At 39.2% G+C, this 218,225-nt stretch overlaps 1 protein-coding gene and 2 long non-coding RNA genes across 9 annotated transcripts; 1 reads left to right on the top strand and 2 right to left on the bottom strand.

Annotated features, from left to right (window-relative positions):
* The first annotated feature begins 32,869 nt into the window (after positions 1-32,869).
* Positions 32,870-160,140, top strand: ATP2B1 (ATPase plasma membrane Ca2+ transporting 1). 6 transcript variants are annotated; one of them, XM_019742141.2, is made up of 22 exons: positions 32,870-33,008; positions 89,272-89,698; positions 101,104-101,301; positions 105,372-105,626; positions 105,719-105,844; positions 109,108-109,236; positions 111,749-111,787; positions 112,552-112,713; positions 114,216-114,430; positions 116,861-117,103; positions 118,479-118,720; positions 121,587-121,824; positions 126,655-126,834; positions 127,454-127,541; positions 127,915-128,021; positions 141,468-141,659; positions 141,889-142,102; positions 142,536-142,747; positions 146,120-146,227; positions 148,162-148,344; positions 148,739-148,890; positions 156,886-160,140. In XM_019742141.2, exons 2-22 carry the CDS (start codon positions 89,491-89,493, stop codon positions 156,896-156,898), a joined length of 3,504 nt encoding a protein of 1,167 aa, XP_019597700.1. In that variant the 5' UTR covers positions 32,870-33,008; positions 89,272-89,490; the 3' UTR covers positions 156,899-160,140. The 6 variants fall into 6 exon arrangements, with proteins under 6 accessions (XP_019597700.1, XP_074181396.1, XP_074181398.1 ...); XM_074325295.1 differs by having other exon boundaries at positions 148,739-148,825; XM_074325299.1 differs by lacking the exon at positions 32,870-33,008 and adding an exon at positions 33,063-33,635 and having other exon boundaries at positions 148,739-148,892.
* Positions 160,141-166,887: 6,747 nt separating this feature from the next.
* LOC109452867 (uncharacterized) lies at positions 166,888-172,704 on the bottom strand. Its single transcript, XR_002138199.2, has 3 exons — positions 172,400-172,704; positions 170,953-171,036; positions 166,888-169,889 (listed from the first exon to the last, which is right to left on the bottom strand). It is a non-coding gene; the product is annotated as an uncharacterized LOC109452867 (long non-coding RNA).
* A 6,891-nt stretch (positions 172,705-179,595) lies between these two features.
* LOC141570070 (uncharacterized) lies at positions 179,596-203,347 on the bottom strand. Of its 2 annotated transcripts, none has more exons than XR_012493896.1 (3): positions 203,196-203,347; positions 190,758-190,811; positions 179,596-180,065 (listed from the first exon to the last, which is right to left on the bottom strand). It is a non-coding gene; the product is annotated as an uncharacterized LOC141570070 (long non-coding RNA). The 2 variants fall into 2 exon arrangements; XR_012493895.1 differs by lacking the exon at positions 179,596-180,065 and adding an exon at positions 184,469-184,778.
* Positions 203,348-218,225: the final 14,878 nt, after the last annotated feature.

A 218,225-nucleotide genomic window follows, 5' to 3' on the forward strand; every position in this document is an offset into this window, starting at 1 on the left:
ACCCTTTCCAATGTTTCCTTCTATTCTACAGGCCTCTGTAACTTTCAAACAAGAGTACTAACCTCTTTCAACCTCTTCCAACTAATCTTCAAATATCTGTTCTCCACTGTATTCACCCAAGAGATTCCATACCAAGACAGGGTTGCAGGGAATGCATCAAAAGTTTAAAAATTATTGCAGAAATATATTCCATCAAACAGTTATATGACACTCAATATGGTATTCAATAAATATGAGTAAATGTCAACAGAAATGTCTAGTCAACAGAAAATGAAAAGTCATCAAGAGACATTAAGAGTATTAAGAAGAGAGGAGAAAAAAGTCAATAAGGACATCCATGATTAGATAGAGTCCATTAAAGTTTTGGCATACAATGGCACAAGCTTATTTTACTGTCCTTGTGGAGTCAGTTAATTTCTCTTCCTTAACTGTCCTCTGCTAAATATGTCTTGTCCTTCCATATGTTTGATACATATTTCTCAATATAGTTGGCAAATATGTGTGGGGTATCTTCCACATGCCAGGCGCTATATTAAAAACAAGTGGCTACAAAAATTAATAAGACTGACAGTCCTTGCTCTCAGAGGAGAGTATAATCCAGGGTATATACACAGGTTTCAAAGACCTAGATATCAAAAAATCTGCAAGGGCAGCTTTTGACCTTTTCTTGTTTTTTTTATTTCGAAAGACTATAAGAAAATGCTTTTAAAAAATATAATCAAAACATCCGAGTCATAAACCAAATAAATATTTGGATTATAGTACAATTGTCTTTCAATTTAAAATGATGTCATTCTAACCATCCAATAAAATGTAATGTAACTAAAACTCATCATTTTAATTCCCCTTAAAATTGCACTATATTAGTAAATAACACACTTATTTCTTTTGTACTTTAACATTTATTTTTCATCGATTTATAAGACCTATAGTATTTTGTTAACACTGCAGTTTGAAAATGCCATCTCATTAACACGTTATATTGGAATTTTATCATTATAAGGATTGAAGGAAGGAACCTTCAAAAGCTATCTGATTTTGGCCTTAACTTCTATTATAGAAGTTTAATTTCCAAAATGAATTTTACAGAACACAATTGCCACCATTTTTAACATGGTTTGTGTTTTGACTAATTCAGTAAGAATAATTTCCAAGGTCAACTAAATTTAGAAAAGTCTTGGTTAATCTTTTTTTTTTTTTTTTTAATTTTATTTTATTAAATTTATTGGGGTGACAATTGTTAGTAAAATTACATAGATTTCAGGTGTACAATTCTGTATTACATCATCTATAAATCCCATTGTGTGTTCATCACCCAGAGTCAGTTCTCCTTCCATCACCATGTATTCGATCCCCCTTATCCTCATCTCCCACCCCCACCCCCACCCCCTTACCCTCTGGCAACCACTAAACTATTGTCTGTGTCTATGAGTTTCTGTTTCTCATTTGTTTGTCTTGTTCTTTTGTTGTTTTTGGTTTATATACCACATATCAGTGAAATCACATGGTTCTCTGCTTTTCTGTCTGACTTGTTTCGCTCAGCATTACTCTCTCAAGATCCATCCATGTTGTCACAAATGTTCCTATATCATCTTTTCTTACTGCCGAATAGTATTCCATTGTGTATATATACCACAACTTCTTTATCCATTCATCTATCGAAGGACATTTTGGTTGTTTCCATGTCTTGGCCACCGTAAACAAAGCTGCAATGAACATTGGAGCACACGTGTCTTTATCTCTAAATGTTTTCAGATTTTTGGGTAGATACCCAGGAGAGGATTGCTGGGTCATATGGCAATTCTATTCGTAATTCTTTGAGGAACCTCCACACTGCCTTCCATAACGGCTGCACCAGTCTGCATTCCCACCAACAGTGTATGAGGGTTCCTTTTTCTCCACAGCCTCTCCAACATTTGTTATTATTTGTCTTGTTGATGATAGTCATTCTGACTGGGGTGAGGTGATATCTCATTGTGGTTTATTTGTATTTCTCTGATGAGTAGTGATGTTGAGCATTTTTCATATGTCTATTTGCCATTTGTATGTCCTCTTTGGGGAAATGTCTCTTCAGGTCTTCTGCCCATTTTTCAATTGGGTTGATTGTTTTTTGTTGTTGAGTTGCATGAGTTCCTTGTATATTCTGGATACTAGCCCCTTATCGGAGGCACTGTTTGCAAAAATCTTCTCCCATTCAGTTGGTGGCCTCTTTATTTTGTCAATGGTTTCTTTTGCTGTGCAGAAGCTTTTAAGTTTCATATAGTCCCATTCGTTTATTTTAGCTTTTACTTCCATTGCCTTTGGAGTCAAGTTCATAAAATGCTCTTTGAACCCAAGGTCCATAAGTTTAGTACCTATGTTTTCTTCTATGCAGTTTATTGTGTCAGGTCTTATGCTTAAGTCTTTGATCCATTTTGAATTAACTTTGGTACATGGTGACAAATAGCAGTCCAGTTTCATTCTTTTGCACGTGGCTATCCAATTCTCCCAGCACCATTTATTGAAGAGGCTGTCTTTGCTCCATTGTATGTTTTAGCTTCTTTGTCAAAAATTATCTGTCCATATTTATGTGGTTTTATTTCTGGGTTCTCAATTCTATTCCATTGGTCTATGTGTCTGTTTTTCTGCCAATACCATGCTGTTTTGATTATTGTAGCCCTGTAGTACAAGCCAAAGTCAGGAAGTGTGATACCTCCATTATTGTTCTTTTTCCTTAAGATTGCTTTGGCTATTCAGGGTCTTTTGTGGTTCCAAACAAATCTGATGATTTTTTGTTCTATTTCTTTAAAATATGCCATTGGGATTTTGATGGGGATTGCATTGAATCTGTATATTGCTTTGGGTAATATGGCCATTTTAACTATGTTGATTCTTCCAATCCATGAGCACGGAATGTCTTTCCATTTCTTTGTGTCTTCTTCAATTTCTTTCAAAAATGTCTTATAGTTTTCAGCATATAGGTCTTTCACATCCTTGGTTAAGTTTATTCCTAGGTATTTTATTCTTTTTGCTGCAATTGCAAAAGGAATTGTTTTTTGTATTTCTTTTCTGAGATTTCATTGTTAGTATATAGGAAGGCAATGGACTTTTGTGCGTTGATTTTGTAGCCGCAACTTTACTGTATTAGTTGATTGTTTCTAATAGCTTTTTGGTGGAGTCTTTAGGGTTTTCTATATATAGCATCATGTCATCTGCAAAGAGTGATAATTTAACTTCTTCATTCCCAATTTGGATGCCTTTTATTTCTTTCTCTTGCCTGATTGCTCTGGCAAGGACTTTAACACTATGTTGAAAAGCAGAGGTGATAGGGGACATCCTGTCGTGTTCCTGAACGTAGAGCAAAGGGCTTCAGTTTTCTCCATTAATTATGAGATTAGCAGAGGGCTTGTCATATATGGCCTTTATTATGTTAAGGTATTTTCCTTCTATACCCATTTTATTAAGTGTTTTAATCATAAATGGATGTTGTATCTTGTCAAATGCTTTTCTGCATCAATTGATATAATCATATGATTTTTGTCCTTTATTTTGTTTATGTGATGTATCACATTGATGGATTTGTATGTTGAACCATCCTTGTGCCCGAGGATGAACCCCACTTGGTCGTGATGAATAATCTTTTTAATGCATTGTTGTATTCGATTTGCTAGAATTTTATTTAGGATTTTTGCATCGGTATTCATTAGAGATATTGGTCTGTAGTTTTCTTTTTTGTGCTGTCCTTACCAGGTTTTGGTATCAGGGTAATGTTGGCCTCATAAAATGAGTTAGGGAGTACTGTCTCTTCTTCAATTATTTGGAAGAGTTTGTGCAGAATTGGTATTAGATCCTCTTTGAAGGTTTGGTAGAATTCACTAGTGAAGCCATCTGGTCCCGGACTTTTGCTTTTGGGAAGGTTTTGGATGACTGATTCAATTTCGTTACTGGTGATCGGTCTGTTTAGATTTTCCAGTTCTTCATGGTTCAGCCTTGGAAGGCTATATGTTTCTAAGAACTTGTCCATTTCTTCTAGGTTGTTGAATTTGGTGGCATATAGTCCTTCATAGTATTCTTGGATGATCCTTTGTATTTCTGTGGTGTCCGTGATAACTTCCCCTTTTACGTTTCTGATTTTGTTAATCAGTGTCTTCTCTCTTTTTATCTTAGTGAGTCTAGCCAAGGGTTTGTCAATTTTGTTCATCTTTTCAAAGAACCAGAACTTTGTCACATTAATTTTTCTGTTGTCTTCTTGTTCTCTATTTCATTTAGTTCTGCTCTGATTTTTATTATTTCCTTTCTTCTGCTGACCTTGGGTTTTACTTGTTCTTCTTTTTCTAGTTCTTTAAGGTGTAACATGAGGTTATTTATTTGGGAGTTTTCTTGTTTCTTGAGATAGGCCTGTAATGAGATAAATTTCCCTCTTAAAACTGCTTTCGCTGCATCCCAAAAATTTTGGTAGGATGTATTTTCATTGTCATTTGTTTCTATGTATCTTTTGATCTCTCCTCTAATTTCTTCTTTGACCCAGTCCTTCTTTAAAAGTATGTTGTTTAATCTCCATGTATTTGTGTTTTTCCGCTTTCTTTTTACAGTTGATATCCAATTTCAAAGCCTTGTGATCAGAGAATATGCATGGTATGATTTCAATCTTCTTAAATTTGTTGAGACTGATTTTATGTCCCAATATATGGTCTATCCTTGAGAATGTTCCATGTACACTAGAAAAGAATGTATAGTCTGATGTTTTAGGATGAAGTGCTCTATAAATGTCAATTATGTCCATTTCATCTAATGTGTCATTTAGGGCTACTATTTCATTATTTATTTTCTGTTTGGATGATCTATCCATAGCTGTCAATGATGTATTTAAGTCTCCTAGTATAATTGTATTTTGGTCAATTTCTCCCTTTAGTTCTGTTAGTAGTTGCTTGGTGTATTTCGGTGCTCCCTGATTGGGGGCATAAATATTGATGACTGTTATGTCTTCTTTGTTGTACAGTACCCTTCACCATTACGAAATGTCCATCTTTGTCCCTTGTTATCTTTTTCACCTTGAAGTCTGTTTCATCTGATATCATTATGGCTACACCTGATTTTCTCTGGGTACCATTTGCTTGGAGTGTCAATTTCCACCCTTTCACTTTGAGTCTATGCTTGTCCTTGTAGCTGAGATGTGTCTCTTGGAGACAGCATATGGTTGGGTTTAGTTTTTTGATCCAATCTGCTACTCTGTGCCTTTTTATTGGTGAGTTCAGTCCATTTACATTTAGGGTGATTATTGATATGTGAGGATTTCCTGTCATTCTATCCTTAGTTTTCTGGTAATGTTGTGTCTCCATTGTTTCTTTGCCTTTTTGTTGTTGTCTATTATTTCTGTGTGGTGGTATTCTATGATGTTTCCCTCTGTTTCTTCTTTTATTTCAGTATATATTTCAATTCTGGATTTATTTTGAGTGGTTACCCTTAAGTTTATGTAAAAGAAAGTTTGATATTTAGAGTATTCCATTTTCTTCAGCACGCTTACTTTCTCCATTTCTATATTCCGGTTCAGGCCTTTACTCTCCCCCTTTTTGAGTTTTGGTTGCCACAAATTGTCCCTGTTGATGGTGGTCGAATAGCCTCCTTTAGTATTTCTTGTAGTGCAGGTCGTGTATTAGAAAATTCTCTCAGCTTCTGTATGTCTGGAAAGGTCTTTATTCCTCCTTCATATCTAAAGGATATCTTTGCTGGATATATTAATCTTGGCTCATGGTTTCTCTCTTTCAATAGTTTGAATATTTGGTTCCACTCCCTCCTGGCTTATAGAGTTTCTGCTGAAGAATTTGATGATAATCTAATGGGCTTTCCTTTGTAGGTTACCGTCTTCTTTTCCCTGGCTGCCTTGAGGATTCTTTCTTTGTCGTTGATTTTAGACAGCTTCAATACAATGTGCCTTGGAGAAGGTCTGTTGGGATTGAGGTAACTAGGTGTTCTATTTGCTTCTTGGATTCGAGGGTCCAGTTCTGTCCACAAATTTGGGAAGTTCTCATCGACAATTTGTTTGAATATATTCTCTGTTCCTTCTCTCTTTCTTCTCCTTCTGGTATGCCCATTATTCTTATATTGCTCTTTCTGATGGAGTCAGAAAGTTCTTGTAAGTTCTTTCATTTCTTTTAAGTCTCAAGTCTCTTTCTTCTTCTATTTGTGTCATTTCCAGGTTTCTATCTTCGATGTCACTGATTCTTTCCTCCATCTGGTCAACTCTACTACCTAAGCTGGTTATTTCATTCTTAATTTCTTCTATTGAGTTCTTAATCTCCAGAAATTCTATTTGGTTCTTTTTTAAAATTTCAATCTCTTTCGTAAAATGCTCATGCTGTTCTTTGATTGAATTTCTGAGTTCATTTAACTGCCTATCTGTGTTTTCTTGTATCTCGTTGAGTTTTTCAGAACTGCAATCTTGAATTCTCTGTCATTTAAGTCACATATTTCTGCATCTTTAAGCCCCTTCTCTGGAGATTTTTCACTTTCTTTCTGAGCTATCTTGTTGCCTTGGTTATTCATGGCGATTACTGGTTTACTATTTCTCTTCCTAGACATCTACAGGAGTAACTCTGCAACAGCTTGATAGAAAGCGGTCTTTCTTTTGTTTGCCAGTACTTGTTGGTAGAATGTTTTATTATTTCTCCAACTGCAACTTATTTTTCTTCTCCCACACGGTAGTGCTATGTTTTCTCTGCACTATTCCAACTTCTCACACAATGGGGGGATTCCCTGGGAGACGGGCTTCTCCTCTGTTAATAGTTCGTCTAGGTCACAGGGCGCAGTGTCCCGGTGGGTATGCGGAGAGCTTTTGATGTTCCAAAGCTCTTCCAGCTCCTGATTCAGAGCCCGTATGTTTCAGCAGTTCTGTTTACTCCTGCAGGGATCCGCCCAGATAGGTGGGGCCAGGGGCAGGGTGAGTTGTGAGAGGTGGCCCAGAGCAATGGCAGCGACCACCACCACAGCCGGTCCTGCTTCTACAGCTCTCTCCCCTTTGCTGGAACTAGTTGGGCTGTGAATTTGTGTTTGCGGTCCACAGTTCTCAAAACAGCAAATTTTCTGTTGTTTTGATCTGATACTGCTACTGTTTCGCTTCTAGCACCGGGCAGGTGGGGGCGGGGCGAGCTCTGGGAGGGGAGGGAGGGGGCGGCTAGTCTCAGTGCCTAAGGCTCCGTTCTCTGCTCGGCAGTGCGGGCTTAAACCACCGTTTTCAGCCTTTTTCCCTCAGTCTTTTCTCCGAGGTCTCTGCCGTGAGCGTTGGGTTCAGCCGTGTTATATGCTGTCCCCTCAGCCCTGTGGAGCCCTGGCGGAGCCCTAACAGTCTGATCTCCCGCAGCCGCGGCAGCTCCGGGGAGCAGCGAGCTCGGCGCACTGAGCGAGGTCTGCGTCCTGCGCCTGCGCGGCTCCGTCTCAGCGCACTTCTCCTTTCCCTCCTCCCTCCACTCGCGCGAATCTCCCACCTGTAGGTGATTTCAGTCGGTAGTGGGCCTCTTCGTCTTGCCTGTCTGCTGTGCAGGGAGTCCTTTGTGGAGTTTTTGTTGTTTGATTCTTTGTAAATTCCAGGGGAGCTTTACAGAGGCTCACCTCACTCCGCCATTTTTCCGGGGATGTTCTTGGTTAATCTTAAACAGACTTCAAAGCAGATCTTCAAACACCCTAGTCATCTGAAATATACTCTTTTTGCCTGAATTTCTAGCCTCAAAAGGTTTAGTAGGGCTTTTGTCAACATTTGGAAGAAAATGCTATTTCTTGTCTGGAAAACACAGGAGGGGTAGGACCAAGGCTGTCCTTGGGGCAGAGCAAAAGGCTCCCTCAGCTCTTTCTTTCCAAAATACCAAAAGAGATACACAAGCAGGTAGGTTCACACACTGCCAGTGCAGAAAGCTGCTTCCCACTCTTGTGCATTAGCCTCACCCCTAACTATGGTTCAGAGAATGTAAAGTCATAACTGTCAATAAAATTACACTAATCAACTTAAAACTATGCCATAGTTATAGTATTGTCATTATTATTTTGAGTTGTAAGTTCCTCAGGAGAGAATTGGTAGAGCTTATGGGACCTCTTAAAACCAATAATTAAAGCACATTGAGACAAAAAAGTTTTTTTAAATCTTTACTCCTTTAAATTACAAAGTGGGCAATGACAATAATCTTTGAACCACCAAAGGGGAGTTCAATCAATGTACATTTTCTCAAATGTTGTTTCACTCATTTCCAAACCTGATAAGCGTAACTTCTGTATGTATATACCGGTAACAACACTTACCAGTTGATTGTCAACAACTGCTTACATGAAACCACAGTGCAAAACTGTGGTTAGAAACTACCCAGAAAAAAAGATAAGAAAAAAAAAAGAAGCTTCCTATTTTTCAGTTACAGAAGAAGAAAGGGTGTGGTTAACAAAATAATCCATTTTAAAATAACCAGAGTACTGTTGAGACAACTAAATCCATCAAAGGTTGTTTGAGAATATATTGTAACAAACTTTTAAATGATAGCCTTCTAAAATCAGTTCTTTTATTACATAAAGAGTTGAACTTAGGGTATCCAGTGTCATAATTTAGTTATCTTATAATTTCTGAAACCCTCGCCCTAGTTAGAAGAGCAGGAGGGACAGATAAACTAGAAGGAAAACGTAGAGATGCGTCAATTTGAAGAGGTAAATTGAGAAAATAGAAAATTTCAGAGAGAAATTTTAAGCAGATTTTTAAAAAGAAGAAAGGTTTCTAGAGAGACAAGAAGAGAATGGAAAACAAGAGGGAAGAAAAGAAGACAAAGAAGATACATGACAATAATAAAGGGGTTAAAATAGATTTATATCAAATATATGTTGCCTTAATACTTTTTCTTTCCAAAAACATTTTTTTTTTTCAAAGAAAAGTTGGCTAGATTATGTAAAACAGAAACGGTAACCATCCAAGAATTACAGAACTGAAATTTTCTGTCACCAAAGTAGCCCTTTTGTTTCACAATAATATGCCCCGCCTGGCATTTCTGGAACACAGTGGTCTCCCTATCTGCTATCTGATTTGCTATCTGATCCCATGGCTCACTTCCCACTCCTTCCATCACTGCATGGCCCATGTCCACAGGGAAAGGTACTAGACACAGTGGTCTCAGAGTGCTGGAAATAAAGCTTTAAGAGAAGAAAGAGGGAGTTTTGTAGCCACCATAGTAACTAATTTGGCAAATATCATCAATGGTTGATGCTAAAAGCTTAGTCTCAAAGCACTACTCCACAGATAACTTATGTATTAAAAAGAGGAAAGTTTATCTTTACAATGGACTAATCAAATTAAGCATCACCAACAGTGGAGCACCTGACATGTACCTCAACTATTCCTGCCCCAAATATTTTAACCTAAATCAAACTGTGAGGAAGCAATAAAACAAATACAGAATTTGGGACATTCTGCATGTCAGGTGACCTGACTGTTTCAAAAATATATAATAGCATGAAAAACAAAAAATGGGAAACTGTTCTGTTAAAAGAGAAGAAACATACAATATTCAAATGCTATGCGTGATCCTAAGTGGTTACTAGATAGAAAAAAATAAAGCTGTAAAAGACATTTTGAAACAGTTATGGAAATTTAAATATAAATGGTATATTAGATGCTAATATTGAATTATTATCATTAGTTTGTTTTTAAGTGTGAAACACTGTGTTATATAGGAGAATGTCCTTATTCTTAAGAGATGTGGGTTAATATACTTGAAGGTGACAGGATGTCAGCAACTTACTTTCAAATAATTCACCAAAAAACTTGTGTGTGTGTGTGTGTGTGTGTGTGTGTGTGTGTGTAAAGACATAAACTTGGCAAAATAACAATTGGTGAATTAGGTAAAAGGTATGCAAGTGTTCATTATACTATTCAAAATTTTTCATAGATTTAAAAGTGTTATCAATAAAAAGTTGAATGGCAAAGTGGTATTGGGAAGTTGTTGGCCTTGAAGTCAGAGAGCCTAGAACCTCAAACTGGTGTTTTTATCTTAAGCAAGTTCCTCTTTGATACTGAAGCAAGGTGTAGCACCGGCAGTTAGGGGCTGCAGTGCAAGGTCTGACCAAGTGACATCGATCAGACTTCTGGGAAACCGATTAGCATAACCATCATTCAAGTCTATGCTGCTACTACAGAGGCTGAAGAAGACGATAATGAAAGCCTTTACACAAGTATCCAAGAAGTAGATCACAAACCAAAAGAAGACATGTTGATAATTATTGGTGATTGAAATGCAAAAATAGGAAATAAAGCAGAATCAAACATCAAACAATTGGGTCCTTGTTCAACAAACTCAAGCAAATTAAGCCTGAAAGGCCGCTGGAGGCAAAAATGACAAAAGTGAAGTTGTCCTTCTTTGGGTACGTCATGAGGAGGCAGGGTTCTTTGGAAAAGACAATCATGCTGGAAAATATAGCAGGCAGCATGAAAAGAGGAAGACCAAATATGAGGTGGGTTGACTCCATAAAAGAAGCCACTGGCATGAGTCTACAGGAGCTGAGCAGGGCTCTGAGGACAGGACAGTGTGGACGTCTCTCAACCATAGAGTTGCCAAGAGTCCGAGCCGACTCAATGGCATGTAACACACCCAAGCCACTCTGGCCCTCCGAACACGAGAAGGATAACTTAACTAATCTACCCCCATAAGACTGTTGTGAGGATGAATAATGAACACAAAGGGGCATTTATAGACTATAAAGCATGTCAGGGTTCTTAACCTGGAGTCCAAGGATAAGACAGAGTCCCATGAATTTGGATAGGGGAAAAAATTACACCTGTTTTCATTAGTGTTGAAGTGAAATTTAACATTTTTTTCAATGATGCACGTAGGCAATTAGTTGACAAGTCATGTGTCTAGTACACAGTAGAACTCCATAAATGTTAGGTCTGTTGTCAGTATGGTGAATTTTTTTAAGTTGCACACTGAAAAGCATGAGTCAATCCTGGAGCTCTTACAATCCTTCATCCTCTTTTTCTCCTTCCACATCGAAAAGGACACACCTACTCTGAGCCAATACTATATGACAGATGCTATACCACTGACTCATACTTCCCAGGGCCCTCATTTGTGCAACTTAAAAAAAAAAAAAAGAATTGTAATGATAACAGAGCCAACTCAGTGTATTCAAAACTGAACTCCTGCCCCCACCCAAACCCTGCCACCAAAAGAAAACAAACAAACAAACAAAACCTGCTTGCTGAAAGCCTCTCCCATGTCCACTTGCTCACATCAAAAAACATTGGAGTCATCCTGGACTCCTCTATTTCTCATCCCACCTCTACTCCTTCAGGAAATTCTGTTGGCTCTAACTTTAAAATACATTTTAAAGTCTAACCACTTCCTACAACCTTCACTGCTACTACTCTTCTCACCCAGAGACTAATGCAACAGCCTCCTCACAGGTCTCCTTGCTTCTCCTCTTGCCCCCTTGCATCTGTTGTCTCTCTGTAGAATTATCATTCTGAAATATGTCACATCATGTCATTCCTCTCCTTCACACCTCACGATGGTTCCCATTTCATTCAAAGTAAACACCAAATGGTCTCAAGAACTTATATGATCTGAAGTCCGCTTACTTCTGTGACCTCAACTCCTGCCACTCGCCCCACCCGCCCAACTCCCCTCTACACTCAGTGTCCTAGTTTTACCTTCCGCCTTGTGGTCCCTTCAACATGCCAGGCATGCTCCCAGGTTAGGACTTATGCACTGGCTGTGTCCATTGCCCTAGAATGCTTTCCCCCCAGAAATTCAAGTGGCTAAATACCATCATCTCCAAGTCTCTGCTCAAGTCACCTCCTTAGTAAAGCTTACTCTGACAATCCTCTTTAACATAGTAACTTACCTCGGGATGCCCAATCCCCCTAACCCTTTTCTGCTTTTGGTGTCTATAGCACTTTTTACCTTCTCACATATGAATAATTTAATTATATATTGTCTGTCTCTCCCTGATAGAGTATAAGCTCCATAGAAGCAAAGATCTTTTGTTTTCTCATATAGTTTTTTTTTCTTTTTAAGTGTGTTCATTTATTTATTTTCGGGGGCTTTTTGTTTGTTTCTTTTTTCTTTTCTTTTCTTTTCTTTTCTTTTCTTTTCTTTTTTATTGGGGAAGGGGAACAGGACTTTATTGGGGAACAGTGTGTACTTCCAGGACTTTTTTCCAAGTCAAGTTTTTGTTCTTCAATCTTAGTTGTGGAGGGTGCCGTTCAGCTTCAAGTTGTTGTCAGCTTCAAGTTGTTGTCCTTTCAGTCTTAGTTGTGGAGGGCGCAGCTCAGCTCAGCTCCAGGTCCAGTTGCCATTGCTAGTTGCAGGGGGCGCAGTCCACCATCCCTTGCGGGACTCGAGGAGTTGAACTGGCAACCTTGTGGTTGAGAGCCCACTGGCCCATGTGGGCATCGAACCGGCAGCCTTCGGAGTTAGGAGCACTGAGCTCCAACTGCCTGAGCCACCGGGCCAGCCCCCCGGGTTATTTTTTCAATTTTTTATTGTGGTAAAGTCCACCTAACATAAAATTTACTATCTTAACCATTTTAAAATGTTCAGTTCAATCATATTAAATACATTCATACTATTGTGCAACGATCGCTGCCATATCCAGACAAAATCTCTGTGATTCTCTTGGCCTTTCTCCCATAAATATTAAGCCATTAAGAAATGGTTTTTAAAAAATGACTGCAGTATACCTAGCCATCATGTCCACGATTCAAGGGAGAAAGACATTAGGAAAAAAGGAAAAAAAGAAAAAAAGAGCTACGCAGTTTCAGTTCCTTCTTACCAGGAGTTAAAAATTTTTTGAAATTTGAAAAAAGAAAACCCTCCCAGGCGAATTTTGTTCAGGTCTCATTGGCCAGAATTGGGTCATATGGCTATCCTTACCTTTAAGGGAGCCTGGATAAGGGAAAGGGAGAAAAAAATATTGTCATAAACGGCTTAGATCAGCTCTGTCCAGTAGATACATTATGCGAGCCACATGTGTAATTCTCTAGTAGGCATATTTCTTAAAGTAAAAAGAAATGAGTGAATTAATTTTTAAAATATATTTTAACCCAGTATATCTGAAATATTATCATTTCAACATGTGATTAATATAAAAATTACTAAGATGTGTATTTTTCACTCATTTCTTTTGTAGGACTTAGTTTTTGAAATCCAGTGTATATTTTATGTTTACAGCACATCAATTTGGACTGGCCTCCGTAGTAGCTTCGTGTTCAGTAGCCAAGTGTGACGAGTGGTTTCCATATTGGGTAGTACAACTGTAGAGCAATCACACAGTCCATGGCCGAGGGCCAAGCACTTGGCCACCCCAGTCAAGTCAGGTTCTGTTAAGAAGGGAGAGAAGTGGAAATGAACAGAGGCAACAGTGACTGTCACACTGATGCAATTAGTGAAGTTATTAATCATCTTGAATTGTCAAAAGTGAAATTAGGTGGTTTCTGTTTTAAGAATGCATGGAAGGCCACAAACTATTTTAAAAGCTTATTGTGAATTAAACCAAAAAGGGTTTTATGCTTTTCAGAAAACTCAGCATAGCAGATGGATTCATGTCCCCAGACCTTATTCATTCAACAGATGTTTACTGACAGCCTTAGAGTATTGTTTTTAACTCCTTCAATGGCCTTCTATGTGACCTCTGGGTCTTTTACACATGCTATTTCCTCAAAATGGACTATTCTCCCCCCTAGTCCCACTTTCCCTAAATCTGGCTGACTCTAACTCATTTTTCAGGTCTCAGATTAAATGTTATTGCCTCAGGAAAACCTTTTTCTAACCCATATCATTGCATTATATATTTTCATGTCTGCTTGGCATCCACCCATCATTATGCTCATTTTACTTTGTATAATTGTTTATTTTGTTATGTATCTCCCTCACTATGTTATGTGCCCCACAAGGTCTAAGAATCATGTCTGTTTTATATAGCAGTATCTACCAGACTGTCTGCCCTGTGTTTAATACGGTGTTTCCCCGAAAATAAAACCTAACAGGACAATCAGCTATAATGCGTCTTTTGGAGCAAACATTAATATAAGACCTGGTCTTATTTTACTATAATATAAGACCTGGTCTTATTTAACATAATATAAGACCAGGTCTTATATTAATGTTTGCTCCAAAAAATGCATTAAAGCTGATTGTCCGGCTAGGTCTTATTTTCGGGGAAACAGGGTATATACTCATTGAATGAATGAATGAATGAATGAATGAGTCAATCAATCAATCTAGTGCCATGTAAGCTGTGAAAACAGAAAATTAAAGACAGACCTAATATAAATGAATAATACTACAATCAATGTGGCTAAGACTACTACAGAACAGAAGCATGAGCAAGATGCTCATGGTGAGTTTAACCTGAGTCTTGAAAAATGTATTCACCAGGTAGTCAAGGTGGTTAAGAGCCTTTCAGGCAGAAGGGGTCGTAGTCTAGCAAAAGACTAATAAAATCCTCAGTCAAGGCAATTGTAGTGGGAGAAGGTGATCCAAAATTCAGGATGTATTTTGACAGTAGAATCAATAAGAGTTATTGAGAGATTAGCTGTGAATGTTGAGGAAGCAGAAGGCGTCCAAGATGACCTCCCCATTTCACCTTAGCCAACGAGGCTGGTGAAAATGCCATTTATTAAGTAGGGATTAAAGGAGAAGTGTTGGGGAAGAAAAGAAAATTAGCTAAGTTTAGGAGAAGCAGAATTGTAGGGTTTGAGGAAACTTTGGGATACAGAAAATAAGAAATCAGTCAGAAGTTTGAAGTGGAATATGTAGTTGAAGGAATCAATGGAGCATAGAAGACAGTTGAAAACTTGAACACAAATGACATCAAGCTCAATTTAATAAACATCTGCAAAAAGATGGCATGACTATAAAGTGATACCAGTGCTTCTTCAAAAAACAAAACAAACAACATTACTTAAAAATCCAAGTGAATGATGCTTTTTTTCAAATGAGTCACCTTCGGAGACCCTGAACTCAAGCTGTCTCTACTCTAGTACTGCTAAAAATATTTTCCGCACTCCTGTTTGAATAAGGTATCCTTAGTAATGGCAAATCTTCATTGTTTCAGGATAAATTTGGTGGGGGAGAACAAAAAAATTCCAGGCCAAGTCTGATGAATAAGAGGAATGAGCAATCATATTAGGTAAGGTCGTTTGGGCTCAAAAAAGATTGAGTAGCACGTAGCAGGAAAGATTTTCTTAGGTGACTTACAACTGAATCTGAAATAATTTTAATTCAACAAATATTTCTGCAGTGTCTGTGGGCCAAGCACAGTGCTCTTATGTGCACAATAGCAAAAGGGCAGCTCCTGATGTGTTTGAGCAATAGCAATTGAATCAACATCATTTGGAAAAGTATTCAGTTTCCCCAGTTGACTACTTTGGAAGACATGTTACTTAAAAAGTGTTATATCTTCCTGGCTTCCACATGGCTGTGCCAAATGCCTCTTTATTGTGCCTCCCAAGCTCTTTGGGTCTGCACTCATATGATGCTGTTCTTATCTCTACATGTCTGTGTACCTTACAAGACATTATGAGTATCTTACTCAGCATTTAAAACAGTGCCTCACACAGAGTAAGGGTTAATGATTTCTAGTTCATTGAATAGGTAGATGGATTTATGAGTGAGTGAGTGAGTGAGTGAGTGAGTGAACATACAATTTTAAAGCTTTAACCAAATTTCTACTCCAATGAGCTGTCCTCAGAGAGTCCTTTCCTAATCAGTCTACCTAAAATTTATCCACACACACACACACACACACACACACACACACACACCCCTGTCAGTCTCTGTCTTTTTACTTTATTTTATTTTCACTTTATTTTATTTTGTGTACCTGAAATTATGTATGTACTTACCTATTTTTTGTTGCCTGTCTCCCTTAGTAGAATGTAACTTTCATGAGAACAGTGGCCTCACTTAGGTGTTCACGGATGCATTCCCCAGGGCCTCGAACAGTGGCTGGCACTATAGTTTCTTTCTAAATAAATAAATTCATCTTTCAGTTATATATTGCTACATAATAAATTACCCCAACACTTAGTGGCTTAAAACAAGAACCATTTTATTATATTTCCTCATTTTGTAGGTCAGGAATTAGGGCAGGGCTCAGCTGGGAGATCTGGCAACTGGGGACCTTCACTGATATGCAGCTGATACATGGGCTAATCTGTAGCTTTACTTATATTTCCGACTCCTTGGCCGGGATGACGGGAAGGCTGGGCTGAGCTGGGCCTGATGACCAGATTGCTGCACAGGTCCTCTCCAACATGGAGGTCTCGAGGCAGTCAGGCTTCTTACTTGGTGTTTGAGCACTCCCAGAGCGAGCATTCAAAGAAGTATGAGCAGAAAATACAAGACTTCCTATTACTTAGCTTCAAAAGTCCCACTCTGTCCTATTCTATTCATCAAGCATGTCATTAAGTCTAGCCTATATTCAAGAAAAGGAGAATTAAATGTCATCTCTCAAAGAGAAGATTAGCAAAGAATTTATGGTCATGTTTTAATCTTCTCCATTACATGAAGGGAGAAAAAATAACTTAATGTGTGTAATTGGGTAGAGATTTTAAACAAAACACTGATTGCTGAATGAGCCAGACATAAGTAACCAAGAAGAGAAGAAATTACAACCCAGACTTCTTTTCTCTACTGACAAAAATAACAATTTTTATACAGAGATCAAACTCCTGAAAAACATATCTATTAAACACTTACTATATATCAACCACTCTGTTGGGTACTTTACATGTATTCTCTCACTTAGTCCTCACAAGCCACATTATTGAGAGGATATTGTAATCATCCCCTTTTTACAGATGAAGAAATGGAGGCACAGAAACATCAAGTAATTTCTCAGTATTACACAATTAGTGAGTGATAGGAACCCATGTAATTCAACTCCAGAGCCCACATTCTTATCCATCAAGTTATAGGAATCTCAAGTTAGGCGCCATAATATATTGCAAGGCTGATCTTTCTCCCTAAGAATAAGTGAGAGCGACCTATTTTAAGAAAGTACAAAGAACATGAACTTTAGAATCAGCCTTCTGTCATAGCCCTGGCTCTCCTGAGTAATAACTGTGCAAATATGGGCAAGTTATTTAACCTTAATTACTCACCTGTAAAATAGGCATGATAATATCTACTTTGTAGGATACATCGAAGATGAAAGTGAATGTTTTAAAGGGTCTAGAATAGAGCCACCACTAAGAAAGGCTTAAAAAGTGTTAGTTTCTTTCTCAGATACATAATAAGTGCCCTACTTATAGGGAGAATCAATTCCATTGTGTGTCACAATTTTTCAGAATTTCTCCTGTCATAATTAAATATTTATACTGACAGGGGGAACAAAGATGCTCCAGGAATTTAGATTTATCTATCTCCCTTAGCCAGTTCAGAGTCTGCCCTCTCTAGTGTGGACAATAGAACCAATTCTTCCAACAAAAGCATGGTTACCACTGACAAAGTAGTAGGAATGTGTCAACAGAATTTTTTATTGGTAATAGAAATAGTTTTAGAAAAGACTTATTTTTTAGTTAGAATTAGAATGAACTATAAAATAATCTGAGAAAGAAAAATGCTCTAGATTTAGTATGTAGTTCCATGTTCTACTAAGTATCATAGGGGAGAAACATATCTTAGGATTCAGCATTCTCTCACAATCTTCCCACTATCATTAGCATGAATATTTTATTACCAATAGTATATAGGCACGGTTTTGTAAGAAAATTTTCTTTCTACAGCTAAAAGCACGAGATTGGCACTCAGCCACTTATTACCGTTATGCATAATAATTTACCCTACTATTTTAAGTCTTAAATTAGCTATTTGTCTGACAAATAACAAAGCATATCGATTGCTCAAATTCTGTACTCTCTGAAAAAGGATGAGAAATAAACTTGAGAGCAAGTAGGCAGCCCAAGTTATACAGAGCATAAGTGCACCATTAGAGTAGAGAAGAAGCAGGGCGGCTTGTGGTGACCTAAGGAAAAAGCTTGCAGCTATTAAGAGGAGGAGGAAAATGTAACTGAGGTAAAATGCAGACTAATGCAGCGCAGATCAGATACATGACCAATACAAAAGATGGAAACAGTCTTGATTTCTAACACTAACTCCATATTTACAAGGACCTCATTTGAAGACCAGAATTGTTCTCCAGCACTTATTTTATGATGGCCTAAGTTACAAAATTAGAGTTTTGAATATTAGAGTAGGACTACTCCGAAGCAATAGGATGTGATGATTACAGAAGTAAAAGAAGTAGGGAAACAAAGTCTGATTACTCCAATCTTCTTGAAATGATGAAGCTAGTTTTTATAAATGAAGAGACCAAGAGAAGCACTGGGATCTTGAAGAGAATAGATTTCAGAGAGAACCTAAAAAGAAACATGGAAGACCAAGGAGACCACTTAGACTTTGAGAAAGCAGCCTCTGAAGGTGAGACTGAACTGTTGACACAGCAATAGAACAGGTGATGGGCAATTGTTAAACAAAGTCTTTTATGGCCAATGACTCATAAAGGAGGCACAGATCTCTGTTAATTATATAATAAGTGCATTTGTAAGCCTCCCAGTGGAGACCAATTAAAGGGATAATGTTTATTCTTTGCACATTAAGTTACTATCACTAAGTTTGGCAACCAAACAAGGAACAAAACAAAAAAAAATCAAAAGAAAGTGGACTTTTTATCATGGATAAAAACTCTATGCCTCTTTGCAGTCATGGAAAATTTTACAAATTATTGCACTTAGGATTGCTGTGATTAGCACACCCACTAAATGAGATATAGTGGAAAAGTGATGGGGGAAAGTCTGAAAGTCACATGTGTCAGTGCCCTGAGTCATCACTGTGGCAAGGATGTGAACTTGCCAATGGTTGCGCATCCTGGGATTTTTGTTTTAAGGGACAAGGAGAGAGATATATGTTCACATGGAAAATAATGAATGGCAAGTCAGGTGTACTATTAAACTGCATACTATTACACAGTTTTGAAAGGAAAATGTTATACATAGAAATGAGGGCCGCTTTTTGTGTGTTCTTATGATTTGAGATCCACTCAAAGGAGTACCTGTTCTGTAACCAAAATATGTCTTTCACTTGAGGTGTCTAAAATTCACACCTTCATTTATCACTTTAAGTTTACAGATGGAAAGGAAGACCCTAGGTCTGTTGGGAAATGAGGCCAGGGTGGAGCACTGAGAAGAAGGAGCCTGAGCAGAATCTTTGTACTCAAAATGTTGACTGAAAACATAATATCAACTAGATAGCCCATCACCAAAAGGTTTTATTGGGGAAAAGAAAAAAGAAAAAGTAAAAGGACTGCCACCCAGCACCTGTGCATGCAGACCCAGCAAGTCACGTGCACATGGTAGTCTGTGTTCTAAAACGATGTGTATATATAGGGGGGGGGGAGAGAGAGAGACAAAAAATTATACACATTTTAAGACAGGAAAAAACTATTAAAATTACGCTGATGGTAACCACTTTGAACACCTCTTGTAATTCCAGAAGTCAAATGTGGTTTGTATTCATCTTTTGTTGTTGGTGTATATTGACTATTATAATTTTTTCCTTTCTTAAAATGTGTATACATCTTTTTGGCATCGTGGGTGTGTGTGTGTGTGTGTGTGTGTGTGTGTGTGTGTGTGTGTGTGTGTCTGTGTGTCTGTGTGTGTGTGTGTGTGTATCAGAGATCAGGAACCATAGAGTTTCATGTAAAGGAAGTTAGGACTCTAGAGTTTGACTAGGTGGGCTCATGAACTTCCATGAGCTCAGCTCCTCCCATAGCTCTCCCAGCCTGATCAGTTTCCTTAAAGTCCCAGTTCATCTTTATCAAAAACATGACAGATAGGGCATGGGGTCAGGGAGTTGGGGAATGGAAAGGAACCCAAAATAGCTCTTCCTAATATTATCCAAAAATTTGGTCCAAAGGGAATAAGAGTTTGATATTTTCTATCTTTTTTCCTTACTCATCGAATTGACCATTTGGCCTTAATTATTTTTGCTGTTTACTGAGTTGTGTTTTGTGTATTTATTGTAAAGGCTTTGTTTCTTTTTGGAAAGTAATTTTTCCATTTGGCTCCTTTCAGATCAATTCCTTTCTAATCACCATTAATAGTTATTGATTGGGGCAACTTTCAGCTTCAGTTGGAGTAAATATAATAAGTGCCTTAATATAGAGAGATTTATTTTAAATCCAAGATATATTTTTACCTAAAACTTTGGCATTTGGTTCAGCTACAGTGATTATAGAAACCATATGTATATACTATAGAAACTTTTGTATATATAGAACTTTCCAAAATATGATATACATATATATGTATATATGTGTGTGTGTATATATATATATATATATATATATATATATATATATATGGAGAGAGAGACATGTATATGCATATTTTAGGCTGTAGCTTAACATCTTAAGACATTTAATCTGTTAAGTTAAAGCCTAAAATATGCATACATATGTCTCTGTCTCTCTGTCTCTCTGTCTCTCTGTCTCTCTCTCTCTCTCTCTCTCTCTCTCTCTCTCTATATATATATATATATATATATATATATATATATATATATGTCTTGTCTTGGGGAGGAACTATGTCTACATAATTATTGGAAAATCCTTATGGGCCTGTGTAAGTTACTGAAGAAATAGGGGGAACTCAATAGATTTTATCTCTAGAGAAATTGTTCATTTAAGATGATTCTCTGATAGTTTCACTTTCTAGTAACACAAACTCTTTTTGGATAGATTTTCTCTCTAACCCCATTTTGCTTTTTGACCTTCCACTTCCCAAAATTCTTAACATACCATCTAAAATGTATTGAATTCATTTCCTTAGAGTAAAACCAGACATTTGCTGAATAAGCCACTTCCTCTGTCAACTCTTACCCATAAAGCTATCCCCTCCAAGAAAAAATTGCTGATATCTCGTTGTATTAAGTTATCTAATTTTTGCTTCAGAGACTTTTTCCAAGCTGCATCCTAAATGTGGCAAGACATTTAGGTCAATCAGGTCCAGCAATGGTTGGGAGGCAAGGTTTAGAACATATAATGGCATCTTATCAAGGGAGTATTTGGCTAAGATTCTGTCTTAGCTCGAAAAATTAAGACTGCTGGAAAATCTACCAAGCTAATGACCTTTCTCTTTGTTTTCAATTAAATAGCTTGGAAAACACAATCCTTGTGAAAGTCTTTCATTCCTACTTAGAATTATTTAGGAAGGTGTTTGGACGATCTACTGAGGAAAAGAATTACTTGATCGAAGTATGGCACATTTATATTCGAGAAGGACTTGTTCTTCCAACTATAAAGTAATCTTCTTGTGGAACCTGTATGAAATGATAAGAGCAGATATGTATACCTGCTTTTACAAAGAGTCAGCTGTCAACCCTGTTAAACAAGGTCACCATCATCTTTTCTTTGCCTCCCCAGTTTAAAGGTAGGTATGGTATATAGGTATCTGTGATTTTTCTATTCTTACCTATATGTTTAAATGTTTCATAATTCAAAATGAAAACTAAAAGTAACTTTAACATGATATGTAGCAAATGTGTCTCACATTGTCTCACTGTTTCACTTAATTCCTTGTGCACAGATTCAATTTATAAATAGGCGCATATATTTTATGTGAGGCTTATTTGTTTGTCCATATGAAGTATTTACCTAGGCTCCTGTTGGGTTTTTTTTTCAGAATGAGTTTTTTTCTGTTATATCATAAATACCAAAACTATTCAACTCACCAAGAGCTGTCACCTTATTTTGTTACAGCACTGGAAGGAACATTAAGTGCTACTCTTGCCATTTTAGAAATGAGTAGATAAGGTTAGAAATAATTCACTGACTTGCTCCATGTCTTCCTGAATCACTACAATAAGGTGCCAGAAGTGATACAGTAACACATTTTATGGCCTCCCGGAAACTTCAGGTCATTAAATGTTTCCCTACGTTACTTCTACCCATACTGCCCATGTATAAGAGCTTAAAAAATGACAGCTTTTAGAATTACTAATAAAGTAGAATTTGTGTTTATTATTTAGATTTCTAGATACAAATTTTAAAGCCCAGCTTTTACGATTAATTAAGAGGGAAAATGTGATACTGCACAGTAATTTAAAATATTCTTGCTTTACACATTCCGTTATTAGTGATTTATTTCTAAGTTAGTTAAGCACAGAATTGCTGCAGATTTCAGATATATAGTTAGCTATTAGATTCTAGTGTATTAGTGGTCATCAATATGTCTTTTAGAATCTTAGAAATAATCATAGAATATAGATTTATTTTTGAAAGTACTCTCAGGGTATCCAAAGGCACTATTGTTGGATTTTAGTGTCACAGTGTAATAGCCTCATTATTTTGCTTAGAAATTCATTGCTTATGTAGGTTTTGCATCTATATGAACGATTGCATAGACTCCATCAATAATAAGCGTCTTATCCAGTGTGTTAATTTTCATAATGCTGCTTAAAAAAAGAGGCTGCCTCCTTCTGATAAACCCCAGACTTTAATAACATGTCCTGTGCATTAATTCTGTAAATGCAGAACTCAAGTTCAGCACAGCAACCTGGGGAGTTTAATGAACTCACAGCTGCACTGCTGGGATAACGTTTCGTGTTGAGGAGGGAGCTGGGTATTCATTATTTGGGTTCAGTGGTCACTTTAAGCTTTCTTAAAGAATTGCATGTCTTTGTTTTCAAGGAAAGACCATCTGCTCTCTTGCTTAATCATTACTCCCAAACACTTACTGGTGTTGTTGACATGAGTGTACAGCCATTGATTTGGCCTTAACATAATAAATGGTGGCAATCTTCAAGACATAAAAGGATCCTGAATGATCAAAAGATCATTTGAGTTATTAGTTTAACTAGTATATAAGGCATACAGATAGAACCTAAATCTCAGCTGCTTTACCATTTCAAAATTCTTTAAACTGGTAAAATCTTCTTCTTAATGATGAACATGGCTTATAAAATTTAAAAATTCCTTTTGACACTGTAAATTTTAACTATAGTTTCCACATTTTCCAGTAAATTATATTATTTTTATATATACTAGAGAATATGAAGACAATACAAATGTGGTAGATTATGTGGGGAAGTGAAAAGTGTAAATACCTTGTTATTAAATGAATACTATGAAAAACTACATTATCTTATTTCATCTTCATGGAAACACTAGAAGGTTGTTCCCATTTTACAGGGGTGGGGTGACTAAAGAATCAGAGCAGTTAATGAACTTGCCCCAGATCACACAACTGGTAAAATTCAGAACTGGGATTTGAATTCAGGCCTGCCTTACATCAAAGCTCAGGCTCTTTCTAAACGTCACATTGCCTCCTCCTCAAAACCAAGTTTAAGATTCATCTTTCCCATAATAATCGTTCCAATGAATTTTAATTTTCTCGGCATGAATTTATACAACATTGACTTAACTGTCATATATATATTTGGAATTATCTATTTATCTTTTTTTCTACTATTTCATGACTTATCAAGGCTACTAGATGTGTACATTTCCCAAGTCTAGACACTATATCCTCTGCTGCTTTTTATGCTCCCAGAGCAAGAACTACTTTGGAGAAATTATACAACTTTTTACACTACTGATTGTATGATTGCAGAGATCTTTCACTTTTTATACTACCCGTATCTGTATTATTTGAGTTAGAAAAATATGTAAATACATACCTGTAAATAATTATCTATACCTGGTATTAGAAAAATCTAATGATAAATGTTCAAAAAGTGGAAGATATTAGAAAAATAAGTATAGAGAATATATACACATTTATATGACACTATACCTGATTTTACCATTTTAATTATTGCATATTTTAAAAAAAAGTTAAATGGGAGAGGCAGGTTAATTATTTTTCTGTTTATAATAGGAATGGGTAAGGTTTCAAAAATCTGAGAAAAGGTGACCAAGGCACAAAAATAGGAAGAATATGAGGCTATGAAGTATCTAGCACTTCTTAAAAGACATGAAGAAGATTTATAAAGGACAGTGACATGTATATTAACATGGCAAAATGTGTGGAAGACAAGCATTAACATGATAGGAAAGACACAGCATACTTAAGAAAATGGGAGAAGTAAAAACATTACAATCTTTAGTTAGACTAGAACTACCCCGCAAAATATTACCACGGATACAAGTCATATGTGCATCCTATTATATCAGTAAACTAATGATAGCTCAAAGAGAATTTAACATGACAAATCAAAATGATAATATTTTCATCCTTTCTGGCAAATTATTAGGTTGGTGCAAAAGTAATTGCACTTTAAAAGGTTAAAAAAAAAAAATTGCAAAAACCGCAACTACTTTTGCACCAACCTAATATTTAGTGTAGAAGTGTTCTTGTAGTCCTATCAGCAGGCACTATTACTTGGGGAAAAACAATTGTGCTGTGATAAATTCTTTGTTTGATCGTAGAATGACTTCATTTAGCTTACATTGAAACAAGGCATTTGATAAATACAAAAAAAAACTAAGCGACTAAAATAAGAAGTGAAATGATAATGGACAGATACATATAACTCTGAATGCTAGGATTGTATGTGATGGTAGCAGAGCATTAACAGTGGGCTAGGATTTAGACCTGGGAAATCCGGAAGTACAGAGTATTTGAGAGTCATGACAAGGCGTGAAGTCCACCACTGGGACACTTTTTCAGAAACAGGACATGATTAAAGTTTAAGATGAGCCAGTGAGGTCAGAAACTAAGCAACAAGTAAGCAGAAGTGAGTATAAACAGATGTGAGAAGTCAGTGTAATCACTGGGTCAGAAATTGGGCAGGCAAGCAAAAGATTAAGAAGACATGGTTACTAGAGTTTAGAGCAAAGAATGAGAGAACCTAGATGACATAAGTTCCAAAAGAGAAAGGCGAAGCAAACCGTTTGAACTTGGCTGGTGACCTGGAACCAGAAACTCACAATAGCCAGGTGAGTAGAGTAGAAAGAACAATTTGATTCTGTGACAAGCTATCTCCAGAAGTTTCTTCATCATTACCATAAAGAAATTTTATTGAAAAATCAGTATATCTAGGTCTAAGGAGTAGACATCAGAAGATGCATCTGCCCATAGACAAGCTTACTGCCAAGTTTTCATGGTGATAATAATTTAGCTGTTTTTATCTATAAAATGTCAAAGCTGTTGCTCCCTCCCTGTGTCTACATCCAAGTGGCTCCTTAGTGTCACCTCCGATGTATCTCTAGAAACCTGCCTAAGTATCCATGTAACTGATTTGCCCTTACTTTATCTCTTCCAATTCACTCACATAGTTATTCTTATTCTGATGATATATGACTCAACTCAATCAAATGAGGCATTTTTCTTAAACAAGTAATTTCAACTGTGATCCAATGATTCCTCCTTACCTGTTTTATGATAATATCTGAGGCACATTCTTTAGCTTTCTGGGACTTTTCAACTATGAAAATGAGTCTCCTACTGTTGAATCTCCATCTGAGTCAAAGCTTTCCTCTCCCCCTCACTGTCTCTGCACTTTTACTCCCCTCCTCCCTCCCTTCCCAACACTATAGCTCTTTCAATGTTGAGGACAGAGAGGATGGAGGAGGAGAAAAGGGCAAAATCTCTTTTCTTGCTTGAGTCCACTGCAAGTCCCCTTTGGCAGTCGATGCGTTCCACAGGGCAGACTTTCACATACTGACTCTCTTATAGGTACATGTGGGAGTTTTGGGAAGAGCCAAGCAAGGCCACTGGTAGGAACTGGTACCAGCACGTCACTGGCAAAAAAGCAGAATTCTGGCTTTACAGGGGCTTTAATTCAGCTCCTTGACTCTTTCAGGTTTAGCTACATCTCCTATCATTAAAACTTTACACATACATGTATGCATTTATGACTCATTTCTAGGTTCAGTCAACCCCCAGGCTGATGTTTGTTTGTGCACACTGTACTATCTTGGAGCTCTCTCTGTCCAGCACTGCAGATTTCTTCGTGTTTGTTTGTTTGTTGTTTTTGTACTAACTGTATATTAACTTTGTTTGCTATATTTTCCCCAACATTTATACATCATACACATACACACTTTGGGTTGCGTAAGGCAGGAAATCTGATCCAATAGATCTGAAGAAAAACCCTGATATGTGAATTCTGAAAAATGCTCACCAGATAAGTGTGTTATGAACTGAATTGTGTCCCCTACCCTAATCCAAATTCATGTGTTAAAACCCTAACTCCCAACGTGACAGTATTTGAAGACAGGGCATTTATGGGGTAATTAATGAGATCACAAGGGTTAGGCTCTAATCCCATAGGATTTATAAGAAGAGGAAGAGATGCGTAGATCTTTTTCTCCACGCATGCTCACAGAGGAAAGGCCATGTAAGAACACAGCGAGAAGGTGGCTGTCTACAAGCCAAGAAGAGAGGTCGCGCCAGAAACAAACCTTTAAGCCACTTTGATCTTGAACTACTTGCCTGCAGAGCTGTGAGAAAATAATTCTTTTGGTTGTTTAAGCCTCCCAGTCTGCGGTAATTTATGGCATCCCTAGCAGACTAATGCAGTCTGATTATCAGTGCCCATGTCCATCCCTACTGAGTATCTCTGTACCAGATTCTCTTGAACTCTTAACAACTGTAACCACTACGGGAAACCCCAACTCTGAGTCACCAAAGAATATCATGCAAACCTGTATTGCTATAAAATTATACTCTAAATTTACATGGGCCTTGTACAACATTTTCTTTTCCTTTGCTCACCCTTCAGTTTCTTTAATCTGCCCATTCTAATTCTTAGTCTTCCTCAATTCTGGCTGATGATCCTAAGCACCTATTATTATATAAGGAATATTAAGATGCCATTTACGTGTGTATGTCCACTTTCTTCTAAATTTCAATTTATACTTTTTACAATTATTTTTCCTTTTTCTTCTATGTTGGATAAAAAGATGCTCCTTTTTCCTTTCAAGGTCACCCCCATATCTTTTTTAGATCCTACCTTCTTCTGACCTCTACACCCACTTCCCAGCATTATCAGCTTGCCTCCCTTGACTTCTTTCTTCTTTGCTATCAAAAATACATAAGTCAAAAGAATTGGCCTTCAGTGATTTGATTTTTAATGACTGGTAAATTTTCTTCTTTCCAATATTTCTATTTGGAAGGAAAAATAAAAATAAAAACTGACCCCACAAGAAGTTCCCTTGGGTGACCAGAATAAAGGAACAGTTCAGGCAGTGGATATAAACCTAGAATTCATCATCCGAGAGGAGATAGTTCATTTGTTTGTTTCTTCATTTCAACTTATTTTTATTTAAGCACCTATTATGTGCCAGGTCCTTTTAGGCCTGGCATGTAAGTTCTTAATAAAAGTTTTTTTGTACAAATGATAAATAAACTATCACTTTGCTAACGTCTCCTAAACAGACATCTTTATTTTCTAACGTTAGTAAGCTGAGAGGACACCTGTCAAGATCAACACATGGTTAATGAATAAATGAATAAGTAACATTATCCTTGTCTTCAAGGGGCTGCAGTTATGAAAATGGGTGAACTTCATAGAAGTTAGGATAGAGAGAAATGATCACGTATAAAAACTTAGTATTGAAAATTGCCAGCATCCACCAACTAAATGGGAGATTTTTTGCAAACAGCACCTCCGATAAGGGGCTAATATTCAAAATATACAAGGAACTCATGCAACTCAACAACAAAACAAACAACCCAATTGAAAAAATAGGCAGATGACCTGAAGCGACATTTCTCCAAAGAGGACATACAAATGGCAATAGACATATGAAAAAATGCTCAACATCACTAATCATTAGAGAAATGCAAATAAAACCCACAATGGGATATCACCTCACCCCAGTTAGAATGGCTATCATCAACAAGACAAATAGTAACAAGTGTTGGAGAGGCTGTGGAGAAAAAGGAACCCTCATACACTGTTGGTGGGAATGCAGACTGGTGCAGTCATTACGGAAGGCAGTGTGGAGGTTCCTCAAAAAATTAAAAATAGAATTACCATATGACCCAGCAATCCCTCTCCTGGGTATCTACCCCCAAAAATGGAAACATTTATCCATAAAGACATGTGTGCTCCAATGTTTGTTGCAGCTTCATTTACAGTGGCCAAGCAATGGAAACAACCAAAATGTCCTTTGATAGACGAATGGATAAAGAAGTTGGGGTATATATACACAATGGAATACTAATCGGCGGTAAGAAAAGATGAAATAGTACCATTTGTGACAACATAGATGGATCTTGAGATTATAATGCTAAGCGAAATAAGTCAGACAGAAAAAGCAGAGAACCATATGATTTCACTGATGTGTGGTATATAAAACTGAAAACAACAGAAGAACAAGACAAACAAATGAAGGAACAAAAACTCATAGACACAGACAATAGTTTAGGGGGTACCAGATGGTAAGCGGGGAGGTGGGCTCTAGAAGAGTGTAAATGGGATCTAATATATGGCGATGGAAAGAGAACTGACTTTGGGTGGTGAACACACAATGTGAGATACAGACAATGTATTACAGAAATGTACACCTGAAATATATGTAACTTTACTAACAATTGTCACCCCAATAAACTTTAATTTAAAAAAAGAGAAAAGAAAGTTGCCAGTGAAAGAGAAAGAACTAATGAAGAACACAATAAAAGAACGCTACAGCAAAGGAAGGAGGCAGAGATGGTTAGTTGCTTCAAAATCACCCAAAGGGACTGTCAAAAATATGTATTTGCTGACTCCACTCCAAATAGACCCAATCAGAAGCTCTGTGAATGGGGCCCCAGGAATCTGCATTGCTCAAATCAGGTGATTCTTCTGCACATTCTAGTGTCATGACAAACAAAGGCGTTATTTCAAAGAAAAGGTGGACAGCCACGAAAAAATTACATAAAAAACTAAAAATCTAGAAATGTTAGATTTGCCGCAAATGTGAGAAAATCCTGCTGATTATCCTATTGTTAGCATAAAAAGATACTAAAGTAAGCATACACCAAGGATGGTGGAGCAGAAAGCTCTGAACTTGGGTTCTTGGTGGCTGTGTTCAGCATCTGAATCATGCCATCACCTACCTCTCAACTTATAATGTGAGAATAATAAACCCCTGGTCATTAAAATAAAGTAAGTAAATATGTACATTCTCATTTGCAGTGCATTTACTTGGTAATAAGGGGTAAAGAATGAATGCTTCCGAGTAATAATGACATTTATGAGCACTTACTACACATCAAGCACTCTGTTAAGAGCTTTGTATCAATATCTCATCAAAACCTCACAGCAACACTGTGATACCCCATAACTCACCATTATTAGCAGGAAAATAAGTGAGTTCCACTTATGTAAGTGAAGGCTATCAAAGGCAGTAAATATATGTATCATGGATAATGAAAGGATAGGAAAATGGATGTGGTAAACTTGTTAATTCCCAGGTATTTTTTCTGACATTTCTACTGCCCACCTTCTTTTGCATTAATTTAAATTCTATATATCTTTCCTGGCACAAGTCAAGTCCAAATCCTCTTTCTTTCTCAGCAACATTTAAATATGAGCTTTCATTTTTTTGATTCTCTGGAATTTCGATTTAGGATTGTAGTCTATGATGTAGATTATACATTTGCCGCAGAAAAATATGCCTTATACCTAGAAGAGTACAGGGCGTTAAATAATTCCTGTCAAACAATGACATCTAACCATTTTGCATTTTTCACCTATAAAACTTTTCCAGTATGTGACTTGAAAATTCTTATTTTAGGCTTACCTATAATCACATTTCATTTAATTCAGCGAATGTAATTCATCTGTTAGTAACAGATAACTGTTCTCTGTGGTTTTCCAGCTAGGTAATATTTCTCTTGACATCGCTTGTTGGTGATCCAGGTGAATGGAAATTTGAGAACACATACAACTACTTTTTCATGAAGCATTGAATGTGCCTCCGTCCCTGCCTCCCTTCACCTGTCAGTTCTCTTTAGCATTCTGCAATGATCCAAACTAATACATTCACATATATAAACATGTATTTGGAGAAACGATTAGTTTTTAAAAATATGCTGCTGTTGGAATGTCTTTATTTTATCCTATTGTTAGATATATGTGGCAGATTCTTGAGGGTATAAAGCTCGTAATGTTTCCCTTTACACTTAATTACATTGAGGATTTAGAAAACTGTCTCCATGATTTACATATGTTCATGTTGATCAACTTATCAGAAGAGATGTCAATAGTTTAGATTTACCTCACTAAAAGGAATGTTCTTTAACAATTTGTAAAATACATTATTTTGAGTACAGTCTATCTTCAAACAATGTTTACATCCTAAATAGGAACTTGCCATAGGATTTAAATACTTTTGTAAAATGTTCCTTGTAAATATTCAAAAAGATATTCAAAAAGTGTTAAAAGAACTTTTCAAAATTGTCTTTTGACAATAAATTGCATTATTATATTGTTCTTATTATGCATGGATATATCTTTGGATCAATTAAATATATGGGGTAAGTGAGGTCTAAGATTAAGAGGGTATGATTATATCATATCCAGTAGCATCTTTGAATTCAAGTAGCTCCATTTTTTTAGGAAATGCTAATTAAGCAATCAAAATTGTCTTGATTTTTACATTGAGAAATGTACCATTCAGGTTTCAATACTAAACCTTTGGGAGAAAGAAAAACGTATTTCCTAATGTAATTTGTGCAGTTATTTCTATATTGCTTTCAGCCTTTATTTGCTATTTAAGGAATGAAAATATAAAAACCAAATTACACAATACAATCATCTTGACTATGACTGTAAAAGTATATCATTGTATGTGACTCACATTTCTTTAAAATGCATATAAATGTGTTCTGCGATATATATGTATATAATCTCCATAAATGAAAACTCTATTGAAATCATGTTTTAAAATGAAGATGCTGAGTAATTATTCATGACAACACTTTAAGAGCATGTATTTTATTATTTGGAACTGCAACAAACCCACAAAGTGAACAGATTCTAATCTGTTATGCATTGTGCTAGTGTACTATAGCAATGATTCATATATTACTTTAATGTCAAATTCTTGATTAAAGTAGAATACATAATTCAATTTGCTATTGCAACTTCCTTGGAGGAAAAGTTGGACAAAAGCCAGTGATTCTTAAATGTCTCTAAGCCGTTTTGAACAGCTAATCTGTTCTTGTGCTAAGTTTTGAAATAGTGTCAGGAAGGGCTATTGTACCACACCAACCAATTCCTTAACAGTGATTAACGAGAGGAAAAACAGTGTCATTCTGCCCAGTGTTAATCGCATGTCAAGGGCACAGTTCAAAAGGTTGGTAAATGTGTGTCCTGGTAAGATACATTAATTCATAAAAAATTATTTTCAATAGGATTAACTTGGAGTTTTTTTGCTTTTTAAACTTCTTGTACATATTTTGTTTCTAAGCCTTTAAAAATGTTCAAAAATAAGTGCTACCAGAGAGTGAACATACACGATAAAGTCCTTTGCATTGCTTGTGTGATTTTAAGAAGTCGTTACAAGTATTAATTTTTCTAGTCCTGTGAAGAGAAAGGAAGTGACTGCAGAACTTGTCTTTTTGTTCTGATTAAGTGGTATTGAAAATAACACCGACACGTCTCTGAGTGAACGGCGATGGTTAGTTCAAATAAAGGCGATTAGACGAAGATGGAGCACGCTGTCTTAGGTAAGAAACTAATTTTTCCATCAGTATGTATCTGTGTGTAGGAAGAAAAACCCGTTTTATTTTTAAAGTATATCTCACGACGGGTGGTTCTTTTCTATTAACTTGCAAACTCTCTTGAAGGTTGGGGCAAAGCAGGCTACCTTTTATCATCTAAATTCCGCACGTTACCCCTTATTTTTAAACAGCCTTTTCCCTACACGAAAGAAGGGTGATGGGTAGAGATGTTACAAGTGAACTAAGAGTCAAAAGCTTGGCATAGGTAGAAAAAGCAAACCCAAAACGGGGATTTTAAGCGCCGGTCTTGACGAGCCTGCTTGCACTGGCGAAACGCCTGCGTTAACCCTTTAGGCGCTGCAGCGGGATCTCAGGTGCCTGCGGGCCGGACCCTACGGACAGAGAAGGGGTGCCCTGCACCCGTAGGGGTGGGCTCTTCTCCTCAAGAGGGAGCGAGCTGGGAGGCACTTTAGCCGTCCGGCGCGTGCGTCACAGCCCGGGACAAGCAACGAGTCCGATAGGGAGTGGAGCAGACACGCTGCGAAAAGCCGCTCAAATGTCTGCTTGAGGAGTGGTCAGCCTTAACCTGTCGTCACCAGGAGCGCTCGCCCTCCTCCGCCCGCCAGCCTAGCTCCTGGGCGCAGGCCGGGAGGAGGCTCGGGCGGGGCCGCAGGTGAAAGGAGCCCGCGTCCTCCTGCGGCAGTAATCGCGCTCCAGCCTCCACAAACCCGGGAGCAGCCAGGCCTCGCGGCGAAACAGCAGCTGTGACTGACGGAGTCACCGCCCCGCGCGCCTGAGCCACCCCCTCCTCCCCCGCCAACCCCCCCCACGCCTCGATACGTCATGGAAACACAGACGTCAGAGTCTCTCCGCCAATCGCAGGCAGCGGCAGGAGGAAAGGAGCTAGCGGGAGGGGGCGGGGGCAGCGGCGAGCCCAGGCGCTCGGGGTAGGAAGAGAGGGAGGGGCGCGCGGAGGCGTGAGTCCCCCGCCCCTCACTCCCGCCACCCTTTCCCGACCGCGCAGCAAGTTCTAAACGCCGGGCGCGTGCTCGCCAGTCGGGAACGCGCTCGCCGGGTCCTCCCCTTAAACGCCCTCTCCGTGCCGCTTGACTCCCAGTCTCCGACAGAGCCGCGCTTCCTCCGCGCCCGCCCGCCCCCAGGCTCCCCGCGGGCCGCGTCACGTGACCGCGCCCAGCCAAGGCGGCAACGGCGGCAACGGCGGCGGCGGCGCGAGCTTCGGCGGCGGCGGCGGCGGCGGCGGCGGCAGAGGCAGCGGGAGCAGTTGCGCCGCCAGCGTGGAGCGGGAGGCGTGTGGGTGTGGAGAGAAGGGAGCGCCAGACCGGAACGGGTGAGAGTTCTCTTCCCCCTGCCTACCCCGGCAATCTTGAGGGCCACCCGGGGCAAACGGGGCTCCTGCCCGAGGCAGCGCGCAGTCCCCTCGTGCTCGGCCGTCTGCTCTCCGGTGGCCGCGGGCCCTGCCCGGAGCGGGCCGGGCTGTGGTGCTCACAGAGGGGGGCTGCACCCTCCCGCCGCTGCCGTTTCGGATGGCGGCGTGAGGTTGGCGGAGCTGCCCGTGCTGAGCGCGGCGCGCCCTGTGTGCGGCTTTGCGGAGCCGAGGAGGCGGGTCTTGCGGGGACGCGGGCGGCCACTCGGTGGCTGCCGGGCTCTGGGCGGGGGCCGGGCCGGGTGCCGCCTCCTCCGCCGCCGCCGCCTCCTCGCAGTGCAGCGTGAGTAGGGAGCCCCGGCTGGTGGACGCCGAGCCTCTCGGCTCCGCGGCCGTTTCATCCTCGAGGTGCAAGCGCACCTCCGCGTGGCGTCCCGAGCCCTGCCAGTTGGCTGCGGACAGGCCGAGGACCGAGCCCCCATTCGCTGCGCTTCTCGCTGTCCCTCATCCTCCAACAACCCCGGTCCGCGACCCTCCTGCAGCCTTTCTTTTCTTTACTCCCTCGGAAAATGGTTCCTGTTGCCGGGCGAGGTGAGTGGCAGCCGCCGTCCGCCCGCGGTAGCGGCGATGGGGCAGATCACCTGCGGGGGAGGCCGGGCGGAATACGGGGGTCAGGGCGTCGCGGCGGGGCCCTGACAGCATTGGGTGCCCCGCGGACCGCAGCGGGTTTGGGAGAAGTTGGTGGGGCGTTCGGCAGCCCCCTCGCAGGTTGTCTCCTGCCGCGCCCGCACCGGGAGATCGTAAAGGTGAGCGGGTTTCTGGGCGTGCACCTCAGCGCCGGGTCCGGCCAGGAGTCCCCGCCCCGGGCCCGAGGGACGGGGCTCGGTGGGGCTTCGGGTCTACACCCGCAGCTCGTCTCCGAGCCGCTTCGGCAGCGCCATAGCTCATCCCTTCGCCGACCGCCCCCGCCCCGGCGCGTGGTGACCTTGAGGGCAGCGATACCCGGCACTCCTTCCGAACGCCCCGGGAGGGTCACCCCTTTAATCCCCGGCTTCAGCCCCACGGACGCTTCGCGGGCGGAGAGCTGGGACCCCCATTCCCTGCCCCTGTGCCCGCTCCAGGGCTGGTTGATTGATGCGTGTCACACCGGACGGTGATTCCCTAGGAGTTGGAGAGCCCTCTCGCCTTTCTCCCGGCGTCTCCCGTCTGGCCCCCGGGGTGTTCCCGGTTGCTTCCGATTCGCATTTTTGGACTTAGTTTAAAAGAAGAAGAAAAACACCCTGCCTCCTCCACCCCCTTTTTGGAAAGGGTCAGTGAGAAAGAACCGCATTCCAGTTGCGGGGTTGGTGGTGTGTTCCTTTTATTCCTTCCTGTAGTAGAATCCTGTGGCTAAGCTAGTTAGCGACCCCTGGTTCTGCGCTGCGGTCACCAGCCAGGTTGGTCTCGGTGCGCATTTCTTTTCATTCACCAGTTTTCTGCGGGACTCGCAGTGCTGGGAGTGCTCGCATCCTGTGCGGCGCAGCGGTCTTGGCGCCGAGGGCAGGGCAGGAGGTGCTAAGGGGGGGGCTGAAGGAGTCTTTAAATCTGCGGAGGGCCTGACCCTTCCCCGCCGGGGTATTTTTTTACCTTTCCCTGGGGTTAGATCGCAGCAGACAGCCACCTTTGGCAGCTATGCATGCTACTTTTCTGGGTTTATTAATAATCTAATGGCTCTTGTTGGTATCGATTGCTGTTCATGATAAATTAGTTACATGGATTTTTTTTCATACGTGTGTAGGTATATGCTTGTATCTGGACTGTCTGCCTTTCAATATGGAAGCCTTTGTTGTGTTTAACCTCCCCCACCTGAGGACAGTCTTGTTTTAACGTAAAGCTCTTGTTTAGCGTGGGCGTATTTTATAATAAGATGTACTTGTAAGGATGTGCTATGTATGAGGCTTTCCTTGGGCAGAGGGTGTGTAACCTTTTGGATGGTGGCCCACGTGAGTGAATGGAGGGCCTTCACCGCTTACCCTACTGCCAGCCTTCCTCAGACTCCCTGTCCTTGTGTGTGGCAAAGGCGGATTGGGGGAATTAGAGGGATTGGAGGAGAATCTCTTTTTGTACTTGTGCGTTTCGTTTGGGTTCCCCTCCCCGTCTTTTTTCTTTTTTGTCCTGGTGAGTTCAAATTCGGAGTAAATAAAAATATTTTTCTTAAAGGGGGCCTTTGAAAACTATTATATGAAATGGGCTTATTTAGCCATGATTTAAGGGGGTCGTTTTAGTTTCCACCTTGCTTTGGATGAGACAGTTAAATTGCTATAATTAAGGGTGGATCTCTGTCCTGATTTTGGCTTGGGTGTAACTGCAAAGATCTTTGAAAAGTAACTGTTATTGCCTACCATATAGTCTGCAAAAGTGAGTCACAGTTGGGTGAGTTGAGGACAGAGCGCCACCTTTAATTTAAAATTTCATGATTTTGTTTTATTAAAATAGAAAAATCAGAGTACGCCTTCTTGATTTTTTATTGCAGTTGTCATTACTGACATCCTCATTTAGATGTTTAAGGTGAAATTGCCTTCATTTTTCTGTATTCTCTAATTCTTCACTCTTAGGGGGGGATTTCTGCAATTATATGGGAAATCATAGTTTTTAAGTTGAAGCTTGAAGTTTAATGTAAGACTTTGAGATGAGGTGAGAAACTAGTTTTGATTTGTCCTGATACTAAATAATAGGGGTAATGATACTTGGATACTTAGGAAAAAGAAATAAGGAAAGTAATAACTTCATTGTAAGTAGATATTTAAAACTAGCCATTGCTACCAAATAAAGGTACCTACTGGTATGATAGTGGTTTTACAACTTTTTTAGCTTGTAAGCAGTTAACATTCTGAAGTAAAAGTAAGCATGCAAAATCTGTAAAATTATTAACCTTGCTTGAACAAAGTATAGTAATTCTTTTTGTTTGTTACTCGTCTTCCAACAGCTTGCCTTTTAAGGTTTTATTGAGAGTTTTACAATTATTTTTTCTTAAAATAATACAAATGAAGACTTGAAGCAGGACTTACATTAAAAGTATTAAAAAGACCATGTTGGAAAAAGTGATTTCTGTATATGGTTCCTCTCAAATATGTCTCATATAAAAATAAGTGGAGTTTTTAATGCTAAGAAAACAAATGCTATAGTGAGAGTTGAATTGGTGAGGTTTCCTTCCCTGCCCATTTGTTCCCTCCTGTCTTTCTCCCTCCCAAGTAAAACAATTTAAGTTGTACTATCTCTTTAGGCACAGGATACTTTTTTATTGTGACTGCAGATGTAACATGAAAAAACAAAGATTTAGCTTTTAAGTAGTGAATAAATTAATGTGTGGATATTACCAAATATAGTTTTAATTATAAACCACAAGATATCATTGCCCTTCTATCTGCATTTAAATTTCAGCACTTGAGATTTCTTCAGAAACTACTATAAAGTGTAAGCTTTTGAGCTATAGATGTATTTACAAAGTTAAAATTAAACAAAAAAATCTGCTTGACATGAAAGGTGGTTTATGCTTTAACTTTGTGAAATACGGCCCCAGATTAAAGGAACTTGTTTGAGCAGTTAGATTGATGTGTACAGAGTAATCATACATTGTTATACATACTTTGATAGAATCCTTGATTTAGTGGTGAAATTTACTGATTTCCTTTGACAGACACGCTAGCTAACTTCATTATGGATGAAACAATCCTCTTATATTGTGAACTGAGTTGTATAGGTCAACAAGTTTTAAGAGAAATGGCGAATTACAACTGCATATCTCTGGTCTTTTTCAATACTAGCAAAATAGTATTTGTCTTTTTTCCCCGGCATTTTTACACATATGTAGTTGAAATTTGTTCTTTTCACCTTTTAAGTCTGTAGTAATGAAGGAGCAAAAAAACAAAGGAGCAAAAATCAGGAAGCAGATATTTAAGAATTAAATTTTTGCTGTTTGGGTAAGAATACTCTCCTAGTTGAAAGGGAATAATTATATTCTAGTAGGTGTTATGATGTATAGAAGGGTACTGAGAGCAGCTTATTTTGGAATATATGGGATCAGAGATAAAGGAAAATGATACAATAATTATTGGAGTAATTTTCAAAAAAAATATAAAGATTTATTTTTTAGCTTTTACAGATGTTTTGTATACAAACGTATACATCATTGTCTTGTTAAAATTTATTATTGATATTGTCAAATATATGAAAGTATAGAAAATAATATGCTTACTGTCTGGTTATGACAATTATCAACTCATGGCCTATCTAATATCGTTTATGTCTTTACAGAAGAAATAAATGTTATAAATGGAGATATAGGACAGAAAACTAAATCGAATTCTTATGTTTTACTTTTGTAATTTACAGAGTATACACAATAGTGTTTTATATCTGTTGAATCTGAAGGATCAGTTTTTATGTTCTTTGTTGTTTCGGTAATGCTCTCTCTATTTTATAGCAGGAACCTAACAATAGTATCTAAAGTTTTCTGTCTTAATAATAATGTCTTTGATTTATAAAGTGCTTTACAATATTTCAGAATGTATTTATATACTGTCTTATTTGATTGTCCCAATAAATGATCCTGTGAGATCCAGTAAACTGTTGTACCTTTTCTTTTCCAGGGAGGAAAAATGATTTGTCTGGGTCCTAAGGTCGCATAGTTAGCTGCTAGATTAGCCAGGGCTAGACTTTAGGTGGCTTCACGTTTTTTTCCTCCTTTGCTCTTTCCATTGTACATGTTTATGTAAGTTTGTTAAAGTTATATAAATTTATGAGAAATCAATTTCTGGCAGAGTAAATTTAATAGTGGATTATAAACAGATTTGTTTGGATATAGCTTTATAAATTTAATCATTGCTTGTATTTGGTATAATGTAAACAGTTCATACCCTGATTTACTTAACAGCTGAGTAAATGAATTTGAACATATTTGAAATACTATATTTTTAATATTGTGGGTTGGATTATTTTTAAGTTAGAAATTTTGTTTTCAAAGACATGTTAGTCTTTAACATGATTTAAGGGTGTCTTAAATCTTGAGTTAAAAATAATGGTCTGTAAGTTTTTTCTTTTAATTCCTGCTGTAATTTGTGTGTGTGTTTGTGTGTACTTGTTTTTCTGCCACAACCCATTTATTACCGAAATCTTTTTTGAAGTATTAATTTATGTCATGAAATTTAGTTTTAAAAGTTCCCAAGTGAGGAGATTTTAGTTTTGGAAACCGAAAACCTTGTTATAAATCTCACAAGGAAGGCAGTGGCTCTCCAGCATTGGGTGCTTGCCGATCACCTGGGAGGGGGGTTACTGAGAGTGCAGATCCCCTGGCATTACCTCTACAGTTCTGATTCAGCTGATTTGGGATGTTGAAGTTATAACTAGGTGAAAATTATGTTATGCGGTAGAGATGCCTTTATAAATTAGAGGGACATCATTGATTGATTTGACTTTGAACGTAGTATAGTTAGTGCTTTCAAAAAGTTTTGACTCTTGTAGCCAAGTATGATTTGTGAACTTGGCGGTTTTGTGACAGCTATAAAGCTGATCAATTGAAAATATTTTTGTTATATGTATGCTCTGTCTTTTTTCAGAAAGCCTACCAGTGGTTATTTATTATGTTACTTACTAGGCACTGTAAACTCCTAGACAGAGAATGCTGTTTCTTCCCTCTTTGTTTTCATGCCTCAGTGTCTGCCATTTCCAAATGACTTAAACATCGGGGCTGGTTTTCATAGCAGTGATGCGTGCTGTGTCAGTACAGTGCTGTGTATTTATGCTTTAGTCTGGCTCTTAATTTTTTTGTTAGAAAGACATTGGATGTTCCTTCAAACTAAAAGGACATAAACTGGATAAGTAGTGATTCTTAATTAGTTTCAGTTAACAAGCAGCTGTTCCTTCAAAAACAGCAGGTTAGTGCCTAATGATCTTTCAAGAATATTAATAATATAACACTAATTGAAAATTTATCATTCTCTATGTTAAAGCAGAAGTTACTGCTGTTTCACTTAAACGATCAATAACAGTTTATATAGTTCAGCAATCTATTATAAGGTCTATTTGTTGTAAACTGATCTGATTTTTTGAACTGTTTTGTCTAATACCATATACCACATATGGATTACTTTCTATTTAAGGCCAGTTTTAAAATACAGTTGTCTTTACTTCATTTATAACAATATAGGAAGCAGCTGCATCTGTATTTTAAATGTATTTTATAGTGAAATTAATTTCAAAGCAGGTCCGACCTCAAGACTATGCTGAGCATTTTTTTGTTTGTTCCAAAAACTTAGGCTTACTGGCTACGCTTTAGGATATATTTAGGAATCATGGGTTATAATTACTAATGATTTTGGAAACCTAAACTAATAAAGTTTTCTGGCAGAGGGATCTGGATAAACTATGGGTAAACTTTTCACTGTATTCTTGTAAAGCTTTTTTTCTTTTCTTGTTCCTAGGACAGTGTCAACTATTCTAAACAGTATGCAGTGTTTTTAATTACCTCTTTGGTAAGAATAGTATTTGGTATTTTTAAGTACAATATTATTTGATGTTTTTAACCAATATGGTTTTCAAAATCTGGGATACCAGTTTTATGTTAATATTACTGTCACCTGGGCCTCTGGGAAAGGACTAAGGATAGTTTTGAATGGACCAGTGCTTGCTTACACTGTGAAATCTGAGCTTATACTGCCTAAAACTGGTATGACTAAAGACCTGATAAATGTAGGAGTAAAAGTTATTATTTCTGAAAAGTAGATCTTAAAAAGGATTTGATTGTTTAAAAGGTGCTTTTTAAATAGCTTGATTATTAACAATGTAGATTTATCATTCATTGTATTAATTCAGTGAGTTAGCTCCCAGAAAGGTTTTAAACAATCTTTTATTCTTAAAATTCTCAGATCTGCTGCTTTTATCTACCTTTCATAGTTGTGCCAGAATTTTTTTAAGCTTTCCTGCTGTCATTTCTTCACTAAAACTTTTCAATGGTTCCTCATTTTTCTCTTTATCAAGATGCAACTTGACTCTGAAGGCCTTTTATAAAATAACTCACTGTTTTCAAAAGTGTGTTTTAGAACACTGATTCTAAGAAACATTAATAGGGGTTTCATGGCGGGAGAGGGGTAAAACCAAAATCCAAGATAGGCTGGTTTATGCAGTTTTTCCATTTGGAACGTCTCCCATACTTTGATATGCTGACATGGTACGAATCTCTCTAAATGTATTTAGTATTTATTTAGCTCCTCTGTTCAACAGAATCCCTTTTAGTGGAGCATCTCACCTGTTACTTTTCTATATTACCTAACTAGGATCCCCACTTTGCACACCTCCAGGGGGTGCTATTCACAGAGAACACCATATGAATCTTGTTTCCTGGAGTTGAGAGCAGGGTGGCAGTACTGTAATAACTGCTGACTGCGCACTATGGATGGACAGTCTTACAGTCTGGCAGTCTTCTACACACACCCTTCTCCTTCTCTTGGCTGTGACTTCATGTATGTTCTTCCTGTCACCTGATAGTACCCTTGGTGTCCTTGTCTATCTAAATGTCCCCATCCTTCCAAACTTATCATTAATCTACCCTTCCTAGTCATCACTCATGCTTTTGTCTGAATTGTTCTACAAAAATAGCCTAGGTCATACACTTCCCATCTGTTACACAGAGGGTGACAAAAATATGTATATGCATTTTAAGAAAGGAAAAAACTATTGAAATTGTAATACAGTGAATGACACTAGCATTCATTTGATTAAGGCCATCTTTTGAGCAAACTTCATACTATACACATTGCTACCATAATTCAGTTCAACTTCGAAAAGTAATACATACATAACATCGCTTAAAATGTGTACATTTTTTGGCTCCCCCGGTATCCCCTTTTGTCGTAGTCAGCAGTGTAGAATCAGTACTTTCTGGCATGTTGGTTTAGGACGTAGACATCGTGTAGCTTGCGTTGTTAAGGTAAAGCAGATGAGGTTGAGGAATTTTTCTTGGAGAATTTCTAAAAGCCTTTTTACGTTTGTAGTTGTAACTGCTCAGATGGATTCATAGGACAACCTGTTTTCCTTCTGGAGGACGGCGATGTTTCATAAAACGTTGCTCAGATGTTAGAATTTAGCTTCTACCTGGGAAATCTTTTCCATTTCTTAATTTCAGTGTAGTAATTTGTCCATTTTCGATTTTATTCTGATTGTAGTTAGTCATTGTAATAACAAAATTTATATCTTAAAATGGCCGTTTTCACTGTTGCTTTGGCTTGTGACTTGCATTCATCAGGATTGATGTTCTTAAGATGTACTTGTTGGACCTGTAATCCATTAGCACATTGCACGGTGTAAAATGCCGTAATTTGAAGCATATATTATGGTTTAAAATTTAAAATACGATATTCTTGTAGTTGCTCTTTATTGATAAGAATGTTGCAAAGCTGTTTTTAAATGTTATTTGCTGTAATTTTTTGAGAGTTCTTTTCCATGAACTGAGAGTGAACTGTTAGCGCATGACCTGACCTGGTCTAGAATCGCGTCGGCATCAGGGAGACGTGTAGGTGTATGGTCTCTGTTAGGGTTTACAGCATAGTAATGCAGCCTTTCTTCTAACTGCCTTCCTTAGGTCCAGAAAGCAAAGCCTGTACTTGCCTTCATCATTTCTTATTGAATGCTCCTGTACTTTCAAACATACAAGTAATTAATGTTTACATAGATTTAGTACATAAGCTGTCACAGTAAAAAGTGCTTGAAAAAAGTTGCTCTCCAGAGATGATTTATTTTCCAGTGATTAGCACAGCTGAACGTGTACAGGTGCATGGTTGTTGACTGTTCTCCCAATTATAGACCTAATTGTGGTAAGGTATTGTAGATGGAATTCTAAGGCTTGTTCTTGCTGTAACATTGCGATAATAATAGTAATAATATAAGTTGGTGATCAAGAGAGGAGCAAAGAGTGGTTTGGGTAGTAAAAAAATAAATCAAAAGAACTCTATGGAGGCAGAAATCAGTGGAACCAGCAAGAGCGAAATGGGCTAAAGCATGTTTTTTTCCGGCTGGATTTTAATCTCTTCTTACCGGGACACACGAGGCTGACATTGGCAGATACTCCCTGCTGGCTTTCTAATATCTAGAGTAATGGGAGATTTTCAGTTGCTTTGCTATAATTTTGTCCATCTCTACTTATCCCCAAATCAGGTGAGTGATGCTTTAACTGTTCTTTGTTTGTTGACTCACAAACACCAGGTGCTTAACTTCGGACACCACTGACAACTGATACCGTGGTGAAAGAATGACTGAGTTAAAAGGCACCAGTGCAAAGAGGAGAGGGCTGAAAACAAGGAAGGCCAGTCAGTGACGTGGGAAAGAAATGTGGCAAAGTCTAGGAAGAGGAGATTGTCCAGCATCAAACCCTCTGGATGTCAGGGATCAGAAAAAACAAACATCACTCCGCCGTTCAGCCTTTCTCTGCGTGCACAGAGGATTTAGGGTAAAGTTTAAAGTCACCTGCCTTTGACCTTAAGAACTCCTCTCTTTGTACATATGTAATTGAGCACTGGGACTTACCTGATTCTCCTTTGCCTGTGGACCTCTGGGCACAGCATTGTTTTTGCTGGGAATGCCCGTCTTTCTCAGACTATGCATCGTTATGGTATTCCTGTGTGTGACTGCACCTAAAACTTCTGATTTTGGTTTTTACTCTGTGATGTTATCTTAAGTTCTCTCCAGAGTTAAATTTGAGTTTAATCTTCACTACTAAAAAGCCCAAATGACCTTGGGTAAATCAATTGTTTTCTTTGTTATTGCCCTCAAAAGTACAAAATATAAAGTCAGGGAGTTTTATTAATTTTCTTTCTTGGAAGGCTGGCGTAAAAATTAAAAAATTGTATGGCCATAGTAGGTCTTCTCCCCCTATCCCGCCCCAGATTTTCAACCATTTGATTCTTTTAGGTTCGCCTTCTAATATTGTCTTTTAGCTAGCCTATCATCATTTCATGTTTCATCTGCGGTGTGCTGTGTTACATTCATGAAGCTAATAATTTAGGTTTTCAATACATGCGTTTATCTAAGATTTCCAGTTAAAGTAGCATGTAGCTGGCATTTAACTCTGCTCCCTGCCAAAAGAATACTCAAATGAGAGCAAGTGTGAGTTTATTTATTTATGGTAAGATCCCCAGCGATCTTCCCTCACTGAGCTTTCAGGATGCTGGCCAGAGTTGAAATATTTTCTCCGAAGACTCTGACCGGCTCAAGGGGAAGGCCCTGAAGATTCTTACATGGCTCTGTGTGTTGGGGGGTCGTCCAAAGAGAATATCCCAGTCAGTCACCCTGCAGTGAACTCCAAGCCAGAAAGCCCCACCTGTGCGTCCAGGACGCCTGTGGAGCTTTATGTATTGACAGCCTTATTAAGTTATGATTGACATACAGTAAACTGCTCATATTTAAAGTGAAAATCTTGAGTTTTAATGTATGTATACTGCAGTGAAATTACCACAGTGGTCGAGTTAGTGAACACAAGCTTTCATCTAAAAATTTGCTTGTGCCTTTTTGTAATCTTCCCCTCTCCCACCTCCTTTCCTCAGGCAACCACTCATCTGCTTTTTGTCATTATAGACTAAATAGAATTTTCTAGAATTTTATGCACATGGACTCATACAGTACAGTATATGGTCTTTTTTGTTCTGGCTTTCAGCATAATTATTTGAAATCATCCATGTCACATATATTAATAGTTCAATGCTTGTTAGTGTTGGTAAGGATTTCATTGTATGGGTACATGATAATTTGTTTATCCATTTACCAGTTGATGGATGTGTCTGGTTCCAGTAATGTATAGAGTCCAGATATTCTGTCCCTTTTTAATTAGATTGTATTTGTCTTATTATTGAGTTGTAGTTTCTTTATATACTCGAGATAAAAGTACTTTGGGAAGCATTTGTGTTTGTGCTGGGGGTGGGAAGAAGAATGGTGTTCAAAGATACATATAATGCCTGAAACTGAAAAAGCAGGCAGGAGCCTTGTAGGTATTATTTGTGGAGATGGAGTTAGGTACTAAAACGAAGGGCACCTGTTGCCTGAGTGGAAAATATGGTAGTGGGATTAAACGAACTGCTAATATTAAAGAAGAAGAAGAAAGAAAGAAAAGGAAGGGGAAAATAAATGCCTTGTAGATTTGTTTCTTTAAACAAACTTTAGGCATGTATAAATTTGTCAAAACTAAAAATGAATATATAGGATAAGTTTATATGTCTGGATCACCCAGATATGTCACCTGTCATTCAGTTCTTGTGTCTGTGTACAGTCTTATAAAATTTAGATGCAGAATTCAGTATTATTTTGAATAAAAGAATCCATTTTTACAAAAGCATAAGTAAATAGTGCTGACTTGACTGGAAACTTCTTTGACAAAGACAGTCCACAAACAACTTAAGGTCCTTGATTTCTCACTCAAGTCTTCCTTCATTTTGTACGTTCAAATTCCTCATTCTTTATTATGTAGAGCAGTTGGTTGCCATCTGTTGAGTTTCCCTTGGGATGTTCCTTACCACCATTATCACTCCACACACATCCCAAGCAGCTCATCAAAACACATAAAGAAATTATATTCCAAATAATTACATATAGCCCTCTCCCTACTAAGAATCTGGTATATGATGTCTCCATTTCTTCATCTGGATAAGTATGTATACTTCTTAGTGTTACAGCTTAATCCCATGAAATGTTGACTTGAGAGAGACTCTACTAAATCTGTTAAGGAGTACACTTCTGTAGGTATGTCTTTACAATTGGCCATATTTTAAAATTCCATGCCATCATTAATTTCCTGTCTTCCTTTTGAGGGATCTGATATTTGACTGAATTTCTTCCTATTGCTTTCTTTGAAAGAAGTAGAATCTCAAAGGGAGACAGCGATCATCTCTTAAAAGATGGGAGAATTCAGAAGGGGGGAAAATGTTGTTTTGCTAAGGTGCCATGGAAAATAGACCAGCTCTAAAACACACTAATTATTTTGACTAGATTCAAGGGAATGTAAAATTATTGAATAAAATTAACACCTGTGCATCTGCTTTCTATCTGCCAGGTATTGTTTTAAGCAACTTGCAAATATTAACCTGTTTAAATGAGTAGGTTCTGTGGAATTTGGGGGAGAGATATTCTCTACTAAAAAAGATGAAAAGGGTTAATGATTTTAAAGGGAACTCCTAAAATACCAACTTAAAATGTAACAACACCAACTGTATTATTGTGGAAAACATAGAACAATATAAAAATGAAACAAAGTCACGCATAACCCTACCGTGAAACATACCTAGCTGTAAGATGTTAATTTATTTTTGATCTCTTAAAAAATTTGTACACCTATTAATATGCTTAAGAGATAATGTAGGTATAATTGTGTGCCTTTAAAAAGCTTTATATCATTTTGTTATGTCATTAAATTTTTTTCATCAGCATCATTTTAATGAATGTAATATTTCATCCTATGGCTATTCCCTTATTGCTGGATGTTTGGGTTTTAAGTTTTTCCTTTTATGTTAAATAATCCTGCAGTGAACATCTTTATTGATAACTATTTCTCTTCATTTGTGATTGTTTCCTTTTTAATTACTAGGTTTTAAAGGATTTAGGTAGCTCGGTATCTTTTGATTAAAATTTTCTATCAGTCTCCTTTCTGTAAATCCGGTTAGGTATTTGGGATTCTTTATCTTGCTTTGTGTACAGTTCATGCCACTTACTTCCAGGTCTCTGCCGTACTCTCTCAAATTCTCATAGCACTTTTAAAAATTCCTATTTTGTTGTTGACACTTCCATGAAATGTTCGGTTTGAGAACAGGGGCTATTCATCTTCCCATCGCTTGCCCCTGGCACAGTGCCTTAGACGTGGGAGGTTCTTAATGACTCGCTCGAATGAGCGTCTTGTGTCCAGTCTTGAGCTTGAACCCACTGACATTGGCATCCAGTAAAACGCTTGTTTTGTCTCGTCTTAGAAACTGTAATAATGTGAGGTGAATTATTACAAGGCACCATCTTTTTTCACTTCAGCTGAATACTATGCCCTTTGAATTATACTGTTAAAGATGAGAAATATTTTGTTATAACTGTGCTATATAAATTTAAGTCATTCTGAAACAATTCCACCATCCTTGCTTTTAAAAGGTAAGATAGACTTTACTAAGTGGAATAGAATACCAAGAAGGCCGTAGAAATGGAAGTTTTATTTCAAAATGCGAATGAATAGATGAGCAGCTTTTCTAAACTGCTTTTTTGCAGATTAATATATCTATTTTTTTATGGAGGAGGCAACTCTACAGAAATTTAACATCTGAACGTTTATGTGCAGATGTATGTTAAGAGGTAATCCAAAAAAAAAAAAAAAAAGGTTCTGTATTGTATGTCATGAAACTAAAGTTTCAGGAAGGTGTCCTAGCAGACTCTCCTTGTGACATTGTATCTGACTTTTGTTAATCCCCAGACTTTGAGTGGAAAACTCAAGATTTTAGATGAATACATTCCTTCAAAAAATGTTTATGTAATCACTGTGCTGGATGATAACAACTGTACCTGCCAAGAAGAGAGGTTGTGAGGCGGAGCTGAGAGTCCGCGTCACTCGGTGCAGCCAGTCTTCCTTCTCGGTGTCTTTTTTTGTGCAGTGATTCACCAGGTGCCGTATGCTTCCAAGGAACCAATGAACGGTGTGCACACGTCCCCTTCCTGGTCTTTGATCTCTGCCTATAACGAAAGGGGATATATTGTATCCAGCTATTCTTACACATAGGAGCAAGGCATTTTGGAGTCAGCTGTCAAACCTTCAAATCGCAGTAGTTTCACTTGCATGGTGTCCTATTCTTAGAACTCTGGATAGTGATATCTGTCCTTGGGTCACTTACTTTTGAAGGATTTTGTTTTGTTTTTTTTAAAGTTGCTCTGATCTCTGCTTGTATATCCATAATACAGCCAAGGTAGGGAGCCAGGCTGTGAGTTCTGAGTTGTGTCGTAATCTTGGGCTTGCCCGTGTCTCCTTTCTTGATGTATCCCCATAGATTCAAATGAAACGTTTTCCCAGGCTGAGCTTGTGTTGGTGAAGGTCTCTGTGCTACTAGGAGGGAAAACTCCTTGGAGGAGACTCTTTGGCAGTGCCCCTCCAGTATATTCAATATTTGGTAACCCCATAAGGTCCCATGTGGAGTTGAAAGGAAGACATTTTGGGTGGTTTTGGGGGTCTAGAGAGATTCTAGTCTAACTGAAAACTGAATGTTCACAGAGCGTTTGGAGTCCTCATCAGAAGTCACTAGATTGTAGTGGTATTGAGGGGCTTTTAGGACGACAGCTGTAGAAGTGGAAGGTATGAGGGAGGGAGCGTAAGTAACAGATTATTTAGTTGGTTGAGTGTAACTTTTTCCCATTGAGTTGGTAGATACATATGTATTTGATATTCAAAGCAGATGTGTTTGTTTCCTCTCAATTACTGCCTCTTGATTACTTAGAAAAGTTATAGGTATACACGGATAAAATGTACCCAAATAATTGTATAATTGTATCATGACATTCCTCTAATGTTGAGGTCAATGAATAATGAATGGTCTTCTTGCCGTGGAATGCCACTCAGTGGACCGATTGCCATCGGAAATACCTTTGAAACGGGAAGGGATGGAAGAGAAAGGAGACAAGCAAAATGGGGGAAGGTGTGGGATAATATGTCTCCTAGCCTGAAGGCTATTTTTTATCTTCCTGAACCATGTAAAACAAGTAGAGAAACAGGAAATTGGCAAAAAAAAATGCCCTCTCGGAAGCCAGGAGTCCATGCATCCAAACTCCCAGTGTCTCACTCCACATTAGGTGTGTTTCCCTGGTATGTTTACTAGTATTTTACATACATTCCTGTAACATTTTAATAACTGGTTTTCCAGCACACTGCAGATGAGAGTAAATTTGGAGAAACTGGAAAGGTTGTTCAGAGGCATAAGTATTACAAGAAAACATAAGTATTACAAGAAAGAATTGAAAATTGACATCTTGACAGTGAAAAAAGCGGTTTTTAAAAGCAAAAGTAGCAATTCACAAAACTTAACAGTCACGGAAACTTTGGTTCAAAAACAGTAGCTCTGTACTGCTCTTTCCATCTGGAGTGTCTTCATCTGGACTAGTCATCATGAAAACTCCTTCATGAAGCCCTCCCAACCTCTCCAGAAAGTTAGATGCTTCTCTCCCGGCTCTTAACGGAATCCATGTGTGTCCAGTGAGATCTGAGCCCCCTGTGGTGCCCCGTCTGCTGTCCCAGTGACCACCTCGCCTCAGACCAGGCATTCTGTGTGACAGACATGGCCAGCCTGCTCATTGTTCTGTGGCATGTTTTGTGCATCGTACTCCCCGTGCCACCATTCATCGCATTACAGAATACTTTCAAAGTCAGTTCTTTGATGAGGCGTTGCCCCCACTTCCCTGTGCAGGGTCATTCCGTGTGTGTGTGTGTGTGTGTGTGTGTGTGTGTGTGTGTGTTGCCATCACTTTGTTGTATTAAGTCAGTGTTGCCTGGATTCTGAAACATCTGTTAGAAAATGAATCATTGATTTAGTAACAGTTGTGGGGAGTCCAATGAAAAATTAAACATAGATACAGAAATACACTAACTGACAGAAGCATCTGATGGGCACATTTCACTTGCTTCAACATAGAAAACTCTGAATTCAAGGCTTTATGAGTTTTAAATCACCTAAATCATTTTGGCCAGTGATTAGGTATGACAGAATGGTAACACGTGGCTTTTTATGATGTGTGTTCTATGATCTTAAGCTCCTCAACACAATTCACCTGTAACTTTGAAACTTAATAAAGTTTATAGGTTTTGTTTGCATTTCCTATTGCTTAAACTCAGTTTTGTTAAATGTCTTTGTCTTTAAAAAAAAAAAAAAAATTTTTTTTTTTCTTTAATAGTAACTCTAAGTGCTAATAAATAAAAAGGAAACCCTGCCCTAAGTTTGAAAATTCTGTGATTATTCTGAAAGGTGGCAAATTCTGTTCCCTTTAATTGCTTTGCCGGGCTTGTGACAGGCAATCTGTGTATAAACTAGCTTCTGGTTTCAGTGTTACATCTTAATTACAGACTCTTGAAAGATCCTTTAGGAAAAAATTAGGGATTCAAATTCCTATCAACTCAACATGGAAAAAAGGATGAAATTTCCTATTTTATGGGATAAAAATGCTGGAAGTGGAAAGAATGATTCCTGAAATATATTTGAGCCAGGGAAATATGGCATTCTAAAATACCATTTATCTGTTTGCAAGTCAACCCCTTATAGAAACAAAGTTCTTGAGGTCGAAGTCTAGGTTGGTGGTAGTTCATATCCCCATAACCTAGTATGTAGTACCTACATACTGAAGGTCTTAAAAAATGGAATAGTAATCCTGAGTGATTACTTACTGCTTTAATTATGTTTGACTTTTTAAAATTGTCCAAGCTAATTTTGTGGTATACTGTTGGAAGATTTTTTTGTGTGTAAAATATTTAAAATAAAATTTTCATCTTTATAGGGATAAGCTTTTGCTTATGGCAAAAATCTCATAACCCGATTCTGCTGAATAAATATTTTCGACATGGAGAAGAGTTTGAGTATTATACTAGTAACAGTCCACAGACTTCAGGTCATTGTGTTAGTCAAAATGGATTTGGCTTATGGCTTCAGTATTTGAGGTCAAGAGGATAAAGAATCTGATTTTCTTTTATAGCTAGAAGAGGACTGATTGTGTCAGAAGCATGCTGCATGTGACAGTTGGTATCATATATTCCGCATAGCTCCTCTTCACATAAGATGAAGGCTTCTTTCTCTGTAGATAGAGAAATGAGTCAGTTCACCTGCCCAAACACGGAGTGGTGGAGAAAGCCTGTGGGCCCAGCCCTCTAACTCCCTCGCCCACTGCTCTTTCTGCTGTATTACACTGTCGCGTCTCTGTCATGTTAAAATAATGAAGTTTAAAATAATGTCAAGAGCTAGATTTCTTTTTCTTTTCTTGGAATTAAAATGTTCTTGGATAGTTCTTGAAGTGCTTGCCTATTGAACTAAGGCTTAATTAAAAATATACAAGAGGAGGGCGGTGGGATGGCTCAGTTGGTTAGAGCACGAGCTCTTAACAACAAGGTTGTGGGTTCAGTTCCCTTATGGGATGGTGGGCTGTGCCTCCTTCCAACTAAAGATTGAAAACGGCAACTGGACTTGGAGCTGAGCTGCGCCCTCCCCAACTAGACTGAAGGACAACGACTTGGAGTTGATGGGCCCTGGAGAAACACACTGTTCCCCAATATTCGCCAATTAAAAAAAAAACTGATGAAAAAAAATTATACACACGCTTATACACCCAAGAGGCTAGGGGTTTCGTTTATTCTTATTGACTCTAAATATTGAATGCGTGCTGTATTCTGAAGCAAACTTCAAAAATAAATTGAAAATAAATAAATAAGTAAATAATAAATATTGACTGCAAAAAGCCAATTTTAAATCTAGTTCTGCTTGGGTTGTGGGAAGATTGTGCCACACGTTTAAAGTGACAGACTGAAGACTTGATAGTATCCTGATCTGAAAGGGAGAATTTATGCTGCCAGCTATTTTAGAAGAAAATGGTAACTCTTGAAATGTGGTATTTTCTGACGATAATCTGGGGAAAAAAGTTAAGGTCTGTAATAGAAAAACATAACACTTCAGGTCCAAGAAAGCACTCATGTCAAAACTAATAAATGGTAAATAATAAATGGTAAAACCCGTGTTTATTTTTTAAAAAAATAAGTCTGTTGAATTCATCCCACAAGACCGAATGACTAATTTTTGAGGGTAGACAACAAATTTTCGAGCTAGAAAAGATCTTAGAGAACCTGGCCTAGCCCTCTCTTTTATAGAGAAAACTGAGACCTGGGGAACTGCAACTTGGCCTTGGTCACACAGTGAGAACGAAACCCAGAGCTGACTCCCAGCTTAGGGTCTGGTCCACTGTTCGGTGTTTAGCTGTCCTGAACTTGGGCAGAAATAGTATTCATTCAGCAACATATTGGAGTGCCTGCTTATTGTTGTGTGCCAAGTATAGCTTCAAGTACTGTGCTGGGTGCTGGGGTAAGACTGGTTAAAGCAGGTGTCTCTGTCCTGTATAAATGGACATTTATTGTTTCCATTTATTTATTCTTAAATAGTTGGAGCTAAATAAGCAAGACTTGTAGACTCAAAGGGTTTCAGTCGCGTTGTGTAGCCCAGAACTAGAACTCTGGCTCCTCATCTCTGTAGCTCACTCTTCTATTCTGCTGTTCGTAATAGTTGTGCAAAAACTCATAGGGGTCTCCAGATACTTTTTAACCTAAAACGTCTGTGCAATTGATAGGCTTTAGTTGTGCCTTTATATTTAGTTCACTCGGTTACCCTCAGTAATGGAGAGGAACACCGATGGGACCTCAGCGGTTGTATTGAAAGAAAGTGCTGTAAATTCATCCCCTGGTACAGTGAATAGACAAAAATCTGACCTTGGCTGAAAGCCTCATCCTCTTGGGTTAGATGCCTGCCAAAGACCTTGATCTGGAATGCAGTCTAATTATCAGAAAGTGGGTGCCTTTGGGTGCTTCTGTAGGAGCTCTCAGCTGATAGGCACTGTGGGCCTGGTTTTCCTCTCACAGGAGAGTGTTCTTACATGTTCTTGGGCTTTTTTTTTTTTCTTTTTTAAACATCTGACATTATTCTGCATATGATTAAATTGATGTGAGCATGATCTTGTATGTGTTGCCTGAGTTTTGCCTCCTTATTCTGACATCTTTCAGTGGTTTCAGAATAGGTATGTGAAGCATATTTGGTTTGATTTAAACATTGAAAAAGCAAATATTACCATAAATAGTAACTAAATCCATCTAATAACTAAAACTGCTGAGTAATATTTCAATCCCTTGTTGATCTTATCCCCAGTATATTAGTGTTTTTCTGTTTTAGTAAATGGAGTGTATGGGATAAAACTTAATGATTCTTTTTTTCAGGTGCCCCAGTTTTATAATTTTTACCATGAATTCTTAGATGATGTACAGGAAGAAGAATGAGCTGGCTTTATACTTTTCAGTAATGTTTGGAATGTGTTATTAAAACTCATCTCATTTATAAACTTGCCTGTCTCTTTAAATTGGAGCCCAAATTTTCTAATTAAATAAATATTCAGGTTACATTCTAATTAATTAGTTTTATGTAATTTAAAATAGGTTTTGTGTAGTAGTATCTTTATAATAAATTTATATTGTATTATTTAAGTAACAAAGGGACTAGGTGATTAGCTTGGCAGCTTTTTAACCTTACTGCCTAAGAACTGCCCGCTTGAAAGAGCTAATCATTTGTATTTCTAGAACACATAATTAACCCCATAAGGGTATTATGTTGAGTTAATTATGGATATAGGGTAGAGATAGGATCATATTTTTATTTGGATTAATATCTAGTCGTCTCTTAGTATCTATGTGGCCACTGCAGTGGTATTGTCTGTTTAGCTAATTTGCTGTGTGAATCTATACATGTACACACACAACATACCACACACTAGAAATACGAAACCTTTCCCAATCAGGCAGTTTCATGTTGAGATTGAACCCAAGTCGGCTGTGCACTGATGTGGGCAAGGTGAAGCCTGTGGAAATGGCCTGTGTCTGCAGAGTGCTCATAGGCTCGTTAGGTTGCTTAGGAATGTGATTGGTTGGCTCATGTTCACTTATTAACGTGTTAGTATTTCTTAATGAAGAGTGTGCTCAGTGTAGCATCATTTTTGCTGAAATTTCCTTTAACATTATTTGGAAGGTTTAATGATGTGCTCCATTACATTGGATAAAAGGGGAAATACAGCTGTGATTTTTAAATCCTTACCTACGAACTAAAACAAATGTGTGCTCAAAACATTAATTATTTGGCATTTTTGTAGGAGGGGAGAATAGTGGACAGGCATTTGAGAAAGGGGTTTATCGCGTCTTTGCTTTAGACAGGGTAAAGAGTAGACCAAAGTCAAATTTAGGATGGATTGTAGATACTGGAAGCAGCGCCATGTTGTGCTTAAAGCATAGATTTCTAACTGGTTAAGCTGGATATGCTTCTGGTTTACCTTCCCGGGAGTGGAGGATAATATAATCCTTCCTTTATCATCTAAAAAGGGTGAAAGATTGACTTGAAGAAAGTTTGCAGATGCTTAAGGGAATTTCAGAGAATTTTCTTTTAACAGTGACCAGTATTTTCAGTTCACACATGGAGAGAAAAAGCATTACAATTAAATACTCCTTGAGGTAAGGGGGAAGAGTATGTTAGTCTGCTAGGGCGGCCATAGGCTGGATGGTTTTAAACAACAGAAATTTATTTTCTTACAGTTCTGGAGGCTGGAAATCCAAGGTCAGGATGTCGGCAGGGGGCAGGATTGGTGTTTCTCCTGGGGCCGCTCTTCTTGGCTGGTAGATGGCTGCCTTGCTTTGTCCTTACATGGTCTTTTCTCTGTGCACATCCCTGATGTCACTTCCTCTTACAAGGACACCAGGCCTATTGGGTGGTCCCACCTTTATGACTTCCTTGAACCCTGATTACCTCTTTTAAAAGCCCTGTCTCCAAAGATAGTCACATTGGGGGTTAAGGTTTCAACATATGAATTTTGAGGAGCCACAATTCAGTACATAATAGGGAAAGCAGAGAAATTCACTCTAAAGTATAATTTTAGCCAAATAGGACATGGTTTTCAAACTTGAGCATGTGTCAGAATCACCAGAAGGCTTGTTAAAACACAGAGCTGGGTCCTACCCGCTGAGGTTCTGATTTAATAGGTCTGGAGTGGGTCCAAGAATCTATTTCCAACGAGCTCCAACGTATGTGGATGCTGCTAAGTCTGGGGGCCATACTCTGAGAATCACTGATGTCGTGTTTTCTTGTTTGGAGTGAAAAAAGTAGCTGAAGAATGCTCCTGAAATAGGGGAAGCTCTCCTGGGAGATGGGAGTGATGAGACGGGAAAAAGTGGGAAATGGAAGATGTAGTGGGGATGTTGAGGAAATACTGGTTTTCTTTCCCTCCCATGTGTTTAGTCTCAATTCAGGGAGATAACAAGATATTTTGATTGGAGGTTGGGAGAAAAACTGACTCTAGACTTTGTAAGTAAGGAATTTAGTTCCCAGAATATTTATCACATCCTTCAAATCTTTGCTGAATGTCCCCTTCTTGGGGAGGCATTTCCTGACCATTGTATATGACTTTGAAGACGTTATCCCAAGAAAAGAGGGCAAAGGCAGAGGCTACAGTAAAAAGTAATAAATTAGGTAGTGCGGTGCCTTCAGCTCTTAGAATTTAATGGTTACTTAGTTTAAATTTCTTTAGGGTTAAAGTGTAGGCAGTGAGTAAAATCGGGTTGTGCTCTAGAAGTTCATTTTTGTTGATTTAGAACTTGAAACAGATTTTCTTGTAGAAATAGAACTATAAACAATTGTTCAACAAGATCCAAACATGAAGCTAAGTCGCTAGTACTGCTGGCTTGGGATCTGGGGGGTCCCCAGTTACACCAACATGGGGTAGCAGGCAAGGAGAGGAGGGAAGTCACGTTCCTCTCCTCATTCCGGCTCAAATGGACCGACAGAAGGTTAGGTTTAGAGCGCGAATGCGAAGTGAGCATCCACACTTGGTGCTCCCCCATAGCCAGCATTTCTTTTAAAAAGTCGTCGTCTCTCGGTCTGGCTGATTTTATCTGGGTATTGAAACAGTCCTAATTCATTTTATAGTCATGCATGAATGACCAGTGTCCTCCTCGAAGATTCTTGTATTTTAAGAGGTGTATAGACACGTGTATGTTATGGGTATAGGTGTATATACATGTTTAATGTAAATACATATAGTACATGAAATTGTGGATTCATACTGATAGCTTCCATTCCAGTCTAGCCCACAGGTTCTTTGCCTTCTGCCATTCCGTTTTTTTGTCTCTCCTTTTTGACTTCCACAGGGAGAACTGTAGCTCCCAACATTAACCCTTTTAATTCTTTGCTTAGCCCTACAGTACACATGACGTAGTTTGAGAACTTCTACTTCAGTGCCACTCTGACAGACAAAGATACTAAGAGAACTTTAAGACTTGTTTACGCTCCGCCCCCCTACCCCCAGACTAAATCTAGATGGTAAAAATAATACTGTGTCTAGCCCCTTTTGGAGTGGTCATGTTATTCATTTGAAATACAGTTGGGTTCATTTGCTTATGTTGTATTCAGATTTAGCCCCTTTACGCCAACCCTTTTTGTTTCAATTTTATATTTTGAATATGTAGAACACTAGTGTACTTCCAGAAGCCAAAACTACACATAAAAAGTGTATACTCAGAATTGTCAGTTCTTTCTGTTCAGCCTTCCCACCCGTTTGCAAGTAACGAATTTTCTTTCTTCTTTTTTTTTTTTTTAATGCAAGTTTATTGGGGTGACAATTGTTAGTAAAGTTACATAGATTTCAGGTGTACAATTCTGTAATACATTGTCTGTATCTCACATTTTGTGTTCACCACCCAGAGTCAGTTCTCAATTTTCTTGTTTACTGGTTTATTCTTCCTATGTTTCTTTTCCCCCAAATAAACAGACTTAACGTATGTTTTCTCATTTGTTCTTCCTTACACAAAAAACAGTGTATGCTTTGCACTCTCCTTTTTTTCCTACTTGATAGATTCTGCAAATCCCTCCATATTGGCTTGTAGACATCTTCCATGTTCTTTTTTTTTTTTTTTATGTTTGTGTGGTGTTTTGCTGTGTGTGCAATTGCTCTCCTATGTTTGCACATTTAAGTAATTTATAGCATTTTGAAGTTATAAATGGTGCAGTGAATAACTTCGTGCATATGTGTTTTCATATTGTTAAGCTATATCTTCAAAGTAAATTTCTGGAGGTGAGATTGGTGAGATGAAGGGTAAATCAGTAGGAGTTTTAATAGCTATTGTCAGATTCCCATCCATAGGGATATGCCATATTCTGGTTTTCCATTGCTGCTTAACACACCACCCCAAACTCAACTTGTGTAAAACAATCCTTTTAGTACACGCCTCAATTCTAGGTCTGAAATTGGGTAGGAGGCATCAGGGTGTCTTGTCTGTGCTGCACAGAGTCTGCAGCTTTCACTGGCAAGTCTCAGCTGGCTGGGAGGTGCCTCCAACAGTTGGGGCTAGAATTACACAGCAGCCTGGGCTGAGATGACTGACAGTTGGGCTCGGTTTGGACTGTCAATCAGAATCCTGGGCACATGGTCTCTCAGTGTAGCATGTGCTTCTTCACAGAATTGGCAGCCTCAGTTCTGAGAGGGCTTATCAGCAGAGTGCGCATTTCAAGACAACAAGACAGAAGCTACACACTTTTATGGCCAAGCTTGAAGTCCCGTAATGTTCTTTCTGTGGTACTGTTGGGGGAAGCAGTCAGTAGTGTGCCCACATCTACGCCACCTCTCCATGGGACTAGTGTCAGAAACTTGGCAACGATGTTTTAAAATTGCTACATGACATTTTGCATAAATTGCTGGTGAATCAATTGTTTGCCCAAAGCCTCACTAAAAAACAGTACAGATGTATTCCAGCTTTTGGGTTTTTGTTAATGTGTTTGGTGAGAGATGGTATTCCACCATAGTTTTAATTTTCGTCCCCCTTCATTAAGGGCTATTTTTATATTTTTGTGAAGTATCTGTGACTTTTGCTCCATTTTCTGTAGGTATTTGGTCTTTTTTACTTTAACTTAAAAAATTGTATTCAGGGGCCGGACCGGTGGCTCAGGCGGTTTGAGCTCCATGCTCCTAACTCCGAAGGCTGCAGGTATGATTTCCACAATGGCCAGTGGGCTCTCAACCACAAGGTTGCCAGTTCAACTTGAGTCCCGCAAGGGATGGTGGGCTCCGCCCCCTGCAACTGAGATTGAACACAGCACCTTGAACTGAGCTGCCTCCCGAATGGCTCAGTTGGTTGGAGCGCATCCTCTCAACCACAAGGTTGTCGGTTCGACTCCAGCAAGGGATGGTGGGCTGTGCCCCCTGCAACTAGCAACGGCAACTGGACCTGGAGATGGCTGCGCCCTCCACAACTAAGACTGAAAGGACAACAACTTGACTTGGAAAAAAGGCCTGGAAGTACACACTGTTCCCCAATAAAGTCCTGTTCCCCTTCCCCAATAAAATCTTTAAAAAAATAAAAATTGTATTTAATATGTTAGGGAAAGTAGCCCTTTTTCTGTGGTGTTGCTAATACTTTTCCTGTATTTGTTAATGTCTTGATTTTGCTTACATAGTGTGTTACCATGTAGAAGTTTAAATTTGTGGTCAAATTTATTAATCATATAATCCTTCCAAATTTTAAGTCATAGTAAGAAAACTTTTCTTTACATTCTAATTACAGAGGGTTTCACCTATGTTTTCTTCAAATCTTTCTTTATTACTTTGACCATTTGGACTTTATTCTTATGTGCTCTTAGATCTTATAGATCTAGTTTTATCTATGAATAACTGTTCAGTTGTCCCAACACAATATATGAAAAAGCCCATCTTGTTTTCCCTCCCTCTCAAGTAATTTGAGTTACCACCATTATATACTACTTTCAATATGTAGTTGGGTCTATTTCTGGACTTTCTATTGTAGTCCCTTGGTCTTTCTCTTCATGTATCAGGACCACAGTGTTTTATTCCTAGGGGCTTTCCCAGTATGTTTTAATATTTGGTAGGGTTAATCTCCCCATCATAGCTTTTCCTTAGCTGTGGTTTCCTGGCTATTTTTTTGGGTTAAGTTTTCCACATAAGCTTTAGTATCACCTTGTCCAGTTCCACAAAAAAACTTGTTGTTTTTGTTTGGATTGCATTACATTTACAAATTGGCTCAGGGAAAACTAGCATCTTGATGATGTTGAGATATCCTAATATCCTAATCAGGAACAAAGAAGGTCTCTCTATTTGTTGAAGCCTGCATTATTGTCTTTCAAGAGTGTTTTACAGGATTTTCTTATATAGATTTTGAACATTTTTTATTCCTAAGTATTTTCAATTTTTTGGTTGATATTGTGATGGAGTTTTGTTATATCTTCTAATTGGTTATTAGTTGTATAAAGACCATTGATTTTTTTCATGTTAATTTTAACCCTTATGACTTACTCAGTTGTGTCTTTGTTGAGTTAGTTTTCATTGATTCTCCTAGTTCTGGAGTCTACGGGTTTTGAGATGTATTATTATGTCATACAGAGATTATTTTGTCTTTCCCAGTTCTTATATCTCTGGTTGTTTTCTTTTGTCTAATTTATTGGCTGGTACCTTCAGTATGATGTTAAATAGTAGTGGACATGGTGGACATTCTTTCCTTGTTTTTGACCTGCCTCTTGTATTTCCCCATTAAGATATTAACTTTAGGATTGAAATGCATGTAATTTATCATGTTAAGTATTCATTCATTCCTGTTTTACTAATAACTATCCTTGCATTCCTGTTATAAATACCCTTTATCATGGTGTATTTTTTAATGTGTTGACATCTGCAGAAATCCTAAATAAAATATTAGAATTAATTTTTCATAAGACATATTGGTCTGCAGTTTTTGCCTTTATTAGGTTTAGATATTGATGTTATACTTGCTCCATAAGAAACTTGAAAGTTTTATTTTCTGTTCTCTGAAACAATTTATGTAGCATTGGGGCTCTGATTTTCAAAAGATAGAATTCCTCCGTGAAACCCCCCTAGACCTGGTGCTTTTTTGTGGAGGTTTTTCTTCAGTAAAATTTTCTGTTTCTTCATCTCTTGTCATCTGTTGTCAGTTTTGGTAAGCTATATTTTCTTAAGAAATGCTTGTTGCATCTAGGTTTTAAGATTTATTTACATAGACGTCTTCAATCTGTTTTTTGAAATTTCCTGTGCGTAGTAATTTCCTCTTCTGTCATTTTTAGTGTATTTGTTCATTCTATTTTGTCAGTGTTATAACATGTACATTCTATTCTTTTAACCATGTTCCCACCTCTATCTTAGGTCTTCAGTTAAATATATTGAGTGCTCACCATTAGTCCTGCTAAAGCTTCCCAGTTATCTCTTGGTTGGAGGGAGTTCATCTTCTAGTCAGTTTTCAGCAATGATGTGTATGAAGTATTCCTGAATCCTTGTACATTCAGAATGGATTTTTTGTTATTTCTATAGACTTGCTATTTGAAGGAAAGCTTTGCACCCACATTCTTAAATTTCTTGAAAATGCTGCCCCTCTGTTGTCTTCTTTAAGTATATATATATATATATTACTTTTATTTATTTATTTATTTATTTTTTAATTTATTGGGGTGACAATTGTTAGTAAAATTACATAGATTTCAGGTGTACAATTCTGTATTACATCATCTATAAATCCCATTGTGTGTTCACCACCCAGAGTCAGTTCTCCTTCCATCACCATATATTTGAATATATACATTACTTTTAAAGCCTTAATTTTATTACTTTTTAAAGTAATTATATTTCATTTTTTGCTCTGAGGATTTTCCCCTTAGTCTTTATTTAAACTCTGGTATTTTTACTAAAACATGTCTTGAAGGAGATTGTTTTGAGTTAAATTTCCCAAATATACAGTGGGCCAAATATGCTGGTTTAGATGTTCTCTTATTTTTGGAAAGATTTCTTGAATTTCATTTTTAAATACTAATTGTGTTCCATTGTTTTCCTTTTAAAAGGACTCCGATTATACAATGCTGGGTCTTGCATGTGTTGCATTTCACTTTCTTCTGACCCATTTTACTCTGTTCTTTATCTCATTTTCATTTTATTTTTCTGTCTTCAATGTCCCTTTTGTTAGATTTTCACTAAAATTCATTCTCCCTTGAGCATTTTGTAATTTATCCTTAATTTCAAAAATGATTGTCTTTTTCTCTTATTTCTTCTCTGAGATTGGTTGATTCTCATTACCTTTCTTACTGGATTTTGTTCATTTCTGGGTGGTTTTTTTTTTTTTTTTTAATTTTTGGTTCTAGGTGATACTTGTCTTTAATATCTTCAAATATTTGCTTGAGGTTATTTAGTTCAATTTGAAGTATTGCTTTATAGTTTTCTAATGTTTCATTGCTTTTGGTGTGTGTTGTTTTGTGGGGAGAATATGCATCAGCTGAAATGTCGTTTGCATTTTCTCTTTTCTTTCTCTGGTAGCTTTGTATGGAATTGGTTTGATTTTTTTCCCCCCTCTTCCTAGCATTTTGAGGACAAGGTTCCTAGTTGATAAATGCCTTCTGTCACAACAGTGCAGTACATAGATGATGGCAGTGGTGAAGGGAATTAGGCAGGAATTTGTGTGTCTTTTTCTCTTTGGTTTCTACAGGATCGTTGATTTTTCCTTCACTGCCATATCTCCAGGGGTACCTCCCTTCTCTACTGATCTGTATCTGTTGTCTGAGCCTACATTTTCATTGCTGTTTCCTTTTAACCTCCTTTTATGGAGTTGATATTGTGAATGACCAGATGTTGGCACCTGATGTTGGACTTTATTTTTCCGTGAGTGATTTTTGTCTGTGCTTCATCTGTGTCCTCTGGTTCCCTCTTCTCTTTTTCATAGACTCTCTTAAGCTTCTTCTCTCGTGCTCTGTACCCACAGGCTCGCAGAGGCAGTGCGAGCTCTACTTATAGGTAATTGAAGTTTGTGGTATTCTGTCTCCTCAATACTGGAGGTCATGTGTGGTTTTATTTGCACTCTGTGACTTTATATTTTGGGGCGAGAGAGATTGGGATTCAGGCTGCTACCATTATCCTCCTGACTCACAAGTTCTGGAGGAGCTTTTTAAAATTAAGTCCTGGAGACTCTGATTCTGTTGGTGTGGAGTGAGGTCTAGGACTGTATTTTTTTTTTTTAAGCTCTTTAGATGATTTGGATACAGAACTAGTTTTGGGAACTGCTTGCCTCAGACCAGAGACCATCAGACTGTCTCTGTAAAGAGTCAGCTATTACATATTGTAGGCTTTCATGAGCACATACAGTCTTTGTTGCTTTTTTCCCCCCTTAACCCTTTAAAACTATTTTTAAAAATTCGTAATCTTAGGCCTTTAGAAAACAGTCTGGGCAATTTTGGCCAACTCCTGCCATAGAACATCCTCAAATGCCTTTTTCTGAACTTGGCTTGAAATTTAGTGTTAACGTTTACCTTTCCTGAGAGAGTGGAACAAGGAATGTTTTTAGTTGATTAAGCCGCTTTGTATCTACTCAGGAATGTAAGCTAAAGTATGGGTTGAGGTAGAATCTGAGAAAGCGTGGAAGTAAGTATGAAATGAGAATTGTAAAATGTAGGTGTTACTGGTTAGCTGCTTTAACAAAAGAACTTTATATGATACCTGTAAAATCCCTGATTTCACAAAATACTGCACTTCGATGGGTACCTAGCATACTGACTACCACAATGTTTGTAAATATGAGAATGAAGAGCCTTTGGAGAATATGTAAGTTACAAATATCCCTCCAGAGTTCTTTTTGTAAATTTTAAGAATTTACACCTAATTTATTTTGATTTTTTTGCACAGCTGATAATGAGCTTTTCTGGCAGTACACAGATTGATTTGTCTCTTAAGGCAACTCTTGATTGGTGTTAGTAAGACAGACGCAAAATAACTTCCTACTTCCTGTGGCCAGAGGGCATGTTCTTAGTCTTCAAGCTGTTACTCTATTGTCTAAATGTAGTGGAGAAGGTACATGAAGTGTTACTGTTTGGACAGCCATCCTTTATCACTTCTGATTCCCCATGTGGGGGCAGAGCCCCAGAAAGTAGTTTGCAGGCTCTCGGCCTCACATAGACAGGTGCTGGCTCAGGTAGTAAATGGCCATCAACTGTGATTGCATGGCCATCAGCTGTGGCTAGTTGGCCGTCAGCTGTAACCAGTGAGCCATTGGCCACTAATATAACTGCTGTGGCTACGCTAGCAGAGAGAAGAAGAGGGAAAAAAGATGGGGGCTAGCAAGAAGATGGCGGCTGGGCTGGCAAGTGTGGATGGCGGTTTGTGGACAGTGTGGGTCCAGCCTCCAGTGAGAGTATAGTGCCGCCAGAGAGAATATAGTGGTATGACTCCCCTACCTATGGCTCCGTGGGTGTTCCTTTTTGGCCTCACCATATCCTGCGTTCTTGTATGGGGAGCGGGAGAAGAGACCCCGCAGGCCTCCCGGCACGACAAATGGCGCAGCGAGCAGGGTCCCCCGCACAACAAATGGCGCAGCGAGCAGGGTATGGTGCCGGCCAAAGCTCTCCAAAAGACGGTGGAGCAGTTTGTGCGTGTGAACACCCAGTCTGAGGAAGACCAGGAGGAGCAGCTGCCGGAGAGCTGGACCCCCGTGGAGGGGTGGAAGGACGTGGACGGTTCTCCCACCAGCACAGGAAAAGCCATGCAGCTGCTGGAGAGATGGAGCCCCGTGGAGAGGTGGAAAGATGTGGACGGTTCCCCAGCCAGCATAGGCCGGAGAAAGCGAAGGTCATTGCAGCTCTGTGGGCCAGGGAAGTTCCTGCTCAGGCAGCCCGGATGCAGGACTTGTAGTCCCAGGAGGTAACGCTTGCTGAGTCCTCCGTGGGAGATGAGGGTGAGGTCCAGGTCGTCCCTCACTCCCAGGACAGCCCTGGCGAATGACTATGGACTATGGGGAATTGCCTTCCATCCCTAATTTAATGGACAACTTAATTGTTTATTTGGGAACTGTTGTTAGTGGAACTGGGGGATATTTGCTTTTGTCTCTTGACTGGCCGCCATTGAGAATATGTAAGCACCTTGATTGTGAGTCGCTGTTGTTCCAGCAGGGTACCCTGAGAGGCACAGAGAGAGTGGCAGTGCCCTGAGAGCCCTGGCTGAGTCCAGGAAGTCTGGCTGAGCCCTGAAGATACCCTGGCTGTGCCCAGGAAGTCGGGCTGTTCCCAGAGAGAGTGGCAGTGCCCTGAGAGCCCTGGCTGTGTCCAGGAAGTGTGGCTGTGCCCACAGAGAGTGGCAGTGCCCTGAGAGCCCTGGCTGTGTCCAGGAAGTGTGGCTGTGCCCACAGAGAGTGGCAGTGCCCTGAGAAATCCTAGCTGTGCCCGGGGAAACTAGTGGTACCCTAAGAAGTCCAGGAAGTCTGGCCGTGCCCAGGAGTACTGGTGGTGCCCTGAGAAACCCTGGCTGTGTCCGGGAAGACAGGTGGTACCCTAAGAAGTCCAGGAAGTCTGGCCGTGCCCAGAAGCACTGGTGGTGCCCTGAGAAACCCTGGCTGTGTCCGGGAAGACAGGTGGTACCCTAAGAAGTCCAGGAAGTCTGGCAGTGCCTAGAAGTACTGGTGGTGCCCTGAGAAACCCTGGCTGTGCCCAGAGAGCCTGGCTATGTCCAGGATATTGCATTCACCCCCAGGCTCCTCGCACAGGGCCCCTCGCGGAAGACGCTTGTCACGTAGATTGTGAGGCGAGAGCCTGTAGGGGTGGAGTGTGGGAACAGAGCCCCAGAAAGTAGTTTCCAGGCTCTCGGCCTCACATAGACAGGTGCTGGCTCAGGTAGTAAATGGCCATCAACTGTGATTGCATGGCCATCAGCTGTGGCTAGTTGGCCGTCAGCTGTAACCAGTGAGCCGTCAGCTGTAACCAGTGAGCCATTGGCCACTAATATAACTGCTGTGGCTATGCTAGCAGAGAAGCAGAGAGAGAGAGAATGGGGGCTAGCAAGAAGATGGTGGCTGGGCTGGCAAGTGTGGATGGCGGTTTGCGGACAGTGTGAATCCAGCCTCCATTGAGAGTATAGTGCCGCCAGAGATAATATAGTGGTATGACTCCCCCACCTATGGCTCCGTGGGTGTTCCTTTTTGGCCTCACCATATCCTGCGTTCTTGTATGGGGAGTGGGAGCAGAGACCCCGCCGGACGCCCTGCACGACACCCCAGCAGTAGTATTAAACAGGCTGTAGAGTGCATGACTCACTTGAGGAGCTAAGGAATCATTTTGGAAGGGCATATAACATGAGTAACTGTATAAAGGGGAGAAAATGGGCTTAATTAGCAGGCTCATTAGTCATCGAGCCATCCCTGAATGTCATCCTCTAACTGGTTCTTCTTTCTCTACCCACTCGAAGAAAACATGAAATGGGTCAGATGGCACTTTAAAAAACAAAAAAAAACCTTTTTAAACTTTCAGAGTCCGATCATTTAATCCTTCTGTATTCCGTGATGGGATTGATTTCCATTGTGGAATCACTAGAGTTTGAAGCATGGGTTGGTTGGTTGGTTGGTTTTGTCTTTAAAGGCACTATGTTAGTCACCTTCAGTTTCAGTCATAAGTCATCCTGCTTATCTTCATTATTGACTGATGCAGTCAGTGTTGTTGCACACAGACTCTTTGCGCGGAAGGGAGGGGCAGTTAATAGGACAGTAATTTTGCTCGATGCAGTGTCCTTGACTCCTCCACTGTTTTGGATGTGCAATGATTTTCATTTTCTTGCCTAACAAGAAAAAGGGACAAAAGTAGATACAGTTTCATTCCTTCTTCCTGCTCTGTGGTCTATTTTTCATAGAATCCAGAATACGCTTAAAGCACAAATTAGATAATAACACATTGTATTAATATTCAAACTCCTTGCCGACCTATGGGGCCTTCAGTATCTGGCCCTTTCCAGTGCTCCCAACTCATCCTTTACTGGTCTTGGCCTTGTACACAGTACACTGGCCGCATCCACCTTCTTTCTGTCCCTTTTGGACATTTCAACATGGCTCCTACCTCAGGACCTTCCTCCTGTGCCCTCCACCACGAATGCTCTTCCCCACATTTTCTTGAGGCTGCTTCTTTGACATTGAGGAGACTCAAATACTTCACATACTCACTGAAAAAGTGCCCTTCCCTTGCACCTTGTTCTTCTTTCAGGTATTTATCATTCTTGGAAAATAGATGGAAGAGACATATAATTAGTGGAATTCAAGGTTCATTAGGGCAGGAACATGGTCATGTTTCAAAATGAGTTCTGGCTTCCTAAAGTATTGCCTAGCACACACTAGACCGTCATTTTCAGGAATGAATGAAAGTGTTTGCCAGTATGTATGATTTTTATTTTGCTTATAATCTCTTTTGATGCTGATAAATTAGGAACAGTGGTGTAACTACCCCTCCCGAGCCTGATTCTCTCCTTGGAAGTTAAGGGCTAATTCAGCTGAGCTTGGAGATACACCTGGTGATACCTCTCACATGCTCTTGACCGTCCCTGATCCATGGGGGTTGTAGGAGGAAAGCTTTACAAAGGAGGAACATTTCAGCTAGGGTTAGCGCATAATATTATCTCTGTAACTATAACTGAGAAAGTTGTTCATAACCCCTTTTTCAAACAAATTTTCATTGTTCAGTTCCATGAATTAGTGGCAAAGAATTGCATTTATCTGTACTTTTGTTCTTGGTTTTCTTTCTAAACTGGAGGATGGTTTTTGTCATTCTTGGTTTTTAAAGAAGAGGAATTGTGTGTGTATGTGTGCCTTTGCATAAGAGCAGGGGAATTTAGATTTCTGTCGGAATGACTTCACCTTGAAATTGCCTTAACCATTGACCCCCACAAAAAGGCAGCTCTTGCACTCATCCTCCCTCCCCCATTCTGCATGAATATATAATCAAGAGCTTCTAAAACTGGCTAGGTGTCCTTAGTATCAAAGACCTTTTCAGACAAATAGTGCTTTTCCTTAATTAGTTTCTTCAGAAAACTTGGATGATCCACTGCTGCCTTCCCTGCTTATTTAATGTGTTGTTAATGCAGGCATGCTTAGGTTACCTTTGTAGTGAACTAAAACCCTAGATTTTTTTGTGGATTTCTCTATTTCGTACTTACATATGCACCCCTCCTCCCCCTTAAGAAATCTAAATACAGGGTTTCATTTCGTTTCTGTTTTTGTCTCACTGAACATGTAGTCTGCCATCTGGTGTATGAGATCTCCCCTAGTGATGGCATTTGAACATTGTGCATCTTTTATGTTTTCGTTTAGGTTTTTGAGGGAAAAACAATGAACAGAATGAACATATAACTTAATTGATAGTCTACCACTGGTGAAATTATGAGTAGCCACACCTGATTTTCTGATACTATAGAGAAGAAGAAATGAACGTAGGTGCGGTTTGGTACCAGGAGAAAAAAGTAAGTGCAGAAAGAGTTGAAGGAACCAGTTCATATATTTTCAAGGAAGTGCAAGTAGTATTACTGCCGGGACAGTTTTCCTTTGATGATAGTAGAGGAGGATGCAGAGAGAGTACATTTATTCTGTGGTATTTTTCATTCTCAACATGGGGAAAGCATAAGTGTCATTCTGAGCTCGGTCCTGTGTTCCATCACAGATTGCCATTAGTGAGTTAAGAGGAGAATATTTGAAGGACAAATAAATCTCAGTTGGAAACTATCCTTTAAAATGTTCATTAGTGTGCTAGAAAGAATTGGGGTGAGTATAATCACTGCCTCCCACTTCCCAGCACACAATTGAAATTAAACTCCTTTGGATAAATCACTCAAAACAGCTGGGTTCTGCATAGGAGTACCTCAAAAGCTGGTCCCTGGATCCATGAAAAATACAAGGTGTTGAATATCCTGCAGGGTCTGTATTCAGTATCATTCGGCTGTGATAAAGGAAGCTTCGTCTGCCGGTCCTTGTGTCGCTTTCCCTGCACTACTGGATATATGCACGGTAGTTGTTAGTATTCAAAATAGTGAAATACTTTTCAGACTACTGCTACAATTGATTTACTTTTGGCTGTCGTTTTTTTGTTTTTGAGAGAGAGTGACTTCAGAAAAAATTTTTGACATATAATGGGTACTAGTAGTTTTTACAGTTTTCTTCTAAGGAGAGAACATGATTTGAAACTGTGAATAAAGCCCATTTTTGCTTTTGTTTTCTGTAACAATAATAATAATAAATGGCTGCTTTGTAAATCTCGGAATTAGCAATTGTTTTAAAAATGTGAATTTAGAAGGGTAATCATCTTGTAAGAATGTGGGAGCCAGAAAATTTTGTTTCGCTTTATACAAATGTGGCAACATAAAACGATTCAGCTGCATCTATTTTTAGTTTTTATACCATTGATTAATTAAAAGTGGTGTTTTCACTTACAGGAGATTATATTCCCCAAACTTTGCATACCACTTTGTTATCCTTTTAATGTAAATAATATCTACATAAACAGGAACAGTAGAGACACTCTTCTCATTTAAATATTGAAATATATATATGCTTATTTTTCAGGCCTTTTCTTGGAGAACATTATAATTTTTAAATGAATGTTGCAAGTCGTATGCAGTTATAGCTGATGCTGCCACACAAAGTCTAACAAGATACATATCACCAGTAATTCTCCCAACCATCAGTGTGTCTGTAACTCTTGCAATGCCTTTATATGGTGCAGCCATGGTGAATTCAGGAAATACATTGTTGAGAGTAAATAGAACACCTATGGTTTTAGCCCTGTAATCTCTGCTTCCCAGACCCTCCTAAGCTCCTGAAATGAGAGAGGGAAGATTGGGAGGTTCTTCATCCTTGCACTCCTTTTCCCATTCCCTAAGACCACTCACAGCTGTGATTTTTGTCTTTACGTGTTAGACACTCTCAAGCAACTGGTTCACCTGCCTCAAAGTTTAGCACCTCTCTACTAATTAACTTCCTCCCTACAATGAGGAAACATTTGGATGACAGTGAATCTCTGAGTTGTAAAAATAATTCTTCTGACCTATATAGATTTGTTAAGTATTCTTTAAGTAACTTTATTTTTCAAGAACCTTATCATTTGTTTTGAAATAATTATACCTAAAAATAAATCCTGGCTAGTTAGGGCTTTAAGATTGGTAAAAGTTGTATCTTCTCCAGAAAGATAAACAGCATACCTACCATTAGAATTATAATGGATTCTGGGACAGCCTGGAAAGGACCCTTTTTTTAACCTGTTTTATCATAGTGGTAACTGAAGGTTGAATAGTGAAATATCATCATGAACTTGGTGGTGGGAGCCACTTTTCTGGGTAATCAAAGCAGTTCATTGCTTCATTTGTAAGTTATGCAACAGCAATATTGGTGAGGGTCCAAATTTTACATTTACATGTTTTTTCTAGCATTGTAGTAAAACAGCAATGTTTGTTCATTTAGCAAATATTTACGTGCCTACCTTGTGCCAGATCAAATACTTTACCGCAGGGTTAAAAGGATGCACTTCTTAAGCTTATTGTTAATATAGCAATAACACAAATATTCTCAAAGTTCAGAATAGTATCTTTAAAAGAATGTGTAGGGGCCGGCCCGGTGGCTCAGGCAGTTAGAGCTCTGTGCTCCTAACTCCGAAGGCTGCCGGTTCAATTCCCACATGGGCCCGTGGGCTCTCAACCACAAGGTTGCCAGTTCGATTCCTCGAGTCCCGCAAGGGATGGTGGGCTCCGCCCCCTGCGACTAAGATTGAACTCAGCACCTTGAGATGAGCTGCCTCCCGGACAGCTCAGTTGGTTGGAGCATGGGCTCTCAACCACAAGGTTGCCAGTTCGATTCCTCGAGTCCCGCAAGGGATGGTGGGCTCCGCCCCCTGCGACTAAGATTGAACTCAGCACCTTGAGATGAGCTGCCTCCCGGATGGCTCAGTTGTTGGTTGGAGCGTGGGCTCTCAACCACAAGGTTGCCCTGCAACTAGAAAATGGCAACTGGACCTGGAGCTGAGCTGCACCCTCCACAACTAAGATTGAAAGGACAACAACTTGACTTGGAGAAAAGGCCTGGAAGTACACACTGTTCCTCAATAAAGTCCTGTTCCCCTTCCCCAATAAAATCTAAAAAAAAAAAAAAAAAAGTGTGAGCATTAAAAAAAAAAAATGTGTAACTAGTAATACTGACATACAAGTATGTCATCTTTCAGAATAGATGAATGTTTTGACTCTGAAAGAGATAAATTGACTTTTATGTAATATGATTCCATGTATACAGTTACATATGTCTTAATTGTGAAAAGCATGAACATAAGCTTAATTGCTAGAACAAATTGAGGTTTTCTAGTCCATTTTTAATATTCTCTTCTTGGATTGTACACTGAAGAGCACCTTTTCATCTTTTAGTCTCTTTGTATTTTCATAATGTAATACAAAGCTTTTCACATAATGAGCTTTAGTAAATATTGATGATAGTGAAAATTCCTAATGTGTTAAACATAGGATCTTCAGAATTAAAATTCCTGAAGAAGTTTTTAGTGATGGCTTAGTTGTATGTGTTGAATTTACAAACAGATGAACATCTCCAAGAGGTCAGGCACCTCCATGCACAGACGTGCACAGGCAGTGAGGGCAGAGTGGTAAGGAGCAAAGCACACTGCCTGCGTGGGAATCCCAGCTCTGTCCGAATACCTTCTGTGGCCTTGGACAAATTCCTGAACCGGCTTCATTTCAGTTTCCTCATCTATAAAATGGAGAGTAATAGTTCCAATCTCATAAGGCTACAGTGAACTAAAACACCATGAAAAATGTTAGTTATTGTTAGCCATCGTTATCATAATCATTCAACGTTCTGTAAAATTGATAGCACAGTGCCCTCTGTATAGTAAACATTTTTTAAGAATTGGGTGGTTTTTCTTTTACATTTGTCAGCAAGCCAAGAGGTAGTATTCTGCGGCGTGTTTGCTGTTATATGCACAATTTCAAAGAATTGGCTTTTAATGTTGCCTTGTGGCCAGAGGTTCCCCGCTTACCATCCCTGTTTCCCCCAAATACCCTATGTTCATTTTGTATTTTCTGGCCAATTTAAAAGGCTCTAATGAGACATACTGTTTTGAACCCTGTGTGAGCTTAATGCCCACTTTATTTTTCTCTTTACTCAACTATGAATAGCCAAATGTTAAAAAAGAACCAGCTGATGTATACTTACCACAATTGTAATTAAATAGTTGTGTAATTAGTAGTTTCCAATGTACATGGACTTTCTCCAGAAGAATGTAAGTTCTGTGGGGACAGGGATGATTCTGTCTTGTTCCCTGCTGTGTCCCCAACACCTAGCACTGAGAAAACACCTTAAATGATGAAATAATGTTTGGTTGCCTGTTCTTTTTTATGCCAACATCAGTAGGGGATTACAGATAAATGTACAGGAATGATGGGCTTCACCTCTTCTGAAACCTAGCCTGCTTGAGGAGGTACATAATTTACAGAAACAGAAAAAAAAAACTTTAAATGCTTGAATAAGTGAAGAATTAGCTGTAAGCTGTTACTTATTTTTTACCTCTTGATTATATTTTGAAGAGGGTGGTGACCCAATGCTAGGTATTACACCCACCGTGCCACTGTTGCTACTTATTTACGCCATATTTACATTAGCCACATTTCTTCTTCAGTTAGAAGTCCCCAGTCATGGCTGATATACATAAGGTCATTGCTAGTCTTATCAAAGAGATGGGTATCCTTAAGCTTTGAATTAAAATTGCCCTAATAAAGAACAAATTCCAACTGGCTCTCAGGGAGAAATCTTGGATGCTTATGAAAGATAAATTATGCAAGATGTCACACTCATTCTCTTTTAATCCTTGTGATAACTTTGATAGTTGATGGCAACACATTTAATATTTATTTTGTGACAGGGTCTCACATTCAGTGTTTCAGAGAGAATAGAAAGGATGAATATGAAAGGGTAGGGAAGGAAAGGGAACTTAGCTACTGATCGGTTTTTGGGAAGAGTAAGAAATCAGAGGTGCTTTCTGAGCTTAACTGGTTGTTACTTGGACAAAATAAGGAAGAATAGAACAGTGAGTGTTTCCTAAAGTATTCTGTGAAACACTAGTTCCAGGAGATATTAATAGGTGCCCCATGGAAAAAAGAGTAGTTAAAAATAAGTTCAGGAAATGCTACATATAATATTTCTCTCTTGTAGATTCACAAATGTGCAAGGCTATGAAAAGTCTCTGACTAAAGAAACCTGTTTACTGTGCATTCCTTTTTATGTCATAGCATCAACATACTGTGAATTGGCCTTCTCTAGGACACCAGTTTGGAAAAGGCTGGTCCAGAAGAAATTGGGGATTGCTTATAGGAGTGCAGTTTTTGGGCTTCACCTTGGGTTAGAAGTGAAAATTACGTTACCATGAAGGTTTGGGAGATGAGAGAGAAATGAGGCTTAGAAGTACAGTTTTGTAGGTAAACTAAACAGAAGCAAGGGACAAAACTTGGAAAATACTAATACCCATTTGTAATCCTGAATCCAAGACTATTGAATTGCATGTGGGTCTTTCAAATAAAGGCACAGCTTTTCAAAGCCTCAAGTGTATACAAAACTCATACTAGACTCTGTATGATCCATAGTAGTCAGGTAGTGAGGAGTACAGGTAGTGTTTATAAATACAACTCTAGACCCATAACTGAATGCTGGTAAGGGAAGAGTAGAGTACCCCAAACTTCACTGGATGGTACAGAGACAGAAAGTGGGTGGGGGAGCCAGTCAGAGACACAGGGAAGGAATGCCGAGAGGAGAGAAAGAGGGGGGTGGGGGGAGTAAGGAAAGAGAGAGAGAGGTGGAGGGGGGGAGAAACGGAAATTGCACACAGTAGGTAAGGGAAGAGTGTTTCACCAAATAAGCAGCCATAGGTATTAGATAAGAAGGGAATATAGTAAGATCATTGGGCCCAACGTCTCTATTTTATACATGAGAAAAATGAGACTGAAGAAGGAGATAGAGTCCTTTGCTCAGGATTAAACGGTAGCACAGCAGAGTCAGGATTAGAATCTTGTCCCTTTATTGTTGTCTCTTTGTACTCTAGAGATTTCACAAAGGAAAAGACTGCTAATGATGATGTTGAAATAGGTCCTCTCTTGGGATAAAGAGGATTGGCTATTCCCCAAAGGGCCCTCAGAAGACAGGGACTGCCTCCCTTAGATTCGCTGTGGTAAGGAGCCTGAGGCTTGCAGGCTCTGAAACCCAGTTCATCTACACTTTTAATAATCGATTTTTGGGGGTCAGGCTCGTGGTATCAAAGCTCATGGTAGTAAGAATCAGAATGTCAGTTTATTAACGTACAGGGGCAAAAACTGCCTTGGGAAACTCAGGTTCTGGCTAGCACATTCTCTTTCCCATAGACTTGCCACATGGAAAACCACATTATAATTAGAAGGTTGCTTGGTGAGTATGTAGGCAGAGCAAATGGTATAATATGTTTGGAATGTGTGATGGAGTCAGGCTTTTCTTAACCTCTCAAAGACCAGTTACCTCATCTGGCAATTCGGGGTAATAAATAGTACCTTGTTCATAGGGTGTTGGATAGGGTACAGTGAGTGACCTGAGTAGAGTGTACTGTAAGTTGCTTAGCACAGTACCTGGCAGAGGTTCCCTAGTCTGAACCCTTACAACTACTGTCAGTGTTACAGTTCTTCACAGTTAGGATGCAAATACTTCTGGAACCTCACAGTCGCTTGGAATACTGTCTCCTAAATACTGCGTGAAGGAGCAAGGCCAGATTGATTATCTGTTTGTTCTGACTGTCCTTTGCCTCTGCTTTCGTGGTTGACAAGCCCACTTCTGACTGTTAAATGCTTTTTTCTTCCATTAAGTTAAATTGACTCATTCAGTCTAGCTGACGTCAGATCTTGAGTCCTGGGTTCCATTTGGATCTTTTTAGGATGCTTATTTTGGATATTCTATTCAATCAATTATAATTATAGTAGTAGGTTGAACCATATGAAATTGCTGATATTATTCTGGTTTTCATCTACAAGAATGGCAGTGCCATATGGCTTAATCTAATATACTGATTTTAAAATCTAATTCCTCTCAGATGGTCCCAACATTTTCTATTAGTGAGAGGCTAAGTCTGTTGGTGAGTTCTGAAGCCTTTCCTTTAAACACAAAGGGCTGCACCACTATACTTTCCCTGTGATCGGGTTTTGAGAAGATGCTTCTCCTGTGCATGTGACTGTCTTTTGTGTAATATGTCATTTTTCCTCTTTTCTTTACATTTAGTCTTTTATTTGTTCAGACCAGCATTGAACATATGAATGATTATTTGTACTTCCTTGGTTGATAGTTTACATGGTGCCTTTTTTGAAGTTATTAATATTATTAAACCAGTGTTTGCTGCTTAGTATACTCATACATTTTGCATATGATATTCTAGATTCACTTTAAAATGTTGACAGTTTTGGTGAGGATATTGTAGGTCAGTACCAGATTTGGAAAATTCTTCCATTGCACTACAGTTTCATTGTAATGCTGACAGGTCAAGTCAGGACGCCTAACAGTTAAAGAGAAACACTTCAATTTTAATTTGTGTCAATAACACCCAAGGAATTTAGGAAAGAAGAAAATCTGTAGGGTACTCTGACAAATTAGCTCATTTTCCTCCTGTTTTTCTGGTTCTTGTCCACTTATGGTATGTAAATTCTGTGTGGTTATAATACCCTGTTTCCCCAAAAATAAGACCTAGCTGGACAATCAGCTCTAATGTGTCTTTTGGAGCAAAAATTAATATAAGACCCGGTCTTATTTTACTCTTAAGACTGGGTCTTATATAATATAATATGATATAACATAACACCCGGTCTTATATTAATTTTTGCTCCAAAAGACGCACTAGAGGTGATTGTCTGGCTAGGTCTTATTTTTGGGAAAACACGGTACATATATATCATTGGTTAAATATCCATATATTTCTTTGTTTTTACCCGGAAAGTTGTGTCACAAAGAGTTTTCCAGGTTGGTGTTTAGTTTTCTTCATCATTATTTGTAAGTCTCTAAGAATCTTCAACAGTTAATCATCTAATTTTAATTGTGGGAAGAAAACCTTTTTCTCCCTCTGGGGTGTCATTCTGCTGTTCTTTTTAAAGTAGATCCATCTAGTTTATAGATCATTAAAATTCTGGATGTGGTATAACCCTTTTGCTTTTTAATTCTTAAATACTATTATATGCCATATATAAGGATGTCACATTCAAATATTGAATTAAAGTCTTTGTTTATTTAAAAATATGTATTGTCTGCCACATGTATTAGGCTAACTTATTATATATGCTGAATATGATAATATTGGAAACTAATTAAAAATGTTACTGCTAGTTACAACAGTTAAATAGTTCCCGCTTATTGAGTGCTTACTGTTACGTGTCAGGCTGTAAGACATTGGGGCGATTTTAAGATATTTCATGTATTAATGTATTTACACCTCTCAAAAATTACGAGGTAGGTGGTATTAGCCATGCTTTACAAATGAGGAAGCTGAAACACTACAAGGTCACTCAGCTAGTACAGGAAAGTGCTGGAATGAAATCTAAGAAGTTGCGGACCTGTCATCATCGTAGTTATGATTCGGTGCTGAGCCAGGCATCCGCTTGTGTGCTGAGAGAATCTCTGCTTCTTTGCAATTGACGGTCTCTTGCTGGCACCCGAGATGGGCCTTAGGGAAGGACCACTGCGCCTTCAGTGTGTTGCCCCATGTTCTCCAGTTCACTTCAGATTCCCCCGTATTAAGTAGTTTCTGTGGGCAAGGGGAAATACAGACATGAGCCCTCAGTTTACAGTGTAATCAGGAAGAGAACTATCTACACAAGTAATGTGCTAGTGGCTCAAACAGACTACAGAAGCAGAGGGAAATACACTGGTGCCATGTCATGGGGTCAGAGTACAAGAGGGGGCTTTTCAGTCGTTCCTTTAGGGAGAACATAGTAGGAAGGCAAAGGGAACATAGGCCAGCTTTCACTAGAGAAAATAACACTCGGAGGAGACTTACTGAAACTTATCCAGAGGAAAAGGAGGTGGGAGTCTGAGAACAATAGTGAAACAAATGGATGAGAGGAGGGATGCTGACTCGGTGCGCACACCCAGGCGAGGCTGTCTTCTACTGGGGCCTCACACGCGCTCCCGTGTGAGCCTTCTGGGCACATTCCTCGGGCCTTCATTGCACTGGCTGCACTTGCTGCAAAAGGAAACCACATGTCCTGACCTTCTCAGGAGATGATGCAAGTCTCGCCTTACTTTTATAAGGTGATTTAAATCATCTGTATTTAAAAATTAGCAGAATTAAGTCAAGAGCTTTTGAAAACTGCATGTTTTCTTCCCTTCAGTACTGTAGTAACCTGAAGTGTTTTTTTTGTTTTTGTTTTTTGTGGGGTTTTTTTTTTATGTGTGTGCCTATTTTCTTTCAATTTTCTGTTAGGGGAGTTTGAGGATCTTAAATGCATGAAGCTTTCACAGTTTAAACTTACTATCACCCATTTTTGGTCTAGTGGACAGTTGACCAATCTGTTAGCTTCTGTAAGAGCTATACAAGGAACACAAATTGTGGGTTCTGCCGTCAGGAAGTTTACATTGCATTTGATGAGAGGAGACAAACTTCCGAAACCTAGTAGAGGTAGAAATAGATAGTATGGTTTTATCACGATACCAGCATTTTCCTGTTTTCCCTCCTTGTTCTCCGCGGGATATCAAACTAGCTGTCACACTTTGTTTACAGCCCCTTCCCACCCGATCTCTGTTTAGGTGTATCCTACACAGTGAAGCCGCATGCCCATTTGACACTTTATCCTTTGTGTGTTCACCAAACCTGTGGTGATGCTCTCTACAGTACTTAATTGTATTTACTTGTATGCTTGTCTTTCTCCCTCATTTAGGCCGTAAGCTCCTTGAAGAAAGAGCCTTAGATGTAGGGCTTACTCAGCTATGTTTGAGGCTGATACCTAGGAGCTTCAGAGAAGAACAACAGGTTTGGGAGGGAGGGACAGTGAGAAGTTTAGTATTGAGTTTGATGTGCCGCAAGATATTCTAATGATGTCTCTTAACAGGTGAAAACATGGGCCCAGAGCTTGATCAAAGCCTTAAGAAGTAGGTCACAATGTGGTATGAGCTGCTAAGAGAGAGAAACAGAGAGAGAGAAAGCGATTGTAGGGAAGAGAGAGGTCTGTGGATGGATCCCTGGGTGATAACATCATTTAGGGTGTGGAAAGATTTAAAAAGCCAAGGAATGTGGGCTGAGGCCTGTTGGTTAGAGACCTATGAGAACTAAGTAAGTGATCCAGTGGATAAGAGGGAAGGATACTGGCAGACTACACACAAGTATATAGGAGGATGAGAACTGAGAAGCCTGAGTTTGTTGATCAGCACAGACAACTCAGGAGTGTGCGGATGGATCCAGTTTGCAAGGGGTCAAGGTGAGAGTGGATGGTCAGGAAGGATAGACGGTCACTGAAGATAGAGTCCAAGTCAGGACACCTAACAATTAAAGAGAAACAGTTCAATTTTAGTTTGTGCAAGTAACACCCAAGGCATTTAGGAAAGGAGAAAATCTGTAAGAGGTTTTTACCACACCTTATTAAGAGGTGTTGTAAAAGGAATGGAAAACGGATGACTTGTTAACAAAATGCAGGAGAGGCTTGTTTGGGGGTTGGGGGTGGGGGAGAAGAGAGAACAGTCTTTTATGTGGTAGGATGTGTCTGAATATTGTTTAAACTAAGTGAAGGAACCAGTAGGAAGTGGTGGTAGTATCAGCTTATAATGAATGGCACTCAAGGAAATAAGGTCTTGAGGTAGACTTGATAGCCTGAGAAGAGACGAGAGTAATTTAAGAAAGTTGGAATAGAAAGAGGCACGAGTAAGTTAGGGATGTGTTAGTGGATCATATGTGACTGAGGAAAATAAGTTTCTAATAGCACTAAGAACTCAGTTTTAAAAATTTTAATCAGCATTGCTCAGCCAGATGGTATGTCTATTCTGCGGTAGCTGATTAGCCAGATGGGTAGAGTAGGAGGTTAAAAGAGCAAGTGAGACATAAGAGCCAAACTGGAGTTGCTGGCCATTGGGAAGTTAGCTTTTTGTAGGGAGGCAAGTATAATCAGAAAGGGGTCTTGACTGCCTTTGAACCTGGAGGTCAGGATGTATGCACAAGATTCTGTATACGTGAAGAGAAATAAAGGGAGATAAGGTGTACCAGAGAGGAGATCTTGAAAATAGAACAGTTACAAGTGATGACTTTTAATGTGCGGCCCTACCCTTAAATAGCAGTTACACAGTACAAACCAGAGTCTTGGAATGAAGGTCAGGAGCTGTGTGAAACCAGAGTGTTTGAAGGATGGTCATCATGATGGGATGGAGTGGTTACAGGTCAGCACTTCCCCTCATGTCCATATTGTTGACGCTTTGGTGAGTTAACTATAAATCAAATTCTTGCCTCAGCATCCTCTTGAAAATACAGGTTACCTTATATTCAGCCACATTCTTTGAATGTGTTGTCAAAGTGAGTATTGATTTACTGGGCTGTTCCTCAGTAACCCTGTGCTTAACAGCTGGAAATTGTAAAAGACAATCGACTATCAACGTGTAAATAAAGAAAAAAGAGAGAGAGAAGTGGAAAATGGGGCCTGCCAGGTGGCTCAGGTGGTTGGAGCGCTGTGCTCCTAACGCCAAGGTCACTGGTTCGATTCCCACATGGGCCAGTGAGCTGCGCCCTCTACAGCTAAGGTTGTGAACAACGGCTCTCCCTGGAGCTGGGCTGCAGTGAGCAGCCTGTGGTCGGCGTGAGCTGCTGTGAGTGACCCACCAATGACTGGCGACTGACTGCCGAGGGGGTGGGGGTGGGGGGAGCGCAAGGCTCAGGATGCCTGCATGAGCCAGGGAGCTGTGTCCTACACATCTAGACTGAGAAACCACGGCTTGAGCTGGAGTGGGAGTGAAGGGGGGTGTGGAAGAAAGGGGAGACAGGAAAAAAAAAGAAGTGGAAAATGTCCTGTGCCCTTAGTTCTGTATTCGGTTGTTTAAATATTGGAATAAATGCTCCTTGAAATCTAGAGGTTTTAATTAAGAAAACAGAAAGCTCATGTTAAATATACAGACAAGAGTTATGCCTCCCTGAATATTGCCAACTTTCTTCTGTGACTTGTTCAGTGACACAGTGAGCATCCTGTTTCCTTAAGCGTTTAAGTGTAGGTTTTCCTGAACTGACAGGATAGAGGCTCTGAAGAACTGAGTGGGCAGATAGAGCAGCTGGTGTGACATTCAAGCGTTCATATTGCCTCGTAGCTCCTGAATAGAAGGGACACACACACACACACACACTTAATTTAGAATTTTCTTCTTTGACTATAGCTGACATTCTAAAAACCAGTGAGACTGTAAAATGATAGAACATTTCGTTCTTATATTTAACTGGAGATATAATATGTTCTTATATTTGGTGGTATGCTGCACAGGATTGTATACAATTAAATTTATTTTTGAGCTTTTAAAAAAGCTTATCTTTTAATAGGAAACTATTATTATTAGGATAAAAATTCCAAAAATGCCTCAATAGAATAATACAATAGGAGAAAAACAAAGGGTAGTTTATTTGGGGGAAGAGCGGGAGAAGGTAGGTATCTAAATTATAGTTTTCTGTTAAATTTGTTAAAATGTAATACTTTCCGGTGTTTATATAAATTGTTTTACATATGTTTGAAATGTAGCAATATGGGTCTCCACATTTCTTACTTTAAATAAAGGAATTTATTTGCAGTATTTGTATAATACAAGGGTTTAAGCAGAAAAATATCAGTATATTTGGTGTTAAATATCAAAACAATATAAAGTAACAGCTCACAGAGTATTTTTAGAATGTGATCTGCTTTCAGTTACTCATGCAAATTAGGAACAGCATAATAGCCATGAGTGATTTGCTTATAGTGTTGTCAGGAAATTTTGGATTAAGGTGATAATCCACCCGTTTGTTCCCCAATCCAAGTTCAGAGCACACTTTATCTCCAGTAGTGGTTCTCCATGCCGGTGGCATCAGCATCACCACCAGCAGCGAGTTTGTTAGAAATGTGACTTGTGTGCCCGGCCTACCCCTGATCTGTAACCTGCAGCTGTAGGGCTGGGGCACAGCAGTCTCAGTCTGTGTTGTAAGGACCCTCGGGTAACTCTGGTGCTGGGGTTGGAGAACCGCTGATCTGCAGTTTGTAGAATTCGTGCATAAATGATTTTAATAATCCAAATATGTACCCCAGCATTTTAAAATTTATCCTGGCTGTGGTAAATTGGGAAGGATTGTGTTTTTTACTGTGAAAGTGCAACTTGGCAAAATTTGGACAACCTTTCAAGAGATGCAGGTATCAGTGTTTGAAATAAGATGATTCTAACAGACTTGACCATAAAGAAAAATGTCTGTAGTGCACTTTAAGATATCTCTGTTTGGGATCCTTCACATTAAAATTTTATCACATACTCTGCTTAATTAAGTACTTTGTTGACATAAATAATCTGCTGGAAATGACAGTCATCAAAAGCAAGAGTAATTGTCTTCTAACCCCAGGCAGGGGGATGAATCACCAATTTATAGAACCTATTCTGCTTTCGGCTAACATTTCTTTATAAACTAAAGACTGGGGAATAGGAGCCGTGTGTGTGGGGTTAGGGTAAGGAAACTGGGTGGTTTTAGTCACACTTTCACTGAACCAGACTGCTATAGTGCGGTTTCATCATTTTAATTGAATTGTGAAATTCTGAAATATGAGAGAATCAAAAAAAATAAACCTTGTGAAGGCACATGCAAATAAATTGTTACTATTATCTATAAACTGGTCTCATGCTTGCTGACTAAAACAGATGAAAACAATTATGGTCAGGATTACAGTGCCACCCAACTCCTCCCCACTGACTCCCTCGACAATTATTCAAGAGGAACAAGCAGTGGAAAATGAGAACAAGCAGCCAGAGATGGCAGTGTGCTGGGAACAAGAGTCAAGCATCAGAGAAATTAAGGCGACAGAACATGTCAAGAGTGGGGGAGTGGTTAGCACAGCAAAGGTTGCCAGTAGGTCAGATAAGAGGAACTAAGTGTGTCCATTAGATTTAGGAATAAGAGGGGTCAGCGGTCAGCCTGAGGACTGCTTTCAGTGCAGCATGCCAGGAGAAGCTAAGTTGCAGTGTGTTGATCTGTGAGTTGGAGATCAAGTAGCGGTAGCAAATTTTAGAGAGCATGATAGCTATCTTAACTGGGTAAGATTTTTATTTCTTTATTATGTAGATCTAATTGTTCACTTTATTATGACATTGATTTGGTATCATTTTATTGTAGCATGGATAAGCCTAGCAAATTATTTCTCAAGTAAATGTATCATTTGTTCCAGGCTTTATGAATTATTGAAACTCAGCTTTACTACTTTGCAGAGCCTCAAGGATCTAGGACCCTGGTTAAAAACTATTGCAATGTAGCAGTCAGTGTATAATTCGTTTGAAAATCTGAAATACCTTTTAACTTCTATTGTCTAATAGAATTTAAAGGAAAGTTAAGATTCTATATCTTGTATTCCAGGTGGTTTGAAAACTGCTTGAAGGCCCTGACTTGCTCTTAACTCTACACACCTTCCGTATTATTTTAAACAGGATTATGAGATTTGGTTTTGCTCTGCTCTTTGGGTTGTCATTGTTTACTATTGTAAACCTATCTTTCAAATTAATTTTTAGCTTAAGTTTCAAACAGAAACATTTCTACTCAATAAACATTGAATACCTAGTATATTCCAGACAGGGCGAGGGGTTAAAAATAAATGGCACAATGCTGCTTTGAGATCACAGTTCATTGGAGAAGACAGGTAAACAAATCATTGCAGCTGTGTGATAAAAGCTATACAGTAGAACAAATTAGTGCCTCCCCTATTCTAATCTACTTGTTTCCCACCCTGAGAGACTTGTTGAAGTGGTCATGCTGAATTTATTACTGGCAGCAGCTGTGAGTTTGCCCTTCAAAGTATTGTACTTAGCCTCTAGAAGAGTCTAGTGGATGATAAAAGTAACTTACTGAAGGGAGTGGGACTAATTTTAGTCCACACAAACAGACACAGTGGTATTCATTCATTCTTGGAGACTAATAAATCAGGCATTGTAGACAATGCTTATTTTTCTGCTTTATCAGTTCTATGAAAATGAAATCCTGTTTGGTGAATTTAATATTGTTTATATGTATTATTTTTTACTCACCTGATATAAATTAACATTTCTAAACAAGCTTTAGTCTTTATGCTCTTTTATGTGGTGTGTGTTTTCTTTAAGCCACTTAAAAAGTGAAAATGTAACGTCAAAGTAATATTAAAATCGGTTCTTCAGAGTGTTTTAATGAAGTAATTTGAATATAAACAAAACTTTGTAAAAGAAAGTCCCTACCATTCATCATCTTGAGGAATCTCCTTTTTAATATACATACTATTCAACCATCTGCTTTCTGCTATTAGAGTCAGTATCACACGCAAGTACTTTTATATTTAGTAATTCATAGTAAGTGTTTATCATTTATTAAATATCTTAATTATTGGAAGATTTGAAAATTTTAGGGTGTGAATCCAGATATAAGATTTGTTGTTGTTTTTTTCCTTTTCTTTTCTGCAGAAAGTGACTATATAAGAAGGTGGGATGATCATAGTACTTTTTGCTAAGATACAGAGATCAAAGATGTATTAGGCATGGTTTTGGCTTTAAATAAATTTTCAATATAATGAGCCTAAATCTAGGCTTAGTTATTTAGTAGTTACACTGCCCAGCCCCTGCAAGGAGCACTTAAGGTGGTGAGTTTCCGGTTGTCCACACTGACCGATGGTCACTGCTAGCATCCAGTCGGGCCAGCAGGCTGGCTTTCTGAATTTATGAGATAGTCAATAAACTGCCAATAGCAGCCACAGTGAAACAGCTACAAGGCTAATCTACAAAGAAAGCTTAATTAATTTTGATGTTAAAAGAAAAAAAAAAAACTACGAAAATGGAGATTTCTGAAGTGTTCCTTTTTGGAACACTTTAGAAATCATCAAAAACGATTTTTTAGCTTTTGGTCCATCCAATGGTGTGTCTGACAGCTAAGCTGCTGGTGTCCATTTGCAGTCCAATGCCAGGTTTCCCTGTGGTAGCCTCCTTAAAGCTATACATTGTTAGGATTTTTCCCATGACTTAAATGGTAGTCTTTTGCTCTTCTTTTTAATGATTTTGTGAGTATTTAGTGTTTGCTTCCTTATATTGTAAGCATCTTTATTCTTTTTGGGAGCAGATGATTATGAGTGTTTGGTTTCAATGGCTGTAAAATGAGCAATTGGATTTGCATCCCTTTCAACTGTTAAATTCTCTAATTTTTTCCTTTGTGACTTTTTTTTAACAGAATAATGGCTCTTTAAAATTTGTTTATGGTTAGTATTTTATTTTTATTTAACAACTTATAAACAATTATTCTCTTATTATATGAATGAAAATAAACTGTCTTTAGAGGATTTTTTTTCTATAGAATCAGTGGTAGATTAAGAACCTTTGTAAATATTAATTTTTATTTTTTTAATTTTACTGAGACATGTAATGGAGCTAGCAAATAGAAATTTGACCTAACACTTAAATTATTTCATTGTTATCAGTTGAAAATGCAGGACATTTAATTGAGCTGTTTCAAGTGTAGATGCCATTAAAGAACTGCTTGAATTTTCTTGGGAAAGAATATATGAAATCAAAAGTAACTTTGTATACTGACATAGTTACAAAATCTGTAAACATTAAAAAAAATTGAAGAGTAAAATTTAGGTCTACAACTTTTTATGTTTTGAAATTTCATTCTGAATTGGGAGTGATTTGAAAAAAGTCAAGATTACTTGGGAATCTTTCGTTGACTCAAAGGACATTTTAAGAGATGAATGATAGTTTAAATGAAAGGATTGGTTTCTAACAAGTTACTTTTTTTTTTTTTTTTTTTAATTGTATTGGGGAACAGCTCAAGTCACTGTCCTTCAGTCTAGCTGTGGAGGGCGCAGCTCAGCTCCAAGTCCAGTTGCCTTTTTCAATGCGGGAACTGAACCAGCAACCTTGTTGCTGAGAGCTCATGCTCTAACCAACTTAGCCCCAACTTAGCCATCTGGCCACCCCTCCGGCAGCTCAGCGGCAGCTCATCTTCAATCTAGTTATGGAGGGCACACCTCACTGGCCCATGTGGGAATCGAACCAGCAACCCTGTTGTTCAGAGCTTGTGCTCTAAGCAACTGAGCCATCTGGCCACCCCAGTAAGTTAAATTACTTTTGTAACCAGTTTGTTTAAATTTAGGGTTAAAATTAATCAAACAACTTTTCTTAGCTTGTGACCACAATTAGCAGATCTTCCAATTAGATGGTATATTTCAACACTATATACAAGAGAGTAACTTTTCTTGTCTGGGTTATGCTGTCTCTGAAGTAATCTTGCCTAAAACGGATTTTGATTTTTAAAACCTAAACAGGATCAATGGACAATGGGGTGCTAAACAGGAAGTCAGTTTTGTACATGTATAAAGCATGTTTACTGCATTAGCACCAATGGTGTTACCTTTTAAAATAGGAATGGATTTTTAAAGATTAAAATTGTCACAAAAAAGGCGCATGGGCTGTCTTCAGGCATTGAGCTTTCTCCATGCATTCTTTTTGTTTGTGTCTTGCTTTATCGACTCCAGAGGTAGAGCGTTCTAACTGACTGAGGGACCCTGAATTAGGGTTCTCCATAGAAACAGAACAAATAGGAAATATATGTATATTGGTTATAGGAATTGGCTCAAGCAGTTTTGGAGATTGAAAAGTCCCATGATCTGCTGTCTGTACACTAGAGACTCACGAAAGCTGGCGGTTTTGTGCAGGCCACGTCTGAAGGCCTGAGAACCAGGGAAGCCACGGGTAAGATTCCCAGTCTTCAGGCAGGAGATGGATGTCTAGGCTCAACTCTTCAGGCGGAGAGTGGGTGTGAATTCCACCCCTTTCTTCACTCTTTGCTTTGTTCAGGCCCTCAATGGATTGGATGCTGCCCACGACATTGGAACACTTATTCAAATGCTCATCTCATACAGAAACAGCCTCACAGGCGCACCCTGAAATCGTGTTTAGCCAGATACCTGGGCAGCCCATAATCCAGCCAAGTTGACATAAAATTAACTGTTACTCATTCCAATTTGGAATAACTTTTTACAGAGTTAGGTGTTACTTACCCAAAATCTACCTGTGTAACTGTCTTTCATTCTAGTTGTGCCCTCTAGTACTCCACAGAATATATCTAGTCACTTTTATACACTGTAAAATTTCAAGATAGTTATCATGAATCAGTCCTCCCCTCACTGAATTCCTTTCAGTTCTTCAGTGGACTGGTTTCCTGAGTCCTCAACATTTCTTTATTATTATTTTACACTATACTTCTTGGTAATTCAGACCTGACCGATGCAAAATTTAGTAGGCCTGTTCCCTGTAATACAAATAAAAGTTGGTGTCTCTTCTTCATTCATTAGCATTTTGATATATTCCGTCATGTGCTTTACCTGCATAGCAGAGCTTCATTTATATTAGACATCGTCAAGATTCTCTTCTCCTCTAGGTTTAGAAATATTTCTGTAAACATTCCTCATCTGAAATGGCTTGGTCCTGTGAGAGGGGTTAAAAATAGCTAACATATATTTGCCACTTATGTGCTAGGCTAAGTTCAAATTGTTTTACGTATATTAACACATTTAACGAGGTGTGTATTTACTGTTATTGTGTCTGTATTTTACAGATGAGCCTGTAACATTATAGGTGTGTTTGTCGGAGGCAAAGTATTCTCTAGGTCTGTTATCTCCCATTGTTAGATGTTACTCCTGTCATTTGCTGCCTGAGAAGGCTGGGGTGGGTGGGGAGCAAGGACTTATACCCGTGCTAATTAACATCGAGGATATGCATACTGAGCTTTGAGTCAACTAAACCTTTGTCTTTGATTATGTGCCATTGCATTTTTTATATGTCATTTTTCTACAGTTATGCTTTGGAATTACATGGAGACACCATACTTAGTGCCAATTAAATTTAGCCTCTCATTGCCGCCTGTCTTTCTAGATCCCAACTCTGTCATCTGACATACTTGCTCATTTACTTAGCTTCAAGTGATCTACAGATTCGAGAACTAAAACGTCTGTGTTTTCAAGTCACTTACAAGTTTAGAACAGTCAGGAATTAAGAGCCCAGTGATGCAGTAAAAACCACCTTCCAGGTTGTTCGTCTTGTTCTAATATACTTAGTTATATTAGCATATATCTTTTATCCTGCCTGCAGGACTCTCATGTTACCATATAATATTAATCATTTTTAGAGTTCTATATTCCATCCTGTGGTTTACTTAACTACTCCCCTAAATTTTAGTTTTTCTAATAAGTGAGGTTCTTGTTATTACCATTCTTTAGTCTAGATAACGTTCATAGAACCGCTCCGTGATCTATAAGTCAAGTGACCTTGTGAAAGAAGGAATTGAAATTGTATTATTAATAAAGCTGTCTCTTTATTGCTGGGATCTCACAGTCACCCCTTTGTTTTCTTTCGGGGCTTTGCTCACTCACAGTAAAGCTTATGTGTCCGTTGGGATCTGCCTTATGCTTCTTTTTGAAGACTATAACTTTTTGCCCAACTCTAGTCTTAAACCACCTGTTTTTTTCCCATAATCCTTTAATACTACCAACAGTAGTTTGATCAGAGATGTCATCGAGGGATTCTGGGATAAATTAAATAGGCCAAGAGGACTACGTAGAGTAGCGATGTGTTTTCTTTAAAATCCGCCTCTTGGGGCCTCAGCTTCCACTTAACAACTTTTCTTCTTAAACTTTGCAAATGGACAATCAACATCTTTTACAGAACAAAGAGAAGCAATACAAGATGTTCTCCTTTCTGTTGTATCTCAATCCCAAATGGTATGTCTCTCTCTGATTGTCGTGTTGTAGCTAACAAGTGAAACCCAAACTTTCTTGTTGTCCTTAGCAGTTTTGTTATTCTACCTGTTAGGTTAATGGAAGAGGGAAGAGTAGGCAGAGAGAAAAATAGTGCAAGAGGTTGTAGATGATCTAGAAATAGACAACAGCTTGATACATAATTTGTGGGTTGTCGAGAAAGTAGCTCATGTGCATTTGGAGCTTTTGCCTGGCCTTCCCTTTCTTTCAACAAACTGGGGAACTGAACATGGTTGGTAACGATGGACTTATCAAAGCCCTTTGGGTTGCAAAGCGAAAGAAAACCCAACTCCAAAAAAGGATTTTATTGACAAATTACTGAAAAGCTCGGGTAGGGCAGTCTTAAGGCGCTGACTGATCAGTGGGCTCAAGTAATCCCACACTGACAGGCACATTTCCTCCCTGTCATCCCCTCTTCCTCCTTCCTTCTTGCCTTCCCTGTTAGAGACTTTTGGAGAGGTTTTCTGCACCTCAGATTCAAGTTCAGTAAGAAAAAACAAGTCTCTGCTCCAGAGTCACAGCAGAAGCCTCATTGCCAACTGTTGGCCCTCCCATCACATCCACATTTCTGGACCAGTCGTCATTATGGCTGGGGGTGTCTGAATATGGGGGTAGTCTACACCGAAAATTGGAAAGGGCAGATCCCCTAAACAACAAGTGGGGCTATTACTGGAAAATTGGGGAAAGGATGCTGAGGTGGCAAATAACAAATGTACTTACCATGTCTCTTGAATTCTGATTTTATTATAAACTGGTACATTTGGTGTTATTTGACTTTTTTTTTTTTGACCAATGAAAACTTCCATTTCAACCTAATGTGAGGATTTAAAGGGGAGACAGTATAGTGGAAGGAGCGTGGATTTTGAGTGACAAATAGATTCAAATCCTAGTTCTATTACATATTAGCTCTATTATGTGTCCTTGCTGTTGAGAAATTTAAAGGCACCCAAAAAATAACACCCCTTTCTTCTGCTTGAATTCTGTCTAGAAAAAACCAAGATTGGCACATAGGAATAAAAATACTAGTTTTATTACTGATAGAAGCTGAAATGAAGCAGTTTTTTGTGTGTGTAACAACAATGACGTTCTAATACTGAACCCAGAACTGAACACTTACTCACCCCCACCCCAGGCACTTTGAACAATAGGTTTTTTAATCTGGGATCTGCCCCTAATAACTCAGACCAGAATGCACGAGTCCTGCAGACATCTGGCTCCCAAAAGAAAGCTGAGGTGAACAAGTTCCGTATGTCTAGCTGTTCTGGGAAAATCTCCTCTGTCAGGCAGCTCATTTCACCTCAGTGATAATTGGCTGGACAGGAGGCCGGAAGTTCTTGAGGAAAACTCCTCCGGCAGCCTTCGGAGTTAGGAGCATGGAGCTCTAACCGCCTGAGCCACCAGGCTGGCCCTCCAGTTTTTGAAGTTTATAATAATTGATGTGTGAGTAGGAGGAAACCCACTTTGCCTAGGAGATGAGTAAAATTGGTAATAATTGGGAAAGCATAAGGATTTGTGAAGTGGGAGAAAACAGGCAATGAAAGAAAATGTCTTGCAGAATCCATAGCTGTCACATCTTTGTAAATTGAACGCAAGACAGGCAGAATTTTTCACCACCAACCGTCCTCAACCAGCTGGTATGAATTCAAAATGTTTAGCCCATTTCCCTGTCCAGTGGTTCTCACGGTGTGCTTCCTGGCCTGATTAGCGTCCGTGTCATCTGGGAGAATCTGTTAGAAAAGCAAATTGTGGTGTCCACCCTACTCCTACTAAAACTCAAACTCTGGAGGTGGGGCCCAGCGATCTGTATTTTGAAAAGCTCTTGAGGTGATTTTGATGGGTATTGAACTATGAGAACTACATACCATGACTCGCAGACATCCCCATAACAGTTTCATAGCTGAAGATTAATTGCACTTGCCAGTAATCTTTTCTAGTTCCTAATAGTGAGTTTATTAAACATGGGGCATGGTATTTGGGGAGGGAGAGAGTTGAATAGGTTAAAATAGAGTTTAAGCCTGAATGCCAAACAGGCATGAGCAATAGAACTGTGTTTTCATCCTATAGATTTAGATACCGTGGCATGATGCTTGTTTAAAAAAACTAAATGTAGCAGCAAAGTGCAGAATGGATGGATGTAGTAGATACTGGAATGAGAGAGAATGTGGAGGGGTGGGGCAGGGATTATAATTTGTGTGGGAGGAACTTGAAGATCAGGAAGAGAAGGGTTATAATAGAAGAGGCTTTTCAGAGGAAGGGTTAACCCAACTCTGACTGATTGAAGCTGGGAAATGGAGTCAAAGATGATTTAAGATCAAGCCCAAGTAGGTGATTAGGATAATGGTGATTGGGAGAGGGAGCGCTCTAATTTGGGAATAAGGTGGATCCATTGTAGGGCCGGTATTAACTTTGAGGTGATTGTTTAAAGGACATAGATGGAGAAAGAGTTGAGAGCTCATCTCTCAGTAATTTAGAATAAGAGGAGCATTGAAAGTATTTTGGGGTGGCCGATTGGCTCAGTGGTTGGAGCGTAGGGCTCATTAACACCAAGGTCGTCGGTTCTATTCCCACAGGGGCCAGTGAGCTGCAGCCCCCACAACTAGATTAAAAACGACTTGACATGGAGCTGATGGGTCCTAGAGAAACAAACTGTTCCCCAATATTCCCCAATAAAATTTTTTTTTTAAAGCACATTTTGAAGAAAATTAAAGTAATGCACTCATTCTTTCCTCAAATGCTTACTGAATGAGTCCCACGTGCCTGGCACAATTCTAGGTTCTCGGCATAGCGTCAAGGACAAAGCCGTGCCCTTCCTTCAGAACTTGTGCTGGAGATGGAGGGAGGACAACAACAACAAAATCAAGAAATGAACAAGATAATTTCAGATAAGAAATTAAGGGCCAGAAAAGAAAAGAGAGTAACAGTGAAGAGTGATTAAGGAGTAGATAATTTCTTTAGATAGCTGGTCATATGAGGTAGTGACATGTGCCTAAAATCATGGAAGATAGTTTCAGGGAGGGTGGTGTTACAGAGTAGCCTAGGAGAATGGCAGGGAAGCATGGTAGAGGGCTCGGTTTGCTTTTTCGCCCTTGCAGGAGCAATTCTATATGGAAGGTTTCGAGAGACAGGTCTGTGTAGTAGAAACAACATGGGCTTGGAAACATCGCAGGTCATCCATTTTAGGCATTTGTTAGCTGTGCAGAAACTTGTCAATTTCTTTGAGGCTTGCTCTTCTTAGAAGAGTGAATAGTAAGAACACCTCATAGGATTAAATTGTGATGATTAAATGAGAGAATGAATTTAAAGCAACTAGCATAGTGCTTGGAATATAAGTACTTAATGGTAACTGTCAATATTCAGTAATACCGAATGAAACAAAATTCAGTCACGTGAAATGCAGTTTCATGTAATAGATCTAATGTCTTTTGATATACAACTTTATTTAGAAGTTATACTTTGATCTTTTAGCATGTAAAACATTTTAAAGGCATGAGACTACAGTTCAAAAATATTTTTGTAATTAAATTATGGACCTTGATTAGCTTGCCTGATGACACTTGCTCACATATACAATACTCTAAAATGGATTTTAGTAACTTTTAATTTTTTCTTTTTACAGATGTGTACATCTCATGATTGATACGAAGAAACTAGTCATGGGCCAAAGGTCAAGATACTTCTCTGGGAAATGTTGTTGATGCCTCTTTACAAAGTCATACAATGAGTGTTTGGTTTAAGAAAGATTTTCATATTTAAAAAAATTTTCATCTTGGAAATATATCAAGTGAAAATTAGAGTCTTTTGGGAAACATTTTCCTCCTGATAAATTATACTTGTAATGGGCGACATGGCAAACAACTCAGTTTCATACAGCGGAGTGAAACACACTCTGAAGGAAGCTGATCATGATGGAGACTTTGGAATCACGCTCGCAGAACTGCGGGCTCTCATGGAGCTCAGGTCTACAGATGCATTACGAAAAATACAGGAGAGCTATGGAGACGTCTATGGCATTTGCACCAGGTTGAAAACATCTCCAAATGAAGGTGAGTTTTATAAGATTTGTTTTTAGTTCTCTATGCAGAGAGTACTGTGTACTTGGCTCATAAATGAACATGCTTATATTGTCTTGGCTACTATATGATGGTGCTGTCATTTTAGTGCCATTAAAGACAGGTGAACTATCAGATTGGTGCAGTTAAAGTATGAATAACTTTAAATCAAGATATAATGTTGCACATTAATGTGTATATTTTCGGTTGCTGGGAGGAAATATTTTGTACTGTTGTACATATTGTTACTACTTGTTTGTCATAGCAAGACTGTCTTTCCCCTTGAGCTAGATAGGATGGAACCAGGCTTGGTAGCCCCCAGGGCATTCAGTGGAAATAAGCACTGCTCACCATCCTTCATTTTGCCAGGTAGCTTAAAATAGTTGTCGCTGCCAGTAGCTGGCTGAGTTGTTTTTAACCTAAACTTTAATAATGAGTTCAGATGGTCCTAAAGCAAATGGAGTAGATTAGATGGCAGGTTTTGACCTGGCAGACATTGCCTTTGATTTGATTGAAAATAATTTTCAACCGTAGAATTGTGTTGTTTCCCTACGTTTAAATAAACCTTTGGTTTCATAAGAAAGGACAATTCAGTATAACTTCATCATCGTCTTTGAAAGAGTTTGAGAAGGATGGCCTTTTATACATTGATCATGTTGAACAGAAAACTAATGTTAGGAAGTTGCAAATCACAGAGGAGAGGGGGAGGATACATGAGGATGAATGGTGACTACAATTTATTTTAGTAAGGATGGGAAATAATGCTAAAACTTCAAGTATATTAGCTTAAAGTATAAAGTATACTTTTAAAACTTAAAATATAAGTATATTCCAAAGCCAATTCTAGAGAAATTATGCAGAAGTGTTTGTCTTAACATTTTTTTCTGAAACATCTTATGACACGCTACAAGTTTTGCTAAACTTCGAAGGAATAGCAAAAAGTTATTTCTAAAATTATCAAAGAATTTTAAATCACATTTTAAAAAATGTTTTTTAAAACCTTTATAGGATTCTGTGTAAATTGCTCATTGTTTTTTCTGAGGTAGCATGATTTTGGGGAAGAAAGTATCAGTATTCACACATATCCTAAAAGGACTTTCTCGGATCTCTTGGAATATGTTTGTTTTTCTCTGCAAGACCTGTTAACTCCTCCAGATTTTCTGGATCTTATCTTCAAGTCAGAACCACTAGACACATGAACTCTTCTTAGTTATACCTTCAATATGCTGTACCATTTTAGGGTAGCTGGGATCCCTGTTGTTGATAAAAATTCAGGGAATCAAGAACAGAAGACCCATGGACTTTAACAGACAGTAATTTGACAAAACTCAGAGTTTGTTCATTATGCAAACCATCTTTGAAGTATTAACTAGCTGTCACCTTAGCAATTTGTACATTAATATGCTGGTAGCAATTGGTAGCTTCATTAATTCAACCACATGTACTCACTACACTTAATCTAAAACCTGATTGTTGGATGTTTCATGATCACCACGTTGATGGGAGAGTTGAACATTAAATAGCCCTCAGTATAACAGCAGTTTGTTCATGAAAATGATACTGAGCTTCAGTTTCAAGTCTGTACATAACTGCACATCCCCCAAGCGTGTCTCTGTATCCTCTGCTATTAATTACAACTCTTGTCTTCTGATAACTCCGTACCCGTGTTTGATGTGTTCTCATGTTTATAGACATGATTTCCCATTAGTTTGCACTGCGGTTTCTTTTGTGCTATTATTTGGGGCAGTACTCCTTGCATTGGTTTTGTTTGAATTAGTGCAGTTTCTTGAGTTAGAGGGAAATTTTACATCTAGTACAGTAGTTTTTAAAATTTGGGGAGGGGATGGTTATATACCACTTTAACAATATGATGGAAGCTGTGGATAATCTCTAGAAATGTCATCAACACTTAAAATTTTGTGTGCATTGTTGCTGCTTTGTGATAGTAAATAAATGTGTGCATTATTTTTCACTCTTTTATTCTTGGAAAATTCTTACTCATCATCTTGCTAGAATTGTGAATTTAATTTTTGTTAAAAGTTATACAAACTGCCGTCTTCATTGTTTATATATAGTTTGTCATTTTGGAGTATTTTTTATGGAATGTGAAAAAGGCTGTTTTAAACATTGTTTTTGTATTTACAGTTGTAAGAATAAATAAGAGCAGCAGCAGCCTGACAGGAGTGTTATTTCCAAAGGAATAGTTTTAGTTCAATTTAGATACAGTTCACTCAGCTAGTGATTAGTGTTTTTGTCATTGATCAGCTGGGCAAATGATGATAAATGAGTCATCATCAGAGATAATCTGCTAGGAGTTTATCTGCCCAAGAAAATTATCTAGACACCAAGTACTTTTTTGTTAGTATAACAAAAAATCCCCTGCTTATAATCCCCTGCTTATAGTCAGGGAAAGTAAGATTAAAATGATTGTTCAAAGTACATAAATTTTGGTTAGGTAAAATTGAAGTTCATCTGTCCCTTTAGTTCATTCATTCATTCATTCATTCACTGACACACAACATTTTTTCATCAGATCTAGGTTGTCAGTTGTCGTATATTTTATATACCCCTAAAAATAGATTTAGTGTTGGCAGTTTTAATTGTAAGATAATTTAAACATATAATTAAATTATATCCCAATTTCAGAGACGTTAATAAAATGTAAGAATATGCGCATTTTAGAATTGCTGGGATATTGTATTCAGCATGTTATCCGCTGTGTAACAGGTAATTTTTAAAACTAGACTCTGAGCATACATTCATGAATAAAACAAAAATCCCTGCCTTATTTTTATATGGGGGAGACAAATTCACAAGACAAGGAAATAAAATGTGTGGTGTGTTCCTGATATATGCTTTAGAGAAAAATGAGTGGAGAAGGAAAATCAGAAATATTGGGGACGTCAACATTAGATTGTTGTAAAGTCTAAAGGAACAACTTAAGACATCTCTGAAGAACAGCAACAACAAAATGATAGGTAACACTTTTTGTGCCAGATTAGTTGTTAGCACTTACAAATATTAACTCATTTTATCCTCACAAGCACCTTACCCTGTTTTACAGCCAAAGATCCCACAGCACAAAAAGGGTAAGCAACTTTACCGAAAGTCTCCTATATCACAAGCCCAGAGCAGGGATTCATATCTCAACATACGGAGAACATGCTTTTAACCACTATATTGTACTGCCTATTACAAAAACTCATGTCATGCAGCGTGCAAGAGTTAAGAATATTGAGAAAGACATACTTGTGTTCTCTCCTCTCAGTAGTATTTTTTGATGGCAGGAATTATCTGATGGGAAAAAAATTGATTTTCAGGTTCTGTTTTATGGATCAGTCTTTAAAGCACGTATGCCTTATCCAGGACGTGGTACTTGTGTGCTCCCTCTTTGGCCTGCTAATGTGTTGCTTATTTCCTAGCAGAGTAATCATTTAGCTTGATTTGAATCCTGTCTGTGTCCTGATCAATAGGAAGTGCTTTGAGCCAGGTGTGATTTTCAAACTCAAAACTTCCCAGTAGTTCTGATTAACCATCTTTACTCTTAAAAAAGAATCAGAACTATAAATTCCAAGGTTAACTGGAATTGAGGCTTGTAACTTGCTATTTTTAGCTTTATCTATTAGAGCAAGCATCTATCTTACAGTCCTCAGGATCCAAGAATGTATTTGTATGATAAAATAACGTGCGTATAGCATCCTAATTCAGTGAAATTACCATTACAGTTTTTTTTTTCTTTTGTATCTTTGTTTTCCTACATCAACTTTCTTATTCCTATTCTATATATTTCTTGATCCTTTTATTTTTATACTAACTTTTGGTATCCTTTCCATTTTAATGTGTTCCTATGTTATCTATGTTATATTTTATATTGAATGGTAGAATAGACTCTAATAATGAGATTCATAGAATGCAGAACTCTAGCCCTGCTCTCATGTTCTTCATTCAGTTGTGCTGCATTAAAACAGCGAATAAAAATGAATTCATAAAACTTAAAGACCAAATACTGAGTGGTATTCTGTAAGAGGACAGGCTTCCTGGCCTTATAACGGGCCAGAAAGTAAATGGGACACTAAGTTTTTTAAGTGGTGGTTGCTAAAATTAGGTAGAAGAGATAAAAAGCAAAGGAAATGAGAAAAAGAAAGAGCGGTAGGAAGAAACAAAAGGGACATGTGGTAGGAAGCCAGGGAGAGTCAACAGCAATTGTCCCTGGCTGACTAGTGTTTCCATAGTGTTTCAGGTGGCAGTTTCTTTTTTTTTTTAATAGGGTTGTTTTTTGTTTTTGTTTTTTTGCTATTTTTATTTTTATTTATTTATTTTAATTAGTTTCAGGTGCACCAAACAATATAATAGACATTTATAATTTATATCCCTCACACTGTGTGAAACCCCCTCCCTCATCCACTATCCCTCTGACATCACACAGAGCCATTACATTTCCACTGTCTCTATTCCTAATGCTGTACTCCACTTCTTGTAACTATATATATAGATATATATCTGTATCTATACATATATATGTATATATCACATTGTAGATGACATGGATTATTGTTCAGCTTCAGGTGTACAGTGCAGTGATCAGGCATCTACATCATCCTGTTTGCACTCACAGAAGTGAGGCTGCTAGTAGCGGTGTGCTCTGACCATGTCTTCATGGTGCAATATAGTAAAACTAACAGTCACACATGCAAATCTATTTTCACTCTCTCCAAAAATCAGCCCTTTGCCCAGACAAAATCAGTATTGATCTATTGGCTACTACAAGAACGCTCTGATGCCCTGGTGTGTGTGCTTGGTTGTACAGGTTGGCACAGTCCTTTCAGGCATTCAGCAAGGATTTGCACGGCCATGGTATGCCATCCATATATGCTTTCGTCCATGTATAGAGTTACTAACAACGGCTTTATATTGGTGCTCCTCTGCATGGCCTTGTCCTAGAAATGTATTGCTGCTCTAACAGACGTGGAGAATTATACATTTAATACCTGCTCGGGTCACTTAGGCATTTCTCAGAGAGAGTTGTAACACTGAATATTCCTGTTAACTTTGTACATAATATGTATTATTTTTTAAAGTTGTGCTTAATAGAGCCTGAAGTAGCATGCTTTAGTTAGATCTTTTTTAAGTTCAGTTTTCTGAGTACAATGGACACATTTTCTTTCTCAAAATACTCTGTTCTGGCTTTCATAACACTCTTGGGGTTTCTTTCTTTTATCTGACCAAGTCTCATCAGCCTCCTGTGCTTTCCTTTAGATGTTGGCCGACCTCAGGTTTCTGTTCATCTGTACACACTCTTCTTCATCCAGTGGCTACATGCGCCCCAGGTGATGCCGTCCATTCCTGAGACTCCCTGTCACTCGGATGCTGTGATTCCCACTCCCATGCCTGCTAGCCACGTTTTTCTCCCAGGCTTTGCAGCTGAAAGCCCACTTCTTTATAGACATCTTCATTTTCTCAAACTTTCCCTTCTGAAAATATGCTTCTCTTTTTCCCCTTTCCTATGAAACCTGTTATCCATCTTGTTAGGTGGCGTTGACTTTGACAGGAATCTTTCACCCACCCTAACTTTAGCGACAAGACTTGGAAATTCTAACCCCTAACTTTGTCTTAACTCAAGGGTGCTTGCTTCTCTGCATCCCCTCTACCCGGCTTGAGGCCACTGTCTTCTCTTGGGTGATTCCGGTAACAGCATACTAACTGCTGTCTTTTCTGTCTCCCCTCACGCTGCCTGTCACTCTCCTGCTTAAAAGCTGGCAGTGGTTTCGCCTTGCCCTTAGAATGAGGTTCAGATCTCTCACTTAGGTTAACAAATGTCGGTGGGATCTGGTCCTCTGTTTCTCCTTTCCAACTCTGCTCCCCAGTGCTGGAGGCATAGCAGAATTTTCAGCTTTCTCAAATAATGTTGTGCCGTGCTCACTCTTGTTTCTTGGCCTCTTGCGTACTAATCTGTCCCCTAAAACACTTCACCTCATCCTTCCTATGACTATTAATATCTTACTCATTCTTAGGCTCTCTAGGTATCTTAGAATTCCCTTATCTACCCCAAACCCCTGAATTTTGGATTCCAGTTCCCTTTGTGGACTCTCACACATTCTCACCACGTCCTCGAAGTGCTTAACACAGTGGGTTGTGATTAGCCGGTTACTTGTCAGTCTGCTCCCCCAGCCCTGTCCCACCCCCACCCCTGTGAACTGTGAGTTCTTTGAGGGCAGTTGCCAGAGAAAGCATCCTGTCTGACTCATTTCCCTTCGTTTCCTTCGTGCCATCACAGTGCCTGGCTCATTGTAGGCATTTGGACACAGATGCATAAGTTTGACTTTAGACCAGTGATTCTGAAAATTTGAGGGGGTCTCCTTGTTTTTTGAAATTGAGACTGATAAGAGTATTAGTCTGTTTTCCAAGAAGAATGCACCTAAAAAATAAATTCTTACATGCTTTCTAGGTCTGCATGTTTCCCTGTGTCCCTCAGAGAAGTCAGGGTGGCTACTGTACCACCCGCCACCCTCACTCCACACTCAGACACATATACACAAATGAAGTACAGGATTTATTCTGTGTGCTGTGTATTAATCAGCCGCGGTTTTCAGTTAAACCCCCCCCCTGCTTCCTACATTGCAGTGCTTAACTCCCTGCTTCCTTTGAGACGTGGTTTTATTAGTCCTAGCAGTGGAGTTGCTACATTTTCTTGTAAAACATTGTTATTGATGTAATTTGCATTTTATTCCATATGTCCTTTTCAAATACTCTTAAACCAGTATGTATTTATAGACTGGATATAGGCTTTCTTTTCTTAACTTCCCACAACGGTGGATCCAGAACCCAAAAGCATATAATTCTGAGGCTCCTGTTGATGGGTCTTTTGTGACGCTAACTGGGCTGTGAGATCAGTGCACACATGCCCTTGGCCTCATTGCTGCTAACACTATAGGCCGCTGAGCAAGAGGACTCGGCAGAAGCGTCCTCACTGTATTCATTCATAAGTTATTCTTAATGGTTTCATAGCATGCTTAGGCTGTTTGTGAAGCCAGGACCGCGTGGGCTCATTACCACTTCCCCAGCTTAGCTCTCTCTCTTCCCCATGAAGTTTGCTGTCTCTCTCCTCAGGGACAGCGTCTTCTGCACCTGTGATAGACTGACACCCGTGCCTTGCAGGCTGCTCCCGCTTGCCTCTTGAAAGGCTTTATTCTAGTGTTAGCCTGTGTGTGTCTCCTGTATCATCAGTGTCTTGTTTTCTACTTGATCATTTCCTTTGATAAATAATGTGCTTTAGTATCTATCCCTCACCTTTAAAAAAACAAAATGGGTAGTATTTACCCATTTTTAATTCACCTTTACTGCTTTATTTCTCCCCATTGCATCATACTCCTGGAAAAAGTTATCGATACTCATTGTTTCCATTTAGTCATTCCCATTCTCTGTTCAATTCTTTCTTATCAGTCTTTTCTTTACATGCCACTCCACTGGAAGATTCCTTATCCAGGTCATCAGCCTCCATCTAGCAAAAGCCAGTTTGTCCATTCTCTGTCTTCATCTTACTCAACCTTTGTAACACCATTTGATACATCTCCCTCTTTGAGCAAACCCCTTTTTTCTAGGCTTCTACAGTATTCCATACGCCTGTTTATGAGTCATCCCCTCGTCCCCACTCTTCTGTTTCTTCTCAGTTGCTTTTAGCTTCTCTTCCCTGATCTGACCACCAAATGGTGGATTGTTAAGGCTCTCGCCTCAGCCCTGCTCTCTTGTTGTCTAGTTACTCTAGCTTTCAGGACCTCTTATCCGGTCCATGGCTCCAGAATCATCTGTTATGTTGATGACTCTGGCTCACATCTCTCCCCGAATTCCGCATATGGATTCTCAGCTGTCTACTGGACATTTCCACTCATGTAATGGGCATCCCATGTGTTAATCTATAAAACAGAACCAATAACTCCTGCGTTCCTTTTCACACCCAATTCTGCAATTCCCAAAGCCTGCTTTTGGTAAACGTCTACTGCCTAGTACCCCCTTAAGTGTGTGGCCCGGAAAAAAAAAAAATCTGGATACCGTTCTTTATTCTCTTTGTTTCATCCACATCCAGTCCTTCAGCAAGTTCAGTCTGATCTCCTCACAAGACACCTGGCAGATCCAGTCGCTGCCTCTAAATCCCAGATGGAGGTGGCCGCTCAGCTCAGTGGTTAGAGCGCGGCGCTAATGACACCAGGGTTGCTTTTCCGACCCCGCATGGGCCACTGTGAGTGGCGCCCTCCTTAAAAAAAGTTTTAAAAATAAATAATATAATACAGAATTGTACACCTGAAATCTATGTAACTTTACTAACAATTGTCACCCCAATAAACTTTAATTAAATAAAATAATAAAGAAATAATAAAAGCCAGGTGCAAGCCACCATCGTCTCTTCCTCTGTACTGCAGCAGCCTCCCAGCTGGTCTTTTCCCTCTACTCTTGCACTCTTCAGTGTACCCTTCACACAACAATTTAAATGAGATTAGTTATCCCTACCCTGCTTTAAAACCTGCTTGTGATTTCCACTGTTCTTAGATTAAATGCCAGTCCTCTCTCCGTATTATTTGAATTGTCTTTATTTGTCCCCCTGCAGTGTAATAATAGGCTTGCTGAACGGAGATTGGTGTTGCTCACACTGCCTCCTCAGCAGTAGCACAGTCCTTGGAAGTAGTTAGATGTTCAGCAGGTATCTGTCGGGGAGCAGCCTGTTGTTACAGAACACTTTAACTTCATTATATGTAGATTCTGTAAGTTTATTTTTTTCTATTAATAGAAATGAATTGTCCCCAAAATGGAGAGAAAACCTGTAGTGTTCGTTTTGTAACTTGTCTTCCCCTTTTCTTAGCTTAATAACTGTTACCCTGTAATTTATGATTTACGTGCTGCACACCTTCTCCTTGGTCTTTCAAAACAACCTTATTAAGTTATACCCACAAATATTAATGCTCCCCTCAGCCCCCAAACAAGTTACGTGACGTGCACAAGATTTCGGCAGGGGAACTGGAGCCGAGGTCTCCGAACTTCTAAACCAGACAACTGGTGGGTGTGGTGACCTCGGCATGTGCTGGTGGTGTGGGAGGGTGACAGTGACCTTCAGCGCCAGCTGCCTTCGTCCTTCCCACCTTCCCTCCAATGTGCGTTTTTAAGCTGTCTTTAGTTCTATGGCTGTTCTTTTCAGAATTAGCATGAAATACTGGTCCCTGTGAAGACTAAGATATTCAGATCTGATCAATTATTTTTATAGTTACAGTGGTGACCTTTTAAAGCTATCAGGTGTTGTATGTGTAATTAATGGTAGGCTCTCTTAAGTGTGAGCTAAACTGATAGAACCAGTATCTTCAAACAGATTTCTTAGAAAAAAATGGAGACTGACGGGGAGAAATAACAATCTTCTATTTTGTTATAAAAGCATTACGTAATAGACAAACTTACCTATTATCTAATAGCATCCTTTCATAAAAGGAAGGACATTTAATTTAAAAAACAGCAAGCCACATAATCACAGAACATTTCCAAGTATAGTTCTTCAGAACAAGTAACTTTTGTTTTGTGGAAAATTTCACCACATTGATTTCTTTATCCCTCAATGAAACCATGGACCAATGTGAACTCTGCAGTCATGTGTGATCAGACAGCTTTGCTCTAGTCTGAACAAACAGTGTGTGGACTTTAAATTATAATTTGCAACTTTGTTCTCTCATACCATCTTTCCCCCTAAACACCATTGCTACAATCGTTCCCTGCCTTTCTTTCCACTGACTGTCTCAAAGCCCAGAACTCGGGGAAGTTTTCAGTTGATACCTTTTGTCATCAGAAATCCAATATGCTTTCTCAACTGCCCAGTATGGACCAACTCTGTTAGAGTTGGCAGTGAAAACATTCTCTGGAATATTTTTGGTACATTTAACAAAATAAGTAATTACTTTAAAATCTATATATTTATTTTTCGTTGTTTATTCTAACGGTTTACTTTCTTTGTTCGCTCTCCTCTACTCTCTGCCTGCCTCTGCTTTGAGATTAATAGCTAAAACAAAGCAAGAGCCTTCCAGTAATCTGCTGTTTTCCTGTCTTCTTCCTTTGATGTTCTCTTAGAATGAGCTCTTGCCAAAAAAAAAAAACAAAGTGGAATTAAATTAATTATAAATTTAAATTTATGATGATAAATTAAAAGTCATAACATCCTAGTATCTTTGCCCCCTTCTTCGATAACAAACTGAGGAAAGTGTTGTTGGTCCCTGCTGTGTTTTCGTAGTCCCACAGTAATGTAAGTGTGTACATACTTTGCATTAGCTAATTTGGATATATCTAGGTTCGACCGCATCAAGAGGGTTAAATCAGAGGAGAACTTGTTTGATAGGTTGAAGGAAAGACAAAATTAATATTCATCCTACTCTCTCTTAACCTCCCTCATAGCTTTCTAATTCCACACTCCCGGCATTAAATATGTCTTACATGTACCTTTCCCTTAACAGTGACAATATGTACATATAGTCAGTCAGTAGCACTACCTGTTTTGTCAATTGGAAATAAATCCTGAGTGTAAAACTTGAAAAAAAAGGTCAGTCGAAGTGTCCTTCTGTTTTTTATAACTTGCAAATCTTTTATCAATCCAAGTATAACAGATGTTTTAGGGCGGCTGGATGGCTCAGTTGATTAGAGCGCCAGCTCTTAACAACAGGGTTGCCCATTCCATTCGTGCATGGGATGGTGGGCTGCACCCCCTGCAACTAAGATCGAAAACGGCGACTGGACTTGGAGCTGAGCTGCGCCCTCCACAACTAGACTGAAGGACAACGACTTAGAGCTGATGGGCCCTGGAGAAACACACTGTTCCCCAATATTCCCCAATTTAAAAAAGAAAAAGATGTTTTAGTAGAAAAGTTTTAGAGTTTGTGATAGGTTATCTTTTCGTTGTTCTTCAGTTAGTACGAGTGAAAAGCAAAGACTTTCACTGATTAACTTAACCAAGTTTCAATAAGTAAAGCCAAATATTTTTATGTATTTCCCCATTTTGGGAGGTACAAACATCATAAGTAAAAGTAAAGGTCAGGGAGATGTTTAATTCCAGTATAAAAACCGTCAAAGTGTCCTACCAGTTCTGGTCTCTAGCAGTCTACAAGATGGTATAAGATAGTATAATCAAAAATAAGCAGTTTGGAAAAGTGAAAATTCTTAATCTAATTTTGAGTTATGTACTTAAAATGTTGCTTTAAAGCACTGCACATGTTTTCAGTGATTTAAATTCAGAAAACAACTAACACACAAAAAAAATCATATTGATAGTTTCTTATGTATTAGAATCCAAAGTGTACAGAATGAATGTGTTTTGAATATAGATATTTTCATTTGTAAGTAGGTAAAACTGTTCATTGAAATGTGTTTCTTTTTATTAGGTTTAAGTGGAAATCCTGCAGATATAGAAAGAAGAGAAGCAGTGTTTGGAAAGAATTTTATACCTCCTAAAAAGCCAAAAACCTTTCTTCAGTTAGTATGGGAAGCATTACAAGATGTCACTTTAATTATATTAGAAATTGCAGCCGTAGTATCATTGGTCCTTTCATTTTATCAACCTCCAGGAGGGGATAATGCACGTAAGTAAATTGGGAAGGGGGAAGAAAAAAAAAAAGACTTGTGTGTATGTGTTACTAAGTTCAGCTCATTTGCTTACCTAATGCATAATAATAGTAGCAGGCCACAGTTACTGATGGTTTGCTGTATACTGGGCACCATTCTAACTGTGCCTTTAGTAGTTCTTTAACTGGATCACCTCAGATAATTTTCACAGTAACCCTATGATATATAGATGGTGTCGTCTCCATTTCACAGTGAAACACAGGTTCCGTAACCTGCCTATCTATACATACAGTGTGTCTGGCAAGCAGCTAAGCCATATATCTGATGTAGTCTGTGCCACCACTGTTTTTAAGTTCTTCAGAACACTATTGTGAAATAATTAGTTTTTCATTTTGGTTTTTGTTGTTTGGTGTTTTTTTTTAGTCTGTTGGAAAAGCATTCTGAAAGCAAAATTCTATTCCCTTCCCCAATCCATTACTTTTGAAGTTCTTAAACTGTGTTGTGTGTGTGTGATTTGAGTAATCGTCTTGGCATTCTAGAAATGTTTATACTACAAAGTATCCTGGCCAATGGAAAAACCCATTATAGAATGGTAGATCTGCTTTAACTTTAACTAGTAGCTACAAATGGTTTTGTTTTCCTCCCAGCTTCCTCTGTCCTTCATTTCTCTTTTAAATTTCCTCTCCTTTTAAAAGATTTATTTAAATTGGGTATTTCTGACTGTACATTTGATAACTGCTAGGAAGTCTAGCTTGGGTATTGGTCAGCATATTTAAGTAGCTATAGAGTGAACCAGTAACAATATTTTGTATATCAACAGGGTTATTCACCAAAATATGTTTGTTTCTGAATGCTTCATTTTTATGCTATTCAAGTTATGAAGACTTGAATAAATGCTTGCTAACTCTAAAAGTTGGTTTAGGTAATCATTTAAAGTAATTCCTTGAAAGGTATATGTAGAGCTCTTGTGAGAACTTTTTTTTTTTTTTTTAAATGAAGAAAGTTGGTCACAGGAAAGGCCAGTTTACCTGAGATCAGTGTAGATCAGGGTGTTTCAGCAGGAGCACTGTTGAAATTTTGCATTGGAACATTCTTTGTTGCCAGGTGCATTATATCAAATGAGGCAACCAAAAATGTGGGCAGACATTGCCCGGTGTCCGAAAGAGGGCAGAGCAGCCTGTGGTGGAGAATAACTGATATAAATGAGAAAAGATTTACGCAATATTCTTGTCAGTATTGAGCCAAAAATATTTTTTAAACTTTTGTTTATTTTTATTAAATAATATAATAAAATAGTACATGTTTTGCTATAGAGCAATTAGGGGGAAATGACAGTTCAGAGGAAGAAATAATATTCATTGAAAATTCCACTTCTTAGAGATTACTGCTATACCATTTTGATATATATCCTCCCAGGTTTAAAAAAAAAAAATTTTGTGTATATGTGTGTCTTTGTGTGCTCATGCATGTAATGTATTCATGTGTGGGTAGGTGTGAGGATATGTAAATGTGTGTGTCTTTTTATCTGAAAAAGGAGGTAATACCATGTTTAGTGGAATACAGGTAAATTCATTAGTGTTCAGTTTACCCAGCTGTCATTAGGAATACTGAGAATTGGTGTTCTAGAATTGAGTGAGTTAGCAGATTATTAAAAACATTTTACTTTTAACATTTTTTTTTTTTTTTTTTTTTTACAAGACTGTAAGAAAACTAAAGAAAAATATTTTCAATGGGAGTGGATTTTGTTACTACTATGGCCTGGACAAATCTTTCTGGAATTGGGACCGCTTCATTTGTAGGACATAGTAACAGGCCCTTTCCCAAATTTGCTTAAGGAGACACTGGTATTAGATCCAACTGGGAAGATAATCTAGAGTTGTCAGTGTCATAGGCCCTTTAAAGAGACTCAGAATCCACTAGAAGGTGTTAATAAAACAATGGCATATTCGCTCCATGGTGAGGTGTTAGTTAGTGTGTGTACTTCATTCTTTTTAAATTTATTAATGTATTCCATGTATCTTTTCATCATGTTATGTTTTAACAATGAGTAGTAGTAATTTGCTTAAAAGGAAATCCATGAGTTGTCAATCTATAGTCATAGAAATTAAATTACCAAAATGTCTTGCTGATACGGTTTGGGGTGAAAATAAGCGCTATAACCCACATCATAAAGAAATCTATAGTTTCAGACTCCTTGGTTGCAGAGCCCCTTTACACTCTTGAAGTATTGAGGACTCCAAAGAGCTTTTGATTATGGGAGTTATATCTGTAGATATTTACTGTGTTCTTAATTAAAACTGAGAAATTTAAAAATACTAGTACATTTTAAAAATAAGTATTGTTACAATAAATATAATTACTGTGATTAATTACTATTCATGAAGTTTTAAATAGTGGTGTTTTTCATTCCATTGTATCTCTTTAATGTCTGGCTGAATTAAATATAACTGGGTTCTCATCTGCTTCTGTATTCATCGTATCATATTAGCACGTGTAATAAAGTCTTTGGAAAATTCGACTATACAGTCATAAAATATGAGGCAAACTTTTTGTGAATGTTAACATCACCCCTTCTTTTTCATCCCCAATTGATCTTTCTCATCTCTGTGTTTTCCTTCACCTGCCCCATGTAACTCTCCCAGCTCAATCTTTATTCAACGTCCGTGTACCTCAAATCCTCTCTTCAGTTCATGCTCACTGTTCTGGAATATGCTTTAATCATTTCTAATGCCACTCATTGACTCATTCTTTTCTTCTGAATAATCGTTTTCCTGCTTTGCCTGTCCTAAGAAAACCAATGACTTTCAGAGGTTTCAGCTCTACCCTCAATAAGAAAGAACTTTATATAGGAACACAGAAGAACATATGCCTTTGTGTGAATTTATAAATTACCAAAGTATGCTTTCAGGAAACAGTATGAACCTTCACTGCATGTGTATCCTTTCTCCTATTTTGTCCTGTTTCATTTTTCAAAATGCTGGTCATGAGCCACCAAATTGGTTTTAGACTCAAAAAGAGATTGCAGTCCAAAGTCCAAACAGCACTGTTCCATGATTCTTTCTTTACCATTATTGACCTTACAGTTTTAAGTTTGTTTGTTTTTTTCCTCCCCTATCTTTTTTCAAACTCTTTTCTGCCGTAGAGCCTTTGTACTGACTTGAATTTGTCCCTGGAATGTTCTTCCCTTAGAGCTATACGGCTAGTTCCCGGTTATCATTTGGCTCCTAGCTCAAATGTCATGGACACTTCAGAGAGGCCTCTGCTGATCCAATCACAATTAGCCCTCTTTGTTCACTTGATAGCACATCACCATGTTTTATTTTCTTTGTGGCACTTACAACATCTAATACTAATTATCTGTGTTTTATTATCTGAATTTTTACATCCGCTGCGCCTAACAATCTGAATATGGGTTCTCTGAAGAGAGGGAGGTTGTGTGTCTTACTACTGCATCCCTAGCTTCTAAAAGTGTCTGGCACCTAGAGTAGGTACTTAAATAGTTAAATTATGAGTGGCACTTTCCTTAACTTTGCATGTTATGAAACCCAACATTTGATCATACTCCAGTAAAATTGATCTAATAAGTAAGCTTGATTCATGGATAGCACATAATGCTTGATTTCTCATTTGTGTTTTGCCTACCATATGTAGTTAGTAATAGCATTAACCATTTGTTGAGTGCAAAGGACGTCTTCACCACTGCTCTACCTACTTTGTAAGTGTTCTCTTGTTGAATCCTCACAACTGTGGGGTAGATGAGGTATCCTAATTTGACAGATGAAGAAACCAAGTCTCAAAAATAAGTAACTTGCCTTAGGGTTGGGGTTTAATCCTCTAGTGTCCTTACTCTTAAACAGTACTACTGTAAAGTGCCTTCCTGAGGTTGAGACTTCAGAGGCAAGGAAGTTGAAATTGACAATTGACATAGTAAATGTTCTCGTCATTCTGGAATGCTTTGAGTTCAGTGATGAGGTGTTTAGTGCTGTAAGTAAAATTAACGAGATATATAAAGGTCATAGTTATTACATGTCTGTTACCATCAATTCACTATCCTTTTTGATGAGCATTTTCTTTCTTTCCCAAATAGTTTGTGGAGAAGTCTCTGTTGGAGAAGAAGAAGGTGAAGGTGAAACTGGTTGGATTGAAGGAGCTGCAATCCTCTTGTCAGTCGTGTGTGTGGTGTTAGTAACAGCTTTCAATGACTGGAGTAAGGAAAAACAGTTCAGAGGTTTGCAGAGTCGAATTGAACAGGAACAGAAGTTCACGGTCATCAGGGGTGGGCAGGTCATTCAGATTCCTGTAGCTGACATTATTGTTGGAGATATTGCTCAAGTGAAATATGGTAAGTCACAACGAGCAGTACATCTGTCACTGGGTGTAAAATTATTATATAATCTTGTTTACAGTTTAACATATTACTGCTTTCTGTTTTAGGTGATCTTCTTCCAGCTGACGGCATACTTATTCAAGGCAATGATCTTAAAATTGATGAGAGCTCATTGACGGGTGAATCTGATCATGTTAAGAAGTCTTTAGATAAAGATCCCTTACTTCTATCAGGTATGAATTTCCTTCATAACTTGTAACTTGTTTCTCCCCCACAGCTGTATAACATTGTCAGCAAACACGGTTTTTCCTAAGAGTCAATAATGTGATTTATGCTGGCTTTAATCATTATAATCCTTGGAGCCTTTTTTTAGCTTTTTTTTTTTTTTTTTTTTTTGTTAACTGTCAAAGACATTAGGTATCTTTGAATCCAGAGTTACAAATTTTTACAAATGAGGAAACTGAGTCTGAAAAAATTAAGAGATTTGATAGCCAGTGTTAGTTAATGTTAGTATAATGATAAAACTAAAATACAAGTTGAATTGATCTCTATTGAATTGTTCTGTTTTTCTGTATCACATTTATATTTACAGTCTGTTGACAAACAAGATTGAAGAATAATTATGTGTTTAAAGCAAATTAGTGAATTTTCTGTAATGGTCGATAAGGGACAGGTTTTTTGTTTTTTTTTTAAAGAACTGATGAAATCCTTAAAGTTACTCCTTAGTTACCCTAATCCAGCTATCTCATTTAACTACTGAGGACCGAGTCTGAGACATATCCTGTCTAAGATTATATGACTAATCAACAGTACGTCCAGGAGTAATACCACATGTACTGGGCAGGATTGAATTTGCACATGGTTAAGACATGTTCTGAGAAGGGAAGGATTTGTATGCTAATTTAACTTGTTTAATAACTTGGCAGCTATGATTTTTCAGTTCTTCTCTGTAAGTTTTATATTTGAATTGTCTGAACCTGGCTTTACTGAAATCAAAGTCACACCTATGACAAGGGTCAGTTAAGTGAGAATCACAACTTCGGGGCACTTACCTAACTATAACAATTACCTTTTTAAGATGTGCAATTATGTGCCAAAAGCTCACTGTAGAATGTCCCACCATTAAAGATCAGAGTAATTACATATGTGTACATTTATAAACACCATTATGAGTAATGTTTCTTCTTAAAAACGTGAAATTTGTATACCTTCAATATTCTTCACCACTAAGAATATTCGTACTCTATTTGGGGTTTTTATTTATATTAATGTGCTTGTGGTTTATTCCAAATAGACAGAAAAAATATCTTGGACATGTAAGTATAATGTATTTACATATAACGTATACTTATTTTGACTTATTCCTTGCCATAGGTCTAAGAAACTTTAGTTAATGTTAACCAAATAAAATCTATAATCATTCCAAAGGAGAGAGAAGCTATCTAATCAAACCTTACCTCCTCCGTAGACTAACTGGACCATATCTGGTGAACTGAGAGTATCCTCTTGCCTTTCTGCCGTAGTTACTTCGTGGGTTTTATGTACACCTAGCTTACGTACATAGAGCTTAACTCTTCAGGTTGACATCCTTTCACTGAACTTTGGTCCTTTCCTATTTTTATAGAGATGGCTGCTAAGTTTATATGTACTCAGGTTCCTAAAGCACCAAGTTCACCAAGAGAACTCGATAAATTTTCCATGCTTAAGAAACGACTGAAATAACTTTGTAGAGTCCCTTATCGTAGTACGGGTGGGAAAGTTTTTCTGCATTTATTTCTCTATTCCAAAAATGTACTAAAAAACATGAAATGCATTTATTTTTAAATTTATTCTCATGATGCCATCTCTCATTGCTGTTCTTGGCTTCTTATATTTAGATTTTTAAAAGCAGTTTTTCAGTTAGCAGTGGGGATATGACCGGAGCAAGAACTGTTTACTTTGAGCATATTAAGGCCAACATATGATTTACCTGTGGTAAGAAAGAACAGAAAATAAGAAATTGAAACCTGCCAAAAGACAGAATTGTTAAAAGAAACAAACTGTCTTTTACACACAATACTTGCTCAGTAAATATTGTTTCATTATCCTAAATTTCATTTCTTGTTTCCCTTGCATTTTCACTGGCAAAGAAGGTAATAATTAGTGAAATATTCAGAATACAGATTTTTAAAGCAAGGAAACCAAAGGCCTAAAACATTCATATTGGCTAAGTTACTCAGTAGTTAATAGCCAAATATTAACTCGTAAGTATTGAAGTAAGTGCATACGCTTTATGATCTTATTTAGCAGATCACCTTTGAGCACTGATTTGATACTTAAGATGGTGGTACGTGCTAGAGACCCTGCCTTCAGGTGTTTGTGAACTGGGAGATCAAGTAGATAAGTGATAACTGTAAAGAAGACCTCACTGAGTGTTAAAAAAGAATGAAGTTTTGATCTACTTAAAATTCACCAGAATATTAGAGTAGGAGGTGGGAAGCCTTCGAACAAGCGATAAAGGGTGCAGAGGTGTGGATGTACACGTTGGAGAACTGGAAGCAAATTTGTCGGCATTATATTGTAAGGCGACTATGTCCTCTGTCCTCTGATGGGAGCTGGACTGAATCCTTGCCTTTCCACTTAATAGTTGTGTAACCCTGGGCACGCTTTTAGAAAATAAAAATAATACCGCCTACCAATTAGCAAGATTTCTGTGACGGACCAAGAATTCAGTGTTCCCATCTTGCTCCCTTGCTTTCTGTAATGAGATTTCATGTCAGAGTAGTAGATGGAAAAGTGTGAAAGGTGGGTTGGTCTCGAGGTGAAGATGTTGGACTCAGTCCAGGGGGCAGTGTAGAGTCAGAAGTTTCTGAGCCATCAGAAGCTTAGGACACAAATCCTATTTTAGGAAAATTAAAACTGATTTTGAGATGAACTGGAAAGACTGAGTAGCTAGGAGGTTAATTGCAGTCATGTAGGCAGGCTGGGTTGGAAAGTCTGGGTTAGGTTGTGGGGTGAGGTCTGGGAAATGGGACGTTTGATGCTACAGAATCCCTTTGGTTATAAGCACATTTCTTTTATAATCAATGTATTTCTGAGAGAAATGTCCCTAATGATGATGATGGTGATGTAATTAAAAATACTGAGCATTTATTGTTGAATCCCTACAAATTCCAGGAAGTATGCTAGCCATGCCACATTTATAGGTTTGAGTCTCATTGTTTTTATGAAGTGTGGGTACTGTTATCTCTATTTTATGGATAAGGAATTCAGATGTTGTAATTTGCCCAATATCACATGATAAATGAGTGGTTTGAGTGAGTGTTGAACGCACATATGACTGATTACAGAGTTAAAAACCTAATAATTTAGATTTTATTTAATGCCTTATTTATTGAATTTATTTTATAAAAAATTAAGGACATTAAAGACAGTGTTACTAAAGTGGGAAATTTGTTTGTAGGGGGAAACTTCTATTCTGATTTTTAAGAACAAACCAGTTTTCTGTTGTTGGCAGGTACCCACGTCATGGAGGGCTCCGGGAGAATGGTAGTTACCGCTGTCGGTGTAAATTCTCAGACTGGAATTATCTTTACCTTACTTGGAGCTGGAGGTGAAGAGGAAGAGAAGAAAAAGGAAAAGAAAAGTAAGAATGGCAATTTGCTATAAAAGAATTGGTATTTGGAAATAGGGCAACTAAATTCTAAGAACTGGCACAAAACATACACTTCTTTCATGAGATTTGATATGAACAGTTCTACAAGAAGTTACAATGTTACCCAGGAGTGTACTTTTAAGTGGTAGAATTACTGGAGGGGAAGTTTTTCTTTTCAATCAAGAGTCTGTGAAGGGCCTTTAGTGAATGCAGCAGTCGCTTTACCAAGGAGTAAATTCATCATGTTGAACACTTCCATTGCCTTTGTTCTCTAGTTTTAGAGTCTCCTTGTCATCTGACCAGAAAAATTAATTTGTTATTTGATTATTTTTTCTGCTATGTTAGTAGTAGCTATCTGTGTCAGCCTTGTCACATTTTGGTCTCATTGAGATTTTAATCTCTTTCAAGTTTTTTACTATTCCTATTTCCCAGTCTGTACTTACTTACATTGTTGGTGTTTGGACATAAGACCAGGACTTCACTTTGACACCTATTAATGTTTGTCATGTTATATTCAGTCCATTGTGAGATATCAAGATCTTTATTTGATGTATTGTAGCTGCTGTCCCTCCAAGTGATCAGTCTCCAGCAAATTTGGTGACCATCGTTTATTCACAAGGACCTTATAAGAAACTCCGTCCTAGATGGGGAGACAACTCAGAATCACTTAGCGGGGAGCATAGTGCTTTTTTTAAAAAGTCCTCCCCACCCTGCTTCTAAATACCTGCTGTATACCACCCTTTTCTTCCACACAGAATCGTTCCTCCAGAGCTTTTGCCCTGTATGTTGACAGCAGGTTACTGTGGTCTAACCAATTAGATTTATTATTTAATTTTACTTAGAATAGTAAGCCCATGTTTCTCTCACACGCATAAGTATTTTGAGATCTTCTAAAGTAAATGCCTTGCAAAAATCTCAGTTTGCTACAACTACAGGAGTGTTTTTAATATTGGGGTATTTTGTTTTGTTCTTTGGGTTTTGTCTTTAGCTGTGAAATCTTTTATTTCAAACAGCAACGTGTTTGAAAAGTTCTGGCTGCAAGCGAGGATAGCAAGCGCACATTCTCCGTGCCCTGATTCCTCCCACCACAGCCGCCATGTGCTGCCTTAGGTTTCCTAAGGCAGAGTGGGAGGCAGTTTGAAAACCAGTGGTGATACCATTTACTGAATGCTTTATCTGCGTATCTCATTAATCCTCACCACCATATGACGTAAAGATTGTTACTCTTTTTATTGATGAGTAAACTCGAGTTTATGGAGGGTATACAACTTATTCCAGGTCAAAGATCTAGTAAGTGGAAGATTAGGCCCACTTGTCTGACTCAATGGTCTGCTCTTAACCATACACTGAGCTGCATGCGAAATTATAGGAGCCTGAAGTCAGCGGGCCCTATTCATAAAGAAAGGGGCGTTTGTCATGGTTTTATTCTTATTGACCCCACAGTGTCTTTTCCAGTATGCCCCCTTTTTTCCTAAGATTTTATACCCTTGTTTTTATTAATCCAGTCAAGAGTATTCCCAGGAAATAACATCTAACTCATTGCCTACCATTTTTGTTCTTCGGGGTTTTTCGTTTTGTTTTTTATAGACCGGGACACCCTTTTTCCGTCTGTGGCCTCCCAGCCCTTCTCCCAGCCAAAAGCAGTCCAGGGTGGGGTAATCTGTCTCAGTTCCCTTAGTTGTCTGGAATGTGGTTCTCTGGTCTCTCTCCAATCTTGAGCTCATTAAAAGTAGCCTGGTATTCTCTTACTATCTCCTCAATTATCTGGAGCCTCTGTTCTTTCTTAACCATATTTGTTCCACGTTTTCCAGTTTGAAGATAGCTCTCCTTGATAGAGCAGCTGGAGAAAAACAGGCTGAATGGTTCTGCTTCCTCTTTGTCATTTCTAACATTAGCCTGCCTACTCCGAACAGTAGACCCATTCCCTCCTTGATGACTTTATTGCTTCAGACATTCTCATCTTTCTCTTTTCTCTATAGCTAAACCAATTATTGGAATTATCTCAACTGGTAGTCTTACTGGCTTATTCTGTACATTCATATTCTAGTTTTACTTGGTTGGTTCCCCTATTGGTTATACATACTATTTATGTTCTCATTCCCATCAAAGTTTTCCTGCCTATTGTGTTTCTATGACATTCCTCCCTTCCTCTCTTCCCCTGCCCTTTTCTCCTTTCTTAGGGTTATGTCTGTATGTCGTTTGAAAACCTCTTGTACCATATTTGGGTTTATTACAGCGTAAAAAAAAAAAATAAAGCCTTCTGGAGAAATTAAACAAGCATAGATGCCAAAATTATTTTGGAGTATTCCCCTATGGTTACGACCTAGGGAGTGATTGACCCAGCAGGTCGTGACAAGCCAGATGCTTTCTGATCTGTGTACACACACACACACGTACCATTGTGTAACAATGCTGTTATAGAAATGTGAACTACCTTTGCATAATTTAGCATGGCTGTATTCATTTCTTTTGGAAAGCTTTAATTCCCATTTTGTTCCTACAGATAAGAAACAAGATGGAGCTATTGAGAATCGCAACAAAGGTAAGTTCAGGAGGATAAAAGTGCAGTTAATTACTTTTCATTGAATTCAAAAATATATCTACTGGGCACTGTATTTATCTAAAAGTTTAGGATACATATAGCGGGGAAAATAACAATACATGTTAACTTGGGTTAACCTCTCTTCCTGTCATTGCCTTAGTCACGCTGCCCTTTACAACGTTAGTAAGATTTTAATTGTGATTTGTGGTAGTAAGTATAGAAAAATCCAGATGTAGGTAGCTTTCAACTGAAGCATTTTGGGTATTTTAACATTGGTTACTATATAATTGCTAGCCAAAATGCATAAGAAACAATATATAACGTAAATGTTTTTTGCATCTATTTAAGAGTCTATAAATACATGCATATTTCTCTATATGTAAGTTCATACCGAATGTTCTACATTGTGTTAGGGATTATATGGAAGGGATTTGTGGTGTTATGAATAAGTCTCATTACGTGACACACACGGGAAGAGAAATGACTTGGCATTTAGTTCAGTTTAAGGGCCCTGTGTGTCTGCCTGTGCTTCGTGCCTGTTGTCTAACACAACATGCTCAGTTATGGTACACAGTTTCACAACCGAGTGTCGCTATAGTCTTACTTTCTCTGGGTAGACACACACACGTAGACATACAAAGCTGCATGTTTAAATGTTTTCTAGTTTCTGAAACAAACTGATTTTTATCAAAAGTTGCTTAAAAATGTCGGTAGTTATGTGTGCCTTTAAAAGGTAGTGAAGTTACATTTGCTCTTAAATGTAGCAAAAGTCCAAGATGGTGTAGCCATGGAAATGCAGCCTTTGAAGAGTGAAGAAGGTGGAGACGGTGATGAAAAAGACAAAAAGAAAGCAAATTTGCCAAAAAAGGAAAAATCTGTTCTACAAGGGAAACTTACAAAGCTGGCTGTTCAGATTGGCAAAGCAGGTATGATATATAAAGGAAAACAAGGGGTTGTATTTTAAAATACTCTCTGATTAAAACTCATCTTTTGTCACATTTCAGTCTGGAAATCGTTTCTTTGTGAGTGGAAGGGGAGTTGGAAATATTTTCTATTTCAGCCACAATGTATACCAGGCCTTTTGAGTTATTGTCAAGCCTCTTACTATCATTGTAGCTTAGAGGCTGTCATCCCACTTTACATAGAGGGAAGTGTCCTTTGTCAGCTAGCTTAATAAGTGGTCAAGTTAAGATTAGCCTAAGTCTGTCCAATTCATAAGCCCATGCTCTCATTTCTGAATTTCTGGGAGCAGTGCAGGGAGGGCTAGCAGTGAGGTATCCCATACAGGTTATCCAACTGTATTTTAATATAAAGAAACTTCACCACACATTTTGTTTATATTTTCATTGACTATTTATGGACAATTTAGGTATGTGTTTTTCTAAAAGTTATAGTTCTGTTAAATGGATTAATTAAAGAGTTGTCCTGGTGAAGCTAAAATTACTCAATTGCTGCCATCACTAGAAAACAGCCGTTGAGAGAACCACTCTTTAAAAAAAAAAAGCAGAACTCTTATTAAATAAAAACAGCATGCCATCCAGCAGTATCATTTTTTGCAAAAGAACACGTGTGCCCTAAATCAGCATATACTATTAAAATCACTTATATTGCATCAATCTATTACTTCCTAGGAGTATGTTGGAAAACATTAACTTTTTGCTTTTGTCCTCAAGAAGCTTATTATCTAATGGCAAATACTTGCTTTTTTGTAATATGTAGTCAAGTGGTAATGATGACTCTATAACATTGGAGAAAAGATATTAACAGTAGTTAGTAGGCACTGGATTGGGTTATTAGACCCAGATACATGGACTTGCTTATTTTTTACTCTTCATTTATCAGAGGCTAAATTACCCACAAAATGGAGAGGTAAATAGTTTGTAATGTATGATTAACTCTTGGTCTTCTAAGTTAATGAAGTAGTAAGGATAGACTGAAAAAATTAAGAGATAATTTGTGTTGTTTTTTAAAAAAAGAATGTAAGATTGAACATTTAATTTCAAGTCTTCCCATTGATCAGATCTATTTGGATTCTCTTTCAGCGGCAGGCAAGTTGCTGATATGTAAAGCGCTAGCTTATGCTAAACTTTTCGTTATTTCCTTGTTGTTGCCCGTTATTTTGTCTCAGCTTTCATAGAAGACAGAAGATACAATTAAGTCTAGGAAAGAATCATAAATGCTTTTCTCCCAGTTCTCCTGGGGACGGAGCTCTACTTGGAAGCAGAAATTAAGTATGACAATGTCAAGTGATGAGTTAGGTACCAAAAAGGAAGTTAATGGTTTCTCAGAGAAATTAAAGTAAATAATAACAAACCAGTTATGATTCTTCCTGTGGCCAGTATGTAACTGACAATGAGTACTGTCTGAAATATTTAAATAATTACCTTTTCCTTTATTTTTTATTATGTTTTTTTTAATATACTGATAGGTTTGTTGATGTCTGCCATCACAGTTATCATCCTAGTATTATATTTTGTAATTGATACATTCTGGGTTCAGAAGAGACCGTGGCTTGCTGCGTGCACACCGATTTACATACAATATTTTGTGAAGTTCTTCATTATTGGAGTTACAGTTTTAGTCGTAGCCGTGCCAGAAGGTCTTCCACTCGCCGTCACAATCTCACTAGCTTATTCAGTCAAGGTAAGTTGAAATGGATAAGGAGCTGTTCTAAGTGTAAAGCCTCAGCTGGTGTAGAAAGCACACGTCTGGTTACTCTTGTTTCTGATTCAGAAAGTCAGAATTCCATAAGTTTACAGTTTTCTTTGAAAATGCTGTCTTTGATCCCCTGCCTTCCTCCAGCTGAAGATCCCCGGGCCACAGAGACTTAGACCTTCCCTGGAGGACAGCCTTGGTGCAAAACCTCAGCACGACTCTGCTAGACAGTCTGACCTTGTTTTCATTGTGTGATAGTGAGGTTGTCCTTTGTGTCGCCACCTCTTTCCCATCTGTAAGACTAACGTAAGAATGTCACTTACCTGTGGCACAAGGACCAGAGGTTTACTTGCATCCACCTTTCTCAGGCCAACTTGTTTCCACTCTTCCTCCCCGTCACCCCACCGTCTGGCTTTCACAAGGTAGGCACTCATGTTCCTAAAACAGTAATTCAGATCATATTATTTCCTTGTGTAAAGCTCCAGTGGCTTTTCATGACACTAAGAATAAGATCCCAGCTCCTTCCCATGGCCTGCGGGACCCTGCCAGCCTGGCCCTTGCTTACCTCTTGGTGCTAATCTACCTCTTTCTCCTTCCGGTCCAGCCTCACCAGTCTTCCTGCTGTTTTCAAATAGCCCAGCCGTGTTCTCACTTCAGAGCTACTCATTCCTTCCTTTGAATCATCTGCTCTCTTTATCCAGGTCTCTTCAAATGTCACCTTCTGTGATCACTCATTTTGCAGTAGCTCAATCCTTGTTTTCCAACTAGAATGCTGAAAATGCACTTTGATGGCTTTGCTAACTGCTATTTACGTAAAGTAATAATTTGTTTGAAGATTAATTTATTTGTGTTGATTTTAAATCTTATATGGAAAAGGTAAGTTTGATTTCAAGAAGTTTCAGCTTGGGCAGTTTTGATCTTCCTTTCAAAGTGGCTCTGCAAGTAAAATCATACTTAGTGGAAGAATGCTGCTCTTGTCAATTTTCTTAAGTTAATGAGCAGTTCTCCTTAAGTAACATTGCTGATGTGAGCGATATAATTAGCCATGGTTTCCGCTCTAGCACTCTCAACTCCAGTATTCCCAAGTACTTGACAATAGACCTGTCATGATAAGAATATTTTTTGATTACTATTTGAGTTGTGTTTCAGGCATTTCACATCTTTTGTTTCAAAAATAAAATGGTTGGTAAATGTGTCAAAGTGATGACAAAATACAGTAATTGCCTGTTTGTCCTCTTTGGATGTTTTAAAATAATTTTGAATAATTGGGGTAAACATACTTTAGACACATCGATCAGTCATTTTACCAGTACTGTCATTAGTTCATTTCGAATAGTCATTAATGATACAGGTTTTTCAATTGATCAAAAAGATGTAGGCCCGATTGATTTGCATGCCTTTAATAGAAAATGAGAGCATTTTAACTACTATTCTTTAAGCTTTTATTAAATATTTAGCCCAGATATTACCAACTACTGTTAGTTTCACTGAGGATCCTGTTACGAATCCTGTGAATGCTTTGCACAATTGAATACATTTTGTTTACTGCCAAACTTCATTCTTTTATATAACTTTGATGTTAATTCAAAGCCAGTGGTAATTTAGGGAGTACGCATCTTTCTTTCCCATATTTATTTCTTCAAGGAACCAGTTTTTTGCAGTGTCTTGCATGTCAGTAGTCAGAGAACACACTGTAAAATAACTCGATGTAGTTTTTAACTCATTCCACGTATGTTTTGAGAATTACTTATCAAACATTTTAACTTAAATGCTTTTTGGGACTACTGATTTTTTAGAAACTATCTTTTTTGTTCTTGTAAATAAGAGGAAGAGGTGATCCAAAGGATGAGAATACCAAGTGTCCCAACATATGGAAAAGCTAAAAATGACCTATTCTGGATTTGATATCTTAACTCAATCTATCACAGTCAAAAAAAAAAAGAAAAGAAAGAAAGAAAGAAATCGGCAACTACCTGCCGATTTTTCCTTGGTGATTGATACATTTTTTGTTTTCACTTTATAAGGAGACTTAATCCTTAAATGTTAATATACTCTTACAGTGTTATTAAGTACCTCTGTACTTAAAGAGTACAGATTGCCTTGTAATGTGAGGATACTTCCCAGGAGCTGTTGGAGGCTTGTGGTCAGTGTGATTTGCATATGGGTGCGGGTATCTGGATTCATTTACTAGATGATGTTATGCAGCGGTGAAATTATTGAACCCACAGAAAGCTAGTCCTCTCTTTAGCTTATTTGAATAGGTCACATCTACTCAAATTCTTCCAGTATTGAATTGTTGCTTTATAATGTGTATCTGCATATAGCTGGGAGTTTTAGTTCTGATTTTAAAGCAGTTTTTAATGTAATACGGTGATTGGTGTTATATGTAGCTTAACTAGATATTTTTTGTCACTGTAGAAAATGATGAAAGATAATAACTTAGTAAGGCATCTGGATGCTTGTGAAACCATGGGAAATGCTACAGCCATTTGTTCAGATAAAACAGGAACATTGACAATGAACAGAATGACAGTTGTTCAAGCTTACATAAATGAAAAACATTATAAAAAGATTCCTGAACCAGAAGCTATTCCACCAAATATCTTGTCCTATCTTGTAACAGGAATTTCTGTGAATTGTGCTTATACATCAAAAATACTGGTAAGGTGCCTTTAGTAATTCATTTATATATGAAAATTGATTTTTAAATTTGTAATGATCAGATTGCATGCAGCTCTTGAGACCTGCCATTACTGTACATAAATTGAAGAACTGAATTGTGTTGTTTTTAAAAAGCATACAGTCATGATGTATATAAGTTTTTTTGATAAATTTGTTACAAGTAAGATCTATTGATCAACATTTGTATTCTGTATATTTGGATTTTTCTTCTATTTTTAAAACGTCTTGTGTTTAGGAACTCTCAAGCCTTATAACCAGAGCAAGTTCTTAATTTTAAATTCTTATTAAGCTCATTTTGTGAAAGATCAGGCTATCTTACTTTTGTAGACTTTTGTAGATGAAAAAATAAATAGTAGAAAGTCAACTCTCAATTTTTTAGAGAAAATTTTGAAGTGATGTTTTCTATATACTTGCTGTATGTTCTTTCTGGTTTCTCAGTAGATCCTACCTATAAGGTGATCCTTAGACCTTTTGGAACTAACGCAGTAAAGTAATTCTAGACTCGTACTACCTTAGAATAAAATATTTCTCACTTGGCAAGTTTTAAATGTCTTATTTTTAACATAAATTGTGAGATTGTTTCACTTGTTATGTGTTCTAATGATTCATGGATGAAGCCCATGAACAAAATTAATATTGCAAGGCGTTTTGCTAAAAATAGGCCTGAATTGGATTATCGGACTGGAAAATTACAGGATCTTGGTTCTCGATCTAGCCATGCCTTTTACTAGCTGAAAGTCTGAGTGTTACTTTCTTTAACTGTTAAGTGAAGATGATCACATCTGCCCTTATACTGTTGTGATGAATATATGAGGTGATACTTGTGAAGAGACTATGGGGAGAAAAAAAAGAAAGCTTCCATATATAGTTGAGGCAGCAGTGCTTTATTTTAATGCATATACTTTTATTTTAAGCCATAAAAATTTGTAAAGTAGATTTAATTTTGAATTAGTTGCTATAAATGTTCAGTGAAAACAGAAAAAGAAAGGGATTAAAATTTATTAAGTCCTACGCCATATGTATCAGGAACCAGCTTTACACTTTTCATGACTTATTTAATTCTTGAGTCCTAAGTGCTCCTGTTTTTCAGATGCTCAAGCCAAGGATCCCAGCCGTTGGGTAACTTGCCAAAAGTTCACCCAGCTAGTAACTGGCAGGTCTGAGATTGGCATCCATACCATTCTCGTCACAGAGCGCCTTTCTGCCTCCCCTTTCTGTGCCCCTCAGAACGGCTGATACTAATAGAAGTTCCATGTTATTTTGCTTTAGAATGTCGCATTCTGTTTTCCGTTGGAAATTAAACTGTTGTAGAGAAACAAGATGGTACTGTCTTCTAAACCTTTTTCTCTTATAGCCACCAGAGAAAGAGGGTGGATTACCTCGTCATGTTGGTAATAAAACTGAATGTGCCTTGTTGGGACTTCTTTTGGATTTAAAACGGGATTATCAGGATGTTAGAAATGAAATACCAGAAGAAGCACTGTACAAAGTCTACACCTTCAATTCTGTTAGGAAGTCCATGAGTACGGTCCTGAAAAATTCCGATGGAAGTTACCGAATATTCAGCAAGGGTGCATCTGAGATAATTCTGAAAAAGTAAGAGTAAAATGCTTAGGTGAATTAATTGCTAACTATAGTTGCTTTATGGAATACCAACTACATTGTTATTGTTACTGTTTTCTTTTTGTGAAACCATCAGGCATTTGATAGAACCTCAGACCTTTTTAGTATACTAGTGGTATCCAGATGTTTGCCCATGGTATTCTGCCATTTTCATACTCCAGCTTCTTTATTTCTTACTATTTTGCCAGAGTGGAAATAAGCCCATTACATTCAGTTAGGTAGATTTAATATAGTAAACCTTTAATGTTTGTTTTTTGTTTTTTTTTAAATGTTTGTTTTTAGCCGTGTTGATTTCATTGTTATATAGGATCATGAAAAGTAAGCCTCCCGTGAAGAAAAACTGAAGTTTGTATCTTCAACACTGCATTGTAGACAGTAGACTCAGAAATGTGATGAAAAAATTATAGGTTAGTTTTTAAAATAGCAAAGCATTAAAACTAAATCTTGAGATTTTCCTTTTATATCAGAGTGAGGATTTATCATATTTCTGCTGCAGTGTCATATTTAAATATCTCCTGTCATTTTGAACGGTAATCTTTCTTTTTCACTGTCCTTGTATAGAGCAGTAGCTCCAGTTTTGACATTACATGTTTATCTGTACTTTCCCTAAGGTGAATACGCTGTTACAGGTATTGAAGTTATTTTGGTTTCTTTAATAGAGAAGTAGAAGACTTTAAAAGAAATTTAAGACCAATTTTGGAAATAGAAAACTCATTTGAAATTACAACATTTAAAATATTTCTACTTTTAATTTGCCATTATATGGAGTATAATCCAGTGTTGCCTTAAATACTTGACAGACTATGGCCTAACAGACTTAAGAGACAGATGTAAAATCAGTGGACAAATAGGTAAGGTTTTAGGGTAAAAGGTTGTGCTGTGAAGGATGCAGCATTTAAGATAGGTTTCGGTCAGAAGTAAGTGCATCAAGGTAAAAGGAAGCCACATCAGAGGAAAGGATGTGGCATGTGCAGGCCACAGTGGGGGGGGAGTAGCTAGTAGTATATTTCAGCTGGGAAGACATGGGCTTTTGTGGCACACAGGCCACAGAGAGCTTTCTTCCCTTCCTACTACATTGGTTATCTGATTTCAGTGTGAAAGGTTAGGAGTTTTGCATCCATGGCTTGCTGCTGGGTAGCAGGTAGTACAGGGGAGATTTTTTTAAATCAAGAACCAATCAGGCTTTGACTCTTCTTCTGCAACTAATGAGCTTTGGAATTTTAGTCAGATTCTTTCCTTAGCTTCCATTTTATTCTCCACTGAAAAAAGAGGTGATCACCACCAACTCTGTATCACCACCAGCTCTGTAAAATAAAATAATGCATATAAAACATATAACATGGAGTCTGATATATAGTAAGTATACAGTAACTGTATCCACAGTGATACTTACATTTTGTTGTAGAGGCTCTTCGCTGTTAGGCTGAGCAGTTAAAATTTCGGTAAGTAGGCCAGAGAATGAAACTGAAGAATTTTTTCATCAGTGGAGTGATCAAAGCTGTGGTTGAAGATCATCTGGCATCAGGGAATAAGGTGGGGTAGGGGGAAAAGGATGGACTGGAGCTAGATACCAATTAAAAGGCTGTTACAAGAACATTAGCTCAAAGAGCCAGAGAAGGCAGTAGCAGGGGGAGGGAAAGGAAGCAGAGGCTCCATTCACAGGACTGTTGAGAGGACAAATATATAGGAGTTAGGAGCTAATATATAGATGATGAAGAAAAAGTAAGTATCTAGGCGAGATTTTAGATTTATAGCAGGTCCTCGGATAACGTCATCTCATTCAACTAATATATAGATGCTGAAGAAAAATTAAGTATCTAGATGAGATTTTAGATTTATAGCAGGTCCTCGAATAACGTCGTTTCAACGTCGTTCATTGTAACGTTTGTTGATGAGGTGACATAATTGTTTATATCCATTAGCCTATGGTGAAATTGGTTTCATTATACACTGTTTTACTTAAAGTTGCAGAACCTATGGCAACGTTAAATGAGGACTAGCTGTACATTGAAATTATTGGAGTAATGTTGATGCTCATTAGATGGGCAGTGAGGCAGCTTTTGGTCTCGCATACAGTGAGTGTAAGGTACTGGTACAACTTTTGAGTGGAACTCTTCAGCAGTGATGGAAGGCTTTGGAAAACAATCAAAACGGAAAATGGATTTGGCCATCATCGTGGGAGAGGAGCGTAGAGAGGCTATGTGAAAAATAAATTTTCAATAGGGAAGTCTCCAGTGTAACTTTTATTTACCACATATTTACCACATAATTAAAAAGTTGTGGTTAGTGTCGCTGACAATAAAACGATTTTGGCATTATCTCTCATTCTAAGAGAATGCTTATTTCAACAATAAGTTATTTTCTTTCATGGTTTAAAACAGTGTAGGTGATGAAACAACGTCTCAGGTAAGGGGTTGATTGAACTTGGCTTTTTACTTGAAAAGAAAAAAGTATTTGTGAATTTTGTGTTAATTGAAATTAATGTCTAAGTCTGTACCAAAATGGGTAGGTGTATAGTTTATTCTCTGCCACTAGAGGTTCTTAGTTAAAATACAAAAGTTCTGCATTTCTAAAAGAGAAGGTTTAGAGTCTGTCTAGAGTAACTGATGAAGAGGAGAACTATCAAACGAGAACCATGAAAATCAGAACTGTCTGTTTCATAAAGGGGGAGAGTGAAAAGTGAATATGTTTTAAGTATGTAAAAATGTAACATACATACATAGTTCTCTGAATTTCCAGATATCAGATCCCGTGATTTCTAGCCCTTCCAGTTCACTTAAATGGCATTAACCATTATTTTTGCTAATTATTGATGTTTGGATTCAACATTTCCTTTTAGGTGTTTCAAAATCTTGAGTGCTAATGGTGAGGCAAAAGTGTTCAGACCAAGGGATCGTGATGATATTGTAAAAACTGTGATTGAACCGATGGCGTCAGAAGGCTTGAGAACCATATGTCTTGCATTCAGAGATTTCCCAGCAGGAGAACCAGAACCAGAGTGGGATAATGAAAATGATATTGTCACCGGCCTTACATGCATTGCTGTTGTGGGGATTGAAGACCCTGTGAGACCTGAGGTGGTGAAACATTCTGTGTTCAGCATGTGCAGAATCTGTTAAGTGTAGAGGATCTGGGCACTAACTATAACCACTTTGCCAGTAAAATTCGTGGTGGTTTGTGATTTTTATTTTTTTCTGTGTGAATCCAAGATAAGTGAAATAAATAATAGTGCTTGTAATGCAATACTACCTATTTATAGTTTTTAATTAGACAGCTTCCTTTGAGATCCTGTGTGTTGAGAGCACCATAACCTAGCACAGTGCCTTAACCTGAGTAGGGTTTTTAACTGATATATTAAATTAAATAATAGATGCCATTAAGTTGTTTGTTTGCATAGTCTCTAGACCAGCACTGTCCGGTTAAACTCTATGTGATGACAGAAATAGGTATTCTAGGTATTGTTCAGTACAGTAGCCACTGGCCATGTGTGACTCCTGAGTTCTTTAAGTATGGCCAGTACAACGGAAACACTGATCAATTTAAACGTTACACTACCGTATTGGACAGCATGCAGCTCTAAACTTGGCTTTCCTCTTTACATCATTTTTTTTAAAGTTGATTGACTAAGTACTGTGTGCCAGGCACTATACTAGTGTACTAGAAACAAAACAATTGTTGAGGTCTGATCTCTGTCCTTGGTGGGGATGGGCAAATGTGAGAATTATAACCCAGGATGTTAATTCACTTATACATAAGCACAGGACATGAGCCTTCAGCCTATTCTAAAGTAATAGCATCTTATTATTGCATTCTTACTATGTGCCAGCTACAATGCCAAGTGCCTTACCTGTATTAGTTATTTTAATGTTCACCTCTGTGAATTATGAGTATCATTACTCTCATTTGATAGATGGGGGGGAAAAGTTGAGATGTGTAGAGGTGAGCTCTAGACCATAGAGCCCAGTGTGTTCAAACCTGGGCTCTGTCTAAAACCCATGCTATATTAACCACTGGAGTGGTCGAGTAAAACTTCCTAGGATGAGTCTTAAAGGATGAGGAGGCATTAGCTAAACCGAGAGAGAGAGGAGTCGGCACATTCTGAGCAAAAAACCAATGTGAGTGAAAGCACAAAGGCAAAAACAGCTCTTGTTTACTACCAACAAATTAATTCAGCACCCAGTGTGTCGTACCAGGTACTCTTAGGAATTGGACACACTGCAATCAACAAAATCGTCACGAAACTTACATTCTAGAGAAGGAAGACAACCAGACAGACGGAATTATGGCTACATGCACTGTGTGCCAAGTGAAAATACATCCTGTGAGGAATAAGATTTCCTCCCTGCCCTCATAGTGCTTACATTATGGATGGAATGGGGAGGGCGACATCAGATAAGACAAGTACAAATGTGATCAGGGCTAGAAAGCATATGCGCGGGGGATAAAATAAGGTAATTGAGAGAGAGACCACATTAAGAATCTCTGAGGGTAGGACATATGAGCTGAGATCGGATGGCTGACAGTGAGGCAGCCATGTAAATAGCTGCAAAAAGAGTATTCCAGGCAAATGGAACAAAATATGCAGGGGGCTGAAGGTGGGAAAGTATTTCTCTATTTCAGAGGTGGAAAGGAAGCCAGGATGGGGAACAGTGTGGGCAAGAAGGTACTGAAGAGATTATGTTTGGTCGTACTAGGCATTTAGCACTGTAAATTTTATTCTAAAACTAGTGATTTTCAGGCTGGGGAGTGACATGATTCATGTTATTAACACGTTGCGTATGGATCATGAGAATCTTCACGGGGGATTTAAACCCCTCCGTACGCAACGTGTTAAAATACTATTTTAGGTACCATGTAAGAATGAATTAGAAAGAAAGGGGAGTAGAAGTACGGAAGCCAGTAAGACTATTACAGGAATCCCAGGCAAGAGATGACCATGGCTTAGAACTATAATTTGGCAGGGAAGAGGGAAAGAAAGGGATGATTGCAAAGTGAATGGAGGTAGAACCAATAGGAATGACTAGGTTTGCTTTGGATATACTGTTTTTAACATTGTTCAGGTGTCCGAAGCATCCAAATGTATGTCAAATAGGCATTTGGGCCTAAGAGCTGAAAAGTAGTACAGGCTGAAGCATTCACATCTGAGGCTTTAGGAGATCTCCTGAGGAATATAGCAAACGAATGTTTAAGATTACGATATCTCCACAATTAGGCGTCTTCCCAAAGTGGGGGAATCAGTCTCTAACTTGCATAACTGGGTGGGTGGTGGATAGTGTCACCAGTATAATAAGAGAATCAGAAGAAGCAGCATATTTAGAGATCAAGATAAATTCAGTTTTGGGGTTTTGGAGTTTCAGGTGCTTAGGAAACATCCAGGTGGATAATTTTTACCAACCGTTACTCAGAGCAAACCACTCAAAGTTTTATACATTGTCTTCTGGCTTAAGTCTTATCTAAATACAATACTGAATCAGAATGTCTGCAACTTTTGTCCTTTGGAAAGTGTATGGTATTGTGTTCTTGGCATTGAGGTTGATGGAGAGTTTTATTTTTAAACATGGAAATGGCACTTAATTTTTTAAGTATCACAAAATAAGATAGGTACTTTTTTACTAACATGAGACAGTGTCACCTGAAACAGCCTTGAGTATTCTGGACTTGGACGTTCTGATATAGAGAGAATCTAGATTAATTAGGTATCTAGGACAGATCCAGCTTTACTGCATATACATAGGTACTTGAACAAGGTACTTAGCTTCTCTTCAGTGTCTTATCTGTAAAAGTGATGGTAGTTTGAGAGTTTTAAGTGAAAGTATTTGGTGGTTAGTGGACAATTAATAAGTGTTTGTTTGCCTTTCTTCAGTATTATTTGCCATGTAGTTTTAACCTGTGACCCATTTCTTCCTCTTATTCATTGTTCCACTATTCCAAATGATCTCAGGATAACCCCTGATCAGTGAGTACTTAATGGACACATTTTATCTTAAATGAGGTATCTGGATATATATTACATTTATACAGCAAGCCAGTGTTTTCAAAATCAAATACTGATTTTTATTTCTTTTTTTCACATAATCTGGGCAGGCTCTGTTCTTTCAATCACCTCTGTGTCACCAGCACCTACCATAGTGCCTGGCATTCAGTAAATACTAGTTTAAATGAATGCATGTGATATTTCTGTCCAAAGATGTGAATGACTAAGAGTTCACTAGATGGAGGGATACCCTTTTACATTGTAAATCCTAAAATATACAGATACATGTTTATTTATGTTTCTAGTAATTAAAATTGCACACATGTTCCTAAGACACAGTGGTACCCGTAGTACCCTGTCTGGAATATGCTCCTCCTTGGAAAATACCTAAGGGTGACTATTTTCCCGACCATATTTAATTCAGTAGTTCAACAAATACTAAGCTCCGCTTATATGTCAGGCACTTATTTGTTAAATGAAGGAAAGGCATTGCACTAGGCATTGGTGATGCAGACATGAGAAGGTCAGGGTTCTCCCCTCAAGAAGCTCATTGAATTGCTGAAAACTCAGGTAAACAAATAACTATAAAATGATACATGAGCTGTAATAGAGGTGTGTGTATAATGTGAAGGCACAGTTCTTTCTAGATAGAGAGATCCCTGAGGATGAACACTTACCTGTATTTATAATAGAAGTCATAAACAGCTTATAGGCCAAATTTACCCTTCAGTAACGTTATCTTTGTAGGGGGGTGGGGAGAGAGAGCGAGCGAGTGTGTGTGTGTTTAAAACATTAAATATTGAGAGAGTACACACAAATCTGGGTTTCTGCTTTCTTTTGAAATTGTAGGTTCTGTCAACATTGGGCTCTCATTCCCCAGAGGTAAAAATAGGCTAGAGCTGAGTAGCTCTTTCATTAGGCATTCGTCTGGGGTTTGTCAACCTTCAGCATGTTTTCCTCTTTTATGTTACCTGCATGGCCCTATAGGTATTTATTTGCATTTGCAACCTCTGCTCTAGTAGGATTTTCTGGTTAGAGAACAGCAGGAAAGGATTTTGCTAGGCAAAGGGAACTGCAAAAACAAAGGCACAGAACTAATAGTGTAGATTATTCATCTGTCAAGTTCTGTATAGTGGAGAAAATTTTTAAATAAATCTAGAAAATTATTTTGAGGCTCGAGTTACACTGAGGACTTGGTGGTTTATAGTATAACAATTGCGGATTCATATATTTCTAAGAAAGTGTATTAGAAAAAGAACGCTGCTGTCAAGTATGTCAGATGTTTTAAAGGAGGAACAAATATAAAGAGAGGGATACGAATTAAAAAGCTGTTGTAATAGCTCAGGCAGCAAGCACTAGGGACACGGGAAGGTTTGAGGTAAAATCTCCAGCCCTTCAGGATGTATGGGGTAGGGAGATGGAAGAGGTCAGATGACCCTCAGGTTTCTGCTCCATAAGCAGGTTTAGAACACGTGCTCTCGTTTTGGACACCCAAATTCTGATGCCCATTTTTCTCGTGGACTGTAAATCCAGCTATCACAATGAGACGGGGCAAGATACAGATTTGAAAGTTATTAGCGCACAGATGTTGGTCGAAGGGAAGAGAGTAGGCGAACCACCCATAACCCTACAGAGCACCAACACTTAACTCTGGTGGTGTGTGGGCAGTAAAACCAGAAAAGTAGAGAGCCTATGGTAAATAAATAATGCAAACAAATTAAGTTTGCATGACAACTGAAAATGAAGCCCGAACTAGGACTGTGGTCATGGAAGAGGAAAGAAGAGGTTATTGGGAATAATTCAAGAAATATTGACTGTTAAGTTGAAATTAAAATGATTTGTGCGACTGTGAGGTAATGCATATTCATTGGGATTTTTTCTTCTGGAAATACTAATTTTCTGTCGTAATACGGATTTTTTTCATGTAAACCAGGTACCAGATGCAATAAAGAAATGTCAAAGGGCTGGGATTACTGTGCGGATGGTCACTGGTGATAATATTAATACCGCTCGGGCCATTGCTATCAAGTGTGGTATTTTGCATCCTGGGGAAGATTTCCTGTGCCTAGAAGGCAAAGATTTCAATAGGAGAATACGAAATGAAAAAAGAGAGGTAAGGGATTTGTTTTTTTAAATTGATGTATTTTTAATAGATTAGAAATTTCATTCAACAAGAACATACTGAATATGCAGTATGCGTTAGGCATCACGTGTGAATAAATGCAGTCTGCACCTCGAAAAGCAAAATATTAGCATTTTAGGAAATAAAAGGGACAACTGATAAATTTAAGTTTAAGCCAATTTCCAAAGTACAGTATGTGTGAGTAATGGGAGGTGAGTTTTGAAACGTTGATAGGAAGTATATTTTAGGGGACCCCAAACTCGGAGTTTTTTTATGCTAAATTAAGGAGTTTTCGTAGGGACTGGGGAGATTTTTAAAATCTGATCTTGTAATGACATATATAGCAGTGGTTCTCAGACTTGAATATGTATCAGAATCACCTGGAGAACTTTTTAAAACATTGATATGGCACACCCCCAAGTATTTAATAAGATAAACCTGGGTAGGGCCTTGCTCAAGAATTTGCATTTCTAACAAGTTCCCAGGAATTGTTGCTGGTGCTACTGGCCTGTTAACCACACTTTTGAGAACCACGGATACATGCCAGATAACTAATTTGGAATTATGAAACTAGGCTTGGGCACATTTTAACTTTGACAAAAATTTATAGATTGAGCAAGAGCGGATAGACAAGATTTGGCCAAAGCTTCGAGTACTTGCAAGATCATCTCCTACTGACAAACACACACTGGTTAAAGGTGAGTAGGTTTTATAATCATTTCATAATTCCTTAATACAGAAATATGTTCTACTTCCTAAAATAGTAATAGATACTGAATTTGAGATTGAGTCATGGATATCATCTTGTCCAATAAAATCTAAATACATTTCCTTTTGATGCCTTCGGTGAATGTGTTAATCTTCAGTGATGAAAACAGGATATTGCTTCTAACGTAACCTTAGTTTCTGGCATTGGTCCTCGTCTAGCATCTCAGCAGTTTCCATTCCTCTGTTTGTTTCTTTATTTATTTTTAACCTTGTGTCAGTCAAGCTGACTTAGAATATTCTGCAAAATCACCTTATCAATTAAAGGGAGTGTTTTTACAGCACACATGTTTACTTTGATTTCAGGTATAATTGACAGCACTGTCTCAGAACAGCGCCAGGTGGTAGCTGTAACTGGAGATGGCACCAATGATGGTCCGGCACTGAAGAAAGCTGATGTTGGATTTGCAATGGTAGGAACTTACCTAGTCAAGTGTAATTTACAAGCAAGGTTTTGTGTGTGTTTGGTTTGTTAGTTTGTTTTTTATTCAGTTGCTATTGATTTTAGACACTGTCCCTCAAGATTAGTTTGAGAAATAATATATAAGCCTAAATTGATTTATAAGTAATTAGTTTATACACTGACTTTATTTGGTGTGGTGAAATCTGGCTGGAAGATGACTTCTCTTGAACATTTATAATAAGATCATACATTTACGTATCCTCTGTAAAATATATAAATATCTATCATCTCATCTGATCCTTGCAACAATGCTCTTCAGTAGGAAATAAACTTAGATATGTATTAAAGTTTAAAAAAAAATTGAGACTCTTCCACTGAACTGAAAATACCTCTTAAAAGTAACTGAATGTCATCATTTTATATTTAATAGATGTAATCTTTTTTGATTGAAAAAAATCTGCTACCCCCTTTCGTGCGGGGAGGCCTGCAGGGTCTCTGGTCCCACTCCCCACATAAGAACGCAGGATATGGTGAGGCCAAAAAGGAACACCCACGGAGCCATAGGTAGGGGAGTCATACCACTACGGTCTCACTGGAGGCTGGGTTCACTGGACGTGCGACCTGCTGTCCGTTTTGTCTGCAACCCACCGACGACTCTCTTTCACTCTCCTCCACTCTCCTCTCTTCTCTCTCTGCTAGCGTAGCCACAGCAGTTATATCAGCGGCTAATTGGCTAACTGGCTACAGCTGACGGCCAATCAGCCACAGCTGACGGCCATCTACTACCCGAGCCAGCACCCCTCCACGTGAGGCCGAGAGCCTGTAAACTACTTTCTGGGGCTCTGTCCCCACACTCCACCCCTACAGGTTCTCGCCTCACAATCTAGGTGACAAGCGTCTTCTGCGAGGGTCCCTGTGCCATATTAGCCTACTGACACCTACGGACGAAAAGAAACGGTAGTCTTAGGAACCAACAATGGCAAATCCCTTCCATCTGGGAGGATACATGCCAGCTTCTTGTCCTGGGAAAGGAGGGTTGCTGCCACTGGCACCTTTCCCGGTTTGTGGTACCAAACCTTTATGGCAGTGCTTGGGGTCCCTTGCATAGTTTCAACATGTAACAGAACAGGGGACCCCATAATAGGCCATAGTGAGAGCACATAGTTTCCTCGCAAAATCATCCCGATATCGGGACCTCTGTATACTACAGTCACTTGAGGTGGCCACTCAGCCACCACCCCTGGCGTCACTTGCAAATCATGAGTCAAACCGGCCCCCCATGGGGCTATCAGACCCAACCACCGACAGTGGGGGCTTTTGACCTGCCAGGGCCAAGTCCATTGCTGCCGTTCCCCTGCTTTCAAGCATGTGGGTGCTGGCAGCAAAATGTTCCCATTTCTGCCGTTGCCTGGCTTTAACAGAGTCTCACTGGTGGTAACTTGTAATTGAATGGGAGCGGCCGTTCGATGTAGCAGAGCTTCTACTGGCGCGGGCCCTTCCTTCCGTGGTCTCTCATTCAGGACTCTCAGGACGTCCCATAGACGCGAGGCCCAGTCACGCATCGTGGGAGGGTGTTTTGACACCCGGAGACCTTGCTTCAAAAGACCATTATAACGTTCAATCATGCCAGCTGCTTGCGGATTGTACGGGGTGTGAAACAACCATTGCACGTCCATCCTGGCAGCCCAGCGCTGCACTTCTTGCCCCGTAAAATGGGTACCCCTGTCACTTTCAATGATTTGGGGGCGCACAGCCGTGTAAGGCGACCACTGTATGCCGCTGATCCGCAGCCGGACAGGGCCAAGCAAACATCAACCCCGTAGCAGTGTCCACTGCTGTAAATGCATATATCGCATTGCGGGCCTTAGGCAGGGGTCCAATGTAATCCACTTGCCAGCGAGTGAGGGGCACCCTCCCTCGCGTAATCTGCTGTGTCTCCCAGGGGAGCCTCCGCCTTTGGGGGCTGTCCTGGGCACAGACGGCACAGTCACAGCAGGCATCTGCTATCTCCTGCCATTTCAAAGGCAGGCCCCAGCGTCTGCTCACCTGCCACATGGTTCGGCTTCCAGCATGCTGTAATTTCCTATGCAGCCAATGGGTCACATCAGTGGCAGGAGCCCGCTCTAACCATCGTACCCGTGCTAGGGCATCTGCTTCATCATTACCTGGGGACACTAAGGGGGAGTCACCTCCTTTTTCTGCCCTAGGTCCCAGAGGTCCTGCCACATGGCTTGACCCCACAGTGGACGGTGTCCCACCAACCAGTTTTGGTGTTTCCATGTAGGCAGCCACAGCGTTAGGCCCCGGAACACCGCCCAGCTGTCAGTGCAAATAACTAGGGGCCCAGGCTCATGGCTGATCACCATCCACACAGCCCGTAATTCAGCCCACTGGCTACTCTGGCCCATCCCAGTATCAAACCAAATAGTGTCTGTTTTGGGCTGCACACCAATAGCCGTCCAAACAGCTGCAGCCCCTCGGCTAGAACCATCGGTAAACCAGGCATCCTCAGGTACTGGGGACTGTCCTTCTTTGTAGGGCGAGGGCTCCAAGTCCTCCCCTCTAGGCAGAGCACTTGGCTCAGCCTGGGCTACAAGCTCCACAGGCCCCAGGACCTGTTGTAGCTCTGTGCTCAAAGGGCTTGAAATAAGGGTGCTATGTTGCTCCAAGTAGGCACCCCACTTGGCGAGGGTGGTGGTCTGTGCCACCCCCGTTTTGGGTCCCTGGGTCCACGTACGGACCCACCCCTGGACAAGATACGTTGTTCTAACCAACACGCATGCCGTTCCTGTGATGGCTTCTGTGGCCACTAGGGCTGCATACACAGCAGCCAGCTGTTTCTCTATTAGAGAGTAGCGGACCTCCGCTCCTTTCCATAATTGGGACCAAAATCCCACTGGCAACCGGAGACGCTCCTGCCATTGCCAGAGGCCCCATCCGTACCCCTCTTGGGTTACGTGTACATCAAGTTCAAATGGGCGGCCTGGGTCCACTACTTGCAGAGCCTGTGCCTGCTGCACTGCCCGTTTTGTGGCAACGAAGGCTTGCTCTATAGCCTCAGTCCAATCCCATGAGGCCCCCTTTTTTATCATATTGTACAAAGGCCTTGCCATTTGTGCTAAATGGGGTACAAACGCCCGCCAATATCCTAGCAGACCCAAATACGTCTGCAGTTGGGAGACCTTGGTCGGCCGGGGAAAGGCTTGTATTTTGTCAATGATTGCCTCAGGTATAACCTTTGTCTTACCCGACCACACAACACCCAAAAACTTGACGGATAAGCCAGGGCCTTGGACCTTTTCCTCATTCACCGCCCAGCCGCGTGACTTCAGGTGGCGGAGAAGAGAGGGAGCTGCTTGCTCTAAATCAGAAAGAGAATCTGAGGTTAACAGAATGTCATCAACATAATGAAACAAGGCCACAGAGGATGGGTGATCCCACTGTGCCAAATCCTGGGCCACAAGCCCGTGGCAGATAGTGGGGCTGTGCAAGTATCCTTGCGGAAGGACTTGAAAAGTCCACTGACGCCCATCCCACGTAAAAGCAAACTGCTCTTGACACTCGGGTGCAATGTCAATGGAGAAAAAAGCATTGGCCAAGTCCACTACATAGTGATATGTCCCTAGGTGGACAGTCAGACGATCCATTAAATCATGAATTGAAGGCACTGCAGCGTGCAAGGGTGGCGTCACCTTATTTAACTCCCTATAGTCCACAGTCATTCGCCAGGTCCCATCTGGCTTCTTGACAGGCCATACTGGGGAGTTAAAGGGACTGTGCGTTGGCCTCACAATATGTGCCTTCTCCAATTCCAATATTGTACGACCGATCTCCTCCTGTCCTCCTGGCAGGCAGTACTGTCGCACTGTAACCACGCGCCAGGGCTGTGGCAACGCTTGAGGAGGGTGGTGAGCATCTCCTCGTGTCACCGCTTTCACCACCCGGATCCGGAGACGGAACTCTCCTACTGACGTCTGTAAGCTGAGGCCATGTAGCACATCCACCCCTAGAATATACTCCGGAACGGGGGAGACATAAACCTTGTAGGTACGAGGAGGGAGCCTTCCTATACCCAGTGGTAAGGAAATGGCTTTCACAGTCACAGTTTTTCCCCCGTAGCCATCAATGCAGACTGCTGGTCCGGGGAACAGTTCTGGGTTCCCATAAACGAGACTGCAGTCAGCACTAGTGTCAACTAGAGCCAAAACCCTCTGTACATTCGAAGGGGACCAATGTATGGACAGTTCCACGTGGGGCCTCCGGTCCCTGCTTGTCCCCTCTGACCGGGTACCTTGGCCCCACCCCTAATCAAGCTGCAAGGAGTCGGCCTCAAGTGGCTGCATGAAGTCCTGGAGGGACACGGGTCGCGCTTTGCCAGACTCCTCCTTTATGTTTCTCCGGAATTGTTGTTCTGGACGCAACTGTTTCCAAAGTTCAAGCAGGAGTGCATTGGGTTGCTGGTCTATTTTTTCCTGATCAACCCCTGCTGCCACGAGATCACGCCACATCTGTGCGCGTGTTACTCTCTGAGGCCCGCGACCTCGCCCCTTTACCTTTGGTGTGGGCTTCCAGGTCTCAACTGTGCGGACCTCCTGTCTTAACTTCCTTCGCCTCCGGCTTTCAACATCCCCTAGGGTGGCCATGGCAGTTGTAACTTCATGGATCCGTCGCCCTACATACGGTGTAAGAATAGCAACCAAGGATCCAAAAGCACTCGCAGGTGCAGTGTCCAAAACCAGATCTCTCATGCTGGCAGTAAAAAGCTCGTCATCTGGGCCCTGCATGTTGAGGTTAAAAATAGCATGTCTCATACCCATTTCACGGATTATTTGCGTAAGTTCTGTATATGACTGCCATTGACTCACAGTGTCTGGCAGCTCGCCAGCCTGTTCCCATATGGTGCGTACCGCAGCAGTGAGCCACGCCATTAGAGAATGGCTGCTTTGGTTGTTGGCCAACCTATGGCAGTTTTGTAACCTTTGTCGCAGGGACGGATGCACTGTCACGAAGGCTAGCTTTTCCATCTCGCCTGGGGAGCAGAGAATGCTGTCTGCTCCCTCATCCCATAAACGTAACAGCCAAGCTGAGACTGGCTCTCCAGGGCGCTGTCTGTACCACCTCCCCAGCTCCTGCAACTCAGTGGGAGTGTATGGGATGTAGGTAGTGAACTCAGTCACAGCTGGGTTGCCGGCAGCAACGCCCCCGGGGCCCAAAGGTTGCTCATGCTTTACCTTGTGCTTCATGATGGGCCGGGCTTGGGGGTTGGGAGGTACATTTTCTCCACTTGCTTCCTCTGCCTCAGAGTCTCCACCTTGGGGCCCCTGTTCTAACAGGCAGACCCGGGCTTCCAGCGTGTCCAACCGGGACACCTGGTCAGGCACCTGGGCCCTTGCATTAAGCACATTTTCCGTGTTGAGACTCAAAGCCGTGAGGAACATCCAGCCCACGCGGCTGGCTGTAGCCTTCTCCTCCTCCAGCAACTGCTCAGCCAGAGCCTGTAGGGCCCTCTCCATGCTGGCTGGAGAGCCGTCCATCTCCTCCCACCCCTCCTTGGGGGTCCAACTCTTGAGAACAGTGGCCACCGAACACCATATACTGTGTGGGGGCCATACATCCTCCTGCCCAGAGTCAAACGCCATTCCTACCTGGTCGGAATCTTGCTCACCGTGCCAGGTGTCTGAGTGGGTGGAGGCCTCCTTGTAAGCTATCCACAAGCTTCGGATCCTAAGGCCGCAGCAGATCAACAAAAGGAGGACACCGCCTTCTATGGCCAAGAAGGTGGTGTGCCAGCTGGAGGCTCGAGTCTCCCAGGCAGACCGCGCCTCCCGTTCCCGGTGTCGCTCCTCATGGGCCTCCTGAAGCTGGGCTCTCACACACACAAACCGTTCCACCATGCTTTGGTAGGTTTTGGCCGGCACCATACCCTGCTCGCTGCGCCATTTGTCGTGCGGGGAGGCCTGCAGGGTCTCTGGTCCCGCTCCCCACATAACGCAGGATATGGTGAGGCCAAAAAGGAACACCCACGGAGCCATAGGTAGGGGAGTCATACCACTACGGTCTCACTGGAGGCTGGGTTCACTGGACGTGCGACCTGCTGTCCGTTTTGTCTGCAACCCACCGACGACTCTCTTTCACTCTCCTCCACTCTCCTCTCTTCTCTCTCTGCTAGCGTAGCCACAGCAGTTACATCAGCGGCTAATTGGCTAACTGGCTGCAGCTGATGGCCAATCAGCCACAGCTGACGGCCATCTACTACCCGAGCCAGCACCCCTCCACGTGAGGCCGAGAGCCTGTAAACTACTTTCTGGGGCTCTGTCCCCCCCCCCCCCAAAGTTCTCAATTTAGATGTGATTATTTAAAGTGCTAGCAAATTAAAGCATTTCATTATCATTTTCTTACACTGTGTCATAGTACTGATAAAACATTTACTATAAAATTGATATCATGAAATACATATGCTACCTCAGTGTTTAATCATTGAAATTAGGTTGTTACGTCTTTCAATCTGTTTCTTCCAGTTTTTCAGTGTGGGAATGAATCTGTTTACACCCTCAGTGCCATAGAAAAATTAAGTATTTTATTTAATTTTCGATTAGGTTTTTTGTTGTTGTTGTTGTTGTTGTTTTTCATTTTGGGAAAATAGAGGTCCATAATCATAATTCTCAAATTAAAAAATATGAAAACTGAAATTTATTTCCTAAAGTTGCAGCAGACTCATTTGATGGCAAAACTTATCCTGAACTGATGTGAGGATGTTACTTGCCCCACTTAATACAAACATTCATAGCCATTGTAGAGATATTAATGTTTTTGTAGCAATCCCGGTCGGAGAAAATTTGTGATAGAAGTTACGTGCCTCATCTTAATAAAATATGAGAGGCTAAATTCTGAAACAGTCTGGACCCAAAGGTTTCAGATAAGAGAATGTTTATGTGTACCAATGTTTATTTGCATATTTTGTCCTGGTATTTTCCATTAAAATAGGGGTTTAGCAGAACCAACACCATGGTCTCAGCCTTTCAACAGGAGTGAGCATGATGGGAAAAGGAAATTACATGGGTAGAGCTATCAACTATTGGCTAGGAACCCAAAGATCCTCACCCTATCCTATCCCAAACTTAGTACAGGTGGCAGCACATTGTATGAACTTCTGAAGACTTGTGAAGAGTAGCTGAAGAGATAAGTAATATATAAATGCTGTTCCTTGGGCTATAGGCAAGTAGAATCATTTACTTTAGGAACACAGGATCACTCCCTGCTGCTCTGGAGCATTTAGGAGGGTTCTTACATCTGGACAGCTGACCAGAAAGGCATTTATGTACAGTGCATTTTAAAATTTTAAAACATACTGTCTTCATGAAACTTAAGTGTTTAAAGCAGATACTACGGGCTTTAAATATCGGGGGTGCCAAAAAAATGTATACACATTTTAAGAGATGTTATCTATCTATGTATTACTTTTCGAAGTTGAATTTACGGTACCAATGTGTAGTGTGACATTCGCTCAAAAGACGGTGTTCATCAAATAAATGCTAGCGTCACTATGCAACAGGCAGGACAGTCAAAGAAAATGACTGAAGCACAGGTGTCATTCGAGGAGCATAAGACCATTTTGAAGTGGTATTTGAAATTCAAGAACATTGTAGAAATACAGTGACAATGTATACAACAGAACCTCCAACACGCCTAACAATTGCACACATTCGTGATAAGTTTGAGACGCATGGTATTGTGTGAAGAAATTGAAACAGCATGCCCAGCAATACAAGTGAACACTTGGGTCAACGTTGCTCAAGCAGTAGTTTGCCGTAATCAGAAGTGTCTAGACGCTGATGGTAACCACTTTGAACACCTCCTGTAATTGCAAGAGTCAAACATGACTTGTATTCATCTTTTGTTATCGGTATACATTGAGTATTAAAATTCTAATACAGTTTTTTCCTTTCTTAAAATGTGTATACAATTTTTTGGCACCCTCTGTATATGTAGATAAATATAGTAATGCAAATAGAAACAGTACAGTGACTGCTTTCTTTGTGAACCCTGAAGGTTTTAGGTCCATTGTGCCACTTTTTGTTAAAGGTAGCACATCAAAAAAGTCTAAACTTATTTTTCAAATGCAGAGAAAGAATAATTGCTTAGTGGCTTAGATTTGAAAGTAGTGTTGCTCAAGCTTGAATTTACTTTGTGTATTTGTTCAGTTCTTTGATTTCGTATTTTAAAACAAAGGCAAAATTATTTGTCTTGGGCTTTTATTAGATACCCACAAGAAATTGCTGTTGATTAGTCCTTTCTAAATTTGTCTTATTCTTAAGGCACAAATAGTATTTTAGAACCCCATCTATTTATCTATCGGATAAATAGCTATAGATATATATATTAATATATAGATAAATATAGATGTACGAGTAGATGTGTATATGTGTGTGTATAAACATATATATATATACACACACTATACTTATGTACACTGTGTATATTTAGCAATTTCAACATTAAAATAAAATACAAGAGGATTTATAGAGGACTCTAATATATTAGAGTACATTTTTAGCTTGCAAAGCGTCGGGCATTTCCCCCTGTTTAGCTACTCTTTAGAATTTCTTTAGATAGCAAGCCTCCACGATACATTTAAAATATTATTACATTATGTTTTTATTATACAGTAGCTCCCCTCTTTATCCATGGTTTTGCTTTCCATGGTTTCAGTCACCTGAGAGCTGCTCCCTGAAAATATTAAAAGAAAAATTCCAGAAATAGTTCATAAAATTTAAATTGTGCACTGTTCTGAGTAACGGGATGAAGTCTTGCACTTGGTCTGCCCGTCCAGTCCAGGCTGTGAATCGTGCCTTTGTCCAGGGTCTCCACGATGTGTGCACTACTACCTTTCAGTCATTTAGTAGCCATCTGAGTTGTCAGATCTGGAATGGCAGTGCTTGTGTTCAGGTCACCCTGTTTTACTCAATAATGGCCCCAAAGCGTAAGAGGAGTGATGCTGGCAATTCGGATATGCCAGAGAAAAGCCATAAAGTGCTTCCTTTAAGTGACTAAAAAGGTAAAAGTTCTCAGCTTACTAAGGAAAAACATTGTACACTGAGTTTGCTACATCGTGCACCTCATTTCATCTCATCACGTAGGCATTGTATCGTCTCCCATCATCACAAGAAGGTGAGTACAGTAAAATAAGATATTTGAGAAAGACCACATTCACATAACTTCTATTACAGTATATTATTATAATTGGTGTTTTTTACTAGACATTGTTAATCTTTTACTGTGCCTAATTTATAAATTAAACTTTGTCATAAGTCTGTATCTATAGGGAAAAACAGTATAATACAGAGTTTGGTACTATCCACAGTTTCAGGCTTCCACTGGGGGTTTGGAATGTATCCACCACCATTAAGAGGGGGGCTACTGGATTACATTATTCTTACCAAAATTCAGTTAACCACATGTACAGATATTTCTTCCATCAAAGACTACATGCCATGGTGTATTTGTATAAGCAAATACCTCTATTATATGGTAATAAGATCTTCTCTAAAGTAATTAAAATTCTGTCTTTTTAAAGTTTGGATTAATAAAGGATTCATTTGTTTATTCCCCAAACATTCAGAAGCTATTTTCAGTATTCTGGTCCAGAAACATTAGAGGTATGTAGTTGCTGCTTTCTAAAGGCTCAGCACACAAGGAAATAGATCATCAAAGCTTAGTGGCAGCCAGTGAAGGAGTAAACACAACAAGCTGAAAGCCTTTAGGAAGAAGTCTTTGATTCTGCCAGTAGAGACTGGGAAAGTTTTTCTGAAAGCAGTGCTATCTGGGCTGAGGGAGGAAGAAAAGCATGTAGAAAAGTACAGCCAAGAGCCCCTCATTGAATTGCGAGGACCATCACATGCCACTTCACAATGGGGACATGCTCTGAGAAGTGCGTTGTTAGGCCATTTGGTCCTTGTGCAAATATCAGACAGTGCACTTACACACACCTGGGTGATATAGCCTACTTTGCACCTACACTATATGACATTGCCTGCTCCTAGGCTACAAGCCTGTACAGCATGTTCCTGTACTAAAGGACACGAGATTAAACCAAGGACAATAGAGAATAATGCAATCTCCAAGAGATTCGGTAAACACAAGAATGTGTGAGGCTGCTGTGGGTATAACGGCATTTTTGTGCAGCATACTTTGTGTGTGAGTAGAAAGAGGGCATTCTAAAATCACAATAAAAAGTCTAGTGTGGTAAATGCACAAACCAGTAACATAGTCGTGTGTTATCATTATCCAATATTATGGAATGTACATAATTCTATGTGCTCTATTTTTACACGACTGGCAGCACAGTCGCATCACCACAGACGTGAATAATGCGTGCGCTGCGACATTACAACAGCTACAGCGTCACTAGGAGATAGGAGTTTTTCCACTCCATTCTAACCTTGCGGGACCACCGTCATATATTCAGTCGGTCCTTCGTTGACCAAAACATCTTTACACGGCTCATGACTGTAGTTTTAACATAAATAGGAGAGGATGTGGTGGTGTTGACAGTGGGATGTGAAACGGAGGGTTGACACTGGGCCACCAGAGAAGGGCCTTGAAGGCCAAGATAAGGAATTGGTTCCTTTATCCTGTGCACACACACTTTCCAGACTGATTTCTGATGAAGTAAAATTAGTTTGGAGACACACTGCGTCTTAGCATACTGCTTGGGAGAAGCTCATCAAAAACCTATTTACTTTTTTTTTTTTTATGAAAAGTTTCCCAAACTTGTTTGATTATGAAAGTATAGATTTTGTTGGGATACCAATTAACTTTAAAGTTATTTATTAAATTTGAAGGCTTTTTTAAGTTTATTTTTCAATTGCATTTGACATACAATATTAGTTTTAGGTCTGCAACGTAGTGGTGAGACATTTATATACCTTACAGAGTGATTCTCCCCAATAAGTCTAGTACCCACCTGGCACCACACCTAGTTATTACAATGTCGTTGACTGTGTTCCCTACGCTGTACTTTAGATCCCTATGACTGTTTTAATAACTGAAAATTTGGTAGGATTTTGAACATGGGAGTGATGAGATGGGCATTTGTAAAAGACAAGAGAATAATTAGAGATAGGGAAACCTGTTGGGCTTAGATGTGTTAAATAATTGTTGCACATGAAAAGTAAAATATTCAGATTTAGAGCTAAAATTTTAAATTAAAATCGTCCCTTCATTAAATATTTTGAGAAAAGCTTAGTTTGAACTTTCTGTGTTTATTTAAACAATATATGCATAGCACTTAGGCAAATAGTTCTATAAGACTTAATACCTAAGTCCCCTACTACTTAGCATTTCTCCCAGCTCGTTTTTTGACTAAGGAAACCAAGTACTTTAGTTGTTTGCCTCCATATAGCTGAATGACATGATTATAGCACATAGTGCTTTGTAATTTTTTTTTAGTGTAAAGCATTAAGGACGATAAGGATTCAGCACTTCCACAGGCACACACACCACTTTCACCCCTGTGTGCATTTACACATAACCTATCCTGTCATTCTTCCATAATTTTGGATCGAACAAGAGTCCTTACTGTAGTTGTCAGTGCTGTGCCAAGCTGAGCCATGTGATCTACTGTAATTTTATTTCCTTGCACAACTTTTTGTCTCTGCAGAGTCTGTCTTCTTTTTCCTTTTGGTTTAGTCTCTGTCTTTCAGGTTAGTGCTTTTCTCAGAAGTCAGATGATTCTTGGTTATTTCTGCCTATTTGCTGGTATAAAGCTGGAAAGCCTTGGGCCTATGTATAGGTGGGATTTGTCAACCAGAAGCTTCTCAATAAAGTGATCTGGCTTGGCCATTTTACTTTTTTAGGATACCTTGAAATGCAGTATTTTTAGGTCTTTCTCTTAAGGTGATCAGATTTTCAAGGAAAGAACCTTCAAATCTGCTACCTAGAGAGCAATCCTCTATACTGGTATACTGGAAAACAAGAAGAGAGAGAAAGAAAGGTGGTAGTCTCAACATACATTAAACAGAGTTACTCTTAAGCCCCTTTTTTTCAATATAGCACCCCTATAGTCAACAGTGCTTGGTACCCTTCAGTCTAGACATTCTGTGTCATACTTCCTCTAGTCAATTAGCAGGCAGTCTTCAGCCATATCAGAGGGAGTGGCAAATTGCCTGGTTGCATGGACTTGGGAAGGGGCTCTGAGGATCCAGCTGCCTTTCCATTTTGTTATTAACATATAACACACATACAGAAAAGTGCCTAGGTCATGAGTACACAACTGAATGGATTATCACAAGTGAGCAGACCTGTTCTGTGCCAGGCAAGAAACAGAATATTGCCTATACCCCAGACACCTCAATCACTCCCTGCTAATTAGTGTCATGTCACTCCGCAAAGATAATTAGTATTCTGAAGATTACTTTTGTTTCTGAACTTGGTAGGTAAGAGTAATATATTATGTATTATCTTGACTCCAGCCTCCTTTATTCATCATTATGCTTGTGAGACTCATCTATGTTATTGTATATAGCTGTAGTTCACTCATTTTTATTAGTCCATAACTTACTAACCCATCCCATTCCACTGTTGACGGACATTGTTATTCTTAGCTTGGACCTTCTAAGTACTTCTTCAGTGTCTTTCGTAGACTTTCAAGAAATCTTCCTGTTCTTATTCACACCTTCACCCCTACTGCCTATGCTGCCAAGTCCTGAGCCATATACAGAGAGTGCCAAAAAAATGTATACGCATTTTAAGACAGGAAAAAAACTGTATTAAAATTGTAATACAATGAATGAAGCTAGCATTCATTTGATTAACGCCATCTTTGGAGTTGAACGTCATACTACACATTGCTACTGTAGTTCAGTTCAACTTTGAAAAAGTAATCCATAGATAACATCGCTTAAAATGTGTCCCTTTTTTTTTTTTTTTTTTTTTTTGGCACCCCCAGTATACAAGATTTCTGTACTGCAGAAAGTCTACTTCTCTGCTTTCCCTCCTTTTGAGCTAGGATTCAATTTTCGGGGGGGAGGAGGAGGGGAGGGTCTCTCACATTACTTACTATTTAATCGTCTGCTTTCCAGCCTGTTAAGATTTTCTTGCAGTATCTCCTTTCCCAATAACTTTGAGAGTTTTTATTTTTTAACATATCTTTTTGTATGACTTTTGGAAGGAACTAGGGTAATGCCTGTATCCATTCCTCTTTTTTTTTTTAACCCAATTTGAACTTTTATTTTCAATGCCTCATTCTTTATGTTTGATTTCTCCTAAGGTCGAATGCCTTTCTGAGAGATAGTATCTTAAGATAATTATATTACCTTCCTGTACCGTAAATTTAAATCAGTGATTTTTTTTTAACTATACTGGTAAATTTTTGGCTTGTTACTTGAGTGTTATCCTTTTGAATAGTGAAAACTTATATTTTAGACATTTAGTCTAATTCCCAGAATTTTTTTAATAGGGCATCGCTGGAACTGACGTAGCTAAAGAAGCATCTGATATTATTCTCACAGATGACAACTTTACAAGCATTGTTAAAGCCGTTATGTGGGGACGAAATGTCTATGACAGCATCTCCAAATTCCTGCAGTTCCAGCTCACTGTTAATATAGTAGCAGTGATCGTTGCTTTCACAGGCGCCTGCATTACTCAAGTAGGTTGAGAGTTTGTTCCTTAAAACCTGTTTACTGTAAAGCGCATATGTGTAATATAGGCCTTTTTAAACTACTTAAATATTTCAATCAGCTGGAACTTACTATTTTAGGTTAATTCATATAAAAATGCACTTCTGTCCTTGAAGCTCTTACATACAAAAGGCTTCCTGAGAATTGCTGAGTCCCTGAAGAGCTGTGAATGTCTATTAGGAAACCTGTCTTTTCTAGGATTCGCCACTTAAGGCTGTGCAGATGCTGTGGGTAAACCTCATAATGGATACGCTCGCTTCCCTGGCTCTGGCAACTGAACCCCCCACCGAATCTCTCTTGCTTCGGAAACCTTACGGTAGAAATAAGCCTCTCATCTCACGCACGATGATGAAGAATATTTTGGGTCATGCATTCTATCAACTTGTAGTAGTCTTTACACTCTTGTTTGCTGGTAAGAATTCAGTGCCTGGTAAAGCTAATATCCCAGATGTTTTAATGTTACCAATTTTTCAAGGACACAAGTTATTATCTTTCTGACTCCTCATGTAGCTTTAATTTCTCCTCTATGTCAGTGGATGCTTAGTAAATATGGGAAGGCAGTATGGTTGAAATGGGGGGAAGTAAGAAGAGTCCTGATTTCCTGTCCTGGCTCTGTCACTAACTCAGATAAGTGATCTTGAGCATGTCACCATAGTTTGGGGGGCATCACTTTCCTTATCTGGAAGAGGAGAGAAAACTAGACAATCCCGGGTCCCTTCCAACTCTTTCTATGCTATCATTTGGGATCAAATAAAGGTCTGCTGCTTTTGTTACTGCATACCTCCTTGAAAATGTTAAATTATTTTGTATGATAATTACAAAATAGTAATTTTTTCCTCTTTCAGGAGAAAAGTTTTTTGATATTGACAGTGGAAGAAATGCTCCTTTGCATGCTCCTCCGTCTGAACATTACACCATTGTTTTTAATACCTTTGTACTGATGCAACTTTTCAACGAAATAAATGCCCGGAAAATTCATGGTGAAAGAAACGTGTTTGAAGGAATGTTTAATAATGCCATCTTCTGCACAATTGTTTTAGGCACTTTTGTGGTACAGGTGGGTAATTGAAGAAGACATTGTCAAATTTGATTATTATGTGGGAGATACTAGGTAAACAGGTGGCTTGTTCCAAAAATTACTTGATTGCAATATGTAGGGCTTCTACGTGTTGCCTTGATGACATTTTAAAAAGAGTTTTAAGAACCATAACTCACATGAAAACTTGCCCTATCCTGAAATTCTATAGGTAAGAAGAGTGTTAAGCTAACACTACTTTAATTACGGGTTCTGTTGTTGTGATACTTCACACTTACTCTGATTCTGATTCATTCTACATCATTGTGGTCAAAACTGTTATTTTAATATTATTTAAGGTAAATCTTACAGTTTACCACTTTCTGGGCTAGATAGAGTGATCGCTTAATTGCTTCTAGCAATTAATAGCAGTTGTATTTCTACAGTTGAGTTTATTATTAAATTATTAAAGGTTTTGAAATGAATATTTTAAATTCCATGTTATTCTGAATGGCTGCATCCTGTGTTCATACGTGTCAATTTTTCATTTTGTAATATTGTCAAAACGGCAGAAAAGGGACTGGAAATTGGGGTGTGAGGAGAGGGATTGGGAATGAATAGGAAAGACTGCTCATTTTCCTATTTTTATAGTGGTCATTCTAAGAACAAAATGAAGGATCATTTTGCATGTAGTGATTTTATATGACTATTATACTTGTGTTTTTATATCATCTTGAATTCTGCGGTACTCTTCTGTGCGTACGATTGTGTAGTGTAATCAAAATAGGTAAATGAATGGTACGTAATCACACCAGGAAGACAGTAAACACAATAAAATTTCAGATTAAAAAGTGAGCTTTTTCAATAGTTAATCAGTGATAGTTCTTGTTTTAAAATGAGGATCTAGAATTTTAAACAGTGTATTCAGCCTATACCTTGTGCACCATGGATACCGAAACTCAAAACCTTAGACTTAATGATTTCTGTAAAAACTATTTCAGCTTGATCTTTTCAATTTGTATAAATTTTTTTAGAAATGTTGCTTACTTGCTATATCGTTTCTGAAAGTATTTTATTTAGATTTTATAAAAATCATTGTTCATGACATGCTGAAATGGTAACTTTTACTTGTTAACAAAATTAGGTTTATTTTATGTGTTTAGTATGTGGGGATTGCAAAATTTTAACTCCCTGTCTCTGTATCAAGCAAATCTGGTAACTTAGTTCCCAACAAAGGGATGCCCCTAACAGTCTTCAGGGCCTGATCAATAAGCCAGTGCTGCTCAGGGTGGTTGGTCTGTGGACCAGCCCTAGTCCATGGGGAGATAAGCAGCATGTGCCAGAATGTTAAGCAGCAACTGCAGTAATTTCACTGTGTATTTCAAATTAGGTTTCTTTGTGTGGTTGCCGGGGGTAGGGGGTTTTGTGTGTTTTTGTTTTTAATGGTAAGTAACAGCAGGCCTGTGCAAACAGGGCACTGATTTGCACTCTAGGGTGTGTTCCTGAACCTCCTGTCATGCATTAGCACTTTGAATCGCACTCTTGCAGCGGGTCAGCTGGGTGGGAACACATGACCCTTGATTTACATATATCTCACTTTGTTTCTAAAACAGTATAGCCAGAGTCTTGATTATATATTTGAAGTACCTGAAGGGCCTCACCTTACAAATTGTACTAAATTTAATTTCTGTCCCTTTATTTACTAGCTGATTCTTATTTTTGCCTTTTTTTTTTTTTGACAGACCTTGAAAGTACAGAATAATCCTTAACTCTGTATAAATATTTTCAGTTTTTTTCTACTTTGTAGCAGTTAACACAGAATCAGTGTTTTCAAAATATGTTCCACGAAACAGTAGTCTTTTGAGTTGTTCTTACACCCTCAGTAAGTTTAGGAAATAATACCTGTTATACATACCTCTTGGAGATTCTTAAAGCCATATAACATAATATTAATACTTAGGAGTATGAATTTTGGAGTCTGTCAGTCCTGTGGTCAGATCAAGGTGCTGCCTCAGTAGTGTGCTCTTGACAAGCTACAGTTTCTTCATGTGTAAAATGGAGGTGGTACTCTTATGTCACACGTAGAATTTACTGAAGCATTAAGAGAGATGGTACACGTTAGCTCTTAGCTTAGTGCCTAGAAGGAAACAATTAAAATGTCAGCTGCTCTTTTCTTTTCTTTTTTTAAATTAACAACTCAAAGTCTTTGGGAAATCTTTTAGTTAAGAAACCTGTAGAACTTGATTTAATCCTGCCCCTTCTAAATTTAGAAGACAACACTTAATACTAGGTTCCCTAAGCATACACTTAGGAAACGCTTCAGCACACTTAAATACACAATCCTATAGTATCGTATTTACCTAAGCAGTACATTAAAGAATATGGAAACTTAGTTTATTTTTAGAAGTATATTCTACAACTAGTTTTATTCCAACTGTAAAATGAAAGAATATTATTTCTTATGAAGCTAAATTAACCAATCATATTAGTCATTGTTTCCCCCGTCCCTTAATATCCTTTTCACATCCGTCATTATACTTTAAAAAAAAAAAAGTTTAAATTTTTTAAAAAATTAAAAACACAAATGTTGAGATTTTCTTTTTCATTCTTCTTGGTTTGAAAAGCAAATTATTTCAAAAAAAAGTTGGGAATCCATCTGTACAAGTACACAAATAATCTTGACTTTGAAGGGCAGTGGAATTGACACATAAATATGTATCACTTGAATTTGGAATAAAGTACAGCTACAAAGAGTGGAGTTCATAATTTTAAAAAACAAAGTTTAAAAATGTTAATACCAAAGTGATTCTTTTTAATTTCAGTATTTGGCAGCTACTACCTGCCATGTCTAAAAGAGGCCTCTCAGACACACCAGAGGGTGAATGTTGTTGTTTAACTCTTAATATTCCTATATATGCTTTTGTAGGTTCTTTAAAATAAGGAGCTAGGCATAAGCACTGTATTATGGATTTTATTTATGTAGATCATTGGACTTCCGAAAACAAAAAAGATTAAATATTGTGTCTACTTTTCCATAACATGTGGTCTTTTCCACAAAAGTGTACTATCTTTTTTGGAAAGGCATAAATTATTCAGAGTTATACTAAATACAGAGGAATGTAGTTACTTGAGATTGTATTGGAAATCGTATAAAGTTATTTTCTTGATCATGAGAATTCTTGGATTTTTTAAGCAGAATTTAAATACGAAATATACCTGCATTTAAAATTTTAGACAGATATTTTACTTTATTTCACTTGTCTTATTTTCAGCTGTGAATATTATACATGTCACCATCAGAATAATGGTTGTTCAGCTTGAGTTTTAGAGGACACAAAAGTTGGGTAATTTTTGAAGTACGTGAATTGTAAAATTTAAAAGATTTAAATAATTTACTCTTGATTATTTCTCCAGATAATAATTGTGCAGTTTGGTGGAAAACCTTTCAGTTGTTCACCACTTTCAATAGAACAGTGGCTATGGTCAATATTCCTAGGAATGGGAACATTACTCTGGGGCCAGGTAAAAATATCACCATTTTTTGTTCAAACCTTAACTGATTTTTTTGTTTTTTAAATTTCTGGTGTGTATTTTCTTTAAGCAGTTCTGTCACTTGATTCTAAGTAGTTACCATTATAGGCCCAAAAGGACATGAAGGGATATGGTTTTTTAAGATATAATGTTCTAATATGTCACTTGCTGTTTATTATGATTATGCCTAATTTATGATAAAACACTAAGTTTTTTACATTGTTTTTTAACTTGTTTTTTAGAAAAAGTTTTACAACAGTATCAAGGTAATAAACACTTGCATAATAGGTTAGGATGCTAACATCTGTATTTTTGGCTCTGTGACCTAGTTTTTCATTCCTAGAATAAATATACAAAAATATAAAATATTATATACTTTAGACTTTCTGTCATTTTTGTTATGTAATTTAATCCAAAATGAAACATAGGAAAAATCTTAAGTTTCAGTTCGCGTAGAGAGTGTTTCTATAAAAATGATGGTGTCTGGAAAAATGGGCCATAAATGACATTTTAGATTATTTGCATTGAATGGCTTTAACAGTATGTATATATATAATACAATGCCTGAAAAATGAGATATACCTCATTTTTATTGCAGGCAGCTGACTTGCAGATGCATGTCATTATTTTTTTTTAAAGTGCTAATGGTGTGTGTGCATTGTTCATTTTAAGTCCGTTACCATTACTGTAAAACTAACCAATATAGAATCTACACTAACATTTCCATAAATGGAGGTTAACATATGTTATGGTGTGTAACTTGTGTGAACTGTCAGTCAAACCAAATGTCTAGGTTTTTCTTAACCTTAATCTTTATGGGCCTTTTATCTCACTTTTTTTTTAATTGTATTTCTAGGTTCTAAAGTTTTCTTACTCATTTTGAATACCTCATTAGTAGAGACCTCCTTTTAAGTAGGATCCATACTTGGTCCACCTTTCTTTTTTGATTACCATTCTAATTATTTCATACTGTTCTCTCATGGGCAGAACTAAACCTTACAACCTCCCCAAAAATCAGGCTAATTTCAGGAAGAGGAAATTCAGTACAGCATACATACCCAGCATGCATCAGTTACCATCTTTGGTTGACATCGTCTATTGACTTCATGTGTGCCATGGTAGAAAGAACACTGATTTTCATGGTCAGAAGACTTAGTGTCTTAGTTACTCCATGAACAAGTGTCTTCTCATGTCTCTGAGGCTGCTTCACCTCTGTGAAATGAGGTGGCTGGACTAGAAGTTCTCTAAGTAGTTCTGGTTCTGACTGTGTGCTTGTTTTCCCCTGATGAGCCTGACTTCCTTAAGGAATGGCTGTTAACACTTATAAGTTAATGTACTTGTTGGTGTTTTTTTGTATTCTTTGTTTTCTGGAGGCATTGGTGTCACTGTCAATCAGTGTGAATCCAATTTTAAATAGTTGTTGCATTTTATGAAAATGAATACATTTAATAAACAAAACAGTATTTTCAGTTTAACGTTGAAGATTTTTGGAATTTTAGTTATTTTCTCATTGAACTTTTACAGCACTAATGAAATAGGAACTTCTTTTGCATCTGATTAAGACCACCTGCTATTTTCATTTTATTTGAAATAAATATAATTAGTACGAGTTTAAGTAAACAATGTACATCAGCACATGGTTTTATAATTTACTGTCTTGAATGCCCTACATAAAATATAAAATGTAATCAGGTTATTTCCATGCAGGAGAACTTTTTACCCTTCAAACTTAAATCTTCTGTGTAGCTAAGAGCAGAATATTTTTTGTTCTAAGAAAGAAAGCCTCTGATGGACAGGATCTCTCACTGCTTCATTGGTAAAGAGAATTGGTTAAGCTTGCACCTTTTCTACCCTTTGTATTCAAGTTGATCGGTTTAATTGTACTTGATATGCTTTCTTTCTAAGTCCTTTCCCCTGTATTGTAGCTTATTTCAACAATTCCAACTAGCCGTTTAAAATTCCTAAAAGAAGCTGGTCATGGAACCCAAAAGGAAGAAATACCTGAGGAGGAGTTAGCAGAGGACGTGGAAGAGATCGATCATGCTGAAAGGGAGTTGCGGCGTGGCCAGATCCTGTGGTTTAGAGGTCTGAACAGAATCCAGACGCAGGTATGGGCCTGGAGAGAGGTAGGAGGCTTGATGGGAGCGGGAGCCAGCCGTGGGCTTTGGACCTGGGGAGGAGGTTTGAGCACACTCCGTAACTTCCTTTCTAGCCTTCCCAACCCACAAAGCTTACTCCTTTCAAAAATAAAAACTGGTGCCTGGAACGAGTGAAAGTTTTAACTGATCGTGAAAGAATGTGTCTATATGCCCCTAAGCTCCTTTTTTCCTAGCTTCCCCCCCCCTTCATCACAAAATGCTACTCTTGCCTAATAATCTGCTCTGTAAAAAGTGCCTTTTTTCTTTACTTTTTATGCTCATATGTTGATAGATGGAATGGTCCTTTCTCTTGTTCTCTCTCTTTCTTGCTGAGCAAGCTGTCACAATCTCTGATTCCTTGCAGATGGATGTAGTGAATGCTTTCCAGAGTGGAAGTTCCATTCAGGGGGCTCTAAGGCGGCAACCCTCCATCGCCAGCCAGCATCATGATGTAACAAATATTTCTACCCCTACACATGTAGTGTTTTCCTCTTCTACTGCTTCTACTACTGTGGGGTGTGAGTGTGTGTTCCTAAGTGCATGAAATTAACATTTCCTACTTCACACCTAACGTTTCTCATTTTCTCCTTAATGTTTAAATTCATTGTTCAGGCTTTTCATAAAGCTTTCTTTTCGTAAAGTGGATTGAGACCTCAAAGTGTTGTCATTGTTGTTGTTTTATTTCTTAGAGGGCTAGATAACAGGTGGAACAATTGCACCAAAAAATTAGATACGAAATCTGTGAGCTTGTCTCTCTGCTAACTCTGATAGTTAATATGGGGAAGAAAATTGTAGCTTAGAATTTGTGAAACTACTATAGATTTTTGAGTATATGCCTTTAAACATGTTCATATTGCATGGTGCTCAGAAGCGTGTCATTTGAAACTGATCAGACAGAACCAAGAAATTATATTTTTAAAGCTAAAAATGAATTTAGCATTTTGACTTCTATCTTGTTGAGGTTGGAAATTAAGAAAGTAAGTACCCTCAAGAAAAGTTCTTAATATGTGGCCAGTTGTTTGCCTTCTTAGTCTAGGCTTTGTGGCCTTGTTGTTTTGGGGGATGGTCTCTGTATAAGCTGCAGAGTTCTATGGTATTTTTTTTTTCATTTGTATAATCAATTTAATTTAAAATTGCATTCTTCATAAGAAATTGTCTGTTATCTTAAGTTTTCTAAAGAAATAGGGAAAGTGTACTGTTGATTAATTATTGAACCATTTCATATCATACTTTCCATGAATTGACTAAAATAAAAAATTTCCTTTCAAATTTTTAGTAAATGACAAACTCCCCAAAAGCCTTATAACCTGTATCATCCTTACTGTGAATTAGGGTCTTGATTTCATGATGGATTTTCAGTATATTATAGGGATTTAAAGATGTCAGCCCACTTACCCCCACCCCAAAATCAGCTGAGAATACCCAAGGTTAACCTTGTATTTGGACAGAGACCTTTGCCGTTTGATAGCAACTAGTTAAGGGGTAGAGGAGCCTTGGGAAGCAGGAGAGAGGATAAACTTGGAGAAAACAGTACTGTTTTAAAGAGGCTGTTGATTTGGTGCCTTTTTGTTCACTGTTTGCTTAAGTAATTTTTGTTTGTTATTTTCTACTGTTGTAAAACAGGCAGAACAGGAACTCGCCCCCATTTTACAGGTGTGAGAACTGACTGGGAGGTGAAATGACTTGTCTGTGGCTGATAAGCAGAGGCAGCATGACAGAGCAAAGAGCAGACAAGTGCTTTAAGGACAGACTGGCCCCGTAATGTTAGACAGGGTGTTAAAGTTACAGACGTGAACAGATAGGAATCTTCCTTTTAAAAATTACCCTGATACTACCTACCTGAATGAAATGGTATATGTAAATTTCCGGCCTTCCCCCTGGGACAGCTAAGTCGGTTGTATCCCTCCCTCCCTCTCTCCGTGGATTTCATGGCTCGTGAGGGCTTGTTGCCACTCCTCCTGCATCTCCTACTGTTAGTATATCTTTAGCTGTGTTCCATAAGCACTTGGGGAACGCCTACCGTATGCCAAGGCAGTGCGAGAACTCAAGACCTTACATTCTAGTAATGGAAACAAACAAGTAGTGGAGAATTTCTGCGTGGTAGCAAAGCACAGAATATTATAACAGGGTTTTTAGCATGCCCTGAGAATTCAGAAGAAACTACCGGAAGGAAAGGACTCCCTAGCTGACTCCTGATAGAATTTGCCAGTTGAAGAAAGTGGGCTTCAGTGACATAGTTTGGTACTAGAAAAGAGTAATAAAATATACGAAGTTACGAGGCTGGGATGGAAGTTAAGAACCTGTTTATGTCCTATAGGACGGATCCAAAAGGAGATTTCACACTGAAAGTTTAATACATGAATAATACCCTTTACCACTTCTTAATATTTTATGATATCTGCTTTATTTATCTATATAGTAATCTATACTTTTTTGAACCATGTGAAAGTAAGTGGTGGATATCATTACATTTCATCTCTGAATACTTCAGCATATACCTCTTAAGAATAGGAAATCTCCTACATAATCATACTGTCACATCCACAGATTTTAACATTGATACCATTTAATCCAATGTACACAGTCCATATTCAGATTTCTCCATTGGCCCCCAAAATGTCCTTTATAGCTTTTTTGATCCAAGGTCTAAGAAAGGATCATCAACACTGTACGTTAGGACTCGAGTCTTTTTAACCTGGATCCATTTTCTATACCTATTTTTAAGAATCCAGGCCAATTGTCTTATAGTGTCCTACATTCTGAATTGCTTTGATTGTTTCCTCATGATTAGTTTCCTGGTAAACTTTTCTGACAAGTTTATGTCCTGGGTGACATGTGTTCTATTTATTTTTATTTCAGCAAAATTTTAAATAATTGATTTTTTTTTCACTTGAAGGGGTGTCACATGACCTCAGGTAAACTATATTGTGTTTCAGGCTTCATATATATATATATATATATATATATATACACACACACGCACACACATACATATTTTTATTTTTTTATAATTTTTTTTCTTTTGAGGAGGTCACAGCTCACAGTAGCCCATACGGGGATCAAACTGGCAACCTTGGTGTTAATAGCATCTCGCGCTAACCAACTGAGCTAACCGGCCACCCCCAGGCTTTACATTAAATATCAGATCAGTCACCAACTCTGTTTTAAGACATACCTGCCCCAGGCTCTTTTCTGCAGCACAACCACATATAGGACCTCTGAGTTGCTAGACCCAGATGGCCAGAGTGATAGAGTGGTGAGGGCAGGTGTGTAGTTGTTGCTTCACCAAGGTTTGAGATGTTTATTTCTTTATTCTATATTCTGTGTTCTTAGAATATAAGGAGGTATCAAGGGCTGATGCATATTTTGTTCATGAGATTATCATTATAGTCTACAGTTGCAGTAATTACATTGTTACTATAAGTTTCTTTCAACCTTGCTGGTGAAGTCTTGTCTTAGGTGGTACAGAACATAAGCCAATGTATAGAATTAATTAGTAGTGTTAATATGTGTGATGAAAGGTTTGATTTCATCACTATGTTCCTGCCTTAATATAGTAGAATAGTTTTAGATGTATTATTTGAAGTCTCTGCTTTGCTAATTGAAGGAAATAATAATAATCCATTTCGACTTGGTCGTATGCTGGGCTCGAAACATGCCTGGAGGGATCATCTTTTTTCTGATTTATAAGATCTCCAGAGAAGACATTCTGTAGTTTTTCTTTATTCACGAAGTATATCATTCGTGTGTGTTTTTTTAATTAATTGTGTTGGGGTGACAATTGTTAGTAAAGTTACATAGATTTCAAGTGTACAATTCTGTAAATATATCATTCTAATAACAGTCTTCACCTTTGGTAAATTCTTTGACTGAATCAATAGTTAAACATTCCTGGAAAGGAGAACTTGAAAGAAAATTTGGTCTTCTAGGCGAAGGGTCAGCAAACAGTGTCCTGTTGCCTGTTTTTGAAAATAGATTTTTATTGGAATGGAGTCATGCGCTTTCGTGGAGGTACCGTCCCTGGTACTTCCTGCCCTACACTGGCAGAGCTGAGTAGTTGGATCACAGACCTTGTGGCTCACAAAACCTGTATTTACTCTCTGGATCTTTACAGAAAATGTTTGCCAACTTCTGTTCCAGTTGAATAAAATGCTACACATTGCACACGTGGGTCTTCCTTTGAGAAAATTCGATGTGCAAATACCTAACTTGGGAAAACAACCTAGGATTTTCTTTCTTGGTACATAGTATCTTTTGTTTTACCAGTGCACTTCTTTAAGTTAGTGCACCTAGTAAAAGTAAGGACGAATACAAAGTTAAGAAGTGGGCACTCCATTGTAGAAGGTAAGATATATCAGCTAGTGACTAAAATTGTCTCATATTTCAGAGCTTCCCTGGTGTACCATCTTTTGGGAATAATATTATTTTCTGCTGTCAACAGTTAGGGTTTTATTTAAGGAAATGGGTTATTTAGCAGAGTACATGATATTTAAATCTAATGTATTGTTTACATTGATAATCATTTTCAGTTTCTTAAAATTACTTTGATTATGATAGTTACTCTGATTTTTTTGTTGTATACCATTTAAGCTTCATGCAATGTTTTCCTCTGAGTATTACTCGTAAAAAATTTTTCTTGATGTAGGGATTATTGGATTTTTCTTAATTTTAATAATTTTAGGAATTATAATTATGTTGTACATAGTAAGTCTCAATAAATATTAAAGAAATTGTTAAAAGACTAGATAAAATAAACAGTAAGGCTAGGATTATCAAAAATAGATAGTTAAGGTTACATCTTACTTTCCTGCTTAAACTGAATTCTTTGTGGTATGAAAATAGTTTCCTACCTGCCAAAAGTATTGTGCACACAGCTGTGCTTTTCAGTTGCTCAGAATGACTATTGTTCTGTGAGAATTTTACACATAGTAGGTCATAGAGATCAGAGCAAGTGTAAGTTAGCTCAACGTCATGCTTTAGATCAAGAGTGCTTATTGTGTTCTTTATGAGTACAAAGTAAAACAAACCTGACTCAATAACCCCTGGTTAATCTAGATTTTATTGTATGTATCTAATATGAGAACTGTTCTTTGAAATGGTTTTGCTTTGGAGCATTTCTGAGCTGTCCTTTTTCACATGTCCAGTCATCATGTGGCCAAGTAGTGGGGTCAGAAGAAGACAGCATTCACCTTAATGTTAGGAAGTATTTTATTCTGGTGACTTTAGCTGTACAGTTAATGTCTGCATGTTCTCCTCTTCTATTGACTTCCGAAGAACCTGGAATTGGAAGTCCAGATAACTTGGTTCTTAGACACTTTGGTGCTGATTAGGAGTGATATGACAGGTCAGACACACCCATCCTCTCAAGTTATAAAGTGGTTCGAATAAAGTGTGTCGAATAACCTTTCAAGCTCTGATGTTCTCAGATAACTTAGTAAATTCTTTCACAAAGAACAAAATCTTACCAAATTTGAAAAGTTTCGGTAAAAAGGAATCTCATCGAATTTCACCTCCTGCAGGTGTGGCTGTGTGTGCATGTGTGTGTAATTGTGTGTACACACACACACACACACACACACACACTGACTGCTCTCACCTGCTTCCTGTTTACACTCTGCCCTTCGTAGAGCTTTGCTAGCTCCCAGATCTCTAATATAAGCTCATCCCTTTCTCCTAAGCTCTGGATATTTTCATCTGGGTGTACTACAGCTCCTCAAATTTAACATGTTCCAAAAATCGATTTATTCCGCCCTTGACTTTTCGCTACTCCCCTCTGTCCACACTGGTCAAAACTAAATAGAAAGCTGTACTGTTTCTTTAGCTCTATTAGCAGCATTGTCCGCAACCGAGACAGATAAGCACCAACTTCAAGGTTGTGACAGCAGTTCTCATCACCCAACACGTTTGCTGCCCGATCCTCCAATTTGTGTTCTCCTCCCTGCCTGCTGACCACCAACACCAACAGGTTTTTGTTTTTGAGGAGGTTATCTTTTTTAACTCTGTAGTTTATTCTTAAGACAGGATACTTATCAAACGCCCACATTTATAAAATACGAATTGTAAGATTTCACAATAAAACTACATGAATGATTGTAATGGTATATTTAGCAAGCACTGTTTGCACAACACGTGTAAAACATTGTACATTTTAGTAAAGGGAAACGAGCATTAAAGGAAATTGAAAATCTTTGCTGCTGCATGATAGTCTCATGAAGGAACTAAAGTATAGACACATGAGTAGAATAGAATTCTAAACAGCATATGAGAACGTAGCACAGCGTAGAACAGGGGCTTGCAGCCCCAGGTATGGATTACTAGGGACCAGCAGCTTCAGTGTCACCTTGGAGCTGGTTGGAAATGTGTGAATCAGAATCTGCATTTTATCAGGATCCCCAGATGCCTCCTGTGCACAGTCACGTTTGAGAAGCCCTGACATTGATACTTGGGAGCTAACACCATTCTGAGTCTGTATGGGGACTGATTTAATCTCCCCTAACAACCCCATAGGGTAGGGTAGGTACCATTGTTATTTCCCATTTATAGTGGAGGAAATCGGTGCCTAAATTTCCTCAGCTGGTAAGTGGTAGAGCTGGAATTCACACCCAGACATTTTACTTCTGTCTTCCTCAGTCAGCTATGCTGTACTCTTTCTCTGTGTAAAGGGCTCAGTGAACAAGGAGTAAAGCAGACTACAAGCGGGGCTTCGTAAATCAGGGAAGACAACTTTGAGGAGAGATGAGGTTTTAATCAGAACTGGACATACATTGTTGCAAGTGGCAGTTTTCCCTTTTTTTCAGACTGAATAATCTTCCATTGTGTGAATATACCACATTTTCTTTGTCCATTCATTTGTCAGTGGATATTTAAGTTGTTGGTTCCCTATCTCAGCTATTGTAAGTAATGCTGCAAGGAACATAAGAGTGCGGGTATGGCTTGAAGATTCTGATATTTGTTCCTTTGGATGAATTCTCAGAAGTGGGAATCTAAAATAGTCAAACTCATAGAAATAGAGAGTAAAACTGTGATTCCTAGGGGGTCAGGGAAGGTGGGGAGATGTTGATCAAGGGGTAAAGTTTCAGTTCTGGAGATCTAATGGATAGCGTGGTAACTATACTATACTGTATAATTGAAATTCGCTGAGAGTAGAATCCTAACTTCCCAACGTGCCCGCGTGCACACACACGGTACCTGTGAGGTGGTAGATCAGTTAATTTGCTTGATTGTAGCAATTACTTTATAGTGTACACATATATGAAATCGTCAGTTTGTATACCCTAAATATATACAATTAAAAATAGAAATAGGCATAAACTCTTACATATTTAAATGAAAAAATACATTCAAATGTCTTTGAAGAAATTTATTAATTTCTTTATTATTGTTTTGTGAGATGATTTTGATGACTACATTTTTTAATCTGGAATGTCAATGTCAGTTACTTCTCTTAACATGAGTAAATGATGTCTTCATTACTAAACAATTCATTAGAATCAAAACAAAAGCAAATACTATTTAAATTGATATATAGTAGATGTTCAACTATTTGGGTTTTGTCTTTTTTTTTTTTTTTGGAAGTCTGTATGACACTGGGTTAATGAGACCTAATGTCAGTGTGTGCAGTGATATTTTTAAATTAATTGCCCACTAATCTTTTTTCATCCATATAGCAGACTTCTGAGAAGAGGGTGAATTAATTGTTGAGCTCTATGTTTAGAGGCAAAAATACTAGAAAACTTTGTGTCTTCTCCTTGGGAAATATTTCACAGAAGAAGCCCAGATTTTTCTTCTTCTTTTGTTTTTGTTTTAAATGTGTTTTTTCCAGTGAACTATAGTGTATATAAATTGATTTAAGTTTTAATCTATTATAGAGAAAAACACTATAACACTTTATAGACAAATGGCATATACTCAAATATTTATAGCTGTTTAATGGCATTTTATAGATATTTGGGCTTTGTCTTTATTTTTATTTTTTAATTAAGGGAATAGTGGGGTAGATGTGAGTTCATTGTGGCATTTGGCTTATATTTGCTTGGCTTTTTCATAGTCGGTGACACCCTAACTCCTAGCATGATAAATAATAACCCTCTGTGCTTGACTTTAACTTATTTGAATTGTTTTCAAAGTTACTTTTGTTTTTTTAATTTTAAAAAATCAGCTAAAGCTTGTGTATGGTTAAGTTTTTGTTTTGTTTGTTTTTCATTTGATTTTGTTTTCTTAGGGAAAAAAATCCTATAAAATGGCTATTAAATTTTTGGCCAGTGACAATGAGATTTTTCTTAGTATTGCTTTGAATCCTGTATCTCTTAATTCTCAGAGTATGTGGTTTTGTTGTTCTGTAGTGTCCTACTAAAATATTCATTTTTTTACAGTGTATTGCAAGTTCCACTGCATTACATGCAAATATGATTCACTCATACCTAGCTGTTTGTGGATTCAAACTCATAAGTGAACCATCTTTAAATTCAGCTAACAGTGTACTGACATTTTTCTGTTTTCTGGTATTTGCAGATTCGAGTGGTGAATGCATTTCGTAGTTCTTTATATGAAGGGTTAGAAAAACCGGAATCAAGAAGTTCGATTCACAACTTTATGACACATCCTGAGTTTAGGATAGAAGATTCAGAGCCTCATATCCCCCTTATTGATGACACTGATGCAGAAGATGATGCTCCTACAAAACGTAACTCCAGTCCTCCACCCTCTCCCAACAAAAATAACAATGCTATTGACAGCGGGATTTACCTTACAATAGAAATGAACAAGTCTGCTACCTCTTCATCCCCAGGAAGCCCACTACATAGTTTGGAAACATCACTCTGATTGTACGCTGAATGTTAACACACTAGCTGCATTGTAAAGAAACAAATTGAAACTGGGTCTCTTCACATATTGTGACAAGACAAGATTGTATTCTTGTCTTTGGACTTCAACAGAAGACACACTTGTACGAATGTAGATTTATTTTTTTAAAAAACAAAAAGCAAAGCTTTCTGCCAGACTGAGGGTGCTTTTTGGGGGGTGGGAGAAATGAACTGACAGATAAACAGTAACTCACCATAAGTTGACCTGTGGATCATCAGTAGTACCTAAGAATGGTCCTGAACAGTGGATTAGCAGAGCTTTAGTTTATCTCAGTCCTTGATGGGAGAGAGGGAGGAGTACAGCTGGGCAAGCAAAGAACCCTGGATTGTTGAATTGATACTTTAATTTCTGCTGTTGGCTGTTAATAATTTGGATTATTTATGTTTATAAATGATACAGATCTGTTTACAAGGTTTGTAGATACTTTTTTTGTTCCTGTTCATAGATGGGAAGCTTCCTTATAACTGATGCAGAGAAAAATTAGTCCTACAAATACTGCTGTATTTTCAGGAAAAAAAGGGGGTGGGGGGGTGTTTCTATTGAAACTGTACTAAATTTTTGCCTACAATTTAACTTGTTAAATATTGTAGATAAATTGCTAATACTAATAGCCAAATAGATAACACTAATGCTTTGTTTAAAAAAAAAAAAAAAAAAAAAAAAAAACATGAGCAGTGGTGTTCTAATGAAGTTATGGCATCTGTCCTAATTAGTTTCTTAAATACATTTACTACTTAATGGTTTTGAAACAACTGTTTCATTTTTAAAATTTTTGAAAACTTGCTAATAACCTTTTGTTCAGAATTTAGTAGATTGTTTAATGCGGGACATCAACTGCATAATGAAAGATGCTTGAAATGCTTTTGTTATTTCAGGCAAATCAAATTAAACTATCAAACTACAAGAGAACCTTAGTCCTTTTTGTTTTTGTCTAAACATGTTAGTTCAGTGATGTCTTGGCGAACTGTGAGTGAACTGTATTGACTTTTCTAATAAATTCTTAGAAACCTTCATACAGAATGAGGGCTGTTGGCATTTTGAAAAAGGTTAATAAGTAGAAGCATACATGTTTCCCTCTTGTTTTTGAAACTTGTTTGTAAACATAAATAAATCTGCCCTTTTATTAAATAAATTCACAGCAATGTTTTTTTAAAGAAATTTCAGCTTCTTTACTCAATTCTGCATAGATGGTACATCACTCTGTTCTCTTTAACCACAATCGGAATAAATTTCAAGATGGTAACAGCCCCATGAAGTACCGCTTTAATTCCTTGGTGATAATCTGATAGAACCAGAATAAGAAAATTATCGCAATTTTACCATTTGACATATTCTTCATAGAATGTAGTTTGTCTAAAATAGTCTCACAGTTTAAAAAAAAGTAATGACCACAATTGTCTTTGATACATTTATTTTAATTCTTAAGTGGCCAAATAACAGATTAGGTAAAATGACATTATATGAAAAGGTGAAAAAGGTCCTAAAATATATATTTAGATATAATAATCATATTCTGGAATGCCGATTTCTAAGCCAATTCGATTAAGTCTTTGTTTCTTTCTTTTGTTTACCTTCTCCCCTTTTTTGCCTCGTCTTTACCTTTTAGGAACTGGCATTGTATTAGGGCCCAGATTTCACCAGATACACAATCCTCAGGCTGACATAAAGTTTACGAGGACTACTACATCTGAGAGTGCTGACCCAGCAAAGAAACATGTAGTTGATGGTGCTTGATATTTTTGGTGGGTGGGGGGAAATCTTTTTCTCTCCATCAATCTTTTGCAGTAATCCTCTGCAAGTCTTAGAAACACATTGGCGCTGTCAGCATTTGTAATTGTACATTTATTCATCAGGTATTTATAGCGAATCATACTGTAAAAAGAGGTAGCATGATATGCTGGAAAGCATACTAGGCTAGGAGTCAAGACCTGGTTTCTAGTCTCAGTTTTGCCATTTACGTACTGCATGACCTTGGGAAAGTCATTGACCCTAAATGAGGGTGGTGGACTAGACTATCTTGAAGAACCCTTTCAACTCTATAAAAATTGACCCTATTAACTGGAGAGCCTACAAGGCATAGGGAATAGAGAAAAGGGAAATGTTTTCAGTTTTCTTTTTTATTTTGGTTATGCTTAAATATGAATGCAATTACCAAAAGATGTAGAAGTGCATGTGCTTTGGAGGATTTGTATTGAGCTTTTACAGTATTCATTTGTCAACTCAAGGCAATGGCTTTTTACACCAACTCTAATCCATAAACGGGTCTTATGACATCCATGAAGTAGTAGCAAGACATGCTTAGTGTGTATTTCTCTCTTTGAGACACTGTAATTTCTACCAGAAATTTCCAGAGCATTATGTAAGTAGAAAAAAAGAATGCAAGCAAGCTGTTAAAGATCTTGGATCCCATTATATAGTATGTATAGCTGAAATCAGCGTCTGTAATTCAATCACTTTTTCTCTTTTATCCTCTAACCAAAAAATTGTTTAATTTTGCATCCCAAATGTTTTTAATCTTTGTATATTTTTTAAAAATCCTTTCTCCTCATCATTGCCTTTTTTGTGGTTGTAAATAGACTTACTTGCACTTTGAAGATGAGTTACTCCTTGTCATCTTACAAGTATGTGATATGGTAATTTTCATAACAGATGTCAGTTTTGAACCAAGAAATGGTGATTTGTTTATAAGAAAAAAAAAAACAACTGGCTTCATTTCTGTGAAATTGCTCTTTGAAAATTTCTTTTTACACGTGTAAGCCAACTGAGATACCGTGATGGTGTTGATTTCTTTCAATGATGCTTACCATCTATTTTAGCCACTGAGCCTTTTATTATTTGTCTATTTGTAAAGTTTATTTGTCTTAACTCATTTAATAAATATACTGTTTATCTGTTTCTGAATGGGGACTGAACTTTTTGAATATTTAAATTGATCCGAACATCATATTTTGGAATTACTTTTTTCTACTTGAAATTTTAAAAATTTGATTGATGAAAATTCTATAATGTACATGAAATGTTATGGTTGTGTTACAGTGAATTGGTGTTCTAATATGCCTGATCTTGCCCCTAGAATGAAAGTGGGTGTGTTGTCCTTACACTCCTTCCCACCATCTTCAATCCTTGTAGCACTATAGATGATTTCTGCAGTCCACGGGAGTGTAATGTTTTGGTTTTAGAAAAGTTTCGTTTTTCACATTGACTGTAAGAGCTTATTTTTTCATTAAATAATGCCAACTTGTCAATAGTAATTACCTGAACTCTATGGTAACAAAATCAAATTGCCCTTAATTGGTTTTTATAATAAATTATTAACATAAATTAGCAAGTTTGCTGAAATACTGAGTGAACTTTAATTACGAATACCATATTTTTCTATTAGTGCAAATTATTGAGTATATGTAAGTACTTATGACATAAGAGATGTTTTCCATTTTGTCAAATTAGGTTTTGTATGTGTATTATGTATTATGATTGAATTTTGAATTAAGTTCCCTTTGTAAATTAACTGAATAAGAAAGGGGGATTACTGCACTGTGCGTCTTTGCTTGTTGACATTTTTCCTTCCCTGTGTTTTTAGAGAAATCCTGTCATATTGCAGCTGCCTTCTTTCATTTAACCTATGCCACTCTAAGATTCTGATGCCCAAACCCCATAGCAACCTTTATCTTTTCAAATTCCAGTATTACACACATTTGTAAACAAAACAAAAAAAAAAAGATACTTTTATTAACATAATTATACTATCTAACTAATATAATCTTTGAAAAATCCTTGAAACTAATCTTTCTTTTAGAATAAAATTATAAAAATTCCCTTAAAAATGTTACATGCAGTAAGGGAGGGTCTAGTGTGTTCTGTACTTCTTTTATAGTACATGTCAAAAAGGAAGTTATCTTTATCCTTATAATGTAATTTCCTTTTCAGCAAGTTGATAGTTTTGTCCCTTAAATCCTCAACTGAGGATTTACTTTTATGATTTTTGTCTTAAGAACTACTTTAACATTTCCCTGTTTGTTAGAAAAACACTTCGGCTTACAGATGAATATACTAAGTATAAGCATGTGTAATCTGTATTATCTGAATTCTGTGTCATTATTGAAAAAATTATTATATTTAATCTGAAGTAGGGAATTAAAGTAAGAAATGTGCATATGTGTTTATACAGTATCCGTCTTTGGCCCAACTTCCTTGACCAGCACTATATCCTAGGAAAACTAGTTCCCACAGCATTAACACAAGTCTGGGTGTGGGTTCAATGTGGCACAGCACGTCCCTCCAATTCTCTTAACTTAAATTCATGACAAGGACCACACAGTTTCTGAATTCCTTTTCAGATTATTAAGTTTAAGTACTGATACTCTCCTTAGCTACTAAAAGGAGAACTGTCACGACAATATTTATGGAGTACTGCTATATGCTAAGCACTTGACATGGATTATGTAAGTGATAACCCCAGGTACTACTGCCAGCACTTTACATATGGGGAAGCTGAGGCTTGGAGAGTTTAAGGAACTTGTTCTCGGTCACATGGCGAGGTGGGATTCACACTTAAGGCAGACCTTCTCCGGAGCCCACGCACGTGGCCACTGGTCTTAATGCTGTACTAGCACTGTCTTATTAACCTGAGTGCGGGCCCAGTGCCTACAAATCTGCGCTTACCTTTTCAGTGCTCCTTTGCTGTTCCTCTCTGATTCCAAATGCTCCAGAAATTACCTTACAAAGCTTCATAACCTTCCTGGAGGATAGCTCAAGAGACTGAGGAAAGTATCACCGATTTACATGTGTAATCCCAAGTTTTCCTTAGAAGCAGACGTCCACTAGCTGAAGAGTCAAAGATAAACTCAGTAGAATGGTAGTTTTAATATAGCATTACTTTGGTTAGAGAATTCCATGATTCAGTACTTTTAAGATAGATATGTTTATTCCAGGTTTCATTGATAACCTATTAATTTGACTGGTCATTGCTTTATATCCAGAATAATTTGGAATGAAAATAAACGTCGCATTAATGAGATAGTCTGCATTTTTTTGTTCTAAAAATCTGTGAAACTAAAGACTAGGATTTTTATATATTTTGAACAATTATTTTGTCCTCTGGCAGTATTTTCCTTGATGAAAATTTTTAGTGCTTTAATACCTAGCCTAAGGGAGTGACTATCGCACTTTGAATTTAAATTAACAATTTTTAAAATTAAAATCGCAGCCATTATTTCACTACTGTTTTAATACCATTTTATATTAATGTTCATGGTTTGTGAATAGTCAGTGGCCTCGCTTGTAGTCTGTAAAAACGAGATGCTTGCTGATTTTTATAATCTTTAGGGTAACGTTTATCTTAGTGAAGATAAAATGTTTTAAAAAATTTTTTTCTGTAAGGCTGCTTTTGAAATCATAAATATTTAGTGTGAGGCATACCTCTGTATAGCTTGAGAATGTGTGCAGAAAAATAAGAATAAGACTTCTGGGAGATCTGTGGTATCTGAGGTTAGAAATTCAAATTGGGATGCTTTTAATGTATCTAGTATTCTAAATCTTTTAACCATAGCCTGCTCTTTCAGTGAGCTTCAAACCCTCTGAGGAGGGTAAGTCTGTAGCATCTAAAAGTATTCATCTTTCACTTTCTGACTCCTATAGACTTAGGATGGATAGTATGTCTCAACATCTGAAGTGTGGGGGTGGGAGGAGAGGGTGATTGTAATAGTGAAGCCACACCAAGTTTCTGGAGTCTGGGACTCAATTTCTAAGAACACTACCCTAGTTTCTGCACCCCCAAAAATTATTTGCCAACTGTTTTCATGGCCTTTATCTACATCTCCCACTCTCCATTCATTCAACAAGTACTTAGTACCTGTCATGGGGAATTACGTTGTTCTAGATTCAGGAGACCCAAACAAGGTCCTTCCTCTCAAGGAGTTGATGTTCTAATAGGTGGGAGAGAGACCTATGTCAGGTGGTAAGGGACCATGCTGTTACATAGTGTGGTGAGGGAAGCCGTCTCAGACGGTGACGTTAAGCAGAGACCTGAAGGAAGTGAATGAGCCAGCTGCTTGGTTGGAAAAGCCTTCTCGTAGATAGTGGTTGGCCAGTTAGGAATAGCAAGGAAGCCATGTAGCTGGAGTGAAGTGAAACAGTGGGAGAGTAGTAGGAGATAAGCTTGGAGACAGAATGGGAGGCTTAGTCTGACCTGATAAGCCTTGGCAAAAACTTCTGCTCTTGAGGGAAGTCAATGCAGGATTTTGAGCAGAGCAGCAATGTGATTGGATCTTTGAAAATATCATTGGCTGCTGTGTGGAAGTTAGGAAGCTACTAATTCTTTTTTTTCCCAGGCTCATTCCATTCCAGCTTAGGCTTTTCCTGCTTCTTTGGTAGGTCCCCCACCCCCACCCTTTTCTGAAGAGTCTTGTGGACCCTTTCTTTTATCTGTTCGAATGCTGTGCTTGTCCTGCTCTTCCAGATAACAAGGCTGGCATCATTTATTACAGTCAACTTAGAAACAACCTACACATTTTTCTCATTTGTTTGAGCCTATATGCAGTTTCCCACGTTGGTTGCGATAACCTTTGTTTTTGTTCTGTGTTACTCAACAACATGGTCACAAATAGAAGACGGCCGTTTCTCAGGTGTTCCCATCTCTATAGTTGGCATCTCCAAACTGTCTTTTTCTTGCTTTGTAAAAGCTCTTTAAACCTGCTAATTTTATTCTTTAAACCAAGCGTGACTGCTAGCCTCTTCATTCCTCTGTCATCCCCCACCTCCGTCATCCCCCAATCTATTAGCCTACTGACTCCATCCTAACCCAGGCACTCCAGTTGGCTACCTCACTCCTGCTCTGTCATTTACCTGGTTGGCTTTGCCTCCTTGGCATTTCACTACCTTGATGCCTAAACCCGAACCACCTTCAATGTCATCATACCTGTCCTCAGATTCAGAGTATGCTCCCAGTGTGGCTAGTGCCTGAAATGCACTCTCATTTGCTGTTTTTCCTCACTGATGCTCAAAGAGACCTTTAATTTGTCTCCCATCCTTTTCAGGGTCATTCCTCATGTTTATTCCAAACCTTTACATTTTGTCAGAGCCAGGATTCAAGATGTAGTTTGATTCTAGAACACACCTTTCCAATTCTACCTTTCACTATCAAGCAAACCTGTGTGGGTTTTCCACATATTTTAACAGACATCTGTCTCTCTGCTTTATTATTAATTTTTGGTGCCAAAGAAAGGGATTTTACATCTATCTGTGTTTATTGTTTTCATCAAGTCATATCCCTTTGACTCCTAATTTTGTCATCTAGTTTATTCTCAATCCTTCTCAGCTTAATGTTGTACAAGACGGCAATTAGCTTTCCTTCTGCTTCTTTATGGAAACCATTGTTTTGCAACAACAACAAAAAAAAAGACATAAGACATCTGCCAACAACCCTTCACCTTACTTTTCAAAACCACTACTAGGTGATATTAGTGCTCATTTAATCCAGTCATTCAACCAGTTAGGGATTGACTAATTAAATGTTCTGTCATCATACACACAAATCACCATCAGATCCGAAAGTAGATGATGTCTTGTTGAAACGCTGTCGACTACACTTACTGTTTTGCTCCAGGTATTTCTTCTTTGGTTTCAAGTGCGCTTTTGTCATTCTCTTTATTTTCACTGTTCTTTTTATAGTCTGTTCCTTCTTTACCTCAGGTCCTTCACTGTTCTCTCCACGTCCCTACCTGACTCGTCACCAATCTATCCAACACTTAATCCAAAATGTCGCTAAATCACCACTTTGCCCCCATCATCCCTCCCCTCCTCAAAAAATAAGTAAATATCAAAAGATTTGAATGGCTCTTTATTTCCTTCTTAACAACTGGCCTCACGTTGTTGTCACCTGCCCCTCTCCACTGCTACAAGCTTGTTCTCTGTTCGTGTGTTCTTCTGTAAATTCCTCTTCGAAGCGCTCCACGTTCTGGTCCTTTTGTACTTTTTTTGTTTTTTAAAAATGAATGTTTTTTTTGTTGTTGACCTTCAGAGAAGTATAGCATAGGGAAGATAGTCAAGGATATTGTAATAGCTGTATACGATGTCAGAGGGGTAGTAGCTCGAGGGAGGGGGGTTATCACTTTGTGAGGGGTATACGTGCCTGTTGTGCTTGTTACCCAGCACAGCTCATGCACCACATGACCTCCCTCCACCCTCAATACAACAGACTTGTGAGGTAGAAATGGTTAAGAGGACGCCTCTCCGGGAGAGGTTGCTGAGATTCAGAGAGTGGATCTCTGAGGTTTAGGGAGAGGCAGTATTCTGTCAGAAGAGTATTTGCCTGTGAGAAGGCAGACATGGGTTCTGGTCTGACTATGCCTTGAACTAGCTTTTAATACCTCAAGCCCTCATTTTCCTCATCAGGATTGTATTACAATTCCTGCCCAGCTTTGGATGTTCCAATGAAATTGGAAAGGGAAAGCACTTTAACAATTACATAGGGCAATGCAAGGTGGTCCTAGTGACTCAACAGCTACAGAAACAATCCTAAAGAGCTGTTCCTACCTCCCCCAACAAATGGGTTTACACAGAAAATTTCAGGGTTGAAAAGGGCTCCCTTAAGTCCCAACTAGCTGATAAATACCCAAGGTTTTATGAAGATTACCCTGGAGATTTATCTCATTAGAAATAATAGTTTGCTTCCATTTCCTTTTTTTCTGTTTTTAGTCAATAGAAACATGTTTTGTTTTTAGCCAGTTGGTATTATCCCTTTTAAAAAGAAGTGGCTTGTTTGCCTCTTGCACATCTGTGAGGTGGAGATCAAATGCGTGTGCTGGGGACCCAGTCACTCAGCTTTTTCCTATGTTATCATTTACCTGGCCATGGCTGGCGGTTTGGGACTGTTACCTAGTTTTAATAGCTTTTTTTGTACCTGGCCCTGTCAGTATTCTTGTAAGAGATCTTGGGATAAAGCAGTATTTTCCAAGCTTTGCTGTACATTAGAGTCACCTGGGAAGTTTTAAAACACACTGGTATATAAATACGGTATTGACTCGCTGTGATTACACCTGAAACTACTAAGATAGTGTATGCCAAAAGAAAACATACGGGTTCCAGGACCCTACCCCCCAGGCAGCCTGGTCGAGGGTGTGACGTGGGCTTCAGGGTTTTTTAAAACTTCCCAGATGGTTCTAATATGCAGCCAAAAATGTGGGAACTACTGGGTTAAACAGGAAAGCGTTGAGAACTACAATGCCGAAGTACAAGACATTAGTGAATAGAAAGTAATAATTTTGTAAATTTACCCATTAAGATGATGTTCAGTACCAGAAGTTCTGTTTACTTGGACAAAATGCTTTTAAAAAATCAGTTTGTCTGTAGTACTTTAAAAATCAACGGTAAGAAAAAGTATACAGATGATTACGTTAAATTTAGGGTGTTGTTTTTTTTTCCATTTACTATGAATAAAACTAACCCAAAATATATTTTTGTGGAAATGTGCTTACTAATAGGTTAAAACCTCTTTATCTAATCATTTGAAAAACCAATTAGGACCAATTTTAAAATGAGCTAGTTGGTTTTGTGAAAGCAAAATGAAAGGATTTCAAGTATCGTGTGATGAAAGTTTACCTGTTTTTGAAATTCTAGTCTATATTTACAGATACAGTCTCAAAATCTAGCAATATTCCACTTTAATTTTTATTCCTAGCATATTATGCTTTGTTGCTAATTGAAAGTAAACAGCACATACCAATTGACAGGAAAATGTCATATTTTCATGGTGACATTAAAATATATTGATATTTATAATACAATATTTAAGAATATAATTCTTTAAAATAATATTTTACATAAAATCGCCTTATCTGGTGCCTGGAAAAAATTACTAAATGATTTTTTTTCTAGTTCTAAGAACAATTTCTAAGTTAAATTAGTCAAAAAAGTTTGGCTTCAACCCTCCATTTAGTTAATACCTCAAAGATCCCATAACAATCAGTGGTCTGTCATATGCTTGACTGTTTCCTGCAGTAATTACAATGTGCACACTAACATTTACTGAGCCCCTATTCTGGGTCACTTGCTTTCCTATGTTACCTCAGTAAATCATTACAACTCTACCCTCCTTTTATAAAAAAGAAGTTAAGAAATTTGCCAATGGCCACACACACAGCTAGTTAGTATCGTCTGGGATTTAAATCTAAAACTACTGTTCAACAACCCAATTCATGACCTTTACATCAGACTGTAAAGCCTTTTCAGCTTGGTCCAGTCAGTCTAAGTGCATGAATTACATCATATCAAACCAGGTCATGGAGTTTTTCAGATATGTACCTAAAGGCAGCTTGCATGTCCCCCACCCCCCAACTCCACCCCCTTCTTCTCTTCCATGCTCATCACCTCTGGTTCCTACAACTGTCCTTCCTAGGGTGACTGTGCGTCCCAGGTCTCCAGGGATCATCTTTGCCTACTAGCCTGCCATCCCCGTGTGATTGTTACGAGCTCCCCCCTTTCACTCTCAGAAGTGTTCTAAATTGAATGATAAAAACATGTTTTCAAGTAGCATCATTATCTCGGTCCCTTTCCTCTAATGTGTTTATGTCACTCTGTGTCTCCAGCCTGATGGCTGTTATTCTGACATTGTGGTATTTGGGATTCCACTGCTATAACAAGTGGAAAACTGAGAAAAGGGTGGGAAAGAGATGTAGATTAACTCTGTCATCTGTATAGATGACAAGGAGACTCCAAAGTAGATCATGTTAATGGGGTAGCTCTCAAAGTTCAGTTTGTAAATCTCAAAGTCTCCTAAAGTTTCTAGCTGAGAAGATGGCTGTAAGCCATTGTGCAGTTCCCTAAACTAAGCTGTCTGGGAGAAGCCTACATTCTTTCCACCCAAGAACTCGAGGATGTAATTTGGGACCTGACCACAGATTCAGAGTTGATTCCTTAAATATCTTTAAAATCTATGTAGCTGACCTGAGTGCCTGTTTAAAGTTCAAAGGAGCCCTGTAGTGCTTTATTTTTTCCCTATGAAATAAAATTTGCTTCCATTACAAGGGAGACTTCCCTTTGAAAACAGCATCTAATTAAGTGACATATAGGCCATCAATGAATGATTTTAAATGAATGAGATCAGGGTTTTAAAGGCTTCCCTGCATGATTTTAATAGTTAAGTGTTTAAGAATAGAGGCTTGTTTACATATAGCATATCTTCATGATAGAATAATATTCATGATAGAAAAACATTAAAAAAAATTTTTTTAAAGAAGTTTAAAAATCATACGTACTTTTTATAGTCTCCTTGTTTTTATTCATCATAGTACTGGAAATATTTCTATGTCAGTATTTTAGACTCAAGTCTGTAAAAAATCAGTTGTATGACTTAGGACATATTATTTGGTTCTATCAGCCTTACTTCATTCTGTAAAATTGCAATGATGGTATATCTACCTACCTCTCAGGGTTATTGTGATGATCAAATGAGATGAAAAATCAGAAATTCCTTGCACAGGCACAGCCTGTGGAATGGACTCAGTAAGTACTCTGTGGGTTATGATAGAACATTTCACTAAAGGGGGGTTATCAGCAAATTATTTCATATGTGCTAATCCAAGGCCAATGCGGGTGACAAAGTCGATCAGAGGTGTTGTAAACCGGTAGCATGTATGTCCTATTTGGTCTAACGATATGTTTCGTTTGGCCAAATGGTAATGGCCCATAAGGTGTTATGTTTTATTTTTTAATGTTTTTAATTGGCTGCCTGCATTGACAATTAGATGTCACTGAAGGCATCCAAATTGTTGGCACCTCGAAACGTTAGACTCTGATTCTCATATGGTAACAATAGCTGAGTACTTTTCCTGCCTTCTCCAGTTTGCTACTGTCCCCACCACTCCCTATGGCTCCACACCACCATCATTTATCAGTATTGGTGACCATTTATTACTGTTTCTCTCTTAGTAACTAAGGAAAGTGAAATATTTGTATTGCTATCAAGTGTGGAATAGTGTTAGGATTCACTTTCAAGAAAAATTCTTCTCAGTCTTTTCACTCATATATGTTACCTGCTTCACCCCATAGAACCCATAACTTCTCCTACAATCCCAGAGCTATAAGGAACCAGCATTTGGATCGGATAATCGTATCTTTTCTTCATTTTATAGATGAGTGAGTTGGGACCCCTGAAGACTGACTTGCCCAAGGTTTTAGTTAGAAACACAGTTGAGGCTGAATCTAGATGTAGTATGTTGCCTCGCTGTATTTCTTATGCTTCTAAAGGTTTTACTGTTTCTGCAATATTTTTTTAAATGGTGGAAATTAGTGTAAATTAGTTCTCTTTAAACAAACCCTTCATTAGCTCTCCCCTTTACAAAACACGTATGTAATTCATGGCTTTCTCCATGCAGATTTTTTAGGGTTTTCTGATCATTTCAAAAAGGGTTTTAGCTTAATAAGCTTTAGTTTTGCTGCAATGCTTGTAGAGAATTTAAAGAGACCATTTGAAAGGCACTGTATTTTGCATGACTGGTTTTCCTTTTTTCAACAGTGGAGAGTCTGGATAGAACTTGTCCATTGAAAGCCCTGCAATCTTGAAACATACTGGAGGTAGTTTTATGTTGTAGGTTGTAGATTTACTTTAGTATAGCAGGAAACGATTTTACAGTGGCTCTTAATTACCTGTGGAACTGAAAGACACATAAATAAACATACAACCGTGTTTCCCCGAAAATAAGACCTAGCCAGACAATTAGCTCTAATGCGTCTTTTGGAGCAAAAATTAGTATAAGACCAGGTGTTATTTTACTATACTATAAGACCAGGTCTTTATAATATAATATAATATAATATAATATAATATAATATAATATAATATAATATAATATAATATAATATAATATAATTAATATAATATAATAAATATAATAATATAATATATACCAGGTCTTGTATTAATTTTTGCTCCAAAAGACGCATTAGAGCTGGTTGTCCAGCTAGGTCTTATTTTCGGGGAAACACTGAATATATAATATATAACTATATATAATTAATTTTAACTATTAACATCAAGTTCTCCAAAACATTATTTAATACAAATAACAAATGACTGAATTAAATCATTTTATTTTTGTGTTCTTATTCCCCTTTCCAATTTGTGGAAAAGGAAATAACCCAAAGAAGTTGGAAAGCAGATGACATGGTATTTTACAGTTGGATCTATACTAAATAAATGAGGTATTATTTATATGTATAAAAATATAAAGCTGTTTTGGGAATTATCATGTGACTGAGTTAATTTGAAGATAGAACAAAAAAATAATATAGCTAGCAGTTTTATGAAGAAAATGGCTTTCTACGCTTTCCCTTTTGGAACATTACCTTTTTTCATTGGATTAGAAACAGTTTGACGTGAGAGATTTTGGATTATGTTTGTTATGAAACATTCCCAAATAGAAATAGCTATGGTTTTTATTTCAGATTAAGAATAATCCATGCTCATTATTAAATAATGAAAGGATCTAGTGACAAAGAGAACTACGTTTCATCCTATTACTCAGACTTAAAATATTGGTATATAAATTTAGAAGCTTTTATTCTGAGTTAATACCACCACTCATGTCTTCAGAATTGTCCACAGTTGGGATTTTAGATATAGAAACAAATAATTTGATGGATTTAGGAATAGCCTAATGCAATCCAAATTGTACGGAGGGCAGGAGACAAAAGACCCAAAAAGAAATCCACACTTACGAAGGTGTAGGGCCTGGTCCATCAATCTTACTGACCAGACTGAAAGGAAGACAGCAGAGGATCTTGGTGCACAATGAGGCCTCCCTGAGAAAGAAAGAAGTGAAAGTGAAAAGGGCTTTGTGCCAGCAACTGTGCTGTCTCCCGAAGAGGGCTGTGGAATGAAACAGCAATGTCACCAGTGGCCCCAGCCTCTCTTCTGTGAGACGCCTATAAGTTGAGTGAAGAACATAAACAGAGAAGGTATTTCTCCAACAGTCAGAGAGGGAGATCTGAGGCTGAGACGGGAACAATTATCATTACACGGTAAGTACAGTAACAACGCCAAATGGGATGTTGGAGGATTAACTCCAACGAGGACGGTCAAAGAACGCTTAACAGAGAAAACAGCTGGTGCCAACGAGCAGGGGAGACAGGTTCTCTCCATGACTTAAAGCTCATCTGGAACACGATGGCTCTGAATTCACTACTCTTTTAGATTAATTGAATTACAGATATTTAACATATATTAAAAATCTCTCTAGAACAGACTAATGGGAAAGGCTTATCTTAGACTAATGAGATTCTTTGAGATGTAGGATTGTATTGCTTTCAAATACGTAAAGGCATTTAGATGAGAATAAATGTTGCATAGATTGTTGAATTGTGGAAACTGATAATGAAACACTGGCGTATAAATGTATGCCTCTAACATGTTCTTTCCCTTTAGATCGTTATTATGCTATGAATTTGGTAAACTCACCTTCCTTTTGCTTCCATCTAAAGCAAAATAAATCCTGAATCTGAATCATATTTACTGTACTTTTTTTTTATTACTCAAAGGACACATTACTCTTTAGTGAATAATATACCTAGTAAATATTTACTCATAGTTTGATTTAGTGATGGAAAGGACAAGAAGGCTTAAAGATAAATATCTTTAAAGTTATACCTTCACTGCCAACTGTACAACTTCATGTCAAGATCTAACCTAATCAGAAAAAAGTAAATTCTCTGTCTTATGCCAATAGAACTAATTCCATGCAGTCTGAATCATCACTAAATTAAAATAGTTTCATGATTTCTTTGATCCAAGCCTTTTAAGTACACAGTACATTTTATTCAGTTCTATGGAATGTGGAGGCAGGATCTGATTTAATATTTTCTATTCAGGCTGTTTACTTTGTAGTCAACCATTCTTCAAAAACATTTTAGACTGCCCCCCATATTTTCCAGCCAAGGCTGTCAGTTTCTATTTATAAAGGTTAATTGAGACCTGGAGCCTACAAGCCTCTGATACAGAAGCAGCTTTTGCAGCCTTAATAGTTCTCTTTGAATCTGCTGCCAGATCTGATTCTACATGTAAATATTTGCCTGAGTTGGTTAATTTTTTTTTTCACAAGAGTTGGGGGGGTGAGGTTACCATAATGTAATTTATGACATGAGAACACAAGCTTTCATTTCTGCATACCTCTTTTTGCTAATTTCTTGGTGGTTGTCAAATTTGCAGATGTCTTCATTACGTCTCTTCTTAGACTTCAGCCTCCTTTGAAACTGCTGAGTCAACCAGGGAATAATGCAGCACATTGGCAGGAGCCCACGCTGTTCTAATTAAGTCCCCCTTCATGTCACAGAGGAAGTTGGGTTGAGGGAGATATTTGCCATGACCCTTAATCTTGAAAAGTGAACATCTTGTTGTGAGAACCAGCTTTGAGCAACGTCCTTGGGATGGTTGACATGTTCCTTTGTCACCTCTCCAGGAAGCCGAGTCTGCCTTGGAATGTAGTGGAAATAACCCACCGCAGAAGCACTTGCTGCTCAGGTTGTTTTTTTTGCGACAGCCTCCTGCTGGGAAGGAAGAAACCTTGTCTCTTTCCACCACCTCACTTCCTCTTTCCCGCCAGAGGTCACCCAGCCACTTCAGAAAGGACGAAAGGAGCTGACAGAGCCGGGCCCTGGGCTCTGCTCACTGGTCTGTGCTTGGACTGTCCAGGGGCAATGTAACATGTGCCACATAGGTCATTTCTAATTTTCTAGTAGCCACATAAAAAAGGAAAAAGAAACAGATGAAGTTAATTTTAATAGTATATTTTAACCCAACATATCCAAAAATTATTATTTCAACATCAATCAAGAGAAGTTATTTTACATTCTTTTTTAAAACTTAATCTTCAAAATCTGTTGCTTATTTTATACACTCGAAGCACATCTCAATTCAGACATTAAGTTTTCATTGGAAATAGATTTTTGGTTAGTTGGATTTTATAAAAGTAACAGCTGAAAAGATAGATTTACAAGTTGTTCCAAGTATACTAAAACTTGTTTTCCAATAACTGAACCAAATATCAGTTTTTAAAGATTAGTTAAAATTAAATAAAATTATCCCATTTCTTAGGTTCACTGGCCCACATTTCAAGAGCTCAGTAGCCACACGTGGCTGCTGACTACCATTTTGACAGCACAGAATTAAACAATGGTTCACAAAAATGACACCATCAGCATCACCTGGGATTTTATTAGAAATGCAGAATCTCAGGCCTCACCCTGGACCTACTGATTCAGAATCCACATTTCAGCAAGAGCCCCAGGAGATTCGTATGTGCAATATGGTTTGGGAAGCACTGATCGATTTAACACACAAGGAAAAGTGGTATCATTGCACTCATTTTACAGATGGGTATACTGAGCCTCGGAGAGGTTAGATAATGTGCCTTAAATCAGAGCTAATAAGTATGGGAGCTGAAATTCAAACTCAAATCCTGCCCACTTTTAAGCCCATGCTCTTTCTAATATTTATCACTCAAAGCATGCAACATGTACTACTAATGGTATAAATTAATTTCAAATCTAACCAGAGAGCATTTGAAAAAGCACTAAAATACAAATTTTGAAGATTTATCCCTTTTCCATCCTCTTTTAATTTTTCAAATAGGGTCAAGGTTAAAATCTCTAATTGGTGCTGTTGTGTGTTTTTTGTCTGTTTGTTTTTTTACTAGATTACCCATTTATTATAAAAGAATGTTAAGGGATCCAAATCTATTATGGTTTCAATACCTAACATTTGCTAAAAGTGGACCTCAGCCTCAGAACCTTCAGCAAAGTATCTAGCTAGATTTTTATTGCTTTAGTTCATTTCATTGTATTTATTCTTATTTTTACCTTCTGTTCATGGCAAATGATGCTGGCTTTCATTTACAGTTGTGATACATAAAGTAGATGTATTTGAGTAAGAGAAAGTGGTTGTAAACGTGAGTCCAGATGTGCTATGGCCCCACGGGAAGGAGGCATGGGCATGACGGACGGGTAGGAAACACCACCCAGGCTGACGAGGCCTCCCTGTGAGGCAGTGCCAACAGCGGTTTAAGCCTTAGGGAAGCCCTGAAAATACTGTATGCTTTGTTGCCAGTGCCTCTTCAAAGCACTTAGCAATCATTATCATTTTTTTTCTTTGCATGTGTTATGGATGTTAATTCTGTTTGGCTGGTTTGGTTGCCTAGCATTTCCTACCTTCCAGCCCAGAAAACAAAAAGATCCTCCTTTTGAGCTCCTCAATCTGTCAGCCAGGCTGTGAGCCTAAAGGCTCAGCTGATTGGATGCTTCTGCTCCTGGATGGATTGAGAACAAGGGCTGTGAAGAAGCAAGGGCAGCTCAGGGCTCGTGGCTGCAGTGGTAGCAGAGCAGTGGCCACAGTCACGTCTTGTGGTTTCTGTATCAGGATTCAGCAGCGGCAGCAGAAATGCCCTGACCGGGCTTGTCATGACCTGGTTCGGGGTCCCAGGCTCCGTTAGCAACACTCCATTTTCTAAGTGTGGTTTCTCTCCAGGTTTCCCGTGGTACTCGTGGGTTACACGGCACTATTCTAAAATAGCATCTTCCTTTTTTGGTAACCAAAGTTGGTTTCTGTCTTTTACAAATAAAAACCATGATTGTTAGATTGGGATTATTTGATTGTCCATCAAACCCACTAGACTACCAAATCTCATGAGAGTGGAGTCGGTATCTGCTTGTTCACATGGCAAAGGCCTGGGGCCTTTGAGGTTGGTGTTCAATTGGTAGTTGATGAATGAATGAATGAATGAATGAATGAATGAATGAATGAGTATTGAGCACATAGGAGATGCCAATAAACTGTCAAAAAGTCATGCTTTTACTTTCTCAAAATGAACTAAATATATTCTATGATGTAAGAGAATCTATGAAAAAGTAAATTTCAGAGATAAATGACTAATAAGACCTAAATTAAAAGAACCCTTGACTTCACAAACTGACTCACCCAAGATTCCTTCCCTGACTTTTCTAGTGTTAAGCTTTGTTTCCTAACTCTGAACTATTAAAGGCGCTTAAACAGAGAAAAGGGGAAGATAAAAGTTAGTTTCTGTGCTGTGAATATGTAATGCTTTCAAAATTAAAGGATATAAATTATTTGAAAGATAACATATTTGGAGCCTTTGACAACACAAACTGATTCAGCCATAAAGATCACACTTATCTGAAATAGAAATGTCAATCATAGAATTTCCAGAAATTAGAATGTGCCTAGCTAAATTGCAAAGGTGTGCTAGGCAGCTTATCATGCGGGAGACCCTGCTCGCTGCGCCATTTGTCATGCAGGGAGGCCTGCGGGGTCTCTGCTCCCGCTCCCCATACAAGAACACAGGACATGGTGAGGCCAAAAAGGAACACCCACGGAGCCATAGGTAGGGGAGTCATACCACTATATTCTCTCTGGCGGCACTATACTCTCACTGGAGGCTGGATCCACACTGTCCGCAAACCGCCATCCACACTTGCCAGCCCAGCCGCCATCTTCTTGCCCCCATTCTCTCTCTCTCCCTCCGTAGCCACAGCAGTTATATTGGCGGCTAATTGGCTAACTGGCTACAGCTGACGGCCAATCAGCCACAGCTGACGGCCATCTACTACCCGAGCCAGCACTCCTCCACGTGAGGCCGAGAGCCTGTAAACTACTTTCTGGGGCTCTGCCCCCACAGTGGCCTTTTCTAGGTAACACAGCCGAGAAACTAAGTAATCTGCTGAAGGTCAAAGAGCTAATAAGAATCACATAGCTAAAGAGCTAGGATTTAAACTCCAGCCTGACTCCAAAGCTTAACATTTTTAAGAAACACGCTATACTTGTTGCCCTATAGATTTGAAGCCTGTATTTGTGATGAAGAAAGACTCTGGCTCCATTTTTTATGTTAGCTGACAGGTTTTAGGCCCCACTCCAAAATCAACAGTAAATGTTAGTGCCTACGATTCACCTAACCCCCATTTTTTGTCGTTACTTCTACTAAATCTTAGGCTACATTTGCCATAGTTCATGTCACTTAACAGTGACAGTGTGGGGGCAGAGCCCCAGAAAGCAGTTTCCAGGCTCTCGGCCTCACATAGACAGGTGCTGGCTCAGGTAGTAAATGGCCAACTGTGATTGCATGGCCATCAGCTGTGGCTAGTTGGCCGTCAGCTGTAACCAGTGAGCCATTGGCCACTAATATAACTGCTGTGGCTACGCTAGCAGAGAGAAGGAAGAGAGAGAAAAGAATGGGGGCTAGCAAGAAGATGGTAGCTGGCAAGTGTGGATGGCGGTTTGCGGACAGTGTGGGTCCAGCCTCCAGTGAGAGTATAGTGCCGCCAGAGAGAATATAGTGGTATGACTCCCCTACCTATGGCTCCGTGGGTGTTCCTTTTTGGCCTCACCATATCCTGCGTTCTTATGTGGGGAGCGGGAGCAGAGACCCTGCAGGCCTCCCTCCATGACAAATGGCGCAGCGAGCAGGGTATGGTGCCGGCCAAGGCTCTCCCAAGAGTGGTGGAGCAGTTTGTGTGTATGAACACTGAGTCTCTGGAAGACCAGGAGGAGCAGCTGCCGGAGAGCTGGACCCCCGTGGAGGGGTGGAAGGACGTGGACGGTTCTCCCACCAGCACAGGAAAAGCCAAGCAGCTGCTGGAGAGATGGAGCCCCGTGGAGAGGTGGAAAGATGTGGACGGTTCCCCAACCAGCACAGGCCGGAGAAAGCGAAGGTTATTGCAGCCCTGTGGGCCGGGGAAGTTCCTGCTCAGGCAGCCCGGATGCAGGACTTATAGTCCCAGGAGGTAACGCTTGCTGAGTCCTCCGTGGGAGATGAGGGTGAGGTCAAGGTCATCCCTCACCCCCAGGACAGCCCTGGTGAATGACTATGGACTATGGGGAATTGCCTTCCATCCCTAATTTAATGGACCGCTTGACTGTTTGTTTGGGAACTGTTGTTAGTGGAACTGGGGGATATTTGCTTTTGTCTCTTGACTGGCCGCCATTGAGAATATGTAAGCACCTTGATTGTGAGTCGCTGTTGTTCCAGCAGGGTACCCTGAGAGGCACAGAGAGAGTGGCAGTGCCCTGAGAGCCCTGGCTGAGTCCAGGAAGTCTGGCTGAGCCCTGAAGATACCCTGGCTGTGTCCAGGAAGTGTGGCTGTGCCCACAGAGAGTGGCAGTGCCCTGAGAGCCCTGGCTGTGTCCAGGAAGTGTGGCTGTGCCCACAGAGAGTGGCAGTGCCCTGAGAGCCCTGGCTGTGTCCAGGAAGTGTGGCTGTGCCCACAGAGAGTGGCAGTGCCCTGAGAAACCCTGGCTGTGTCCGGGAAGACAGGTGGTACCCTAAGAAGTCCAGGAAGTCTGGCCGTGCCCAGAAGCACTGGTGGTGCCCTGAGAAACCCTGGCTGTGCCCAGAGAGCCTAGCTATGTCCAGGATATTGCATTCACCCCCAGGCTCCTCGCACAGAGCCCCTCGCGGAAGACGCTTGTCACGTAGATTGTGAGGCAAGAGCCTGTAGGGTGGAGTGTGGGGGCAGAGCCCCAGAAAGCAGTTTACAGGCTCTCAGCCTCACATAGAAGGTGCTGGCTCAGGTAGTAAATGGCCAACTGTGATTGCATGGCCATCAGCTGTGGCTAGTTGGCCGTCAGCTGTAACCAGTGAGCCATTGGCCACAATATAACTGCTGTGGCTACGCTAGCAGAGAGAGGAGAAGGAGAAAAGAGAGAAAGAATGGGGGCAAGAAGATGGTGGCTGGCAAGTGTGGATGGCGGTTTGCGGACAGTGTGGATCCAGCCTCCAGTGAGAGTATAGTGCCTCCAGAGAGAATATAGTGGTATGACTCCCCTACCTATGGCTCCGTGGGTGTTCCTTTTTGGCCTCACCATATCCTGCGTTCTTATGTGGGGAGTGGGAGCAGAGACCCCGCAGGGTCTCCCACATGACAGACAGCAAGGCACTTTCTCCTGTTGGTTCACATTTGGGCAAGTGTACATGGAAGCAGGTACCTTCCCTCTCTTGGTGCCAGGGAGGAACTTAACTTCATTCCAATCCTACCTCCTATCCACAGACACACAAACCACTCACTCCTTCCTTCCGTTCAGGCATTTGCAGCCCATCTTGGGTGGCTGCTCTGTTCTCCCCAGAAAGCCGCGATGTGAGTCATACATCTCTTCAAATTATCTTGGTGCTCCTGTGGCATCTAGTTCAACATCCAAACAAATCTGAGAGCAGAGGGTGTTGATCCTGCCCTCTGTGGGACAACAAGACAATATGAAATGTCAGCATGGGTCTTGGCCTAGAAGCCAGAAGCCTCCTGTGGGGACAGAGCCAGGAGTGCAGTTTGCTTGGCCTCACGTAGAGAGGTGCTGGCTCAGGTAGTAAATGGCCATCAACTGTGATTGGATGGCCATCAGCTGTGGCTAGTTGGCTGTCAGCTGTAACCAATGAGCCACTGGCCACTAATATAACTGCTGTGGCTATGCTAGCAGCAAATGGGGGCTACCAAGAAGATGGTGGCTGAGCCTGCAAGAGCGGATTGCAGTTAAGACGGCGCTTTGCGGACAGTGTAGCTCCTGCTTCCTGTATCTCCAACCCAGCCTCCAGTGAGACTATAGTGGTATGACTCCCCTATCTATGGCTCCGTGATGTTCCTTTTTGACCTCACCATGTCCTGCATTCTTTCGTGGGGAGCGGGACTAGAGACCCTGCAGGCCGCCCCACATGACACCTCCTTATAAGAAAAAAGACGAACGAAACTCATTACTGCATTGACTGCACAAAGAACTTCATTTATTGTCTAATCTTTGTATTTTTGGCAAGGGTGGTATTTCTGTCTTCCTTCCCACTCCAAGCTTATCTCTGTTTTTCCTTAGAAAATTTCCAGCTCAAAGGTGTTAGAATTAATTCTCTGATTGGTATATCCATAAAATTGAATTTTACTAGTGGGCAGAGTATGGGGACAGAGTCCCAGAGAGAAGTTTAAAGGCTCTCGGCCTTATATGAAAAGGTGCTGGCTTGGTTATTAGACGGCCATCAGCTGTTACTGGTTAGCCATTAACCACTAATATAACTGCCGTGGCTACACTCTGAGTTTGGTTGGTGGGTTGGCAGAAAAGCAGACAGCGGATTGCAGATCATGTGGCTCCTGCTTCCTGTGTCTTCAACCCAGCATCCAGTGAGACTATAGTGGTATGACTCCCCTATCTATGGCTCCGTGATGTTCCTTTTTGACCTCACCATGTCCTGCATTCTTTCGTGGGGAGCGGGACTAGAGACCCTGCAGGCCGCCCCACATGACACCTCCTTATAAGAAAAAAGACGAACGAAACTCATTACTGCATTGACTGCACAAAGAACTTCATTTATTGTCTAATCTTTGTATTTTTGGCAAGGGTGGTATTTCTGTCTTCCTTCCCACTCCAAGCTTATCTCTGTTTTTCCTTAGAAAATTTCCAGCTCAAAGGTGTTAGAATTAATTCTCTGATTGGTATATCCATAAAATTGAATTTTACTAGTGGGCAGAGTATGGGGACAGAGTCCCAGAGAGAAGTTTAAAGGCTCTCGGCCTTATATGAAAAGGTGCTGGCTTGGTTATTAGACGGCCATCAGCTGTTACTGGTTAGCCATTAACCACTAATATAACTGCCGTGGCTACACTCTGAGTTTGGTTGGTGGGTTGGCAGAAAAGCAGACAGCGGATTGCAGATCATGTGGCTCCTGCTTCCTGTGTCTTCAACCCAGCATCCAGTGAGACTATAGTGGTATGACTCCCCTATCTATGGCTCCGTGGGTGTTCCTTTTTGGCCTTGCCGTATCCTGTGTTCTTGTGCGGGAGCGGGAGCTGAGACCCTGCATGACACAGGATAACCCAGGGTAAACGTTAGTCCTCAGATATGACATTCTTCTGTTCTTCCCTCACTAAAATTTGTAATTCAATGATCCTACAAACTTCACGTTGCTTTTCACCCCCTTGGTGTGTCCTCGCCATCCTCCCTTAGCTAAAATCCCTTAGTCAGTCATTGGAATCACTCCCTTATATACATCCTCATCTCGGTTATCTCCATTATAGCTCTCATTTCACAATACCCTGGTTAAACCCACCTCTGCCTCCTCAGCACCTGCCCTTGAAGTGGTTGGAAGAGACAGAGCCATGGTGACAGACTTCACTTTGAACTTAAGACAACAACCATCAGGTGGCCTCGTTGAAGCTGCCAGGAATCCATACTGTATGTCCCTAATCCATTCACTCTCTCACGTTGTAAGCTGCCTTGTCACACCTATTCCTCTCTCCCCAAACCTCTAACACACACTCCCACATTCTCACTCTCAGTTGACGACTTCGATTCCCACTTCACTGGAAATATTAAATCAATCGGAAGAGAATTTTAACTGACTCCCCACCCCAACACCACATGGACTTTCCAGTATCTGCACCCACACACTCTGCCCTCCTCCCAGGAATTATATATGTTCCTACTAACACCCAATGCACCAGACCCTAGGTCCCCTCACCTATGCAAGGAAATTGCTTCATCAATTTGCCACCTCTCTCCTAAACCATCAGCCTTTTATTTTTTACTGTCTTATTCCTATGGCCATGTAAACCTTCTCTTGAACTCATTTCCCCCACTAGTTACCACACCACTCTTTTACTCCTTTTTGCAACAGAATTCTTCAAAGAGATCATCTATATTATCTCCAATTACTCTCCTCACACTCTTTCTTACAAGAAAAGGACCAGCCGTTTGGTCCTATGATTCTATCTAAACTGTTCTTGTCAAGAAAAATCAATGATTGCCTTATGGTTTAATCCAATAGTCAGATACTGGATCCTCGTCTTACTTAACTGAGTGATATCATTTGACAATTGATGACTCTTTCCTCCATGGCACACTTTCTTCACAGACACCATACACTCTGGGTTTTTATTGCATTTTATTGGTTATTTCCTCTCAGTCTCTTTGGATGGTATCTTCTTCTTAATGTTGAGGTGCTTTAGTAATCAGTTCATGATTGCCTTCTCTATCTTTACTCACTTTCTTGGTGACCTCATTATGACCTGATATACAAATCCCTATGCAGTCACATCCAAATGTACATTTCCAGCCCAGACTCCTTTCCCAAACTCTGGATTTGTATACCCAAGATTTACTTGACATCTCTACTTTGATGTCTAATAGGCATCTGGAAGTCAACATTTCCAGAAATAAGCTCCCGATCTATCCCCCATCCATAGTTATCTCAATTAATGGCAACTTTATCCTTGCAGTTTCTTAGGCCAAACCTTGAAATTATCCTTGATTTTCCTCCCTCTTACAGCCCATCTCCAGTCCAGCAGGAACTTGTGTTAGCTTTAGCTGCAGGTGTTCGGAATCCAACCACTCTGTACTACTTTCACTATTGCTATGGTCTAAGCCACAGTCACCTCTGTGTACATCACTGGAATAGCATCCTGACTGGTTTGCCTCTTTTTACCCTTGTCCCCTGAAGTCATTTCTCAACAGAGTAACCATCGTGATCATTTTAATGTAAGTCAGATCCTGTTGTCACTCCTATCCTGCAATGGCTGCTAACGCAGATCCTCGCTATATCCTCTAGGTCCATTAGGATCTATCCTTTCCATCCCCGTCTTCTAGGACTCACTCTCCTTATCACTCCTGTTCCATGAGCTACAATGGCTCTGTGGCTGTTTCTTCAAAACACCAGGTATAGTCTCATTGTAAAGACTTTGCATTAATCATTTCCTATATCTGGAATATTCCTCCTACAGATAGCCACATGGCTGCCTTTCTCACTCCTCTAAGTTTTTGCTCAAATGTTGCCTTCTCATTAAGATACTCTGACCATCTGTAATAGCTTGTATTTTCCAAATATGGACATAACAATATCTCATGCCAAGACTCTTCTTACAATGTCACCTTTTCACTCCTCCATTAAAACATGGAGTCTATGTCCTTCCCCTTTGAACTGGGTGGATTGATATGACTCTGTCAACCATAGAGAGACACTGTGTGACTTGAGGCTAGGTTATAAAAGGATACAATACCATTCTTCAACAAAACTAACCAGGGCTCTTTGTAAACATGACTGATTTTAGGGTAGGAAAAATACAAGTGATCCTGAAAACATCGTATAATACCAGAATGTAAGGAAGTGCTCAAAAAAAAATCTAAAGGATGCGGGCATGTCGAAGGGACGCAGGAGCCAAATGAAAGGAACCTCCAGTTCTCAAAGCTGGAAAATTTTGAGCTATATAATAACGTAGTGTTGGGTTATTACCCAAAGTATAAAACAAATGTGCATGAGTCCACATTGACATAAATACATAAATGAGGGAGGAGAGACAGATCTTCCATACACAGAATTCAAAATACTACATGTATACACTACCCCCTCCCTTTTGAGTGTGGGTTAGATTAGTGACTTGTTTCCAAAGAATCAAGTATGGAAAGGGAAAAAATAGCGATTTAACTGTGGAGAAATGTTGCAAACACAATCTTAACTAGGTGATCAAAGTTACCATCACCAGTGACAGTACATGGATATCATGTATTCCCAGGTGTGATGTGATAGGAAGGGCACTTCACCTCTGTGTTATTCTTTCCAAAAATCCATCCCCTGAGTCTAATCGTGAGAAAAAATATCAGACAAAGGCAATTTGAGGGGCATTTTGCAAAATTACTGACTAGGTCATTATCCCCTCAAAACTGTCAAGGTCGTGACAAACAAGAGTGAGAAGCTGTCATAAACCAGAGGAGACTAAAGAGACATAAAAATAAATGAAATGTGGGATCCTGGATTGGATCCTGGAACAGAAAAAAAAGGATATTAATGGAAAAACTAGTGGAATCCTAATAAAGTCTAGAGCTTGATTAATAGTAATGAACCAATGCTGGTTTCTTAATTTTTAAAAATGTACCACAGGAAGGAAAGATGGTAACATTAGGGGAAACTGAAACTGGGTGAGGAATGTACAGAAACTCTCATACTTTCTGTGCAACTTTTCTGTAAATCTAAAATTATTCCAAAATAAAGTTTATTTTAAAATAAGGCAATACAGCTTCTGCCTGGTATCTATCTCTCTCCATCTGTATCTGTATCTCTGTCTCTGTCTCTATCTCTACCTCTGTCTCATCTCTATCTCTATCTCTGGCTATCTCTACCTCTATTTCTATTTTTGTCTCTGTCTCTATCTCTGTCTCTATCTATCTCTTGGAACACTTGCTCTTGGATTCCAGCTGTCATGCTGTAAGACATCCAGTATAGATGGAGGCCCAGGTGTAGATGTTCTGACAGTCCCAACTGCACTCTCAAACCATGGCCAACATCAATCACCAGTGAGCCTCTGAGATGATTCCAGCACCAGCCATCATCTGACTGCAACTGTGTGACAGACTCTTTGCGAGAACCGCCTAGCTGAGCCCAGCCAACATTTAGAGCTTTGAGAGACAATACTAAGAGACCATTGTTGCTTGTGCCTCTACGTTTGGGGTGCACTATTACACAACTGACATTATCCTACCTGCCAGCTAGCTATTCCCTATTCTTTCTCCCTCTCCATGTAGTCGGGGAGGCAAGAAGACTCAGAAAATTTGGGGGACCTGACTCTCTTTTATAGGCACACCTACATGTTTATTTCCAGAAGGAGATGGGAGATCTGACTTCTGCTTCAAGCGTTAACTTCATGCCAAAGGTGGTTTCTACCAGACAGTCTTGGTTTGAGGAAATACTGAGTGATTGAGCATCTTTAATCAAAGAAATCAATTTGATTTCTTTGTGTCTATATAGGGTCCTGAAGAATGAGCTCTGAAACAGTATTGGTGAGGTCAGATTCAAGCATATCTGGGTTGTTGTATAACACACTACAACTCATCACCCCTTACAAACTGATGGCGGGGAATGTCTCCCTTGAGTCTGTGTACCAGGAATTGCTGTGTCTCAGAGCAGCAGGTTTGCTTCTGCCTTTTGGACACTGAGAACCACATAGAGTGACCATTCCCTGGCTAGCAGGGATTTGCAAACCGGCTTTGCAGCCCACTGACAGCAAGTGGACTTTAGCTTGGGTATTATGTGTACCCCCTCCTTCTGGCTGCAGCTTTGTGTCCTATTGTATAGTATCCCCACTTAACCTACGTGTGTTCTTACAAGCAGCTTTACATTCCCTTTGGAAAGAGGGTATAAATAAAATAGGTATACAAATACATAATAAGACGTGCCTCTCACATAATTAATGATCAACAGACAAGTTTGCTTCGCTTTAGCCTAGTACTTAGATTTACTGAGAATATTATTAGGTTTCTGTGGCCCTCTCTGTTCTAATGGATTCCAGTAAATGGAGCTGGGAGCAGAAAGGTGTCTGTTGAATGCCCTCTGCCCATTGCTGTCTATTTTAAATGAGAGGTGGGCTCAGCAAGAATTGGAGGAGGACTGGCCCATGTTGAGCTGGACCACAGTTTGGAGCACACAGCAGTTCTGAGTACGATGTACTTGTATCCTGTGGAATGCATCTTGGAGAGGGGCGTGGTAGGCCGGGTCCAGGTCATACCACTAGTCCCTTTGAGGCTGAAAAGAAGAATTTTCATTTGTTGAATAGATAGAGTGAGGTTTGTAAATTTCTGTAACTCTGAGTCTTCAGTGGCTCCTAAAACAAATACATCACTTTAACAATCCCCCAAGGTAAAAATTCTGCATAGTGGATAATTCTTATACTTTTGTCAAGTTGCTTTATGAGAAAAATAAGAAACCTTGCTATATGGCTGTCAGAATAATAGGAGACAGCTTGTGGTTTTTGCCTTGAGTTTGCGTGGGCAGGAAATTTATTCTTTCCTTGGTACATCTTCGAGCTGCACACAGCTGTGTGAGATCCCAGTTCTTCACAAATTACTAATAAAGAAGATAATGCCAACATTTGCACTCTTCTCAAAAGTCAACCACTGAAGATGTAAATCAAGATTTCTGGATAGAAAAATCTTAATCTTTTGAGTCGTGTTGCTATGCTTTTAAATTCACTTCCTCACACTGAAGTGTACTAAAATTAGAATTTGAGATAAGCCAGAAGCAACGAAATAATTTTTTCATTCATCTGACATGTACTTAGTAAGCATCTAATCTATGTGTATGCATTTGGAAAAAAATTTTAAAACGATGACATGGGTTTGGTTTCCAAGTACAAGGATTCTATTAAGTTTTGGCCAAAGAAGAAGAAGGTAATTAATATTTGTTGAGTCCTTACTATGTATCAGGCAATTGGTTAGCGTTTATATAACTGTTATGATATAAATATGATCCCATTTTACATATGAGGATACTGAAGCTACATAACCAGTAAGTAACAAAGTGGGATTTTAATCTCAGACTAGTTGATTCCAAAGCCTACTGCATCACACTTCCTCCTACAATCCAAATTTTCATCTTGACTAGAAAAGAATTCTTTCATTTTATTTTTTTAAATGTTCTCATAAATATTCTCAATTCACTTGAAGTAAATGTAAATCAGTTGAAATCACAAAGAAGATGAATACATATTTCTGTAACATAATGATTTATTTTTAAGTTAATGTGAGATTGGATATGAGTGTGGAAAGTCAAGTGAAATGAAGCACTAAAATGAAGGCATCGGGTCACCTTTAGCTTATTCCTACTTTCATCCTCCCATGCTTCCTTGTTTCCAAATCCATCCATCCATCAATCCATCCACCCATCCATCCATCCATCCATCCACCCATCCACCCATCCACCCATCCATCCACCACATCAATTGAGCTCCTACCATATTCTAGATATTGGGGTAGGCATTTGAATGAAGAGGTGAAAAGAAATGGACTTCACTCCCAAAGAATTTTCAAGCGAGTGGGTGAAAAAGATACATAAAGTAATCAATTTAAATATAATGTACCTTCATGGGAGGTAGTACTGGGGAACTGGGATGTTGGAAGAAGTTCTGCACTCGCAGAAGTCAGAAAGTGATCTTTGAAATTACCCTTGAAGGAGGGATAAGAGAAGAACAAAGGATAGCTGCTAAGATAACAACGGGACAGAGTTGGACTGCACGACTACTCTATAATGATTCGTGCCAGGGATCCACACTGTAAAATGAGGCTAACGTTTACCTTTTATAATCCTGGTCCATAACTCAATGTCGGCTGCCGATGCCACCAATTTATGTCTCTACCCTTGGGACATTATTCATTTTTAAATGCAGACTGAAACATATCCAGAAGATAGGAAAATCCTGGTCCTGGAATATACCAAGATTCTCCCAAATTCACAGGGATATCCACACCACCAAATGTGGTAGTGATGGCGGAAAAGGGAGACTGTGGAGCTGAACTGTCATTCTCAGAAGTTGTGCTTCTCAAGTATGGTCTGCTTGGCTTGGGATCCACTGGGAGTGCTCACTAAAAATGAACTGTTTTGGCCCTACAGGCCTCAGAGTCAGAATCTTTGACCAGAGGACCCAGGAATCCTCATTTAAACAAAATCTGTGGATGATTGACACTCTAGAACCATCTTTGACCTGTATCTCACTGGGCCTTTGGGCCCAGAGCTCCCCCAGAACTGGTAACAAGACATTGAAACTGCTCATTTATCACCATCTAAAATGGCTTGTTGATCCAAAAAAAAGGGCAGGAAAGTAATTATGTACAAAATACTGTACTATGGGCTGTGGAGGATAAACAGAATTACGTGGTATGGCAATCCTCTCAGGGAGCTTGTTTCAGGGAAAGACAACCGGAGAGAGTCAGGAGTGTGAGAGATATATTAGGGGTCATACCTATGAATGATAAAGGGATGAGGGAGCGGCAGGCATCGTGAGCTTTTGGAACACCTATGAGTGTGTGTGTCTCACACCCATGAAAGGAGGAAGAATGGAGGATTGGGTAAGAAGAACCTCAGACCACAGTGCAACCCTGACACCACCCTTAGCTCCCCAGCGGGGAGTGCCAACTCATAGATTCTCTCTAGAGGAATCCCAGGTTGAGCTGAGGTGACCAGGCTCTAGTACTCATGCCATGCTCTGTCACTGGCTAGAACAGCCTGGACAGAGCATGTCCCTGCCTCAAACATTGCTCCAACCCCCAAATGCTACAGCTAGAGGCTGTTGCTTGACTGCACTCCTTGTGACAGATTCCTCTTGAATAAAGTTCTGAGGGGTGAATGTCCATGGCTGCCCCAGCACTTGTTCTCTGAAGGGAGATTAGGAGGCCATAATCCTGATTGGTGGAACATTGGGAAGAATGGATGTGGCAATAGTGAGAAATCAAGCATGTGTCCCTGAAGCCAGACAGGCCTGGATTAGAATTCCAGCTCTGCCACTTAGTGTGTGACCTCAGGTAGGTGACATAACTCTTGAAGACTATTTCCTGATTGGTCAGAGTGGGATGGTGCATATATAACAGGGCATTTTGCACTGGCTCATGAAAATGTAGACAATATCTTTTTTATTCCCTAATAATACATCTATATACACACCCCACAACTCTGCCTCTTTGTTTGCATGCAAGTTTTGTTTTCCAAAAGAAAAGCCAGAAAAGGGAAGGGCAAGCATGCAAATAATGGCACAACATGTATTGTTGATCTGGTCCTGACTGGATTTGTATCCCCTATGGCTGGCACAGGGAACGGGGTTTGTGTGAATGGCTAGATTCATGCCATGATATTTACAGAAAATGATAGTGTCTGTAGGCCATGCTGGGATGAAATAAGATTGCTCAAGGTTAGATGACGGAGCCAGGGCTCTAGTCACCCAGTCTGCACCAGGCTGTCCGAAGGTCCAGGGAGTTCAATGCCCCCTGTAACCTTTGTGGTACATGACTCTGCCATGATGCAGAGTTGGGAAGCTCTGCCATTAGTTCATGGGTCTCATCAGCGATGAGCCTCTGGCCACATGAAGAACAGCTAAAGGGCTGAGTTGACACAGAGGTAGAAGAGACATTCTCCCTAACTCTTCCCCAAACTCAGAGATGTTTGAGCATGCCGAGGATCAGAACATTTGGTAGCATCAACAGGTGGAATTTTGGATGTAGATACTATCATTTTCACAGTGTGCGGTGACATCTGTGAGTGAAGAAAAAGAACAGAACAGGCTGCATGGTGACTGAGGATGACCAATGGCTTTGTGAGAAAGTATGAGGCACCCCTTTGGGGACACCCAGAAAAAATTAAGGGACATAGAAGGAAGGAACTTTTAAGCCAAGAAAGATCAAAGTCACAAAAATACTTCTCAGGTAGTTGAGAGGATTAAAGATAAGTCATGTGAAATCTGGCACACACTAAGTACTCCATAAATGGTAACCGGGATTATGTGTATTGGGTCCTCTATTAGTTACATCTCTTTGTTGCAAGTAACAAAAAATGAAGCAAACGTGCTTAAACCAACAAAAAAAAAAAGTCTCTGTGCGTGTAAGTATGGTGTTTACTGAAGAAAATAGAGTTATCTCATGGGACCTGAGGACAAGAATTTACCTGGCCCTCAGAAGGGACTAGAACCAAGGGCTGAAAACCATTCAGAACTCAATAACTTTAATAAGTGAATTTCTCTACAGATCAACTTCCTCTCCTTCTCAGTCCACTTAGGGCAGAAATGACACACCACAACTCCTGAGTTCATCTCCTCGCCAGCCTACTTAGAGAATTTCTTAATGCAGACTCCCCAAAAGAATGCCTGATGGGCCTAAGTTGGGCCAGGGACCCAAAAATTCTTCCAAAAAACTTTCGCATGAATTGTGGGACCTCAGAGCCTAAGCATAGACACTTGGCCCCTCCTAGGATTGAGGTGAGCAGATGCCCAGTGTTTCTCTACTCAGGTCTGATAGAGGTCTCAATGGGGAACAGAGAGTATACTCATCTTAGAATAACTTGAGGCAAATTTAATGAAAAGACTCTTTACAATGGTGTGGTAGGGTGTAGGGAATAAGAATAAACCAGGCTCTCCCACCCCTAGATCCAAACAGAAGAGGAGATGAAGTGCTTATCAGAACCCACAGGCCCAGAGAAGCTGTGTAGTTCTTGTGTGGGCTTCAGCAGCCCAAGCTGACCCTGAAAGAAGGGAGCCTGAAAAACCAGTTCCCTCACATTACCCACCTCCTTTCCTTGGATCTCTTGCAAGTCACCTCATTGGCCAAACCAGAAGGTGAGGAAGACCCCTCATACTGTAGCCTCTACTGGCCTGCCTGCCCGCTTGGAGAACAGAGGAAAAAGGTGAAAAGGGCAGAGTGATGCATCTGATACTGATACTTTTCATGTTAATTCAGTGACAGCAAAGGAAATCACTCCTCTGCCCCATTTTTAATGGCTCTTTTTAGAAAGCAAACCAGAGTTTATAGCATTGCACCTATTGTCAGGGCCCAACAGCCATAATTGCCACTTCCGTCAAAATAGGCTATTAACCATTCTACTTACTCCAAACCCTCATTCCTTCCCGATCCCCCCCAGCCCCAACTTCACCTCATTCACCCATCCAAGACCAAATTCTAATCCCACCTATTTCCTCAGGCTTTCCAGCTGACAATTTCTCCCCCTTATGATTATTTTAGTCTTTTCCTACTTTGTGTCGTAGTTTTGTCCAGGTTCATGTTCATTCATTTCTGTGTCCCTATGGAGATTTGAACAGATCATTGCCCATAGAAGATGCTCAGGAATGTTTGCGAAGTTGTGTTGAAGGAGGTATAAAGAGAGTTTGGCAAATTCCTTTTTTTTCTAGGGCAGTATTCCTTCTTTTAAAATTGCTTGATGAATTCTTTAAGCTTGAAACTTGGAAATACAGTTCAACAAGTTAGAACAATTGTGATTTATGTTTAACTCACAACACTGGCATAGTTCAGTTGTTGCCTCTGAGTTACTTTTGAAGAACTTTTATTTATATTTTTATTGTTTCTGAGAAAGGGTTGATATTCACTAACACAGAAAGGAATCACTCTCCTTATAGTAAAGAGATAAGAGATGGAATTAAAATTATTAAATCCCATGTAGATTGTATCTTGAGATACTATTAACTTAAAAATCAAGTCACACGAAATAAAATTGGAGGTGGGTGTGAACATATACACTCAATATTCTGTTTTACATCTTTTAACTATTCAAATAATCCATTTGGGGTCTGGAAAACTGCCCAATTTTCCAAGTGGGACATTAGAATGAGAAAATAGTTGACCTTTCCAGTCTCATAGTCTCAAGATCAACCTCAAGACTTGTCTTTATACTTAGCTTCCCCTTCTAAGTATAAAGGGGTATCTTTATACTTACATACCCCTTCACTAAATGTGCAGTTACTGTTTAAGGCCAAAGTTAAAATAGAGGTCCTTAGTCCTTCATTTCAATCTGCCATCCATCCATCCTGCTACTTCTACTTTGAACATGTTATTGTTGACTCTCTATACTTTTTGCTGTTGAAAAATGCAGTCAAACACCACACCACATCTCTCCTGTCTGCTTACAAAGCATTGGATTTTCTTGACCCCAGGATTCTTCCACAAAATTGTGCGTACTTAATAAGAAAACACAAGTAAATCAAGGAGGAGTTCAATGATGGAGATACCATACCTGGAAAGTTTTGTAGAAGGGTGAAGTGAGCTCAGGCATGCAAAGCAGCAGCTCCTAGAAGCACAAGGTAAATACAAAAGAGATATTAGGTCTACAGTTCTACAAACAATAAGAAAAATGGCCTCCTTCCCCAAGATTATTCATCTTTAGAGGCCACACATAAAACTGCTGTGGCTTGCATTAAGTACTGGGTTCACTTAATACCTCCTTTCCATATTTCTCGGCAAGACTTGCTTGGTTGGTGAATAAGCAAGTTTGGAAAAGAACAACCTTGGGCTCAGTGAGCTCATGTTCTTTTGCATCACTAGCGATAGCATCTAGAAAACAACAGTACTCTCCTCCTACATATACCCACAAAAACACTTAGATGTTTCTCACTGACAGATTTCATCTCTCTCCCAGGGTTCTAAATTCTTAAACTTTTAAGGTCAAGCTTCTGCTACAGTCCTAAACTCTGCCTGGGCAATCCTCTTGGGAGGTAAATCGTGCTTTACTATTAAATGGAGAGTTTAGTTGGGGAATTATCCCTCTGGCCTTGGTAACCAGTCTTCTTGGAAAAATACCAGATGACTACTGAAAAATTCAATCCTGAATTTCCAGATTGTTAGATATTTTGTTTCTTCTCTTTGAATTCTTCAATCCCCTTCAAGTATACCACTGATCTTATCTTCCTTCTTCCCAAGCCCTAAAATCCTGCAGTGAATTATATTATAATAACAGCAATATATACCACCAATTACACGGTGATAAACTCTTGGCACACACTGTCCTCATACTAACTCTGATGTAGGTACTAACATTATTCTTATTTTACAGGTGAACTACTGAGGTTCGGGGAGGTCAACTACCCAAGGTCAAATCGCTGCTAAATGGTAAAGCCAGAACTTGAATCTATTTCTGAATCCAAAGCCACTACTTTTAATTTCTGTGCCTGATAGTAACTGGGACCTTCCCCACTCTAACCTTTATCCTTACCTGTCCAGTTTTGGTGATGTTTTTGGCTATACTCATTTAAGTATCTTGCTTCTGTCTTTTTAGTCCACAATTTGTATTTAATTCAGTTTAATGTTATGCTGAGCTCTGTAACAGATACAAATAAGTCTGCCCTAATTTTCTTAAAACTTAACTTGTTTTACCCAAGTGAAGTAGGTGTCCATTTGAATAGTAAGTCCTGGCCTTACTTCCTTCTCTGCACAAAATTAGGAAACACACTAGTAAAACACTAGGCATAAGGCATTAATCTCTTGGTTCTGTTAACTGCCAACTCCCTGAAAAGACCACTAAAATAGCCTATTGGTCAAGCAAAGCCAAGTGTATTGCTTAGTGTAGCAAGGGAGAGCACCATCTTGACAGACTTAGTGTGGCTTAGAGGTGGCTTAGTGTGACTTCAAGGATGGATATTTATAAGGTGTAGGCAGTCTGATTTAAGGTGATATTTCCAGTGTGGGGACCTGCTTGTGATTGGGCCAAGTTGTGATATAATAGTTTAAGACTGGTGCATTCAGCAAGGCATGGATTTTAAAGTGACTCTTGATGAGTAAACAACCCTTTGATAAGCAATCTGGTTTTCCATTTCATTATCTATTCTTCAGTTAAAGAAATTTTCAGGATGTTTTTGAAACATATTTTGCACCTTTATCTTCCTGGGCAAGAACTTCCCAGAATAGAAAGTTATGTTAATGTAGCTTTTTCATGTAGTTTCAAGCAGCTTTTACTCAATTCTTTATGTCTCTTGTCTGTAAATGAAGATTATTATAGCACTTACCTCATAGAGTTATAATGAGGTTTACTGAGTTAATGAAAGTAAAGCACTTAAAAGAGTACCTGACACACAGAAGGTGCCATGTATGTATTTATTATCATCTTTACAACCTAGTACATTTAATTAGTCTCGTACAGACTGAGGAAAACTTTCAATCTAAATGGATTTTTCAGGAGGATTTTTTTACTGATAAAGTCAGATTTATAGCATGCTAATCATCTGACAGCTCCCCATGACTGATTTGTGAGTCATTTTGAATAAACAAAATTCATAAAATTTGCATATATTGCCCTAGCTTTTATCTTTTCTAAATTCCAGATGTATTATTACCTATAGAAATGAAAATTGGTTTCCCAAAAGTGGAACTTCTCATCTTTCTGTTCTAAATATGTTCTCTCAGCACCAACTTGGCATTATTGGGACCAGACTAACATGGGACTGAAGACAAAGTAATCTCGAATTTCTTCCTCATCTTCTGATCCAGGCTGTTGTCCAAGCTCTCATTCAATATTAACAAATATTTGTTGAATACCTTTTGTGTTCCAGGTACTGTGACCAGTACAGGGAATAAAATGGTGAGCAAAACCAGTATGGAACCTACCCTCACAGAGCAAACATTCTACTGGCAGAGATGGACATTAATCAAATGTAAAGTTGCAATTGCCAAAAGTGCTATTGGGGAAGAGGTGACATAAACACAGGTATATCATGAAAACTGAGACTGTTTGCATCCATATTCCTTAACTGAGGACTCAGAACTATGGCCACTGACATAACATGACTTTATTATTTGGTCCAGTAATTCTAGCCCAGGTTGCTAAGGCTCTATACCAGTAAACAACTTTATTGTTTGTTTTAGTCCATTTATCTGAACTTTCGCTGCTCAAACAGTCAATTTCTCAGGACAATAGACCGCTTCACTGACAGACTGCTCATTCATCGAGCAATTGTTTACTTATCAAGATTTGCTTCAAGATTCCAGTCAAAAATGGCAGAGTAGGTAAACACTGTGCTCACCTCTTCCCATGACCACATCAAAATTACAATTAAATTATAAAACAACCACCCTTGAGAAATACCTGAAGACTAGCTGAACAGAATTCCTGTAACTAAGGATATAAAGAGGAAGCCACGTTGAGACTTGTTCCACACCCACATGTGGTGGTTAAGAATCGGGGGATATATCTCGGCTGTGGAGGTCCTCCCTGAGGCACAAGGGGAATCCCAGCTCCACACCAGGCTCCGCAGCCTGGACCACCAGTGCCAGGAAGAGGAAGGAGTCCCCACAACATCTAGCTGTGAAAATTAGCTGGGATTTCATCCAGGTGAGATGAGGGTAGCTGGGGTCCCAGGTGTTCCTCTTAAAGGGCCTGTGCACTGACTTACTGACAGATTCACTGGTTCTGAGCTCTAGTTCTGAGGCAGCAGCTCAAAAAGTGCCAGGGATGCACAAGGAGGAAAAGAATTGTCTGGCTGCAGGGCAAGGGCTGGAGGGGCAGCTTTCTCCCATACAAAAGTGCTGGCAGAAGGCATTGCTCCTTTGTTGAGCCCTCCCTCCACCTTGCCTGCAGTTGCAGGTGGGCACCAAATTCAAGTCTCCATCAAACTGGCTCCATGCTGGTGATTCCTTCAGACCTTGCCCCACCCAACTTGTAGGCCCACCCAAGCTGCTTCTAGTGACTTTCCCATTCAAACGGCCTGTTGTGGCTTATGCTGCATCCTTTATTAAAATCTCTCAGAGGCCCACAAACCCCAAACAAGCAGCCGCTAGCCTTATCTCTTGCTAAGTAGCCCAGGTATTAGTGGCAGTCAGCCTTGGTTCAAAGCATAGACTCTTCAAGGTGCCTCCAAGACCAGCATAGGCTGCTGCCAACCACACATCACTATGTAGCTCTGACCAGATGGCTCTGTGCCAGGCACAGGCAGTGGCTGACCTTGGCTGAGGTCAGTGGCTGAGTACCGGAGCCCCTCCCAAGAAGCCCCAGAAGCAACAAACCCAGTGGCTGGCTTCAGACTACACCAGAGCATTACCCAATTAGTTCCACAAACAACATACCCAAACGTGAATTCGGCAGGCACCAGATCCTCACTAAAATAAGGGTCAGCCATGGGATCAGCCTTTGCACCACAGCTTGTTCACTGTAGCATGGCCTGTCCTCACAGCCAGTCAGCCAAAGGGTCAATCTCACACACTTACCTGCCAACAGCAATCAAAGATCAACTACAATAGGAGGACACAGACAACCCATGCAAAGGACATACCTGGAGCACTCAGCTCAATCACCAGGGAGACGGCACCACTGGGCCCCACAGGACAACTACTACATAAGGCCACCCTGCCAAGAGTGGAAGACATAGCAGATCTACTTAATACATAAAAATAAAAAAAGAGAGGCAGCCAAAATGAGGAAACAAAGAAACATGTGCCAAATGAAAGGATGGCAAAATTCTAAAAAAAGAACTAAACCAAATGGAGACAATATACCAGGCACAGAGTTCAAATCTCTGAATATAAGGATGTTCAAAGAATTTAAGGGAAAAATAGATGAAAGCAGTGAGAATTTACAAAAAGCGATAGAAACCATAAAAAGGAATTGGTCAGAAATGAAGAATACAATAACTGACATGAGGAATACATCAGAGGGAATCAACAGCAGATTAGATGAAGCAAAGAATATAATCAGTGATTTGGAAGACAAGGCAGCAGAAAACACCCAATCAGAACAGCAAAAAGAAAACAAAAATTTTTTTAAATGAGGATAGTTTAAGAGACCTTTGGGACAACTTTAAACATAACAACATTCACATCATAAGGGCACCAGAAGGAGAAAAGAGCAAAGGATTAAAAGACTATTTGAATAAATAATGACTTAAAACTTTCCTACCTTGGTGAAGGAAATAGACACACAAGCACAGGAGGCACAGAGAGTCCCAAACAAGATGAACCCAAAAAGGCCCACACCAAGAGACATCATAATTAAAATGCTTAAGGTTAAAGACAAAGAGAGAATCTTAAAAGCAGCAAGAGAAAAACAGTTAGTTACGTGCAAGGGAGCTCCTATAAGGCTGTCAGCTAATTTCTCAACAGAAACTTTGCAGGCCAGAAAAGATTGGCACAAAATATTCAAAGTGATGAAAAGCAAGGACCTACAACCAAGACTACACTATCCAACAAGGCTAGCATTTAGAATCGAAGGACAGATAAAGAGCTGCCCAGACAAGAAAAAGCTAAAGGAGTTCATCACCACTAAACCAGTATTACAAGAAACGTTAAAAGGACTTCTTGAAGAAGAAGGAGGAGGAGGAGGAAGAAGAAGAAGAAGAGGAAGAAGAAAGAGGAAGAAGAGGAGGGGGGAAGAGGAGGAAGAGGAGGGAAGAAAATAAAATATGAATAATAAAATGGCAATAACTACACATCTATAGATAATTATATTAAACTAAAGGGACTAAATGCTGCAATCAAAAGACATAAGGTGCCTAAATGGAGAAGAAAAGAAGACCCATACATATGCTACCTACAAGACCCACTTCAGATCTAAAGACACATGCAGACAGAAAGTAAAAGAATGGAAAACAATGTCATGTAAATAGAAATGAAAACAAAGCTGTAGTAGCAATATCTATATTAAACAAAACAGACTTTAAAACAAAGGTTAAAACAAGAGACAAAGAGGGAACTTTCATATACAACACCCAAGACATGGAAGCAATCTAAGTGCTCATCAATAGATGATTAAGTAAGATGTGGTACATATATACAATAAAATATTACTCGTTCATTTAAAAAAGAATAAAATCTTAACTTTTGCAACAACATGGTTGGACCTAGAGGGTCTTGTACTAAGTGAAATAAATAAGACAGAGAAAGACAAATACCATATAATTCCACTTATATGTGGACTCTAAATAACAAAATAAACAAATAATCAAAACAGAAACAAACTGTTTGTTCTCATACAGAGAACAAACTGATGGTTGCCAGATGGGAGGGGGCTAGGCGGCTGGGTGAAAAGGGTAAAGGGATCATGACATGCAAATTGGCAGTTACACAATAGTCATGGGGATGTAAAGTATAGCATAGGGAATATGGTCAATAATATTGTAATAAATATTTATAGTGCTAGGTGGGTAATAAACTTATTGGGGAGGGATAACTTCATAAGTTATGAAATGTCTAACCACTATGCTATACGCCTGAAACTAATATATTATTGAATGTCAACTGTAATTGAAAATTTTTTTCAAAAGATTTGCTTCAAGATTCTCACCTTTAAATTCACCAACCCTAAATTACTATGTAAAGAACTTTGCCTGAGCTCAATTATATCCCCTTAAAATCACTTGAGTCTAGAACTCAAAGCCCTATAAATATCAGCTCCTGACTTCTCCCTTCTGAGGCATTTCTAAATTTTACATGATCAACAGCTTATGGTGATGGTCTTTTGGAGAGTCTATACTTAATAATCATTAATTACACTGATAGGTGCTATGGGACACTGGGAAAAAGTGGGTAAAAAGGGGACCCATCTAGAATGAGAGTGGGGAAGAAGAACTCAGAGGGCTCTGGAGAAAATGATGTTAGAACTGAGAACTTACTATTGAGGAGGATATTACTAGATAAAAAGTGGAGGAAATACAAACATATATATGTATATATGTATGTGTGTGTGTGTGTGTGTATATATATATAATTTTTTTAAATTCAAGTTTGTTGTGGTGACAATGGTTAGTAAAGTTACATAGGTTTCAAGTGTACCCTTCTGTAATACATCATATTTTAGGCAAACGCTTTGAGTTGGGAGATAATTTTTCTAGAATGGAAAGAAAGCTGTTTGGCTAAAGCAGAAAGAATGCAGAGAAGGATAGGAGGACATGAAGCTAAGGGATAGGCAGGGGTCAACCAGATCATAAGGACCTTATAGATATGTTGAGGATTTGGGCTTTCATCCCTGAAAGTAAAGGGAAACCATTGGGGAGTTTAAAGCAGAAGAGTAATACGATCTGATCTGACACTGTACCAAGATCACTGTGACTGTTGAGTAGACAGTGGATTGCAGAGGAGCAAAAGTTGGGGCAGAGATAGTTAAGACCTGCTGTGGAATTCCAGGAAAAAAAAGACTAGGATGGATTTGACACCGCATTTTAATTCAAATCCATCCTACAGTGCCCCTTCCCAATTTAGGCTTTCACCATACACTCTTAACCTAGTCCACTTTAATCCAATTCAAATACAAGACAAAAATCTACAACCTAGTAGCTCTCTGATCTCTTTATCCTGTTTTATTAAATGGGTTAAGTAATAACATATATGCTGCTCACTTCATTCAACAAATATTTTTGGGCACCTGTTATATGTGTAGCATGTGCTAATTCCAAGAAATTTACTCATGAGCAAGACAAACATATACCTTGCCCCCAAAAAACCATAGGATCAAGTAAAATAATGCACATCAAAGCTTTGTAAAAATTGTAAAGCTTTAAATATTGTACATATTTTTTATTTTCTGTGTATTATGGTGTTTTGACATCTTAAAACAAATAAAATAAAATTACCTTTCTGGCTGGGAAGAGATTGCCCCTCCTGAGGTTAGCAAATTCTTAGGGATAGCAAAGGACTCAGCTGGGAGCATGCCTTTGATATGCAAACTAATCCATCCAGTGCCAGACCTCCTCTATCAGGTCCTACACACTAGGTGACAACATCCCTCTGCCTTAATCATCCTAGGGCAGGTGTCAGGCAACAAGAGACCACCCTTATGGTTTAGCGCCCACCAAAATTATTCAAACTGGACAATCCTAGTTTACCCTGCACTATCTTGCTTTTCCTGAAGAAACTCCAAAGAGGCTCTAGCCTCAGTTTTCCTGCCTCACTCTTGTCTTCTGCCACCTGAACAAGTCATGGAGCTTTCCATGTGACCTTGTGTGACAAGTGGTGAGCCCCTCTCTAGACCTGTGAGTATCATGAACTTTGTTTTCTGTGCCACTCCTATGTCTGTTCTTGTAGTAACACTTGACTGACCATCACTTAAAAAAACACAGAACAACGCAATAGCACTTTACTTGTAACAGAAACACAAATCAAACAGCAGGAACGAAAAGGGAATTTATTAGCTCATGTACCTGAAAAGTCTAGGAGTAGCCTGGTTTCAGGCATCTTTGGATCTAGGAGATCAAGTAATGGCATCAGGTATCCATATCTTTCTCCATTTCTTAGATAGGCTACTTCCACATGGTGGACAAAATGGCCACCAGCAGTGTAAGAGCAATCTCAGCAGAAAGAGTACATTTTTCGTGAGAGCTCCAAGAGAAAAGTTCAGGGCAGAATTCTGATTGGCATGGCTTAGGTGATATGCCTATCATTGTCTCACTCTAAGGCCAGTGCCAGCCTTGATGTAGTATTCTGACCAGGCCTGGATCATGTGCCCATTCTTGGAGGCAGGAACTGAGGTTTCAGTGCTCCTGAAACATATGCACTGAACAGGGTTTCAGTGGGATGGTGTGGGAGAAATTTGGTTCCACGATGGAAGGTTTGCTGGGCAGAGAACAGCCACAACAACATATACCCCTAACAGAGATGTTGCAAACAAATATTAGGCTTTATAATTAGGACCCAAATATCTGATGTCTCTGTGATAGTCTTTGTAGGTTTCAATGGAAAAACAAGACAGAAGAAAAGAATAAATAAGAAGGGAAAAAGAAAAATGGAATAACAGCTAGGGATGACATAGCATGAGTTAAGCAGATGATTTTCAGGATGAAAGAGACCTGAAGATATTTTAGTCGGAGAGAGGCAGAGTTGAAAACTCTAGAGAGAAAGGGAAAAATATCAATGGAAAAAAGTCAAGGAGGGAAAAGAACAAAGATGAGGAGACACCCCTCATCTTTTGACACAAGAAGAGAAGAGATTTTGGTGGTGTGGACGTGCCATATTGAAAAATTATCCATTTTTAAACACAATATTTTCACTTTAAAACATCTCATATAGGAATTGTTTCCACATCGTTTCGTAATTCAATTGTAACATTATTGTAGGGTTATATGAACTAATGGTGCTTCTTATAATCAATACTCTTAGATTTAATGAAATTTGGCTGGTAACTATGTCAGTAATCTGAAGGCTTTCATGCTTGACCCCTTCCATACTCTTGTTTTTCTGAGCACATGAAGTAGGGATGAGGCAAGGTAGATTGCCAGTAGGGATGGGGCTAGAATTTGGATCAGGTGAGTACAGTCCAGCTCTGGATTGACTCTTAGCAACCCCCACTATTACTGGGGTCCTTGGTCAAGTAGCTTGATTGCTCTAAGCTTCAGTTTTCTCATCTATAAAATAATAGTACCTAACCTATGTATGAGGTGAAAACAAAATGAGATAGATGTAAGAACAAAAGCCTTAGCATGTTGCCTGGACCATAGAAAATGTGAATAAAAGTTAGTTGTCGCTATTGCTGTTTTTATCAGTATTTTTGGTTCAGGGAAGTGTGAAGGTTTGCAAAAGCTGCCATGGAGACTGGAAGAATGAGCTAAAAACTATCAGAACAGTGCGGAGAACCCATCCAAGAGTTGAAACCACAGTCTACCGATTACGTCAATGCTCCTCCGACAGTTTGGCTGATTAGGTGTAGATGTGGCAATGGCAAGCTGTAACACATGATGTTTGGCTGGACGAGTGTAGCAACATGACAATCATGCTGCTGTAACAAAAGAGAAACGAACAGAACTTTATTAATAAATATATCTCATACATCCATGGGAGAAACTCAGGGATAAGTAACTCAAAGAGGTGGTTTAGAACTTGGGCTTAAACACCACCTTCAGCTAAAACACAGGAGTAAGGGTGTGGGGGAGGCAAATATGGCAAGGAGACCAGAAAAAGTATGGTGAACAAGAGTAAGATTTGTTATGCAGATTTAAGTAGGTGTCTTCTCCATGATAAGAGTCTCTTGTGATTTGGTCATTCTTCTCTTCCTGGAACAGAGAGGGAGAGACACTTACAAATGGAGATTTCCTTTATAAATGTAAATATCCTTTACTAAAGGATAATTTCTACTTTGTTTTCAGAGTGTCTCCTGTGTCTGCTATTTCTCAAAATAATCATCTTAAAATAATCCTTATGCCAAAGATACATATTTGGGGGCATATTCTGGTCTCCTAGAGTCATATTTTGGGGTGGCACATTCTGATATCCTACAGCGTGTAACATTATAGTACATTTTTATTCTTTTATGTATTTATTGCCTGCCTTCCTGGCAAGTAAGGAGGTAGTGACTTAGTTTTGTTCACAGCTCTAGCTCCAGTTCCTGGTACAGACAGACACATAAATAATTGTTGAACAGACAAATGAATAAATGAATGAATGAAGAGTGAGAGGGCAATTCAGATAATAATCAGAAGTTGAGGCTGCAACGAAAGGAAATGAAGCCAGAAAGAAGCTGACACACACTTGCTCATTTCTTCAAAGTGATTTGTTCGGTACCTACTGTGTGCCTACTCTGTTTTAGGTGCTAAGGACAGATCAGTGAAAAAAACAAAAACAAAATCCCTGTTCTGTGGGGGTTATATTCCACTGTGGGAGAGGAAAAATAAGCACAACCAATAATTAATTATGTACTGTGTTGGAATGGAAAAGCAGACCAGGGCAAGGGTACTCTGGAACTCGGAAAGAAGGGCAGCGGTTACAATTTTAAACTGCGTAGTCAGGAGAAACCTGACGGAGACAGCAGTGTTTCCGTGTAGGTTGGAAGTTGATTATGGAGAGCTTGGTTGAATTAGGCCATGAAGCACGCACACACCGCCCATCACCCTCCTCAAATACGAAGGCGTCTGGGTGAAGATTTTCTGAGGCAGAAGGTACAGTGAGAGCAAGGGACCGAGGTAGGAGGATGCCCGGACTGTACCAGGACTAGCCCGGAGGCCAGTGTGGCTGCAGCAGAGCAAGACCAGAAGAAGGCCCGGACGTGAGGAGCGTGTAGACTTTGTTCTGGGCATTGTCAGCCATTGTAAGGACTTGGATTGTGATTCTGAGCAATGGAAGGCCATGCAGGATTCTACGTATTGGAATAACATGATCTCCACTTTGTGTCAAACAACCTAAGAGAGAATTATCCCCATTTTATAACTAATAAAACTGAAGTTCGGAGGGCGAAGTTATTTATTCAGAATCACGAAGCAAGTGGCCATACTACGATTGGAACCCAAGACACACCCTACTCACGTTCCTAGTCAACACACAGATTGTCTCCCCCATAACACCTGCCGCACAAGGCACCTCCCATGCCGGAGAGGAGCATTCCACCTCTGTGTGGGACCTCAGGGTGGCAGCCAGCAACAAGAGCTTCTGTATTTCCCCAAAAATAAGACCAGGTCTTATATTAATTTTTGCTCCAAAAGACACATTAGGGTGTATTTTCAGGGGCTGTCTCATTTTTTCATGTACCACAATCTACATTTATTCAAATACAGTCATGTCATCTTCTTCTGGAACATTGTCATAACAGACTAAATGCATCCGTCTGGCTGACGATCTTAACTGGGGTTTATTTTCGGGGTAGGTCTTATTTTCGGGGAAACACGATATGTGCTACAGCCTCACTTTGTGAGTTTATCCTTCCAGCTGAAAGAGAACCACTGCCCTTGTCCACCCCTCTACCTGCTGTGTAATATGAGCGAGAAGAGTGTCACCAAAGCATTATGAGCCCCCAAAATGCTCCAAACTCTAGAGGAACCCCAGTCCTCAAATGACAGCTCCTGTCCCTTGTGTAAACTGGTGAAGGGAAGCGCCCCAGCCCCAGTCCCAATCCCCAACTTTTTGTGACACATTTGTATCTTGTGGTCCCAGGTGCAGGCATTTATGAACCAAGGACAGTTCATCCATTAGTTAGACTGTGACATAAAACTATGGCCCAGTCCAATTCTGTAACCCATCGGAACTAGAAAATTCTAAAAGATCTCCCTGTTGCTCCCAGGAGCAAATGCATAAGCAGAGAATTCTGTGGGCAGAGACAAAAATGGAACAAGAAACTGGGCACAGCAGATGTGCTGAGACAAAGCTGATCCAGGGTGGTGTTACCTCTGTTCCTGAGCTGACTGTTTCCAGAAGTAATGCACGTGCATTCTGACAATAGCCCTTGCTTTTCCTGAGGGAACTTGAAAACTAACCAATCAAAGCAAAAGCAAGTCTCCCGGTCACTCTTGATGTTTTCAAAAGATACCGCTTCTGCTCACGTGATGCAGTGGGGTGTCGGTCTCCAGCTGCCGGGGCTATCTCTGTGTCCTCTACTCTGGGAGTGCTGGAGAGCCAGAACCCAGGCTGGAGTCAAGGCCGATTCTCCTGACTCTCATGGGTGGGATTCGTGATGATGCCTCCCTTTTCCGATGTGGAACACAATGTTCTAACCACAAAAAGCATTTCAATAAGATGTTCTGTTTTCTACCAGGCATCTCCCTCTTATTTTTACCATGACTGCTAACCTAGTCTGGAACCAAGGATTCTAAAATAATCCTAGCAAGTTAAACTCACTTTCTAATATTCAATTAAATCCAATAAACACTAAGTGACTACCTAGAATGTGTTGGGTATTAGGAACAACTGTGCATAAGGCCGATAAGACCTCAGGGAGCATCCGCCTACCAAAAAAAAAGAAAGAAAGAAAGAAACATCGACGAACTTGTAGTCTTACCTTGGACTTGGTTGCACAGTTCTGTTGGGTATAGAGTTTTGTTGAGGAACATAGAAAAGTGATGTTTACTCTCTCTCTTGTGAGCTTAAGAACTTGAAGTTTGTCATTTGCTGACCCAGCAAACTCTTGGAACATATTGCTGGAAAAGCTGATTAAAGCTAAAGCCTGTCTCCTTGTCTCATGGACTGAATACTTTCATTAAGGTTTGAATGTCCTCCTTGTTCCTTTAAACAATGGCGTCCATCCAAGTCATTAACTTCCTGATAGCCTGTCCTTCCCCCCAGCTATCTGTTCCAGATCTGTACTCGGTGACTCAAGTTGCATGGATGCTTTGATGGAAGTTGGGAATGAACAAACATGTAGAGTATTAAATCTTAAAATACATTGCCTGAACTGTTTTCTATCCCAGATAAATGGAAAAGGAAAATTGAGCAAAATAAGGATGTTCTGACTAGTTTATAAATCAGCAATCTTCTGTGCTTTTTCTAGTCTTATTTTTTAAAAATTAACATACAGTAACATTGAACTTTTCTGTACGTACAATTCTATAAATTTTAACATGTGTATAAAATTTATACAACCATCACTAGGATCAAGATACTAACAGTTCTATCACCCCCAAAGCTCCCTTTGTCATCACACTCTCCTTCCAACCCCTAATCGCTAAAACATCACTAAATCATTTCTCTGTTGTCTATCACTATGATTTCGTTCTTTAGAGATTTCATATAAATGGAAACATTTAGTATGTAACCTTTTGAGACTGGCTTCTTTCACTCAGCTTAATGCCTTTGACATTCATCCAAACTGTTGCATGGTTCAATAGTTGTTTCATTATGTTGTTGAGTAGTATTCCATTATTTAGATGGACCACAGTCTGTTGATATTTTCACCAGTTGAAGGACATGTGGGTGGTTTCCAATTTTTGGTGATCATGACTAGAGCCATTATATAAAAAATTATGTACAAATTTTTTTGTCAGCATATTTATTTCTCTATGATAAGTACTCAGGAATGGGATTGCTGGATGTGGTTGGTGTAACTACGATTAGCTTTATTAAAAGCTTCCAAACATTCTTTCAGAATGCTGGTACCATCTTGTGTTCCCACCAGCAAAATATGAGAGTTCCAGTTGCTCTGCCTCACTGCCATCACTTGGTATTTCAGTAATTTTTATTTTAGCCATTCTAATATAATAGATGTGTCATTGTGGCTTTAACATGCATTTCCTTAATGGATGTTGAACACCTTTTCATGGGCTAATTTGTCATTCATACATTCTCTTTGATAAAGTACTTATTCAAGTCTTTTGTCTGTTCAAAAATTGGATTTTTTTTATTGTTGATATTTGAGGGTTCTTTGTATATTCTGGATAAATATCCTGTGTTGGAAATGTGGTTTGCAAATATTTCCTCTCAAATTGTAGCTTGTCTTTTCATGCTTTTAATGTCTTGTGCAGAGCAAAAGTTTTTAATTTTGATGAAGTCCAATATATTAATTTATTCTTTTATGGATCATGCTTTTGGTGTCATGTGGGTTTTTTGTTTGCTTGTTTGTTGGATTGGTTGTTTTTTTTTACTCTTTAAACTATTGAATAAAATAACATTGACTGATATCAACATTGAACCAGTCTTGCATTTGCAGGATAAATTCCCCTTGGCATGGAATATTATTGTTTTTATATGTTATTGAATTTGATTTTGTTGAGGATTTTTGCATTTATTTTCATGAAGAATATTGGTCTCTAGTTTTTCTTTTTTTGTATTGCCTTTGGTTTTTGTATCAGAGAATGCAGAGCTCATAAATTCAGTTAGGAAGTGTTACTTCCTCTTCTGTTTTCTGGAAAAGATTTTTGTATAATTGTGTTATTTCTTCTATAAATGTTTGGTAAAATTCACCAGTGCAATCATCTGCACCTGGAAATTTTCTTTTTGGAAGGTGGTGTGTGTGTGTGTGAGTGTGTGAGTGTGTGTGTGTGTGTGTGTTTGTGTGTGTGTTGAAAGCTTTCAGGTTTATTGCCTTTTCTATTATTTTTCTGTTTGCAATTTTATTGCTATGTGCTCTTATCTTTATTATTCCTTCTTATTGCTTTGGGCTTATTTTTCTCTTCTCTAGTTTCATGAATTGGGAATGTAGATGATTGATTTGAAATCATTTTTTTCTAATATAAGTATTTAGTACTGTAAATCTCCCTCTAAGCACTGTTTTGCTGAATCTTATACATTTCAATGCACATACTTAACTTTTAAAATTTACTTAGAATCAATATTTTACCACTTAAAGTGGAACACAGAAACCTTTCCTTCATATAAAACACCTTCCCTCCTTGCTTTGTGTTGTAGTTGTCTTACATACATTGAAAATTCCATCAGACAATATTATCATTTTTGCTTTCAACCGTTAAGCATATTTAAAATAGTCAATAAAAGAAGAATAGTATATTTTCTAAGACATTTACCATGTCTGTTGCTTTCCTTTCATTACTGATGTTATAAGTTTCCTTCAAGCATCATTTCACTTCTGTCTGAAGAACTCCCTTTAGTGGTTCTTTTAGAACAGCCTGCTGTCAGCAAATTCTCTTAGTTTTTAACTCATCTAAGAAATGTTTTTCCCCCCCTTAATTCCTGAAGTATATTTGCAATGGTTATAGGATTCTGAATTGACAGTTCTTTTCTTTCAGCACTTTAAAAATGTTGTTTTATTTTTTTCCCCATGATTTCTGGTAAGAAATCTGTAGTCATTCAAATCATTATTTCCTTGTAATAAGGTATTATCTTTCTCTGTTTTTTTTTTTATATTTTTTCTTTATCTTTAATTTCTAGCAGTTTGACCATAACGTGTGTAGAAGTAGATTTCTTGGGGATTACCTTTTGGGGGGCTGTTGCTGAGCTTCTTGATTCTGTAAGTGTATTTCTCTTGCCAAATTTAGGACACTTCTAGCTGTTATTTCTTTCAATATTTTTTCTGCACCACACTCTTTTTCCTTTCCTTCTGAGACTCTGATGTTACAAATGTTAGGCTTTTTGGTACTGTTCTACAGGCCCCTGAAGTTCTGTTCATTTTTTCCCCCAGTCTTTTAATCTTTGTTATTTTAATTGAATAATTTCTATTTAATTATTTTGAAGTTCACTTTTTACTTTGCTAACTTCTTTTGCTATTGATCCTATCCAGTGAGTTTTTGTTTTTGTGATTCTATTTTCCAGTTCTAACATTCTCAAATGGTTCTTCTTTAAATATTCTTTTTCTTACCTGAGGCAGCCTATCATTCCATTTATATAAGAGTTCACTTCCTTACTTGATGGAGCATTTTTACAATAGCTCCTCTAAGTCTTTGTCTGACAGCTCCAACATTTACGTCACCTTGGGGTTGGCATGTCTCTTTTGTTGTTGTTTTTTTTTTTTAAGATTTTATTGGGGAAGGGGAACAGGACTTTATTGGGGAACAGTGTGTACTTCCAGGACTTTTTTCCAAGTCAAGTTGTTGTCCTTCCAATCTTAGTTGTGGAGGGCACAGCTCAGCTCCAGGTCCAGTTGCCATTGCTAGTTGCAGGGGGCACTGCCCACCATCCCTTGCGGGAGTTGAGGAATTGAACTGACAACCTTGTGGTTGAGAGCTCGCTGGCCCATGTGGGAATCAAACCGGCAGCCATCGGAGTTAGGAGCATGGAGCTCTAACTGCTTGAACCACCAGGCATTCTCTTGATCATCTTTTTCCAAATGAGTCATGATCTTCCTGGTTCTTTGCATGCTTCATACTTTTGGATTGTATTCTAGATATTTTGAATACTGTGTTAGGTGACTCTGGGTAAATCCTACTGAGAATATGATATTTTGGTTTTAGCAGATAACTGACACAGATGGGTTCAAGTTGCAAGTTCCAACCATCCATCTGTGGGTTATGGTTCAAATATTCCTCTGCCATCCTATTCAGTTCTGCCTCATGTATGTGTCACCCAGTATCCAGTCAAGGATCTGGGCAGTGGTCAACCTGCTGCTCCGTTCTCAGTGTCCATGTTGTTTAGGCTCAAATCTATGCATGTACAAATCAGGGGTGAGCCCAGGAGTTCATAAACAACTTCAGGGTATTGCCATCCTGAACTGGTTTTTTTTTTCTATGATCTCTTTGGAAGCTTTTGTTTCCTGGGGCACCCCTTTTGGGTCATCTGGCCAGAAATCTGGGGTTTTGGTAGCCCTACTCTGTTGTTCCCTTCCCGTAACTGTCTCACCTCTGAGGCCAAGTGCTGAGTGGACACAGAGGCAGGCACAGCCACAGTAGTTTGCCTCATCCCCTTGGGACCACAGCTCCTCCAACTGGTGAGGAATGTGCCTCTTTCTCAGAGTTTTGGCTCCTTCATGCTCCTGTTACTGCCACCACTTCAGGACTTCTTGAGAGCTAAAAGTGAATGAGAGAATGGAGAAAGATAAAAATAACGATTTTCTCCAGGCCCTCCAAGTGATAGGAGTTCCCTTTTTCACTATTTGAGCCAGAATTACAGGACTTCTTCTGCAATTCAATCTGTACTTCAGCACCCATTCTGGGTTTTCGGCAGACTTGAGTTCATTTCAAATGATATCAGAGGGGAAAAGTGATAACGCACCATTTTGGCCACCTTCTCCAATCTCCCTGCTACTATTTACTTTCAGAGTCCCCAGAAGCCCCCTGTATTCTGTCCAGGTTTCTTCAGAGGCTGCATTCAGTGGGTGGTTCAGCGTGAAATGAATGTGTTTATTCTATTGTACTTAAAAATTTAACTTCTTCAATATTTTTTAAAAATTCCTTTAAGAGACAACAAAATGATAGATGATGTTCCTTATTCTAAGTTTTCTGCCTAACTGAATGTTTTGAACTATTAATGCTAGGAAGAGGAAAAATGTAACTGTGGGTGGATGAGGTGGGACTATCATGTAGTCATGTGAAACATTTTAAAGCCAAAAAAAGAAAAGAAAGTCTTTTAAGCTTTACTTTTACAGGCTTATATTTTACCCAGTACCATCTGTGGGAAAGGAAATAAGAAGTGAAAGGCAAGAATTAAAATAAGTTTTGGAATCAGTAAAGGACTAAAGAAAGTTTTACTGGGCAAGTTAGTATGGATTCAGGAAACAAGGAAATAAACTATACTTACTGAGGTTGTTTTGTACCATCTCCAAGCCAGAGTTTGCCAGGAATTTCCCTTTTTCCATTTACCCTGCTCATAAGCCCACCACAAAGAGCAAGACTTGGGTTTGCCGAAGCCTACGCTTGAGACAGAAATAAAACCCTTTTATCTCCTAACAGGGACTGAGCTGTGAGACTCTGAAAGCTTTTCTTATTGCTTATCATCTTCTTGTTGTTGTTGTTCATTTATAGTCTTATGTATCCATAATATCATTACCTTTTCCCACACAAATAGCAAGTTTGGGCTCTCATTTCCAAAGTCCATGGAGTTAGGTCAATAAAGAGCAACCTCAACACAATGTGTCACTGTGTTAGCTGGTTTCAGTCTGAATATATTAAATCTGGTGTGTGTGTGTGTGTGTGTGTGTGTGTGTGTGTATACGTGTGTGTGTGTGTGTGTGTGTGTGTGTATACTCTGGGAACTTTTCAAAGTCAGAGTTTAACCAAGGATATAAGATTCTGAATTGGGAGTCTCCTGAGAAGAAAGACAACGGTTTCTCCCCAAACCCTTTCCTACAAGTGTCCTTATAATACACTCCCATCCTGTCACTGGTTTGTTCAGAAACACCATTTCTCCACTCTTCAAGGGCCAAGGTTGAGAAAAGGATTGCTGGGTATGGTTTAGAAGACAAAATACAGACTATTCATCCCAGATGAGAAGCTAAATTTACTTTGAAAACCTGCTCTGTTTGCCCGGAGATGACTCTCATGGAAAACACCCTGGAACTTCTGCTAAAATGAGGGTTGTTTTTATTCAGTGCTCTGTTCCTCCTCTCAGGAGCCTGGCAGGAAAGAGAACTTAGAGCTTTGGGAAGTGAATTGCTATCAGCCTCACAGAGCAACCCAACGTAGAGCAACCAGATTGCAGGCTTTTTGTGGGCTGGGGATCACGTGTTTTCACTTTGACTCACGCTGAGTATAGATCCTTTCACATGGTGAGCAATCCATATCATTATTTAATTAAGTGGTCGCTTGACCAGATCTGAGAGAGGTGATTCACTCAACATTTAATGAGTTGCCTGCTATGGGTGAAGCTTTGTTCTAGATCTATATACTGGAGATAGAAAAAGAAGGAAAGAAATTCTCTGTTTTAGCAGGAGAGGCAGGAGGTAATCGACTATCTTAGCCCTCTTGGGCTGCCATAACAAAAGACCATGACTGGGTGGCTAACAATAGAAATTTATTTCTAACAGTTCTGGAGTTTGAGAAGTCCAAGATCAAGGCTCTGGCTGATTCGGTACCTAATGAGGGCTCTCTTTCTGGCTTGTACATTAGCCACTGTCTTGCTGTGTACTCACGTGGCAGAAAGAGAGAACTGGCTCTCTGGTGTCTCTTCTTATAAGGACACTAATCCGATCAGGGCTCCGCCCTTTCGACCTCATTTAACCTTTATTACTTTCTCACTCTAAATAAAGCATGATAGGGGTTAGGGCTTCAACATACAAATTTTAAGGGGACACAATTCAGCCCACAGCACCAACTAAACAAATAAATATAATATAATGGCAGGTAGAGGTGAGTGGAATAAAAACAATGATAGTGGAAGACTAGTGCAGTTTGAAGTCCAACGGTGAGAGTAGGCTTCTCTGAAGAGGTGGCTTTAAGCAGAGGCTTAGGTGAAGGGAGGTAGTAAATTATTCTAAGGAGAGAGAGTCCAGACTGAGGGACCAGCAAGACAGAGGCTGTGGGGCAGGAGAATGCTTTACTACAGCAGGATAAATGCTTCAAGACCAAAAAGAATTGATCTGGCTAGAGTTGATCAGGGTGGGAGAACAGATGTTTTGGGTGTGGTAGCCTATAGGCTTTCGGCTTTGTCCGAAGCAGGAACTACCATGACCTATCTGGTCCCCAATATGCCTGGAGGCTATAACGTGGAGGGAGTCTAAATGTATTTATAATACTGGGTCTGTCTAATACAGGCTCAAGCCTCAGGAGATTTTGGCCTGTCCCCAGAGCCCTGAAATAATTCATTCAACAATTTGCAATAATTAAGAAGACCTTACTATGTGCCAGGGACTCATGATCATGCTTGGCATGGAACCTGGAAAAATGTCCTTGGACTTATTTTCCTGGGAGGTAATTATTACAATGGTAAGTAGTGTTAAGTCAACTAGTCCTGTTGCAAGGTTGGAATACCCTAGGACAGAACTGGCTGTTCCTTCTTTCTCTATTGCTGGGTCCTTCTCTTGGAGTGTTCCAGGCCTTAGACTTCGTTCTCTTTTCTTTTTTATGCTCTTTTCTTGGTTATCTCACCAAGTCTTATAAATATAATCTTTCTGCCTATTTATGTGAAAGGTATGCTTGCATCCACACATTTATCTTGGACTCTAAACTCATACATACTCAACTGCAGACTGGACCACTCCATTAGGATATCTAAGGGGCATCTCAAACCTAATGTGCCCAACACTGAACTTCTCATCTTCCTCCCCATTTCTGCTCTATGCACAATTTACTCATCTGAGTTGATGACAGCTCCACCCTTGTTCAGTCCCCAAACCTCAAAATCATGTTTTACTCCCCTCTTTTTTTTTTTAAATTTATTGGGGTGACAATTGTTAGTAAAATTACATAGATTTCAGGTGTACAATTCTGTATTACATCATCTATAAATCCCATTGTGTGTTCACCACCCAGAGTCAGTTCTCCTTCCATCACCATATATTGGATCCCCCTTACCCTCATCTCCCACCCCTCACCCCCCACCCCCCTTACCCTCTGGCAACCACCAAACCATTGTCTGTGTCTATGAGTTTCTGTTTCTCATTTGTTTGTCTTGTTCTTTTGTTGCTTTTGGTTTATATACCACATATCAGTGAAATCACATGGTTCTCTGCTTTTTCTGTCTGACTTGTTTCGCTCAGCATTACACTCTCAAGATCCATCCATGTTGTCACAAATGTTCCTATATCATCTTTTCTTACTGCTGAATAGTATTCCATTATGTATATATACCACAACTTCTTTATCCATTCATCTATCGAAGGACATTTTGGTTGTTTCCATTACTCCCCTCTTTTCTTGAATGTCATATCCAATCCTGCACCAAATCCTGTTGACTCTATCTTCAAGATACATCCAAACTCTAACACTGACTTACACCTCTACTGCTACCATCCTGGTTCCAGATATCATCATTTTTCATCTGGATTATTGCAATAACCTCCTGATTGGTCTCCCCTGCTACTGCTCTTCCACCTCAATGGTTTATTCTCAGAACCGTGGCCAGATCCTTTCAAACTGTAAGTCAGCTGATGCCCTTCCCTTACTCAAATTCCTGGAATGGTGCCCCATTTCATTGAAAGTAAAATCCAAACTCTTGCAACAACCTACAATTATCTTTCCCCCTCATTAACTCCCTGGCCTCACATCTGCTCCTTTCCCTGCTGTTCACCTCATCCTAATCACACTGGCTCATTTGTCTTGAGCTTGTCAGATCCTCTCCTGCCTCACGGTTCCCTCTGCCTGGACCCTCTTCCCTCAGCTATACACATGGCTAATAGCTTCTCCATTATATCCTTACTTAACTATCACCTTCTTAGTGATGCCTCCCCCCACGGCACTCCCTCTCTATGCTTTTGCCTTATCACCTTCTAACTTAGCGTGCAATTTACCTAGTGTTTGTTCTTGATTGGCTGGCTTGTCTCCTCTCATTGGGCTGCAGTTCCACAAGTGCAGGAGGTCTGCCTGTTTTGCTCACTTGTAATCTCAGGTGCCTAGACTGGTGTATGGTACATAGTAGATGCTCAATAAATATTTGTGACTAAATTGTTTTTATGTAGATATGTTCCCTCTCCCACAAGATATGGTCCACATCTAATGCAACTCCTTGCATTTTAGGCCTTCAAGTAAACTATTTTGAGGGGCTGTTTAGCTGGAAGAATGCAATAATTGTACGCATTTCACAAAATTTTCTAATTGAGTTGCTAGTTCATGGAAACTTTTGCAAGAATTTTATCATTATATAAAATACATTGCTTTTCTTTCTTCTCACTGAAGTGTAATATACATGCATATAGAGTAGTACATCTCTCATAAGTGCACTGCTTGCTGTAATTTCAGGAAATTACAGGAAGTTTCCCATGTAACAAATACCCAGAGGAGGAAACTCAACGTTATCAGCCACTAGATGCCCCCTCGCGGTTCCCTTCCTGACTTATAATATCATAAGTTAGTTTAAGCACATTTTATTTTAAAGACTCCATCTTGGGATTTCAACAGTTTCAATAATACTTCTATAAACCTATTCTTATAAAATTGATTTTCCCCCTCGCTGACAAAGAAATCATGAAAATGGAACTTGTTTTAAAAAGCACACATGTAAGGAATTTATCAGAAGCGCCCACTTCAGGATAGACTTCCCGGCAAAAATCAATTAAACATAGATATTGGATGCATCTTTCTTTACCTCATGTACATTTAAGGATGGTGAAATATGTTATTTGTCAGAAATATATGTGTCATGCTAAGATAGTCCTTTATTGTCTTATTGGCTTGTAATATTTTTGCTATTATATCTGTAAGAATTTTTTCACATAAAGTAAGAGAAAACTTGCTGAAGAATCATTCCTTTTAATCTTAAGGGTAAAGAACTTGCACGTACGTGGGTGAGCTGTTATTCTTCATCCCCTCACATCCCCAGTTCTATTCTCAGCACTTCTCTTCCCTGCAAAAGCAGATGACTCAGACTTCCTATTGCTTCCCACCTTTCCCTCAAACCATACTTCTGGGCTCATGGGGGATTCCCTATGACCAATTAATGACAAGACAGGGGACACTGGCCTGGTTTAAGAAAGTATTCATATGGAGTGCTTCTGCAAGTCAGAGGGAAGTCTCCTAGTGGACAAAACTTTGGGCACTATATCTGCTTGACCACTTGATGTATAGAAGAGATAACCTGAGTTTTCCTGGAATACACCGATCCATGGGTTGTAATTAATGGGTTGGTCAACTTATCAGGGAATTGGTAATTTTTAAACATGATTGGAAGATTGGTATCAAAACCATCTGAAGGGAAATCATATGATGGACTGTAGAATGGCTGTAGTCTTTCATGCTATTTGAGCCCCAGGCAAATACCCTCCCATCCACTGTGTGCAAAGTTCAATAAGGAGGTAGCCAAGATGGCCTATGCCTTGATTGTCAGTGAGCCTCTTTCCCTGGACATCTCTGTGCTTGCACAAATGACCCATGTACCAAGTGACCATGGGAACAGGACTAGAGGTAACATTTGGGAAATGTGGACTTCCTCTCATCACAGTTGATCAACCCGCTGCTGCTGAAGGCCCAGCTATCTAAAGCAGAAGCCAACACTGAGTCCTTATATGGCACTGTTAACTAGGGACATCAGCCATCCAGCTTAATTATTTTGGACCACTCCATTATGGAAGGGGCAGTAATTTGTCTCCATGAGAATAGTTGCATATTGTGGAGAGGTGATTTTCCTTTCCTGCCCACAAAGCTCCTGCTAGCACTAAGATTTGTGGTTCGTAGACTGCCTTATTCACCCCTGTTATCATACCTCTCATTGCCGCTGACTGAGTTCCTCAGTGAAACAGTGAAACAACTGGGATGTGGGGCTTATATCAAGGAATTAGTAGTTCTTACATCACCTAGAAGCACTTGGCTTGGTGAAATGATGGAATAATGACCTACTGAAGGCTCAGTTTTGGAGCCAGTGGGGGGACCACATCTTGTGAGATTGGGGTGTTGTTCTTCAAGTGGTCAGATCAGTGGTCAATACAGGATATTGAATACATGATTCTGGGAACACAGGAGCGGAGGTAGAAGTGGCTTATCTCACTGGTACACTTGATAACCAGCTTCAAGAATATTTTTCTCCCTGTCACTGAAACAACTCTAGTGAGTTGATCCTCCTGCCAAGCAGAGAGGAACATTTTCACTAGGAAAACACTGAGAATGCCGCCTAGCCATTTCAGGCTATGCATGCCGCTCATTGAGGGCTGAGAAGCTGGTGTAATTGACTCTGCTGTCAAGGAGAAATTGAATTGTGGCTACAAAATGGGGACAACACTATGTCTGGAGCCCATAGGATTTATTGGATTTCCATGTGCAATAGTAACAGTCAGTGGGAAACAGCTGCAACTTGATAGTATAGACAGAACCACTAACCACTTGGGTCCCGTGGGAATGAAGGTTTGGTAAGAACCTCTTCACTGACACGGTGCTGTTGAGAGTAAAGGAATCATGGAACGAATGGTAGAAGAAGGGAGTCAGGATTAGCAGGTTAGATCTGCTCAGACATGGCTTGGAAGAGCTCTAGTTCATTGAAAGTGTTTCTTTTCTTTCCTCGCTGCTCTACAGCCTGTTGGTCACTGCCATGACAGCTTAGGTTCCAGGAAGGAGTACGACAACTCTGTTGCCCCTCAGTGACAAGACTTTGTGTTTCCCTATGTTGAGGACCTGAGTTTCTTCAGCTAAGTAAAGAACTAGAGTGGAAGCTGAGTGACAAGGTCGCCCAGGCTGGTTATTCTTAGATCTCGTCTCTGCCTTTTCTCGCCAGGCTGTGGCCTGGGAGGCTGACCGCTACTAAACTTGTCATTTCCCTTGATTGTCCGTGCCCTTCGGCAAGGAGGCTCTGGCAAGAGGCCAGCGTGCAGGAGGAGCGTGAGGTCAAGGATTTGCTCTCCTTCCCGCGTCCCTCCCAGCAGACACTCCAGCTCCCAGCCACAGCCTGCTCTGTCCAGCTCTTACCAGGGCGACCAGCACTCCCTCTCCTTGTCCCTGTGGGCCTCTGGGGGACGGCTAATCCCTGGGTGTCTCCCCAGCTCTTGTTGGTTCCATAAACCCTGCCCACACCTCTGGAAATAATCCCTGCATGGAATGCTTTTCAGTTAAACCCTTTTGAGGGTGCCATCTGTTTCCTGCTAAAACTTCAGTGGCTACAGAGGGAAAATTGCTAAAAAAAAAAAAAAAAAAAAGAAAGAAAGAAAGAGACAGAGAGAGCTATGTGGTCAGCTATTGTGAGGTGGGGGAAGGCGGGCATATCGCCAACAGGCAAAAATACAATGCATTTTCACAGGCTGAAAATGGTCAGGAGAAAAACCATAATGTCTGCTTATCAGAGTTCATAGTTTGTTTATTTGTTTGTTTGTTTGTTTTCTAAAGCAGAAAAAGCCCGGGAAGCTAATTGGGCTGTGCCCAAGATTGAGCAGTTCCCTGGGAAGTGGGAATTCAGTGCTAAAACCGGGACAGTCCTGGACAAATTGGGAGGGTTGGTTACCTTCACCTGTGACTATACTCAGGCCCTCTCAGTCCTGCCCAGATGACCCTGCTGAAGGGGCTATTCCAGGCTTCTTAAAAGAACACTGTTCTAGAACCATGTGCCACCTCCTCTCAATCCTAAATCAATGGCCGACATCCTTTCTCTCTCAGGGCAATATTTCTCAGTAATCCTACACGCAGTCTGAGAATCCTGCTTACCACAGTGCTTCAGGCAGCCAGTATAACGGATCACAGTTGGATGCCAGACCAGGACCTGTCTGTCACCTCTGCGTTAGACCTTTGACCCCAAACACAAAAGTTGAGGTGGACCAAAATGAGCCTCTAGATCTCCTTTCTCCCTTGTAACTTTGGGCGTTGCCACAATAGCAGGCAGCGTGGCCTTTCTGGGTCATTTGCCCTTGGCCCACACCTGGTCTTCTCTCCCTCTGTGTCTCTTCATCTGCTGTACAAGCTTCAAAGGCTGACAGTGTTATGAGAATGGCAGCTCATACCTCTGTAACATTAAAAAACATGCCTGGTATTGTCCTAAGTGCTTTACATTTCTTTATGACAGGTATTGTAAGGACGAGGACACAGGGAGTTAGGTGACCTAAGGGACAGGCCCTGAGTCACACAGGTAGCAGACTGGGGATGCAAACCCACTCAGATGTGGAAATCTCTTGGGCACTGCGCTGTAGAGCCTCTCAGCTTATTCACCTGGGTATACCTGTCACCTGGCTCAGAGCGTGGCAGCTAGCCAGTATTCAGTCATTAAAGATGTACTTAAAATTGTTAGCTGAAGACAAATCCTAACATAGAACGTTCCCTCTCTTTCGGGGTCTCCTTTTTCCTAGACTCTGTCCTAGTTTTGTTGGGCTTTCTAACCAAGGGCAACCTCTGACCCAGTTGACTAAACCAGAGAGAAAAACAGAGCAGAGAGGGGTCCACTGTGATGTGAGTTCCAATCGAGGCTCTATCAGTCCTAATCTATAAACTGGGAATTACAATGGCATTTACCTCAAGGAGTTGTACTAAATGAGAGTCGAGATCTTGGCAGTGAATATTTAATGTTAGCTTTAATGATTTTAATTGTTATTAAAAACCAATCCAAATGCAGTAAATTTAAGTACAAAGGGGACACTTCCTATTTCAGGAACAATCCCTTTACACCTCCTAGTTCCATCCCCTAGGACAGGACTCTTTCTTTCCTTGGGGTGTCTGTCTCCTCTTTGCCTCAATTGATATTCTTCTCCCACTGAGTGCAAGGAGAGAAATCCTTGAGCTCCCTCTAGAGGCCAGTGGTGCTCCTAACTTTGAAACCTTCAATGGCATCTCAGGACCCACAGGATGTTTTCTGTTGTTTTCTATTTGTTCCTCCAGATGTGTGTCCTTCCTTCTGCTCTGGGTGTTTTCTGTTTGTCCCTCTGCATCTACTCTCCACTCTTCTCTGAGCCTCAGGATGCTGACCTGTATAGACGGCATCCGTGAGCTCCTTTCCCACTGACTTCCCGTTTATTTTAATCCCTGGAAGTCACCAGCATTGACTGAGGATGGGGACGTGGGGAATACATTTTTCCCTGTTACGTCACTTTCATTTCCTCCCCTATTAGGTTTATGGAATCTCTTCAGGTTGCCTCAGGCTGCAGGCCTACTCTCTCCCTCCCACGCACCTCACATCTGGTCCTGGAGAGACATTCATGCATCCTTGCTCCCATCCTTAGTGGGAAAACAGTCTACTCCCAGGGCAGTCTGATGTCTGCTCTTTCTGCCCTCAGAGCAGCCAGCCAATCACAGCCTCGTGATTTCATAGGCATGGGTCACATCACAGGCCGTGTGCTCAGCAAACACCAAGAGGTATCCAGCTTGAAAGATAGTTTAATCTTCTCTCATCAGGCTTGGGGAAGAGAGACAACCCCTACCCTTCCCCACGGGCATGGGAAACGGGGCTGAGACACAAACACACGGCCACACTCTCCAAAACAATTCTGATTTCCAAACTAAACCTTGAGATGGATATTTGCTGAGTCACAAAACTGGTTTTATGCCTCCTGCTTGCAAGTCCCACACAGGTATTCCAGCACTTCCCACTAGAATGTGGAGTACTTACTACCTATTGTCTGGAGACCTCAGCAGAAACCGAGCCGGAAAGGGCAGGAAGGATCTCTATGGAACATCCTAACCCATATACAATGCACGCCTCACCCCAGGTAGAAGCCACCACTGTAGAGAAGGACCGCGCACAGATGCTCATAACTATACTGACAGCACGTTGCTGGGCTCGATTACATCACTTCCTCTACTGAACTATAAACTCTGACACTCAGGGACTGAGTCAGGTGAACAAAACTGGAGACTCATGGTCCAAATACAACTAGTTGGGGGCTGAGGGAGCTTATTCTCCAGTCCCTTCCATAGGGAGGGATGACCCTGGAGAAACACTCTTGGCCTCTTTCCTTTCGCTTCCTTGTCCTGGGTCTGGGAGTGAGGGTGGGGGGTGGGGGTGGTGTTGGGAGGGAGATGAGGGAGGTGCCAGATGGCGGGAAGTTGCCTGGAGATTCGGGAAGAAGCAGCAGGGCCCACTGGGCTCAGCCTCTGCCACTTTCCCCTCACTTCACATCCTTCTGTCTGCAAAGGGGGAATATTCTGGTTTG

This window comes from Rhinolophus sinicus, linkage group LG02 (assembly GCF_036562045.2).
Source record: "Rhinolophus sinicus isolate RSC01 linkage group LG02, ASM3656204v1, whole genome shotgun sequence".
Lineage (NCBI taxonomy): Eukaryota > Metazoa > Chordata > Mammalia > Chiroptera > Rhinolophidae > Rhinolophus > Rhinolophus sinicus.

Bases quoted from the DNA above. Each gene is read 5' to 3' on its own strand.
- ATP2B1 (XM_074325295.1), top strand. From the start codon at position 89,491: ATGGGCGACATGGCAAACAACTCAGTTTCATACAGCGGAGTGAAACAC. The intron at 127,542-127,914 runs GTGAGTAGGTTT...CTTTGATTTCAG, and splicing joins CAAACACACACTGGTTAAAG to GTATAATTGACAGCACTGTC. The intron at 142,103-142,535 runs GTAAGAATTCAG...TTCCTCTTTCAG, and splicing joins CTTTACACTCTTGTTTGCTG to GAGAAAAGTTTTTTGATATT.